This window comes from Pipistrellus kuhlii, unplaced genomic scaffold (assembly GCF_014108245.1).
Source record: "Pipistrellus kuhlii isolate mPipKuh1 unplaced genomic scaffold, mPipKuh1.p scaffold_m20_p_6, whole genome shotgun sequence".
Taxonomy (NCBI): domain Eukaryota; kingdom Metazoa; phylum Chordata; class Mammalia; order Chiroptera; family Vespertilionidae; genus Pipistrellus; species Pipistrellus kuhlii.
The window spans coordinates 16,746,583-17,007,922 of NW_023425562.1; the positions used below are offsets into that span (position 1 = coordinate 16,746,583).

The 261,340-nt window shown below is 47.0% G+C and overlaps 5 protein-coding genes, 1 long non-coding RNA gene and 1 other non-coding gene across 38 annotated transcripts; 3 read left to right on the forward strand and 4 right to left on the reverse strand.

Annotated features, from left to right (window-relative positions):
* Window positions 1-5,110: 5,110 nt before the first annotated feature.
* Window positions 5,111-28,160, reverse strand: CFAP53 (cilia and flagella associated protein 53). The gene is made up of 8 exons (XM_036418948.2): window positions 27,909-28,160; window positions 24,781-25,010; window positions 23,870-24,043; window positions 20,407-20,710; window positions 18,789-19,007; window positions 15,425-15,641; window positions 10,092-10,194; window positions 5,111-5,704 (listed from the first exon to the last, which is right to left on the reverse strand). Exons 1-8 carry the CDS (start codon window positions 27,975-27,977, stop codon window positions 5,476-5,478), a joined length of 1,545 nt encoding a protein of 514 aa, XP_036274841.1. The 5' UTR covers window positions 27,978-28,160; the 3' UTR covers window positions 5,111-5,475.
* On the reverse strand, window positions 24,472-44,099 carry MBD1 (methyl-CpG binding domain protein 1). Of its 27 annotated transcripts, none has more exons than XM_036418928.2 (18): window positions 43,663-44,096; window positions 42,713-42,954; window positions 38,657-38,771; window positions 38,397-38,563; window positions 38,227-38,309; window positions 38,019-38,059; window positions 37,530-37,676; window positions 37,307-37,435; window positions 37,059-37,133; window positions 36,803-36,919; window positions 36,653-36,721; window positions 35,908-36,075; window positions 35,303-35,560; window positions 35,030-35,218; window positions 34,572-34,703; window positions 34,424-34,485; window positions 33,067-33,138; window positions 24,472-25,010 (listed from the first exon to the last, which is right to left on the reverse strand). In XM_036418928.2, exons 1-17 carry the CDS (start codon window positions 43,747-43,749, stop codon window positions 33,099-33,101), a joined length of 2,121 nt encoding a protein of 706 aa, XP_036274821.2. In that variant the 5' UTR covers window positions 43,750-44,096; the 3' UTR covers window positions 24,472-25,010; window positions 33,067-33,098. The 27 variants fall into 27 exon arrangements, with proteins under 27 accessions (XP_036274821.2, XP_036274833.2, XP_036274836.2 ...); XM_036418929.2 differs by lacking the exon at window positions 24,472-25,010 and adding an exon at window positions 31,029-31,164; XM_036418933.2 differs by lacking the exons at window positions 24,472-25,010; window positions 33,067-33,138 and adding an exon at window positions 28,228-28,371.
* A 2,334-nt stretch (window positions 44,100-46,433) lies between these two features.
* CXXC1 (CXXC finger protein 1) lies at window positions 46,434-53,395 on the reverse strand. 4 transcript variants are annotated; one of them, XM_045574423.1, is made up of 15 exons: window positions 53,153-53,395; window positions 52,259-52,377; window positions 52,059-52,159; window positions 51,580-51,815; window positions 51,309-51,488; window positions 50,879-50,905; window positions 50,556-50,801; window positions 50,282-50,389; window positions 49,972-50,153; window positions 49,508-49,715; window positions 49,319-49,429; window positions 49,128-49,177; window positions 48,888-48,984; window positions 46,919-47,071; window positions 46,434-46,837 (listed from the first exon to the last, which is right to left on the reverse strand). In XM_045574423.1, the coding sequence occupies exons 1-15, from the start codon at window positions 53,378-53,380 to the stop codon at window positions 46,691-46,693; spliced, it is 2,193 nt and encodes a 730-aa protein (XP_045430379.1). In that variant the 5' UTR covers window positions 53,381-53,395; the 3' UTR covers window positions 46,434-46,690. The 4 variants fall into 4 exon arrangements, with proteins under 4 accessions (XP_045430379.1, XP_045430378.1, XP_045430380.1 ...); XM_045574422.1 differs by having other exon boundaries at window positions 49,972-50,156; XM_045574424.1 differs by lacking the exon at window positions 50,879-50,905 and having other exon boundaries at window positions 49,972-50,156.
* A 9,186-nt stretch (window positions 53,396-62,581) lies between these two features.
* Window positions 62,582-72,069, forward strand: SKA1 (spindle and kinetochore associated complex subunit 1). 3 transcript variants are annotated; one of them, XM_036418689.2, is made up of 7 exons: window positions 62,582-62,605; window positions 64,142-64,240; window positions 66,044-66,168; window positions 67,360-67,457; window positions 68,772-68,909; window positions 70,820-70,989; window positions 71,788-72,069. In XM_036418689.2, exons 2-7 carry the CDS (start codon window positions 64,153-64,155, stop codon window positions 71,934-71,936), a joined length of 768 nt encoding a protein of 255 aa, XP_036274582.1. In that variant the 5' UTR covers window positions 62,582-62,605; window positions 64,142-64,152; the 3' UTR covers window positions 71,937-72,069. The 3 variants fall into 3 exon arrangements, with proteins under 3 accessions (XP_036274582.1, XP_036274583.1, XP_036274581.1); XM_036418690.2 differs by lacking the exon at window positions 62,582-62,605 and adding an exon at window positions 63,084-63,173; XM_036418688.2 differs by lacking the exon at window positions 62,582-62,605 and adding an exon at window positions 63,344-63,531.
* Window positions 72,070-73,524: 1,455 nt separating this feature from the next.
* Window positions 73,525-73,661, forward strand: LOC118708601. Its single transcript, XR_004984658.1, has one exon. It is a non-coding gene; the product is annotated as a U4 spliceosomal RNA (small nuclear RNA).
* Window positions 73,662-74,201: 540 nt separating this feature from the next.
* LOC118707994 lies at window positions 74,202-103,724 on the reverse strand. Its single transcript, XR_004984432.1, has 4 exons — window positions 103,714-103,724; window positions 101,213-101,222; window positions 100,479-100,488; window positions 74,202-74,289 (listed from the first exon to the last, which is right to left on the reverse strand). It is a non-coding gene; the product is annotated as an uncharacterized LOC118707994 (long non-coding RNA).
* A 24,523-nt stretch (window positions 103,725-128,247) lies between these two features.
* Window positions 128,248-239,829, forward strand: MAPK4 (mitogen-activated protein kinase 4). The gene is made up of 6 exons (XM_036418869.2): window positions 128,248-128,316; window positions 203,905-205,348; window positions 231,257-231,401; window positions 232,878-233,039; window positions 236,670-236,871; window positions 238,865-239,829. Exons 2-6 carry the CDS (start codon window positions 204,803-204,805, stop codon window positions 239,562-239,564), a joined length of 1,755 nt encoding a protein of 584 aa, XP_036274762.1. The 5' UTR covers window positions 128,248-128,316; window positions 203,905-204,802; the 3' UTR covers window positions 239,565-239,829.
* Window positions 239,830-261,340: the final 21,511 nt, after the last annotated feature.

Genomic DNA, 261,340 nt, shown 5'->3' on the forward strand with positions numbered 1-261,340 from the left:
ATCAAGCCCCCCACCCACACGCGGGAGAGCAGGTGCGGAGCGCTGGCCTGGGCGCTCTCACCCTGGAGACACCGTGCTACTGCACCAACGACTGGGTTGTGACCACCGCCACCTTGTCTAGCTTCATGTCTTTCCGTCCTTTCAGATGTGTCAGCAAACATTCTGGCACTTCCGGTGTGATTTGAAATATACTCTCTTTGTAAACAAAACACCTGAAGAAACCACAGGGCTCAGGTTCATTCTCCCATAACTGAGTCCGGATCCATCATCCAACTGCTGCTAGTCAGTAGCGTGGACGGGATCTTGCTGGCTGCTTGGCAGTTATGATCAGACATCGAAATGCACAGTCCCTCTGACCAGAGACGCCACTGTAGGAACTGACTTTCCTGATGGGTTCACAGTGAAATAACGGAAGACAGCAATCTGTCTGAAGCAGTCTCCGGGTGGCATGGGAGTTTGTCCTGAGGGGGTTTGTCCATGGAGCTCTCAGTCCAAACCTGAGTCACTGCAGTCTCTGAGACTCGTTCGCCAGGACATTTTCAGGTGAGGACGGGCATTGCACTCATGGGACTGAGGACAGGTGAACTTGGGGTCAGAAAAGAGAACTGGCGTGGGGGTGTGGGAGAAGGTGGACAGCTGTGTCCTTGAGGGAGAAAAGGGCACAAGTGGTGTGTCTGAGGGTGGGACTATAAAGCGGGGTCCTGCCCACTGGGTGCAGAGCTGGGACAAGAGATGAATGTCACCGAAACCAGTTTGGCTCAGTGGATAGAGCATCAGCCTGCAGACTGAAGGGTCCCAGGTTCGATTCCGGTCAAGGGCATGTACCTTGCTTGCGGGCACACCCCCGGTAGGGAGCATGCAACAGGCAGCTGATTGATGATTCTCATCGATGTTTCTTTCTAATTCTATCTTTCTCCCTTCCTTTCTGTAAAAAATCAATAAAATAAAAAGACGAATGTCATGGGGGAAAGGGGGGACCTAAAGGCAGAGTGGGAACTGCCAGAGAGCTTGATTTCTGAAGTTTTTACTATGTAATGGGACTGGCATGGGTGACTCTTCTGGCAGGAAAAGTAATTTCTGAAAGAGTTCCGGACAGTGGGTGCCTGTGTGCAGCACGTTGTTGGGAAAGCTCATCTAATCCGGGTGATTTCCTCCCTTGCATTTCTGCTGCCCATCCATCTCCCCCGCTCTTGGCCCCGGACTTGGAATTTGATTTATGATGAGATGATTTGTTGTTTGGTGTAATTGCCCTAAATCCTGATCTGGCCCTGTTCTCCCCGCCCCAGTTTTCTACAAATCACTGAGCTGCCTCCAGCTTCTCCCCGCTGTCAGGTGCCAGACCTGGCTGCCTCCTGGCTGCAGCGAGACTCTGCAGTCAGCCCTTCGGAAAAATTCTCCACACTGTGCACTTTCCACATCTTCCTGTATGAATGTTACAGCTCAGTCACAGGAAGGAAAAAAAATCCCTGTGCCCATGGCTATAATGAGGACCAAGTCCAACTAGCAATGCTTGTAAAATACTGCACACATCTGAATGGCTATTGGTAAGTAATAATAATGTGTTTGAAGATGTTAGAGCCTCGAAAAAGCTGTACTAGCCCTAACCGGTTTGGCTCAGTGGATAGAGCATCAGCCTGTGGACCGAAGGGTCTCAGGTTCCATTCCGGTCAAGGGCATGTACCTTGGTTGCATATACTGGGGATGTGCAGGAGGCAGCTGATCTATGTTTCTCTCTCATTGATGTTTCTAACTCTGTATCCCTCTCCCTTCCTCTCTGTAAAAAAATCAATAAAATATATGGGGGGGGGGGGGGGAAATTGATGTGCTATTCTTCTGGACCTGAAGTAACTCAACCAGGAACAGCAACTGAGCATATGTGAGCAGTTACACAGTTTAACTGGAAGGACAGGAGACGTATTAGGACCTGTGTCTGGTGCTGAGTTTTAGCACATAGCATTTGCTGGGTGCTTGCCCTTGCTTGTATCATCTCATCCAGTTTCCTGGCAGGCAAGGCAGTTGTACTGCTGCCCTCAGTTCCCTGATCTCTCAACTGGCCTTAGAAGTCCATCGAGCACCCAGGCACCAACGCTCAAAGCCACTAAGCCCCTGTGCCTGTCACCTAACAGTGCACCTTCTTCCTCCTGGTGTGAATAGTCCAGTTAATAGTAGTGTGAAATCATGCCATCAAGACTGTGCCCTTGGTGAGAAAGGAAGAAAAGGTGGTCTGGCCACACAGCATGTGTGATGGCAGTAACTGAAATTCTGTTGAAATCCGGTGGGGTTTAGGAAATGTTCCCTTTTCTAATTTGGAGTATGGGGCTTTCTGGTCTGTCCCAGAATGGTCTGACCTCCTGCCCCAAGATAGATCCTCTGGTTGAGTTGAGTCCACTTCTCACTATGGAAGAGTCACCCTCTCTCCCCGCCAGCAGATTCACCTCCAAATACTCTCTTCCTTGTCTAGGCCACTTACATGTCACACAACGTGTAAGGCCAGTTCAAGTGCCACCTTTCCCCAGAAGCCTTCCTGGATAGCCCCACCCTTTCCCAAACTAACCGCTCCCTTTCCCAAACCCCAGAGCAGCCGTGGTGTGGCTCCACAGTGGGATTGCATAGTACCGCCCTCTTCCAAGTCTCTGAAAGCTCCCCTGAGAAGCTACTCCAAATATACATAAAACCTACACAAAAGCCATGGGGTGCTGCCCGATTGGGCATGGTTCAGTGGTTGAGCATAGATCTATGAACCAAGAGGCCACAGTTCGATTCCCGGTCAGGTACAAGTCCTGGTTGAGGGCTTGGTCCCGTGTGGGGTGTGCGGGAGGCAATCCATCAATGATTCTCTCTCATTATTGATGTTTCTATTTCTCCCTCCCTCTCCTTTCCTCTCTGAAATCAATAAAAATAAATTTTAAAACAAAAAAGAAGAGTTCTCTTCAAAGGCAGCCTCAGACATGCTCTCTGCCTGTGTTCCAGCCAGGAGTCTCCCTTCGGCTCAGCGACACAGATGTTCCCGAGCCTTTAAGTTAGGCACAACCATGTCTGTTCTACTCTCTTGATTGTATGCTGCCTGGGACTGTTGTCAAGTATTTCTTGCTTGTAGGTCTTGAACTTCAACAAGGCAGTGACCTCCTCAGTTTCATTCCCTGTGCTCCATAGGGTCCAGCAGAGGGCTGTCATAGCCAGGCGGAGAGCACCAGCTACTGAAGACTTGGAGATGCTTTGCTGAAAATACACTGAGCTTGGTAAATTCAGCAAATTCTTTTTATTCCTATCATTTATAGTATTAATGTGGACAGGCTTAATGAATAATGGTTGGCGTTTTAATTGCATTTTTATTGATTTCTCCAGTTGTTAAGTACAATTTTTAAGAAGCCAGTTGGACTTTAACTGCACTGCTGCTGTTTCCCAAGGTAACGCTGTACTTTTTCATCACACCCTTCAAACATGTGCTCAGCACATTTCGTAGGCGGAGATGAACTGCTCAGAAACAGCACTGACCTCTGCGGCTCGCACATGTTTTCATTCCCATCACACGTCTGCCCAGTTTAGGATTAAGTTATTGCTCATTCTGTTCAAATAGCAACTGCGGTTTATGTCCACATGGATACTTCGTGTGTCCCATCGTCTTCCTTCGGTTGACACTGTGGGGTTGGTATTAACCCCTTTGTACCACAGGTCCACAATCCTTTCCTACAACCCTTGGGGCCAGGTATGTTTTGAAGTCTGAACTTCGGGGATTTTAGAAAAGTGAGCAGATAGCAGATGCCCAAGGCTTTGGTTTTGTAACAGTCTCAGCCAGAGCAAGGGTGGAGCCCAGTAATTTAAAACATTAATAATTCTATAGTAAAACATAGATCTTTTCTTTTCTTTTTCTTTTTTTTTTAACATAGATGATGTTAAGTTGCTCCCCCATTTGTTCAGGTCAGGCTTTGCTGATGAATGAGGTTTAGCATCAAATTTTCTGGTTTGATGCTAAACACCACCAGCACCATGCGGCACTCATTCAGTTGGGGATTACAGTTCAATTCACCAAACACTTGTTAAGGTGGTGTCTATGCGCCAGGCATTATGAGAGTCTTTAAGGGGAGTGGGATAGGGCTCTGTGTTAGTGGGCTCAGGCTGCTATAACAAATCTCAGGAAATGAGGGGGATGGGGGGGGCACCGGGGCACCTGGGGCTGGGGAGGGGGGTGGGAATTAAGCAGCAGGCATTTAGTTTCTGACAGTTCTGGAGGCTGGGAGATCAAGCTGCCAACAGGTTGGTTCTGGTGAGGACTCACTCCCTTTCCGTCTCACTGCATCCTCACCTGTCTTCTCTGCACGCAGGGAGAGAGCAATCTCTGATGTCTTTTCCTCTTCTTATAAGGACACAGTGGGGAGAGGTGGTGAAGGAGGAGGGCACAGAGAAAATAAATGTGATGGAAAAAATAAAGTAAAGTAAATAAGAACACCAGCCCTATCTGATTAGGGCCCCACACTTATACCTTTACATGGCCAACAATATACTGATAACAAACCCAGACAAAGACATCGCAATAGGCCTAGATCCAAGATATATAATAGACCAAGATCAACATGGTGCATATATATGGTGTGTATATAAAAAATGTATAACATGACCAAATGGCATTTATCCTACATATACAAAGTTATTTAGGACCTGCAAATAAGTTCATGTAATATACCTTATTAGTAGATAAAAACTCAAAACCAAAACTCTCAATAAATTTTAAATATACAGAGAGAATACCAATTGAACTTGAAAACATTTCTCTAAAAAGCCTACCTCTCTAAAATCTGCCTTTGCAAATGTGGCAGTTGAAAGCAAAACATGAAATTGTTTATCCCCTTTGACCCAAAAATCCCACTCCAGGAAATTAATTGATCCTAAGGAAATAATTCAAATAAATATTGTTATTACAGTGTAATTTGTAGTAGTGACAAATTTTAAACAAAGGCCAGTGTTAAATAAATTATAGTACACTAACTCAGTAGATTACTGTGTAGCCATTATACTTTAGAAATATGATATGTAAAGCAACATGACAGTGTTTATAATGTAAAACACATTTCCATATGAACATCCCTGAGAGAGTTTTCTGGGAGGAAATTCAAAGTGAAGATAATTTTAATGTTGAATGTTAGGAATATGAGCATGTTCATGTCTACCTTTTTAAAAACTTAACCAGTAAAACATATTTTACACAGTGCCCAAGATTCCCAGCCTAAACCTCCCCACAAAACAGGGTTAGCATTTTAGCCGGTAGATGAGATAAAAGTCAGCTAGGTGAGGAAAATAACTGTGATATGAAATATCATTCAGGTTTGTAAATCCGTGAAATCAAAAAAAAGGAACAAAATTATGTATCATTTTGCAAACTCAGAGAAAAAGGAAGTTTATCTATGAGCTCAAAGGAACATATAAGTGTGTTTTAGTTAAAATTTTTAAAAGACTGAATAAACATTGATGTTTATGAAGCTATGGTGGGAGCTTCGCATGGCATGCCCTCCGCATGGGATGGACGTTATTGAGCTGCACCCGAGGGTGGTGCAGGAGCTCCTGGATCCTGTCCTGGCACATCTTGTCACCTGCTCTCCCCACTTCCAGCTCCCGGCGCTCCTCCTCCTTCTGTGCCTCCCGGGCCTGCTGCTGGTAGGACATTTGCATCTTAAGCTGCTTCCGGTACTCCTGGGCTAAACCGGAGCGTCTGCAGTATTAGAAACGTCAAAGTAGAAAATTATAGAAGTAAGCATTTGGATTTATTTAGGGCATTATAATTAAAATGTAATTGGAGTGAAAATACAATCAGGGTGAGTGGGGAAGAAACAAATGGCAAATCCAATAATGTATTCAATCCTACATAATAAAAGCATAATATGCAAATTAACCATCACTTCACTACACCAACAAGCCACACCCACCAGCCAATCAGAGCAAGTATGCAAATAAACCTAACCAAGATGGCTACAGCTACAGAGAGGAGGAGGAAAGCTTGGGTTTCCCAGGCAACAAAAGAAGCCAAGCTTTCCTCATGCTCTTGCCAGCCTATGCCTCCACTCAAGGCTACAAAGTTTCAATTATAGAAGGTAAACAAATCCAAACAAATGGCAGCAGCCACAGAGCTGGAGAGAGCAGGTTAGGGTTGCCTCCAGCAACTTAGGAAGCAAAGCTTTCTGCATACCCTGGGGGGCCCAGGCCTCTGCTTAAGGCTACAAAGTTTCAATTACAGAAGGTACATAAGTCCCAATAGAAATGGCTGCCAGCCACAGAGACAGCAGGAGGCTTGGCTCTGCTCCAGGCTACAAAGTTTCAATTGTAGAAGGTAAATAAATTCCAGATACCAGGGCCTCTGCCTGGGTCACAAGGGGCATGGCCAGCCTGCAAACCACCACAGGCCCCTCACTCAGGCCACCCTACACCCCAAGGGAACCCCCACCCTGATCTGAGACACCCTTCAGGGCAAACTAGCTGGCCCCCACCCATGCACCAGGCCTCTATCCTATCTAATAAAAGAGTAATATGCAGATTGACCATCACTCCAACACACAAGCTCAAGATAGCTGTCCCCATGTGGTCAAAGATCCTGCCCCTATGTGGACACAAGATGGTCAGCAGGAGAGGCAGTTGGGAGGGACCAGGCCTGCAAGGGAGGGCAATTGTGGGCAATAAGGCAAGCAGGGGAGGGCAGTTGGGAGGCACCAAGCCTGCAAGGGAGGGCAGTTGAGAGGGACCAGGCCTGCAAGGGAGGGCAGTTGGGGCAATCAAGCCTTCAGGGGAGGGCAGTTAGGGGTGACCAGGCCAGCAGAGGAGGGAAGTTGGGGGCAAACAGGCTGGCAGGGGAGCAGTTAGACATCAATCAGGCTGGCATGGGAGTGGTTAGGGGTGATCAGGCTGGCAGGCAGGCGAGCAGATGTGAGCCAGCAGTCCTGGATTGTGAGAGGGATGTCATCCCTTGAGGGGTCCCAGATTAGAGAGGGTGCAGGCTGGGCTGAGGGACACCCCCCACCACCCCCGTGCACGAATTTCATGCACCGGGCCTCTAGTATGTAATAATTAAGATAATCTTAAAACAAATACTAATTTTTAGGGAAGGAATTTTTCAAAATATTCACTGTGATATGGAGAGAGTTTTGGTCTTTTTCCATCCCCTCTTCCTCTCCTCTCCAAGACTGCCTATCAAAGGGCCAGGCCACTACAGGGAAAGCCTGCAGTGGTCTCATATTGTGGTGACTAGGTGGGTAAGTTTGCCTCATTCTGTTCAGTATTAACTGGACAATTTCTTCCATAGATAAGCAACATTTTATATATATAAGCCACATTTTAAATGTATACTGTGAGCCCTGGCTGGTGTGTCTCTGTTGATTGGAGTGTCATCCCAAATATTGAAAGGTCGCAGGTTTGATTCCTGGTCAGGGCACATACTCAGATTGCTGGTTCAATCCTCAGTCCTTGATCAGGCACATACTGGGAGGCAACGGATCGATGCTTCTCTCTCACATAAATGTTTCTCTCTCTCCCTCTCCCTCTCCCTTACCTTTTCTCTCTCTCTAAATATCAATAAAAATATATCCTTGGGTGAGGATTAAAAAAAATTTTTTTAATTTATAGTGTGATTTTTTTATTGTGGTAAAAAACACATAATGTAAAATTTACCATCTTAACCATTTTTAAGTGTTAAGTATATTCACATTGTTGTAAAATAAATCTCTATTATTTTTTCATCTTGCAAATCTGAAATTCTATACCCATCAAAAACTGAAAACTCACCTTTTCCCCTTCTCCTCAGCCCCTGGTGACCACCATCCTATTTGCTGTCTCTATGGATTTGACTATTCTAGGTACCTCATATAAGTAGAATCACACAGTGCTTATATTTTGGTGTCTGGCTTATTTCACTTACCATAATGACCTCAAGATTTATCCATGTTGTAACATGTGTCAGAATTTCCTTCTTTTTTAAGGCTGTATACAGATTCCATATTTTGTTTATTCATCTGTTAATGGACATTTGGATTATTTCCACCTCTTGGCTATTGTGACTAGTGCTGCTATGAACATGGCCATGCACATCTCTCTTCAAGGACCTGCTTTTAATTATTTTATATGCAGAAGTGAAATTGCCAGACCATATTGTGGACTAAGCAGGAATTCTATGGAAAAGTGAAATTGCCAGACCATATTGTGGACTAAGCAGGAATTCTATGGAAAGTAACCTCACAGGGTGATCTGATCATAAATCCCTAACTGGGCAGGTCATGGTGGGTAGTCATGCACCAGGCATATACATTAACAAGTCTTGAAATAAGCATAACCACTCAAAAAAGCATATAATCTTGTTAACTATGCTGTAATCCTTGCTTTCTCCCACCCTTAGGTAATCTTTCTTCCCTTCCCTCCTTTATTCCAAATGCTTAAGAGAAACCGTGAAACAGCCGTTCTCAGAGCATTTGAGATCTTGCTTCCTGGCAACTGTCATCAGTGTTGGCTCAAACACATTCTCTACAGGTTTGGACATTTCTTACATCAACAATATGACAGTTCTATTATTAATTTTTTAAATATATTTTATTGATTTTTCACAGAGAGGAAGAGAGAGGGACAGAGAGCCAGAAACATCTATGAGAGAGAAACATATATCGGCTGCCTCCTGCACACCCCCCACAGGGATGTGCCCGCAACCAAGGCACATGCCCTTGACCGGAATCGAACCTGGGACCCTTCAGTCCACAGGCCGAAGCTCCATCCACTGAGCCAAACAGGCTTTGGCTCTATTATTCATTTTTGAGGAAATTTCATACTGTTATCTTTAGCAGTTGCACCATTTTATAATTGATCAATAAGCCACATTTTTAATATCAGGTTTCATTAGAAATAAAGATTATAGTATATATATGCTTCTGTGGCAGATTCTATTTTCACAGTTTGTTTTCTTGGGGGGGGGGCGGTCATCAAGTTATTTCATTAGGATATAGGATTGGTGCCTGTTTAAAAAAGTTTTTTCTAATTTATATTATTTTTTCAAGATGTTCATCTGACCTAGCCAATGTGGCTCAGTAGCTAGAGCATTGGACTGCATACCAAAGAGTCTTGGGCCCAATTCCCAGTCAAGGACACACATCTGGGTTGTGGGTTCACTCCTGGCCCCCTGTTGTGGTGATGCAGGAAGCAACCAATCAATATGTCTCTCTCACATCAGTGTCTTTCTCTCTCTCTCTCCTCCTCCCTCCCTCCCTCCCTTCTACTCTTTCTGAAAGCGATGGAAAAAAAATATCCTAAGGTGAGAATTAACAAAAAATAAATAAAATAAAGATGATCATTCAGATCAATACCCAATTAGTATAATCAGAATGTACACAATAGCAAGAGAATTTAATTTTACCAAGATGGTTGATACTTATTTTAAGAGTCTCATGCTCTACTGACTGAGCTAGCCAGGCACCTTGATACTTATTTTAATATGAAATTCTGTAGAGTGATTTGAGCCTTTAGGACAAATAAAAGGATATTTGTCCTAAAGGAAATAGGGATACATGAGAAATATGTCAGGTGATTTCATTGTGTTGAACATTGCGGAGTGCATTTATACAAACCTAGATGGGATAGCCTATTATACACCTAGGCCTCAAGCCTGCTGTTTGTGTATCCAAACATATCCAAAGGTACAGTAGAAACAGAATAGGCCCTGCCTGTGTGGCTCAGTTGGTTGAGCGTTGTCCCGTGCACTGCAAGGTCACTGGTTCGATTCCCGGTCAGGGCGTCCAAACAAAAACACAGAATACAATACTTTTATCCTACTGGCAGCATGGTAGGTTTGTTTACACCAGCATCGCCATAACCATGGGAGTAATGAGCTGTACTACAGCATTATTAGAGCGGCGACAGCACTAGGTGATAGGAATGGTTCGACTCTGTTATCATCCCAGGGGACCATCATTGTATCTGCAGTCCGTGGGTGGAAACGCTACGTAACACCTGACTGTACTGATGTAAAATAATGTCAGTAATGCAAGAATTATGGCACATGGTCCTCTGTGTTAAAAATCTCCATTTTTTTATTTAGATGGTAAGTGATAATTAAGAAAACAAAAGCATACCTTACAAAATTCTCCTCCTCTTTACGGTCAAGTTCTTTAAGACCTTCCAGTATGTGCTGCTCTTCCAGAGCACGTTCTTCCAGTTCTTTCGCTTTTCGTTGCACTAAGAAAGACAACAGCAATACTTGCCAATTGACTCTTTTCAGACAAGACTTGCTAACATCTTTCTGGGCATCAACGGCATATTATTTTTAGAAAGGCAGAGGTTAGAATCACTGGGCTGGATCTTAGGCCAATAAGATAGAAGTAGTTATCTCCATTGAGGAAAGTGCAGGGTTTAGGTTGGTTCATATGTGCTATGTGATCTACACAGATTTTCTCTTAATCATTTTTTGTTGAGACACTTTGCTCAGCCTTTTTCAAAGCAATTACCATAGAACGTTCTCTTCTTGAGGACAAATAATTAATTCTATTGCATTAATGTTAATGAGAGCTTTTATTTATTACAAAATATAAATTTAAAAAGTCTTGTATAAAAGGTTTTTAAAAATTAAATAATAGGGTTGGACCTGCATTACCACCATTTGCCCACCATCCAGAACTGAAATACCATTGCTGACATGTACACATAAGGAACTGTTTGACATTGAAATTGGGTCTCAAAAGAACTGGTGGCCCAGAAAGAAGCTCACTGCAGACTGATTCATATGCCTTTCAGCATAACCATTATTGCTTGTCTCGTTTTTTATTCTTATATTTCCAGTAGGACATGATCTCACTCATCTAGGGGAAATGGTGAAAATATAGACTGATGAACAAGAACAGACCCAGAGATAAGGAGCCATGGGTCAGACTGTTGGACCTCAAAGGAAGGGTGGGGATAAAAGAGAGAGCTCAACCAAAGGACTTATGTGCACACATATGAGCCTAACCAGTGGTCAAGGACAATAGGGGAGTGGGGGAAAGAGTGGGGGAGTGTGGGGATTGGAATGGGTGTTGAGGACAAATATGTGATACCTTAGTCAATAAAGAAATTAATAAAAAAATAAAAAAGAATAAATAAATAAAAATTAAATAATAAAAACTGAAGCATCCCTATGGGGAAAAAAATGACAAAGAAAACAGAGTTCACAAAAGAATAAACACAACCAGGCAATACACATTTGAAATGTACATATCTTCCGAAAATCCACTTATAGAAATTTATCTTAAACAATCATATATAAGCCAACATAAACTATTTACAGAGCTTTTAGGACAAATGTAACACATTCACCTGCCACTTACTCATGATAACCTGCAATACTAAAGTACTGGTAAGAAGATTCAAAACAATCTAAAAGTCCATTGGTTGTGTTTTGGTAAAATAAATTATGGTCCATTTTTATAATGGATTTCTAGGCAGCATTACAAATCTTATAACTGAAGAAAAATGACCTGGGAAATGTTTATAATAAGTGCAGAATCCAGGCTATAAAACAATATATACAAAATGACCCTAATTTGTAGGGGAAAATTATATACATAATAAAAATACTTGAAGATGGCGGCATAGGTAAACGCCTAACTGCAGCCTCACACAACAATTTCAAAAAAATACAACTAAAATATAAAGTGGACATTATCCAGAACTACAGGAAAGTAGACTGACTAGAGATTCTACAACTAAAAGGAAAGAGAAAACCAGAAGGAAAATCAGAGGAGCTGAAAAAGCCTAAGGTGCCCTCGTGGGGAGAGGACGGAGCCAGAGAGGAGGGGCGGCTAAGTGCCTGGCTGGCATTCCCTAGCGGGAAGGAGATAAAAATCTCCAGACTGTGCTGAACTCCAGTTCCAACTGCACTGAACCCCAGTTCTGGGTGAGACCCTGGGGTCCCAGGCTCATACAGAGGGATTCTAGGCTGTAAGGCAGAAACTCAGGGGAGCAGCAAAAGGCAGATCCCCGGAGTCGCGCACATTGTGTGCAGAGGACGAACTGTTGACTGTGCAGCTAGATTGCCCAGCAGGAAGGAGACAAAAGCTCCGGACTGTGCTGAGCCCCAGTTCCAACTGCACTGAACACCAGTTCTAGACCAGACCCTGGAGACTCATGCTCATACTGAGGGAATCTGGACTGTAAGGCTGAAAATCATGGGAGTGGCAAAAGGCAGAGCCCAGGAGTTGCACACATTGCACACAGAGGACTGACTGTTGACTGTGCCGCTGGATTGCCCTAGTGGGAAGGAGACAAAAGCTCCTAACTGCACTGAACCCCACTTCCAACTGCACCGAACCCCAGTTCCAGGCTCATTGGGGGAAAGACTAGACTGTCTGGTAGTGGGCGAAACTCGAGGGCACCTTGCTCTCAGAGGTGCTTGCAGCGAGTACCAAAGGACACTGAGGAACACAGAGACTCAGGAACCTCATAGGGCAGGGCTGACAGGAAGCCAAGGCTGTAGGCTCTACCCTGAAACTCCCCCCATCCAAGCTGAGTACAGAGGCTTTTGAATAAGACTGTCTCCCGGCATAGACACAGGTGATCCTCACAGCCAATTGGACTTGAGGTCAGTTCCTCCCAGTGATACCAACAACAATTAAGACTTAACTACAGCCGAAACCAGTTTGGCTCAGTGGTAGAGCTTCGGTCTGCGGACTGAAGGGTCCCGAGTTCGATTCCGGTCAAGGGCATGTACATTGGTTGCGGGCACATCCCCAGTAGGGGGTGTGCAGGAGGCAGCTAGTCGATGTTTCTCTCTCATCGACATCTCTAGCTCTCTCTCTCCCTTCTTTTCTGCAAAAAATCAATAAAAAAATATATATATTTTTTAAAAGACTTAACTACAAAAGGCTGTACACACAGTCCACAAAGGGCTGCACCAAGAGTGTCCACCTCAGATAACTGGGAGGCTGACCCACTGAACCATATAGGACACCTTAACACACAAAGCCACCCTACCAACTCAGGGAAGCAGCAAAAATGCCTAGACAAGGAAACATCACAAACGAAAGAAATGCAGGACAAAAAGTGACTGGATATAAAGTTCAAAACCACGGTTATAAGGTTTTTCAAGAATTTCCTAGAAAAGGCTGATAAAATAAATGAGAACTATGAGGATATGAAAAGGGATCAACTAGAAATAAAGAATACATTGTCTGAAATAAAAAAATATTATACAGAGTCCTAAAAACAGAATGGAAGATCGCAAGAATCAAGTCAAAGATTTGGAACATAAAGAGCCAGAGGACACTCCTCAGCAGAAGCAAGAAGACAAGAGAATCAAGAAAGTTGAAGATAGTGTAAGAAACCTCTGGGACAACTTCAAGCAAACCAACATCAGAATTATGGGAGTCCCAGAAGATGAGAGAGAGCAAGATACAGAAAACATATTGAAAGAAATAGTGAAAGAAAACTTCCCCCACCTGGTGAAAGAAATAGACTTACAAGTCCAGGAAGCACACAGAACCCCAAACAAAAGGAACCCAAAGAGGACCACACCAAGACAAATCATAATTAAAATTCCAAGAGCAAAAGACAGAGAGAATATTAAAAGCAGCAAAAGAAAAGCAGGTAGTTACCTACAAAGGAGCACCCATATGATTGTCAGCTGATTTCTCAACAGAAACCATGCAGGCCAGATGAGAATGGCAAAAAATATTCAAGGTGATGATAGCAAGAACCTACAGCCAAAAATACTCTACCCAGCAAAGCTATACTCAGAATCGAAGGCCAGATAGAGAGCTTCACTAATAATAATAATAAAAAAAAAAGCTAAAGGAGTTCATCACCGCCAATCCTTAATTATATGAATTGCTGAAGGGGGTTCTTTCAGAAGAGAAAGAAAATAACGATAGAAATTATGAACAACAAATACGTAACTATCAACAAGTGAATCTAAAAACCAAAGGAATTAAAAAAAAATCTGATGAACAGTATTAACTGTTGAATATAATAGAATCAGAGGTATGGAAGGGGAGTGGACTGATGATTCTCAGGGAAAAGGGGAGTGGGGAGTGCAGGAAGAGACTGAATATAAACTGTGCACCTATGGATGAGGACAATGGGGTGTGGGGAAAGGGCAGAGGGTGTGGTGGGAACCTGGTGGAGGGGGAAAAATGAGAAACTTTTGTAATATTATGAACAATGAAGATTTATTTAAAAAAAAATAAAAATAAAAATACTGGAGGGAATTACAGGAAGTTGTGAATAGTAGCTATTCCTGGGTTGATGGAATTATAGCTGATTTTGTATCCTTCTTTATAAATGGTCCCAAATGCTTACCTTCTTTGTTTTCTCATTCTGTTCTGAATTATTTATCGTGGATGAACACAGAATCTTTTTCATTTATAAGCTTTCTTCTAATACTTAATAATTTTTTAAGTTTTTGTTTTTTGTTTTTTTTTATTGCAGAGAGGAAGGGAGAGGGAGAGAGATAGAAGCATCAATGATGAGAGAATCATTTATCTGCTGCCTCGTGCACGCCCCCTACCAAGATCAAGCAGTAATCCAGGTATGTGCCCTGAATGGCAACTGAACCATAACCTCCTGGTTCATAGGTCGATGCTCAACCACTGAGCAACAAAGGCTGGGCTGACTTAATTTTTAACTGCTGTTATAGTACATGGAGTGGAGAATTAACCAAAGGAGCCAAGATGAGCTTTCTCTTGCAAAGACAACTAATGTGAAGCCTAATGGCACCCTAACTATGAATCATCCAGCTTCTGGGCTGGACTTGGAATGATGGGAATCAGGAGATGGCGGTTTCTTAACAGATACTTCCTTTTATAAGCAAGCATGGTTTGGAGCTCAGGGAGTACAATGGCGTGCTAAGACATGAGCAGGACTCAGTGAGAGCCCCAGGTACTGTTTGAAGCTCAGGGAACACAACGGTGTGCTAAGACATGAGTAGGACATAGTGAGAGCCCCAGAAGGAGTAGGAACAGGGTGACACAGAGGGCCTCTTGAGAAATGAGACATTTGAGCTGCCTGAAAGTTGTCCAGAATTCCTCTAGATCAAAAGCATCATAGAGAAAACTACCCACGCAAAGGTCCGTAGGTAGGGAGGTATGGAGACACCTGCAGAAAGCATAGAGGGACAGATAAAAGGGAGGACGGGGACATGTGTGTCTTGCCCTACCTTCTCACTCTCCTTCATAATCACTAAGGCTCACAGACTAGTCATGGTGTTCCTTTACCCTTCAGAACGTCTCCCCTACGACTGCTCAGAGTCTGCTGGGACATAACCCTCTCCGTATGCTTTAGGTGGTCACATGTAGGTAAGACCTGCAAAGCAGGGATCTTGCCTTAATCCTTTTTTACATCCCTCATAGTAGTTTATACAGAATACCTATTTAATACATATTTTGGATGCTACTTAAATTGAATAAAAGCCCAACTAAAATATAATTCATTTCCTTACACTTTTCTTGAACTTGAAGTTTTCTTGTACACATGACCTCATTCATAAGTTGTTTCCTTGCCTCCTTTTCAAGTTTCAGCTGTTTGTCCTTCTCTGCCCACTTCTTTGCCTTCTCTTCTTCTAATATTCTGTCCAATTCTTTCTCCTGAGCATTTTCTTCCTCACGCTGCTGTGCCAAATATTCACGATATATCTTCTGTTCTCTTATCATATCTTCCTACATAACATAAATTTACCACATGTTGTTAAAACATTCATAGGTCTGATAATGATATTGAGGATATTTAAAAACAATTTTGAATTACAATCTCAATGTTTCAGAACTACCACTGAAATTTTATAGATGAAATATTATGTCGAGGGTTTACTTCCAAATATTTAGGGGTGATGGGGGTATTGGATGGTGCTATAGATGAAACAAGAATGATCACTAGCTGATGGTTGTTGAAGCTAGGTAAGGGACACATTAGGGTTCTTTGAACTATTCTTTGTATCTGTTTGAAATGTCTTAAAATACATTGTTGAGTAAGTTAATTCAAACACTATTCCAAAAAGTGTGTCTCAAAGCAGTTCCCAAGTAATTTGCAATGGTACAGCTTTATTTTCATTTATTTTAATTTGGCTAGATGAAATCTTAACCTGATAAACAAAATAAATCACTACTACTATTATGGCACTGTCTCTGACTAGAAGATGAGTCAGTCACCTGATATTTTATAAAAGAAATTATCAATCTTAGTTACACTTTGGAATAACCTGGAGAGCTTTTCTTTCTTTGTTTTTATTCCTTACTTGAGTTCTGGCTAAGAAAAATTTCAGAGCCAAGACTCTAAATACAAGCAAAAGTTTATTTAGAAAGCCACAGAGGTAGAAGTGAGCCGTAGAAAAATAGGCTCAGGAAACAAGTTACCAAGGCCGAAAAAGGGCCCTTGGAGCTTAGGAGAGAGAGACAAGGAAAATATGCTGGGGAGAAGAGGAGGAGAGGAGGAGGAGGAGGAGGAGGAGGAGGAGGAGGAGGAGGAGGAGGAGGAGGAGGAGGAGGAAAAAGAGAGAGAGAGAGAGAGAGAGAGAGAGAGAGAGAGAGAGAGAGAGAGAGGGAGAGGGAGAGAGAGAAAGACACGAACTATGCCCATTTGGGGAGCTTAAAAAGTATTAAGGGCCTAGTCTCACCTCAAGAGATTCTTATCTAATGGATAGTTTTTAAGTTCCCAAGTGATTTGAATGTGCAGCTAAGGTTGTGAACTGGACTTTACAACAATGACATTTCAGTTTACTTCTCCATCTTTCATGGTTTTATATTTGTGCTGTTCCATCCAATCTCTGATCTGATCTCTTTTGAGAAAATCATAGACCTGAGGTAGGACTGGCAAGGTTTTAGGGCTTGTATACGTAGTCTCATTCTTATTTGGGAATAAATTTAATAAGAGAAGGGCAAAACTTATACTCTTAAAACTAAGAAATATTATTGAAGTAATTAAAGAAGACCTAAATAAACGAAAGGACATCCTGTGTTTATGGATCAGTAAACAATATTGTTAAAATGGCAATTGTGCCCAAATTGGTCTATAGTAGGGGTGTCGAACTCAATCAGAGAAGGGGCCAAAATCTAAAATCCAGCCTAAATCGCGGGCCAAATGGTTTACTGAACAGTCATAAACTGTCATTGTGATGGAAACGCAGCGGAGTGCAGTGATGACAGCGCGGTGCGGGCCACACTGCAAGGCCTGGCGGGACGGATTTGGCCCGCGGGCCTTGTGTTTGACACATGTGGTCTAGAGGTTCAAAATAAACCCTAACAAAATTTCATTGTCTTCTTTGCAGAAATCAATAAAATGATCCTAAATTCACATGGAAATTGAAGGGAGACCGAATAATCAGAACAATTTGAAAAAGAAGAACAAAGTTGGAGGATTTACATGTCCTGATTTCAAACTCACTACAAAGCTAGTGATCAAGATGCATAAACAGCCAGGACCAGTTTGGCTCAATGGATAGAGCGTCGGCTTGGGGACTGAAGGGTCCCGGGTTCGATTCCAGTCAAGGGCATGTACCTTGGTTGCGAGCAGATCCCCAGTAGGGGGTGTGCAAGAGGCAACTGATGGATGACTCTCTCTCATCTATGTTTCTAACTCTATCTCTCTCCCTTCCTCTCTGTACAAAATCAATAAAATATATATTTTTTAAAAAGATGCATAAACATGCGATGCAGCATAAGGATGGACATATAGATTAATGGTATACTAGAACTAAAAGTCCAGAAATAAACCCTCACATTTACTCTCCATTGATTTTTGACAGGTTGAAAAGACATGTAGGAAACTTAAATGCATATTACTTAGTGAAATAAACCAATCTAAAAAGGCTACATACTTTATAATTCCAACTATATGACTTTCTGGGAAAAGGCAAAACCATGGAGACAGTTTTAGGCCAGTGAAACTACTCTGTATGGTACTGTCATGGTAGATTTGTGTCATTATACATTTGTCCAAACACCAAGAGTGAATCTTAATGCAGGCTTGAAGGGAGCACCAACTAATTGATGTGTCTCTCTCACAGCAATGTTTTCTCTCTCTGTTTCCCCCCTCCCAACCACTCTCTCTAAAAAGCAATGGAAAAATACCTTCCGGTGAGGATTAACAAAATAAAACACACACACACACACACACACACACACACACACACACACAACCAAAAGTGAAGTTTAATGTAAATTATGGACCTTGGGTGATAATGATAATAGTGTAGGTTAATCAATTGTAACAAATGTTCCACTCTGTTAGGGAATGTTAATAATGGGAAGAGGCTTTGCATTTGTTGGGGTAGGAGGCTATAGGAAATTTCTGTATCTTCTGTTCAACTTTGCTATGAACCTAAACTGCTCTTAGAAATAGCCTTTAAAAACAGTACTATAGGAAAAGCATGACACCCTTCAGAGTTCAATAAAATGTCAAAGGAACAGACAGCTGAATGAATACTAGAATGCTTTTCTCTACTCTCCTTGCCTGCCAACATTTTACATATCCTTTCACATCACTTTCCCAACATGCAGGCAGGCATAATCCCTTCTCCTCCTGCGATCCCATCACCAAGAGACAGGGTAGGAGTTCTCAGGACTCAGTGAGCATCTGAATAAACCTGGGGGAGCTTGTTAAAACACAGATTTCTTGCCCCTGCCAGGATTTCTAGATTCTGATTCTGGAGCCTACGAATTTCTCTCTCTCACATTCTCCCAGATGATGCTGACAGCATACTTAGAATGGCACTGTTATGGTTCATTCTGCATGTGGCTGGCTCCTGTAAGACGAAGAGCTGAACAAGGAATGTCATCCAGCACATATTAGACACTGAATGCATGTCTTACTCTTTTTTGCTTGTTTTTATCAGCCTCGTCCTGTAAGTCTTTCTGGGCCATTTGCGTGAGTTTCATGCGAAAGTCCGTTTCTTCTTTGTACTCCTGCTGAAGACGCTCTATCTTCTCTTGGAGGGCTTTTTGCAAAGTGTCCCTAAGTTTCTGTTTTGACCTCTGTTTCTTTAGCTTATCCTGCTCATCCTCAAATTTCACCTGAGCTCTGTCATTTTCCTAAAGCAGAACAATAAAGAAGATAATTCAGTACAGTTGGACAAAACAAATAAATGTGTTTCATATACATACCTGGAATTAGAAGGACTATAAGAAATAAAACTTGCCTTCTCATGCTGAGCCAGCAGTAAGGCTTTGTGAAATTGCTGTGTAATTATAAAGTAATAGTTGTCAAGTTCAAAATGCAGAAATGTATAAAGATAAATCACCTTTAAACCTAGTACCCATCACTCAGCACCACTCTCAACATTTCAGTGGATTGGCCTTCTACACTTTACTCTTCTTTGCCATCTGCACATCTAGACGTGGGTGCTTTATTAAACAGCAATAAGAGTCCAAAATGGAAATGTACCTATCAGCTAAATACACAAAACCAAATTTTAAGCATTATGTTCTTCAAAGTATTCCCCCCTTCCTCTCATTTTCTTAGCTTTTGGCTGGCTTGATTGCCTGGACAAACAGGCAGTTTTAACTGGGCACCAATACTATTGGGCATTGTGAGTTTAGTAGAATATGTGTGACATTAGTCCTCCTGCCAGAGGCAGCTGAACTCTCCTGAAGGGATAAGTATTTGTCCAGCTGGGATAGTAGATGACGTAGTAATCAGTAGGGGGGAAGGAGGGATGAAGGGACGGACTGTTAAAGATTGAGAGACCTGAAAGTAGTTTGCCATGTTTTGGCTTCACCAGGATAGTTTTAATCTTACCTGCTGTGCAATGTAATGAATTTATTGCACCCCTTTCGATCTTTCAATCTCAAGTGAATAATAAATATGTAGTCCTTCTTTCTAAAAAAGACTTATAAAAACCGTATTTGGGTTCTGATTTAACTATCAAATAAGTTAGATAATGATGGTGTAATGCTGATTCATTCACAGCAGATGGTTATTGCTGTGTTGGCTGCTGTCATTGTTTTATTAGACAGCCTAAGGGAAAAGAGGGCAGTGCCCCGGCCAAAGAGGTGCTACATGTTTCAACCGCACACTAGTTGAAAATGCTGCAGTAGAGGCAGCAATCTTGTTGGAACTAAATTATTGATACTGGTCATAGCTGTTCCACAGCATTTCTTCATAGGATTTGGAAAGTCAATTTACATATCATATAGCAAAGTACAGGGGATGTTACCAAATTGCCGCAATCCCTCCATTGCACTGCCAATGATTATCCCATTTCACCCTCCCAAAAAAGGCAGGTGCATTTTTCCTCCTTTCAAAAATAAAGAAATTGAGCCACCGTAGTGCAGTAACTTGCTCTCTGCTGGGCCTGGAAATCCAAAGCTCTGATCATGTTGCCCCGTGAACCGGCCAAGGGCATTGGGCAACCTGTGCAGCCACAGGCCTGCAGACCGGTCCTGTAACCACGGAGTGACCAGCCCGTGACGGGCATGCTAGAAGGCTCACCACGAGGCGACCCTCCTCTTCCTTCAGCTGCTGCGCCGCCCGCCTTCGCGCGTTGATTTCCATGACCTGGGCATTCAGCCCCAGCCGAGTGTTCTCCTCTAGCTCTTTCTGTCTCTCCGCCTCTTCAGCTTCCCGCCTTTCCTTGGCTAATCGGTCTTCCTCCCAGAGCTTACAGAACATCTGCTCTTCCACCAGTTTTTGCCTTTTCAGCTCCTCATTGAACGCAACCTGTGCTTTCCGCTCCTCACACACCCTCTTCTCGTGGAGAGACTGCAACTGAGCGCGGAACTCCTCGCAGCGTTCCCTGAAGGGAGAATTTTAAAGACAAAACCTTCCTGAGACATGGCTCTCTTTAGGCACCTATCTGTACAGTCGAAGATCTGGATGTAGGCCCTATGAGCAAACGTGTGTTGAGTGGCAGGGAGATAGGCATCATGATGTCACAGACAAAATATGGGCACTGGGTCAGACAGAGCAGGCTTTGAGTCCAGTCACATTTCCTGTGTGACCTTGGGTTGGAAACTTGACCTATCTGAGTTTTTTTTTTTTTTTTTTTTTTTTTTTTTTTTTTTAACACTTTTAAGGTTCTGGTAAGGAACAGAGGTAACAGATGTAAATGCCTGGTAACTAATAAGAGTGCAATAACTGGTAACTATGATTATTACTACAGAGGAAATACAAGAGAGATGGGCCCCTACAATATTACAAGTGGATGAGGCTTCGGTAGGAAGAGACCCCACATGCACTTTCAAGGAAAGGTCATCTGTGACCGCACAGATGAAGGCTTCCCCATCTCCCTGGGATCTGGGCAGGGCACCCGTCCACTAAAGGGGTTTCGCCCGAGCTGCCTTTGTCACCCAGGCTATGTCACCATTCGAGAAAACACGCTCTCACCACAAGTGCCCTTTCTTTCAGTCTTGGTTATTCAAATTTCTTCAAAAATTCTTAAGTGAGCCCTTTGATATGCATCAATGTCTACACTTCAGAATTACTCCGGATATTTTCAAAATCCTACTCCCCACTTCTTTTGTCCCTCCTCCCAGACCAGACTAGGCAAATCAGAACACCTGGGGTGGACACAGGCCTCTGCAGCTTGTCAGAGCATCCAGGAGGTTCTGGCATCCAGCCAGGCGAGGAGGCCCTCTGACTGAAGGCAATGCTTATAAACATCAAGTCTTCCTGGTTTCAAAATAAAATTCAGCACCAAGAACCTGAAGTTTGAGAATGGGCTCAATATAGAACTTCTGATGACATTTTACTAGCTAAGACTGAAAGGAAGGATGAAGTCTAAACTCTTATTGCAAGAGTGGTCAATACCTCTATTTTAATAAAAATAATCACTGATAAAAAGGGAAACCTTTTTGTTTGTGAGTGCTTTACATGGTACTTTCACACATAAAATCTTGTATCATCCTCGTAAGTATCTTATAACTAAAATGTAGGAGCAAGAATTACCTCCATGTTAGAGTTAACTCAGGGAGCCTAAGAGTCTTTCCAGGAGTAGTAATAATATTGGCAGCACTTACTGATTTTTAATTTGCAGGCATTGTTCTAAGCACATTATAGGTATGGACTTTTATCATCTTCATAACCACCAATGTTACAGTGAGCATTACTGCAAGTTCATTTTCATCATTATGATCAGCCCCCATTTACAGATGAGAAAGAGGAGGCACAGAGCAGTTAAGCATCATAGGTAAAGCATTCATACATTTCATATGTGGTAGAGCGGGGAGTGAAAACCTGGCAGGCTAGCCCTAGAGTTTAGGTTCTTTGGTACCTCATTGTAAGAGTACATACATGTAAAGTGCTTAAAACAATGCCTGACCAGTCACTGACAGAGACAAGTGTTCTAGCCATGCATCCTAGGGTGTTTAACAAAAACACCCAAAGCAAAACAAAGCTCAAAACTTTCTACTTTAATCTGGGGTTCAATCGTTCATTGTGTATAAATACAGAACACCTAAAAGAAAATCACAATGTACCAAGAGCATGCTCCATAAAAGAAGTATTGGATAAACTGGGTTTCATCAAAATTAAAATCTTTTTCTCTGTGAAACAGAATAAAACAAAACAAGCTACAGATTAGGAAAAAAATATTTCCAAACCATATATCCTGCACAAAGGACTCATATCCAGAATAAATAAAGTGCTCTAAAAACTTAATAGCTAATCCAATTAGAAAATGGGCAAAAGAAATGAAGAGACATTTGACAAAGAGGATGATCTACAGATGGCAAATAAGCACACAAACAACTGTTAGGGAAATTACCAGCCTTTAGGGAAATATATGAATGGCCCATTGAAATTCACTTATTAGTGTCCCCTTGTCCCTCACAGCATCTTCTAGCAGCCAGCAGGGAGTGCCCAAATCCAACCAAGGACAGGAGATGAGGCTAAACTTCAGAAGGGCCAGATAATCCAAGTCTAATTCTGTCTTGGTTACTACAAGCTTGAAAATCTAATAAAATGACTATCTGTGTAACTCAAGTTACCCATCTTCAAGATGGGGAGTAACAAGATCCTTCTAGTGATATGCATAACTGCTCTGGTTTTCCTCACTGCCCTTCTTTAGCAGCTCCAAACCCTGAAACTTCCCATTCCCTCTAGTCTTAGCAGTTTAATTTACTTAGTTAGCAGCTCTATCTGCAATCTGTAGGCACTAGTCACTGCGATAGCTCACTTCTCTTTCGGGCCTCTACTGGGAAGATGCAAGACAGTCTATATGGTTAATAGCAACTTGATGGCAAAAAGAGAAGAGATGGCAAAAGCTTTATCTCTGAACCATGTCTTGCCTTAGCTGGTTTGGCTTAGTGGATAGAGTATTGGCCCATGGACTGAAGGGTCTCAGATTTGATTCCTGGTCAAGGGTACGTACTTCAGTTGCAGGATCAATCCCCAGCCCTAGTCAGGGTGTAGGCAGGAGGCCACAAATTGATGTGTGTCTCCCACATCGACGATGTTTCTATCTCTGTCTCTCCCTGTCCCTTCCTTTAGCTCTAAAAATCAATGGAAAAATGTCCTCAGGTGAGGATAAACAACATCAAAAAGAACCATGTCTTGGTCCCTCCACATGCTTGGTTTTGCTTCTTTCTCACATCTGTTGACCTTTGGATATCTCATCTATTCAGATTTCTTGCGCTGTGAAAAAAGAACTCATATATTCCTTCTGTATTCTACCATACTTTAAACTCAGAGTTTAGTTTTACTTTATCTTGGGCTATAAGCAATAATACTGTATATTATACTTGAAATTTGTTGCGAATAACTATTAAGAGTACTTAACGCAAAACAAAAAAATCCCTTAGTGCCTGCATTTTGCAATGATGTGTATATAATTACCAAGACTTAAAGGTACAACTACTGTCTATAACCTCTTAAAGCTATACTCTACTGTACATTAGCAATCTTAAGCCTTTTTTAATACACATATTTTGTGTGTGTGTTTTTCTGAGATCATTACCTGAATTGCTGGTCTAGCTTTTCAGCCACAAAATCTTGCCTCTCTTTTTCTTTCTTCTCCTTTAAATATCTGGTTTTCGCTTTCATTTTTTCTTTTCTCTCTTCAATTGGTTCTTCTTTCAATTGCATTTCAGAAAAATACTCATTTTCTTCTGCTGCTAAAAGTTCACGGAGCCTGAAACAAAATGACAAAAATAAAAAATTTAAATTAAAACTGTGATGCCACATACATCATTTTACAAATTTATTTTTATTTTGTTAAATTTTATTTCAGAAGTTCATGTTTAATCATACATTTCATGAGAAGGGAAAGATCATTGCATTCTTCCATAAAATAAAGCAAGTTGTCATTTAAAGCAACAAAGAAAGCTCAGTGGTTGAGCGTCAACCTATGAGCCAGTGTTGCTCAGTGGTTGAGCGTCAACCTATGAACAAGGATGTCATGGTTCAATTCCTGGTCAGGGCACATGCCTGAGTTCTGGACTCTCTTCCTGATGGGGGCTTGCAGGAGGCAGCTGATTGGTGATACTCTCTCATAGTTGATCTCTCTCTCTCTCACCTTTCTTCCTTGCCCTTCCTCTCTGAAATCAACAAAAACTTACTAAAAAATAAAGCACTTATCTGTGCCATATTTTATTTGATCACATATAGATGTGTTATGTAATGTATATCTTTTAACAAAAGGAAAAATGAGATTTTAATTAAAGTAACAAAATATAAAACAATTATTATTTTGCTATCATGATAATGCCGGTGATTATAAGTAAAAATACTTAGTTATTGATTTGGCAGGAATATGAATATCTCAGCCATGATTCTTACTATAACATTTACTTGATTTTTTTGACTGGTCAATCTCAAGTAGTTTCAGGATTATTTCATCGTCTGGGTCGTCAGGCTTGTGAGCCTTACTTGTTTCGTCTTTCTTCAGTGTTGATGAGAAATCCTTGCATGGCATCCTTTATTCTTGTTTTCACAAGACTGTCCACAAATCTGCGGTCATTGCGCTGGAACCAGTCAACTTTCAAGCGATGCCGCTCTAAGGACTTAACGGAATTCAAAATATCATGCTGCTTCTGATAGCTGCGTAGGATTCTCTCCAGCTGTTGGTCAGCCTTTTGGCCTTCGGGAGGCTTGGCTCTCTAAAACAAAGAACAACTATCACTTTTGATAGATCCAAAATCAACAGCATATTTTCAATTAATCATGATCTCCACAAATACTCAGACTAAATAAAACTTGGTACTATATAAGTTTAAGTGGCTAAGGTGTAACTTGTTTGATTCTGTGAGCCTGTACTTAAGATCAAATCCATCTCAAATATTTCTCAAGTGCCATTTGAATAAAAGTTCATAGAATTATAAAGTAAAAAATGTGAATGGGATGCCTGAGATTATCTAGTCAAATCAGAGACATCAAGTGATGTGCTCAAGGTGCTTCATTTAGAGCAGACCTGGATAGAACAAGAATTAGAGGTCTTCCGACTTTTTACCTTGATCTTGCCACTCAGTATTCTACTGTTTCTCTCGGCAGACAACATAGTTACCACCATCAAAACACTTTCAGTTAAAAGAGGCTACCATGTGGCTATGACCAAGTACCTTATGGTTAGAGCATGGTGCCCATATGCTAAGACTGCAGGTTTGATCTCTAGCCATGGTACATAGAAGAAGAAACTAATGAATGTATAAATAAGTTACCAACAACAAATCTCTCTCTCTCAAAAATCAATTTAAAAAATTTATAAGAGGCTGCTACCTACAGGTGACCCTTGAACAAAAAAGGAGCTAGGAGCATACAAAGTCAAAAAATTCACCTATAACTTTTTTTTAAAATATATTTTATTGATTTTGTACAGAGAGGAAGGGAGAGAGATAGCAAGTTAGAAACATCGATGAGAGAGAGTCATCGATCAACTGCCTCTTGCACACCCCCTACTGGGGATGTGCCCGCAACCAAGGTACATGCCCTTGACCGGAATTGAACCCGGGGCCCTTCAGTCCCCAAGCCAATGCTCTATCCACTGAGCCAAACCGGTTTCAGCATAACTTTTAAAAAATATATTTTTTATTGATTTTTTACAGAGAGGAAGGGAGAGGGATAGAGAGTTAGAAACATTGATGAGAACGAATCATCGATTAGCTGCCTCATGCACACCCCCTATTAGGGATGTGCCCGCAACCAAGGTACATGCCCTTGACTGGAATCGAACCTGGGACCGTTCAGTCCACAGGCCAACGCTCTATCCACCGAGCCAAACCGGTTTCGGCACCTATAACTTTTGACTTCCCCAAAACTTAAGTTGTTCCTTGGTATCCACAGGTGAATAATTCCAGGACCACCACCACCACCACCACCACCACCACCACCACCCCTACCAAAATCTGTGAATGTTAGTCCACTATAAAAATATTTTAAAAAATAGATCAATGCATAGTCAGCTCTCTGCATCTCTGGACTCCAACTGTCAATCAAAAATAGTACAGCCCTGACTGGTTTGTCTCAGTGGGTAGAGCATCAGCCTGTGGACCTAAGGGTCCCTGGTTCAGTTCCAATCAGGGGCATGTATCTTGGTGCAGGCATTTCCCCAGTGAGGACTATGCAGGAGGCAGCTGATCGATGTTCCTCTCTCATCGATGTTTCTAACTCTCTATCTCTCTGTAAAAAAAAAAAAATATTCCCTTTCTCTCTGTAAAAAAAAAAAAAAAAAAAAAAAAAAAAAAAAAAAAAATAGATAGAACAGGGCCCAGCTGGTTTGGCTCATTGGTAGAGCATTTACCCATGCACCAAGAAGTCACCAGTTTGATTCCCAGTTAGGGTACAAGCCCAGGTTGCTGGCTCAATCTCCAGTGGGGGCATGCAGGAGGCAGCAATGGATATTTCTCTCTCTTCCTTCCTTTCTCTCTAAAATCAATGAAAACATTTAAAAAAAATAGCACAGGTATTTATTGAAAAAAATCCATTTTTGAGTGAATATCATGCAATTCAAACCTATGTTGTTCAAGGTCAATTATATATAGAATGTATATGAAATGAATTGTGAGAAGGAAGAAAGGGTGGGAGAGAGGAGAGAGCTAAGGAAAGGTATAAAAGAAAAGCAAAACTGATGGTAGAACTTTATTTCTATTTCTATTGTGCCAGGAATTTAATGCAAGGCTATGCTCCTGACATTTTGGGTAACTTGTATTTCTGTAAATATATTCATTTTATACAAACATCCACTAAAAAGTTGGAAATGCACACACCATTTTGAACACATATTGATACATTTAATAAAATTGTATCCTTCATTATCTGATAGCATATCACGTTCTATTGTTAACCTTTTATGGTTTCCTGCATGAGCAAGTTGTTTCTGCATTAGATAATAAGCAATTTAAAGGCAGGGATCAGACTTCTATGGGAGGGTAAACCTCCTAGGGTCATTGTATCTCCCACTTTGCCGTGCATGCAGGAGGAATTCAAGGAATGCCTCCATAATAGCCTAATTACACATGGAAGTTTTCTAGCCTTTGGAAACACAAGTGCATGGACCTAAGACCAAGCCAGCTTTCCAAGCAAAAACCCTCCTGTCTCCATCCAGGCCTGCAGGGACACTCTGTTACAGGAGAGTTTGCACAGAGGGGCTCTATAACCCCTGGCAACCGCTCACAGCCCAACACCCCTTCCACAGACAGCCGAATCACCTCCAGCCCAGACCCAGTTTCCTGCTGCCTGACCCACTGCCTTTCCCACGACACACACACACACACCGCAAATCGCAAGGAACGAGGACAGCCTTTGGGTGTCTTGGAGACTGAAACCCCTCAAGATCCCAAGTAGTAATTCTCCAAATACAGAATCTAAATATTGTAACTGACGCAGGGGAGGGGGAAGAGGGATGGAACACGAAGCGAAATTATGTTTTTTCGAAACCCAACCCCATTGTGTCAGCACCAGTTTTCCCGAGAGCCCCCGCTGGAGACCAGACTGGGCTCCGCTGGATCCGGAGTGCTGGAGGGTGCAGAATGCAGAAGGGACCCGCACCCATGCCCTCTTACCACCATCACCACTTTGGGAGTGGGGCCCTTAACCTCCCGCTGCACGATGCCAAACCGCTGGCTGTACATTTTCCAGGCCCCTCGGGGTGGGGCGGCTGCGGTCGCAGTCCCCTAACGGTGGCGACCAGCGGAACCAGCTTCCGCGAGGCAGATGTCAGGTTGCCATGGTGAGCCTCGCGGGGCAGGTGGGAAGGGCGGAAGTTGATCTTGTCACCCTGGTGACCATAGACGCGGGACTTGGGACTTCCTCTGGAAGCGGAGAAGCTGCGGGGGGGGGGGGGGGGGGGGGGCGGTCAGGGAAGGGAAAGGGGCCCTCAACACGCCCTTGGTTAGGTCTCCTGCGGACCTCGCCTTTTTCCTAGGGTTCATCAGAGTAGAAAAAAGCCGCCTTTACCCGAAGTGAAGTTGAAGAGCTAGTAATATTCCAATTGTCTTTGCTATTTATATCCTATAACCAGTCGGTCTAAAAGCACGAGAAAGGTTAGTGGACATTTGGTGGGAAGGTTATTAAATTTTGTGGCCATCCTAGGATAATCTGGTAACGTAAATCATCACAAAACCTCCTTGTATATTTTTGCAGTTTTTTACAGTAATTTGTAAGATATTTTTACACATAAGATGTTTGAGCCTCACAAATATCTTACAGGTTAATGCCGTGGTCAGCAAACTGCGACTAGCGAGCCACATGCAGCTCTTTGGCCCCAGCTTTTGGCTCTTCCACAAAATACCATGGCCTGGGAGAGTCTATTTTGAAGAAGTGGCGTTAGAAGTTTAAGTTTAAAAAATTTGGCTCTCAAAAGAAATTTCAATCGTTGTACTGTTGATACTTGGTTCTGTTGACTAAGGGGTTTGCCGACCACTGTGTTAATGGAGCAGCAGGTATTATCCTCATTTTACAGTAATGGCTGAGAGCTAAACTGCCTTGTCACCCTGCCCAACCAGTGATGATAAATCTGTTACTAATAAAATCTTATTGCTCTGAGCACAAATTAAGAGTTAGACTCGGGGTACTCTAGGATGGGGGGCAGACCCGACGGGCTGGGAGTGCAGTGAAAGGAATGGCTGAGTCAAGGGTCACATTGGACCAAAGTCAGGATGTATGATTAAATGTGCAAGGAAATCAGGCTCTGAGTATCCGAATCCCAGGGAACCTGGAAGGGGCCCTCAGCACAGGTAGGGACCACTGTTGTATTTCCAGCCAGGAACAATGTAGTCAATACTTAAAACCAACTAAGAATGACACTTTGCTGCTCTCACTCTAAAGTGGGGTAGACACAGAACACTAGAATATATAGATTACAGAAAAAAAATCAGTACCTAGCAGGTTACTGCCGTGTTTTAACAATAACCAAAGCACAATTATTGTGCATACCATTTTAAGGCTGCAATTTACTGTAAATTTACATTCCTTAATCTCTTGTAATCCACCCACTTCAGATTTTGTATATGGTACTTTTCTAGATTTGGATTCCATTTCCTGAATTGCTGGTTCAGCTTTTCAGCCACAAATTTTTCTTCTCTTTTAATAATCTTTTAAAATATTTTTTTTCCTATAATGCTTCTTCTTTCAATTGCAGCTCAGTAAAATACTCATTTTCATTTACTGCTAAGAGTTTATGTAGCCTGAAACAAACAGAGAAAGAAAGAAGTTAGATGGTCGTCTCGGATCCCTGGACCGAGTCCTGAGGGACAGCTAATTCCTTGACCTTTCAGTCCCACGGGTGTCTGGTCACCCGCTGGTCTCCGGACACCAAATCCTTGGGGAGGAAAAGAGGGAATGAAAACACCAGGCCAGGCGTGGGCGTTTGGGAAAAGCAGCCTGAGGCACCCCCAAGGTCGTAGAGCCTGGAGGATCCAGTCGAAATGAGTTTTGGTGACAGGGGGAAGCTACCCCTGGGTGACACCCGACTGCCCTGGAACGTCCCAAGCGTTGGTCCTGAACTTGTCGTGCCGTACCCTCATCAGAGGCAAGCCCCGTAATTTAACTCCAGTTCGGTTTGCCTGTTTTACCACAATTTGAATCAATTCCCACTATTCGGGAGGAGGCCATGCCCCTAGTCCGCCAGGTCCTGTAGGGGTGAGGGGCTCAGGTAGGATGGTGGTGGTCCCACCACTCAGGCGGGCCTATTCCAAGGGCGCGGTGAGACTGGGCATTCAGCCAAACCCCCAGAGAGGCCCAATAGGAATTACTTGCCCAAGGTCCTTGGTCAGAACCTGACCTTTATCTTGCCACCCACTATCCCACTTTCTCAGAGGCAGTCAATGCTGTTACCATCAACATGACATTCCCAGAAGACACACTAAATATATGAATCAGTAAATGGGACAACAAAAATCGTTTAAAAATAATTTTAAAATAGAACAGCTTAGAGACAAAAACTATATTATTTCCAATTTCTATTGGGCCCCAACAAGGTTCATACAAGGGCTATCCTCTTGATAGTTTTCTGAATTCTACAAATTCCATGATAGTTGGAAATCCATTCACCATTTGCAATACATATTGATGTATATAATAAAATTGCATGTACTCTATCTTTTTCATTCCTGTACCCAATATTAAGTTCAGTGCCTACCACAGGCCAGGTTCTCAATAGTGACGGAGCTGAGACCCACATTTCTACTGGGTGGGTTTGATGGAATTTCTGTATTGCTGGGTCACCATGAAATCCATGGTCTTCCTTCCACCACTTTGCATTTCCAGCAATGTAGCTTTATGGAGTTATCCTCAGGTAAGTAGTGAGACCCTTTGGAGCGGATTCATGACAGGCTGGTTTTGTGATGCATCACCTTGACTAGCCTAGATTTCCCAGAACTCCCTTCCCCAAATGCTTCCGGTTAGAATGGGCTACAAGAAACATTTTATGTGCTAACTGCAGGGAGAAGTGAAACAGCAGCATGTTGTTTTTATGCTTTGAAAGTTGGTGCAGGAGCACCAGGCACTGTTGCAGTTCACACGCTGTCATTTATCTGCTGGCTCGCCTCCTAGGTGTGGAGGGACAGGTCTGCAGCCGCTCCACCTCCCCAGGATCCTCCTTCAGCTTCTCAAATTCCTAGGGAGATGCGTATTTAACTCTGCGGTGAAGGGCACCAGTTTCTTCTGCAGGACACCCACATCATCGAAGTTGGAGGTGGTGAGTGACATGGGTTCCAGGCCATCTGCAGGGGGGGTCCAGCTTGTGCTTGTGGGCGCCAATGTGTCCTCGGTCTCCCACATTTACATCCATCTTCCCTTCCCGATTGCCTGCCCTGCAGACTTCAAGCTCCAGCATTAGATGCAAAGACAACAGCCTTAAAGAGACTGTTTAACCAGCTCCCACAATTACGTATGGTCAAATGCCTATAAACCCCTTAATATACATATATATATACATATATACATATATATATAAATATACATACATACATACATATATATATAAAATCTTTTTATCAGTGGTGCTGCTTTTCTAATTGTACCCTGATACAGACAATAACCAGATTCTTATTTCATCAGTCAGAATACCAATCAAATCAATTTCACATAGGACATCATTGTCAAAATTATCAGAATACTAGGGTGGCTGGATCCTGGGAGGAGCAAAACAATAGCAGAAAATTATCCAGTCGACTCTGGCTGAAGTAGGTGGGACAAGGCTAAGAAAGGGGTGGAAGAGGGCTGTATCATGAGTTACAATAGGGAAATAGCTAATCTACCTCTGAATCATCCAAAGCTGCAAGGCTGAAACTAGAGTAAGGCAAGGGATGCACAAAAGCTACAAAATGTAAGGGGGCACACACTCAGTCCTGACCTTGTAAAGCTGGCTAAGTGATGATCCCATGTCTAATCACTTTTAGCACTATGCAAAATATTAGACAGTGAGGCAAGCTGAGCCAAGACTGGCCTTTCGACAGGACTTGAAGCAGAAACTCATACTCCTTGTAGATGGGCTAAGAGCAGAAACCAAGCACAAATGTCAAGGGGCAGGGGGCACAAGTGGTCAAGAAAGATGAGCCAAGCTGACAGCTCTACTTCGAAGACTGCTTTGGCTGAAGAGAAGGAGGAAAACGCAAAATGGACAGCAGCCAGAGTGGAAAGATACCTTTTAGGATTTGAGGAATCTTATGCAACACCAGAGACCTGGAAAGAACCCAGTCTCTGGATGCACAGGTGCTCTAACAAGGAGACCCAAGCACACAGCCTTGGCACTCCCTAGACCAGTGGTAGGCAAACTTATTAGTCAACACAGCCAAATATCAACAGTACAACGACTGAAATTTGAGAGCCAAAATTTTTAAACTTCAACTTCTTCTAATGCCACTTCTTCAAAATAGACTGGCCCAGGCTGTGTATTTTGTGGAAGAGCCACACTCAATGGGCCAAAGAGCCGTTATGTGGCTCGTGAGCCGCAGTTTGCCGACCATGGCCCTAGACCACGCTAGAGACATCAGTGTAAAGAATTTGCTATAACGCTTAAAATTAATCCACCTTGTTTTTGGAGTTGCTGCAAACTTGTTACTATATTATTACACATTGCTGAACTCAGGATTACAATTTATAGGTTAATGGCTTAAAGTACAAGGCTTTTACATTAATGGTTTAATTCTAGACTCTATCAATACTAGCTGTTTGACATTGAACAAGTTAATTTCTGAGTGTGTCTTTCCATCTGCAAAAATGGGCAAAATCAGTCTTTCTGAAAAGACCATTCTGAGAAATAAACTGGGTCCCTAAGGAAGAATCACCAGATTGCAGTTCCTTTCCTTATTTACTCACATTACATTTTCAATTGCTGTCTCCCTGAGGAAATGTTTCGAGACACTGCCAGGTCTCACCCAGAAGCCACGTCATGTTTATGAAGATGGCTTGTTTAGCTGGTTTATGGTGGCTTTACTTCTACCCCCAGCCCCAATCCCAACTCCTCAAACTTCTTGTCATGTTCAGGCTTCTGGGATTTGCACCATTTGGAGCAGATGCACCAACTTTCTACTTTCTCTTCCTTTCTTCCTTCCTTCCTTCCTTCCTCTATAAGCTCAAAGGACTGAACAGGCCTGCTCCTCTGGTTTGGTGGTGTTTCCAGTTCCCACTGACTCCTACACAAGCCCTGGCAATCGCTTTAAGGTCCAGCCTCTGAGTAGGTCAGTGTTGTCTCTCATAAAGCCGGTCTGTAAATTTCACCTTGAATCCTACAGTCTGCAGAAGCCTCCAGTCTACTGCTTTCTAGTTCCAGGTTTTTTAAGGTCCTTGGACCTAGAGAAGAGGGAGCAGGTCTGCATGTTGAAGGTTGTTTGCTATGTACAAAATGGAGCATCACAAAACCATTTCCTACTCTTCTTCCCTTAATTATTCCTCTCTCTCTTCTAAAATCTTGCATTACAAACAGCACATCACTCCCTTTTGTGTTATATGTAATGGTTTCATGCACAGGGAAACTGTTTCCCCAGTCAGATTATAAGCTCCCTGAAGGCAGGAATACTCCTGAAAGACGAACATTCCATGGTCATTGTATTCACTGCTGTTACCACCCATACTGCAGTGTATCCAGCAGGGACTTAATCAGTAGCTCTGTAATTGCCCAAGTGCAGATGGAGGGACTTCTGGCCTGCAGAAACTAGTTTGTAGGAACCAAAGAATCCAGGTGCTGAGGTCAATAGTTAACATTGTCTATGTCTGGGACTCTATGTGGGGCCTGTCATCTTTCTGCAGAAAGCAGCATTCCCTGTCCTCTCACTATCTCAGTCCTTACAGGCACCTAGCCTTCATCCTGTTGCCAAGCCTGCAGGGAGAGTTCTGAATAGCAGATGAAACTGTTAATAACCTCCACAGACCCAGGCCCAGGCCCTGGAAAGGCTCAAGAAACATGGCCTAACCCCCCTCCAGAAGGTTCAGGTCTAGTCCAAGATCACACTCTTGTGTGTCGACTCAGATCTCCTGCTCATCCACCACTATCCAGCCCACCTGGACATTTCTTGGAGACTCTAAAGCAGGCGTCTTCAAACTACGGCCCGCGGGCCACATGCGGCCTGCAGAGGAGTCTGAACCAGCCCGCCAGGTTTTTTGGGCAGTGAGCGCAGCCGAGGTGTTACAGTAGGAATTAGTAGTTCATATAGTCCGGCCCTCCAGCTCTCTGAGGGACCATGATCTGGCCCCCACTTTAAAAAGTTTGAAGACGCCTGCTCTAAAGGCATTGAAGACCCCAAATGATGACTCTCTGAGTACAAATTTAAAGTCTGACTCTTGCTGTTTTTTTCTTAGGGACCAGGCTTTACTTCCTTTTTCCTTTCTAATCTCATCACAGGACAACAAATCCTCTCCCTTAACCCCCCTCCCCGCCTCCGACCCTCCCCAAGAGGAGCCCTGACCTGGACCTCAGGAAATCTCTAGGCCTACACATATCTCCTCACTGATCATGATCAATACAGTGTGGGGCCTTTACCTCCTACTGCACCATGCCAAAATACTCAAGGCTCCAAACTCAAGGCCCACATCTGACCGGAACCCACCCCATCCCCACCCATCACTATACGGGGCACACCTTGGCAACCAGACTGCTGTGTCCCGAAGACGGGTTCCACCCAGGCTGAAAATCTCCGTGATCTGGGGAAGAATTAACATCATGGGTCAACATGGCTGGCTAGGTTAAAGGTAAGTCAGGGCAGGGTGCGGTGTCCCTGAGCACTGACCACTGGCGTGCCAGCCCCTCGTGCCTGCTCCTTTGGGGCTGAATCAGAGGCGGAGTCATCCTTGCTCTTCTCTTTTTCCTCCTCAGAGTCAGGTGGCTCTTGCTTCACAACTGGCAGGCCTGAGTCTACTGCCTGGGAGAGGTGGGAAATAGGCAACAGTCAGAAAAGCAAGGTTGGCCTAAGGAAAGAGTCTCTTATCAGCCAACCTGTCACCGTGCTCATAAACCCTTCTGTCACACTTCAGCACAGGGAAACCATCTGTCTAAAATGTTTCCCATTCCCCTCAGATTTCCATTTTTCTATTAGCTGGGCAGCAAGGCAGGCAAAGCTAGTTGCCTGGGGAAGGCAGAGTAATTCTGTGGAAAGGCTGCAATCAGCATACCCGTTGCTCTGCTCAAAGAACCACCATCACGGCTCACCATCACTCAGCTCACAGATCACCCATCACTGAGCCCCACCTTGCTGGGGCAGCCACGCAGCGATACGGGAGAAGTCAGGATGGCTCTGCCTGGTGTCCAGTCTTCCTGAGCATCCACTTTCTCTTGCTTCACCTGGGATAAGACCACAACCCAACTCAGGCCAGGGCACTGGGCCCGCTGTGTGAAGGAGGATTGCAGCAGACTTGGTCCCAGCTTCCTGGAACAAGGCTGGACAGGGTTGGGAAGGGTAGGTTGAGGTGGGGCCCTCACCTGCAACAGGGGTTCTGTGGAAGCTGGGGCAGGGCCAGGTACCTGCACAGGACTGCTTGCACCCTCCCGTAAGAACACAAGGTCAGTGCCAGGCGGGGGCAACACAAAGCCATTGCCTGTTTCCTGTTTCACTGGAGTCTGGGCTTGGTTTGTTCGGACTGTGGGCGTAACCGAGGGGGTCTTCAAGGAATGGCCTACACGGGGCCGTCGAGTAGATCCTGGCCTCTTTCGACGAGGGATAGGTGGGGGTGACGCTGCCCCATCCTCAGACCCTGACCAGACATTTGGCAGCAGGCGCTTCTGTGAGAAGAGGTGGGGTGTTATGGTCACCTGACACAGTGACCTGACCACACTACCCTGCCCTGGCCAACAAGCCTGCTGATCCCCCGAACAGTACCAGCAGAAAATCTGCTTATATATGAGCCCCTTATCACTGAGCCTGCTTGTCTCCTGTTACCAGTGCCAATGCTACCCAAATTACTCATTTACATTGGCTCGATGTCTAACTAATCCTGGACCAAACCCATTGCCCCACTCACCCCTCTGAAGCTGCAAGACCCATCTGGCCCATCCCACCCACCACCCCCAGGCACTGGGGGATCCAGCCTAACCTAACGTGCCCACCTGACCCTTCCTGCCTTACCCACCATGGCAAACTGCAGGCACTGGCGCCAACGACACTTCTGGCGCTTCTGGTTACTGCCTCCGAATTTGGGCTTGTCGCAGCAGAAGTCACAGTGGCCACAGTCCATCCGCCGCTGGCAGGCTGCACAGGCCCCACACTTTCGGTTCTGCCGGCGGTTTGTGTAAGGTTGCTGGGGACAGGGGAAAAAGGGTACTGTCGTTAAGACTAGTACAATACTAGTACAGTTCCTGTTGTTCTTCCACTAGCCCCGTGGGAGGGACCTAGACACACAGTAGTTTTAGCCTGACTCCCACTACTCACACATCAGGCACTGTCACTGTACCAAATACCTCTCGATACTATTAGCATTGTGGCTGCTCCAACACAGTGTCCATTACTCCATCTGCTAGTCCCCACTAGCTACCAAGACAGGGTCTTTGACCTCCCCACCTCTAGTAGGATTCTGCTGACCCTCTATTAGTACCTACCACACCTGCTGCGTCTACTCACCCTATGTGAACTCGGTCATCATGGCAGCTTTTTCTCTTTTAGCCCCACCAGAATGTTACTTCACGTGGCATTAGGTACTATCACTGCACCTGTTGATCCCATATTAGTCTCTCCCCATTGTCTGCTTATCCCATACTGGTACCCATTATTGTGCCTTGCTCTTCCCCTGTTCGGCCCATTGCAGCATGTGCTTCTTTGGGCTTAACCAAGTGCCTTAGGAGAGTCTAGACCTGCCCAGGTAAGTTGGGGCCACTCACTAGCTCGTCCTCGTCTACACAGTAATAGATGAACTCAGCAGGTGATGAGGGGCCCAGGGCTCTGGGGTGCTGCAGAGGCAAATGGGTGGGGTCATGTTAAGTACTAGGTAAGATCAGGGTTGTGCCTTCCCCCGCCCTCTAGGGCCTCACCAGCGCTGGGGTCTTTGGAGGCTGAGGTGGGGGAAGTGGAGGTAGTGGCTGGGTTCTGGAACGCCGCCGGGCAGCCATCTTGGAGTCACAGCCTCCCCTGCGGCGGCTATGCTTACCCTAGGAGAAAGCCAAAAAAGTAGGTGAGTTTAGGCATGGTGGCACCAGACAGACAGGACCCTCCCTCCCCACCCCCCGCCCCCAAGGAATGCAAAAAGCATGCGTGGGACAGACAGACATTGTGGGATGGGGCACTCACAGCAGGGGGAGCCACAGCTAGGGGAGGACGTCGTTGACATCGTTGATGGCGGCGACGAAGGCGATGGGCAAGATGCTGGCAGACAGGGCAGGTAGGTAGGGCCAGGAAGGTGAGAGAAGGGGAAAGGAGAAAAGAAGACATGAGGTGGGCAAGGCCAGGTTGGGAGGAAGCAGCAGCAAGTTTAATAGCAGAATGAGCTCTGCCCCAGCCCTGGCCCCACCAGCACCGGCCCCTCCAGCCTGACTCACTCGTAGACAGCGCCGCTGGATACACCTCCACTGGCGCCTGAGACCAGGGCGGGGAGGGCGAAGGCAGACTCGGCAACGGCCACAGTCCTCTCGGGTCTGACAGCCCCGGCACACTCCACACCCTCGGCTCTGTTGGGGGGCCAGAGGCATGATGCACGGGGCTAGAGCTAGGAGGGCCAGGGGCTAGGGCTAGCCTTGGGCCCACCCCACCTGCCCAGCTCACCTTTTCCACAATCCTGAGGCACCGTCTCCGCTCACACTTGCAGAATAGCCCCGAGGCCACATCATGGGGCAGCTGCAGAAGGCAGGTGGAACAGGCCCCGCAGTCCTCGGTTACCCGACAGGCTGCACACTCTCCACAGCCCACACGCTGCACGGAATGGGTGGGGCAAGGTCACAGACTTAGGCAGAGTGACTCCAGGAGCACTGTCCTCAAGAGTCTGCTGATCCTACATTTGCTCCCATCACTGTGTCTGCTAGTCCCCCATTTGCTTCATCACTGTATCTGATAACTACTGATTAGCCAACATCATTGAGGCCTTCACAATGTCTACCATTCCCATTTATCTCATCCACTAACACCCTATTAACGCCCATTATAGTCTGCTGGCTGTACTACATGGATCCATCACCATTCCTTCAGACCTCCACTAGCTCCCATTACATCTTGCTCCCACCACCCACTTGTGAGGAGGAGGTAGGTTATGCTTACCTTAAACATCCTCTGCTCCCGGTTGAAAGCAATTCTCTGTGCTGGGGGGAAGATAAGAAAAGACGAGGAAAGGGAGCATTAGATATTTGATCTCATCCAATGCCTCTGCCCTGCCATTCACCATTCAATGTCCAGCCTGACACTGGTGACTAGACTGACACCAGAACTATTCCAGCTCCTATCTCCTCCGGTAACAGCACCCACTCACCTCTGCAGTCCTTGCACAATGTCTTGAGCCGCTGCCTTCCAGTCCCATCCCCTGAGAAGCTGATTCCACAGTTCTCACAGTGCCTGGGATAGGAATCATGAGTGTGGGGCCCTGAGCACACCCCCAACCACAACCCTCACCCCCTTGGCTCACTTTAGGCCAACACTCACCCAGGTGCAGGGAGTGATGCTGGGGCCGTGTCAGCATCAGCCTTGGTTTTAGCCCCTGGGGCCTCCTTTCTAACCTCAACCCTCTTGGGTCCAACCTGACATTTTCGAGCTTTAACTGGCTTCGAAGGCTTCTTCCGCTTCCTTCCGGGGAGAGCCAAGTTTTGGACCTAGAAAGCAAGGGCAGGAAGAATGTAGGTCAGTGGGTGGGTTTTAGGTGGCTCAGCCCCCCTGGCATCTGGGTACCCCACACTGTGTAGCACCTTGGGGGCTGGATAGCACAGGATGCCTTGTTTGAAGTCGAAGAGGCTGAGGTCGCACGAAGGGCCAAGGTATCGAATCAGCTCAACTTTGCTTCGGATCCTGTCTCCTGTGGGGCTGGGGGTGGGCCAGAAGCGATAAGTACGCAGGTGGAGCCATTGCCCCTCCACCCACTCAATTCCCCTGAGAGGTGGGCAGGCCTGCAGGGTTGGTGGAATACAGAAGTAGTCTGAATCTGCTTGGCCAGGCCCTATCCCAACTAACCCTAGTAGCAAGAATATTGATGTATAAATACCAGCAGATATAAAAACATTAATTAATAACAAATGCAAATGAATGTGCATGTATTTACTACTATAACGTATAATACTAGAGGTATTCTATATAAGTTAAAATAAACACAAATAGGAACACAAATACATTAAGTAAAATGGAAATGTGTTAGCAGTATATATTAACTACAAAGACAAACAAATTTATGTAAGGAACAAATGTTTAAAAATCTACATATACAGCCCTGGCCAGGTAGCTCATTTGGTTAGTATTGTCCTGATATGCCAAGGTTGCAGGTTCAATCTCCAGTCAGGGCACATACAAGAAGCAACCAATGGCTCAGGGGGCATGGCTCAGTGGTTGAGCATTGACCTATGAACCATTATATCATGGTTCAATTCCTGGTCAGAGCATGCCCAGGTTGGTAGCTCAATCCCCAGTGTGGAGTGTATAGGAGGGAGCCAATCAATGATTCTCATCACTGATGTTTCTATCTCTTCCTTTCTGAAAGCAATAAAAATAATCTTATGTAATAAAAGGCTAATATGCGAATTGACTGACAGCAGAACAACCAGTTGCTATGACATGCACTGACCACCAGGGGGGCAGATGCTCAATGCAGGAGTTGCCCCCTGGTGGTCAGGGCGCTCCCACAGGGGGAACTTCCGTCAGCCAGAAGCCCTGAGCTAGGCTCATGGCTGGCGAGTGCAGTGGCAGTGGCGGCAGCACTAAGGGTGTCCGATTGCCAGCTTAAGCCATCAGTCAGACATCCTCTGAGGGCTCATGGACTGCAAGAGGGTGCAGGCCAGGCTGAGGGACCCCTGGGTACATGATTTTCAGGCCTTTAGTGTGTGTATGTATGTATGTATGTATGCATGTATGTATATAGGAAGCAACCAATGAATGCATAAATAAGTAGAACAACAAATTTGTTTCTCTCCCTTTCTCTTCTAAAATCAGTCAATATACATACATATAAAAATATATATACAAATAGATGTGTAAACAAATAAATGCAACTATATATAAAATAAAGTTTAAGTAACTGATATTAGGACACAATACTCCACAGGTCTCTTGCATTTCTGTATGCTTTGCAAGAAAGGCACAAACTGTCCTTTGCTATTAACTGTCTTTTCAAGGTTGTTTGTACAGTAAATACATAACTTTGGAAGGTAAGAGGAAGGGTCTCCTTCTAGCGCAAAGGGAAGATATCCTTACTGTCCTAAACATTATAAAAGACTGAAGTCCTTAAGGCAGGGTTCCTTACCTACAATATAACCCAGTGCCTGTGCAGTGCTAGTTAGCCTTCTTCATTTCAGCTTGTCCGAAGTGGCTTTCAGGGACTCATTCTGGATACTGCTATTGCTAAGAGTAATAAGCTCTTTCACCTCTGACCCAGGAATCTCATATCTTCCAACAGCATCCAAAAACTATGACATTCACTGATGTTGAACTTTAATTCACTGATATTGAACTCAATAGCTGTCTTGATCTAATTAGGGTAAAATCTCTGATCCTTTACAGTTCTTGATAATTGCACTGACATTTATAAATGTTAGAAGTTTTACATGCTAAAAATATGTGAATGTAAAATTAAATATAAGTAAATGTAAATATATTTATAATTTTATTATTCTTATAGAAAACCAGCAACTTAGACAAAGTTCAGAAGAGTAGAAAATTTAATAACGAATATATCACAAATATATCTTAATCCTTATGCATAAATTGTTTATTAATATGTATGTTTATGAATTATAGTCAAATTTAATTATTTCTGGTAGCTATGTTCTATATTATAGAATCTATAAAGTCAGCTTGAATACTGCATTAGTGAATATAGAACCACTGCTCCTGGAACTACAGGTTGGTTCCTATGAGCCTGTAGTCACAATATTTTTGTAAACTAATCCTATGTAACCTTGTTTTATGTGTTTCTGTGTCAAAATACTCTATCCTACCTAATAAAAGAGAAACATGAAAAGTGACTGCACTTTCGCTATACCCACAAGCCATGCCCACCAGCCAATCAGGATGAGTATGCAAATTAATCCAACCAAGATGGCAGTTACTTTGCATATCCAGTCCAGAGCGAAGATTGGAAGATTGAAGACAGCGTAGAAAGAAGCCAAACGCTGCAGAAGGGAGCGAAGCTGCGGAAAAGCAAGCAACCAGGCAGGGGAGAAGGAAGGGAAGCAGGCCGGCTGGGAAAGAAATGAGGGAAGTAGGCAGGGCAGCAACCGCAGCAGGAAGCCCTATTGTAGGAATCTTCCTGCAACAGGCCTCTAGCTTAATATATTCTTCTTATAAATAACTAACTGTGTGGTCTTTGAATGATGTAAAGCCAGGAGCTTTGAAGTCCATCTCCATCAGATAGGTTTCTTTGCCAATGTCCTTGTAAAATAATCCAGTCTCATCAGCATTGAAAATCTACTCTTCTACATAGCTGCTTTCCCACATAACACTGGCAGGTATTTTTAAAAATCTTCCGCAGACTTCTAATCTGCCTTACATGCAAATTTAACATTTTTCACAATATATCACCTTTGAAACATTTGAGATAGCCAGCACTAGTGGCAACAGGTTTAACATTTTTCTAAACCTGAGCAACATGACTGTCACTTCTGGGCTTTCAAGCCTCATAATGCTGCCCACTACACTTTATTGGTCAGCATCGCATAGATCCACACAATTAGCCAGTCTTCCACCTTTTCCTTAGCTTCATCATGTATTATAGATACTACTTTCTGAAGCAGCCTCGTGTACAAATTGGCAAATTTCCTCTTCTTTTTCTAGATGTATCACACTTTTGATTTACTATGATGAACTCAGAGCTGACAATACTGCAACTCACACCTGAATGAAGTTCATTTAACACTAGTGCCCTGTTGCACAGATTCGTGCACATTGAAAGGAAATTATTGTAGAAGGTGGCTGGCGGGGTGTGGCGGACTGGGTGAGAAGGGCAGGACAGGCCCTGGAGCCAACCTCCCTTGGTCCCTCTCCTGCAGGCCGAACCTGGGGCGCTACCTAGGCTTGAAGGGTGTCTGCGGAGTGAGCAGGTCCCTCTAGCAGGTTGGGTCCCTCGCTCTGTCCTGTGGGGATCGGCCCAAAATTGGTTCTCCAAAATCCTGAGGAGTCCCGGATTGCGAGAGGGACACACCCAGAAATCGGGCTCCCTCCTCTCTGGTATCAGGGTGCGTCATCCAAGAACTGCCACTGCCAAGTCACCAGAGCTAGAGGCTACTGCATTGAGCACCTGCCCCCTAGTGGTCAGTGCACATCATAGCAACCAGTCATTCTGCAGTTCCGTCAATTTGCATATTACCCTTTTATTATATAGGATGTATTTTCTCCTGCACATCACAGATTTCTTGCACTTATTAGTAGAACACTAGATAACACTATGCTTTAGGGCCATTGCAAAAAGCACAAAAATTTGAAAAACTCAGCACTAAGTAGACCATGAAAAGGACTTGCTTATAGTACAAGTGCTGGGATAAGAGGGCTTTGTTCAACCTGGGAATAGGTGCACCAGGCTGGTTAAATTGTTTTTGCTGCTCTTTGCATGTCCATGATGACCATGAAAACATAGCTGAGTAATGACTTTGGGGGTACAAAGTGTAGTGAGTAGGTGAATTTACAAATATGGAATCTGCAAATAATGATCAAATGTATATGCATAATTTTAGCCCCACCCATAAATTTAACCACACCCCAATTTTACAATGCCTAACCAGGCTAAGTCCTACCCCTGACTGTACCCACAACCCAACCAGTACCTCTGGTAATAGGTGTCTGAACGTCCACAGGTGGCACCTGACTTTCGAAAAACCTCACGACGCTTCCAGCCGGGGCCCAGGGCTGGGCAGTCCAGCCACTCCTCAGCCATGGGAGCCACAGGAAGGAGCAGGGGCCTGCAATATGGAGGAGGCAACAGGAGAAACAGCCTGTCGGGAGGTGACATGTTGTGCCCCAGGTCACATAAACCATTGGTATCTATTAATACTTGTGCAAAACCTGCTGTAACAGTAATAATTTCCTAGTTTATAAGTTTGTAATTTTAGGGTGAACTCTTAGAGTGACGTATTAAGGGTCAGACTTGACCACTTAGGTAGCTACCTCCGTGTGTGTGTGTGTGTGTGTGTGTGACATAGATAAAACTTACCCCATATCCCTCCTGTACTCCACCCATAGGGATGACACATTACTGATAACACTTGTGTGATGACCTATGTTACTGATAGCCACCTGAACTGCCTTGGGCCAGAACAGGCTTAAAAAAATGGGTCCCCAACTTTACATATCGATCATCCTCTTGCCCCACGCTCCACGCTGCCTTGCCCCACACCAAACCTCCGATCGCGAGACTTTGGTCGCCCTCCTCCTGCTGACTCCACCCAGTCAGACAACCAGCCACCCAAAGACAGATCTGCCGCTGCCCGCAGAGGACGCCACTCTCCCCTGTTGACCCCGTTAAGTCTGAGCCCACGGCACCAGGAACCTTGTGAGTAATAGTGTGCTGTGTGATTTGTAACTGCATATTCTTGTGTGGCGTAATTCCTCCGGCAGTCTTAACTGTATTAATATAGGGTCAGATGATAATGCCCACCCTCGGTCCTGCTTGCTTAGAGTAGTCTCTTTGCTAGCAACTACTTATGGTCTGAACACCTGTGCGGTTAAGTTTATTTCAAGGGACGCCTTGGATAATGCCCCATTTACTCTACTCGGACACCTGCCACAGGCAACTGGCTGATTTAAGGAAGAGAAATCCCCATTCCCACCAATTCTTCCCTGTCCTGGCCCAGGAGCTTGACATTTGTCATCCTCTTGACCTGGAAGCCCCATCCTCAACCCAAGGGTTCTCCTGCCTCACTTCCAGTACCCTGATCCCATTCCTTCCTCCCCATCCATCCTTCACCTGAGAGCCTGTCATTTCTGCCCACTGCCCACCTAAGAACCTTTCACTCTTCCTCCTTACTTCTCCCCGTCTTTGGTGCAAGAGCCATTCTCTCTTTGATCTACTGGCTCCCTATTCCTCCCTTTGTCACCTCTGTACTCGCCATCATCAGCTCAAGAGGCCCCATTCACTGAGCCCCCAGGCTGCTTTCCCAGCACTAGACATCAGCGCTCCGATTCCCATTCGCTCCCGTTCTTGACCCAGGAGTCCCCGTTCTCTCTCTTTCTTTCCCTGTCGGATGTCCGCTTATCCTGCTTCCTCAGTGTTTCCTCGATTTCCTGTGTTCTCTACCAGAGTCCCAAATTCCTCCACATCCCCACCCTGAACAGCCCCTCATTCCTTCTGTTCTCAGCCTGAAGATTCCCTCTCTGTCGGTGTTCTGAGCCACAATCCTCTCTGGGATCTCCCACTCCTCTCCTCTGTAGTTAAAAGTTCCCTCACTCCTTCCCAGTAGCGTCCTCCTCTTCTCTCCCACTCAGCAGCCACAGAGACCCCGGCTCTCCCCGCAGCGTTCGAACGCCCCGCTCCTCTCTCATTGTCCCAGGACCATGCCGTCTCTAACTGTCAGCGTTCTGACACCCTCCCTCTCCCCGTCCTCCGTTGGCTATCCTGGCCCTCCCTTTCCAGATCCAACGCCCCAAGTCATCTTCCTGAGAGGTCCTCGTCAATCCCCTCGGCGCTCACCACCCGTTTTTCTCTCCTCAACCCGAGAGGCCCCCATACCTCCTCTCACTCCTCTATGTCCTCGTCCAGAATCCCGGCACCGCCAGTGTCCACTGTCCAAGTCCTGAGCCCCAGCCCGCTCCGTCTTCCGCCTAAACCTCCCTATTCCAGCCCCTCACTGTTCCGAAGCCGCCATTCCTCCCGCTCCTCGGCCTGCGGGCCTCCTCCATCCACGCAGCGAGCCTCACGGCTCCCCACTCCGCCTGGGCGCTCTCCACTGCCACCCGCGACTCTCACCCGCTCTGCACCGGGCCGGGAGCTTTCACAGGTCTAGGTCCGCGAACCCATAACGAGGGCTCCCGCCAAGGACTCCGGCCTTGCCCAGCTCCTCTTCTTCCTCCTCTGCAGCCGCTCCGGGGGTAGCTGTCGCCGCCGCGGCCGTTCGCTGCACCCGAGACCGGAAATCCGGGGCCCACCCCCAGCGTTCCGCTCCCAGAGAGGCGCCTGCGCACTAATGCCCGGCCAGCGCTTGCCCTTAGTGGGCAGCACTGCGCGCCTGCGTGCTGAGTCCCGCAGCGGCGCGCGCCCCTCGCCCAGATCTGCTGCGCTTGCGCGATGCAATCCAAGTCCACTGGCCTCCCTACCGGAGACCCGCAGTCCGGCGCTTCACGCTTCGCCAACCGGCGCGCTCTCCCCACTCCGCCCACCTCAGCTGCGTCTGCGCTCTCCAGTCCAACCGAAGGGGGCGTGGAGGATTGGGGTCGGGCCTGGGCTCCCGTTGCCTAGGCGATCTCCTCTAGGAGTAACCAGTAGAGAGAGGTGGCGCCGGCTGGGGTGAGAGCCCAAGCACTCCTCTCCCCTCTCTCGCCTACGTCTCCCCTCGCTCTGCAAAATCTCCGCCCCGGACTACAGCGTCCCGCTCTCTCCTCCCCTCTGAACACTTAGTTGCAGGAGCTCGCTGAGACAGTTACTCAGGAATTGGGGAAGGAGGCGGTGCCGCCCCAGAAGTAAACAAGCCGGGTCAGGCAAAGGACTGATGAGATCTGGTCCATCCCAGGAAGGGCGAGCTGTGGGGCCCAACTTACCGGACAACCAGAGAAGGCTGATGGTTCCTGGCACAAAGTTAATGGGGTCCTGCTGTATACATATCCCAAAAAGGGGGTTGTAAGAAAAGAGGGAGGCTTGTGTCCATCATTGAATACACCTCTGGTCTATTTTTAGATAGATTTCTTAAAAATTGATTTAAGAGACACAGAGAAACATCTATTTGTTGTTCTACTTATTTATGCATTCATTGGATCTTTTTTTTGTTAATCCTCACCCGAGGATATTTTCCCATTAATTTTTGGAGTGGAAAGAGGAGGGAGAGAAACATCAGTGTGAGAGACACACATCAATTGGGTGCCTCACACGTTCCGGATGGAACCTGCAACCCAGGTATGTGCCCTTGAGTGGGAATGGAACCCCTGCTTCTTTGGTGTGCAGGCTGATGCTCTTAACCCAGAGCAACCAGCCATGGCTCATTGATTTCTTCCATGTGCTCTGACTGGGGATGGAACCCACAACCTTGGTGTTTTGGGATAACTCAAATCAATTGAGCTATCTGGCCAGAGCTGGTCTGGAGAATATTAATGCTTAAACAGTGGTAAATCAGCCAAACACTGAATGAGTGCTGACTGTATACTCACTGTCTCAAAATGAGAGCTGAAACTGTAAGTAATTGGGCTCTGCCTCAGCAGGTCATATCCCCACAGCCCAAGGGGGTAACTTGCACCTAGTGGATGCCGCCTGTGTATACTCACAACCTACACATGTACTGGCTTATCTACTTCATGAATTTGAGAATTCAGATGCAACTGAGTCAAGTTTGGCGACAAAAATTTGGTTCTTCAAAATTTTATTAACAAAACCAGGAAGAAAGGAAGCAAGGGTGAACAGACTGCACTGTTCCACCCAGGGATAAAGAATGAAGAAACAGAAGGACACAGAAAGGAAGAAAGTGAGTCTGGTAAGGGCAAATGGGTGGTCAAATGATGGATGGAGAAACAGAGAGACCACTGAAGAAAGACAAATGGGAGATTCCAGGCAGCTGCCCTGCCTGGGGTGAAGACTGTGAGGACATCTGAGCCAGAGAGGCTCAACGGTCAGCACTGGAGCGAAGGTCGGTAGTCAGTGGGTCATGCTGGATGGTTTGATGCAGCATCAGGGCCAGTAATCCTGCCCGGTTAGTCATGGCTGTGCGTACATTGCGCTCCTGCTCAAACAGCTCGTCCAGCTTGTACCACTGCCAGAGGAACAGAAGGAACCTGATATGGAGCTCTGGAAGACCCGCCTCACCCTGGCCACATCCAGCACCAAAACCTACCACACGCACACGCTCCAGGTCCACTTCAGCACGCCGCAACTTCTCCCAGCAGTAATGGCGGTTGCACTGTCGCTTGGGCAGGCGGCAGAATTCACCTGTGAGCTCAAAGACATCACGTACAAGGGGGCACCCACATACCTCGTCAGCTGGCACCTGCAGGAAGATAGGACATGAGGATGAATGGGGTGTGGTAAGGCAGAAAGGAGGATGAGAATGGGAAATGGTCAGGAAAGGAGGAGGGAAGGAATGGAGAGTTCAAAGGAAAGTGAGAGGTATGGAAAAGGGAGGAATCCTATATAATAAAAGAGTAATATGCAAATTAACCATCATTCCACTACACCCACAAGCCACGCCCACCAGCCAATCAGAGCAAGTATGCAAATTAACCCCAACTAAGATGACTGAGGTCACAGAGAGCAGGAGGGTGGCTTTGGTTTCCCTGGTAATAGAGGAAGCCAAGCTTTCCACACACCCTGGCGGTCCAGGCCTCCACTCAAGGGTACAAAGTTTCAATTATAAAAAACAACAACAAAAAACAAAGTTTTAATTATAGAAGATAAATCCCAAGAAAAATGGCGGCAGCCACAGAGCTGGAGAGAACAGGCTAGGGTTGCCTCCGGCAATGGAGGAAGCAAAGCTTTCCACCTGCTCTGGCCGGCCTAGGCCTCCACTCAAGGATACAAAGTTCCAATTATAGAAGATACATAAATTCCAACAGAAATGGCTGCTGCCACGCCACGGAGTGAGGAGGCTTGGCTCTGCTCCAGGCTAAAAAGTTTCAATTGTAGAAGATAAATTCCAGATATTGGGGCCCCTGCTTGGGTCACTGGGGGGCATGGCTGGCCTGCAAACAATCACAGGCCCCTTGCCCAGGCTGTCCCACACCCAAAGGGAACCTCCACCCTGATCTGGGATACCCTTCAGGGCAAACCAGCTGGTCCCCACCCATGTACCAGGCCTCTGTCCTATCTAATAAAAGAGTACTATGCAGTTTGACCATCACTCCAACAGACAAGATGGCTGCCCCCATATGGTCAAAGATCCTGCCCCCATGTGGACAGCAGGGGAGGACAGTTGGGAGGCACCAGGCCTGCAAGGGAAGGCAGTTGGGGGGTAATCAAGCCTGCAGGGGAGGGCAGTTGGGAGGGACCATGCCTGCAAAGGAGGGAAGTTGTGGGCAAACAGGCTGGCAGGGGAGCAGTTAGACATCAATCAGGTTGGCATGGGAGTGTTTAGGGGTGATCAGGCTGGCAGGCAAAAGCGGTTAGGGGCAATCAGGAAGGCAGGCAGGCAGGTGAGCAGTTGGAAGCCAGCAGTCCTGGATTGTGAGAGGGATGTCCAACTGCCCATTTAGGCTTGATCCCAACGGGTTCCAGATTGCAGAGAGTGCAAGCTGGGCTGAGGGACACCCTCCCCTTCCCCCTGCACGAATTTCGTACTCTGGGCCTCTAATCCTATATAATAAAAGGCTAATATGCAAATCAACTGAAAGGTGGAATGACCAGTCGCTATGGCATGCACTGACCACTAGGGGACAGATGCTCAATGCAGAAGCTGTCCCCTGGTGGTCAGTGCGCTCCCACAAGGGGGAGTGCCACTTAGCCAGAAACTGGGCTGACAGCTGGCGAGCACAGCAGCAGGGCAGGAGCCTCTCCTGCCTCTATAACAGTGTTAAGGTTGTCCAACTGCCAGCTTAGGCCTGCTCCCTGGACTGCAAGAGGGCATAGGCTGGGCTGAAGGACAGCCCCTCCCCCGAGTGCACAAATGTCATGCACTGAGCTTCTAGTAGAGAATAAAGAGGCAGGGAAAGGAGGAGGGATAGGAGGTTAAGAGCCAGATGAATAAAGGATAGTGGAAATTATTAAAGTGGTCAGGCAGGAAAGGAAGAAGGAGAGGGGGAAATAGATGAATGTCAGACAGTGCAGAAGGGAAGATTGACAGAATGTGAGGAATTGAGGGAAAACCTTACTTTGGGGTCCCTTGAGTGCTCTGGACACAAGACCTGGAGCCGCTTACAGTATGTCTTGCTCTGAGGATTGTAAACATCACAGAAGAGTCGTGTGGCCCTGGGGATTTGGAGAAGAGAGAGAATAGTAAAAGGACAGAAGGGGGAACCACCTATCATGCCCATCTTGATATCCTGCCCCAACATTTTACTTCTGACCCCAGCATTAACCTTGCTCAAACTCTGCATAGCACCCACACTCACCCTTCAATGCGTGTGGGGTACATGGACCCAAAGGACGTCTGGCTCTCATACTGGAAGGATGAGCACAAATGGAAAAAACTGTGGATGTGTGCTGCCTGCCCTCCCAACACAGCACTCAAACAACACATCTGTCCCCCCAAGGACCCACTGATGTTCCCACACTGTCTGCCCTTTCAGGCTGACACCCTGACCTTGGCATAGCAGCGCTCCATGTGGCGCAAGGCAACACGTGGGTTGATGGGGTGCCCGCAGGAGACGCAGAAGATCTGCAGGTCTGTGTCGTCACTGTCACCCTCATTGCTCTGCATGGAATGGAAGGAATGATGAGGCCAGACAGGCCCAGGTTCTGGGCCCTGCACTACCATGCCACGCTTGCTCACCTCCTCATCCTCTCGCACAGCCTGCTGCTTGGCACGCGCAATGATGGCCTCAAGCTCATGGAATCTGCGCTCCATTTCCTGAAGGCGGGTGCGGGCATTCTGCTGCTCACGGCGGATGCGTTCAAGGAGCTTCTTGCCATGCTCTTCAGCAATGCAGGGGCTCTGCTGCCACTGCTGGATGCGTTGGGGGAGGATCTCGTAGATGCGACTGCAGGGAACAGTGGTGCAGGTAGAAATGTGGCAAGCAACAGGTAAGTGGAGTGAGCCAAAGATGGCAAAATGGATGGTGACTAAATGGTGAAGATAAGTAAACAAGTGACCGAATGTGGATGGATGGGTAGACAGATAGGTGGGTGCTTGGTTGATTGAATGGGTAGACAGGTAACTGGCAGACATACAGTGAGATCTTATCAAGCCCTATTCTATACATCTCCACTCCATTGAATCCTCCGAGAATGACTCACTTGGCTGCCAGCTTCATGCCACAGTCATCTGAGCAATACTTGGAGGTGGACTGTGCAGCACGCACACAACCAGGCCCCAGGCACTGCGGTAGCGATGCAGGATCCTTGACATCGGCTCTCTCTGGGTGTTTCCATTTGTCTTTGTGCTTCTGCTTCTGCCGATGCCGCTTATATCTCTCCTCCTTCTATAGGACAACACAGGTCAGGACAGGGTAGAGCTGAAGTCAGCCCCATACCCATCTCCCTTGCGTCCCACCCTTCCTGGCCCCTGCCCTCTGCCTTCACACATGCGTTTCACCCTCTCCATCACCTTCTTCTCAGACTTCTTCTCTCGACGCTTTACATGCTTCACTTTCACTGCCCTCTTCCGCAGCGCAGGGTCCAAGAACGGGGACTCCTCTGTGTCACTCATCCAGGGCTGCAAGGGAGGCATACACTGACCCCTTTGCCCCACTCATGATTACCCCACCACCTACTCAGTTCCCAAATCAGCCTTCCATACCCTCTGCCTCCTCTCTTTTCATTATGGATACTCTGCTTCTGTAACCTCCACCCTTCCACCATGGGATGCTCTGCCTGCTCACCAGGCCGTGGTCATCAAAGGCCTCTGAACATAAATCCTGGTACAGGTCAGGGTCCAGTGGCAGGTCCTCATCTGAGAGTGGCTCAGGTGTGGCTGTAGCCTCAGGTGGCTCCTTGACTACTGATGACACCACTGCCCCCTCGTCCTCACGGATGCGTCCCAGCTTCTGCGATGGCTGTGGCTGCTGCTGGGTGGGCAGGGGCCGGCGAGGCCTTGGCAGGGACTCTGACGATGTCACTGGCGAGAGCTGCAGGGCAGAATCTCAGGACTGGCCCTGAACAATCTGCCCGCATGCCCCGCCCCGCCCTGGGAGGCTGGACTCACCGAGGAAGGGAAGTACTTGTACGATTCCTGTGCCGGCAGGAGGAAGGCCCAGTTCAGCCCCAGGTGGACGGAGGGTGGCTCTTCCCTAGTCCCTCCAAGTGCCCAGCCCACCAACTAGGCTACCTTGCCTCCCCAGGCACAACTGACCCCGACCTGATAGCAAGGACATGCTCATCCCTGCCCTACCTGCCCTGGCATGCCTGACTGCCTAGAGACACTTAGCCCTACCCTGCCCACCTGGGGCTGTGGGGCTCCCCTGCTAGACCAGCACTTCGGTTATGCCCCATTCATCTGGATAGGCCAGGCTCCTTCCCACCTATTTATATGCAACTAGGCCCCACCCACCTAGTGCACAATTCTCCCCTCAATCACCTCTTCCTGAACACACTGGCCCCCTAACCTGACCCTGCCCAGCTCTGCCCATGCTCACCCGGGCCCGCAGCTGGCACTGTCGCAGCCGGCATTTCTGCCGGATCTTGTTGGGGCCCCCAAACTTCTTCATGTCCCGGCAGAAGTCACAGTGGCCACAGTCCTCAGTGCGCCGGCAGGCCTCACACTCGCCACACATTCGGGCTGACCGTTTGATCTGCTGCTGCTGCTGCTGGAAATGCTGAGGGAAGGGGCGCAGAACACAAATCAAGAACCCAAGTAGGGCCTGAGCTGGAATCACCTTACCTATCCCAGCCACCACAGCCACTCACCTGGCTGGGTGTGGCCATCAAGGGCTGTGGAGAGGATTTGTGGGGCGAAGCAGAGCCCCGAGCAAGCATGGCCCCAACCCCTGTGCCTGACCCCGCCCGACGTTGCGGGTCTGGATCCGGGGCAGGCCTCTTGCGCCCTCCACCCTCATCCCGGGGCTCACTGCCGTCTCGCTCATTGCTGTCCCGATCCCGTGACTTCTTGTGCCGATAGCGGATCTCCAGCTTGGGGTCTTTCTCTGTGGGCCAGGGTGAGTTGGCATTGGGGGATTTGACTGGTCTCAGAACTTTCTTCCCATTCTCTCCTTTTCCCACCCACCCAATTGCTCTTTCCCCCTACTCCAGGGCAGAGTGGTCCCCTCCACAGAACAATCACCCTGCCCACAGCAACATATTACTACTCTCCATGACCCAGCACCCCACTAGGGCTCCTCCTCCTCCCTCTAAGCCCTACCTGCCTATGTGTCCATTCCACCCCTCACCTCGGCACTCCAGGCAGTACCACTCCCGGATGGCTTTGGCCATCTTCTCCGTGATCCGGATGCAGTCCCCATGGAACCACTCATTGCAGTTGTCACACCCGCTGCAGAGGATGGGCGAGTGGTGGAGATGTGAGAGGCTGGACCATGATGGCCCCACCCAACCTTGACAGGTGCAGCCCGCCCACCTTTCCCTGGCTCACATCATGAAGCAATTGATGTCTGGTTTTCGGCAGATGCAGTAGATGGGTGCGTTCTCCCCATTCTCCGACTTGCTGTCCTCCCCCGCATCTGGAGGCTCTGGGTCTGAGCCATCCCCGTCCTGCAGGATTCCCCACATATGGCTCCTTAGAGAACCCCCATCGTGGCTCATCACAGACCCCAACACCCCGCCACTAAGACTTCCAATCCCGGCTCCTCATAAATATCTCCATTATTGTCCCCACAGACGCGTCCCCCCACCCCCAATCACTCACCCCTGACATTACCCCATCACTCTCTGCAGACCTCCCATACTCACCCCACTGACACCCCATCACTCTACCCACACTCATAAAGGCTCATGACAAACACCCACCGCTCCCCATACTGCTCCCACTGCCAAGTTCTCACCAACACGGCCTCGGTCACCCACAGACTTGCTCTCACGCCTCCCCGGACCTCCCCGCGCCCCTCCCCGGCTTCCCACAGGTCCCTGGATACAAAGTAGCCACGGCACACTCGCCAGCTTGTCAAACTCGCGGCCGGCGGGCCGCAAGCCTCTGTAAGGCGCCCCTCGTCGCGCTGCCTAGGGAGCCCTCCGGCGGACCCCCGCGGAACTGCCGCCGGGGACCCGCGCGAAACTTCCACGACAGACTCCCACCGAGGTTCACCCGCAGCTCCCCGGCGGCTCGTGCATCAGAGGGCCATCGGACCATCCCAACCCGGCCGCTCTGCCCACGGGGCCCCGGGAGGGCGCCCCCTCTGGCTCCCCCAGTTTTGCCCACAGACTCCGGGTAGTGTTTCCCACAGACCCCCCGCGCGTCTGCACACGGACCCCACCGGGAGCACCCCCACGAGCCGCCGCCGCCCACGCCCTCCCAGGACCCGGCACTCACCATCTCTCCACGCCTGGCGATGGCGCACCCCTTCGAGACCCCGCCGGCCTCTCGCCAACCAGCCCGGACAACTCCTCGGCGCCCGCGGCGGTTGTAAAGGTGCCCACAACTACTTCCGCTTCTGGCGCGCCTCCCTCCCGGGCACCGTACTCCCAGTGCGCAGGCGCGGCGCGTCAGCTCCGCGCCGGCCCCGCCCACGCCGCCGCGCCGGGCTCCCGGCGCCGCCATTTTGGCCGCGGGGCCGTACAGCCTTGGGCTCGCGCTGGCAGGTGGAGGCGGTAGGAAGGCGCGACCCTATTGGCCTCGGACTCCATAATGAGTACCGCGCAGGCTGCGCGGGCAGCGGCCCTCGGGCGCCTCCGGAGGGCCAGGCTGTCTTGAGGGTCGGTCCCCGGGAGGCGCGGGAGCTGGTGCTGCAGAGAAGTTCCCAGGGAAAGCGGCCGCTCCTGAAAATGAAGTTGCACTTACTTCTACAACCACTTTTTTTTTTTTTAAATACATTTTATTGATTGTTTACAGAGAGGAATAGAGAGTTAGAAACATGGATCCGCCGCCTCCTGCACACTCCCTTACTGGAGATGTTACCGAAACCAGGGTACATGCCCTTGGCCGGAATCGAACCTGGGACCCCTCAGCCCTCAGGCCGACGCCCTAGCCACTGAGCCAAACCGGTCAGGGCTTGAATCACTCTTTACACCTCCCTCCCGCGTGGCTCTTTAAATCTTTATTGTTGAAAGTATGACATGGACCCCTTCTAGCCCTCCCAGGCCGCCACTCCCCTGTAGTCCGTAACCGTGGGTTATGCTTATGTGCATACAAGGTCTTTGATCGCTTCCCACCTCCACCGCCTTCGGTCGGTTTAACGCTTCTGTGTCTCCGGGTCTGTTTTGCTCAACAGTTTGTTTTGTTCCTTAATTCCACGTTTGAGCGCGATCACGTGATACTGCCTTTCTCTGACTGGCTCACTGCGCTGCCGCTCCGATGAATGGCGTTGGTGCTCCCAGGGAAGCCGGCGGCGCGCTTCTCCTCTCCCTTTCCCTGCGGTTCCTCGGCCAGGCCGGCCGGGGCGGCCTCTGGGCCTTTGCAAGAGGACTGACTCCGCAGGGCGAGAGTGCCCGTAAGCAATGGAGAGGGGGCCGGACCAAAGTAGGTTTGAAATCTACCCTGACAGCTGGCTTCACCAGGTCCTCCTCCCCTGACCAACACCTCCCTCCGCTGCCCCCCCCCCCCCCCCCCCCCCACACACACGTCACCACCATCATCGCAATGTAGATCTATTTTTCCTGGTTCCTAGTGATGTCTACTTTGGTGAAAGCATTTCATACATATCCAGCCATCTCTCCAATAAAAGTAACTTTTTACATTTAAATTAATGTACAATAAAATCTGTGCAGGTCAGAGCTAGGCATCCCCTTGGCAATGCTCTAGCTTGGCAGCAATGGAGGTTAAATGAGATATGTCAGCATTATTTTAATTTTTCAGCTTTTAAATATGTTTTTATTGATTTGAGAGAGAGGAAGGAAGAGGAAGAGAGAGATGGAAGTATCGCTGAAAGAGAAACATCAATTGGCTGCCTCCTGCATCTGACAGTCGGCCTAGCCGGCCCAAGAGCTAAGGACTCTGGAGACAGACCAGACCAGAGTAGAAAATTTTAAAAGATAAAGTCAGTTGAAACTCTGTGCCTGGAATTCCTCTACAGTGAAACATGCAAACCTCCCTCTAGATCTAGCTAGGAGATTGGCGTCAGCAAAACCGCAACATCCTGCACTCCCGTTTGGAGTCACAACAGACATTCTGTTTGAGGCAGAACAGGCAAGGTTGTGCAAACCGCCTAGGAACAGCTAAGGACAGCCAGTTCTTTGTCCTGAGGAGCCAAACAGGGAGTGACAGACCAACAGTGAGATGGGATGGGAAAAAGAGGTATAAGAGGAGGGACTGCCCCTCCATCGGGGTTCTTACCTGGGTGTTTGCCGGCTGCTGTGTCAGCCAAGGTTTGAGCCCAGATTCGAATCTGTAATAAACTCTTGCTGGCTTAAGCAAATTGGCTTCGGTGGTCCATCTCTTGGGGACTCGCTCCGTAACACTGCACACCCAGAGTAAATGTCCACATTCAGAGTAACTATCGATACTACCCGTGTTTCCCCGAAAATAAAACATCCTCCGAAAATAAGACCTAGCGCATGGAAAGATAAGACATCCCCTGAAAATAAGACCTAGCGCAACTTTGGGAGAAAAAATTAATATAAGACACTGTCTTATTTTCGGGGAAACAGGGTAGTAGAGTTGTTCTTTAAGATAAAAATGGTGTTCCATGAAAAAAAAAAAAGTGGCTAGTTTAGCTCACAACACAAACTATTATTGGAGTACTTTTCCTCAAGACAATTGCACTGTGATATGTAGTAGTGCTCCATGCTTCTCATTGCATACATAATATTAAAATTATAGATGTCTTTTCAAGAGTTGAGATATAATAAAATTCATAAATTTTATTGCTTCATAAAATATTTTCTTAAGTGAGATTTTATTTTACTTGGGGTGTTTGTGGATATGAGTATTGTGAGCAATATGGTCAATACTAGTATTTTAGAGCAGTTGCCTAAATTTGCAATAATGTGCTTGCAGTTGTAACAACCATTATTTTTAAACAATTTTTTGTTTGTTTTGACTTTTTAAAGGATAAATCCACTTTATTTTTAGAAAAATATTTTAATTGATTTTAGAGAGAGGGAGAGGAATAGAAATATCAATGAGAAACATCATCATTTGGCTGCCTCCTGCATGACTCCTACTGGGAATCAAGTCAGAAACCCAGGCTTGTGCCCTGACCAGGAATGAAACCGTGACCTCTTGGTTCATGGGAGAACCCTCAACTAATTGAATCACACTAGTCAGGCTGTGTTATTTTTTTTTAAACTTATTTATTTTGTTGATTTCAGAGAGAAAGGAAAAGGGAGAAAGATAGGAACATCAATGATGAGAGAGAATCATTGATGGGCTGCCTCCTGAGCACCCCTACTCGGGATTGAGCCCACAACCCAAGCATGTGCCCTGAGGGGGAATGGAACTGTGGCCTCCTGGTTCATAGGAGTAGGGACAATGTAGCTGGCTCCTGGTGGGAGGACATCGAAACACAATCTCTTCTGCTCGTCCTGGGAGGAATATAGGGAATACTGCTATGCAGAAGCTGTCAATATTCCATGACATGCAGCATTCCTTTGGTCTCCTTCATAACAACAGTCTTTCCAATCAGCCATCCTTCCTCCAGTTCCCAGGTCTTCAGCGCCAGTTCAGCCCAGCAGCTCTCAGGTTTAAACTGATCACACAGCCTGGGGAAAGGCTGAGAGGCACGGGCATGACACCCACTGCTCCATCACAGTCCACAGACTGCGCTCGGAGAGATGCAGTGCTAGCTCCATATCTCAAGCAGGTTAATGGCGAGCTCAGAGCCCAGATCTCCTAATGCCCAGCCTGTGTCTCTCTGGGACATACACACCCCATGGCAAGGGGATAGCCCTCTTGGGGTGTCTTCAAGACCCCAATTCTGATTTTCCAGAGACACAATTTATACATTAAAGCTGACTCGTGGCTGCTATTTCTCAGAGGTAGGGTAGGTGGTGAAGTCATCTGTCAAATCTCCTTACGATGTACCAGGGCACACTTGGCTCTTAACTGGAGCTTGGCTGTAGTTCAGTAGGGCTGGGCCTGAGGTGGGGAACATCTGGAGAAATCTCTGCATCTTGCACACTTCCGATTCCCGCGTTTTACCAGGATCACCATGTTGGGAATGGGGCCCTTCACCTCCTGCAGCTACACAAGTCTCAAAAGACTGGCCTTTCAAGCCCCTCATTAATTGGAGATACCTTCAAGTAAAAGAACAGGAAGTGGACTTTGTCACTATGGGAATCGAGGGTAGAATTGTTGCATCTTCGCAGTCCTCCCTTAACTTTTGGTCAAGCCCCCAGTCTCCGTTGCTCGCTACTCTCAGGTTTGGATAGAAAGGTGGAGACTCAGAAAATTGATTTTGGTGGATACCACATCCTTTCCCATGGGAAACTCACAATGTAGTTGGCGACATGACATAAAATCAAACAATTTCAGTAATTTAAAAAAGTACCGTTAAATGACAGAGGAATACAAATTTCACACAAATCTGACCCGGTCAAAAGGGATCGAGGAAAGTTGCCTGCAGAGGGGATCGTTGAGCTAAATTTTGAATGAAGATTCGGAATTATTCAGAGAGGACCAAAAGCGTGTGAGCTGAAGGATATTCTGGACAGAACAACTTCAGAGCTGCAGGATGTACTGGCAGCCACCGCTAACAGCTATGTTGCTGAGGGTTAACTGCCAGGTGAGGGGCTGGTTGCTGAGACCGGTGAGGTAGGCAGGAGGCAGGACAACGGTGGCCTGTGATGTCATTCCAAGGAACCTGGGCTTTCCTTGGAAGGTGCCAGGGAACCATGAATACCCTTTTGTCACAGAAGCCTTGAGCCCTGCTCAGCCAGGTGGAAGTGCAGGAGCAGGAAGGAGCTGGGCAAAGCTTAAGGAGCACAACAGATAGTGGACCAGACAATCCAGACCTGTCATTGTGGAGGGTAAATAGCTTGTCCATGAAAGGTGCAGATGTAGTGGCTGCTGGATGGCACCATCCTGGTCCCTCTGAGGGGCATATTCTCCCAGCTGCAGGCAGTGTTGCTAGGAAATTCACCAAGAGGCTTTATTGAGAACCAAAAGCAGACACTAGAAAAAAATGTCCACTGGAAACAGTGCTAGGAGCAAGTGGATTAAAGTCAGAGATGTTTGTTGTATTATATTACTTATCAACTGGCTGGTCAGAGCTGTAAGGTTTATTTTTTTTTTTTTTAAGTCTGGGGGAGAAGAAGTTAATCACACAGTAAACAAAGGGCAGAATTTAATGACCAAAGTCCTGGACTACCGGATCCAGCCGGTACTGCAGGTCCTGAAGATCGGGCTAGGAGGCTTAGAAATAAAAGACAAGAGACAGAAGGGCTTCAGGAGGGCTGGAATGCTCGATGGCACTGCAGCAAATTTATTAAAGGCTCAAACTCTGCCGAAACCGGTTTGGCTCAGTGGTAGAGCGTCAGTCTGAGGACTGAAAGGTCCCAGGTTCGATTCCGGTCAAGGGCATGTACCTTGGTTGCGGGCACATCCCCAGTAGGGGGTGTGCAAGAGGCAGCTGATCGATGATTCTCCCTCACTGATGTTTCTAACTCTCTATTCCTCTTTCTTCCATTCTGTAAAAAATCAAAAAAAAAAAAAAAAAAAAAAAAAAAAAGGCGCAAACTCTTTTATACCCTGAAGCTGGGCATTCCTCCAAATGGCCTTCTCTCAGGGCATGATGGCTACGTGCCAGTTCCTTAAGACCTACGCAGGGAGATATCTGCCTGGGAAAGTTCGTCCAGCTGTACTCTGCTATGTTAATTCAAGGACATGTTTGCAGATTCCAATTTTGCACGCACAGCAGAACGAAGGACACTGTTGCTTGCCACGTCCCCAAGTGACCCGACTTCTGGGGGAGAGCAGGCAGGACTACCTACCCTTGCTCCATCCCCCGATTCTTAGGTTGGCAGGGGACTCGGCTCCCAACACTGGACAAAGTGGGGAGGTTAGTTTTTAAGGGGAGGATGACTGCCTGTTCTCTAAGAGTAGGAGGCAGGATAAAAGGGGGTTCAGCATTTCTAGGTTTGCCCCTGGAAGTCTGAAGATGTCCATTTCTAAATATATCTATATTATCTTTGCAATCAAAGCCCAAGACAATTTCTGGACCTACAGGAGTTAGATTTCAGCTGGAGTTGAGACTGAGAGTATAACGTCCATATGCCACCTGTCCTTTAGCTTTTTATATATTTGGTTGTGTCTGAAACTGTGTATAGTTGAACTGTGGTTTACTTGTTTATTTTAAAATCTAAGAATCTATTGAGTATTATATCCATTAACTTACATTGTGATAGTCTGCACGTCAGCACCAGAAGGTGGTGTGCGATCCGGGCTCAGGAGCACTTACACATGCCTAAATTTGGGTTGAGTAAGGTAGGGCAATGCTAGGATGGGTGGAGGCAGAAGGCATGTACCAAAGGACTGGGTCCCATGGGAGTTAGAATGTGAAGTGACTAAGCCCCATGAGAATTATATAAATTTTACAGGCTACAGCCCCAGGAGAGGAGGGCTTGGATATCCATCTTGTGTTTTCAAGGTGACTGAAAGATTCTATTGCTAGTATCTAAAATTAAAAGTTTCTAAGGTTCCAGTGTACAATCTATGGCTAAAAGAATAGGGCTTGCCAAGCTGGTGTTGCTCAGTGGTTGAGCATTGACCTATGAACCAGGAGGTCATGGTTCAATTCCAGGTCAGGGCACATACCCAGGTTGTGGGCTTGATCCTCAGTAGGTGGCTTGCAGAAGGCAGCTGATCAATGATTCTCTCTCATCATTGATGTTTCTATCTCTCCCTCTCCCTTTCTCTCTCTGAAATCAATTTATTTGAATCAACATATTTGAAGAATAAGATTTATGCTAGAGCGTAAAACTACAGTAAGCAAGACAGTATGGTATTAGTAAAGGGATAGACATATCCATTAATGTAAAAGAATAGGAAGCCCAGAAATAGACTCATTCACATATGTTCAATTGATTTTTTTAAATATATTTCTTTATTGATTAAAAATTGATAAACTAGAATTCATTAAAATTAAAACATGTATCATGGCTATTTTTTGAAATGTTTTGCACCATGGTTGAAATCATAAGTTTACCACCCACAGTGCCCACCATGAATACCAAATCTGTGACAAACAAAGCAGCATTTCATACATGTTGGAAGGGGGAGGGTTGTGGGTTAAGGTTGGATTGGAGTGGGATTAAGGTTAGCATTGGGTGACACTCAGTGAGGGGAGGAAACGCTGAGCAGAGGCTGTTTACAGAGAATGTTGGGAATGTCTGCACTGAGCCATTTTTATTTTCAGAAGCAGGACCTGGATCCTGTGTTTGTATATGGCAGGTGGAATAATAAGTTTCTGCTTTTTTCTTATAACTTTTCTGTATTGTTCAAAGATTCAATTAAAAACATGTTCTCCTTTAATAACAATAAAAAGCAAGTGCTAACAAAGAAGATAATGAAATTTTGCTTCACAACCTTTAGAGCAAGTGGACTTCCTTCCCACCTGTGGCCACAGATCCCTGAATTTGCGATTTGTTTTGTTGGTGCTCTCAAGAATGGTGCTGCCCTGCCATCTAGCGCCTGCTGGCAAGGGAGACGTCCAACCAGCGTTTCCAAGAAGTAAATATTTGTCTTATCAAGTTTGAAGTATAAAGTGTTCGAGGTGCATCTTTGATTTGGTTATAGTCTCAAACTGTTATATTGGATTTGTCATTTTTCTTTCATTTGTATCAGGTTTTGCCTCACATATTTTTAATTGAGTTTATTGGGGTGACATTGTACTTAGTGCCTTGATACTTTCTTCTTCCTGTTTATTTTATTTTATTTTTTTAAATATATTTTATTGATTTTTTACTGAGAGGAGGGGAGAGAGGTAGAAAGCTAGAAACGTCGATGAGAGAGAAACATCGACCAGCTAGCTGCCTCTTGCACACCTCCTACTGGGGATGTGCCCGCAACCAACATACATGCCCCTGACCAGAATCGAACCCGGGACCTTTCAGTCCGCAGGCCGATACTCTACCACTGAGCCACACCGATTTTGGTTTTCTGTTTATTTTCTTATGGGAAATAATCTTATAGTGGTTATTGATCCAACACAGTGAATTTCTACTCCCAAAATGAAAGGCTTTGTCCTGCAAAAGGACAAAAAAAAAAAAAAAAAAAAAAAAAAAAAAATAAAAAAAGAATGTGTGAGGAGAATAAGAGATTTAAAAATGTATTAACCAAATAACAAAGTTTAAATCTTGTTTGGGTTCTAATTAAAAAAAAACCACAAAAAACAAAAACAGCTGAAATCGGTTTGGCTCAGCGGTAGAGCGTCGGTCTGCGGACTGAAAGGTCCCAGGTTCGATTCCGGTCAAGGGCATGTACGTTGGTTGTGGGCACATCCCCAGTGTGGGGTGTGCAAGAGGCAGCTGGTCGATGTTTCTCTCTCATTGACGTTTCTAGCTCTCTATCTCTCTCCCTTCCTCTTTGTAAAAAATCAATAAAATATATTAAAAAACAAACAAACAAACAAACAGTTTTTAAAAGAAACACTCTTAATACAAGTAGGGGAAATTGAACATTGACTGGATATTTGCTATTCAAGAATAATTAATAAAATATTTACCTGTAAAAATACCAATATGGTAATTTTAAAGTGTCTATTTTAGGATATAATTATGGGAACATTTTTAGATTAAAAAGTGTTAAAGATTTGCTTCAAAATATTCCTGTAGGCAAGGAATGGGGAAAAAAAAAAGTGTAGATGAAGCAAGATTTGCAATAATTAAATCACTGAAACTGGTTGACGGGTTGGGCATGGAGGGTTGATTATACCCTTTCTACTGTTTGATTTTCATAATAAAAGATTTAAAAAAGATTTTTTAAAAAAATAGAAAGTAGAGTCTTGGTCGGTGTATCCAGTGGTTGCAGGCGTCTTCAAACTACGGCCCTCGGGCCACATGCGGCCCGCAGAGGAGTCTGATCCGGCCCGCCAGGTTTTTTGGGCAGTGAGCGCAGCTGAGGTGTTACAATAGGAATTAGTAGTTCATATAGTCCGGCCCTCCAGCTCTCTGAGGGACCGTGATCTGGCCCCCACTTTAAAAAGTTTGAGGACCCCTGGCCGTTAGAGCATCAGCCGGAGCACTGCAGGGTCATGGGTGCGATTCCCTATCAAGAGCATGTATCTGGCCGAAACCGATTTGGCTCAGTGGATAGAGTGTTGGTCTGCGGACTGAAGGGTCCAGGGTTCAATTCCGGTCAAGGGCATGTACCTTGGTTGCAGACACATCCCCAGTGGGAGGTGTGCAGGAGGCAGCTGATCGATGTCTCTCTCTCTCATCGATGTTTCTAACTCTCTGTCCCTCTCTCTTCCTCTCTGTAAAAAAATCAATAAAATATATTTAAAAAAAAAAAGAGCATGTATCTGGGTTGCAGGTTCGACAGGGGCACAACCAATTGATACATCTCTCTCAAATCGATGCTTTTCTCTTTCTCCCCCCACCACTCCTTCCCTTTCACTCTCTAGAAATCAATGGAAAAAATATCGTTGGGTAAGGATTAAAAAGATAATAAAAGGAATAAGTAGAAATGGCCGAGGCTGCTATTTCCCACCTGGAATCTACTCTCATTTTCCCTTACAAATGGAACCCCTGTATTGTTGAGGATGCTGTTAACTGGTCCAAATTAATTTTTAAAAATGATTTTTTCGGTCTCTTTTGTAGATGTGAAAAGCAGATAGAAACCACTGGCTGTGGCTTCCAGGAAAAAGCTTTAAAGGTCCTGGCTCAGCTGGTAAGTGAGCTTTTTACCCTGTCTCTTCCTCTTTTCTGCTGCCTGGTACTAACACCCGAGAGAGGAACCGCAGGGTCGCCTGCACCACAGGCAACCTGAAGGCCAGAATCCATTGATGCCTCGAAACAGTGGCGCCAAAAGATGAAAGGAACCTGGATTTTTCCTGACTGTGGAGGTGTCCCACCTGCTCTGGGATGCTTTCCGCTTTTGTCAGCCGGGAGAATTAAAATTCTTCTTATTGCAAATGTGCATTTGCCCTTACAGAGGCTGTACACTCCCCCGACAACAGGTCTTGAGCTCACAAACCTGGCTGCTTCCTGGGATTACCTGGGGTGTTTTAAATGTTTGAAGACTTGAGCCCCATTTCCAGAGTGTCTGATTTCATTGCCATGGGGTACAGCCTAGGCATTGGAGTTTGCAGAAGCTGCTCCTGGTGATTCTAATTGGGAGACCTACTGTTCCAGCTCGCCATGGGACCCTCAGAGAGCTTGGCTCATGGCTGGATGGCGACCAGGCTTCGTTGACTGGCTGTGAGCACCTGTGGTGGCGTGGAGTGGGAGGAGCAAAGGTCCTGGTAGCTTTTAGCAACAAAGCCGACAAAGGCCCGCCTCCTACCCGCCCAACCACGCCCCGCCCCTTGCCCCAGCTCTGGCCCCGCCCCGTACCCCAGCTTTGGCCCCGCCCATATCCCCACTTTGGCCCCGCCCAACGCCCCTGATGTGCAGGGCGGTCCGCGAGCGCCTGTTGTGCGCCTGCGCGGCTCCGGGTCTGGCGGGCAATTTGTTTCTCTCCCAGAGTCCCATCTCGCGATCTCTGGCTTCTGGCGAAGATCAGAGTTTGAGTGGCTTGCCTTTCGGCCCCGAGTGGGCCCTTTGCTCCCGGACCCGCGTGAAACTGGGGATCCTGACATCGGAAGCAGGCAGAAGGCATTGCTTGGTCGGGTGTGGGGGGCGGGATCGCGTGGGAGGGGGTGCGGGGGCGGAGGAGCAGGGCTTGATCTTCCTCCGCTGGCTGGGCTACCTGGAGGGGGTGCTTGGGACGCCCTCACCCACCTCAGAGTGGCAGTAGCTGAGTCCCTTCCTCCTCATCTCCTCCTCCTCTTTACCGACCCCACACAGGAAAGCCCCAGTCCCTCCAACCTCCCGGGCCCCCCAGCTTGGGAGAAATGTTTACATGCACCCGTTTCTTTGCATTTGCTGTTATTTCGTAAAAGTCGTGTTTATTTTGTGTTTTTTAAAGAAAATGGCAATGTTGTCTCTCTATATTTGTCCCCCTAAATCCTTAAAGAGATGATGCAGGCTTATTTCCTTTACCTTGGTTTGGGATGTGTAGACTACAGGAGGCTCTAAGACCAGTCAATACTGGACTTGATTAGAAACTGAATTTTGTAGAATTGAAAGAAATTGTTCTTGACCTCTCTCGAATTTATTTTCAAGTGGATGTGACCTACTGGATATGAACCATTCTTGGATTTTGAAAGTGAGCAGGAATTTGCCTGACTTTTGTTTTTTGAAATTGTGTTTGCATTTCCTTCAGAGGCTTAAAGGATGGCCTCTTCAGATCTGGACCAATTATGCTCTCATATTAATGAAAAGATTGGCAATATTAAAAAATCTCTGTCATTAAGGAACTGTGGTAAGTAGAATAGATTCCACTGACTTTGTACCCAATGCATTTTGATTGCTGTTCCCCTTTGATATCTTATGCCTGGTTAAGTGAATGAATACAAAGGTGATGTCAAGTTTCAAATGGCAATTTGAAAGCACTTCAGCTGCTGTAATTTACTGATCACTGTTATAAAAAATAGTGAATTTACTCAACTATTACCATTACTACAAGTCAGTAAACAAGGCCTTAAAATTTAGGTGACTAAAAGTCATTTTAAATACCTGTGTACCCAACTAGCTATTTAATCCCCTGAAATTAATCTCAGCAAAGACCTCAAGAATCTCCTTTATTCATTTGATTTAGTTGTTACAGACCTAGGGCCAAATGCAATTAGCATTGCCCTATTAGGTAGAATAATATAGTGCATCTTGTGAGGAGGAGGAGGAGTTAGCTCCTACTGAGTGCTTTACTGCGTTCCAGACACAATGCTAAGCCCATGTTGTATGCTTTTTCTCACTTATCGTTACAATAATCTTGAGGTAGGCACTGAGTTCTCTGACTTCAGGCCTGGAGCTCTAGCCATTTCACTCTCCTGCCTCCATAACTTACAGATATCGTCAAATTGTGCTTTTATTTATGTGTGTTTGGTTGTTAGAAGAGAAGGTGTAAAGATCTGATTATAAGGGGGAAAAAACAACACGCTGTTTTTGTTACTTGTTTTATTTCTAGAGAGGGGGAGACTCCGGTTTTCCCATCCTCAAACCTATGATGCTAGGGAGGTGGAGTTGGAAGTAAGGGAGCCGGCTGCTTGACAAACTCAGGCCTCTCTGGCTGGCTGGCCCCCAGGGCCGCCACCAGCATGGGACTTTTTATGTCACTTTCTCCACTTGGGGTCATTAATCACGTGGCTGGTGTAAATATGAATCCCAACCCTCTACTACACATTCTGAAGCGAAACTCTCCCTAACCTCCCCCACATACCTGAACGCTGACCAAGACATAAGCTTATTTCTCCCCAGCCAGTGATTAGAATTTTTTTGGTAACACTTTCACTGAAGATACATCCCATGAAGAGGGGTCCTGGCTTTCTTTGAGATTCTCACTTCCAACACCCTGTGCTTTGAAAATCCAAAATGTTGGCTTAATCCCCATTAAAACTAAATATATTTGCTTGCTGAGACTGACAGACTCTCTCCAGCTTCCCTCTGCACCCCCACTTCCCCCCAGATTAGGGCTGCTGCAGTAGCATCTCACATACATTCCCTGGTTTGTGAGCATTTACCTTATTCTCATGAAGGTCAGTTATGCCTGTAGAGGCCCTTATTTTATCTAGCATTTCTAGTTGTGTGGGTTTGTTTTTTTTCTAACCCCCACCCAAGAATATTGTTTTCATCGATTTTTTGAGAGTGTGGAAGTGTGGGAGGAGTGGGGAGAGAGAGCAAAACATTGACTGGAGAGAAAGACATGCACCTGTCGCCTCCCAGCCTGACTGGGGTGGGGGATCGAACCTGTGACCCTTCGGTTCTTGGGACAATGAGCAAAACCAGCCAGGGCTCTAGTTGTTTTTTTTATAGTGGAGGAACTTGCCAGAAACAAAAGACTTGGGACACTGTACTTACCTCTCTCTCTTTTTCCATACCAGTACTTAGAAATTAGGTCTTAAGATTATCCATGGAGACAGGTGCTAGGGCCTGAAACAGCCCTTCCTGCACCCCCAAGTGTCTCCAAGGTAAAGCTCAGTTCCCAGAGTTGGGTTGGTATGTGTGCACTGTTGTTTTTTCTGCACACTTTATTTTCCATTTTACCTTTGTTACCTTTGTTTATTAATAGGTCAAGTCCCTAACTCGAAGACTATATTAAGTAAAATAGGAGATGAGATCATGGTAATAAATGAACTTCTGAATAAATTGGAAATAGAAATTCAATTTCAAGAACAAACTACCAATTCACTCAAGGTAACGTTTTTCCTAATTTTTAAAAAAATCTTTATTGTTGAAAGTATTACATGTGTCTCCTGCCCCCTCATCCCCATTGACCTCTTCTAGCCCCCCCACACACACACACACTCCCACCCCAGGCCTTCACCACCCTATTGTTTGTGCCCATGGGTTATGCATATATGCATACAAGTTCTAGCGAAGCAACAGAATAAAAAGGCAATAAGTACAAATTTCTTAGTCACCGGGAATTCTTAAGGGTTCTATAAGTTTGTAATGTCCTTGGCTTTGCAAATTATTACTGGTGCAGTTGCTTTTGTGTTTTATTTTCGCAGTATAAAGCACTGCAGAGATTCACAGGTATTCCTTTTTTCACGTTGGTACCAATGGAATTGAACCTTACTAAAAAGGAAGGTTTCCTAAGTAATTCTTGGTAGGTTTAATTTAAACAAATGATGTCCTGGTAGGCTGCCCTGGGAAGAGATGTGGATTCGTAGCCTGCCCTTAGCACCTCCTGCCACCCTGAGGAAGCCATTTCACCTCTTGGGATCTCTGAGTCCTCATTTGGAAAATAATGGGCCATGTTGAACTCTTTCTTTTTTTTTTTTTTTTTTTTTAAATGTGTTTTTTTTTATTTTATTGATTTTAGAGATATTTTAGGAGAGAGAAAGGTAGAGAAATATTGACAGGCTGTCTCCTGCATGCCCCCTACTAAGGGTCAAGCCCGCAACCCGGGCATGTGCCCTTGACCAGGAATGGAACTGGCAACCTCTTGGTGCATTAGATGATACCCAACCAACTGAGACACACCAACCAGGGCAACTCTTTTAAAAAAACAACATGTTTTTATTGATTTTGGAGAGAGGGAGAGAGAGAAAAAAACATCCATGATGAAAGAGAATCATTGATTGGCTCTTTCTTGCACACCCCCCATTGGGGATCGAGCTCACAACCCTGGCATGTGCCCTTGATCAGAATCCAACCTAGAACCCTTCAGTCCACAGGCCAATACTCTGTCCACCGAACCACACCGACTAGGGTGGCTCTTTTTAAAATATTGCTTGCATTCAGTACTTTTTCACCCTTTCTGTGTTCTGAAAACTCACAATTCATGTGATTGTGCACCATGGTCTTTCATGTTCTCTATAACATCTTAATACACACACAGGCAGGACAGACCCTTATTCATGAGCATTTTTTGAATTTTAGGAACTCTGTGCATCTCTTGAAGAAGATTATAAAGATGTGGAGCATCTCAAAGAAAACATTCCTCCCCATTTGCCTCAAGTAACAGTGACCCAGAACTCGTAAGTGTTTTCATAATTATTCTTGCCATCTGTATTTTTAAAACTACTAGAGGCCTGGTGCATGAAAACTGATGCACTGGAGGGGGGTCCCTCAGCCCAGCCTGCCCTGTCTCACAGTCTGGGAGCCCTAAGGGTGGGAGGCGACCTGGCAATCAGGGGAAGGCAATGCCACACCTCACCTCTCTGCTACCACTGCCGGCAGCTCAAGCCTCGGCCGGCCCTGGTTACCTGAGCCTCAGGCAGCTGCCATTGAGGCTTGCCTGCGCCTCAGGCCAGCCCTGGGTGGCTGGGGAGGCTGAGGGGTCTGGGGACTCCGGAGGCAGGTGCGTGGGTGGGCCTGGCCTTGCTACACCCCTGCTGCTCTGGCGGGGCTGAGGGGACTGGGTGCCACCATCTTTGGGCTATGGGTGCTGCCATCTTTGAGGTGGGACAGTCAATTAGCATATTTCCTCCTTATTGGCTATGGGTACTGCCATCTTTGTGATAGCGTGAGGGTCAATTAGCATATTCCCTCTTTATTAGAGAGTATTATAACGAACACCTCAAGTCTTTTTGCCTTTTTGTGTGCTTGCAGTTTTGCTAGTGGCTGTCTGTTTTGTTTTGTTTTTGGTCACTTACACCGAAAGTCATAGTTCCCCTGTTTTCACCAGCTTTCTTTCCTGCTCTTTCTGAAGGAAAGGTTGCCCCTCTTTCCCAAGAGTGAGTCTCCTCTAGGATCTCTTCCTCAACTTTTTCTCATTTCTTTCCCTTAGAGCAGATTTTGTCATTTTAGGCCAGATCATTCTTTGTTGTGAGAATAGGGTGTTTAGTTGCATCCCTTACTCTACCAGTAGCACCTCAGTTCCCCTCCACACCCCCATCCCCACCAGTGGTGACCATGAAAAGTGTCTCCAGAGTTTGTCATATGTCTTCTGAGGGGCAGAATCCCCCCTGACTTTTCAGAGGCCCTGTCTCAGGATAGAAATAATCTTAATGCACTTCCCATCTTAAAAACATCCAAAAGAACAAAATACTTAGCTCTGCTCCCCCTCAAACTACTGTCCCGTTTCTGTTTACTGCCAATGTATGTTTGTACCGCCTCTTCCCAGAGCAGTTAACATCTGGCTTCTACCACGCTTCAGAAACTGGTTGTTGGAGGTTATAAAGAGGTCAGAATCCCTCTTCAGCCCTGATTCTTCCTGTCAGGTTTATTTTGTTGTCCATCTTTTTGTTTTTGGAGTTCTGTGACCTGCACCATGTGTTGGATACTGATCTCTCCCCAGTATGCGTACAGTTCTGACGATTGCCTATATGCTGTGCATCTGTCTTCTGCAGAGGAAATGTATCAGATTTTGACTCTGAAGAACCTGTCAAAGTTGAGGAACCTGCAGTCACAAAGAAGCCCTCTAAAGAGCAAAGGAATATTAAAGAGATGCCATTTATAACCTCTGAGGAGTTTAATAGCATTCCTGCGTAAGTATTTATGTTAATATTCAGCTCTTTAATAATCAACATACATAACTGTTTAAGTCACAAGGCTGGATTATATTCATCATCATATGCTGTGTTCAGATGATCTTTTCTAAAACAGCTTTGTATTGGACTATGAAAATGCAGGGAAGCTCTTGTTGAAATGCTTAAAATCACGTAGAGATTCAGAGAAGGGTCAGTTTGTTGCTGCATCCTCTCCAGGATCATTTTGTGATTTAGACTCATCCCCGTACATTTTAGACATTAGCCTCAGTTTTGCTGTGATTCGTAAAGCAAGCGTGTTGTTTAGATTTGAGGTTAGAATGGAGGGTGTTGTGTTTGTCTTTCCATTTGTCCCGTAACTTACGTCACACGCTTACATTTGAGTCTGGGCTCTATTCTGGGCCTGGGTCTCTGGGAGAAAACGGGTGAATAACACAACATGCCTCGCCTAGAGGCAGGTCTCCTTTGCGCTTTACAGTTGATAGCTGTGGGAAACCAGTTATGGCTGTGGTCGGCAAACTGCGGCTCACGAGCCACATGCAGCTCTTTGGCCTCTTGAGTGCGGCTCTTCCACAAAATACCATGGCCTTAGCGAGTCTATTTTGAAGAAGTGGTGTTATAAGAAGTTTAAGCTTAAAAAATGTGGCTATCCAAAGAAATTTCAATTGTTGTACTGTTGATATTTGGCTCTGTTGACTAATGAGTTTGCTGACCACTGAGTTATGGGAATTGTGTTTTTAAACTCTCATAATTTCAGGGCTTCACTTCGCTTCTTGGCTTTATATCATTACTTTTTTCATTATTATTTTATAACACACTAGAAGCCCAGCACGCGAAATCGTGCAGCCTGGCCCACCTGTGCTTGCCCTGCTGCACTTGCAGACCTGTCCACCTGTGCACCCTTCACCACGTGCACAGTCCCACCCACCTGTGCTGGTCTTTGGTTGTTACGGTGTTAGGGCCACTGAGTTTTTATAATATAGATGTAGTTAGAAAATATTTGTTGTCGAAAATGATTATAATTCTACTCTGATAGAGTATTTCCTTATAGATTTTATTTAATTTCACATATATAATTGGTTGTCTTTTTATTATTACGAAAACAACTACAACTGATATAGACAGCTCTCAGGAAAGTAAAATAATCATGCTGTGTCCCAGATATTTTCCTCCTAGATCTTTAGCTCAAGGAAGCGAGGAATTACAGAATAGACTTGCCTAAGAGAAATTTCACTGAACCGTTATTTCTAAGGGTGAGGTTGCTAGATCCTACGGGAGGAGTGTGTTTCACTTTGGGGGAAACTGCCGAACTGACTTCCAAATGGCAGCTGGGCCATTGTGCATTCCCACCAGCAATGAGTGAGCTTTACCAGCGCGTCACATCCTTACCTGCATCAGCTTGTTCAATTTTTTCTATTTTAGCAATTAGCAATTCTCATAGGTGTGCAGTGGTATCTTGTTTTAATTTTCAGTTTCCTAATGACATACGATGTTGAGCATCTTTCCACATGCTTAATGGCGACTTGAAAAATACTGGCTGTTGGATAATTCTGGGATGAATAAGGAGGCTGACATTTCTCTCTAATCTTCGGGGAGTTGGTCACTCAATCTTTTCCTTTATTGACAACTTTGTTTTCATGAAATTCTGTTTGAGCTGTTCAGTTTTTTGAATTGTTGTTGCTCATTGCCTGAACTATAGGGAAGAACTGTGGAGTAGAAGGGTTTTTAGAAAATGCTTTCATAAAGAAATAAAAGAAGGAAATTAAATGGTAGAGTATTAATTTTTAAACTAAGGGGTTATTTGATGAATAAGAAATAAGAAGATTAAGTACAACATCATAAATATTTTTCAAAGAAAACATTTTGTGCAAAATAATTAAAAAAAACATTAATCATCTACTTATTTACAGGTACATGAAATCCCGCTTAACCTATTGTCAAATTAATGATGTTATTAAAGAAATCAACAAGGCAGTAGTTAGTAAATATAAGATCCTACATCAACCAAAAAAGTCTATGAGTTCTGTGGCCAGAAATCTCTATCACAGATTCATGGATGAAGAAACAAAGGATACCAAAGGTAAGATGACAGCATATACGTATGTGTATACTTGCCATCTGTATGGAGTGTAAATAAATCATGAGAAACAAAACTAATTCTAGAACATTTTAAATTTAGAGAGTTCATTCTCCACTGGGGGTGATTTTCCCACCTCAGGACATTTGGCCATCTCTGGAGACATTTTGGTTGCTACAACTGGGGTTTGAGTTGGCATTTGGTGGATAGAGACCAGGGATGCTGCTAAAGTCCCCGCCAACACACAGGACAGCTCCCACAAAAAAGAATTATGTCACCCAGAATGTCAGTAGTGCTGAGGCTGAGAAAAACTGATTTAGAGTTTTTATGGAACTAAAACCAGTGTGTCCAGAATTAGAATAGTAACCATAACAGTCGGTCATGCTTATATAGCACTTCCTGTGTGCCAGATGGTATACCAAGGGAGCTTCAGTCCTCATCACGTCCACCACTACTCCATTTACAGACCAGGCAAAGGAGAGCCCAAGTTACTTGTCCAAGTTCAGCCACTCAAGTGATAGAGCTGCTGAGGGTCTCCATCTCAAATTAGCTCTTAAAAAGTGAATTGTTCAAAAGATAGCAACAGATAGCTAGTGATACAATAAGCAGGGCTACATTACTGAAATGCTACAGTAAACATTATGCAACTTCAGTTGAAAGAATAATTGTTATTTTAGCAAGAATACTGTTTCTCACTTTAGTTGGATAATGATAGTAAACATGATTAGTGCCATTCATAGTCACAAAGACTCATCTTAAAGTTGTCCTTATAAAAATTAGCACAAATATCTTTATTTGCAGGTCATTATTTTGTAGTGGAAGCTGACATAAAGGAGTTCACAGCTTTGAAAGTTGACAAGAGGTTTCATGTTATGCTGAATATCTTACGACACTGCCGGCGGCTGTCCGAGGTCCGAGGGGGAGGACTCACCCGATACGTTATTACCTGAGGCCTTTTGAGCTTTGGAACCAGCCAACAGTAGTGTCTAGAGGCTATTCCTGTAGTGTCCTTATATGTAATTTTTAAAACTATGTAATTTATCTTGTTTCTTATACAAATAAAACTTCTTTAAAAATAAAGCACCTAGGAAAATGGGAGATATCTGTAATACTATCAACAACAAAAAATATATTAAAAAGTAAATAAATAATCCTGGCTGGTGTGGCTCAGTTGGTTGGAGCATCGTCCTGTGCAGGAGAAAAAGGATCAGATTCCTCTTTCCTCACCTTTTGCTCTAGTCTGGCCCGAGGCGGATTGGCTGAGGCCCACTCCCACTGGAAGGACAGTCACTTTACAAAGCCTGCCGATTCAAATCCTAACCTCACCTGAAAACACCCTCCAAGACACACCCAGAAATAATGTTGCATCTGGGCACCCCGTGGCCCATCAGGTTGGCACTTACAGTTACCCATCATCTATGACTGCGCATCTGCTCGGCCAGCTGATCCTCATAGCAGAGAAAGAGTCTCACCAAGCGTGTGAGCTGTGCTTAGCTGCATACTAAACACTGCAACTCTCGTCCTTAATTGTAACACAGAAATCAAATTGTTTCTTGTAAATATTCTCTTGGAAGTTAACTCAGCAACATGGTGTAAAAAAAAAAAAGGCACCAGAAACCTGGGTCCTGCCCTACCTCTGCCATTTACTCCCTCCGGGTTCTTCCTTTAAAAATGTAACCCTTTCTCACAAGCTCCATATCTACCATCCTGGTCCCACAGTGTCGCCTCTCCTCTGGGTTAATTTATAGCTTCTTAACTGGTCTCTGTTCTTGTCTCCCTGTCTTCTCTCCACGTGAACCAAAGTTAAGGTAGGTCACTCCGCTACTCAAAAACCTTCAAGAGCTTCCCGTTTCTTATATGATGAAAATCAAGTCCTTACAAAGGCCTGCAAGCCCCTTCTCAACTCCAGCAGGATATCATCTCCATTTCCCAGCTCTGCTCCGCTCCAGCCACTCCAGCCTCCATGCTGTCTCTGGAACAGGCCAAGTATGCGTCTCCCTCAGACCTTTGGCTGGCTGTTGCCTCTGCCCAGAAAACTCCTCATCTACTCATGTGACCCTCCCCTTTCCTCCTGGGTCATTGAGACCTTCTCAGACCACCGTATGCTCAAAATTAGTTTCCTTCTGCAACACTTCCCCTTTTCTGCTTCATTGTCCTTCATAGCATATTTGTCCAGCTGTTGGGTTATGTATTTCACATATTTGTCTTTCTCCCCTCACTAGATTATATAGACTCTGAGATTAGGAGTTTTCCCCTCCTTTCATTCACTGCTGTGTCCCTGGCCAATCTAACAGGACTTTCCAGTAGAGGGCGCTAAATAAATACTTACTGAGTGCACATTAACTGGAAGTTTGTGTCCTTGGGTAAGAGTTTCCTCCTATATATATTGAGATGGTTGAACAAAATTTTTTTCAGGACCTTCTAGTTTCAATATTCTATGATTCTAACACTCCCAGATACTTATGGGAAATACATTCATGTTAAATATAAATATTTCCTCTGGCTAGATTATAAAAAATCGTAAAAAATATTCTGATAAGCTTTACACAGTGGTAGTATCGTAACCAATGAGATTAATCTGAGCCATGATTATTGCTAATTGGAAACTTCTTGAAACCTTGCCATGATGACTTGAAACATAGTTGGCACTGGCAATTTTTGACAATCTATGGAGACTGAATAAAAATAAATTTTGACAATCACATATAAGAGTTTATTTGAGCCAAACGGAGGACATCCTGTGGAGCAAGATCTCAAATGCTCTGGAAATATCATCTTTTAAGTAAAGATTCTGTAAAGAACTAAGTTTCAAAAAAAAAAAATTTAAGTTACTAGTTAGGTAATAAAACGAAGCTTTTTGTAAAATGATTAGGGACCATTTATAAAAATTGTTTTCAGCCAGCAAGTTTAGTTTTCTAATTTATTTTGCTTATTAAAGTTTTAAGTTTCACAGTTTGTAAATGTTGTAATTAAATTACTATGGTGCATTATATAGAACTTTGTGGGATAGCTTGAAGTTTTGTTTCATAATATTAAATGATTTCTTTATGAAACTTTCCACCTCCTAATAAGCCACTGCCATTGTTCCATAAATATATCTAATAATACAAGTGACAAAATAAAAGAAAGCTTACTCAATATGTTAAGGAATCTTCCTGGATATACTTTATTATTTTTTTAATTTTATAAAATTTATGTATGTATGTATGTATTTGAGGCTAGTCAAGTGAAGCAGCGGGAGTGGAGAGGGAACAAAGAAATCTGTAACTGGCTGTGATCAATTAGTTGTAAGACACCACTGCACTCGGACCAGCCTGGATATACTTTAAACAATGTTACCCAAATTGGAGGCAAGACTATAAATGATTGGAAAGTAGAAATAATATCAATTGAGCTCTATTAAAGTTAGGCTGACTCAAGGAAGTCTCTTAAGAAGCACACAAAAGAAGAATTTATGAGAAATTACAGTATAATGTGCAAGTTTTACCTCAAATTCTTATGATCATCTTTTGCCCTGGTTTATTGAAAAGCAGTCAGTTAGCGGGAAAGAGGCTACATCATTTTTTTAAAAAATTGAGATGAAATTTACATGCAACAAAACGCACAGGTCTTAAGGCTACAGATAAATGTGTATACCCAATGTGACCCACGGTCCTATCATTTAAGCTAAACTTCCAATTTTGAAATAATTACAGGTTCCCGTGCAGTTGTAAGAAATAACGCGAATAGAGAGAGCCCTTGTACCTTTGTCTCTTTGCCTCTATGTCACAACCTGGATACAATCAAGATACAAAACATTTTCATCACCACAAAGATACCGAATGTGCCTTTTTATAGCCACACCCACTTCCCTCCCACCACCACCCCCTCCTGAGCCCCTGACAAGTCACCTGTCCTCCATTTCTATAATTGCGTCATTTCAAGAATGTTCTATAAGTGGGACGATACTTTATGTGACCTTTTGAGATCGGCATTTCACTCAGCGTAAGTCTCCGGAGATGCATCCAGGGTGTCGCACATATCAAGTGTTTCTTTTTATTGTTGAGTAGTTTTCCGTGGTGTGGCTGAATGGCTGTACCATCGGTAGTTTAATCATTCCACCGCAAGTACAGCTGCGCCATTTCCAGGTTGTGGCTGTCATACGTTAAGCTGCGATAAACATTTGAGGGCAGGATTTTGTGTGGATGTAAATTTTCATCTGTTCGGGATGCAATTCCCAGGAGTGCAGTTGCTGCATCCAATGGGAGTGGCATATTTTCGTGTTTGTTTTAATCGCCAAATTCCTTCCCACAGTAGAGTGGCTGTCCCATTTTACACTTCCCTCTGAGCACTGCTTTCACGTACCCCACAAATTTTGATAAGTTGTATTTCGATGTTTCTTCCTTAAAAACATTTTAAAATTGCTCTCGAGACTCCCATTTTACCGATGTATTATTTATAAGTGTGTCATTTAGCCTCCAACTAATTGGGGATTTTCCAGTTATCTTTCCATAATTAATTTTTAATTTAAGTTCATGTTGTTGGAGAGCATACTTTGTGTGATTTCTATTTTCTATTTGCTAAGGTGTGATTTATGAGCTAGGAGGTGGTCTATCTTGGTGATTATTCCATATGAGAAGAATGTATTCTGCTGGTGTTGGATGAAGGATTCTACAAGGATCAGTTAAATCCAGTTGATTGATGGTGCTGTTCAGCTCACCTTGTCCTTACTGATTTTCTGCCTGCTGCATCTGTCATTTAGAAGTCTCCAACTATAATAGTCTCTTTGCCCTTTCTCCTGGCAGTTCCATCAGTTTTTGCCTCCTGTATTTTGATGCTCTGTTGTTGGGTGCAGACAGGTTAAGGATTGCTATGTCGTCTTGGAGAATTGACCTTTTAATCATTAACACCCTTCCTTATCCCTGATATTTTTCCTTGTTCTGAAGTTGGCTTTGTCTGGAATTAACTAGCTGTTCCAGATTTGTTTTGATTATATTAGAAAGGTACATCTTTCTCCATCCCTTTATTTAAAAAAAAAATATTGTTTCAGAGAGGAAGGGAGAGGGAGAGAAAGATAGAAACATTAATGATGAGAGAAAACCACTGATTGGCTTCCTTCTGCATGCCCCACACTGGGGATTGAGCCTGCAACCCAGGCATGTGCCCTGACCAGGAATTGAACCATGACCTCCTGGTTCATAGGTTGACACTCAACCATAGAGCCATGCTGGCCAGGTCAAAACTGACTATAACTGTGGTCTTATGCAACATATGTATAATTGATTCTTTTTATTTAATAAATCACAAACATTGTCTCATGCCATGAAGTACTATTTCACAATATAATTTAAATAACTGCATATTTTTTCATATGATGATTTATTTAATTTTTTTTATTTTTATTTCTAGGCACTTTGGGTGCTTCCAAAATTTATAAACACCATTATATGTCAATATGTAGTTAAGTCTTTCTAGCTTTGGAAAGCTTCTATACAGTAGTTCTTTTCTTCTCAAGTTGAATTTGAGATTTACTCCTCAGACATTGGTTACTTGATACAAAAAAAGAGTTTTTAATATTTGTTCAAGAAAAACTTGGTTGTGAAAACAGCAGGGGTAGGTAGAAGCATTATGAATTTCTTTTTTGTAATTCTAGGTAAGCTTTTCAATTTATGCTTCCATGATAACTTTATCATTTGTTGGTATTTCCCTAGGTTCTCTAGAATTTTGAGAAATAAAATGAAAAGCCCTGGATATTAGATTTAGCTACACAACTCAAATCAAAATGTTTTCTCATAATGTTTACCATCACAAACATACAAGGAAATTTTAAAAGATTACTTTCATAATTTAATTGAATTTTGGTAGAAAACGGGTACTTTGTGTAAATTCAGGGGAAGGTGGATTCCTTCCCAGTTCAAGTTAGTTATTTAAAATATGTTAAACTATATAAACTTACTACTGCTTTCTTTTTTATAATACGATCAACAATAACACCAGTTTATAGACGTTGGAGAATTCTCAGTTGAGTCATAGGAGTTTATGAATCTTTTAAATTATTAATGAAAAAGAAAGCTGAATTTTTATTATCTTGCAACTGTCATCTGATTCTGCATTTCTCTTAAAATCTCTATTTCTCCAAGAGCTGATATGGTTCATGCTACCTTGAGCTCATTAGTAGTTAGATCAAAGGTAATTTCTTACTGCACAGGTGCTTGATCATCTGGAAGCATCCACCAAGAAGCCATGGACCACAAACACGCTAAATCTTGAGGGATGTGCTGAACCTTTTATAATTCCATCGGTGTCCGCAGTCTTCCTTGCCAGAGTTAGGAGAACTCTTTGGTTCTATGCTGGCCCCTGCTTTCCTCCCTGGACAAATTTTCCAGCACTCCTCACTCTCTCTGGTCTCCAGCCCTGTTGTGCCTCCCTGAGTGCTGTTTAGAACTCTCCCAGAATGCTGGGGTGGTTACCCCCCTTATCTCACTGTTGGCATTGCCCTAGGCCTAGGGGAACGAGCCAGAGAGCAGGCGGCCCAGGACCCAGCCTGGGGCCCAGCGGTAGGCCATGTGTGGGCTGAGGCTTCACGTCCCCTTATATACTTCATTGTCCCATCACATTTCACTTACAAAACACAAACTCAAAGATAAAGTCATTAAGCAGAGGACATTATTTACCTCAACCATCGGAAAACACAGATATTTACATTACGATTCATAACAGTAGCAAAATCACAGTTATGAAGTAGCAAATAATTTTATGGTTGGGGATCACCGCAACATGAGGGCTGTATTAAAGGGTCGCGGCATTAGAAAAGTTGAGAATCACTGCTCTAAGGGGAGGTGGTGACTTACTCTGGCCTCAGGTCTCTGCTGAGGACCGATGGAGTCTCCTCTATTTTTAAAAAAATATATTTTACTGATTTTTTACAGAGAAGAAGGGAGAGGGATAGAGAGTTAGAAACATCAATGAGAGAGAATCATCGATCAGCTGCCTCCTGCACACCCCCTACTGGGTATGTGCCAAAGGTGTGCCCTTGACTGGAATCAAACCTGGGACCCTCGAGTCCATAGGCTGACACTCTATCCAATGAGCCAAACCGGTCAGGGCTCATCTATTCTTAAAAATGTATATCCATATCCATATCCACATCCATATATCTATATCCATATCCATATCTATATAGATATAGATATGGATATGGATATAGATATAGATTTATATATAGATATAGATATATAGATAGATACACACACACACACATATATATGTATTTCAGAGAGGAAGGGAGAGGAAGAGATAGAAACATCAATGATGAGAGATAATCACTGATAAGCTGCCTCCTGCGTACACCCTACTGGGGATTAAGCCTTCAACCCAGGTAATGTACACTTGATCATAATCAAACCTGGCACCCTTCAGTGCCAGACCCACTAGGGCTATTCTTTACACTTGACCACACTAACGAGAGAAGTGGCATGTTATAGATCAGCCTTGTCCTCATTTTGAAAAGGCTTCTCTCTATATATGGTTGCACATAAATATATAATATGTAGTTATGGAAACTATTTACATATTTTTAAGTATGTGTAATGTTTTTAAAATAACTGTGTTTAAAAAAAATTGAATCTGTATTGCCCTCTAGTGGCCACAAAATTTTAATGAGAGCAACCCAAAAAGGAAAAGCAGCTGTTTATTATCTGCCAATCAGAAATATATGAATCAGCCCAGCCGGTGTGGCTCAGTGGTTGAGCTTTGACCTATGAACCAGGAGGTTGGAGCAGATGCCTGGGTTTGATCCCCGCTGGGGTGCATGCAGGAAGTAGTCGATCAATGAGTCTCTCTCATCACTGATATTTCTATCTCTTCTTTCCTCCCTGAAATCAATAAAAATATATTAAAAAAAAAGAAATACATAACTCATGCTACCATTATTGATGGTTGCACATGCACACGTTCACAGAACCAGGTGGGTGACATCACAGGGATATGGGCTGGGGCAACACTAGTCCTTCTAAAGGGGGAGGCACTTGAACCCAGAGATTCCTGCTCGTAAAGCACATCCTAGACTTAGAGTGCATCCACACTAAGACTTCCCAGAGAGGCCAGGCCTGCACAGCTTCACAGGAACAAATGCCCTGGGCAGAGTGTGCGTCCTCAGAGTCCTTTCCCTGGGGCCACTGGGAAAACAAGCTGAACCCAAACCACGTAGGCACATGCCTGGCACAAAGCAGGTCCTCACTAAAAATGTCTGACCTGCTGTTTGGCAAAGGACATCCTGTCAGCTCTATCATTTACTCTTTTCCTGAAGTCGTGTCCTTGATTAATACGTTTACTAGGTTTGGCCTCACAGAATTCCATTCTGATTTCCACTCTTTAGAGACTACCTAATCCAACTCTAATTTTGCGAACGAGAAAGAAAGTAAATCGGCTAAAGTACCCAGCTGGGAAGTGGATGCAGTCATGACTAGAACTCAGTGTACCAGCTCAAAGTCAATACACTCCTCTGTTTCACGAAAATAAATTCTCCCCCCTCCCCCTCCAAAAAAAAAGAAAAAAAAGAAAGAAAAAGAAAAGTGTGTGTGTGTTCCTGGAAGCAGGACTGATTAAACTGCCCTTTTTAGGTCTCAGTTCAGTTAAGGTCCTGGCTTGACCTACAGCAGCAAATAAATATCACAGATGAAGTGGATATAAAAAGACACCCCCCCCGACACACACACACACACACACAAAACTCCAGCACAGCCTCTCGGAGAAGCTGAAACCCAACCATCTATGATGCCATTGTTGGGATGCACCCTCAGTTTTTTTGCCAGGAGCTCCCTAGATCTGAAAGGGTGGCGGTAGGCCCACGTGGGCTCCCTGAGAGAGAGAGAGAGACTGAGTCAGGATTAGCCTAGACCAGTGGTGGGCAAACTCATTAGTCAAGAGAGCCAAATAGCGACAGGACATAGTGATTGAGATTTCTTTGGAGAGCCAAATTTTTTAAACTTAAACTTCTTCTAACGCCACTTCTTCAAAATAGACTTGCCCAGGCCGTGGTATTTTGTGGAAGAGCCATACTCAAGGGGCCAAAGAGCCGCATGTGGCTCGAGAGCCGCAGTTTGCCGACCATGGACCTAGAGAGTGAGAGCTCAGTGCTGCTTGGGTGCTCTTTACCGCACAAAACGACTCCCTTTGCTTACATTTTCCTCCTACACTAGGAGGAAGAATAATTTACAGAATGTCTGGTTTTTGCGACAGGAAATGAGTGACATCGCTAATTTCAGCCGCCGAGGGAGGGAAGACTTCAGTGCTCACTGCCGCCAAGAGGCTGGGTTCCGTGCTGGGCGCCTGTGCAATCTGATTAGGGTGAGTTTCCTAAAACGCAATTTGGACTCAGCTGCCTTCTTGCAAAGGTAACTTGGGCTTTCTGCCTGATCTCAGCCTTCAGAATGAAACGGGATGGAGAGCTGGAAATTAGCAGATTTTTTTTTTTTAAAGCTTTCTGCCATTTTTGAGTCAACAAAGGGGATTCAGTGAATGAATACAATTGAGCCATTAAAATCCTCTGAATGGAAAGTGTCTCCCCTGCAGCCTCTGAGGAGCCCTGGCTCTCATCGGGTGGCACCGTGTTTGGGTAGGGCACACGTGAAGGGCCCCGGGGTTTCAACAGACCTTGAAGGTGCTGGCGAAGAACAATAGGTCCAGGCGGGGAGACCACCTCGTTGTAGAACAGATGCCATGGCAACCTCTCCGGGAAGCAGTGTGTGGGCGGATGGGACTGTGCCAACGTGCAGGTTCACCCTGTGTGTGCTCACGCACTCCGCAGGGACCGCCTCCCCTCGTAAATCCTCCTGTAACTATTTATACCCAGCCACATATGCTCCTAATTGGCACTTCCAGCACAGAGCAAGGAGGGAAACTGAATACATGTCTCGGTGAGAGGAAGGTAAAGGTCCAAGCCTACGTGAAACGCAGGAGACTCAAACACAAAGGCACTTTTAAAATATAAATATATATATTGATTTTTTTACAGAGAGGAAGGGAGAGGGATAGAGAGTTAGAAATATTGATCAGCAGCCAAGTACATGTCCTTGACTGGAATCGAACCTGGGACCCCTCAGTACGCAGGCCGACACTCTATCCACTGAGCCAAACCAGTTGGGGCCCAAAGGCGCTTCTTAGCTGAGGGAGCCCGCGCGGGCATGTGCTTTGTGTGGAGGTATCAGGATGAACTGAGCCGGCAGGAAGAACGAAATTGAGAAGTCTTTTTCAATTTAGTTTTGATTATAGAAGATGCAGAATAACTCATGTTTTCCACAGTTTCATTGCTTTAGGATATGGCACCCACTGTGTCTTGAGGATTTTATAAAAAACCGTAGAGCTGAAGATTGCAGATGAGTTGGGGAAATGGAGAAAGAAAAGCTAGGAGCCATGGAATGATTTCCTACTGTTCTACTTCTTTATTTTTCTTGTTCTCCGAAAGCAAAATATTTCTTGTTGCACACACCAAACAAGTCAGTCCAAGACTAATGGCAGGGCAATTGGCTGTGAAAATATTTGCTTCTGGTATTAGTGGAAAGAGATGGTGCACCTGCACATAAGGTGCATAAGGGAAATGAATGCCACACAATTATAGTGATCAGTCATTAGCGTTATAACGTTATAGTTCGTTATTAATAATGCTGTGTAACAGGATATTGTACAAATTAAGTTACAAAATGTTTATTAAAACGTTGCTTACTTACTGTTATACTGGCTGGGCCGCAAACATACTCGTTGTGGGCTGCATGTGGCCCACGGGCCACGAGTTTGACATGGTTGCTGTAGAGAACAGGCCCTGCCATTCCTTTTGAAGATGATGGCGCCTCCATTACCAATGTCACTCCCAAGAGCGTGGTGGAGAGAGTGCCTCTGGGTTCTCTCTGGGATACACAGGCCATGGCAGAGAGGGATGCCCATGATGAGTCCACTTCATTGTTCCTCTGCCCCCACGGCGTTGGACCCTCTCCATCCTTCCTGTTCAAAGTGTGGGAATCAAGAACACTGGCATCATCGGGGAGCTTGTTAGAAATTCACAATCTTGGACTCTACCCCAGAGCTTATTGAGTCAGCATTTTAACAAGACCTCCACGCTATGCACATGCACATGCACATTAAACTTTGAGCCGCACTAGCTTACTGTTATGCCAGCGAATTTCTGGCACCTCAACATCGTGCAGTTAGGCCACCCCTGAGCCAGGTATCAGTCCACTAATGGAAAACACAGCTAAAATCATGTCCAGCTGCTCAGCCTGGCACGCTGGATTCGGAGTTTCCGGCACACACAGGCAGCAGCCAGGTCAGCCTGGTCTAACATATTTGCTTCTCTCCTTAATCTAGATCCATACTCTGCAAGTTTTTGAAAATAAAAACTAGCAATTTCTTACATGTATTTCGGAGTGTACATCTCCCTTCTGGGTGTATTTTCTGTTATTATTTTTATGTTTAAATTTTTACCAGAGGATACAGTCACAGATTTTTTTAATTATTATTATTTTTTTTAGAGAGAGATAGAGAAACATCTATGTGAGAGTGAAACATTGATCTGTTGCCTCCCACACATGCCCTGACTGGGGATTGAACTGCAACCTAGGTGTGTGCCCTGACCTGTTAGAAACTGTAACCTTTTAGGTGTAGGGCAGTGGTCTGCAAACTCCTTAGTCAACAGAGCCAAATAGCAACAGTACAACGATTGAAATTTATTTGAGCCAAATTTTTAAAACTTAACTTCTTCTAATGCCACTTCAAAATAGACTGGCCCTGGCCATGGTATTTTGTGGAAGAGCCACACTCAAGGGGCCAAAGAGCTGCATGTGGCTCATGAGCCACAGTTTGCCGACCACTGGTGTAGGGGAACACGCCCATCCAACCGAACCCTCAGGCCAGGGCAACAACCAGAGCTTTTGACTTGTTCTACAGCGGCGACCAGCTAACGAAATGCTCTTTGTTGGGGGCTTGTAAGAGGAGCACTTCCTCCCCCTCTTTATTTGGTTTTGATCCCAGCGTTTACAACAGTAATCGAAGTGTGTGTCAGTGAGGGTTTGGTCCAGGGCGGTGCTCTGAGCTGGGAAAAGAAAGACGAGACTGGCAACTTTCTGAAGAAATAAGAACAGAACGTGGTGACATTGCAACAGCTGAAGAGAGTATGTACACATACATCTTAATTTAAAAAAATGATAAAATAATAATAATAATAATAATAAAGAGAGAGAGTGAAAACAAAAACCGCTTCGTTTCCCGCACAGCAGACCCTCTCGGGGTAGGTGCTTTCAGATCGATTCTCCACGGCAGAGTATTGCATGTTCCATGTGAGTGGTAAGACTGTCAAGAGCAGCCAATGGTGCTGCTTTCCCAGGTGCCTTAGCTCAGTCCGTGCCCCTGGGCCTGGCCTGGGCCCCGCAGCCTGGGGAGCGGCTGAGGTCCTGGCTCCCACTCCAGCCAGCTTCCTGTCACTCGCCTCTGGGTGGGCTCATATTGTCCGTCACCTCCATGGAGAAAACCCGTGGGGCTGTAGACTGAGCAAAGGGGACCCAACACACAGCGGAGCCGATTTAAACTCCCCTCTCCTTGCACACTGGGTTTAGCTCCCCATCAGTGCAGGATAATTCCAGCCACTGGGTCCTCAGAGGGAAGGGTCATAAGGTCAAACGTGACAAGCATTTCCTGTGATAGGATGTGTTCTGAAGCTCGAACTAGAAGGGATTTTAAAAGATGGAGCCAGCGCCTGCACATCCCAGGTGTGGATTAAGCACAGCCACGGGCCAGGAGCAGCCACTTTGCTGAGGGCCAGGCCCAGGGCACAGAGCAGCTGCTTTCCAAGGAGATTCTTAGAGAGCCGTAGCTTATTCATGCTTCATCAGCAGACACCGGCATTCAAGTCCCTTAAACACAGCATGCCACTTCCTTTCATTAACAGCAAAGGGGTGCCCTTTGCAGCCCAAATCCCGACAGCTGCTGGTGGCTGGGAGAGCTCCTGCACAGAGGCCGTTAGCTGTCAAGGCCAATGCCATAGCGACCGATGTGGATACAGGAAATGCTGGCCTTCTGGGCCCCAGGGAAGACATGTTGGCCATTTCTAAATTTTCCATAATTTGTAGTCATCTGTGGCAAGACACCCCAAAATCTCAGTCTCTGAACTTGACCTGACAGAGAAGAAGAGATACAGATTAGGAATCGGCAAGCGTGCCGGGCAAGGCGAGGCAGCAGCCAGCTCGTTGTCTCCTGAGTGGGTGTTCAGTCAGGCCGGAAGGAAGGGCTGGCTGTCATCGAGAGCCTTTTACCCGGAGCCTAAACGGCTTCCGTCATGCTCTCCACAGCTACAGGCATTAGGGTGGAACCAAGGACCAACCTTCAAACATGGACCACTCCAGCACACCTGGCCACCAAGGAGGCCTTTCTTTTTATTTATTTATTTAAAAAAATATATATATTTTATTGATTTTTCACAGAGAGGATGAGAGAGGGATAGAGAGTTAGAAACATCGATGAGAGAGAATCATCGATCAGCTGCCTCTTGCACACCTCCTACTGGGGATGTACTTGCAATCAAGGTATATGCCCTTGACCGGAATGGAACCTGGGACCTTTCAGTCCGCAGCCCGACGCTCTATCCACTGAGCCAAACCGGTTTCGGCCCAGTGGATAGAGCGCACTGGATGTGAGAAAGCTCTTGCAAGCTCCCGTTGACGCAGTGCACCTCAAATACTTGGCGTGGGGAAAATCCTGGAGACAAGCCTTCCTCCTAATGTTTATCAACTAGAATCACAGTAACGAAGGGTAGGGGGCTGTATAGTTGGCAGTTAGAGTCCAGGGGTTTCTGGGGCATAAGACATCTGTCATACTGCTTACAGATAGGTAAACTGAGGCTCTAGGATATGAATGAAGTCTTTTGCCCGAGATCATCTAGGTTAGTACCAGAGCTGGGTCTAGGCCCCAAGATTCCTGATTTCTACTTCAGAGTATCCTTCATCAAGTCCCCAGCAACCACATTTCATAAAATTACAACCAGGACTGAGCCTGACAAGCAGGAGGGCACCTGGGACAACGGGACACGTGCCAACCTGCTTTGCCCTGGAAGGTGCCTCGCAGCTGCATGACACTGACGTGGCACCTGCACTCAGGATCACCTGCTACGATTCAGTGAGGAGCTCCGTCTTGGTGAGCGGGGCTAAGTGGGAGCCCCCTCTGTCACTGGGAGGAGGAGGTGCTGTAACTCCAGGTCATCTGGTCAGATGCTATGGTTGGGGGACAGCTGCACCCCAGACACAGAGCCCCCTGCCCCGCTCTGTGGGTAGAACCTGCAGGACTCCACCGAATGGAGAATGCACAAAGCAGCTGGCTCAGCCACAACAGACAATGAGATTTGACTTTCCCCAGGCATTTTTATTCACAAACACACAGACAAAAACAAAGGCATGGCTCCCTGAGGTAGGATGGTGTCCGTTTTTCAGAAGAAAAGTGGTTTTCAGAGCCTACCGTGGTTTGTTGATCACTCGCGTGAAATGATTGGCCAGCCTGAACTCCGGTGCTTTGCATCTTCCATGGCCTGTGTTACGTTCTGCTCCTTCTTTGGAATAGTTAGTGGCCCCTGCTGTTAGATGGCAAGCTGTCTGATTGCAGGGACTCTGCCTTAATCACCACAGGTTCTCACAATGCCGCCCCTGGTGAGGCCCATGTAAATGTTTCATGAATGCTTGATGCACAAACAAAAAAAATACAGACTCATTGACTCAACAACTGTGTCTTCTTTTTTCTCTTTTCTTTCTGCTGTTGCTACAGCAGGCTCTCACAGGTACGGGAGCATTCCATCCTCCTTTCAGTCTGTAAGGTATCAAATAGGTTGGTGTGCAGTCAGATGGCTGGAGTGTGAGTCCTGCCTACACCATGACGGTCTGACCTTGAGGAACTGACGTGACCTTTTAGAGCTTCAGGGTCCACATCTGTACAATGAGCATCATAATAGGACTTAGCTGACTGGTAGGCCATTCTGAGGGTTCCTTGTGGAATAACATACATGTTGTTCTGGGGGTTATTCTACAGCACCTACAGCCAGTTCGCCAGGACACCGAATGGGTGCTTCACAATTCAATTCAGATCTGACCTAATTATCACAGGTCCCACAAGCCTGCCTTCACCTCAGACACCAGCTGTAAGCCACAGGCCACTCTACTTCTCACCATCGGCTATAAATCAGGGGTTCCCACAACCCCCCTTTCAGGTTTAATAATGTCTTAACATGGCTCACAGAATTCATGAAAATACTTTATGTTTACTTATTTATTGTAAAAGGTACAACTAAGTGACAGCCAAATGGAAGCGATGCATAAGACCAGGGATGGGGCAGGGGCATGGAAGGTCCTCTCTGGGTACAGCATCCTTCCAGCTTCAGGATGTGCTCCCTGGCCTGGAAGCACTCTGAATCCTGCTCAGGGGTCGTTATGGAGGTCAAGCTCCAGCCCCCACACCCTTCTCAGAGGCTGGTGAGTGGGCCTGGAAAGTGCCTGTTCACTAATCAGTGGGATTTTGGGTGACAAGCCCAAGCCTGAGGCAATCGGGCACCCCACTTTAAGTCACCTCATGAGCATCAACTCGGGTGTGATGAAAGGGGCTTCTTATGAAGAGCAACAGACACTCAGGAAATGCCAAGGGTTTTAGAAGCTCTGGGCCAGGGACTGGGGACAAAGACCAAACATATCTCTTAGATACCACAATCACACTTAGCACAGGGTGGTGTGTGTGTGATAAATCCTCAGTAAATGTTATGTCACCATTACCAACATCGCTATCTTTCAGGTTTAAGCTGACTCACCTACAAGTGAGAAGGGTTCCTAGGATGAATTATGGCTCGGCTGGGGTGGCACAGAGGTTGAGCATTGACCTATAAACGACAAGGTCACAGTTTGATTCCCAGTCAGGGCACATGCCCAGTTGCAGGCTAAATCCCTGGTGAGGGGCATACAGAAGGCAGCCAATCAATTGATTCTCATTACTGATGTTTCTATTGCTCTCCTCCTTTCCCTTCCTCTCTGAAATCAATATATATATATATATATATATATATATATATATATATATATATATATATATAAAAGATATGAATTATAGTTTCTAATGAAAACAGAAAAGCAGTCAGAAAAAAACAAAACACAAAGGTCAATACACTGAGACTTGATATTCAGAATCGGTCAACGCCAAACAGAATCTCTGCCCGAAAGACCACACTCATGGCAAAAGACCAGGTGGTGGCTTGGTTGGTGGCATCCTACAGCGTGCTGGAAGAATTATCCTTTGGCCCAAATGTTTTTCATTTAATGATCTGGAAAAGAGTGTAAACCACACAGTATGCTCACCCAGAGGCATGTCAAAAGATGAAAGACAACTCGAAAATAAGAAGTTGAAAAATATTTGTTTCCAAGAAGGAAAATGAAATGGGATTTGTCGAAGAATGTGGACAGTGCCGATCCATGTTAATTCCCTGGGCTTCTGGGTCCCCGGCTTTGATAGAAGTAATTTTCAGGCAGGCCAGGATGCTAAGTGAAATGGAAAAAGGCTCCCTGCACTCTCTCAAGTGTTATTATCAGCAAGGTGCTCGTAAGGTTGGAAGACGCTGGTGGTTGAAATAACTTGGCACGGAACATTCTATGGTTATAGAACTCCCCAGAAGTGATTTAGTTTGAAATGGTTGTTTTACAAGAAAAGAAACTGCAGTCTAAAAATGTGTGGGACTGCCCATATCCTGCCCGGGAAGGCAGTGACATCATCTGCTCTCCCTGCCTCAGTCCAGACGCCCCTCACTGCACCATTTTAAGAAACCTTACAAAGCAGTGTCAGTGCCTCCCATCTCAGCTTTTTTCTTCTTCCAAGCTTAAAAGGGGAGATTTTTCAAGTGCAGAAAATTTTTGATATGTTTATTATATTTCCTGAGCTTTTTGGTGCTTTGAACATTTATATATAATAAAATGGTCTTCTATTATGAGGAATAATGTCTTTTTTTTTTCTCCCAGAGTTTTCTCTATACAGCATTCTTGATAAACACACACACACACACACACACACACACACACACACACACACACACATATATATATATATATATATATATATATATATATATATATGCTGAGCAACCAGAACGGCAGAACAACCGGAATGACTGGTCGCTAAGACACTCACTGTGGCAGCCAACCGGCCCAATGAGGGCCCTGATCGGCCCCACCTAACCTCCCCCAGCCCCTTCCCCAGGCCAGCCCCACCTCCAATCAGCTCCTCTCACCCTGATCAGGGATGGGTTCAGCCGGCCAACCTCCTGTGTCCCTTTCCCCCGCCAGCCTGGCCCTGATGGTCCCCATTGGGGGCGGGCCGGCCAGACCTCACTTGTGCCCGAATTCGTGCACCGGGCCTCTAGTTTATAGATAAAGGTGGATGTTGTCATCATTAAAGGACACCTCTGGTTCCTATGACCTGTCAGACCCCACAGAGGCCTCCAAACCAGGACCTTCTTCCCTCTAAAGGGACACTCTGGGTTGGAGGACATGGCACCATCCCAGTGAGGTGGATAATATCTCATTTTACAGGTGAGAAATTTGAAGCTCAGAGAGGCAAAACTATTTGACCAGGGTGATAGAACATGCAATCGGCAAAGCTAGGACAGAAATCAGATTCTCTGACTCTGAAGCTACTTGGCCACTACTTTCTGCTGACCCCATGTTCCAATTTAAAGCTTCAGCCATCCTTGGAAGTCACTGGAAAAGACCCAAAGGCTCAACCTGACCAGCCAGCTGAGACCAAGTGCCTCAGGCAGTCTCACTCCTAACATCTGTAGCCCTAGGACAGGTTAGGAATGGTGGCCCGCATGACCAAATGTCTAAACGCATTAGTTATAAACCCAGCGAACAAATTGTTACATGAGATATGTACTGTTTCTGCCTTGACAAATAATACCTTCATAATCCTGCAATTGAATAATATGTGTGTGATGTACTAAAAATAAATATTTGGCCTTTGTCCCCAGTTCCTGATACAGAACTCCAAAAAGCCTCGGAATTCCCTGTCTTTTGTATACTAATGAGATGGCTCCTGAGTGTGGATGGGGTGCCAGACACTGCAGGATCGGGGCTGGTTGCCAGAATGATCAGGCCATAATTAGAGCACTGAAACTTTTAGCTCCATCCCCCAACTTCCAGGGAGCAGATTGAGATGAGTCATCAGTGGCCAATGACTTAATCAACCACGACTCTGTAGTGAAACCGCCATAAGAACCGCTAAATGGTGGGGTTCGAGAAGCTTCTGGGTTGGTGAACACATTGAGATGTTGGGTGATGTGCCTGGAGAGGGCAGGGAGGTGGAGCTTCCTTGTCCCACGGGTCTCTTCCATTGGGCTGTTCCTGAGTTGTAGCCTCAATCATAATCCCAAATAGTAAGGCAAGGGCTTTTCCTTCTTTTTTTAAAAATATATTTTATTGATTTTTTTATAGAGAGGAAGAGAGAGGGATAGAGAGCTAGAAACATCGATGAGAGAGAATCATCGATTAGCTGCCTTTTGCACGCCCCCCACTGGGGATGTGTCCGCAACCAAGGTACATGCCCTTGACTGGAATCGAACCTGGGACCTTTCAGTCCACAGGCCGACGCTCTATCCACTGAGCCAAACCGGTTTCGGCAAGGCAAGGGGTTTTCTGAACGCGATGAGTCGCTCTAGCAAATTAGGAACCTGAGAAGGGTGTTGTTGGAACCCCTGAATGAGAAGCTCATCAGCCAGAAGGGCAGGTGGCCCCTGGGACTTGGGACTGAAGTGGGGGCAGTTCTGTGGGATGAGCCCTTAACCTGTGAGGCCTGCACCAACTTAGGAAAGATAGTGTCGACTTGAATTGAATTGTTGGGCATCTGTTTGGTCTTGGAGAATTGGCTGTTGGTGTTTGAAAACACCCACATTTGGTGTTCGCACCCCTCACCGCCACTCCTGAATGTGTAAAGCTACATCTTTTAAATGACTGTAAGTTGAGCGACTAAGGCACATAATTTTGATCGTTTGTGTGATCTGTGGGCCCTCAAAAGCTCAGGCCCAGGCGGCTCTGCTCCCCCACACCCTCAGGCCTCAGGCGGTACGGGCCTCCAGACACTGCCGATGATCTAGCACAGATCTTACTCTATGACCAGAAAACACGACTTAAACAGTATCCTCTTTATAAAAGACAACTTATTATGAGTTTGATGTGAAGAATTTAGATGAAGCCACAAGAAAGCTTTGTGGTTTGACCTCATTTTTGCTGTAATAATTCGGATGTTCAATTACCATCTGACATGAAATTATTTATCCCTAAACTCAGGCAGAACAATTGACTTTTCTTGTCAGTATAACCAATGTTTTTTTTTTTGTTTTTTTTTTAATATATGTTTTTATTGATTTCATAGAGGAAAGGGGAGGGAGGGAAAGATAGAAACAGTGATGAGAGAGAAACATCCATCGGCTGCCTCTTGTATACCCCCTATTGGGGATGAGGATGGAAACCCCAGGCATGAGGCCAACTGGAATGGAACCATGACCTCCTGGTTCAGAGGTTAATGCTCAACCACTGAGCCACGTTAGCCGGGCTTGTTAGTATATTTAAACCCTACTGGGCAACAAAACATGGATACAGTTTTACTTTGGGGAAATGTGTTTGTTCCTTTCACCCACGCAGAGACACCCCTTTACCATTTGAAAAGGCAAGCATGACTTCCGATTTTAAATATATTTTTATTGATTTTTTACAGAGAGGAAAAGAGAGGGATAGAGTTAGAAACATCGATGAGAGAGAATCATCGATCAGCTGCCTCTTTCACAGCCCCCACTGGGGATGTGCCCGCAACCAAGGTACATGCCCTTGACCAGAATCGAACCCGGGCCCTTTCAGTCTGCAGGCTGACACTCTATCGACTGAGCCAAACTGGTTTCGGCTGACTTCCGATTTTAAACATTTCATGTCAAAAGGTTAAGATCTCTGATGTATGCAGAGTTTTTGCCAGTGAATGAGATAAAAATGGAAATGCAGTAGAGAAACAGAACAAGAATAAAAAATTCACCAAAGGAATATAAATGATAAAAAAACGATATGAAAAGATACTCAACTTATAATTTAAAAAATGTAAATCAATACAATAGATGTTATTTTGTGGATTATCTTTTCAGGAAAAAAAAAAAAAAAAACAAAAAACCACCGCCCACTAGATTGGAAAAAAAGGATAGGAAACATGAGAAAAATATTTTCTCAACCTGCAGGAGGCAATATCAATTGGATGGACTATTTTGGGGCACAGGGCAGTGTAGTGTTATCATAATTGAAAATGTTAAAAACAACTATTCAGCGACTAACTTCTAGGTATTTATTCTGAAGAAACACATCACTGTCCAAACACATATGAACACGGTTGTTCCTTGCTGCAGTGTTTATTAAAGTGCAAAACTGCAAATTCAAGACTCTCCCGTCCTATCTTCTGTCCAGGGGGCCCCAAACCACCTTCAGTTTTAATAATTTGCTGGGCGGACTTGCAGAACTCAGCAAAGCCGTTACACTTACAGTTATATTTATTTACAGCTTCACATCGGCCCAGGGGAGAGGCACACGGGGCAGAGTTCAGGAGGCACCACGCCCCATTTCCAGATGTTCTCTCCCGATGTCTCCTCCGTGGACAGCAAACAGCACCAATGTCTCCTGGCAACAATGGGACAACATGCATTGAATATTGGCAACCAGTGAAGTGGACTTGAACTTGGTCTCCAGAGAGGTTTTTTTTTTTTTTTTTTTTTTTGTGTGTGTGTGTGTGTGTGTGTGTGTGTGTGCTTAATCACATAGATGTGGCTGACCACCTCCATGGCTGACTTCAGCCTCCAGCCTCTGTAGAGGATGAGCTCACACTGTGTGACCAAAAGCCACCCAACCATAAACCACCCTGTTAGCAAAGACTATCCAGTGTGGCTCCCAGCCCCCAGGAAAACAAGGACACGCTCGCTTCTCAGGCCAGAGAGACAGCCAGAGGGGTATATGTTATGGAGGTTCCATCATGCCACTCCGGGAATCTTAGGTTTGATTCTGTAGTTGGAGAAGATACATTGAAGAATCTTAACAAAGGGCAACCAGAAAATAAGGTGTGCTTCAGAAAGAACATGCTGGCAGCATTAGTGATAAGGATTTGGAGTGGGATGAACCTAGTGGCTGGGAGGCCATTGTACTTATCTCGGTTACAGATGCCAACGGGATGTCAATGCCTATTCATTCCTGCCCTTGTCAGCACTGCTACCCACCGAGGCCCGGACTTCACATGCAAATCCGAACAGGTTGCCCTTATACTCAAATGTTCAGCTCCCCTAATGAGCGGGGTCTGGAACTGGTCTGGTTGCCAAGAGTTGAGCATCTTGGGTATGTGAGGTGAACCCAGAGGCCCAAGGCTTCCCTTGGCCCATCTCCTTTGGACTCGTCTCCATGATGGTGCACACACTGTCTCTGTCCCCTGGTAAGTGCTCCAGGGGTCCCGAAGGAGAGCTGTCCCGAGCTGCCCGCTGTGTGACCAGCTGCCGGGATGAGGCCAGCATGCTCTGGCATGAAATCCAGACCATCCTTCTTCACCTTCCCTTCTGGACAGGCTCTGCTCCTCCCAGAAGGAGCCCCTGGAACCACAAGTTCTGCCACCCACTCAACTCTAAACTCCCAGCACTGTCCGGAGGAGAATGGCCAAGACAGGCTTTCTCCCTCCTCTGCCTTTCTTCCTTCCTCTCTTCCATTCGTCCTTCCTTCCTACCACAAATGTTTGCTGAAATTCTACTATGTCTAAGGGGATGACTCAGTATTGTATTACAATCAAGTTTGGCTGCAAGCAACAGTGCCAATGAGCCCGGCAATCTTTCCTACTGTCCTGGCTGCAGCCCTGGGTCCTTTTCCTTCACGGTTCTCCAGGTGGCCATTGTCAAGGATTAGCATTGGCCATCAAGATCCAAGTCACCTGTTGTTCTTGGTTAGAGACCCGACCTGACTTGGATGACTTCAATACTAGCCAGGATGACTTCCACTTTACCAGGGCCCTCTATTGGAGTCATTGGCATGCCTGGGACCTCATCTGGCCATGGGCCTACTTGTTCCTGGCTTCTCTCTTCTCTCTTCGACTTGGGCATCTTGAGGCCAAGTCTGCCTGAGCCACAACAATTCTAAGATATGAGTTATGGAGACAGTTTGTGATTCTGGCAATTTTTAAATTTTTGGAGACGCAGTCATGCCTCTGGCCAGCCCATGTGTGGTGCAGACCTCTGGGTACAGACCCCTGCAGGAGAAAAATGACCCCCGTGACATAGGCTCATTTCCCCAGGAGTTTACTTTCTAGTTGGAGAGACATGGTGCGGTGTTGTGAAATGAAAATAAAACGTCAAGACTCAAGGCTAAATGAGCAGAGAGGATGACAAATGCCAGAGGAATTCAAAACAGGAGCAGATATTTTTAGAGACAGCTAAGAGGGCTCCACCCCTGACTCACCACCCAGTCACTGGCACTGGTGCCACAAATGCCAGATGATGGGGAGGCAAAGCCAGGTGCTGTGGAGTGAGCAGGCAGGAGGTGGCGGCGGCGCCCTGGCTGCCTGTGGTGATGCCTCCTGGTACTGTCTGCGGCTGCGCGGGCGGGAGGCAGGCAGGGGTGGGTGAGCAGCAGGAGCGTCCATCACCAGGAACATTTGCGCAGTTTCCTGTCACTATCTGAGCTTAAATTTATCTACACCCACGGAGCCCTGAAATCCCTGGGGAGGTGGCAGGCAGGGGAGCCGTTTCTGGGTGGGGAGGCAGGTGCGCTTGGTGAGGTTTCTCAGTGGCTTCAAGGGAGCTGATTGGTTGGCTTAGGAAACTGGAGGAAGACTGGGGCCTGAGGCAGCACAAGCAGGGATCTCCAGCTTCCTATAATGGAAAGAGCTCTGGCCTGGAAAGGGAGAGAATTGGACCTAATCTGGCTCTGTCCTTAACCATCACTTAGCTTCTCTGGTCTCCAGTTCCTCATCTATAACGTGGACATGGCCCAGGGCCTCTCCCAGCTCTTGGTAACACACCAAAATGATACATACAGAGAGTTATGGAAGTAATGAAACAAGTCACCATATCCAAATTCAAGAATTTTCCAGATTACTTTGGCTGGGGTCAATTTTTCTGTGTTTTGGACTCTCATAGGTTTTTGCTTTCATGTTTATCATATACAGCACTTTTATTCTCAACTAATGTCTGCCTTTCTTCCTTCCTCCCTTCCGTTCTTCCTTCCTACCACAAATGTTTGTTGAAATTCTACTATGTCTAAGGGGATGACTCAATATTGTATTACAATCAAGTTTGGCTGCATGCAACAGAAGGAAAATAGTGGATTAAGTAAATGGAAGTTTATTTCTCTCACGCATTAAGCATATAGTCCGCAGGTAAGCACTCCAGAGATCATATGGTAGCTCCACAGTCATCAGCAATCCAGGCTCTTTCTAGCTTGCTGATTTACCGTCCTTGGTATCACAACTCAGGGTCTAACATGGCTACTCCAGCTCCAGCTCCAGCTCCAATGTCCAAATCCTAGCAAGCAGGAAGGAAGAATAGGGAGGGGCTCATGCTCTCCCTTTTAAGGAAACTTTCCAGAACTACCAAACCACACTCTGCTTAACTCTAATTGGCCAGGTCATATCTAGCTGCAAGGGAAGCTGAAGGCATATAATACTTTAGCCTACCTCATCCATTCTCTCTGTGTTCCAGCATCTCTATTAACGTCAGGTTAAATCTGCTCTGGGGGACTGACCATCTTGCATTCAGGAGAGGAAGAAGTTCAATTCTGCAACCTCCTGTTTAGTACTGATGTAGGATGGAGGCTGTGATTTCAGAAATGTTTGTTCAGCATTTGGTATTGTCCCGTGTGAGTAAATGTGCTTGTTTATAACCATGAGGGAGAATGAGAGTGGAGGATAGACTAGAACTTCTAAATCGTACACCAGACCCTCAACAGAGATCATGAGGGAGTAGAGCATTCAATACACAGTTGGTAGTTGACAAATGTTAATTTTTTTCCTGTCATGTTCCTCTATTTTACTCAGTCTTCTAGTCCCACTCAAGCTGAGACATAGAGGAAAGACACAAACTACTTGCATTACATCCTGGAACTATGTTCTTTTTTCAAAAGTTGAATTTATTGGAGTGTCATGGTTAATAAAATTATATAGGTTTCAGGTGTACAATTCTAAAATACATCACCTGCTTATTGGAACTATATTCTGATGAAAGGCAATAAAGCTCAGCTTTGTCTGCTATTGATGTGCTTATCGATAACCCTTATTGAAAGAGGGATTCAACAATATGCAATTCACCAAACATCTAGGTGACCGGTATAATGTTGAGTCTGCACAAGAAGGTGAGTAGAACAAAGATTCTGCCCTTGAGCTGTCCGTTCAGAACTAGTGCCTGAATGAGGCAAGTTTGTCTTTATAGATCATCTTATAACTTGACAGTTAATTGCTAAGAATCCATGCAGTTTTGTCTTCACACTTTCCCTAGCCCACACAACCAAGTAATAAAATCAGAAAGCCTAACATGATTAGATCCTCCATTTCAGCTTCAATCCTTGAGGGGAGGGGGAGGAGTCCTCTTCTGTGGCAATCAATCTGGGCATTTCTTGGGCTACCACACCTGGATTGGAGGCTTGCTCTAGTGGTTCTCAACCTTTCTAATGCCACGACCCTCTAATACAGTTCCTCATGTTGTGGTGACCCCAACCATAAAGTTATTTTTGTTGCTACTTCATAACTGTAATTTTGCTCCTGTTATGAATCATAATGTAAATATCTGTGTTTTCCAATGGTCTTAGGCTCTACAGTAGCGGTTCTCAACCTGTGGGTTGCAGTTGAGAACCACTAGCAGGGTCGCCTGCTAATTCTGGTCTCAGGTATGTACCAGAGTTGGCTAATGCCTCCTCATTGGGATCCCCAGCCCACCAGCCACTGGAGGGCAGTGTCTTACCACAGCTGCTGCTGGGCCCGTTTTCTAAGAGCATTGATCCCCCTCTCCCCATCTTGGGTGGCTGCTTCCTGAGCAAAGGACAGCAGAGCTCTTCAGATGTCAATGCTGCGGTTCCCTCTCAGTCCCTATCCCAGGTGGAAACTTCCAACCCAGATTTACCCTGGCTCAGGCTCCTAGGCCCTTTAGCAACAAAGCTTGTGCCCCAAACTTCATGGAAAACAGCTCCCCGAGGTTGTCTCCCTTTGAACTTTTTTCCCACCTTAAACTTATTCTTCCAACTTCTCCACACACTAACCATTATCTTCATGCAGAACAACTGGTGCAAAAAGATATCTGGGTGTCACTGCTCAAAATTTATTAGATTCACCCAGATTCTAAATACCTGTCATAGGGTGTCAGAGACACCAGAACATCTCATTGGAGTAATTCTGGGAAATGGACCATCACTTCAGGGCAGGTATCTCCAGCTCTTTGTTAGCTAGAATGGTACCCACTCCCCTCCAGCCCTACAATACGTTAACTGGTACAAGAGGTGTATATGAGTGAAGAGGACTAAAAGGCAAACCTCCTTGAACAAAGTGTTTTATGCGAGTCTGACTGTGTGTGTGTTTGTATGTGTGTGTGTGTTGTGTTGACCCACATATACTTTAGTGCAAGATTAGAAGATGCGAACAGAAGACCTGCCAGTTTCACTCCTTTCCCTTCTGAAAATCCCAGTACACCTCACCTTGGGGCCTAGGCTGGGGATGGATCATGGGGGATGGCTAAGGACAATAACCAGTTGCCGGAGCAACTGCGTGGAGCTTTGGAATCTGCCCTGAAGGCGTCTCTGTGCTAGATACATTGGCTATGTTGGGAGAACAGCTTCCAACAGGAAGCAAACTCAGAGTTCAGTTTTCAGGTAGGCAAATAACTATGTTTGGATAAGTCCATGTCAGTAAGATGCTTGACTGAGAATTTCCTGTCTCTCCCCCACACCCCCTTGTCTTCTAAATGCATCCAAATCTTTCCATTGGACTTTTCTAAGTGGCACTATTCTCCTGAGTTAACCCAATTAAAAAAATTAAGGCGGGGGAGGGGGGGATCAAGGGGAAAAAAAAAAACCCTGAACAATAGTTGAGAGATCATGGCTATAGGCTTTGTCATTAATTAGGTGACATGATACAAGATAGGTTCTCTGTGTCCCAATGATCTCACCACTAAAATAAAAGCTTAAAATTAGTTCTTCTTTAAGGCAACTTCCATGCACATATTCTCTGAGGGTACTCTCTCCCCACCCCCTCCTGTTTCCCCCTCTCGCCCTCTCTTTCCCCAGGCTGTTTCCTTTCACTCTTCTTTTTCCTTGTCTCCTTTGTCTGTTGTTTTTATTCCCAGATCTTTACACAGGCTCTTTTATTTTCATCACCAGGCGATTTGTGCCAACAAGTGTGATGCAAATAAAGTTAGACAGGATTTTGGTTCTGACTGAATAAGAATTGCTCCACTTGAATTTAAAAAAAACAACAACCCAGTTCCTCTAAACTGATTCTATTCAAAGTTTCTTGGCTTCTGAATTTAAAGAACAAGTTGTTCTTGTGGAAGGTTCATTAAAAAATGTTTGTCCCACCCCCTTCCCATTAGTGACCAACCTGCTAAGTGAACCCCCACAAGAGAGTACAACCTCAAGACAGTCTTCCTGAGTGAGCACCTTCCCTTCACCTACAAGATCAGTGAACCCAAGTTCAAAACTTGGAAATTCCATGAAGCCAAGTCTATCTAATGGCAGACTCTGAGGATTCTCAGGAACTTTTAGTATTTCCTGGCGCGCGTGCACACACACACAAGGCTTTGACCATTGTTGTCAAAACAGACTGGAATTAGCAACTTGAACTTTCTAAATGGTCCCGCTTACTTATGGAGACGAGTGGCAGTGATGGGGTGATGAAACTGGCAGGAAAAAGAAAAACCACAAAAACATGAAGCATTTTGAACTTCTCAGTCTAAGTTAATGGGAGAAGAGGATCCAGTTGCTCGAGGTAGATGACATCACATGAACAAAGGATGGGAATAACTCATAAACCCTTTCCCCTTTTCACCATTCTCATCAAGGAGAAGGAAAGATCAAATCGGAACAAATGGAATAAACAGTGCCTTGGTGCCGAAAGCCCAAGATAGATGAGGAGAAGTTAGAGCTACCAGTTGTCCAGCGGAATTACCCCCAGGCAGCTAAGATCACCATTCCATTTTAGGATGTTGTTGATGCCTTGACTCTTATCCCAGGGACCCATCTGAGTCTGCAGCTAACTCCCACCTCAAGCACCCACCCCCTCATCTGTTCTGTGTAATGGCTTTCTCTGTCACCGCTGGACATCACTTGACGACTCTCAGGAATAACTCAGAAAGTGGGAGGGGGATTCATGCTCCCAGAGGCAAGTCTCCCCCACTGTAGAACAGGAGTCAGTGATAGATGCGGCAACCTTCCCGCCCTCCAAGGTGATGCTGGGATCATGGTCACGCAGTTGCTCAGGATCAGATAGCAGCTGCGCACTATTGAGCCACTCAGGAACGCTCCCGCATATTGCTGGTTTGCTTTCCTTGACTCACTTTCCCCATTTCCACACTCCTACTGGCTTCACCTCCCAAATAAATGACCTAAACCTAAGTCCTTGTCCCAAAAAATCTGCTTTTCTGAGAACCCAAACAAATGGCTTCACTATGTATTAATATGCGATTTAAAAATTCACAATATAACATTGACTATTCTAACCACTTTAAGTGTATAATTCAGTAGTATTAGGTACATTCAAATTGTGCAAACATCACCACCGCCAATCTCCGGAATGTTTTATCTTTTCAAACTGAAACTCTCTACCCAGAAAGCAATTCCCCATACCCTCCTCCTTCTAGCTTGTGGCAATCACCATTCTGCATAGTGTCTCTATGACTTTGACTATTCCAGTACCTCAGGTAAGTAGGATCATACAATATATATATTTTTGTGTGACTGGCTTATTTCACTCACCATATATCTTTAAGATTCATGGTAGGTATCAGAATTGCATTCCTTTTAAACAAAATTCAGATGAATTGAGGTACATTTGCATTTAGTAACATTCACCCACATGAGGTTTTGACCCATAGACACAGCTGTGAACTGCCTCCATAAATCAAGGTATAGAACATTTTCATCACTTCAAAAAGTCCATCATGTTTAAATGACGAGAGGTATATAAAAAGATGCTCAACATCCCTAATAATCAATGCAAATCAAAACCACAATGAGATACCACCTTACACCTATAAGGATGGCTACGATAAATAAGAAATTGCTTCCATTTTAAGGATGAGTAATATTCCATTGTATGCATATACTATTTGTAATCTTAAAGAATTCATGAAGAACGCTGGAAATGCTGAAAGGCTGTAGATGGACTAGTTTGGTCCAGTTTTCTAAAAAGAGAGTGTATTCATTTTTGCTGCATAGCAAACAACCTCAAAATCCCAGTGGCTTACAACAAACTTGTATTTTTCTCTCTGTCAGATGTGCAGGCCATCTGGGGCAGCTCTGCTTCAGGCTGTGTGGACCCGGCTCAGGCGGCTCCATGTGCCTCTCATTCTATTGGACCAGCAATCCCTGGGATGGATGGTTTTCATGGTGAATGGCAGTACAGTGGAGTGAGTGGACATAAAATGCTCTTTAAGCATTGGGCTTGCACCTACCACATTCTCTTCCACCTGCCTTTTTCCCATTGGCCAGAGCAGTCATGTGGCCTCGTGCAATGTCAGGGCTGCAGGGAAATAGAACCTGGCAGCTCCAGTGGGAATCCTACACCATCACACAGAAAGGAAAAGGATATATTATTCTCATACAGGTAAGTGGAGAACTAGTAACAATAATCGAACCTACCACAGAGAGTTGATCATGGAAAATGCAGGGGAGTTGATCCCCAGTAAATTCCAGAAGAGATTATTTAATGAATGGTTCGTGGGAATGTAGGGAAAAAAAATGATGGCCATAAGGAGCCAGTCCAACTTCATTAAGAATAAATGAATCTAATTTCAGATTTTTTTTCTCCCTTAGATTTACTTTAGAACTAAATCAGGGGAATATGGCAGTTGTACTTTCTTTGGATTTTGGAATGACACTAATTTTTCCCCATGATATTCTTGAAGACAAAAATGGAGAAATACAGATCACATGACAGTGTGGTTAGATAAAGCAACAAATGTTCATACAACTATTCTTTTTAAAAAAATATTTTTTTGTTAATTTCAGAGAGGAAGGGGAGGGAGAGAGATAGAAATATGAAGGATGAGAGAGAATCACTGATTAGCTGCCTCTTGCATGCCCCCTACGGGGGATCGAGCCTGCAATCCAGGCATGGAACCCAGGACCTCCTAGTTCAAAGGTCAGTTCTCAACAACTGAGCCACAACAGCCAGGGCATATACAACTATTCTTAAATATGTCTGATGAACAGGTCATATCACTCAAGAAGGGAATCTCTGGCATTGTGCACAGAGCTGAAGCTCTGTCCCCGCTGCCACTTTCATATAAGTGATTGGTGTGAAGAAAGAGATGGATGTGAAGTAAGCACAGACTGGAATGAAATTAAGAGCCTGAAATTTAACAGCAATAAATGCCAACTATTCCACTGAGACATTTTTTTAAAAACACCAAACAAACAGAAATCAATACAGGATGAGGAATCCCATGAGAATGACATAAGAGAAGGAAGACTTGATAAAAGGGAAATAATACCTAACTCTTACCCAGGAGGCCTCTGCCTTAGAAAGATGTCATATCTCCCTCAAATTATATATATTTTAATAAACGAGTTTAGCTCATTCACATTTTGGGGAGTTGCTGATATGTTTTGAATTCTTTCTATTGGTTCTTTTCATTAGGAAGAAGCATGGGGGGGGGGGGCTTCTGGGAACTGGCAGTGTTCTATTTGTGGGCCTGGATGGTGGAGGATAGAGAGAAAACTCCTCTGTGCTTGTCCTTTACCCTCATTGCTACCATCGCCCTTCACTTCACACATCACACGGATTACTTAGCCAATGATGGTTCAAAACCAGATCCCTACCTCACTCTTTACAGTGAAATAATCTTCAGATGGGTTCCAGATTTAAGTGTGCAAAAGGATGAAATCAGGTTGGCTTCCTCTGAACCCACTCACCAATCTTAGCATTACTAAAAGTGGGGCATTCAGTCATTAGGAGTCTCCTAATTTGGTATAAGAGGAAATACAGAACACTTCCTTCCAAACTGAGCCTGATTCCAGTCTAGTTGTTGATCAGCCAGAGAAATATTGGAGATAGTGGTACCTGTTCAGCAATACTGCAAGGACAATCAATCAAGGTCAAAAGTGGGAAATTCTAAATTCTACTCTAAATTTCCCACTTTGTTAAAAATTAATTGGCACTCACACACAAAAGGGAGGAAACCAGTGTGGATAAAAAGAAATGTAAGATATAATAGCAAAATGTAATGTGGGGACTTAAATTTGAATCCTGCATTGAACACACTAACTTTGTGAAAGACATTTTTGCCACAATCAGAAATATGGACTGAGAATTAGATGGTATTGAGGAATTATTATGAATTTCATTGGTTGTGACATGATTTTGTGGCTTTTTCAGAAGTTATTACCTCATCGATGCACAGTGAAATATTTACATATATAAAAGCTTAAACAACCATCCAACTGGTTGCTATGATGCACACTGACTACCACGGGGCAAACTGTCAATGCAGGAGCTGTCCCTAGCAGCCGCTCAGGTGACCAGGCTAGAACGAGCGAGGCGGCTCCTTCCCGGCTGCCTGCCCCTTCTGTATTACTATATTCCTCAGGGATGTTGGATGCCCATTTTAGCTCAGTTCCCGCAGACCATGCCAAGGGACCCCACCAGTGCATGAATCTGTGCACTGGGCCTCTAGTTTATAGATAAAATGATATACTTTTATCTGGGATACTTTATTTATTTATTTATTTATTTATTTATTTATTTATTTATTTATTTATAAATCCTCACCCCTCACTCATTTAGGGGAAATGATGAACAACATAGACTGATGAACAAGAACAGCATCGATCAGACTGTCGGACCTCAGAGGAAGGATAGGGGAGGGTGGGAATAAGGGAGAGAGATCAACCAAAGGACTTGTGTGCATGCATATGAGCCAAACCAGCGGTCATGGACAACAAGGGGGTGGGACATGCGTGAGGAGGGGTTTGGGATGGGAATGGGGCGGGGGATGATGACAAATATGTGATACCTTAATCAATAAAGTAAATAAAAAAAAATTAAAGGTATCATTGCATACAGAAAAAAAATCCTCACCCAAGGATAAGTTTTTATTGATTTTTAGAGAGAGGGTATGGGGAAAGAAGAGAGAGAAAGAGAGGGAGAGAGGGAGGAAGAAAGAGAGAGAGAGAGAGAGAGAGAGAGAGAGAGAGAGAGAGAGAGAGAGATGTCTCTGACTGGGAATTTAACCCGCAACCTTTTGGTGTACGGGACTTTGCTCCAACCAACTGAGTCATTTGGTCAGGGCTGGGATCTACTTTAAAAAAAAATTAATTACAAATGTTAAGGGGAATGCATGAAAAAATAATAACAGAAATTTGATGTTTTTGTACAAGGGGTGGTCTATATTTGTGTGAATTTGAAAATTTCCACAATGAAAAGTTAAAAAACAAAGCAGCCTATGTAAAGTATCCACCTCTTCTCCTAGGAAGCACTCAAACCAGTCAGCTATAATCACAATAATCAGAAGCACAGAACATTAGAAAAAGATTCTACTAATTTTTACTGACAAAGTCAATAAATACATTGAAGTTGATAATATTGATATGATTTCTGCTAGTGTGTAGCTTAACTAGGAGAAACAGACTGGATTAAATAAAGGCCCTGACTCCCAACTTAATGTGTTTACTTAATGTCTCAAATATTGCATGTAAATAAGTTCCTGGACTGTGACTAAGAAACTTAAAAAATAAAATGTTCAAGTTAGCAGTTTAAATTTCCTTGGTTTAATATTTCTAGATGACAGTTTATTCCAGGCATTTCCTGCTTAAATAAATTCTTCCATTTTCTCATTAATATTCTCACACTTTTAAAACTCAGCAAAAAAAAAAAAAAAAAAAAAAGAAAATGAAATAACAGGGATTTTCTTTTCAAGTACTATCATGAAATAAAAAGCAAAGGAGAGGAGAATCCAAGATGGCGGCATAGGTAAACACCTAACTGCAGCCTCACACAACAATTTCAATAAAATACAACTAAAATACAAAATGGACATTACCCAGAACTACAGGAAAGTCAACTGACTGGAAATTCTACAATGAGAAGGAAAGAGAAAACCAGAAGGAAAATCAGAGGAGCTGTAAAAGCCTAAGGTACAGAGACACATTGTGTGCGTGGAGAGGACGGACCCAGAGAGGAGGGGGAGGCTGAGTGCCTGGCTGGCGTTCCCTAGCAGGAAGGAGATAAAAGCTCCAGACTGTGCTGAACCCCAGATCTGACAGCACTGAACCCCAGTTCTAGGCCAGACCCTGGGGACCCAGGCTCATACAGAGGGCCTGGGCTGTAAGGCAGAAACCCAGGGGAGCGGCGAAAGGAAGTCCCGGAGGCGTGCACATTGCGCGCAGAGAACGGCAGTTGACTCTGTCGCTGGATTGCCCTAGTGGGAAGGAGACAAAAGCTCCAGACTGCTCTGAACCCCACTTCCAACCCCACTTCCAACTGAACTGAACCCCAGTTCTGGGCTCATTGGGGGAGAGCCTAGACTGTTTGGTAGCAGGCGAAACTCGAGGGCACCTTTCTCTCAGAGGTGCTTGCAGCGAGTACCAAAGGACTCTGAGGAACACTGAGACTCAGGAGCCTCATAGGGTGGGGCTGACGGAAGCCAAGGCTGTAGGCTCCACCCTGAAACTCTGCCCCATCCAAGCTGAACACAGAGACTTTTTAAAAAAATATATTTTATTGATTTTGTACAGAGAGGAATGGAGAGAGATAGAGAATTAGAAACATCAATGAGAGAGAGTCATCGATCAGCTGCCTCTTGCGCACCCCCTACTGGGGATATGCCTGGAACCAAGGTACATGCCCTTGACTGGAATCGAACCTGGGACCCTTCAGTTCCCAAGCCGACGCTCTATCCATTGAGCCAAACCGGTCTCGGCTGAACACAGAGACTTTTAAGGCTACCAACTCAGGGAAGCTGCAAAAATGCTGACAAGGAAACAGATCACAAACAAAAGAAATGGAGGACAAAAAGTGACTGGATATAGAGTTCAAAACCATGCTTACAAGATTTTTCAAGAATTTCCTAGAAAAGGCCAATAAAATAAACGAGACCCATGAGGAAATGAAAAGGGATCAAGTAGAAATAATAAGGGATCAACTAAAAATAATAAGGGATCAACAAGAAATAAAGAATACATTGTCTGAAATAAAAAAATATTATACAGAGTCCTAAAAACAGAATGGAAGATCGCAAGAATCAAGTCAAAGATTTGGAACATAAAGAGCCAGAAGACACTCCTTCTCAGAAGCAAGAAGACAAGAGAATCAAGAAAGTTGAAGATAATGTAAGAAACCTCTGGGACAACTTCAAGTGAACCAACATCCGAATTATGGGGGTCACAGAAGAAGAGAGAGAGCAAGATACTGAAAACATACTGAAAGAAGTAGTGACAGAAAACTTCCCCCACCTGGTGAAAGAATTAGACTTACAAGTCCAGGAAGCGCACAGAACCCCAAACAAAAGGAATCCAAAGAGGACCACACCAAGACAAATCGTAATTAAAATTCCAAGAGCAAAAGACAGAGAGAATATTAAAAGCAGCAAGAGAAAAGCAGGTAGTTACCTATAAAGGAGCACTCATATGATTGTCAGCTGATTTCTCAACAGAAACCATGCAGGCCAGACAGGAATGGCAAGAAATATTCAAGGTGATGAATAGCAAGAACCTACAGCCAAAAATACTCTACCCAGCAAAGCTATTCTCAGAATCAAAGGCCAGATAAAGAGCTTCACTAATAAAAAAAAAAGCTAAAGGAGTTATTCACCGCCAAACCTTAATTATATGAATTGCTGAAGGGGGTTCTTTCAGAAGAGAAAGAAAATAAAGATAAAAATTATGAACAATAAATACGTAACTATCAACAAGTGAATCTAAAAACCAAAGGAATTAAAAAAAAAAAATCTGATGAACAGTATTAACTGTTGAATATAATAGAATCAGAGGTATGGAAGGGGAGTAGACTGACGATTCTTGGGGAAAAGGGGAGTGGGGATGAGGATAATGGGGGGTGGGGAAAGGGCAGAGGGTGGGGTGGGAACCTGGTGGAGGGGAGCAATGGAGAGGGGAAAAATGAGGAACATTTGTAATAATATGAATATAAAGATTTATTTTAAAAAAAGCAAAGGGTCTTGTGTGATAAATGGATATGAAGTCTAATCCCCACCCCACCCCCTCCTCCACACACATACATTTTGGGCTCCTTTCACACCTATTCTTTCAATGTACAACTAACTTCTGACTAGTCACCAATAGGTGGGGAGGGTTTGTTATATTTTGAGGACCATTTGCCAAATAAGACAAAAAGAAACCACCCCGTATTCTTCCTCCTCACATGTAGGTCCTATGACAAGGTCAGGATAAAGAAGCCATGTTGAGAGAATCCTATGGTCCACGGATCTCAGATGCAGCCTCTGGATATAGCTTTAGTAGGCCATGTTCTGAGGACCATATGTGGACTTGCAAACATTAGAGGTACTCACGGTAATCTTTAACTCCCAACTTTTTACATCTGAGACCTTTGGTACCCCTTAATATTTTGGAAAAACAATATTGTAAGAAAGGAGGGGAATGCTTTTCAAAAATCACAACTGCTGCCAAGGAATGTAGATGCCTTGAAGTCAGACATAGCAGAGTCTTTGCCGGTCTTCTGGGCTAATATGCTAACGAGCTCTATTTTTCAACTGAGCATCGTGATGGGTTTTGATGTGGGCCTGGTTCTGGCAATAGGTGCTGAAGAGAATTGAAGTGCCAGTCAGTAAATAACAAGAATTTGTACTTCCTGGGAACAGTATTGGGAGGTGGTGTAAGAAAGAGAGACTGAAGGGGAAAGGGAGCCAGCTAGCTGGCACAAAGGCTTGTGTGTAGGGAGCCCAGTCAGTGAAAAATCTGGTGACACAGTGGTCAAAATGTCCATTAGGAAGAGGGAGGTTCTAACATACCATTTAGACTTGTTTGTGTTACTGCAATGAAAATGTCTTTGGTTTCTGCAGACATTTCTCTATAAAGGCCTTTATACTCAGACTATGTTTGTTTCTTGTTGTTTTCTGGGTAGGAGGAGGGTGAAGGAAATCAAAGATGGACCCAGCATGTAATAGTGTGAAGTTCATAAACTCAAGCAATCCATTAGAAGAAGGAAATGAGAGCCAGAGGTAGACATCAAGACACAAGCCTTAGGCAAAAATTTGGGGTAAGAACTTAGACTTTCTATGCAGTGCAGAGTAGAGTGAGCATTTGAAAAACCTTCTGTAGCTCTTAAAAGGCAGGGCTACCTGAGCCAGTTATGAATCACATGACTCTGCTATTTGTGCTTGTCCTAAAACAACATTGCCCAGACTTCAAGGAGGTCATTTCTAGTTTCTAATGTTGAAATGAAAGCCAAGTTCCCTTCATTAGTCCTTTTCAATCTGTCCGCTTTGAGCCTAAGTAGTTCTAATCGTTTCGGTCTATCTTGGTATGAAAGTGGCTCAGTCTCCACAAGCATTTCAGTTGAACTTCTCTAATTCATTTCTGTTATGACACTTATTGTGTAAGGCTGTGTTTAAAACAAATATTATTCAATTTCAGTGCTTTTAACCACTATAAGAGTTGAGTGTGCCCTGGATTAGGTCATCTTAGCAATGCAGAGGACTCCAGACCAGGAGTGTGAGGTTCTACGTTTGGGTCTCAGCCACTAAACTTGCAGTGTAACCTTGAACCCTCAACTTCCTTGTGTGCAAAGAGGATGGCAACCCTTTACTAGTATTTTCACACCTCATAAGACCTTTGAGAAGATTAAAAGAAACAATTTATATCCATGGTCTTATTCAGAGTACTGCATTATGCAAACAAGCGCCAATAACTGGGGTGATGATATTTAGACAATAGAGATAAAGAAATATATTTATTTGGTTAATGAATAAATATTTTCATTTATTTGATTTAGCAATGTACTTGAGAAAAGAATCACTGAACCCTGCATGTCCTTTATCAATGGATGGTCTGGCAATGTCTAAACAAACACAACATTGGGAATCCCTTTAAACATTCCTAGTTGTTAATTTTCCTTCAAGCATCCAAAGGGGCCAAAACCCATGAACTTCCAGTTTCTATCCTATGAACAAACTCTGCATCGAGACTTTCAGCCAAACTTACTTCAATAGTTACTACCCTGAGGCTCTTGATTTAACAGGACTTCCTCCGTGAGCCAAGGACTGCACTCTGGAGAGGGCTAATCTCAGTTAAATAGCCCCAGGGCTGCAGAGCTGCAGTTACCGCAGTATCTTCCAGCCCTCCTGCTGGTTCACACCCTTCAGTTACCTCTTTCTGCTGTCAGCACTCTCTTTGAATTTTCCTCCAGGCCTCAACCATGCACATGTGTTTTAGACTGAGGTGACTAGGGCAGATCTTTTTACAGTGGAGTGGAGGAAGTCACTCTATTATGGGATAGTAAAAATGTAAAGTGATTAGGGCAGGGAAAATACTCTGAATGATGCTATCATGAAGATTCATATCATCAGACCTTTGTCCAAATTCATACAATGGGGAACCTTAAGGTAACATCTGGGTTTTGGGGGATTATGATGTGTCCATGTAGGCTCATCAGCTGTAACAAATGTCCACTCTGGTGAGGGATGGTAATATTGGGGGAGGCTGTGCATGTGTGGAGGGAGGAGGTATATGGGAAATCTCTGTACCTTCCTCTCAATTTTGCTGTGAACCTAAAACTGCTCTTTTAAAGGTCTTTACCAAAAAAACCAACAAAAGTACAATAATCTAAACAAATACACTCTTAAAGATAGTATGTATACATGTTTTCCCAATTTTAGCCTTTAATTATAGTCCTTGGTATGCCATACAAAAAATGCAAAGTAATTTCAGAGCAAGCTTCTTACCCACTTTCTAAGGCACTACCTGGTTCCGAGGAATGGCCGAGTGTGGGAGCCACATGCTGGCTCTTGGCTCCACTTTGGATTCCCGGCCTTTTATTCTGGAACATCCAGCAGTGATTGTGCCACAGCTGTGACCATGCACTCCCTGAGACAGAGCCTACTCTTTGTTCCTCCTCTATTTTGTTCTGCATGTGTCCTTTCCTCAGGCTTGCCTCTTTTCTCCTCTTAGTTCCAGTCCTAAAACCAGCCATGCCCTCTTTATACATTTTTTAATCTGAATACATTCAGTCTAATTATTAATATTACTAGAGGCCTGGTGTATGAATTTGTGCATAGGTGGGGTCCATCTCCAATTGGCCCACCCTGATTGGGCCAATTAGAGGAGGGGCTAGATGGGGGGAGGCGCCGTGGGAGGTTGGCTTGCTGGTCCCTCCCCCTGGTCAAACTCCCAGTTGAGGGGACAATTTGCATATTAGCCTTTTATTATATAGGATACTCAATCTGTTACACAAAGCAAGCCAATCAAATAGTAATGGGTTGCATTCTGGTTACCCCAAAAATGTATAGCTGGGAAAAGGAACAGTAATCACAAGTCTTTTAAAGATATTGACATTTTCTGTTTATAAAATAATAAATGTTCAACATAGAACTTGGTGAAATATATGAATAGCCTTGAAACCATTTTGTTGGAGATGTCTGATTGTGCATTTGGCCAGGACCCAGATGTGGATGAATGTGCCCTAGCCCAGACACCTTCCTTTTCACCTCCCACAGGAGGAAAATGAACAAAGGAATCCCGGCAAGGAAAGGTGACTCCTTACTATTTGAAGGGCTTTGCATCCAAGTCCAACATTGGAACTCCCATATTGTGCTGGATCACATGGAGCACTCCTTCTTTTCTAAAATCAATTGGGCTTGAATGGCCTTGAACCAAAGCAGGCTCTCAGCTGCTGCAGCTGTGGCCTCAACCCTATCCTGAGCCAAGGAAAACTGACTGCTGTCCCTATTTGGAGTCAGAGGAGAAGATGAGGAGAACAGGGCCACCTAACACTCCTACTAGCCCATTTTTGGTGGGCAGTAGCCTTGGGCCCAGTTGCAGGTGGAGAGAGCATTTCAAGAGAGCGAGAACTGGGTGGGCACCTCACCTCCCCACTCTCACCCTCTCCCCACCCCCACCCCAGCTACTTGTGCTGGCTCAGAAAACAAGGCCCCTCAGTGACTTGAAATCTGATGGCTGCAGATCCCCCTTGAACTTTTTGGGTGGGATGAGGGAGTGTGGGATGGGATACGGAGAGTGGAGGGTGGGGTGGGGAGATAAGGGGAGAGGTATCCTTCCCCCAGAGACCTTCACCTTTGACCCTAAGACCCCTCTCCAGACTGTCTATCTAAGGAAATAATCAGGAACCAGGGATGTGTGAATAGCTTTAGCTCTAAAGGCTGGTCATTACAGCATTACTCATGATATTTAAAGTAATCTGGGTACTAAGGGTTAAATAAATTCTGACAACTAAATTATGAGGCTTTTAAAGTAGATTTGGTAAAGGCTTTTAACATATTAAGTTAGAGTCCATCACCCCCGTGAAGCCATTTTCTGACGTCAAAGCCATTTTCAAGGAGCTCATCTCATAAGTATTCACCAGAATACTTATTTTTCTAAATTTCACATGATTAATCCACTTTCCCCACAATTAAAACATCAGCAAAAAGACAGTGAAATGCTTTCACAAATCCAAAGAAAAAGCCAGAAAGAATACTCACAGACATTTGGAGCTGGACAGGACTTTAGCTGTAATTTAGTCCATGTCTCTCATTGTGGAGAATAACACTGTGCCCCAGCAAAGGGAAGTGACTTATTCGAGATGGGCCAGGGCCAAAATTTTGTATCTTTTAATCCCTGCAACCCAGGACTTCTGCTACCCCCTCCCCCGCTACCCCCACCCCTTAACCCAGGCTTCAGGGTCCTTTCCTTCCTGGGAGAGATTTAGATTAGATTCTCTCAGTTGAGGTAACCTCTGATTACTCAATTGGCACTCAAAGAGAGCTGCTCAATTTAGCCAATACAAACACAGGATGCTCAGTAATATTTGAATATCAGATAAACAATAACAATGTTTTAGTATAAGTATGTTCTATGCATATGTGTGTGCATATACATAAGTGCTAAAATGTATTTGTCTATATGTTGATAACATACATATCCTATATAATAAAGAGGGAATATGCTAATTGACCCTCTGTGCCATTGCAAAGATGGTGGTGCCCACAGCCAATAAGAAGGGAATATACTAATTGACTGCCACGCCCTCAAAGATGGCGGCATCCACAGCCACAAGATGGCAGTGCCTAGTCCCCTCAGCCCCCCAGCCACCCAGGGCTGGCCTGAGCAAAGGTAAGCCTCGGATGTCAGCTGCCCAGTTGCCCAGGGCCACCTGAGGCTCAGGTAACCAGGGCTGGCCAAGGCTTGTACTGGCGGCAACAGTAGCAGCAGAGGTGTGATGGGGGCGTGCGTCATCTTCCCCTGACTGCAGGGTCTCCCTCCTGCCCCTGAGGGCTCCTGGACTGTGAGAGGGGCAGGCTGGGATGAGGGGGACCCCCCCCCCCCGACCCCTTCCAGTGCATAAATTTTCATGCACCAGGCTTCTAATTAGCATATAAACATATATTTAGTATATATATGTACACTAAAAATTGTTTTGCTAATGTTCACAGGGCGTATACTTTTAAACACTGGGAATATTTTTATTTGCTAAACCTCGCAACTCTACATTCAAAAGAGATAAGAGTGAAAGGGTGTGAGGGTAAGAAAGGATGGTCCATTTCTATTTCCTGATGTTTACAGAGGAGGAAACTGAGAAGCAGAGGGAAGCTGTGACTTGCTCTATGTTCCAGTGCTGTTGGGTCACCAAGTTGAGACTAGACTTCTAACACCTCGCAGTATGTGACATTAAAACACACATATACACACACACACACACAAAAAAAAACAACAACACAAAAAAAACACCCACACATACACAACATCCAACCTGTGAATCTTCAAAGAAGGAAATTCTCAGGAGAGGATGTCATGTCCAGTCACTGCCCCTCCCCACCGCTCTCGGCTACAGCATCACAGTGAGGGCTTTCCGTGTTGCCAAAACAACTTAGGGCAACAGAGCATACTTGGAAGATACTTGAAAACAGAGTCTAGGACTTCAGCATGCGTCAGAATCACTGGGAGTGTGTCACAGATTGCGGAGTCCCACCCCCAGAGCTCCTAATGCTGGTGACTGGGTGAGCTCCAGACTTTGCATTCCCACCAGGTTCCGTGGTGATACTGACACTGCTGGTCCAAAAACCACACTGGAGAACCACACACTTGGTGGATGCAGTCAGGCCTATTCTGCATGCGTTCCTTGATGAAACAAGAAAGAGAAATCCTTGTGTTGGGTAGTATTGCATGTCAGTTATAGAAAATCTTATCCTCTGTGCTATGAAAGACATTGTTTTATTTTTTGGGCAAAATTAGTCTAAATAAGTTTGTTGAGCAAAATCTGGACTACAGCAATGAATTGCATGATTATGAGACACATTTAGCTAGAAAGAAAAAGAGAGAATAAGGAATAATAATTAGCTTCAGAAATGGGGAGCCATGTGAACAATTTGAAAATACACTGCGGTCAGAATGTCCTGTGACTATTTCATAACTTTTATTCCATTCCACCCTCCCCCACTCCCAACTTAGCCACCCAATTATGTGGCTAATTGCAGCCGAATGAGACATTTTATTGAGGTTATTAAAGGCAAGATGCAAAGATTGAAGGCCTTTGTTTGATCCCTTTTGTGGGAACTGAGTGCCCTATTTTCCACTTGTGAAAGCTGGAGGCTTCAACGTAATCTCTGGCTCCCCATTCTCCCTCCTCGTCCATCACTGCGGCCTCCTATCCTGTCCCTGAACGATGAACATACTCTCACTCCTCTCTGGGCTGCTAAAGAAAACCACCAAACTCAAGTTTTCCCATCTCCCTTCTCATCCTTGTCCTTCTTCAACCTGCCCCACTGTAGCCCTGAGCGCCACGGCTGCAAGGTCTGGTCCATGGTCGCTGTTTCCTTCGTGCTCCGCATGCAGCCATCAATGCATGTATGCAATGGCTATTTGACCTTACACATAATGGCATGGCTTAATTCTAAAACCACTAGAAAATGCTATAAAAAATTACATTACACCTTCCAATGGAGGGGTCTAATAGATACATTCCCAAGAAAGAGCCGTTTTTTTTTTGTTTTGTTTTTTTTGTTTTTTTTTTGTGTGTGTGTGTGTGTGTGTGTGTGTGTGTTTTCTGGGAAACTTGGGAGGCCACAGTGTAATTCCATGGATGAAGCTTAATTGGAAAATATCCATGGCGATAAATAAAGAGCAAAGGAGGAAGAGGGCCAGCAGGGTGGCCCTGCCCGCAGTCACAGAGCCCCAGGAGCCTCTGCCCTCAGGTGGCCCCAGAAGGGAAGGCGCCAAACACAAAAGAAAATGGTTCCCTAATGTCAGTGCCGCCCTGCCTCCCAGGTAACAAGAATAGCACCTCACCTTTGCGGAAAGTGCAGTAAAAGCAGATTTTAATTTTTAGCTGGACGTTAGGGAAATGGAAATTAGAATGAACTCCTCTGGGGGTATCAGCATGGTAGGCAATTTAATACGAAGTTCTGGTTTCCTCCCTGCCTCTCAAATACCATGCCTGTGACTCCCTGCAGGGAGCTGCTGGAGGTCAGGAATAGAGAATTGTAACGCACTCCCAATACAGGAGGCTGGAGAGGAGCGGCATTGGCGTGCAGGGTTACAGCAGTGTAACGCGAGGCAGGCTCTCTTTCTCCAGACGCCTTCTTATTACACTGTGAGTACCTGTGAGGATACCGCCCTCTCTAGAGGAGCTTCTCTATCTAAATTCTCTTAGGGGGAAGGTTAAAGGTTTTTCCTGAGTCTTTTGTTTCTGAAAAATAACCAGCGTAACGTAATCAACACCCCCAAAAGGCAGTTTGGACAGGCAAACTCTGCTCCACTTCAACAGGTTTCTGGGCTCCCACCGCGGACTTTCTGATTTAGCAGATCTAGGCTGGTGCTTGGGAATGTGCCTTCATAGGTCATTCCTCGACGGCCAGAATGCCGCTGGTCTGGTGGCCACATTCTGAGGAGCACTGATCTAAAACAGCGGCGAGGAAGAGTTTGAAGGTTTATTTTGCAAACTTAGCACATCGGTGTTCTTAGAAAGACCACAGTTAGGATTGGCCAGGGAGGGGAATAAGGAAAGGTCGCAAACCAGAACAGTGATAGGGGAGGAAGGGGTCAAGAAACTCAAACCCCAAACTAACGCAGACAGAGAGAGGACCAGAGGGCCCCACTCCCACATGGGAGCAGTGATTGACACGTAATAAGCTCTCTTACACCGTTAACGGTTATTAACTATTCATAGCGAATAGTTGTTGAATTGAACAAATACACGAGGCACTCCTTTTCATAAGACTATCTGGGTTTTAACCATTTATTTTGTGCACACGTGCATGCCCCGTGGTTTCATGTGCGGTGTGAGCTGAACTTGAAGTTGCAACTTGGCTTTGGGGCTCAGCTCTGACACTGAGAAGCCCGGGAGCCTTGGCAGGAAAGTAGGCAAAGGGAAGAATGTCGGGCTATTTGATTCCCCATCAGTCCGCTGGAGACACCTGCCCGGCTTGTCTCGGAGGATTGTGCAGAACAGGATCGAGTGAGAGGGATGAAATGTGCCTTTAAACTCCTAGGAATGCCGGGAGCACAAGGGGCTTCTTTAGATGTGGCTTCTGTCCATTGTTTCCTGTGGTGTGAATTCTTGGCTGTCTCCCTTGGACTCAGTCATTGGATGACAAATGCACAAGACAGAGGTGCTCCTGTCCTGGCCTTGGGAAAGGAAATCAACTCACTTTGAGGCTCCATGGGAACAGTCTGTACCAGAACTGAGATGGGCGTGCAGATCCCTTGATAGCCAATGATTAAATTAATAGACTCGTATCAAAGGGGGAGCAGAGGTGGTGCGACATGGAGATAGCCATCAAACAGGCCCTGGCTATAAAGATCCTTTCTGAATGAGGCAAATCATTATTAACTCTGACGCGATGCAGAGTGCCAAGCTAGCTGAAGCATGCCTTTTTTTGTCATCGATGTGCAGCTTTGGATTTTCAGACCAAAGTACAGGACCTTATACTTATCACTATGTAATTTTACTAATGTTCCCTTTGGAAAATTTTAAAAAATATGGGCTCAGTACACGGACAACCAGATTTAATGATGACAGTGTGGGGACAGGAGCAGGCTGAAGCGAGAGCCTGGAGGGATGTCCCTGGATCTCCATGTCCAGGAGGTGCTGGTGCAGATGTTCTTACTTGGATGCTCTTAGGTGTTCATAGTGTCTGATACTTTGCATAAACCCAGTTGTACTACCTGCTGTATAATTCATTTTCCTATCCAAGCATCCCAGAAGGAAATGGGGTTAGGGTTTCCCTGCAGGTCCCATAATCATCTTTTCCTTTACATTCAATGTCCGCAAACTATGACCTTACTCATCCTAACAGATATCAAAGTCAGCCTGCTTCTGGTCGCCTGGCACCTCTTCCCTTCTCCGAGGTCCTCTGAAGGTATGGATTGATGCATCTCGTTCACGGGTCTTCTCATTCCCCCAGGATGCAGCCTACGTAGGTGGGAGGCTCAGGCACTCAGACCAACTCATTTAAGACATGCTCTTCACTCATTGCTGACCACGTGGCCTGACCCAGGTTTGTTTGGCCCTTGGCAGTCTGATGGAGAAAGCTGAAACATACGAGGAAGGAGTTAGGAGTCTATTTTTCACTGTCATTGCCAGCACATCATTCTTAGTTTCAGAAATAATTTTGGAAATAATTTTGCAGTATCTCTCTCTGATACTTTTTTTTTTTTTTTTTTTTACAGAGGGGAAGAGAGAGGGAAAGAGAGTTAGAAACATCGATGAGAGAGAATCATCGATCAGCTGCCTCTTGCACGCCCCCTACCGGGGATGTGCCCGCAACCAAGGTACATAGCCTTGACTGAAATCGAACCCGGGACCTTTCAGTCCACAGGTCGACGCTCTATCCACTGAGCCAAACTGGTTTCGGCTCTCTGATACTTTTTTTTTTTTTTTCTTCAAGAAATAACAGAAAGATGTCAAATTCTCAGGAAGCCTGTGAGGTTAATAAAAGTTGTCTTGAGCCTCCCCCCATCTCCTATAACAGCTTCCACTTTGCCCCACGACTGCCGCTCCTGCTGGTACCCAGTCTCCATGGGTTTTCTATCTCCCCTTTGGGGATCCTGCCTGGCACACCCTGAAGCTAAAACAATAGAGGAGGTCTTTGGTAGTAGGGCTAGAGGCAGAGCAGAAAACAGATGTTTTCTTTATAATATCCAGAAAACAAGTTGGCAGGGGGTTAACATTGGCAGGATGAAAAATCTGATTGTTTACCCATCTCTTGCCCTGAGATCAGATCACAGTGAGGGTCTGCCCCTCTCGCTTACCACTGCTAGACCTCACTGAACGCTGAACTTGGACAAAGCAGCATGATTGACAACTGGCAACTGGCAACCTACCACAAGAAGATATGGGGCTCTGAGGTGGACGGGGGTGGGTAGGGACTATGGAAGGAACAAAGCAATGAAAAGGACTCGGGGGTTGTGGGAAAGGAGGTAAGAAAAAAACAGGGAGGATTCCAGGACCTGTCCTGCGGGTGGCCACCTAGGGCATCTGACAGTCTAGAAAAAAGACCTTGAATTGATTGAACAGTCTGGAAGGTCAAGCTGAACCAGGATGAGTAATTCACTCTCTGCATTCACTGTCCTGGGACTGCTGTGTATGAAGGCCTGCTCACCCATAGTTCTTTGGGATCCTGAATATACTTGGCTGGCTCAGAACAGGGCTCATTGGCGATGGCTGCACCATCCCACTCCTGTGGCCCCACCCTGCTTGCTGTGATAAGGAGCATGGAGCTCAGAGCACATCGGTGCATTCTTTCTCAGACAGGCTGTCAACGTGTTCTTACCAAGGTGCCAAGTGATTAGCAAGGTGCTGTCTGGGAGACCTGATTGCATTCCATAATATTAAGTCCACAAACATGTAGTAACCGCCTGCCGTGCCCATGGCACTGTGGTTGGTACTGAGGCTAGAGCACCACACCAGACAGACCTGCCTCAGGGGTCTCATTTTATTGGGGGAGTCAAACACTGAGCAATGGATTGCAGAGATTTTAAGAGGAAGAGGCACATAAAAGAGAACCCTGAGGTCTTAGCTGGTTTTGCTCAATGGATAGAGCATTGGCCTGCAAACTAAAAGGTCCCAGGTTTGATTTCAGTCAAGGGTACATGCCTAGGTTATGGGCTTAATCCCCAGTGGGGGACTTGCTGGAGGCAGCCAATCCATGATCTCTCTCATCATGATGTTTCTATCTCTCTCTCCCTCTTCGAATAAATTACTATATATATATTAAAAAAAGAGCCCTGGGCACTGAGGCCAGACAGGGAAATGTATGTGAGCCTGGAAGGACCAGGAAGACTGCCTTCAGTAAGTGACATTCCACCTAAGCTCCAAAAATGAGTGGGACTGGGTAAGTGCAGAGAGGAGAGGACAGAGAATGTTCTAGAAAGAGATGAGCAGGTATAGGACTGCTCTAAGGTAGAGGGAAATAGAAAAGCTTCCATGATAGGAGTGTCCTAAGTCAGCGAAGAGGCTGAGGAGAGGAGCCAGGTCATGGGGCCTAGCAGACCATTTCAACTCTTGAGGATTTTGTTCTGAGATTAATGGGAAGCCAATTAAAGGCTTTACATGGGGGAGTGAAAGAATTAGATTTGCATTTTAAAAATGCAAATGGACTGAGTGTGGAAAATAGACTGAAAAGGGTCAGGAGCAGGAGGTGAGTGAGACCAGCTATGAGTCTGGCAACAGTATCGATCGGCAGTGGTGGCACATTGAACGGAGGTGGGGGCAGTGACGACTAAGAAGTGAATATGGCAGCAGCACTGCTAAAATGTTGTATTTCTACCCAGTTCTGGGTATATGTGTGTCTTGCAAACTCTTGGATCATTAAAGATAAACATATTTAAAAAAAAAAAGTGAATAGAGGCTAAAGCCGTTTCGGAAGTTAAATATCCAGACTCGGGGGTTCATTAGATATAGCGTAAGGGAGCGGTCCAGAATGGATGGGGCATGCCCTTTGCTAATGCAAGTGCGGGGAGGGAGACAGCAAGGGAGAAAGCAGGGTCGTGCTTGGGAAATGTTGTGTCTGGGGGGAACTGGAACAAAAAGTTTGCGTCATGTGACAATCAGCCTGCCAACTGACCCATGCAAAGGCCACCCAGAAACAGGCCTTCAACGGCAAAGCAGCTCATATAATTAATGGGCGCACCTGGATTTACTGAGGTGTGTGTCTGAAGGCAAAAGAGGAAAGTTGCAAAATGACTTTTTAAAACTGTATTGAAGCAAAGTCCCAGCATGTGGCTTAAACATCCATTTTGTAGAGAGTCTGTTACTTTTGTGGGGGTTTTTTTTTTGTATTTTTTTAGGTAAGATTCACATAAGATAAAATTTTATTTTATTTTTATTTTATTTTATTATTATTTTTTATATTATTTTTTTACAGAGAGGAAGGGAGAGAGATAGAAAGCCAGAAACGTCGATGAGAGAGAAACATCAACCAGCTGCCTCCTGCACACCCCCTACTGGGGATGTGTCCGCAACCAATGTACATGCCCCTGACCGGAACCGAACCTGGGACCTTTCAGTCCGCAGACTGAAGCTCTACCACTGAGCCAAACCGGTTTCCCACATAAGATAAAATTTTAACCACGTACCATACAGAGGTTTCCTCTATGTCCACAATGTTGGGCAGCCATCACCACTATCTAATTCCAGAACATTCTATCACCCCTAAAAGGAATCCAGTACCCACCAAGCAATCACTCCCGATTTTCTCTTCCCCGTGTTAAGGTTCACGCTTCCTATTTTTTTGTTGTCGCTGGAAACCAGACGTTTTGAATGTCATAAAGCGCCAACTCTGGAAATCAGGCCCTCCTCCCTCCTCAGGATTTGCTGTTGATGCTTGTGGTTCCCGTTTGTTTGTTTGGAACTATTTTTTAAAAGGTGCATTCTTCGTCACGCGTGCCCACTGAAGTGTCTACTTTATTAACCTAATAGTCAGCTAATGATTTAACAAAAATTTCCTGAAATGCCTGGAACCCAAACCATAAAAATACACACGTCTTTGCAGATGAGCTGTTTATAACTCTGCATTAACCTTCGAGTCCCACTTGTGTGGCCTGAAGGTCAGCAGGAGGTGAAAGCTTAGCGCCTCTCTGGTCTTTTCTGAGCAGATACCCTGCCCCAGGCATGTGGGTGGTCCTCTAGAGTCCCAGAAATATGCGGGATCTTCTCAAAACCCTTATTCCTAAACCACCTTGCTCCCCATCCTTCCTCCCAAGCCTTTCTTAGAGGAAAGGAGAGATAGAAATATCAATGGTGAGAGAGAATCATTGATCGGCTGCCTCCTGCATGCCCCCTACTGGGGATCAAGCCCACAACCCAGGCATGTGCCCTTGACCAGAATTGAACCCGGGACCCTTCAGTCCACAGGCCAACGCTCTATCCACTGAGCCAAACCTGTTAGGGCCCTCCCTAGCCTTTTGTTTGTGCAATTTGTGTCTACCTGTTATCCCTTGTCCTGACACCAGTGGGCTAACCTGTTTGCGTTTAAAGGTTTGTAAAAAATACTCTTCACCACCCCACTCCCTGGCCCAGATAGCTGTCTGTCCACTCTGGGCGACTTCCAAGCTAAGTTAAGTAGAAGCAAGTTCTTTGTGACAGTTCGGAGAGCCACCAGACAGGTCAAACCAAACAACCACAATTCTTTCTTTTTTCTTTTTTTTAAATATATTTTTATTGATTTCAGAGAGGGAGAGAAAGATAGAAACATCAATGATGAGAGAGAATCATTGATTGGCTGCACACTCCCCACTGGAACCCACAAACCAGATACATGCCCTTGACTGGAATCAAACCTGGGACCCTTTAGTCCACAGGCCAATGCTCTATCCATTGAGCCAAGTTGGCTAGGGCACAATCACAATTCTTTGAGAGCAAGGTCTGCTCATTTCCTCTAGCACTGAGAACCCAGCCCAACAACACAGGTTCCATCTTAAAGGCTGCTGTTGAGTACTGTGTGTGTGTGTGTGTGTGTGTGTGTGTGTGTGTGTGTGAGTGTATGTGTTGGGGGGGTGGGGATAGGATAAGCTAAAATGCCACAAAGGTTTCCTACAGAGGTGCAGCATTGTTTCCTTGATTCAGCATTCATCTGGTTGCTATAAACCTTTGACCAGTTTCCAGAGTTTTAGTAACATAGATTTTGCCAGTTTTTGCCAGTTTACTCCCTGTTTTTGTAGAGGGGATGGTCTCCTGGAGTTACCTACTCTGCCATCTCACAGGCCTCTGAACACTGTATCTGTGCCTAAAAGAATTACAGGCGTTGAGTGTTGGCTGAATCTGTGATGTTTGACGAGAAACACAGAGACATAGAAGCTAAGGATTGTCAGTAGCTTCTTCTGGACGAGCAACATCCATGTGGTGTGACGAGGACAGGAGAGTAGATCCACTGAGTACAGACACCATGGGTGGGATAAAGACGGTGAACATAGGAAGATCCCACTTTGATTGAATATTTGACCTTTACTTCTCCCTGACACCATCTACCTTAATAAATTCTTTTTAAAAATATATATTTTATTGATTTTTCACAGAGAAGAAGAGAGAGGGATAGAGAGTTAGAAACATCGATGAGAGAGAATCATCGATCAGATGCCTCTTGCACACCCCCTACTGGGGGGATGTGCCCGCAACCAAGGTACACGCCTTTGCCCGGAATTGAACCTTTCAGTCCGCAGGCCGACACTCTATCCACTGAGCCAAACCGGTCCCGGCCTACCTTAATAAATTCTAATGGTTAAGAATTCCATGCTGGGCACTGGTTAGGAGTCGGAAGAAAGAGCACATTACACCTGTGCTCATAGGAAATGCGTAATTTTGCCGTTGAGATGACCTTGTTAGGAATTCATGCAGGGGAGGTGGACATATGTTGCTGTAATATGACCAGCATTAGGATTTACGGGGACTTCTTTAGGATTTGTAAGGACTAGCCCTATACTGTCCATAGGGACTGAGCATGCAACCTGGGCATGAGCCTTTGACGAGAATCAAACCTGGGACCTTCAGTCCGCAGGCCGACACTCTATCCACTGAGCAAAACCAGCTAGGGTGCTTATAACAAAATTATAAATCATATTTTTTATAGCCTGTTATTTTTTACTTGGTTAATTATGAATATTATTCCATGCCATGAAAAAATTCTTTCAAAATATCATGTTTATTGGCTGGAACAATATCCCATCATGAAGACATACCATCACTTATGTAATAATTTCCCTATTGTTTGGTACTTATATTGTTGACAACATTTCTCTGTTAGAGATAAAGTTGCAGTTATCATTCTGTGCTTAAATCTTTGTCAGTATCTCTAATTACTACAATATTTCCTTTGGGTAGATCTCCAGAAGTGAAAAATTTAGGTCAAAGCTGAGCAATATTTGAAAGCTTTTGATTCACACACAGGCAAAACTTCTCAAAAGAACTGTCTATATTCATGCTTCTATTTCTTCCACTAAAGTGGTTTTAATTGAAAATGATCAATAGGCTACTGTGGTTTATCTTGGTGCAGACTTCCCTCAGTTCTGACCATACTTATGGGTGTGAGCTACTCATATAACCTTAGGTCACTTTTAAAAGTATAAGCCCTGATGAGGAGAAAAACTCAAGGTAAGCTCTGATATTGGGAGAAGAATTCAAATACATTTTCGTTAACAGTGGTTGTTTGTATGTGAGGATAGTCTACCATGTCAGGAGATGATTAAAAATGACTTGGATAAATTAAATGAGGTAAGGCAGAAGAGTCAGATCTTATTAAGTTCAAGTTTCTACACAGCAAGAGATGGGAGGGAGTGGAATAGTGGGAAAAAAAAATCAAACTTTTTTTTTTTTTTTTTTATCATGACCCATTATTAAAAAATCATTCAATGGTGTAATATTCTATGGTGCATGCGTACACACATATCCTAATCCCCACACAATGTGCATATACACTGAGTGGACAGATTATTATGACCTCTGAACACATAATAATCTGGCCAATCAGTGTATGTGTATGAATATATATATTAGAGGAGAGGCCCAGTGAATGAATTTGTGCATGGGTGGGTCCTGGCCAGAGAGAGGGGACATGGGCGGTTGGCCAGCCTGCCTGCTGGTCGAACTCCTGGTCAAGGGAACAATTTGCATATTATCCTTTTATTTTATAGGATATACACTGAGTGGCCAGATTATTATGCATTCAGAGATCATAATAATCTGTCCACTCAGTGTATATATGGAATAAAAAGTCATCAAATAATACTCTTATCACATACAACTAACTTTGATGTTTTTTTATTTATTCTATTAAAGTGTTTCAAAAATGCTTACAAGTTCTGCTAAATTGATTTCACAGCCCATAATGGATTATGAGCTATAGTTTAAAAAGCACACGACTGGGTGAGGTGAGGACAGAGCTGGGAACATGTAGTTAGGATTTCAGTTAGGTCTTATTACAGGTTGAAAGAAGAGAATGCTGGGATGGTCCAAACCAGCCAAGAAACTTCTGGGAACTTAGCAGGCTGAGAGGTTGGCTTTGTTTGTGGGAATCAAGTGAGAGTCAAGATCTGCCCAAACCACTCTGGATACCTAATATGGACCCGGACTGACTTGCCTTGAAAGTGCTGCAGGATTGACCCTGGCTGGGTAGCTCAGCTGGTTAGAGCGTCGTCCCCATATGCCAAGGTTGCGGGTTCAACCTCCAGCCAGGGCACATACAAGAAGCAACCAATGAATGCATAAATAAGTGGAACATCAAATTGATGTTTCTCTTGTTCTCTTTCTCTAAAAAAAAAAAAAAAATCAATTTAAAAAAAAGAGAGAAAGTGCTGCAGAATTTTAATGAAACCTTCAAGATAGAAAGCACTTAAAGGGTCACAGGGAGAGGGAGGTATTAGTGGCCAGTATCACCGAATGATGCTAGGGACAAGGGGTTGTGGGAAATGCTGCCTTGCTGCATGGTTACAACTTTTGCAGACCTTTCAGATAAAGTAACTTACATAGTAGGCGCTCAACTCTTCCCTGTCTAAAATGCTGAAAGGGCTTCCCACGACACTTAGAATTAACGCTGAAATTCTTTCCATGGGCCACAAAGCCCTCTCTCTCTCTCTGGCTGATTGCTCTTCTGCCCATCCTGCCCTCCAGACTGTGACGTTTTCAAAGGCCCCCACCTTTCCCTTGGCATTTTCTCACACTGTTCACGCCACTCTTCAGCTGTTCCACACACAACTTAATTTTTGTTTCCCTAGGAAGCCTTTCTCGACCCTCACCCCCTTAAATAAGATTAGGTCTGCTGGTGAGAACTTTCATACAAGAAAATCAATGATTTCCATAAGCATGTGCAGCCATGCCCTGCTTTAGTGACAGGGATATGTTCTGAGAAGTGAATCGTTAGGTGACTCTGTTGTGTGAACATCACAGAGTACCTAGATGATACACAAACCTAGATGGTATAGCCTGCCACACAACTTGGCTATATGGCATTGCAGCCTATTGCTCCTGTACGGCATGTGACTGTACAAAACAACTAAAGCAGTGGTTGGCAAACTCATTAGTCAACAGAGCCAAATATCAACAGTACAACGATTGAAATTTCTTTTGAGTCAAATTTTTTAAACTTAAACTTCTTCTAATGCTACTTCTTCAAAATAGACTTGCCCAGGCCGTGGTATTTTGTGGAAGAGCCACGCTCAAGGGGCCAAAGAGCCGCATGTGGTTCGAGAACTGCAGTTTGCCGACCATGGTACTAAATTAAGTGCAAGAGAAACTGATGCCATCCAGTGACACAGAAAACATGAGATATTGAGGCTGCTGCTGCTGTAACACACACACTGTTTTACAGCAAACTTGTTTTTTGTAAGAGTACACTCTAAAACCATGATAAGAGGTATAGTACAGTAAGTACATAAATCCATAATATAGTTGTTGATCATGATCAAGTATTATGTACCATGCATAAGTTTATATGCTATACTGTTATATGATTGGCAGCACAATAGGCTTGTACACATCAGCATCACCACAAATATATATTGCTTTATGACCTTATGATGGCTATGACATTAATAGGTGATAGGAATTTAAAAAATATATATTTTTATTGATTTCAGAGAGGAAGGGAGAGGGAGAAAGAGAGAGGGAAACATCAATGATGATAGAGAAGCATTGATTGGCTGCCTTCTACACACCCCTATTGGGGATTGAGCCTGTGAGCTGGGCATTGAAGCCCAGATTGGGAATTGAAGCTTGACCTCCTGGCTCATTAACGCTCAACCACTAATCTATGCCAGCCAGGCTAATTTTTGTATTTTTTTTTTAAATGAAAAAAACCCAAAACCCTAGAGTCCTAACATTTTCAGTTATACAAGGATAGTATCTTTAAGGATGTTTTTGTATCTCCATTTTGAAGATTTGTTTCTCCTATTTCATTTTCGTGTCTTATTGCTTTATTTTAGCCTCTAAAAATGTTAATAAAAGTGATGATAGCAAGCATCTCTGTCTTGTTTCTGAATTTGGTGGAAAATGCTTTACTACGTTTCCATTTTGTATGCTGCTTGCCATGCTGTTTTAAGTAGCTAGCATTAATTGTCCTCTGAGGAGCCAGTAAGGTTGAATAAAAACCAGAAGTGTCCTGGGAGCCAAGTACAAATAATATTTTAAGAAGAGAAGAGTGATTAACTATGTCTCTTAGGTAGGTCAAGTTAAATAAGGCCTGAGAGCTGATCATTAGATTTAAGGACACAGAGGCCACTGATGACCTTAACAAGAGCAGTTTCCATGGAGAGAAGACTAGAATGGAAAATGGGTTAAAGAGAGAATGGAAGGGAGGAATTGGAGGCCGTGAGAAGAGGAGCGTTTTGTTTTGCAGGTTTGTAGTATAGAGGAGAAGAGAGTTGGGAGAGAAGCTGAAGAGGAATGGATTCAAAAGAGTTTCTGGTTTGTGTGTTTTTTTTTTTTTTTTTTAAGATGAAAGACATTAAACCATATTTGAAAGTTGCTGCTTATGACCCAGTAATAAGGGGAAAGTGATGAGCAAAGAGAAAGGAGAGCGTTTAGAGAGTGAGATCCTTGAAGAAGTGTTGGGGCCCAGGGTCTTGCACGCAAGTGCAGGGTGACTTCCAACAGAATAGGGCCAGTGTCTCCCCCGTGAGGGGGGAAAGACAGGATATGCTCTATGGGGCAGATGTTGGGAAGCAGGTCATTGTCAATTATTGCCTCCTTTTCTCAGTGTAGTTAAAGATTTCCTAGGCGAGTCCAGTGAATGTGTAGGTTTGGAGTCACAGGCCCATAGTTAAAACCAAGAAACCCAGAGAGCCCATTGCTGCCTTCCAAATCTATGCTCATGTCTTACATCTCATCTCTCTACTAGTGAGAAAAGGCAATCCCAGAGCCACCTGGGATGAAAGTGAAAGAAAGTTACCTCTAATTTCTAGACCTTAGGTATCAGGCTGGGAACAGCCCTAGACCTGTCTTATCTTCCTAGACAGACAGACTGCACATATGAAAAGAGAGAGAAGAGAAAGAAAAGGGGTGATGGTGAGAGAATTAGATAGATAGACATATGATAGATAGATAGATATATAGATGATAGATAGATAAACAATAAGGGGTTAGGGAGGGAGTGGAGAGAGAGAGAGAGAGAGAGAGAGAGAGAGAGAGAGAGAGAGAGAGAGAGAGAGAGAGAGAGAGAGAGAGAGAGAGAGAGAAAGAGAGAGAGAGAGAGCTCTCCCCAAACAGAACTGCCTGAGAGAGGGAGGAGGACATGTGGTCCAGCACAGGGTTATTTATATGTCCCTGCTGTGGTGACTTCATCTTCTAGAAGCCAGTTGGTTCCTTAAATATGACCAGTCCTTACCACTGGGAGAGAGGCCACATGCAAAGTCATTGGCTCTGATGTCAAGTCTCCTTGGAGAAGAAGAGGTGGGGTGGGAAAACTAATGAATCTAAATTGCCTTCACTCTTCTACCTAGGTCCAAGTCAAAAATGGGTGTCATAGTCTGTTCAGGCTGCTACTGTAGACTGGGTGGCTCAAGCAAACATTTATTTCTCATAGTTCTGGAAGCTAGGAAGTCCAAGATCAAGGTGCTGGTAGGTTTTATGTGCATTGAAAGTGGCTTCCTGGTTCTTAGACCACTGCCTTCAACGGTGCACTGTCATAAGGTACTAATTCTCTTCCTGAGGGTGCCTCCCTAATGATATAATCACATCTCAAAGGCACACCCTCCAAGTACCATTACATTGGGAATTAGGTTTCAATATCATTTTTGGGGAGACACAAATATGTCCATTTTTTTTTTCTTTAGAGAGGAGGTGAGAGGGATAGAGAGACAGAATCATCTATGAGAGAGAAACATCATGGATTAGGTGCCTCCTGCATGGCCCCTACTTGGGATTGTGCCCACACAACCTGGGCCTGGGCCCTGACTGGGAATCAACCAGTGACCTCCTGGTTCATGGGTGGATGCTCAACCATTGAACCACACTGGTCAGGGCTCAACAAGATATTAAAAAATTATATATAAACCCTAAGCAATGTAGGTATGCTATTTTCCTGCTCAGGGCAGCAGTGCCCTACCATGGTCCTCTACAATCACCACAGATGTTGGCACAGCTGGCCTAGCCACCAAGGTGCAGGTTGTGGCAGTGGGGAAATGATGGTACACTTCCCCCTACCCCCACCCCAACCCTCCGAAAAACAGAAGTCCTAAAGTGACTTGGTGACCTTGCCACCTCTGGGCTCTGTGTGGTTATTTTCTGCTGACCAACCCCTACCCAGGCCAGCTGTTTCTGTAGGAATCTTCCCTTGGGATAAAAAAAAGAAATAACCTATTTGTTTCCTGATAAGAACATCCATAGGAGACCATCCCCATGGGATGCACATGTGGTGGAGGGTGCCTGTTCATTGTCCTGGCATTGTGCTGTCATGGACTCCGATATTAAAATGCGTGTTTCACACCCTTGTCCCACAGTTGAGAGGATGGCCATTCACCATGCATGAGCCAGTCACTCATGCTCATCTCATGGTGAAAATGACATCTTCCCAGTTGCCAAGTGGAAGAGATACATTATCGCATGTGGAGAGGGCATTGTTCCCAAGAAGAGCGTCTCACCCCAAGATGCTGATATAAAACACCGGGGAGGGAGTCTGGAGCTTCCCTGATGTCCTCCATCCGGGTCTCCAGGTCCTCACCCCAGTGGCTTAAGGTGGAGGGACATTTGACTTCCTGGCTTTCTGTGTGTGTGGATAAGATGAGTACCCTCAGGACCTCTTAGTCTTTCTTCCTAGAAAAGATGCTACAAAAATAAATAAATCAGCACAGAACATTTCATACTTATGCATACCACTGAACAGAAAGTACTTATGTACAGTGAACATTACAGAAGGGAAACGTTAAAAAGATCTCTCTGGGGAAGACACATGGGAACGCCTTGGCCATGGACATACACACACTTTCTACCCACTCTCTCCTTATCCCTACCTGTTCTCCTTAGGAAGGCTCAGAGAACTGTCTCTGACATAGCATGTAATCTTTAACCTACTGCCTACATAGTGTATTTTATAACCAACTACCTACATAATAATGACAGCTAACGTGTGTTGCCCTGCAGGTGGCCATCATTGTCCTGCCCACTTGATGCATGTGATGCCACAACTTAAAATGTTTGTTTTTGCCCACGTTATAATTAGCACGGTAATGGGGCTCACAGGTTGATTTTTTTCCAACAGTAACTGAGCGCCCCTTATGCACCTATTGAACGACGCTCTGAAGGCGGTAGGGCTGGCGGTGGGGATGAAGCAGAAAAAGCAACCTAGTACTGAGCAGATCCTATGACGGGTCCAAGTGAGGCTCTCTCCCGGAATGTTCTGGGAGTTGGGAGAAAGTAGGGCTCATGGGCAGCTAACCCCACTAATGAGCTCATTATACAATATTTAGGTTATCCCCCCCCCCCTTTTTCCGCCTAGAAAAGTGGCTCCTCCACCATTCCACTGGGGTGCACGCACCTACTCGGTGTGGACCACTTTGGATTTGCGGAAGGCACCACCCAAATGCCAGGTGTTCCCAGCGTCAGGGGCTTCTGCTTTCCTTTCCTCGGGCTTCCAAGGTGTTGGTTCCATTCTGTGGGTTTTATCCCGGCCTTGCAAATAGGCAGTCTCAGAGCCCGGGCTCTTGCACTCTGCATCCCCTCCACGCTCCGCCCGGTTCCCGCCTCAGGCCCCCCCAGGCCTTACCCCCCGCTCTTCCCCCGCGCCGGGCACGGGCTTGGTTCCAACCCGCCACCTTGTCCCCGCAGCTCCTGGTCCTCCCGAGCCCCCGCCCGGGCCACTGCAGCAGCGCCGTGCTGACCGGGCGAGCGCGTGGAGGCCGGGCTTCACCGCGCCGAGGGGACTCCGCTTCCCGCTCCTCCCTCCGGGGCTGCGCGGAGGGGCTTTCCCTCCCGGGCGGGAGGAGGCAGCGCGGGCCTCGGAGGCAGCCAAGGTCCCTGAGCTCGCGCGCCCGGGCGGGAAGGCAGGCTGCCGGGGGCTGGGGCTCCCCAGAGAACTCGGGCGCCCCCCGCTCAGGTGAGGCTGCTGCGAGGGGCTGGGGCGGGGAAGGCCCGTCTGCCCCGCGCTGCTCCGCCAGGGAACGCAGCCGAGCAGCCGCGAGGCTGGGGAAGGGGGAGCGGAGCGCGCGGGAAAGCGGCTGCCCAGGGCCGGCACCCCTCGCCCCGGGCGCCCCTCGCCAGCCTCCGCAGCAGGTGGGGGCCGGCGGGCCGGGGGCGGGGCCGGCCCAGGGCGGAGCTGGGCCCGCGATCGCGGGCGGCGAGGGGAGGGCGGGGACGGCGCGGGCCGGTGCCGGAGCCGGAGCCCACTGGAGCGCGAGCGGGGAGCAGGGCGGTCCGGTGCCCGGTGCCCCGGAGCTCGCCGCGCCGGGGCTGGGACCGCAGACAAAGGCGCCGCCGCGGTAAGTGGCTCCCTCCGCTTCTCCCTCCCGGTGCCTGCTCCTCCGGAGTTCCACCGGCTCCGGAGAAGCCGGGGAGGGGGCAAGCAGTGAGACCTCTCCTTAGAAAACACACCCGCAACCCCCGAGCGAAAAGCCAGGCAGACACCAAGCACAGCGTGTCCCCGGGGCCCCCGCCGCCCGCCCGCGGTGACCCCTCGCTCTGCGGGCCGCGCGCTCGCACCGGTGCGGGTCCCCGGGCCGGTGGTTCAGATGGGAAGGTGGCCTCTGGGCTCGTGGGGAGACAGCTTCGTGGAGGAGAAAGGTAGGAACGCGATGCTTCGAGGGGACCCCACCCTGGGAGCAGCTCCGTGCGTTTTGGGGTGTGCTTTGGGGCCGAGCGAGGGGCAGTCCGCCCTGCGAGTTCGGATTGGGGTCTCGGTTTGTGGGGTCTGCCCCCCGCCCTCTCCACCCTCCTCCCGTCTCGCGAAAGGGTTCATGCAGTGCCTCCCAAACCCCATCGGAGGGACTCCCCAACTCTGCCCATGGGGGGCCCCGGGCGGGGGCCGCGGGGGAGGGGAGGGGGGAGCCGGCCACTGTCCCGGGCTGGGCTGTTCGGAGCCCGAGCCGCGGGGAGAGCAGGGTTTGCCATCGCCGCAGGTCCCGGCTAGCTCCCCTGGCCGGCTCCCCCGGCCTCTTCCCTGCGGCTCTCCAGCCGAAAAGCCTCGGGAAGCCCGGCTGGCTTCGGCTTTTGTTCTGCCCGCAACTCTCCAGAATCCAGGGAGAAGCCGGGGTGGGCGGACGACGTGAGGATGGGAGGCGGTGACCGCCCCCCTCTCGGGTGGGGAGCGGATGCCAATAGGAAATCGATGCGGGGCTGGGACAGGGGGTTCACCGCCGGGGCGGGCGCCCTGTCACGGGCCTCTCGAGGACTCTGGAAAGCGCCAGCTCCATTCACGGATGTGCTTACTGTCACCTCTGCCCGGCTCTCCAAGGAGCGAGAGTGTCTGCTGCAGTTCTGTTTAACAGGCATGTGCTGAGGGCCTACTGTGTGCAAGACAGCGGCCCCACGTGCATCTTCACTTAAAGGAGATTGATGGAGCACCTACTATGTGCCAAGTAGATGTGTTACGAACTTCTCAAGTTAAAAGGTATTCGAGTCCTTGCTATGCTCGGGAGGATAGCTTTAATATCGATAGATGTTTACTGAGCATCTACTCAGGGCAGGCTTTTGTTTGTTTTGTTTTCTGAAGGGTTGCCCAGTGTACTTAGTGGGGGCATATGGAGACAAGGGTGAGAGAATATGTTTCTGGCCCCTAGGGTCTTTACATTTTTTTAGTGATTGCATTTTAACTTCTCGGGCTGCTTATGTGGTGTAGGAAGAGCTTCTACTATAGAGGTGGAGTTTGTGAGGGAGCTGGGCAGAATAGTGAAAGGCCTGCTCTTTCCAATTTAGTTTCCTTCCGTTGTAAAAAAAGAAGGCAGATCCTTTGTGCAAAGCACTGTGGTCATATCATGCAGGAAATCGAGGTTCATAAGGCAAAGCTCTGCCACCCAAAGGGATGGAGCATCTATCTGGTGGGGACAGAAAGGCACAGGACAATCAATTAAATCAGGAGGAGGCGTGGGGAGAACCCCAGCTGCAAACTGGTGGCAGCAGTTGGGGTAAAAGTTATTTTAAAAATCTCATTGTTGAAATGACTGGGGACCTAGAGGCAAAATGAAGTGATCTGAGGGTTCTTCCTGCTAAGACATTTGATGACTCCATTAGTCTAATAATCTTGTGATGCTGAAACATAATGGAATATCCAGATTGGCAAGAGAACGGTGGGTCCTTAGTCTATTGGCAAATACTTGAGCATTTACAATGTTACTAGAGGCCCAATGCATGAAATTCATGCACCCGGAAGTGGGGGGATCCCTCAGTCCAGCCCCCACCCTCTTGCAGTCTGGGATCCCTCAGGGGATGTCCACCTGCTAGCTTAGACCCCATCCCCCTGGGCTTAAGCAGCAGTCCAGACCCCTTGCTCCTTACCACCCACCTGCAGCAGAGGAGAGAGGCCATGAGCCCGACTTCTGGCTGAATGATGCTCCCTTTGTGAGAGTGCACTGACCACCAGGGGGCAGCTCCTGTTTTGAGGGTCTGCCCCCTGGTGGTCAGTGGGATGGGTTGCCAGTCAGTCCTGCTATTCGGTTGATTTGCATATTATGGTTTTATTATATAGGACACTTACGCTGTTATCAGGGGCATAAGTCTAAGAAATGGTTTTTGTCCTAAACTTTAGGAACTAAAGGATCTAACAGACTTATTGAGATAAATACATAAAATGACTGCACAGCTTACATGAAAAATCAGGGCCAGCTGAGCCAGTGTGGCTCAGTAGTTGAGTGTTGACCTATGAACCAGGAGGTCATGGTTCAATTCCCCATCTGAGCACATGCCTGGCTTGCCCAGTAGGGGGCATTCAGAAGGCGGCTAATCAATAATTCTCTCATTAATGTTTTTATCTCTTTCCCTTTTCCTTCCTCTCTGAAATCAATAAAAATTATTATTTTTTTTAAATCAGGGGCAAATTCCTATTAGAATTTAATGTTAGAAAACACATTTTGGCTTTCCTTTTATGAGAGATTGTGAACATTCTATATGTCTAGCGTGTTTATCTTTTTACCTTGGTCTCCAATAATTCCTGGTAAATGCTTTATTCTAGCTTCTTGGTACAATGCTCCTTTTCTTCCAAAATTATTTCCGATCTCCCATTTACATTCCTTTAAAACTATATATTACTTTTTGTTATGAACTTGAAAACCGCCTCCCTCCCCACATCGTTTCTAGCAGTTGGCCCATTATGAAAGAGACATGGGAAATAAGGCAGATGCTAGAGGAATGACTTGGAGGCCCTTCACTTATAAGAAGAGGGAGAAAAAATTAACAGAGGCCAGAACCAGGCATGTGCAGAGAACACATGAACTAGTCTTGCAAGGTGGACCAGGGTTCAGCTTACCTCCCACTGAGGGAATGGTACACAGAGGTGGAGGAGCAGCAGACCATCTTTAGAGCTTTTCATCTGGAACAGTTGCCATTCATTCAACAAAGGGCCCCTGCCTGAGCATTTTACTGTATCCGTGACTGTGGCCATGGCTTTTTTAAGTGTCAGGTGGGGGCTTCATCCAGCAAGTTCGGGGTTCACTGTGATCCCCACAGCTGGCTAGGACCCTCATCTCCTGTCCCTACCATGGCAACTAGAACTGCGTCCCTACCTACCATTCTTTCGAGCATCCTTGGGCTGTTTGTGTTTTCACCTGAGCGGAACTCGATTTGAACTTCCTTGAAGGACAAAAATGTGACTATTCCCACCCCCGCCCCCCAATCCTTCCTTATCTGCAGGCTCAGGTGTAGTCTGTGGCATAGGTGGCGTTTGTTTCAGAGCCCTGTATGGCCCATTTCTTCACCCTTTCCCTACCTCATTGGGGCCTGTCCTCTCATTCTGTCCACCACTGCGGCTGTTCAGAGCCGTTCAGTATATGAAAACTCAGGGGAGAAAAGTCTGTTATCAGTCACTTCCTCTTGAATATGAATGTAGGTCACTGTTGTCTTTTCCGGGGGGGGGGGGGGGGGGGAGGTTGGGGGGAGGACTGGGGAGAGGGGTGTCTTTGCACTTTAGGCCTCGTTATGGAAAGAAAGACTTCGTTGACCAGGAGAGGATTTTAAGCATGGGCAAGTGGGTGTAGGAGGCAATTGGGAGGCAGAGTGCCTTTCCTGGTGCTCCTGGAATTATGCTACTGCCTCCTCATGTAGCCGCTCTTGGTAAGGCCCTTGCAGTGCCATGACCCATAAAAGTGTGGAGCTGGCATTGCTCTTGAACATGATGGGGGCTGATGTGACCTGTTAACTTGGGCTTCTACTCTTCAATCGTTTTCTGGCCAGAATCCTAGCAGCTTTTCCTCCATGTGCCTGTTATTTTAAGGCAGGAATTCTCAACCTGGGCTCTATTGGTGCTGCAGTCTGGATCATGCTTTATCACAGGGATCTGAACTGTGCATTATAGAATGTTCTGTAGCATCCCCAACTTCTACTAAATAGAGGCCAGGCGCGCCCCCATATCCCCTCCCTGAGTTGTGTCAACCCAAACTGTGTCCAGTTATTGCCAAACTGATCCCCCCTAGGGATCAATATCACTGCTGATGGAGAACCACTGTTCTCAGGGATGTTGCTATGCTTTTTTGCTGTATAACTATTCCCAGATTTCTGGGAGAGATCTTATTTACTGTAACTTGGTTCTTTTTATTAAAGCTGATTTAGCAAATGTGTAGTTAATATTGTAGAACTTTCCATATGAATAATTTCCCAAATGAGAATAAACATTTTTTTTTTTTTTTTTAGGCCACATGTTCTAATCTGGTCATCATATTAAGTCAATCTATTGAGGCAAAAACAAACAAACAAAAAACAAACAAACAAACAAAAAACCACACATAAAACCCTAAAACTCAAATTCTTTCCTTAGCATGTGGTGGATTTATACACCAGAGGTGCCCACAGGGTCACCTCAGTCCACTGCACGTAACTTGAGGGATACTCTTTAAGGAAAAGGCAAAATGACCAGGTGAACAGGTTACTGGGGCTCCTCCCAGGCCCGGAAGAGTCCTGTGCAAGAGAGGGGCTCTGAGCTGTTGGTTTTTTCTTAGCATCAAGTAAAGCTGCCCCTCGAAAAGCACTCGAGGAGGGGTAGGGCAGGTGCAGCTGCAGGAATAGTAAAGTAGGAAGAAGAAAGTAGGGTTGTTCTTCTAGCAAGAGCTAAGAGAAGCTTCTCCAAGACTTGACATAATTAGAGAACATGGATCGAAATAGAATTGTTAAATACAGGTAGCCTGTACTTCTGTGAATATCTGCCCTCAAAAGGAGGAATTTCCGAATCTTCAGCAACTCCAGGTCTGTGTCAGCATCAGCAGCATCTTTGTGGGATGGAATGAGGAGCAGGGTTAGTTCAAGTTCTCCAAGGCCGCCCATGAGTTCCACTTGTGGACAGAAGTAACTGAATGCATGCTGTAGGTGAGGTTGACCTTGCGCCCAAGTTACTGCTTCAGAAAGTGAGTGGAACCCTTTATTCAGGTCACTAAAATGGTATTTGAAAAGTTTCCAGTAAGATTTCATTGATTCAAATGTCTATTTTGGAAGCCCCATGCCGAGGTGAGATTTTTCCTTGCATTGAAATAAGCCAGATAGGAAATACCTTTGGGGGTAGGGAGTGGAAATGGACAATTCCAGTTCTTAAATGTTTAAAATAATAAAACTTAAAACACACACACACACACACACACACGTATTTGTCAGATTTTTAATTCATTCACATTTCCCCCCTTAATCTAAACTGGCCTGTCTTCAACGGAGAGGACGTCTATGATTATTGTTTTAGGTTCTAAATGTGCCTGGTTGTACCTGAGATTGATCTGTCACTATGGCAATGTGTAGATTGAACAAAATGAAAAGACTCTCTACAAGAAGATTTGCTGTAGGCAGGGTTTTTTTTTTTCTTTTCCTTTTTTTAAAGCTAGTTTTCTTTTTTGTGTGTATATGTATTTTTATTGATTTCAGAAGGGAAGGGAGGAGAGAAAGATAGAAACATCAATGATGAGGGAGAATCATTGATTGGCTGCCTCCTGCACGCCCCCCACGGGGGATCAAACCTGCAACCCAGACATGTGCCCTGACTGGGAATTGAAATGTGACCTCCTGGTTCATAGGTTGACACTCAACCACTGAGCCATGCTAGCTGGGCTCTATTTAAGTGTTTTTCTTTTCTTTTCCTTTGCTTTTTCCTTTGCTTTTTCCTTTGCTTTTTCCTTTGCTTTTTCCTTTGCTTTTTCCTTTTCTTTTCTTTTCCTTTTCCTTTTCCTTTTCCTTTTCTTTCTTCTTTTTTTTAAGTGATCTGCCTGTAGAAAATCCATTAAAAAACAACAACAATAAACCTCTGCTCTCATGGATATTTTATGAAGAGTTCTAGAATTCCAATGTTTTGAGTACTAATTTTTGGGTGATCTTTTTTTGTTCGTAGTAGTGGAGCTGCCATTCAGTTCTGGGCAAGTTGGATGGAAAGGGAACACTGGCCCTTGGTATCAGCCAACATACAGGGAGCACTTACTCAGTGCTTCACAACTTGGGAAGTAGGTGCTGTTTGACTGTTTCTATTTACACATGAGGACAGTGATGCACAGACAGGTAAAATCACCAGAGTCACATACACTTTTAGAAGGGTTCTGGTCACCAGTTCCAAAGTGATTCTTGGAAGCCAGCTGGATATCCTATGATTCCACTCAGTTCTGGTTCTTTTTATCCAGAGAGAACATCAGTTTCCACAGGTAAAGGGCTCAGTCCCACGAGACGGCAGGCCCTCTCCTTCAGATTCCAACCCCAAGCCCATGTTCTCACCGAATGCAGGAGACCGATTTATTCACCAGATCACTGGTTTATTACAAAGGATACTAAACGGTACACATCAACAGCCGGATGACGAGATAGTCCTTAACAAAGGAGCTGCTGTCCTTGTAGAGTTTGGGGCCTGGCATGTGAAAGGGTCTGGTTCTCCAACCTGGAAGCTCTTTGAAACCCCCTACCCTTTTTTTTTTTTTTTTTTTTTTTTTTTAATGTTTAGGTAGGCTTCATGACATAGGCATGATTAATTAACTCATTGGCCATTGGTGATTGAGTTTAACCTCCAACCCCTCTCCCTTCCTTGGGAGTCAGAAGGTGGGACTGAAAGTTCCATCCCTCTGTTCATATTTGCTTATTGATTTGAGAGAGAGAAGAAGCAGGGAGGGAGCAGGGAGGGAAGAGAGAGAAACAGAAACATCATCTCAAAAGAGAACATCGATTGGTTGTTGTACCTGCCCCAAATGGGGATTGAACCTACAACATAGATATTCCCTGACCAGGATCAAACCTACAACCTTTCAGTATATTGGACAATGCTATAACCAACTGAGCCAGGGCTGTCCAACTTATTTTAATTTTATAATATTGCACACATAGAGAAGACTATACAACTTTGCACACCTATTGTATCCTCCAGTTAGGTTTTAATAACTGTCCTTAGAGGAACAAACCTGTCCCTCCACTTCCAGGTAGTTCTACATTGTGACTTATCCCTTTGGAAGAAATGGAAAATTGATAAACTACTTAATTTTGAGGAAGAAACTTTTTTATTCTCCCAGAATATGTGATTATTTTTGGAGGCAGAATTACTAGAAAGCCCCACTAGCCACAAGAACTTATGGACCATAATGTCTGAAAACTCTTCAGCCTGAAACAAACTAAATTAATTTCTCCAGCATGAGTCACTGTATGTGCCAGGGAAAATCCTTTTTTTTTTTTTAGGAACTTTGGCTCTTATGCTGATTTTTTTCTAAAGAATAATTGCTCTAAGGTCAAGGACATTTTTATATTTCTACTGGCAAATTTTCCATTTATTTGAATTTAAAGTTTTTCCCCCCAGCCTTTTGGGGACCATTTTGTCTGCTAATAAGATATATTATGCTGTGATTTCGGTAAAAGGTGAGAGTGACAGAAGTTCAGACAAAGTTAACTGAGAAAATTCCTTTCTTTGTCATAGAGACCAGTGACATGGTGGCAAGGATTTTTTTTTATTTTTTATTTTTTATCAGCTCTGCAAAACGCTTTAGAGGACAGCTCATTCAACAGAAAAAAAGGGGACAGAAAAGTCCATAAATCTGGTATGATATTTGTAAGAGGAAAGTGAAGGAGATAATTGCCGTAAAGCACTTAGGAAGAGGAGGCGAGAAATATACTACAATGGAGCAACTACAGAGAAGTGCTTTCAGTTTTCCAGATTGGAAGAGGGAAAATTAAAATGTTTTGACCAGTTATTGTAGGGTTCCACTATCCGCTTTATGAGACTCAGAGAGGGCTTTAATAACCCACCCATCTGCTAGGTAGTAAAGCCAGTGAAATCTGTGCCACCCAAGTGACAGAAAGCATGTTAGAGCATTCAGGGTAAGGAGAGAGAGAATCACTTTATACTGTGAGTGAGAATATGTCTGGTTAATGGTTCTAGGCATGTTGGGACCTAAATAACTGTTCATTTTTTCCTATGCTTTACAATTTCCTTGAGCTGAATGGAGACTAAAGACAAGTAAAATACATAGATCCTTATTTTGTGGGGTCTCTGAATAAAGGGGGGCAGGGAGCATGAGTGCAACATGAAAATGCTCTTACTTTATTAAAGTATTTCAGTTAAAAGACTTAAGTCTTGTTTCCAATTTTTGTGTGCATGCTTTCATTCAAAAGTTATTGAATTTGTAAATCCTGAGGAACCCCCTTTTTTATGAGCAGTCTTTGAAAGCGAACCGGGAATGCATTTATGGAACAAGGGGCAGTGAAAATCCTTAGGCTTCTCTCTTCACTTTATTCAGAAGCAGATCCCCAGGACCAAAGGTTTAGCCATCCTTTAACAGTTGACTTTTCTCTTATTTAACCATCACACAATACAGTGTTTTGCTCTACATTCCTGAATTCAGGATTTGGTTTCCATAATATATATTAAATAACCTCTTATTTTCTGTTCCACCTTTCCTTTTGGTAAGAAATCATAAGATCATTATTATTTAATTATCACCATGAGAAGCAATGTCAGATTTCAGTAATCTGAAACTATGCCACCTTAAGCAGAGATTATTTGAAATAAGATCTTTCCTCTTCAGTAATGGATAACTAGAAAAGGTGTATGTATGGCTGTAGACACAGGAGCACATATACGCATACAGCTATCATTATGGGGAAATCATAAGCTGTTTTCCTCCTGGAAGGACAACAATATTGTTACCTTGTTTCCCCGAAAATTAGACAGTGTCTTATATTAATTTTTTTCTCCCAAAGTTGCGCTAGGTCTTATTTTCAGGGGATGTCTTATTTTCGGGGAAACACGGTAGTAGTGGTAAAGAAAGAAGTAGCAGGTTATTGGGGTGAGGGAAAGGATTTTTATATTATACCTTGGTATATTATTTTATTTTAAAAACAAGCACATATTCTTATTTTATAAGTAATGAAGGAGAAAAATTAAGAAGGTAGAAAAAAAAAAAAGGGGAGAAAAGAACACTTAAGATCCTGCAGCTCTGAACTTAACCTCTGGATGCCTTCCTCAATGGAAATTCTGGTTTTTATAAATCATCAGATAAAAATCCACAGGAACATGTGTTAAACATACGTGTATATCCCCATGGTTTTATGTAACTTACATCATGCAGGCCAGTGTCTTCTTTGAGCCGCGCAGTGCCACTGTCTAGTATGTTGGGTCAGTATTAGATGATTCCCATTTTATGGGGGAGGGCAGTGTACTTAAGCTTGAAGAATATGAGTGGTTTGTCCAGGATGACATAGTCACTACCTGGGATGTTCAGAACTAGAATCCAAGTCTGATTCCAAGTTTGCTTCTTTTAATTCTGATGGAGAGAAATGTACTATTTATCCTGGACATTCTTTTTTCAATACCCCAAGCTGCCTCCTCTCTGGTTTCATGCCATAGCATCTACTTCATTGCATCTTAGATCATGGTTAGCTATGTAATTGTTTCCCTCATTAATGTTCTCAGCATTCTCTCTCTCGTATCCTCACTGTGACCAGTACATCATGGTGCATGTATTAGTTACTTAATCTTTGTTTTATGAAATTGGAGACTCAAAATATTTTCTCCCAAATAATTATCCATTTTTAGGAAAACAAACTAATAAACTTAGCCATTTCCACAAGACTAATGTCGGTGCCCACAAGAGAATTAGAACCACATGAAGTTTGAGCTGGAAGAAAACCATCTTTGCAAGTATTTATTCTCTTGGTTTATAAATGAGGAACCCAAAGATCAAATAACTTGCTCAAGATCACACAGGGAATTAGGGTTGGTGCACAGAGCCCAGTTCTCTTAGCATCCAGCCCCACCCTCCTTCTGCTGCAATAATCATTACAGAGAACAATTCTCTTGGTCCTCAAACGTATAGATGAATGGCCAATGCTGGCAGAAAATAGGTCACACTGAATTAAAACTCCAATGGTAAGAGAAGAAGAGGTATTGAACTTATTTCTCCAAGTTTTGATGAATGATTTTTCAAGTAGTACCTTTATTTAAAGCAAACTTGCTATATAAATGTCAGCATTTCTACAAAAATATTTTCTGCCAACAGCCATTTGGATATTTACAACATCATTTGTGGGCCACCCACAATTATCACCTTAAAAATTAGCCTGCTATATGTGGCCAAACATTTCATTAACTCACTCCTGATGCCTTGACAGGGCCTGTAGGCCGGATGTTCCCCATGCCTGCTTTAGATGAGAAATATTTCAACCCTGTACTTTTGTTATGAAGTAAAATTATTTTCCCTTGTTGGGCAAATCAAAGTGCATAGCATCAAAATTGTGAAATGTGAAATAGTGTTTTCTCTCGGCTGGCTTCTTAAAATGTGAGCCACATCTGTCCAGCTATCCTCACCTTCAGCAGGGGCTGGAGAATCCTCCAATTCCTAAATTCATCCCTGGGCACCCGAGGCCCCCAAACCACTTCCAGTTTTCAAACATGATGAGAAGGGAGCTGGAAAGATAGTTTTGTCAGAAGCCACCCAAAAAAGCAAGAAAGCCCAGCTGGTGTGGCTCAGTGGTTGAGCATCAACCCATATACCAGGAGGTCATGGTTGATCCCTGGTCAGGGCACGTGCCTGGATTGCCAGCTCAATCCTCAGTAGGGGGCATGCAGGAGGCAGCTGATCAATGATTTTCTCTCATCATTGATGTTTCTATCCCTCTTTCTCCCTGTCTCTGAAATACATTTTAAAAGACACATTTAAAAAAAGCAACAGAAGAAATTTCAAAGAGGAAGACCATTCCCCAAGTGTGGGGACAGTGGAGTCCTGCGTAGGATTCCTTAAGAGAGGAGGCAGAGTGCAGTTTCCTGAAATAAGTACCTAGAAGGCATTGGCTCCACTGGGCATGGTTGTAAAGGATTGTGATAAAGACGTCTCTAAAATGCATTTTGGTGTAACAGGTGTGTGAGATGGGTGCCACAGGACAGCTACAGTACGATAGCAGAAGACTCTCCTGCAACTTGGCATTGTGCTGCACTTTCCAAACTTTTCTGTGCTTTGGAATCATCTAGGGAGCCTTCACAAAACACTGATGTCTGTGCTCAGCCGACCACCCCAGAGCTGGTTGGTCTGGGTCCTGGGATATGTCCTGGGCTTTGAAACTTTTAGAGATGATTCTAAAGTGCAGGCAGTTTTGGAAACCAATGGTCTATGGAGTGGTTCTTTGGCTATATTAGAATGACCTAGAGATTATATACATATAAAGGTATGTGTGAATAGATATGTGTATGTATATATGTATTCATACGCACATACATATGCATACATTTGCACATACATGTATACCACACACATGCATATGTATACCGCATGCATGCAGTCCTAGAAATGGATCTATGTCATTAGGGATGGTGTCCAGACATCAATATTATTGAAAACCATGGTTCCCCCAAATTGGCTGCACATTGGGATCATCTTGAGAGTTCAAATAATACTGATGCCTGGGTCCCACTCCAGAAACTCTGGTTTAATTAGCTTAGGATCTGGTCTGGGCATCAGAATTTTTCCAAAGCTCTGTATGTGATTCTCATTTGCAGCCAAGGTTGCAATCCACCGGGCAAGCGAGCAAGCAAAACATGACTTACCTTGCACATAACAGGTGCTCAATAACAATTAGGCACGAAAGGAAGATAGCCGGAAGGGTTTATTAGAAATGTCAGTGGTGGAAAGCGGTACATTTCTGGTTCCTTGGGCACCTTCGTGGGCCTGAGTATGTCACGCTGTGATTTGGGGTGGGGTGTGCATTGCCTTAGTGGAGCTACCAGCTGGACTTTCTGTGGCCCTGATGCCAACATCTTCCCAATTGGTCTGTTCCGTTGTGCCTACCTGTGGCAGGAGAGGCAGATCTGCTTGTCACAGTTCTGACGTTTGCAACAGAGTTCTTTGGAGAAAAGAAACCAGACACCTGCTTCTGTAAGACCCAGGTGACAGAGTTCGCCTGAGGTGAACTCTGTCCAGGGCAGCAAGCCTCTGGAGAGCCTGCTCGCTGGCTGCCAGGGTCAGTGAGAACTCCCTGGAGCGCGGAGCTCGTGTTGCCTGGCTTCCTTTGTTCCCTAGGTGATTCATGTTGATTCCAAAAGCTACTGGGAGGGGAGCATTTCCACTTCTGGCTCCTGGAAGGCAGCTGCCTTCAGCCATGAAGTGCCTGCCAGCCCGAAGAAGGGGAAACTGTCAGGCAGCTGCTTACAGAGCAGCATCTGAACTGCCCCCAATGGTCTCAGAAGGCTCCAGAGCACTGGTTCTCAAACCCCAGTGTGCATTGGAACTCCCTGCAGGCATCAAACTCCAGTTCGCTGGGGTGATGCCCTGATCTCTGATTCAGTAATTACTGGGGGGACTGGGGTGGGGGATGGGGGGTGGGACAAGACTTGGCACTTACTTCTAACACCTTCCAGGTGATGCTTGATGCTGATGGTCCAGAGACTGTCCTTTGAGAACCACTGCTCCAGGAGGAAGGATGCAGATACTACCCATGTTGTTTAGGGAAAGGACATTATTTGATTGCTGCAAATCCACCTAACGGTCACAAGGCCGGGAACTGAACTCGCTTCCCACCCAACTGTAACACTGATACATTGACATTAAAATATGATGAATCATCTGTTAGTTGGCAGGTGTTGTGCAAGCTCTGTTGCTGGATGGAGGAAGGCCATTCAGTCATTCACTGAGCAGCTGCTCTTATGGGTGGGTGATGGCCCAGTAAAGGGACAGTCACAGTACCAGTCTCTGTAGAGGGAGTGCCCAGGCCCCATGGGACACACATGGGCAGCAGGGAGGGTGGCTTTCAGGGGCAGGGGCTGCCCAGGCGGAATCTCAGAGTATGACTAGGGTGTGGCAGTTGAAGAAGGTGTTCCAGGAGTGGCATGGGCAAAATTGGGCAAACCTGGTCTGGGGAGCCACATATGACAATGTAAGAATTTGATGGGTGAGGGAGTTTTGTGTGGACAGACAGGCAGAGTGGGGTGCTGGGGGTGGGATGGGGAGGTGGGGGGGCTGTCCTCCAGGGAGAGGAGCCAGGACTGATCTGAAAAGCAAGGGAAGTTGTGGAGGGGTTTTAAGTAGGCAAGTAGCATGATCAGATTTGCCTGCAAATTAAACAACCAACTGGAGGGAGCGTGCTCCTGCGGGAGACAAAGGAGACTGTTGCTGGAGGCCCTGTGGGAAGTGATGAGGCCATGGGGGCTATGACCTTTACTTCACCTTGCCCTTGCATCACCCTCTTGCCTCTGCTGAATGTCTCCAGCTTTTCTGAGCCATTTCCAACAGTGTGTGGACTAGCATTGTGAGCACCTACTGTGTGTGCTTTTAGAGGGGAACCAGGCAATCATTCCTGTGCTTCCCCTACACAAACACTCCTTTCCAAGGAAAATTAAGTGAAGATGCCGGCCTCAGATTGGAAGAGTGGGTAAGGGCAGAAAGTAATGGGCGAGATCTATTGTTGATGTCTGCCCTGGTGGCTGATCAGGGGAGGAGAGGCACTGTCCAAAGAGATGCAACGTGAATGCCCCCCTGAGGACGGTCCAGGCAGTTTGCTAATGACATGGCCCAACTGGGATTCTCTTGTTAGGGAGCTGCTAACATGTGTGGCCAAATGTCCAAGGAGATTTTTATTGACCTTTGAGATTTTTATTGACAAACAGCGGAGCTGCTGTTTGTCTCTGAATGAAGTGCGCCACATGGTGGGTACCATCTTGGAAGTCTGTTCTTGGGTCATTTGTGTGTATGCGGGGGGTGGCTTTGCCTTCTCTGTCTCTCTCTTTCATGGTGTATATGTCAGCTCCGCTCAATGGACCAGCACTAGAATACAATTATTCTCAAATGACATTGACTGTGTGAGTACTGTCTCCTCAGCTACATAGTTAACTTTAGGGGCAGAAACATAAACTGATTACAGAACTTTTGTTCCACCCTCTCGCTTTCCGTTTTGCTTACTGTTGTGCAGTAGCTGTCGTACAACTGGATGCTTGATTGAGGAGCCTGAATTCCCTTCGGTTTTGAGCCAGCTCATTTCCGCAAACATCTGCCTTTCCATCGAGTGCTGCTTGTGGGCCTTCACCTCATCCTCACCCACTAGGACTACAGGATGTACTCATGCATCCTTCACTTCACAAACAATACGGCTCATAGTTTGCATATTCATTCTGGGTCCTCTCAATGTTCCAAAACTGCACTAGTGTTTTTCCTTCAGTGAGAAAATAAGATGTAGTAATTATTGATTGCTGTGTAACAAACTATTCCACCATTTAAAAGCTTAAAACAGCAAGCATTTGTTATCTTACAGTTTCTATGGGTCAGGAATCTGGAAGCAGTTGGGCTGGGTGGTTCTAGCTTAAGGTCTCTCACGAGGTTGCAGACAAAATGTTGGCTAGGACTGCAAACCTCTGAAGGCTTGCCTTGGGCAGGAGGGGCTGCCTTCAAGTTCACTCTTAGGGCTGCTGGTTAGAGGACTCGGTTCCTCTCAAGGTGGCCCCTCTCCAGAGGCCCATACTACACAGCAGCTGGCTTCTCCCGAGCAAGTGATCCAAGAGAGAGATACCAGGAAGTTGCAATGCCTTTGATGACCTAGGCTCTGAAATCACCTGCTACCCACTCTATTCCCCCTCCTATTTATTAAGAATTAAGAGATCCAGCCTATACTCAAAGGAAAGGGGGTGTCAGATAAATTTTGAACGTATTTTAAACCATCACATAAACTATAGCTCCTGAGTTTGACCGAGTGGATAAGCAGAGTTGGCTGAGTCTGTCCTCTGCTAAGGATTCACTTCCCCATATGAACTTGGGGTCTGTCTAGGAAACTCCTTGAGCCTGTGGCTTAAGGGTAGAAAAAGGCTGGGATCTCCAGTTACAAAATTTAGTCTGAGCGTGATTGGCTAGGATATTATAAAGTACAGTTACTTCAGGCAAGAGCTTCTACATTTCATGGAAATAGGAATTGTTCTTCATTTTTTTATTTAATGTTTACTTTTGGGATCTGGGTAGCTCTGTTTATATACCATTGCCATCTGGTGGTGACACTCTCAAATTGAGGGTTCTTTTTAGTAAATAAGGCGGTGTTATCATTATATAGATGGGAAACAGGCAGAAGAAATTGAATGCCTTGCCCAAAGTTTGGAGTAAGTCAAAACAACAAGAGTAAGAGTTGGAACTTAGGCCTCCAAGTCTACACCATCAGAGTTTTCCTTCCATCCCATTAGACATAGCCCCTACGTGAAGGTGTGGTAGATGCTTCCAAAGAGTGTTTATCAAGTGCAGTAGGAAGTAGGAGTATATTAGAGACTATTATACTTCCTAAGGATCCTGCTGAATGCAAGATTTTAGCTACTTGCTGCACAGAAGGTTTTGGAATTCTCTGTCTAAATGGCTGATAATATCGTTTATATTAGTATTTCTGAGGACTCTTTTTGTGGTAGAATGAAGAGACATAGCTATTCCAGTTTCTTACTGATTTATAATATAACATCAGTAAAATTTGATATCTTAATACAACAGTGACTTATTATTTCTCATAATTGTATAATCTGGGCAGTGCTTGGCTGGGTGATTCTTCTGCTCCATATAATATCAAATGGGATTACTCATATGGCTGCTCTCAGCAGCTGATGGGATGGACTAGGCTAGAAGATTCAAGGCTTTGCTCACAAATCTCATGCCTTCATGTTCCTCCATGTGGTCTCTCTCTCTCTCTCTCTCTCTCTCTCTCTCTCTCTCTCTCTCTCTCTCTCTCTCTGTCTGGCTTGTGGTCTCAGGGTAGCTGAACTTTTATGTAGAGACTGGCTTCTGAGGGAGTAAGTAGAAGTTGCCAGTTCTCTTAGACCCAGACTCAAGAATGAACATCATCTCCATCACCTTCTCTTGGTTAGAGCAAGTCACAGGGCCATCCCAGACTGACAGGAAAATCAATAGACACCATCTCTTGATGTGTGGGTGTCATGCCCATACAATGATGGGAGAAGTTGGTGGCCAAATTAAGAGTCGACCTATCACAGTCACATTCATGTGTCTAGTTGCTGAGAAAACCTCAGACATTTTCACTACAATGTACCATCCATAGATACAAAGAGACTTCCATTAAATCCACCAAATGTGCACGCGGCATTTGTGAAAATTCTGGAACAGGAAGCTCAGCCCAGCATGAGAATAAGGTGGAGGAACAGCCCTGTTTGGGCTCTTCTCAGGGATAGTCCATAGCTCCAGGAATCATGGTTTTGGTCCTAAAAATTGCTTTTTATGCATCTAACCCAAACTCAATTCAGACAGACATTTATGGATAGAGAAAAACAAATTCAAGAAATGCCCCAAGAGTTAGCACATTAGGTAATAGAAAAACACGAACTCTAAATATCACGATAATGGTGTACCCAGAGCCTTTTGGAGCCAAATAGTTTCATTCCATTCCATCCATCCATTACTTCCCGAGCAAGCTTTTGTTAGCTCCTGCATGCATTGGGAGACTTGGATACAGGAATTCAAATCGCAATTAACAGAGAACTCGCAGCTGGAGCTTCTAATGTTCTGTGTGGTTGACCCCTCACCTGCAAATTGGCATTGCCAATACAGTTATAGAGCTCTTTGTTTTTTCAAAGAACTTTCAGATGCATTATTACACTTCATTTTCATGGCATCTCCATAGATAGCACTGAGGAAGGTTGCTCTCTTGTAGAAAGAAGGAAACGGAAATTTAGGAATGTTAAGAAGTTGGTCAAAGAGTGGCAAAGCCAGAACTTAAGACCTCATCAGTGTTTTTACCTTTGCACACTTCCAGCTTATAATGTGCCTCTCCTAAATGCCCGGGGAAGAGTGGCCGGTCATGATGAGTACGTAAGGACAATTCTTGGGCTAATGTACCTGTTAGTAACTTAACACATTGCATATCAGTAGTTTTATTGCTAGCTTTACCCAGTGGCCAGATAAGTTTCCATTGAACAAGTACAAAAAATGTTTTACAAAATATCATACTTTAAAAAGATATTAGCTTGTAAGAGCATGTGATAAATAACTTCAAAATGCAATGGGTATTTAATGTTAAGGCGTTCCTTCAAAATTTATGTAAAACACTGTGTCAAGTGAAAACATGAGGATGCTTGTGATCTGCCTGCAATGTGTTGTTAATGGCCTTGGTCATGAAGTTAAGATGCAAAGATAAGCATTTTTAACTTGAATCTCAGTTAGTGATGTAAAAACTTGCTATTTGCAGCCAGTGGAGAGACCACCAGGAAATGTGTTTTGGCCTCGCCCTGGTCACAGCTTCCTGTTTGGAGGGATTTGAGCTCATTCATTCATGCACCTGAGCATTATGTAGGAGGGAAAAGGGCAGCCTTTGCATCAGCAGCTGAAGCACTTCTATGATGACCCCTCGGATTGGAGCTGATCAGGACGGGGATAGTTTAGGGTCCCATTAGCAGTCACGTGGACCCATCAATCCAGCTCAGACTACCTCACACAGTTAATGAGGACATTTTCTCAAACAACTAATGGGCTTTCTTGCTGTGCTAAAATTAGAGCTGGAAGGTAAACAGAGATATATCATTGGAGTGGAATAATAATGTCAAACCACATGGGAAAATTCTAGTGTGGATTGCCATTCTGGTGTCCTTGGAGTTCTTGGACGATGTGTTCTGGTTTGCTGGGGACAGTCTCGGCACAGTTTGTTGTCCCTGGATAATTATTAATGTCTCCTTTTCTTTCATAAATGTTCAGGTTTGTGTGGTAAGTTTTATGGTCCTCCAAAGAATGGAGCTCAGCACTGAGTAGGCACTCAAGAAAGGTTAATTCCCTTCCTGAGCAAACCAGTAACATCTGCAGAGAATAACCACACGAAGTGCATTTTGAGCTTTTAACAAACCTATTCTTGACACACAGGTCAAAATCGGGGCTTTTTTCTTGAGTAAGCCCTTCTTTTATAAAGTAATAATGCTTCTTCAAATTCATATTGGCACCACCATTGACCTGGCTTCTGCTGGCTTTGTATTTGGTTGAGCTCATAGGGAAAGAAGTTTCTGGGTCTTCATGGATGAATTGTATATTTCTTGCCAGAAGCCAGTTCCAGCATGTCATAATTGCAAGAGTTTCATCGAAAGGTTGATGGAACTTGGGGACTCAACAAGGGCTGAGTCACATATGTTATCATCTTATTGCCTATTGGAAATGGCTAAAGGCATTTCCCCAAACCTGAAAAGGATGGTTGCTTGGTGCCAGACAGCTCAGGGCATCTTAATCTACATGTTATTGCCTCCTACTGGCCAAATGCCTGAACAGCCATAGGCTCTTCCCCAATATGACAATGCTTCTGTAGGAAACCCTACCCTTTGAAGTGTATATCTTCACCTTGCCTTAGGACAATTTGTGTTAATAAAAAGCTAAGGGTCCTGAGACAAGGAGAACTTAGTTTCTTTAGCTAGGCTCCTCTGACCTCCAATGCCTTTCAAAATTATCTTTTGTCTCTGGGCTCTTACTTGAGTTACACACAGCCTTTCTCCAGATTACTGAACCCTTCTTAATGCTGGAACAAGAACCCCGACAATTCCTCACGATAATATTGTCCACTGTATGTATAAGTTAGTAAATCATTTCTTATGTATGACTTGACCTCATAGCAACCCTGTTCAGTGGGAGAGTCTGGGGACCTAGAGATACTGAGAGGATCCCACAGCTAGTTTATGATACTCATAAAACGGGAACCTAGGTTTCCCGCCTTTGATTTTACATTCTTTCCATAATCCTGCCTTTTGTAGATGTTCCCAACAGCTGTATCTGGCCATTGCCTGTTGATTTAAGATGTTTCTTTTAATGCTCAGTAAAGTTTTAGGAAATTGGTGAAGTTGCAGCATGCTGACCTAGGTGACAATGTAGAATTTGGTTACTGAGGACATGCATTGTTGCTAGCGTATTCATTTTGTGTGGCCAAGGAGGCCCTTCATTAAAGAAACCTTTCTTTATTTAGTGCTTTTCTGGTTTATCAAGCACTTTATGTGCAGTGTTTCTTTGCAGCCTTGTTTGGTGTGTGGGAAGCCTAGGCACAGGTAACTGTTGGAAGTCTTGGTATTACCGTTTCCCCCCAGAAGCTCAGAAAGATTAATGGGATTGCTCAAGGTGACACATTTAGTAAATGGCAGTGTGTGACTCAGAGCTCAAGTATTTCTGACATTTGGCCCTCCACTGGCCCCTCATTGCTGATTTCAAAGCGTTTCTCCGGCATGACATCAAAATTGGGAGAGATTTATGGTTCTAGGGCAGTGGGTTCATAATGAGCACCTTGCAAAATGCTGAGATTGAGTCTCCTCTATGAAGAGGGATGAGTATACCCTCTGACCACCAAGGGGTGAGACACCATGGCGCTCACAGGGCACAGATGATCTTAATCGACCCAATGGGCCCGATAAGTTAATTAAGCAGCTCATTTTCAAATGGAGCCAAGTGGACAGAAGGCGATCAGAGAAGGACAAAGGACTTAGGAACGAGATTGTTTTCAAGGCCTGCAGGCCCTGCCAGTCATGCTGTTGGGAAAAAGGCCCAGGAGGGTGAGAAAAGATAAAAAAAGGCCCAGTGAAGAGTTCAAACACACATGGCAAATGGCTCCTTTTCCAGAGGAGCTGTGTTTGGCTCTTTATTTGGAGCAGGATTAGAGGGATAAGAAGTTTTAGACAAATATACACACTGCAGTAGAAACAGTGCCCAGTGTGGACCTGAGGACAAAAATACCCATTTTCTCTGAGTTAGAATAATTCTATTCCTCCTTTGATAGATCTCAAGAGATCAGACACTGGCTTACCTACACGGGGAAGCAACTGACTCATGTTGTGAGCAAATTACTTACAACTCCTTTCGGTGTCTGTCTTTCCTTCTTCCAGTTTTATTTTCCATCCCTCTTCTGTGACTGAGGACATGGACTGACTTCAATTTCCTTATACTAGTTAGAGGCGCTTGTTTCCACGCATATGGGGAATTAATTGATTGAAAGAAGTAAGAATGTACGTTGATTGATTGAGGTGAGAAGGCTGTCACACCTGTTGTTTTCTAAATAACTTCTGAAGGAGTTGCCTTAGAATCATTGGCTGTTGGAACTGAAAAAAGGAGCATTAGAGACTGCAGTTCAACTTCTCATCTGACACAGGAGTCTTTTCTGCAGCTACATGAATAGATGACAATTCAGATGTTTTTGGAACACTTTCTGAGAGAAGAATTTGCTGTCTCAGGAGATTGCTCATTCCATTTCTAAATTTGTTAACCTACTAATTCTTACAGAGCACCTGCTATGTTCCAGACATACATCGTGTGATTCCTTTACAAGTACTAAGTCATATATCCAACATGACCTTTATCCCTATTTTACAGATGAAGTTGAGACACAGAGAAGTTAAGTGACTTGCCCAAGGCCACACAGTTAGTAAGAGACAGAGATGGGATTGGAATCCATGCAGTCTGACTCCACAGTCTGTGCACTACTCACCAGCATTGCTACCTCTCTGTTAAGACATTTCTAGTAATTATTGTTTTTCTCTTACTTTGCATCAAAATTGGCCTCTTACAATTTCTACCCCAGTGTCCTTCACATGATGATTCATCACACATTTTCAGACAAACTGTCATGTCTTCCTATAATCTTTTCTTCTCCAGATGGCTGTCTTTAGTTCTCTCTCAAATTTCTCACGTGGCATGATTTTCATGTTTCTGGTGCTTCTTCTGGCTGTATGTCAATTTCAGATAGCCTGGTGAGAAGCACCTGAGATTTAAGGTCAAACCCATCTGAATTGAAATCTCAGCCTATTTACTTATTAGCTGTATATTCCTGAGCAGATATTTTTGAGCAGATGGTCCTGCATTTGTGAAATGGGACTAATTCTAAGCTCCTTGGGTCATAGTAAAGATGACCAAAGAGCAGGAATCATAGTAAGAGCTCCATAAAGGTTAACTACTAGTGATTCTTGTAACTGTAACTAGCCACAATAACAACCCTATTCATTCCCTCCGAACTGACCTGTACATTCACAAAACTCAATCAAAACCTTAGCATGTTAATTTTAAGAAATTGACAAAGTGATCTGAAAATTATATGAAACTTTACAGGTTGTAAAATAGCAAAACAATATTAAAAATGAAAACCAAGTTGGAGGACTCATACTGCTTGATTTCAATATTTACTTTAAGCTACAGGAACAAAGATAGTATGATACCAGCATAAAGATAGACAAATAGATCAATGAAACAGAACTGAATCTAGAAATAGACCCACATATGTACAATTAATTGCTTTTTGACAGAGATGTGAAGTCAGTTCAACAACAAAAAATTTTAAACAGATGGTGTTGGAAAAAATGGCTCTCTGTTTGCATGTAAGATAACCCTTGACCTCAATTCCACTGTAACATCAAAACTAATTTGAATCCCATCATAGATTTAATGTGAAACCCAAACATAAAACTTCAAAAAGAAAATGCAGGATTAGTCAGAGATTAGGACTTAAAAAGCACTACCCAAAAAAGCACAGAAAGAATACATTTGACTTTATCAAAATCAGATCTTTCTATTCATGAGGAGAAGCTGTTGATGAAGAAAATGAATAGGCAATCTTCAGACTGGGAGAAAATATTTGTTAAACAGAATTCAGTAAGACTTGAAAAGTAATAGTTAAAGAACGCCCACAAATCAATATTAAAAGGCAAACAACCCTATAAGAAACATGAACAAAAAGATGTACAAATTTCCAGTAAGGGATTTACATAATTTGTCATAAGGGATGCAAATTAAAACCACAGTGAGATACTATTTTAGAATAGCTAAAATCAGAAAGACTGACAATACCAAATATTAGCAAAAATATGGAATTACTGGGATGTTCATACAATACTGGTGGAGTGTAAGATGATACAACCATCTTGGTGAAGTGTATGGCAATTCTTATAAAGTTAACCATACATCTGACCCAGCTATTTCACTCTTAGATTCTTATACAAGAGAAGGGAAAACATTCTATATAATAAAAGTCTAATATGCTAAGTGTCTGGTTGTCTGGTCGGCCGTTCAACCAATGAAAGCATAATATGCTGATGATATGCTAAGGCCACTCAACCTCTCACTATGACATACACTGACCACCAGGGTATTTTTATGAAGAGCTTATCTATAGATGCTTCCACCTGTAGGTTAGCTTGCTGCTGTTGTCCAGCCAATTGGGACTGAGCGAGATGGGCCAGACATGCCTGGAGCCCTCCTGCAGTCCCTCCCCAGCTGGCCAACCTCCCGCATTCCTTCCCAACCCCAATAGTGCACTGTTGGGGTCCCTCGGACTGGCCTGCACACTCTTGCAATCCAGGACCCCTCAGGGGATGTTGGAGAGCCGGCTTCAGCCTGATGGAAGAACGACCATTCATTATGATGTGCACTGACCACCAGGGGGCAGATGCTTAATGCAGGAAATGCACCCTGATGGTCAGTGTGCTCCCACAGGGGGAGCACTGCTGAGCCAGAAGCCAGGCTCATGGCTGGTAAGCACAGTGGTGGTGGCAGGAACCTCTTCTGCCTCTGTGGTAGTCAGACATCCCCCAAGGCCTCCCAGACTGTGAGAGGGTGCAGGCCAGGCTGAGGGACCCCTCCCCCTCAAGTGCATGAATTTCATGCACAGGGCCTCTAGCATACCCGTAAAAAGACTCATATGAGAATGTTCATAGCAGCTTTATTCATAATAGTCCCAAACTGGAATCAACTCCATCAACCGGGACTGAATAAGTATGAGCATGGAAGATGGAATAATACTCAGCAATAAAAAGGAATTAAATACTGATATATGCAATAGAATCTCAAAAACATAATAACGAGTGGGGGGAAAAAGCCAGGGAATAAAGAATACTTCCTAAGCAATTCTATTTATATGTGGTTCAAGTACAGATAAAACTAACATATGGTGATAGGAATGAGAACAGTGGTTGCCTTTTCCAGGAGTAAATAGGAATTGACTGGTAGGAGGGTTCAAGAAAATGTTTTGGGACAACAGACATATTCTGTATCTTGTTTGGAGTGATGCTTATATAGGTGGACATAGTCCTAAAAACTCATTATGTTAAATACTCGAGATCTGTGTAAGTTCTCCTAACATTAAAGAGCAATGAAGAGGATATCTAAAGCCTAATACATATGCTTGTTTGAGAAGGCATACCTAGGTTTTCCCAGGGACTCCATCTGAGTCCAACTCTGAATAGATTTTGGAGGTATCAATAAAGTCTATTATCTATGGACTAGAGGCCCACTGCATGAAATTCATGCATGGGTAGAGTCCCTAGGCCTTGCCAGCAATCAGAGCCAATTGGGGCCTTCTGGCTGCCAGCTGGGGCCTTCCTTCATTCTGTGCTACCCCCTGGTGGTCAGCACACATCATAGTGAGCGATTGAACTCCCAGTCTCCCGGTCAAACTTCCAAGGGGACACTTTGCATATGAGCCTTTTATATATTTGGGCTGTGAAGTCCTCACCTGAGAATTTAGATTGATGCTGTTTCCCTGCCTCAAGATTATTGATAATGTTAAATGAGATATGTAGTCAGAGCTCTGAAAATGTAAAAAAGTTGTGGACATCAGAGATCATTGCTAATTGAAGCCATGGCTATGACTCCTTGAAGAAGCTGAGCTGGTGGAACAAAAAAACCATAGTAGGGTTTGGGGCCGTAAAACCACTTTTTCAGTGCCTCTGTGTTTGAAATTTACCTGGAATCATTCATCCTCACGGCCTCTTCCCTCCTGGCTAACACTCCCTGAAAAATGTTAGACCTTGAAACTTGATCTCCTAAATTGAGTTGACTGACTTTAATATTAAACATCTACTGCGCACCAAGCACTGAAAGGTTATAAAAACAAGTAAGAAGTAGCTCCTGCTCTCCAGGAATTTACAATGTGGCCACATCACTGACTTCAGGCGAAGAACCCCACACAAAGTGTGCCCTCCTCTTTCACGCACTAACCCAAGTAACATCATCTTAGTAGGGTCTCTTGACTTGTCCGGTCTCTGCATTTTTACACACCAATTCATTCATTCCCAAGTCTCTTCTCTAGAAAGCAATGGCCCAGCCAGGAAAGAATCCTTTCATGAACCTCTACGATGAGAAAAAAAAAAAAAAAATTAACTAATTATTGTGTCTTTTGAAATGCTAACTTGATCTTGTGTTCTCAATTTATGGGTGGCTTTTGTTCTAAAAATAGCCACACACTTTTATCTTCATAATTCAAGCTTTAAACTGACCTTTTGAAAAAGCGCCATGCTTTATTTGGATTTTACTTCAGGCCCTCTTTTCTGTCTGTCCCAGCATTCAGTCCTGGGCATGGCATCATATTTAGTCACGTCTCCCAGCCTCCTATGGTCTGCGCCAGTGTCTTGCTTTCCTTGTTTTGTCATGAGCTTTGCAGTCTACTCTCCTGTAGCATGTCCTCTGAACTGGGCTTGCCCGATGTTTTTCTCATAATCAGACTGGGGTTATGTTGTTTTTTGTTTGTTTGTTTGTTTTTGTTTTTGTTAATCCTCATTCAAGGATATTTTTCCATTGATTTTTAGAGACAGTGGAAGGGAGGGGGGAGGAGAGAGAAACATCCATGTGAGAGAGACACATCGATTGGTTGTCTCCCGCACGCAGTCTGACCAACATTGGGAATTGAGCCTGCAACTAAGGTACGTGCTCTTGACCTGAATCGAATCTGGGACCTTTCAGTCCACAGGCTGATGCTCTATTCACTGAGCCAAACCAGTTTCGGTGGGTTATGCGTTTTTAGAAAGAGCACCACAGAGGTGAGGTGCCCTTCTCATTACATCCTCTCAGTGGGCACCTGACATCCACAGGCATCATTGATGGCATTAGCCTTCATCACTTGGTTAAGAAGGTGTTTTCCAGATTTTCTTGCTATGCCTAGCACACCCTAAGCTTCGCCTCCTGAGCAGAGTATCTGCGTATCTTATTTGGATGAACCTTTCTCAAACAGAATTAATATTCAGCTTCTTTACTACAGGACAATCCAACTTTGTACTGCATATCACCTTCACTCAGGGCTTCGAGAACATGAGCAAATTAGCCCTCATTCAACTTTATAGCAGGATCTCTCTAATTCTCACTTTCACTCACCTGCAAATAGAACAGTTTTTCTAAAAACCCATCAGTCTTCACCTCACGTCTAAGCTGAGATTTATATGAGGTATCAGCGGAGTCTGTTGTCGATGGATGTGTTTCTAAAGCGCTTACCTACAGAGCCTCAGCATGAGTCACTTCCCACAGATACTTGACTTTGTATTACCTGCTTTTCTGCGGAGCACCCTTCTGTGGAGCATTATCCTAAGTCATTTCAAAGAGCACGTTGGTTAAAAATAACCTTGGATTTTAATCTATATATTCTATTGCAACCTCTAATTGGAACACGTTTCTCTAAGGAGCGCAAAGCTGATTATGATATATAATTAGGTAATGCCTACATTCTCAAAAACCTCCAGCGTCCTTGTGCCTTGGTTTCCAATAGAACAGAGTTTGATTTAAGATGCATCTCTCCTGGATTCTGTCCAGTGGGATGCATTGTGTTTGCTGCCTTGCCTGTTGTAATGGCTTTCCATGGATATGCTTTCCCCCAGCCACACTCTGATTTTGGGGGGAGAATAGTCTGGCTTATAGTTTTGTCTCCTGGGTGATTAGCTTGTGGCACTTGGCAGTAGATGTAGTTGGGTGTCTATCTCACATCCATTTGCATCTCTCCTTCTACGGACAGAATCCCAATTTGTTCAGACACCTTCTTCCCCTCCTCCACCAGGTATCTCAGGAGAAATGGATTCACCCTTAGCTCTAGGGCTGGATCTCGTTGGCTGAAGAGCACTCGTTCTTGTTTATGACCAGCTTAGGAATGTGCACAGAACCCCTAATAGCCCACCTGAGAGGGCCTTGCTGGGTGCTACTCAGAAAAGTCCCCTTCATCTTAAGAAAAGCAACAGGGAGAGGCGAGGAAGTCCCCCTGCCTATGGACACTGTCCTTTGTCCTGTGCAGATCCGAGCTGCAGGAGCTCTCATCTCCAACCGGGGCAGGAGGCCAGGGGAACCTCAGGGAAAAGGCTGTGGCATCAGCACCCCCCCCCCCCCCTTCAGCCCTTACTTAGAGTTTATTTGCTCTTGGTTGGCATGGAGCTCTAATAAGTGTGATTTGTTTTCCTGCTTCACAGAAGATTAGAAACGCCAAATTAAAGGAATCTGTGGCGGGCAAACTCAAAGCAGCCGATAGTGAAGGAAGCCACAAAAGTATAAAAATCAGGCAAGAGCACGTTTAAGTTCTGGGGCCATTTGAGTAGGAAAAGAGGACACAATAGTCCGACACCTCATTGGTGTTTGAACGATGACACTGTTCTGAAGCCTGTTTGTAATTAATGACCCCGAGTCACTGGGAGATGATTAAATGGCTCCCAGCATGCTTTGTTCAACGAGTCAGGAAAGTGTGTGAAAAGCTTCAGAACTTCCAACAAAGTGGTGAGCGTTCAGGGCGCGATGCTGAGGCTGTGAGGCTGAAAGTGATAAATCGTCCTGTCGCTGGTTAAGGTAATGGACGGAACATCCCCGGCCCCCAGATCGTCCTGGATAAATGTGGCATCGCTTCACAGGGTGGCAGGAGTAAATGTTTGTAAAATTCCCCATAAGCCATGAGGCACAAGCCCATGTGCCCTCTCAGAAACAGCTCCCAGACCGGACTCCCGTTGGAGCCGAAGGACTCGGACAGACACACTCAGAGCCTGAGGGCAACGGAGTCGGGGAAGAAACGGCTGCCTGTCCACAAAGCGGCCCTCTCCCAGCCTGTTTTTAACATCTGCCTCTTGCTTTGCCCGGGAGGGCCTTAGCCACTGTTCGTTTTGCTAAGTTGGGAGCAGGTATACTTTAGGGAAAGGCCTGTGGACCATTTTGCTGTGGCAAAGACTGTCACCAGGAGTGTGCTCAAGTTTGCCTCAGCTTGTCAGCTGCTGCCAATCTTGAGGGCAGAGTGGCCTGGAGCGGGGGCTTTGCCTGGATGTTGATTTGCATCTTTCGCAGAGATATCTACTTAATAAACGGGCAATGGACTTGAAAGTCTGTGATAAATGGTCTAGCAAGAGACAGAGCCTTCAATTCCTGCAGAAGTTTCCCCATGAAGGAGGAGGATGGGAACTACAGTTTGACATTCCTGCCGTAGCCACTGCCATTTAGTAAGCTCTTCTATGGACCAGATGCTGTCAGCCCTGCCAGGTAGATGCTTTATATAATAAGATCTATGCTCAGATAGGTTAAGTGACTTCTTCAGACACACACAGCTAACTGGAGAAGGAGCTGAAGTTGAAACCCAGATCTGTCTGCCTCCAAGGCCAGGCTTTTAACCACGAGGTGAGCACCAGGTCATCTTCTTCCCCCGGGACCAGCCCAGCCTTGACCTTGGTGTTGAGAAAGTCACCAAGAAAGGGCCCCCAGGAGGCTGCAGGCACTGCCTGGAGGTGAGGAGAATGCCGGGGCAAAGATATGGATCGGTTTGGATGAGGCCCTGATGAAATTGTGCCCTCTGCTCTGGGGGCCGGAACAAAACATGACAGCAGCTGGGGGGTCCCCTCCCACTGTGTCCTGCTCTCCTGGCTGATGTGTCCTGACTCGGGGCTTTTTCGGGGTCACTGCTAGCTGGGCAGTGTGATTGCTGATCTTAGCTATTCAGTACAAGCCTGAGGTTGTTTTGGTTGGGGATGTCTGCCGTCAGCTGAGCTGCCATCCTCCCAGGAGGCCCAGAAGCGCGGAGCCATCCCTAATTCCTCCCTCCCCCTCCCCCCCAGCAGGAAGCGGCTCTCCTGGGAGGACCTGGCCCTCTGGTCCTTTTTCAGCTGACGTGGCTGCTGCTCTGCTTCCCCCGGGAATGTGGCAGGCTGTCATGGCTTCAGCCCACTTTGCCTCACTAACCCTCCCACAACCATGGACCAGAGCTCTGTTGATGGGCCGCTTTTAGAGACAGGAGAGGAAGTGAGGGAGGTGAGAGAGCTTGCCCTCGACCTCTCCGTGGTTCAGGACAGGACCCCAGTTCTTCTCATTCTGAATCTGGAGTTCCTCACCTCTCTGCATCCGCCTTGGGTTCAGGTCTCAGGATTATTTTTTTCTTGTATCTCTTTGCCTCTTTGTTCACTGTTCTTGGCCCTGCAGGCTGTTTAGACGTGACCTGTAGGAGCCCAGCCAGCAGGCGGGGAAGGAAGATCCTGCTCCCAGGAGAATGCTGGTCTGAGCACTGGAGGAGGTGGATGGAAACAGCTGGGGGTGAAGGGGTGGGGATGGGGGGAACGGGTGGGGGGTTCAGGCAGACACAGGGCCATGGCCACTTTGGAAACAGGCAGAGTTCAGGCATCACTCTCTGCCACGTGTCCAAGTTTCCATCAGTCATCCCGTAGGCATGCTGCCATCTTTCCTTCCCTGCCCTGCTCTTTGAAGGGAAGAAATCGCTTATATTCTGGAGCCGTCTGGGGAAATTGTGTTACTCCCCTCCCTGGCCTGGCCACGCCCTGAACAAGCAAGTCGTGGCTGCCATCTTCGATGGTTTTGCAGATAACTGACTGGTCTTGTGTTACAATGGCCTAACTATTGCCAAAATGTCACCTCATGAGCTCCTGTGACTTCTGAAGAGCTATCACTGAGGATACTATACACTGTGTCATTCTGTTGTTCCTATTTAAAGCCCCACTTAATTAGATGTATTTAGTGTCATAGCAATGTTCTCTCTCTTTAAAACAACGCCTTTCCCTAACAAAAAATGAGAACTACATAAGCAATTTTGTTTCTCTTTTGACCCATGCTTCCCAGTGTGATGTCAGGGGAGGGAGAGAAATCGATGGTGCTCAGAGTAGGAGGTTTTCAAGAGGCGTGTTTCTTATCAATCTCCCACGGACTATATAGAGGCAGTTTCTCCAACCACACCTGTGCTTGAGAGAAGCTAGCCATTCTGCCATCTCTGGCACCTCCAAGGTTTAATTGTCTTCCACGTCACCTTCCCCCACCGTGAGCCAATAATGTGCAACTCCCTACATTTTTTAAGTGAACGTGGAGATGTAGAGAGAACGCCCAGCACAGTTACTTGTTCACAGCTGCAGAAAGTTTGCAACCAAGACCCACCCTCGGAGCACCCTCACATACCTGTGCCTGGTGAGTGAGCAGCGGGGACTTGGGCTGGCAGGTGTCACTGAGCTCCTGGTCCAGGCCCGGGCTGGAGGGTGGCCTGCAGATCTGCACACACCTCTAACAGCTAGGAGATGAGGGCTGCAGGGCACCCTTTCCTGGAGCAGCACCTCATCTTCCAGATCTACTGGGAGGACAAGTGGCCCGGAGGAAAGGGGAGCATTCTCCCTGTGGCTCCCGTCCATGCTAGTGAGACGGGGGACACTGGGTTACCCAACTGAGGAGGACTGATGCTGGATCCTTCAAGATGAGCACAGCGCTGGTGTCACTCTCCCCAGATAAGAACAGGGACTCCTCGTGCAGGCCCGGGGCTGTTGTCTTTATCTAGAGCCTTTGGGCACACACCCCTCATCATCCTTTCTTTAATTTAGGCTTGTGAAGGTTGAAGTATGTTCCATAAAGTAAAGCTCATGAATCTTAAACCTACAGCTTGGTGGATTTTCTTCATATGTGGATACTATGTGACCAGATAAGACCATCCTATCTAATGAAGATGAAATATACAAATTGATCATAACTCCATGACAAAGATGGTGGTGACCACAGCCAATAAGGAGGGAATATGCAAATTGATATGACAAGGTGAGAAGCAGAAAGCAGCTCTGGGCGGAGCGAAGGCGGCGCTGGCAGCCAAGCGAAGGAAGGCCTATTCTTGCACGAATCTTCATGCATCGAGCCTCTAGTAGACTATAAAGTTTTAAATTTAAATGATTTAAATAAGGCTTAATAGATACTTAACTTCTTGAACATTTATTTCAAAATCTTAATAAAACATTGTTATGATAAAATAAAACTATTGTAATTGTAGCTCTTAATGTCCATCTAATTGCAAGTCCATCTAGTTGCTAGTATAAAGAATCAGGAATAAATTTCACATATATTATCTCTAAACCTACACAGATGTGTGTAAATTTTTTAAAAAAATGTTTATTGATTTCAGAGAGGAAGGGGGGGAGAGAGAGAGAGAGAGAGAGAGAGAGAGAGAGAGAGAGAGAGAGAGAGAGAGAGAAAGAGAAACATCAATGATAAGAGAGAATCATTGATCGGCTACCTCCTGCACACCCCCTACTGGGGATTGAGCCTGCAAGCTGGGCATGTGGCCTTGGCTGGAATTGGATCTGGGACCCTTCAGTCCACAGGCCAATGCTCTATCCACTGAGCCAAACTGGCTAGGACAGATGTGTGTAAATTTAAGCATTCTGTGAATTGTTTAATATTGCAAACTCTTTCTCCATTTCCCTATGCAAGTCCTGTGAATACCACACTAATCCAGTGGTACTGCTGGAACCAAGGATTGGAAGATGAAGAGAAGAAGAAAAGAAAGGATATTTGCCCTTCTGGGAAGTAATACTTCCTCATGATGCAGAAATCTGCTGCACTGATGCCATCTGAGAAGAAGCATTTGATAAGTTAATACCCAAGTGCTGGCACTGCTCACATTCTCCCTCACTCTGAAGCTGCATCTGCCCCTGATCCTGCCAGTGGCAAAGTCCCCAATCTTTCACAACATTTGGACACAGTGGCCTTTTGCTTTGAGATTAAAAATGTTTCCCTGCCAAAACCGGTTTGGCTCAGTGGATAGAGCATCAACCTGCAGACTGAAAGGTCCCAGGTTCAATTCCGGTCAAGGACACGTACCTTGGTTGCGGGCACATCCCCGGTAGGGGGTGTGCAAGAGGCAGCTGATCGATGATTCTCTCTCATTGATGTTTCTAACTATCCCTCTCTATAAAAATATCAATGAAATATATTTAAAAAAATGTTTCCCTGGTGCTTAAATGATGTTAGGCATAGTTCAAGGTACTGGTCCACTGTGTTGGTGCTCAGCCCTGGGTCCTAAGTAACTGCACATGTTCTTTAATAATTGTGTGTGTGATGCCCACTGGTTTGGCTCAGTGGATAGAGTATCAGCTTGTGGATCAAAGGGTCCTGGGTTTGATTCTGGTCAAGGGTACATACCTTGGTTGTAGGCTCCTCCCTGACCCAGGCCCTGGTTGGGGGTACATACAGTAGTCAACCAATCTATGTTTCTCTCACATCGATGTTTCTGTCTGTCCCTTTCTCTTCCACTCTCCATAAAAATCAATGGAAAAATATCCTCTGGTGAGGATTAACTAACTAAATAAGTAAATATAATTTGTGCGTGTGTTTGTAAGAGAGAGAGAAAAAAGAGAAAACAAACCCAGGGCTTTCTGAAATGGGGCTCCATGTCCAACTTCTTCTTGCCTGAGTCTATGATGGTGGTTGCTGCCCAACTATTAATGGCTTAATCAATATAGAAGTTTATTTCCTTATAAGCAACACCAGCCAGGCAATGCTTTCTTTTGTTTTTTTTTTTTTTTTTTTTTTTTAAAGGGTCTGACCCTGCATTTGCACACATCAATTCCATGCTCATCCCACTGTCCACAGATGGCTGAGAAATATAGTCTTCCTCTGGGTGTCCTCGATTCCAATTAAAAGTGATGTTTCTACGACAGAAGGGGAGAACATAACTGGGGTAACAACCAGTAATCCCAGCCACAAGGGTGTATTTTTTATATAAGTTTGGAAGGAAGGATGATAATTTAGATTCAAGGATACACAAGGTTGGTCACGTTTGGTTGTAACTTGTCAAAAGAATAGACGCGTAGGAATAAGGTTTGGATGGTTTTAAGCACATTGCAGGCCAGAGGCTACCTGAAGTGTTTAGCTGAGGTTCCCAACTTTTTCAAGACACCTAGTGGGTGTGTGTGTGTGTGTGGAAACCTCACCTAGGTTCATATTCACAACCAGCCACGACCTAGTTAAGTGAGCTTGAGCCAGTTATATTACTTTCCTTGATTTCAGTTTACTTTTAGTAAAATGAGGGCTTTGGACTAGACTTCTGGTTTACAAACTGGATTCCAAAGATCCTTAGGTTCCTCAGGGTCATTTCAGGGGCTAAAGGTTGGCAATGAACTCTTCTTACCTATGTATTAGTCACAGCACCACTATTTTTATTGGTTGTGTGGGGAGAAAAAGGAAGAGGGGTGTTACAGCTAAAGAGAAAGTTTGAAAGTGCCTGGACACTGTGGTGTTTAGCAAGGATTCAGACCACCTGGATTTAAATCCCAGCTCAGCTGCTTGACCTCTGTGAGACCTCAGGCTGAGTAATTACCTTCCCTCAGCCTCATCGTAAAACATTGTTTCCTCTTTTATAAAATACTAGAGGCCAGGTGCATGGATTCATGCACTGGCGGGAGGTGTGTGGCCAATGGGGATCCGCCCGTTGTGGGAGCACCACTCATCCTAGTCAGCCTGGTCATCCAAGTGGCACTCCCACTGAGGGAATGCACTGACCACCAGGGGGTAGCTCCTGCATTGAGCATCACCCCCTGGTGGTCAATGCGTGTCACAGCGACTGGTCATTCTGGTCAATCCACTGTTCTGTCGCTGTGACACGCATTGACCACCAGGGTGTGCTGCTCAATACATATTTTGTTTTCTCTTTTGCTGCTATCATTTACCTTAGAATTGTCTTGAGGCTTAAATGAGATATTAATAATATAGTTGAGAGGGCTTATATTTGTGAGTCTGGTGTAAATGGCGCATAAAATAAATGAATGAGGACAATTGTTACCCTTGTCCCCACCATCAACGTCATCTCTAAGGTGTCAGCTCTAAGGCTTTGTGTTCCATGACTTGTGCCACATGGAGGGCCCTTTGATGAAGTGAATAATTCTCAGTGGGTTTTCTCTTTGCTCTTAGATTTCCGCAGGTTCTCTCGAACGAGGCACACTAGAGTTAGCCTGACACTAGAGTTAGCCTGTGCTGGGTAGAACAACTTACACATAACAAATAGGTAGTTTCTGTCATTTCAGAGGCAAAATTGAAGAACTCTCTTTCTCTCCCTCTTTTTTCACAGAAAAAACAACTTCTGCCTTTTAACTCAAGGAGAAAAATGATTCCATTTTTAATGCTGTGCATGGCAGGAAATAAAGTACAGGGGTTAAAGCACTTTAAACCATTAGAGAGAAGGATAAGCCACTGGAAAAACCCCATGATATTACTTTCTGTCAAACTTGACTTTCCAGGGATTAAACTGCCTTTGATTTTAGACTCCTGCTTATTCCAGTTTGTTAAGCTCTTCACACACTCCAGTCGGTTTCACTCAGGAGTTCCACAGATGGGGGTCTCGTTACCAACTCCGTCGCAGAGCCGATGAAGTTGTTTTGCCAAACTGTCTGATCCCAGAGCTGAGAGACATGGGGACCACTGACTGCAGCTATCCTTGTGGCTCCATTGGTTGTTACTGACGATTCTTGGGGAAAAGGGGAGAAGAGGATGTGGGAAGAGACTGAACATAAACTGTGCACCTATGGATGAGGACAATGGGGAGTGGGGAAAGGGCAGAGGGTGGGGTGGGAACTTGGTGGAGGAGAGCAATGGTGGGGCGGGGGGAAGGAACATTTGTAATAATATGAACAATAAAAATTTATTTAAAAAAAAAAAGAGTCAAAGGGAAGAAATGTGAGAGCACATCTGATTCACTCATTCATCTTAGGATTTAAAATCCTCTCTACAACATTCCTGTTACCTTGACTCCACCTTGGAGCCATTGACCTTTAACCTTTCCTCATTCATCTTGTTTTCTAGTTCTGTAACTGTCTTTGTTTATAGAATCCTAAAGTCATCGCACTGAAGTGATGCTCAGAGTTTATCCAATGCCATTCTTCATATCATTCTTGACAAATTGTCATTGTTTCTTCTCAAACATGTCCCATGTCCTCTGTAATATGTATGTATCTGACAGCCCTTTTTTATCTTCCAGATCAATCCCATATCAATTGGATCCCTCTTTTCACAGCCATCTTTCCAATATTTGAAGCCAACTCACTTCTGTCAGTATTATTTTTAAAATATATTTTTATTGATTCCAGAGAAGAAGGGAGAGGGAGAGAGAGATAGAAACATCAATGATGAGAGAGAATCATTGATCAGCTGCCTCCTGTACACTCCACACCGAGGATTGAGCCTACAGCCCAGGAAGGTGCCCTGACCAGGAATTGAACCATGATCTCATGGTTCATAGATCGATGCTCAACCACTGAGCCATGCTGGCCAGGCTCCATCTGTAGTCTGAACATGTTCAGTTCTCCCATCACCCTTCATGTATCATAATATTTCTGATCTACCTGGCCACCCGCCCCCCTGCAAAATAAAGAAATATTTGAAGGATCTATTGCGATAACTCCAATTTCTATAAGCCTAGATTAACAGGATCCAGCCCAGAGATGCCTAGCTGAAGGTGTAGGAGATCCTGTATTATACACTAACTAGTCTGCAATTCAGAAAAATGAAATGACCAGCCACAATTTATTTTTCTGTGAGTCATTATGATATTTACCCAGCACATGAACTGCCTTATCAAAATTCAGGTGTTTACATTAACCTGGGCCTAGAATCCTTGACTTGTCCAATGAGATGAACAAATCTCAATTGTCCTTGATGAGTGCCCTTGTCTTCCTGGGTGTTTTGGGGAACTTTTCGTTCCCCAGGGCCATGACATACTCATACTTAGGGGAACCTTTAGGCGTTATTTTTAACCACTTCATCCTTTTACCAAAGCTGAATACCAGAAGCCGGATTGATGTGCCTGTCCCCCTGCCTCTCTGCTGTCCTTTCTGGCTGCCTTGTCGGTGACAGAGGCACAACCTTGGGCCGGACTACGGGGAGCTTGGCTGAGGAGGGACACTGGACTGTGCTGTAGATGGGCACAACCAGAACTGGGGTGTTGACTCTCCCAAGGAAATGCAGGCTGTGCAGCTTCTATATTTGGGTTGGCAACAGGTAGTCATGCGCTTCCCTTTTGCTGAGGCCTGATCACTTGCTGAATATTTATTTGTCCCAAAGATTCTTTAGTTATCCTCAGGAACCCAGGCTCTCTGGCCAACGTTTTCCCTTCGGCAGGGGTTCCCCGTGGAGAACGTGACCGACCCTTCTCCTTTCTGAAGGGGCCTTCACTATCACCCGGGTGGAAGCGTTAGAGTAGAAAAGCAAAATGGGACCCAGGAGGACACGTGATTTGCTAAAAGACAGTTGCAGAGCTAAGACTAGAACTTGCATCTTCTGATTCCAAATCTAGGGTTTTTTCTAGAATTTCTCAAAGTTTCAGGAGCATATAATTACCCGAGGAGCTGGTTAATGAAATGCAGATGCACAGGTCTCTCTCTAGAAAGTCTGGTGTGAAACCTGCCTGTTGAACTTGCCCCTCCCGGTGGCCCAGGACCCAAGACCCCTGCACTCACTGGATCACTCTGGCTGATGGACATTGCCTGTCCGCTGTATGCACCTAGGGAAGAAGTGAGGCTGCATAGTGCAATATGCACATCGTGTGTGCTCTTGGTTATTACAAATATTGCAGTGCAAAGAACCTCTCTATATAAAAGGCTAATATGCAATGTGTCCCCTTGCGAGTGTGACCGGGAGAATGGGAGTTTTATAGCTCGCTAGGATGTGCACTGATCACCAGGGGGTGGCACAGAACATGGTGGGCAACCAGCAGCAGTGGGTGGCGAGGGAGCAAGGGAAGGAGGAGGTGATCAGCCCTGATCATGGGCCAGGCCAGGGATCCTACCCATGCACCAATTTTGTGCACTGCGCCTCTAGAATTACAATAATATACAGAAAGAAAGAACTCTGTCAATGCCCAGCCCCAATCAAACCATCCATTTCTCTTCTGTCTTTGGAGAGGTTATCCTTGTATTTATGTAACTATCAACCTAATAATTATTTGACCTTATTTATATTTATTTTGAGCCAAGTGGCCTTTTTATCATTAGCTTTGCTAGGAAACAGGGCCCCTGAAAACTGTGAAAGCGGAAAAATAGTATTGAATAGTATTTCACCAAGCATCTGTTCATTATCAGCCACGGTGCTCAGTCTTTTCCACACATTCACTCACTGAATCACATCAACCTTATGAAGAAGGTCCTATTATCCCCATTTTCCAGATGAGGAAACCAAGGCTTGGGAAGGTTAAGTAGCTTGAACCACATGTCCTGGTTCGTAAGCAGTGAAGCCGAGATCCAAACCCTCCAACTGGGACGCTTATTCTCTTTCTCACCATCCTGTCTTCCAGACAAAAGGCAGAAGGTGCTGGTCCTTCAGGCTCCCACCTCCATGAAGAAAGCAGACCTGAGCAGAACCCAATGAGAAATAACACGTGTCCTTACATTCTAAAATGTGCCTTGAAGATAGATGGTGCTGTGGGGAGTGGGAGTAGGGAGGTATTATTGGAGCCGAAAGCCCTTAACGCAGGGGAGAAAAATGGGACTTGATCCTAATGGCGGAGGCAGCCGGTGAGGTGTGGAGGCAAGGGAGTAATTCAGAGAGATGAAGAGGCACCAATCTGCCATGAAGCCGTCGGTTTTGGCTGACTCCCCAAACAGACCAGTCGCCGGAGCCACTAAGATTTGAGATTTGATTCTCTTTTTCTCTCCGGAGTTGTTAATCAGCACTTCCAGGTCCCCAAATGGGAGGCGAGAGGGACGGTGAGCTGGAGAATGAAGCTCTTCATAAGACGGAGAGGAAGTGCTACGAAGAACTGAATTTTCCCTAGAAGTGAAATCTCCCTTGTCCCCAGCGAGTTAGTTATTATACAAGTGGCTCTTATGAGTTCCCTGGAGTTTCTTGCATCTCTTCCTTCTCCTAGTTGTCATGATACTTTGCACCATTTATTTGGCACTCGACGTGGGCACAGGCCCCGCTTCCTACGCACAGATCCCTGTGAGCGGTGTCACTGATGTTTACCATCTGTGCCCTGTGCTGGGCTAGGCATGGGAGACACTTAAGTCTCTGGCGTTGGCCTTTACAACCAGTTTGGGAGAGAGCCCTCGCCGTAATACCAATGCACAGCCCTTAGAGTTCCCTGTGATCTCAATGGACTTTATGGTAAGGCGAGGCCAGAGGTAGGCCACAGATTAAGAAGAGATCGAAAGTGAGCCAAAGAGGAGGAGGAGGGAGCGCCACGAGGCCTGGGCATAGCTGTGGGGTGAGGGCCTGGGCCTCCAGAGAAGGCGGCCTTGGAGGGAGCTTCTCCAGAAGCACTGGGTGCTGCAGGAGGGGGAGCGAGGTGCTCTGAGCAGGCCTCTCCCTGTTACACCGGAGCCCCTGGGAGGGGCCGGGGCTCAGGGTCCAACTGCAGGATCCAGTCCTGTCTCCCCGGAGGCCTGCCCCGTGCATCACACAGTGGAAGCAGGCTCAGTGACAAGGTCATTGCTAAGGGCCCTTGTTAGGGAGGCCTCTTGGGAAAGGAGAAAGAGGGAAGTGGGGCTGAGGAGACGCTGGGCTGTGAGGCAGTCCTAGGGGCGCCGGGGGCTTCTGCACCTGGAATGGCCCTTCAGGGTTACCCTGAGTTTCGGGCCTTTTATACCCTCCTGTCATCTTGTCCTTGGATGTGGGCTGCCTTGGGAGGGTAGCATGAGCTGGGCTCTATTCCTTCAAGGCTGTTCTTGGGGGTTGAGGGGTGCACCCCCTGTGGCCGTGACAGTAAGTTCTTCATTCCTGAAGGCGGACTTGGGCGGCACATAATGGTTGGCATGTTCCTAGAACAGTTCACTCACGGGTGGCACTGGGTCCCTGACTTGCTGCTGCGACGTAGGCAGAGAAGGTTTAAAACGTAGTCATTTCCCAGGCCAGGAAAGACCGTTTTGTAAATGGCTGAACAGCAGCCACCACCAATTGCCCAGTAGATGGGTTTCAGGCTTTGCAACCCGAGTGTCATTCCTCAGGAGTGTGAATGCCAGTGTCCCCACGTCAGTTAACGACCCTGGGAGGAACCAGGGACCCGGACGGTCAGATAAATGCTATCATTTCAGATACCGTCCCCAAAGATTTTTTTCCCCCCCCCAGAGACAAAGCCTTTGGAGTAAGATAAATCTCTTCTGTGTACACAACTATTAGTTCAGGAGGAAAACAGATTATAGCATGCCCCCTTCCCAGGAGCTGAAGGAGCTCCGTGGCATCACAGGTGGTAGGCGTTAAGAAGGCGGCATGGGTCCTATTTATTTGGTCAGAGAGGAGGAAAATCTCCATGGAATGGGGTCAGTTCCCTAGGCCTCAGCTCAGGAAGCGGCTGATCCCCAGGCGGAACCTGGCCAGCAGGTCTCAGGCATTGAAGGTCCTTGGAGGAGGGGAAATGGAGCTCGACACAATTGTAGGCGCTGCGCAGCCGGCTCGAGTTTTAACAACCTCGTTCAGACTCTTCCTAACTCGGCTTGTGCCTCAGACTTTCCCGTGTGCGAGTGGGACCGAAAATGCCGAGTCAGCCACACTGCATAATTAGGAATCTTCCTTTAATTTTTCCTGTCCTTGTTCCTTCCAGCTGACCTGTCAGCAAATCTTATTAGTCCCACTCCCAGAAGGCCTTTCTCACCTCTCTCCACCCTCCCGCCTTGACCGTGACATCCAAGGGCAAGCACTAGCTCGCCCACCTGGCTCACCTCAGTGGCCTCCTTACTGGTCTCCCAGTTTTCACTCTTGCTCCCTTCCTCCCCCCAGCACATTCTTCACATTTCAGGAAATCAGCCAGAGGGAACTTGTAAACATGCAAATTGGTCACATCACTACCTTCCTGGGAACACTTCATGGCTTCCCAGGACACTGGGGTAACCTTAAAACCCCTTACTGTGTGATCTGCCCATCCAACCTCGTTTTTACTGCTCCTCTTGCGTTAGCCCCACTAGTGTTTTTCTCTTTTTTTTTTTTTTTAACATACCACGCTTTTTCCTGCCCCAGGACCTTTGCACTTGCCGTTTTCTCTGCCTGGACTACTCTTCTTCAGCTGTTTACATGGATGACTCTTCCTTTTCTTTCAGGTCCTCAGCCCAAACAACCTCTTTTCAGAGAGGGGTTCCAGCAAAAATAACCCTCTCCCCAGAGAGATGCTGTTACGTCACCTATATCTCTTTAATTTTTTCATGGTTCTTATAAAAAATCTGATTTTAATCTGTTTATCTCTGTTTCCTTTTCTTTATATATATATATATATATATATATATATACACACACACACACACACATATATATATATATATATATAGAGAGAGAGAGAGAGAGAGAGAGAGAGGAAGGGAAAAGGATAGAGAGTTAGAAACATTGATGAGAAACATCCATCAGTTGCCTCCTGCACGCCTCCTACTGGGGATGTGCCTGCAACCAAGGTACATGCCCTTGACCTGAATCGAACCGGGGACCCCTCAATCCACAGGCCGATGTTTATCCAGTGAGCCAAACCAGTTAGGGGCAATCTCTGTTTTCTTATGTATTATCTGTCTTCTCTCCCTGCAGTGTTCCCCCAGAGCAGGGACTTGTCTGTTTACTGGTGTATTGGTGTATCTTAGCCCTAACACAATGATAGAATATAGTGGGTATTAATCAGCATCTGGTGAAGAAGGGATGGCTATGTGAGGAGCCAGGCTTTTTAGGGCCTGCTTTACACATGGAAACAGGATAGGAGAGCACCCGCCAAGTTACGATGTCCTAATTGCATTCCTAGAGATTTGTACGTTGTCTTAATTTACAAATACTTTGTGGAAGGTTCTAGAAGGGTACACCATGTAAAGGAAATTAGCCCTCGGGCAACTTGTGATGTTGTCTGGAGCGATTCAATGATGTGACAGTCTCCTCCTTCACAGAGGTTTTTTTTTTTTTTTTAATAGTATATTGCTGATGAAACGGTGTATGCTGTACCATCCCAGTTTTCCTTTTATAAAACATTATTATACACACACAGCAAAAGGTAGAAGTGTTATCAAAGTGTTAGCCAGGATTAGGTGGGGTGTTAGCGTTATTCTTTCTGTTTTTTTCTTATCTTCATTATCTGATTTTTATACAGTAAATTAGTAATTTTTTCAAAAGCAGCAATTGCTTTTTCTTTTTTAAATATACCAATGGTGACCCCTTTTGTGGGGTAAAGAGTAAGCACCATCTTTGTCTTTGGCCTAAATCCAACGTTTTGTACCTTGGTTTTACTTGCTTTCTGTAAAGAACGCCAAGTTAGGTTTGGGTAGCTGGTGCTGTTGGTGATAATGTTGCTTTAAGAAACACCTCTTCTGAGAGGTGCAGGTGTCCTTTTTGGGCGGCCCCATGGCACACCCCCCCTGTGGTGGCCTCCTGGGGAGTTCTGGCTGCCTTGGGATCTTCAGAGAAATTAATGCATTCAGAACATGACCTTGAGCACCCACTAAAAGAGTGCTGAGTCAGCTCTAAGTTTTTGTTTTATTGGTGTGTTTTTTTTAAAGAGTGACTTTTTAAAAATTTATATTTTTGTTGATTTTAGAGAGGAAGAGAGAGGGAGAGAGAGATGAAAACATCAATGATGAGAGAGAAACATTGATTGACTGCCTCCTGCATATTTCCCACTGGAAATTGAGCCTGCAACTGGAATTGAACCTGGGACCCTCTATCCACTGAGCCAAACCAGTGAGGGCCGGTTAGTAGTCTTTGTTCCATGTGGTCACGAAGGCCATTACTTTTCGCCTATTGTTCCCATACTGTCCCACCACGGGAGTCTGTTTTCCTTTTTATTGTCCTCCTTCCCCTCCTCTTTCTCCTCCTCACACTTTTCCTGTCTTTGCCCTCCTCCCTCAGTTTAAACCTCAGGCCAGACAAGGTTTGTCTGGCTCACTGAGGTCCCAAGAGACTCCAGAAAGTGAGCTGCTGGATGTTTGGCATGATTTAATGCTGGTGGTCTTGATCTGGCATCTAGAAGGGTTCAGCAATCCGGAGAAAGGGCTGTGTGTAGATTAAATAAGAGTCCAGAGATGAAACATAATTTTGAAAGGCATATTGGGGGAGGCAGAGGAGCTTGGCTGAAGAAACTAAGTTCTCCTTGTCTCAGGACCCCTTGCTTTTTATTAATACAAGTCACCGTAAGGCCAGGTGGAGATATACACTTCAAAGGGTAGGATTTCTTACAGAAGCATTGTCAGATTGGGGAATTGCTTTTGGCTGTTCAGGTGTTTGGCCAATAGGAGGCAATAACATGTAGATTAAGATGCCCTGAGCTGTCTGGCAGCAAACAATCAATTTAATGCATCCTTTTCAGATTTGGGGAAATGCCTTCAGCCATTCCCACAGGTGACAACATATGTGACTCAGCCCTTGTTGAGTCCCTAAATTCCATCAACCTTTTGACGAAACTCTTGCAATTATGACATGCTGGGACTGACTTCCGGCTGTGAGCTTCACTCCAAATCCGCAGAACAAACCACAGCCTCAGTCCCTGGTGTTCCTCATGCACCCAGGTCTCAGTGATGCACAGAAGGAGGCTTTGTCCTGTCCTTCCCGCTATTCTCTGACCACTGCCCAAGGGGCTCTTTGCTCATGTTAATCAGTGTGTGATGCGGTTCATCATGTGGGTGTAACATACTTTAAGGAGCTCTCCAGACTCTAAGCACAGGGAAACCCACCTCCCAGCGACTCAGGCCCCCATCAATCTGTGAGACAAATGGCTGTTTTTCTTAGCCCTGTAAGCGAAGAGACAGAGGGAGAACATTACTATTCCAGCTCAACACTTATGCACTTCCTGCCCTGGTCTTGGCCAAGGGGCCTCCATGTCAGCTCCTGTAGCGTCTCCTTGGCTGGATCCCACCCAGATCTCCCTCTGAAGGGAGATTCTGAAAGAAGATGACAAAAATTATCTGAGGTGGGTACAATAGATAGCAATGGCCAAGTCAGCCCATAGACTTCCTCTTCTAGAACATTCCTTCCTGTTCCCTACCGCTAGCTTCCGAGTCAGCTGGAGCCCAAGGAAAGGAGAGGCTTTGGCCATGTTTTCTGCTGTGTGCCAGACCTCAGCCTGAGGTCCTTCTGATTTGAAAATGGAGCCCAAACACAAGGTCATCTGCTTGCCATGGCCCCTTGCCTGCCTTAGCACTCATGGCATTTAACACTGGTTCTCAGTAACATGACGAGGAGGACAAACCCATCATCAGCCCACTGTAGAGAGCCGAGGCAAGGCCCCGAGCCAGAACTCAAACCAGGTCCCTGACTAGGAATGACATGGGAGGTAGGTCTCCCTTGGCCATGAGTTTGGGTGGTGTTTACAGAGCCCTGGCTGCAATGGGTGCTCTCTTGCACTTTTTTGAAGCCTAATGGGAGAATCTTCATGATTTTAGCAAATCAAATCTGGCCACAGCGGCATTCTCCCCGAGATGTTCAATTCTGAGTGTGAGCTATAGGGCTGGGGTAGGCGTGGTGTCAACAATAGGCAGTGGGAGGGGTGACCCGGGGTGTTCTCTCAACACAGAGCAAGCAGACGTCTAATCACTGGGGAGTAAGCTCCCACCAGGCCACCCCCATCCATCTGTCTCCCGTGGCGATTTCTGAGTCTCACTAAGGCATACGGTCCCTGGTGGTGGGGGTGGGGGCTGGGGAGGAGGGAGGGCTGTTTCCCATTGTAGCTCTCCCCAGATGCTCAGCTAATTGGCAAGCAAGGGAGAAGCAAAAATAGTGAGAATCTGTGAATTAATAAAACAGCCTTGAAGCAACTGCCAAAATGTGTACAAATCATGAAATAATTAGAAGTGTGAAGAATACGATCGGGTTGGCTGCTTCCAGACGCAGCATCTGATCACATTAGGAGGCCGAGGGCTGGCAGGCCATGGGGAGTAAATTCTTTCCATTGCACTGTGAGCTTGCCTCCCGGTGCCTGGGTTCCTTGAACTCTGTCCAGGGTCCTGGCAGTTTCCCTGGGAGCTGCTAGAATTAAGTGTGGCCCTTCGGATGGCCCATTCAACACGTGCAACATCTTGTCCCAGGAGCATCTTCTAGTTTAGAAGAAAACTTGAAGGCCTCATAATGTGTTGTTGTTTTTTAATCCATGGTCTTATTTAATCTCACTCGCACCGAATATTTTTGTCAGCATTTTTCAGAGGAGGAAACCAAGGCCCAGAGTGTGAATTGATATGAACCCAATTCCAAGAGCTAAGCAGGAGCAGAACTAGGGGCAGAACCAGGGTCCTCTGCTCCCCCCAGCCTCTCTCAGCCTCTCTCCCACCCACATCCTTCCTTTAGACCCCGCTGTATTTCTCAGCAGTGCCAGACGTTGGTATCTTAGGGCTAACAGCCAACTGCTATTTTATCTTCCATGGTATTAAGTTTAGAAAAATTATTCAGACTCCAGAAAGTGAGCTTCGACCCATTGTTTGATTGATACACTAAGGCTTAGGGATAGATGACTATGTGTATATTTTAATTTCATCTTATATTCAGAGTACACTGTGGAGGGGAAAAGGATCCATTTTATTTACTTTTTTTCTGAAAAACACTTACTGGGAAGGTCTACTACGGAAGGATAGAAACAATATGTGATTTGAGTTTCATGGCATGGCTTTGCTCTCTCCAATCTGTGAGGACTTTTTACAGAATAGGTGCTTCCGTTCAGTAATTCAAGAGAGGGGATGGCTCAGGGCTGAGGTGCGACGTGCTCCGGGGTAGAAATTTCCAGAGCCGAACCCTGAGAGGGCCATGCGAGGAGCTTGACGTGTGTTAATTCCTTGCCCCGCAGCACCAGCTCCGGGGGGGATGGCGTTGACACGGTTTACAGCCAGATTGAGCAAACAACAGCGTGATTGAGTTACAGGCATTAATTGGCTTCATCACCAGAATAGAAATGTACATGTTCGCTCGGGAGGGAAAGCGTTCAGCACAGCAGCAGCCGCTTGCTCAGACTTGTCTCTGGCCCCTGGGTTTGGCCAACAGCAAAGCGCTCAGTGGGAGAGGAGGTCGGGGAGTCAGGAGCAGGACTGGCTCCAGAATTTGAAGGGCCCAATGCGAAATGAAGACGGGGGCTGCTTGTCTGAATTTAAGAATTTCAGGACGGCCACAGCAGAGCGGTAAGCCAGATGCAAGGTCCTTCTGAGCATGTGTGGGAACCGCATAGGGCAGCGGTCAGCAAACTCATTAGTCAGCAGAGACAAATATCAGCAGTACAACGATTGAAATTTCTTTTGAGAGCCAAATTTTTAAAACTTAAACTTCTTTTAACGCCACTTCTTCAAAATAGACTCACCCAGGCTGTGGCATTTTGTGAAAGAGCCACGCTCAAGGGGCCAAAGAGCCGCATGTGGCTCACGAGCCTCAGTCTGCTGACCACGGCCATAGGTCAGATGCCCTGGACTTGGCCCTGGTGGAAGCCACGGGAAAACGGAGGGTGTGCGCCTGGGCCTGTGGGGTTCCGAGTGTGCCACATGCCACTCGCCCGGAAAGTCAGGGAGGAAAGTCATTCAGCCAGTATTCTGGAGTCACTCCGATGCCCCAGCTCTATTCCTGGAGCAGGGACTCCGCAGGGAGCAGGCAGACCTGCCAGTTCCATCCGTGGTGACGGGAGGGCTCAGGCCTGAGGCTGTCAGCTCTAAGAAAGTTTTAAGAGCTCCACCCGTCCTGTCTGCTCCCTGCCTGTAAGAGGCCTGAGTGATACCGGTAATACCGCCCACCCCTGTTGTGAGGACTCGGCCTGTTATCAGGCATGTGCCAGTGTCTGGGCACATCAGGGGCTTAAGGCAGCAAAGAAGACAGGCAGGTAATCGACCCTGTGGGGAAGCGGCGACGGGGTGGGGACTGCCTGTGGAGCATTCATCCTGCCTGGACCCTGGCTCTGTCCTTTTTGGATGGGCACTGAGACTTGGTTGTGTAAGAACACAACCAAGCCACTCCCTCTTCTCGCTTCCTCTGGACCAGCCTCTCCTCGCCATCCTGGGGACACAGGAGTGCCCTGGATGTAGGACCCCTCTACCCACAGTGTCCTCTCCTGACCCATCACAGGGTCCTGGCATTCTGCTTTCCTGCCAGGTTCACAGTAATCCACAGGGCGAAGCTTATCCGCCCTTCTCCTGATGGTCACGACCCTCCCCCATCTGATCGCACCCTCCCCGCTGGCCAGGCCGCCTCCCATCGCTCTTACACAGCGCCAGCTTCTCACCCTCGCCTTGTCAGCCCCACATTCATTTTCTCCCCCATCTTCGAGTTTCAATTCAATTCCACAGACATGGACCGAGTGCCTCCTCACAGTCCTTCTGGAGCAGAGTACAGGCAATCGCATTACTCACGGTTCCGTCCGTATTTGCCAATTTGCCTGCCCGCTGATATTCATTTTCAATTCCCCATATCAATTCCCATCGCGCTCTCACTGCTGTTCACTGGCACGGGCGGACAGAACAGCCAGAAACCCGAGGTCCCCCCCCCCCCCCCCCCCCCCCGCTCCCATGCCGTGCACGTGCCCAGCTAAGGCCCACGGAGGCCGCGCCTGGGTCTGGCACAACCTCACTCTATAAACAAGCATCCTGTGTGCATGTTAGCACACTTTGTGGATGATTTCTCTGTTTAAAATGCCCCTTAGTGTAGAGCTGAAGTGCTGTCCCGTGTCCCTGAGCCCAAGAAGGCGGAGCTGTGCCTTGCGGAGAAACAGGTGTGCCGGGTAAGCTTCACGCGGGCATGTGTTCTAGTGCTGCTGGCCAGGAGCTCAGTGCTAACGGATCAACAATCTGCTGCCTCCAGGAAAAGAAAGGGGAAATCCGTCAAAACGTATGTGAGGCGGCTCCATTGTTTTACCAGGAGCCTGCATCTCCTCTGGGAGCCGTGGTTACGTAGTCACTAACTCAGCGTTCGTGGCGAATTTATAGAACACGTCTACCACAATGAGGATAGAATGTCCAAAAAACACACAAACAAAACAAAGCAAAAACACAACAAAAGAAGAAGAAAGTTGCATTTCTACTAAGTGTCAGCAAACCCGCCTGGGGTGCTGGGCCTTCCCGGTTCTGGGGTCCATTTCACTTTAGTGTCAGCCCATTTTATCTAAGGCACATTCAAATGCTGCCTTCTGATGCCTCTTAATTGTTTTTTTTATTTTTATTTTGTTGATTTTTTACAAAGAGAAAGGGAGAGGGATAGAGAGTTAGAAACATTGATGAGAGAGAAACATCAATCAGCTTCCTCCTGCACTCCCCCTACTGGGGATGAGCCCACAACCAAGGTACATGCCCTTGACCAGAATCGAACCTGGGACCCTTCAGTCTGCAGGGCAACACTCTATCCACTGAGCCAAACCGGTTAGGGCTTAATTGTTATTTTTGAAAACTATATATTTTTATTGATTTCTCAGAGGAAGGGAGAAGGAGAGAGAGATAGAAATATCAATGATGAGAATCATTAATCGGCTGCTGCCTGCACGCTTCCCTCGGGGGATGGACCCTAAAACCCGGGCTTGTGCCCAGACTGGTAATTGAACCGTGACTTCCTGGTTCATAGCTTGACACTCACCCACTGAGCCACCAGGGCTGGGCTTAATTGTTATTCTGATTCTCCAGGTGGGACCCCTGGATGGACAGTTAAGTCCTTTCAGGGCAAAACACCATTGGCCCTCACAGTGTCCTTCCCGGGGAGGTGGGCCGTGATGTGTGCGGAAGCCAAAGGAAGGGACAGCATTGGCACGGAGCGTGCTTGTGGGTAGAGAGTGGACACAGTGGGAAACAGGACAACAGAAACTTGATCCGCAGGAGAAACTCACAGCGCCGGCCTCTCGGGGTGTTGTGACCATCAGAGATGTTTGTAGAAGCACAAAGTGAACTTTGAAGGTGCCTTGGGAGGGAGTGTTGCATGTTCTTTGCTTTGACGTCGGTGGGTGGCCCTGAGGAAGGGGACGCCAGGCGGGTTGCCTGGACCTCCGGGCCGATGGGGCCCTGTGTGGCCTGGAAAGGCTTACTCGGCGCTTTTCCAGCCAGGACCCCGAACCCCACACCCCACACCCCACAGCGTCCATGCTGCTGAGGGAGCACGTGATTCAAATAGCCCTGAGCTAGAGGTCCCCTGGCAGCTCTGCCGGGCCTGCCTCCTCTCAGGCAGAGACAGAATAAGCATTTTTCAGGCAACCTCACGGACCCCGGAGTGCTGGGGGATGGGGGCCCGAGGCCCAGTTCCTACAAGGATCTTGGAGTCCCCGGAGGTGGCCGTGGTGGGTTGCAAGGCACATACACCATTTTCCTTGTTTGACTTCCGAGTATTAGTTTGTGTGCGTGTTGTCAGAATCTACCATCCCCCAGTCTCTGCCTTTGGAACCAGTCACTTCAGCATCCCCTCTGCCTCTGGCTTTCCCCCCCATGGTCTCCCAGGGATTCTTTCACGTTCTGTCACATTCTGCTTCTCCTAACAAACGTTTGTGAATAGCATTAAGCACCTTCTGGACTTCAGCCATCCCTTGCACACAGAGCCCGCGTCTGATTTGTTATTGTATATATACCACTGTGCCTGGTACCGTGCCGGAATGTCCTGGATATATTGCTGCCCCCTGTTGAATGGATGGAGTCATTGAACGGAAGTCCTCAGGGAGCTGAAGGTTACGTTTGGGCCCAGGGGCAATAGGAGATGGGATGTCAGTCCTCCTCTGTCCCAGGTGTCTGTGCGACAGGGGAATCCGCCTGCACTTTTCCGTTCTGTGCTGGGAAGAGGCCGGTGGGGGCAGGAGAGAGGTGGGAAGAACACAGGAAAGTCCTCCTGGACTCTGGGAGTGCCTCAGAGCACGGGGGTCCCCTTCGTGGGGATCTGAGGGACAGAGGGACACCCATGGGTCTGGAGTCGTTGCCTGGAAACAGGGCCCGCCTGTCCTGGTGCAGCCGTAGCCGGCCGGCAGGGGAGCCTGAGCTGGGCTGGCACAAAAGCCAGGAGGTCCTGCTTCCTGAGGCCGAGAGCCACACAGCACCCGCTCCCCGGCTCAGGGAATGTTCTCGTGCGTCTCCAGCCTGTTTGACGACACTCTGGGCCTCTGAGGGTTGGGTTCTTGTCAGCGGCCTGCCTTTGTTCACGGCTCACGCGGCCAAGCCTCCTGTGCACGGTGCAGCCAGCCGAGCCTCACTGAAACTCCTCGAGCCGATGACCCTGAAACCCCACAGGCTCACACGGGCTAAGGGACAGAACCTAAGCTCCTAAATCTTCCTCTGAGGTCCTGAGGCCAGGTCCTGACTGGTCTCCTGGGAAGGCCGTGGGTGGACGGCTAAGTGTTGGCTCGGTTTCCATCTGATGTCACTTGGGGAGAATTGTGAGACTACAGAGCTGTCCGACAGTGTCCACCCTAAGGTGGGAAGCACAGCCCAGCGCATTCGGACTGTGGCTCTGCTGATAATCGTGTGTATATGGGGGGGGGGGGGCGGGGGAGAGAAGGAGAGCCTGTTAGGAGGAATTCAGGGAACACTGGGCAGTAAACATACAGTTGGAGTCCGGGGCAGGGGTAGGAGAGCAGTGCTTTAGTTGGAGGCTGCAGGTCAGGGTTTGTTTTTCCCAGGTCCCTGCTGCTCCCAGAGAGGCCTCTGCACCCCTCCAGGCGCCTCATTTCCCTCCCTCCCCAAAGGCTGATGAGAGCAGCGCCTCCCTCCCCACCAGCCTGCAGCGAAGGGGGTGAAGTTGGGGGGAGTGATGTTCTGAGCACTGCTGGGCGCAGGTCGGCAGACAGCGTCACAGGAGCACCTGGCACAATGAGGCTGAAGTGTCGCTTGCCTGGCATGTGCAACGTTTTCCCCACCCTGCTGTCAGGTTTCTTTCTTCCCAGGAAAAACGAGGAATGTGTGCTCTCAGGGCGAGTTCAAGGGCGAGCTCAGCTCCAAGAGTGAGACCAGAGCAGTCCATTGCAGTCCTTGGGAAGGGAGCAAAACACAAGGGCACCCTCGCCTCTCCGCCACTCCTTGGCGTTGATGGTGTTCCTTGACCCCTGATGGGGGTCACATCCTGGTTGGACTTATCTCCTGTGTTAGAGCGACGGCTCTTTTGGAGCCGGGATCGGCTGTCACCCATTTCCACTCCCACAGGCACAGGGGGAAAGAAACGTTCCTGTGTGTCATGAAAGGAGCCCTGCCATCCGAGTCAGCCAGCTCTGCTCTCAGTAAGGGAGCCGGGGACCGCCGGGAACCAGGAATTACTAAGGATGGAAATATACTGGTTTAATATCCAAATGACAGGATTCCCATTATGCACATGAGCTTCTGCGTTTCTGTTCTAAGTCCTGAAAGCCTACCATCCACGAGTCGTTTTGCTACTTTCTCTGTGTGATTAGACGCAGGCAACGCCAGGCTTTGCAGGCTCTAAAGCTGTGATTCTCCACCCTGACTGCACTTGGACTCGCCTGGGGAGCTCCTAAACACCCCGACGCCCCATTGACTCGACTCCCTGCAGGCGGGAGCCAGGCATCAGCAGCTGTCAGATTCCCAGGTGAGTCGTGTGCAGCCAAGGCTGAGCACGCGCTGTGTGAGGACAGGGACTCTGTTTTGTTCATCATTTTCCCTCCAGGCCTCGCCGAGTACTTGGCTCAGAGCGAGGATTCAGCATACGTCACAGCGCCTCCTCGTGGGTGTCACATAAATTCACACAACTCGATTCTAAGATCAAGCCCGGGCCTGTCTCTCTCCAGGGCGCCCTGTCTCAGTGTTTGCATCCATCTAACACAGGATTCATCTTCGATCGGCTCTCCCCCCACCTTCCGCATTCAAGCCTTTCTTTCCTTGAGCCTCCCCCAAACGGTGGACAGGACTGTGGACTGGGCTTCAGGGACCTGGTTTGCAGAACTTCTAAGACGTTTTCCTTCTCTGGGCCTCAATTTGTTGATTTTGTAAAATGAGAAATTTGGACCAGGTTATTAAGGATCCTCAGCAAGAATCTATAATAATAAAAGCGTAATATGCTAATTAGATTGGACCGCCAAACAATCTTCTGGACATCCTTCCAGATGAAGCCAGGGCTTCAAGGGCCAGCCGAGGCAGGCGGGGCTGTGTGAACGGAGCTCCTTGCATGAATTCTATGCATTGGGCCTCTAGTCTATAATAATAAAAGTGAATATGCTAATTAGACCAGGCATCCTTCCAGATGACCTTCTGGACAAAGCCAGGGCTGCAAGGGAAGCTTGGGTCCGGGGTGCTGGAGGGAAGATGGTGCCAGCAGTTGGGGAACGGAAGGCCTGCTCTTTCACGAATTTTGTGCATCGGGCCTCTAGTCTCTCTATATAAAAAGGCTAAGTGACCGACCATCCATCCAACTGGCCAGTACATATAATGTGCACTGGCAATTTAAAAATAAATGTTGACTCACACATGTGCAATACATATAAAGCTCTCACTGGCACCAATCATGTTTTAATTTTATAATGCTATATTATACTATTGGTATTTTGACATGTAATTTTTTTTTTTTTGCAGTAATGTAATTACCACAGGAATCTTTCTTCTAATTAATTTTCTTTCAATGTGCATGAATCTGTGCACTGGGACACTAGTAATGATAGTAATAATAGTATTACCTAGCATTTATTGGGCACTTACTGGGTGTCAAGCACTAAGTATTTCACATTGTTGAAAAATGCTGTTTTCCTTTACTGTCACCCACAAGGCTCCAGTCACCAGATGTTTGAGGGCTTTTCTCACACACTGACCATTTCTGTGACACAGACCAAGTATTCGGCAGTTCTTACACTGTCTACCTGAAGTTAGCATCAGAGCCCAAAGGTTCGGGGCTCAGTCCCCCAAGATTCTACCCATGTCCACCTCAGATGCTAACCGCAAATCCAGGTTGTTACTTGTGCTACTGACCGACTGGCCACAGGTCGTAGGGTCCTACAAACCCCTACTCAGGTCCACTGAATTAGCTAGAATGGCTCACAGAACCCAGGGAAACAGTCTCTCTAAATGACCAGTCTGTTACGAAGGATATTAAAGAATATAAAGGGACAGCCAGATGAAGGGACACCTTGGGTGAGGTCCAGCAGGTTACAGACATGGTCGCCCTGTTATTCACCAACCTGGGAGCTCTGAGCCCACCCCTACTTCTGAGATCCTTGTGGAGGCTTCATCACGTAGATGTGATCCCTTATTAACTCCACTTTATTCCTCTCCCCTCTCCAGAAAGTTCCAGGTGTCCACTAGGGCTTGGTCTTGACAGTGGCCAGCCCCATCCAGGAACCCACCCAGAGTCACCTCATTAGAACAAAAGATGCTCCTGTCACCCGGGAAATCCTGAAGGATCGCCAGCTCTGTGTCAGACAGGCCATCGCCCTGGAATCACAAGGGCTCCAGGAGTTCAGGGTCAGGAACCAGGATAAAAGAGCAAATGTTGGCAGGAACTGGGTGCAGAGACCAATATACACGTTTCTTATTTCATATACTGTTTTTGATTCCAAGTTGGGAATCCACCTATGTGGAGTGCTGACTTAAGTTAGACCTAGGTTTTCAATTGTGCGTGGGGGTTGGTGACCCTGCATTGTTCATTTTATATATGTCTATGTATTAGCTCATTTTAAAATTCATTAACCCCCTTTACAAGTGTCTGAAGCAGAGATTTCTATGGCTCCATTTTGCAGATGTAGAAACATAGGCACAGTGAGATTGTGCAGCTTGCTCAAAGCTACAGAGCCGAGAAGGGGCAGAGCTGGGATTCAAACCCGGGAACACTGACTCCAAAGCCCCCCTCTCACCAAGGTGTAGAGGACAGAGATTGGGCCTCGGAATCCAACAGACCAGGCTTCAAGCCAGCTCCGTGACCTCAGCTGGCTGCTTCGTTTTACTTTAATCAAACTTTTAAAGACTTATCATGGACTATCTCCAAACATAGCCACATTCCGAGGGATGGAGAGTCAGGACTTCCACAATGGAAATGGAGGGAGACACAATTTAGCCCATAACAAGAGAGTTTTGTGCACCTTCAAGTTCATTGTGTTGTGTGAAGGGCCTGACAGTATAGGCACTCAGTTAATCTGGGTTCTCCCCCTTCCTCTGCCAGTTCTGACTTCATATTCATCCACTTCTCCCCGGGTAACAATGAGAGCTGATGCTCTGTTGGCAGCATGTGTTGGAATCTGTCTGCTTGGCGGCTATTTCAAGAAGCAGAGGGGGCAGGGGGGGGAGCGGGAGGAAAATCGCTCCTTCATTTTATACCCCGTATGGCATGGTTTACAGGCCTAGAGTTAACACAGGAGGACATGAAGTCTTAGAAAAATATAATGATGAATCCCAGCCCCTCCAACTCGCATGGCGTGTTTTATCCAAGGCCGTTCACATGCCTTTCAAATGTGGGTGTAGTACCTTCTGCCCCGGAAGGCAGCTTCTCCCTCTGCAGTGACAGAGCTCAGGCATTAGCCCTTTCCGTACCAACAACAATGGGCACCGAGGAGCTGCCCAGGGCGGGTGTGCCCTGAAGGGTCCTGTGTTTCCTTCTGGCCTCACTCCGTCCTGGGAGCCCTCCTTCCCCAAATCACAGCAGGTGAGAGGTCAACTTTCCGAGAGGAGCCAGGGAGGCGAAACAAGAAACATCGCTGAGCACTTGAGTTAATGAGGATGCTCTAGCACGGTGGAGTGAATAAGAAACAGGGGGAGCCTTTTTAGAGAAAGATCAAGTTCTGGAAGGGAGGACGGAAGATCAGCAGCATCATTATGCTAGCAGCAGCTGCTTGGACTAACGGTGTGCCTGTCACCTGCCAGGCACCAAGCCGAGATCCTTAGGTGCCCCGTCTCCAACCTTCACGCTACCCTGAGATGCTCCATCTTCAGAGAGAAACGGAGGCTCAGAGATGCTAAACAGCTCACTGCTCAGGGGCTCCTGTGGCACCCCCTGGGAGAGTCCTGTAGGTGATCAGGTGGGTGGGGAGAACAGCTTCTCCTGAATCAGAAGAGTGCCTGGTCCCCAGACCTGACATGGCCTTGCCCTTCAGGCCTCCAGGAATGGAGTAGCACCCACCCCAGCCTCTGCCTCTGGGTAGAAGGGAGCAGCCTTGAAGGAACAAAAGCAATCCCCGCAGGACTGGTGCCCAGTGTGGTGACCGGAATTGTGAGTGAACCTGGAGAGCAGGAATCTTCACATTTGAGCCATATTAGCTAAGTGTGAAGGCAGGAATTTGTCATCTGCTGTTTCCGTGTGTGGTTGGCACCCTGAAAGGCTCCCTCAGGTCATTGCTGTTCACCTGAGGGGGCTCAGAGAGCTGGGGTTCTGTTGAGGGAGGTTGAAGGAAATGGGGAAAAGCTCTCATCTTAATGCCAAGCCACTCTTCCTTTATTTGTTTTTGTTTGTTTGTTTGTTTGTTTGTTTTTTGTTATTGTTTTTGTTTTTCTGGTTGTAAAATTATGGTCATTGCAGAAAATTAGGGAGAAAAACAAAAAATTATAAAGGAAAATTTCTCTGTAATCCATCACTTGCAGATAACCATCAACACTTTAATAGATTACCCTCCTAGTCTTTCTTCTATTTATTTTTTATTTTTTCAAACTATGAGAGAAAGTTTAGAAAATCTCAGAGGTAGAGTGGTAGAAGAAATGGGCCCTGGGTGCTTAGGAGAGAGAAGGGTAAAGGTAACAGCGTGGGGTGGGGGTGGGAGAAAGGGGAGGGATGGGTGAGGGGTGGCCAAGCTCCTGAGAGGGAGAGTGTCCTCTATAATTTTAAAACAAAAAATGAACCAAACACTTTGCATAATTTCAGAACCTTTTATCACCTACTAGGGGACCGGTGCATGAAAATTTGTGCACTCAGGGGGTCCCTCAGCCCAGCCTGCACCCTCTCACAGTCAGAGACCTCTCCAGGGATGTCCACCAGTCAGCTTAGGCTCGTCCCCTGGGGAGCTGCAGTCAGACATCCCTCTGGCAGCCCAGGAGCCTTCACAGATGTCCAACTGCCGCTTAGGCCCATTCCCCTGTGGAAGGCACAGCGCTGGGACTGGGACTGTGGCCACGCCACAGCCTCTGCAGAAGGGGGTGTGTGGTGGGGGTGCTGGGACCACCATGGCTGGCCTGGCAGTGCAGGCTTGCTGGCCCCATCCCCCACCCACTGGTCGTTCTGGAAAGTTGTTCCTCCTTCTAGCCTAATTAGCATATTAGTTCTTTATTATATAGGATTGCTATTCATGCACATTTCCTAGTATCTTCAAATGTCCTCTTCTTTTTTTTGAAGATTGAGGTTATTTTTTTTTTTAAAGATAAGTATCTTTATTATTGAAACTATTACAGATATCCCCTTTTTAGCCCCATTAACCCCCTTCCTCAAACTCCTCCTCCCCAATTGTCCTTTTCAAACAGAACTTCCCCTTTGGGGGGATGTATTATAATTGAATTAATCCCTCCCTGTTGGGCATGGGGATGATTGAGAGTTCCCTCCCTTGATTAGTTCACCTGATACCTCATAAAGAACCTCCTAGCAGCAGAATAAGGTGCCTGTTTTGGGGAATCTATGCTCTAGACGAGGGGTGTCGAACTCAATCAGAGAAGGGGCCAAAATCTAAAATCCAGCCTAAATTGCGGGCCGAATGGTTTACTGAACAGTCATAAACTGTCATTGTGATGGAAACGCATCGGAGTGCAGTGATGACAGCGCGGTGCGGGCCACATTGCAAGGTCTGGCGGGACGGATTTGGCCCGCGGGCCTTGTGTTTGACACATGTGCTCTAGACATATAACTTACTCTGTTAATAATTACCTCTAAAATCTACTAAGAGATCTGAGTGAGAGTTCGTATGTGGTATTTATAGCCACTCCACATTCTTCCTCCTCAGAGAAACAGTTAACTGGTTAGAATTTATACTAAAATTGAGTAAATTAAATAGTCTTGTGCAGTGTGTGTCCTGTAGGTTAAGTATCTAGTCACTGTTAGCAGTTCTCCGTCATATGTATTTGGTTTCCTGTAAGATTGTGTGGCATGTGTTTTTTAAAGTGTTCTGCCATGTTACCTCTGAGAACACTTCAGACCTAACATTCTATATTAATTATATTTTTACCCATAAAACAAAATACATTTGTCCCCCCAATATAACACTACATACTATTGACCATTAATGGTTCTAGAAGGCAGGGGATTAGAATAATTAATTAAAATGAGTAAGTGACAACCATTATAAAGAAGTGCAAGCAGTGCCCTAATGAACGAATTTGCTAGTTCTTCTCCCATCCCCACCCCCAACCCCCCTGCTGTTTGGCTGCCAGCTGAAACATATCTGAGAAGGAGAAATTTACCCAAAGACTGCAAAGCCAGCCTAGGACCAGAGCTCAAGAATTCCACCCCCAGAATTTTAGGGAACAGGTTTGGGGTGGTTGCTCTGAATGAAATACTAAGTACTGACTCTCAATGTGGTTTAGATCAAGTTTGCTATATGCACTCTTTGCCTTCCTTCCTCCATCTTATCTTATAAAACAGCCACCCAACATATTTAGCGAAGAAATTTTTCAAGAAATTGGCTACACTTGAGTAGCCAGGACTATCAGGAGGCTTTTTTCAAGAGCAACTTCATCCTATGCTGTAAACACAGGGAAGCATCAAGAATAGCTCCTTTGTAAGGGTCTGGACAAAACAGATGGCCCTCCGTTGAGTCACATGATGCTGGGGCATGTGATCTAAGGTCACACATCTGACCAGAGAGCATTGTAACTGGGTTCAGCATAGAGCGTTCAGAGCCCAGTGGTCCCTCTGAGTACACCCTGCAGGGGAGTGTTGGTAATCCATCAGCCTCCATGTGGAGCCTTCTCAGTGAGACTAGGGGGGCTGTTCCATCCTCTCATGGCTGCCCTTCTGCCTTGGGAGAGGGGGTGTCTGCACCCACTTTTCCTCCAAGTCTCTCCAGGTCAGTGATTCACAAAGTCTGGTCTCAGGACCAGGAGAGTCAGCACCACCTGGGTAATGGTTAGAACTCAGATCTCAAGTCTCACCCCAGATCTTCAGAGGCAGATGCTCTGGGGGTGGGGCCAGTCACTTGTGTCTGAATGAGCCTTCCAGGTAATTCTGATGCTCACTCAAGTCTGAGCTCCACTGCTCTGGGACTCAGATGGAAAGGGTGGCCATTCAGGGCCCGTGTCTGGGGGCTTCTGTTGATGTCATACCAATTGGACCTTTGGGCTTAGACCCTAACTTCACTTGGCTCTGGTCCTGGACAGTCCTCTTCTAGCTTACGAAAAATGGTATCAGTGATCTTGCCAAATCCCCTCTTCCCCCCACCTACACACAGGTACTGGGAATGGAACAGGGCACTCTGAGGTTGTCTATACTAGTGATAGGATAGCTCCTCTCACTGTGCTGTGTGGGAGGGTAACCATTTTGCAAGCTGTCTTCAAACTCAGCTGCACATTGGAATCACCTGGGATCCTCACTCCCTGGAAATTCTAATTTAATGATCAGGGTGCAGCCTGGGCACTGGAATTATTTTTCCATTAAGATTTTATTTTTTTTTAGAGCAGTTTTAGGTTCACATCAAAATTGGGAGGAAGGTACAGAGACTTTCCACATATCCCCAGCCGCCCCTATTACCAACATCTCCTATTCATGTGGTACATTAGGCTTATCTTATTCTCTTCAGGCATCGGGATTTTAAAACTTCCCAAGTGGTTCTAATAGCCACCGAGTTTTCGAATCAAAGGGTTATAACATCAAGGACACCTGAAGGATGAGGATGGGTGAGGCCGTGAGGGAAAAGCCTAGTCATTGACGTGAGGCCCAGGCTCTGCAAAGCTGGGCCACAGGCCTCTGTCACTGAGGGGCTTCTCTCCTCCCCAGCACCAAGATTTGAGCTAGGTCCTTCCCAACATCTTGTCCCCTGGGACAGAGTCAGTTTCCCATCCCTGGAGCAGCCTTCCCACCTTCACTGGTGGCCCTGTGGGTTGACAGTAAGTGAATAACTTGTAGGTCTTTCTAATTGTTTTAAACCCTCACCCGAGGATATGTTTTTACTGATTTTGAGAGAGAAGGAAAGGGGGAGGAGGAGAGAGAAACATTGATCAGTTGGTTCCCATAGGAGCCCCTGAACCCACATTCTGGGCATGTGCCCTGACTGGGAATCGAACCCGTGACTGGCAACCCTTTGGTGCATGATAACAAAGCTCCAACCAACAGAGCCACACTGGCCAAGACCTTCCTAATTTTAATCAATGCAAGCCATGGCTTAGGGAAAAAAAAAAAAAAAAGGATTTAAAAAAGGCTTATAATGAAAAGCTACTATTCTTGTCCCATCCCTGACCCCTAACTTTCAGGTATTTCTTTTAGTTGTTTTGTTGGTTAGTTCTGTATCTCTAATATTCATTAACTGTTTATTAGTGCTTTTTTTTTTTTTTTTTAAACAAAAAAAGCAACAAGAGTCGCTTAATAGAAAGGGCAAACCTGCCCGCCTGCCCATTAAACAATCATTTTGTCCTGTGTTTATTTTCTTGTGCCTTCTTAATGCTTCCCTCACTGGGATGCAAGCATCCTGGTCAGTACTGTATCTGTATTTACTTTAAGAGTATTTATCACTTTAAAGAGCTCATATTTATTATCCTTTAGCCTCAAGTGCTTATATTCATTAACTTTCTCATTCCATCAACTTTCAGCAGTGGCTCTCAACTCGGTATGAGAGAATATTGCTTCTTTTCGTTCCCTCCTCTTTCCCTTCCACCTCTCCAGCCGTTTCTCCTACGGAATCTTTTCTTTTACATGCCAATGTAGATGACATTTACATCTTGCTTAGATTGGTTCTAAAAACTGAACACTACTAAATATCATTTACTTTATGAATTTATCAGAAATGAAATAAGAAACACACACACCACACACACTAAAAAACTTCCCCCTGCTCACTAACTCTTGTCCCATCCCTTATTCTCCACGGCAACCCTCAACAACGTCCCTTCAGAACTTGGGGTTTAAGGAGAGATTTAGAAGTTGAAGAAGAGCTTGAAGGGTTAAGAACCATGTGGGTGCAAGAAGAGGATGGGAAGGGAGGGAGGTAGACTGCCTGCTTTTATACCTGCAGAGGTTGGGAAGGGAGCCCAGTGGTTTCACGTGCAAATCCTCAAGGGATTCCCTCCCACGGGCTTGTTGACCTCTACCTGCCCCCTGCTCCTTCCCCCACCCCCACTCCCACCGTGCATTCTGGGCAGAGACGTCCGCATTCTCAACCTTTCAGAAATGTGTTGAAATCCTTTGTCTTCTCCTGGTTTCCCCATTCTCTTCATTGTGTGGTTCTAGATTGATTGAAAGATCCCCCCACCGCCCCCCGCCCCAGCTCTGCTCTCATGTTAATGCTTGGCCCACACCTTAGTATAGCATCTGAGTTGTCTCCCCTTCTCTGCTACAGCTGACTCCCAGGAGGACTTGAATGCAAGAGGACTTAGGGATTTCTGCTTTGGAGAGGAGACCTTGCTTAGCCAATGGTTCACGAAGGGGAGAATAGAAGAATAGAATATGATAGTGTGAAATAATGTCCACATTCGGTTGTCTTGGTAACAGCCTCCCTCTGTAAATAACACCTGGGGAGGTTGAAGGAGCAGAGAGCTACTGGCAGGGGGTTGATGGGAGAAGGCAAGGTAATCACCGGATTGGAACCACTCAGTCGCTAGACCAGCGAGGTGGTTGGGAACAAAGTCACACCTGTCAGTAGTTTTTGCAGGGTCCTGAGCCTGTTCAGTCATGCAAGCAAGACTCAGAGGTTGAGAGAGAACAGACAGCATTCTTTTTTTTTTGGGGGGGGGGGGAGCATTGCTTTAGTTACATTATCCCCCCTGCTTAGAGGAGCTCCTTGACCCTCTCTTCCCCTTCTCTCAGAATCCCAGGAAATGACCTCCATGATGTCAGTTTCCTCAAATAACCAAGGTGATGCCTAATCTTTTCCTTTTTGTTTTGATTTAATTTTATTTTTTAATTATTTACAGTATTATAAATAGTAGTACATATGTCTTCTTTTCCCCCCATTGACCTCTCTCGGCATCCCCTACCCCCAGGCACATGCTCTCACACCCTCCCCCCCACCCCCAGTGTCTGTGTCCACTGGTTATCCTTATATGAAAGCACAAAAGTCCTTCAGTTGACCTCTTACCCACCTACCCCAACCCTCCCCTGCCTTCCTGCTGCAGTTTGACAGTCTGTTCCATGCTTCTTTGCTTCCATATCTATTTCTGTTCATCAGTTTATGATGCTCATTATGTTCCATAAATGCCTAACCTTTTCTAACAAGTTCACAGGTTTTCATTCCACGGCTGGAAATAGGCTTAAATACAGACTCCCAAGAGAGAGGAAACCTGGCATCTTGGTCACACAGAGAAGGGAAGGCAGTCCCTTGTCAAGGGGCACATGCCAAGCTAATGACAAGTGAGTGGTGGCACTTAGCACACCAGGTTCATGGTCTCATTACAGGGACAGCTCCTAGCAGGAAGTATGCTGGGGCATTTCATTGACTCAGCAGCCTCATGGAAGGGGAAAGGGGTTCGCTGGCATGCGGCTGGGGTTCCAAGCCCAGCCCTGGCACTTCCCAGTTGGGTAGCTTGGGCAGTCTCTTCACCAATCTATGCCTGGGTTTCCCATTTGTAAGTGGACGTCATGCTGACATGTTCCTAGGCATATCACAGTGAAGTTAGATGAGATACAGTACATTGGGACCTGCTGTTACTCTTTAGGGTGGGCAGGTGGACAGCATCTACGTGATGGTTATTTGAGCAGTCCTTTGTGTGATATTCTTATTTTTTACCCTGCCTTCCTGCCTATTGCTTTGAACACGCACAAAACCCTGTGAGGTAAATGTGGAAGGCATTACTATTTTGGTGAACAGATGAGGAAACAGGCTCAAGTTCACGTAACCTATCAGTGGCAGAGATCAGACTTGAACCCAGTGTGTTTTCATAAACCGAAGGTTCTCCACCACACTGCACCTCACAACCTCCTTCTCCCTGAGTTTCCATAGCCCCAGCCAAAGCCCAGGAGTCCCTGAAGTCTCTCTCTGTGGGAGTGGACTGCCTTCTCCTGGTGATTCCCATCAGATTAGATGAAGCTCTTCATAAAAAGTTAGTGGAAGCATGACAGGGCCATTTGCCCTTGGCCGGGTCCCGGTGGTTGGGGTGACTGTTCTGTGCTGCACCTGATTCTCTACACCTAGGAGGAGCACTCCTGGCCGGTCAGAGTGAGAGATCTCCACAGGAGCATGGAATGGAGCAGGTGGGCTCAACTCAGGCCACTCAAGCACAGACTAGGCAGAACTGCGGCCTGTGGGTTTGTGCAAGGACCATTGGAGGACATCAACAGCCACTCCTCCCAGGCAGTCCAGGACCCTCATGGTAGGCAGCACTTGGGAGAAAGCTACCTGGAGCCTCTTTTTTATTTTATTTTATTGTATTGATTTTTTACAGAGAGGAAGGAAAAGGGAGAGAGAGTTAATAATATAAATGAGAGAGAAACATCAATCAGCTGCCTCCTTCACACCCCCTACTGGGGATGTGCTCGCAACCAAGGTACATGCCCTTGACCAGAATCGAACCTAGGACACTTGAGTCCACAGGCCGATGCTCTATCCACTGAACCAAATGAGTTAGGGCTACCCTGGAGCCTCTTGGTCCTCACAAGACAGAGAAGAATGACACCTCCTGCTCCAGCTCTAGGAGAGGGAATGAAAGGTGTTCCCAGTCCAGCCTTACCTACCTCTCCAGCCTCACTCTCCTCCCTGCCACCTACAACCTAGCAGATCCATCCCGACTCTCTCTGTTCCTCCAACATCAGGCTTCTCAAGGCTCTTGTGGTTCTGATGCCAAGAGGGTTCTCCATCTCCCCAGCCCACCTCCTGGGTAGCCTCTACTCATTCTTCATGCCTCAACTTCAATGTCACTTCTCCAGGGAATCTGCCATCTCCCCCCCACCCCCACCCCAAAGTAATTGTCTCTTTGTCATCTCTACTCAGAGCATCCTGTACTTTCCCATCATACACTTCTCACAGTTATCATACATAGGTGCTATTTGTGCCACTGTGTCCCATCCCCCCCCCGCCCCCCGAATGGTTAAGTTGCATGGTGCAGGAACTGTGTCGGCTTTATTTGCCCCTGGGTCCCACTTCCTGGTACATAACTATGCTCAGTAAATATTACATGAAAGTATTAAATATTAAATAACACTGAATGCAAGTGCTTTGGCCAGTGGAAAGTTGCTGTGCAAATGTGTTTTCATTTTAATTTTATTGCTATCCATGGGACTCCCAAATAATGAAAGGACTGCCTACAGCAGCTGAGGCTTCAGACACGGGCAGTGAGAAGCTCAGCTGTGCGGGACTTGCAGTGTGGCTGCTCCCGAAGGAGGGGAGTAGACGAGTGAGCCCGAGGAGGCCGCTTGTAAACAGTCTTGATAAACAGCCTGCATTTAGCATCCTCAGATTGTCAGTGTGATGATCTGAAAACCAGGAGGCAAAAAAAAAAAAAAAAAAGGAAAAAAGGAGTGAGCACCCGAGGGGATGGCAGGAGTCGCTCTCTGGGTTCATTTTTGCTTAAGCTAGTCTGTTGCTACCGTGTTGATGACACCTGCCTTCAGTGTGTGCTCAAGAGAGTGTGCAGTTACCAGGGTTCTTCCAGAAAAATCCCTTCTCTGGCCCCCATTTCTTTCAGTTCTGCTGGACTCTCCAATACTCCTATTAAGGAGTGTTTCCATACCTCCTCCGCTCAACCCCCACCTGACCTCACCATCACCCACACCTTTGCCTCAACTCCTCAGCGTGGTTGCTCTGCTCTCTGGAAGCCCAGCCTGGCCCACAGGGCCCACCCGTTCCACTGCTTCCTTGTCTCACCCCACCTGAACATCTGCTCTTGTCCTAGGGCAGTGATCAGCAAACCACATGTGGCTCTTTGGCCCCTTGAGTTTTTAGCAAAAGCCAGTTTAGGAGTTTCTAATTAAGTTAATAACAATGTACCTACCAGTATAGTTTAAGTTTAAAAAATGTGGCTCTCAAAAGAAATTTCAATCGTACTGTTGATATTTGGCTCTGGTGACTAATGAGTTTGCCAACCACTGTCCTAGGGAGCTGACCGCACTTCCACCAGCAGGTCACCCCTCCAGGAGGCAAGCACCCTCATGGATCACTTTCCCCATGCTCCTCTTCCAAACATTTCCCACCAGCCTTCTTCCCACACTGTCTCTTCATTTGCTCATCAACCTTTTACTGGGCACCTGCTGTGTGTCCAAGAAAGACAGAGCAAATTGAGACAGAGTCTAAAGAATCTCTACCAAAATCAGTGCTTTGGTTTTGTTTGTTTGTTTGTTTTATCTCAAAGAAATGTTTGCCTTATAAAACTAAACTAAGGGATGGGGATAGGCTGTGGATCCCAGACCCTCCACCTCAGTTCTGGTTGATCAGAACTTCGAGGCTCACCTTGTATTTCTCTTCAGGCTTTCCGAGGCCACGCCTTCTGAGTTGTCCAAGACCCTATATCAGCCCATACTTGGGATCCTCCTTTGCAAGTGAGAATGTTGAAACAGATTCAGAGCGGAAAAACAATTTACATTGGAACTTGAAAAAAGAAAATTATTTGGTCATTGGCAATATAAAGCTTTATTCTAAAAGCAACCTTTTTTGCACCAACACAGTTCTCCCTGTAAGCAGGGGTTCTGTCCCCTCCCCCCACCCTCGGTAAGCTGTAATCTCAGCTCACCCCAAGTGGGAGATGACCAGTGCAGGAGGAGGAGCTCCTTCCGACCACCCCCTCTTACAATCCACCTCCACCTCTTCCCGCATATTCTAGAGGCAGCTCTGTCCAGGATACATAGTCACTCTACTGTCTTACCCACTCCTTTGAGCTCCAATTTGCCCTGGCCCTGTGGCATTGATAGATATTGATGGTAATATCTATCTAGTAGCCTTCATCCCAAAGAGTGACTTGTAGACTGCGTCTACAGACAAGCCTAGGGGTGGCGGAGAACTTCCCCAGGTGCCCTCTGCTCAGACCCATTGATGTCCTGCTAGTTCCAGGCACACGAGCACTCCAGGTCACAACCAGGAGACTGCCTGGTTTGGGCTGGCTTTTCAGAACGCATTAAACCCTGAGGGTCTTTTATCTGGAGTGCTCTACTGCACCCTGTCCAGCCTGGGCACGCACACTGGGTTGGCTGGGGCGCCAGCCCTGGCCCGGGTTTCCAGCTCACTATTCTGCAGGTAAAATCCAGTTCCTGGCCCAGGATGCCCCATACCTGGGGGAACTGTGGAGTTCTTGGCTGCCGGCACGATCACATTTGTCAAGCTAATGCACTGTGTAGTGTTGGTCATGTGGCTGCTGTTGTCAAGGTTCCAGCATTTTCTGCAGTGAGCACTTTATCGATGTGTGTGGCGAAGGTTCCTGGGCAGCAAGGATGGTCTGTGTGCGCCAAGTGCTAACAATAGCAGAGCAACTCAAATAGGAGGCAGGCAGTCGCCTCTGGGAGGAAGGTGAGGTCCCTCTTTCTTCCCACGACTCTCCATTCTCTCTCCTCATTTTTCCATTCTGCTTTTCTCTCTCTCCCTCCCTCCTTCCCTACCCCTTTCTCTCCCCTACTATTTCCTCTTGTTCAACTCTGCTCCCCCAGCTGGGGCCCAGACCTTGCCTTGTATCATCGGGATTCTGAATGTTGGGTTCCCCACCGATGCACACGCATAGGACTGTCCATGTTGCTGTGATTCATTTACTGTCTTTGTTACGCCTGAATGCCCAGAGGTGCCTCGCTCCTGGCCTTATAGGGGCCTAGTTATTCTGGGACTAAATGAAATTGGAGCTTTCCTTATGCAGCAAACACTGGCTTGGCCCCCAGCTCCACACCTCCTCATGGGGACGAGGGCCGATAACAATCCCCTTTCCTCCCTTTGTCCCAGCTCTGCTCTCAGCGAAGGGACAGGGTTCCAGCGAGGAAGGCTGGCAGATGCTACCTGGTCCATATAGGACTCTTTATTCCTGACACAGAACAGTTACTTAATAATTTGAGGAGGAAGAGCTGCTCCTTTGCAGCCAGCCATTCGCTGCCTTGCCCAGCTCTTGGCCAGCTGAGTCAGGATCCTCTTGCTCGATTGATGGAGAGAGGCTGGGTGAGCTGCAAGGCCATCTTGGGGCCTGAGAAGCACCTGGAAGGGCCTGTCCATGAAAGAAAAAACGGTCGCCTGGGCACTCTACAAAGCCTGGTCCCTGCCTCTCTGAGTGACCATGGGAGAGTCCTTTCCATTTTCTGGTCCTTTCTTAGTTTCCTCATCTGGCAGGGGAGGGAGGGTCCCTATTTCAGTTAGTATGAACTGACTTGGGACTGATCGGACACCCGAAGGCCAGGATGGTCATCTTTCTCCAAGTGGAATCAAAACCAGCTCAGAATGCGCATGCCAGCTGGTGGGAAACCCAGTGTCAGTCGCCATCCTGGATCTGGTTCTCCTTTAAGAGCCCCAAGGTGGCAGAGGGGTAGGTTCATCGGTTCCTCCCTGGTTCCCCTTCTTCTATTGCTTATTTTCTTTCTCATCCTTCCTGCATGTCCCTCCCGGGCAGTGGATCCGTCTGTCTTCTCCGGGTAGCTCTTCAGTGTCCAGTGGAGTGTGGTGGCCTCCTGTCAAGACAGAAGAGTCTTATTTGTGTGTGGAGCCCCTCACAGGCTTGCCTGGGACCCAGAGACACTCCCTGCACCTCTCCTGTCGGAGCAGGAAGGCCAGCGAAATAGCAAATACCCGACAGCACGCTTGGCCGCTCCGACCGGTCACGTTCCTACGATGTGATCTCCATCGCACGTGGTTCTGACTTTCGGAGTCTAATGGCCTTTCGGTGAAGGAGCCACTCACAGGAGAGCAGGAGAGAAAGGGCCTTGGACATACAGTGGCGGAGGTCAGTCAGTTAGGTGAAGAGCAAATGCCTCGCTGCAAGGGACTTGGTTAGTGTCTTAGTTTGGACTGTTGTCAAAGAGTAGACCGGGTGTCATAAGGGACGGAAATGTATTTGCTATGGTTCTGGAGGCTGGAACGTTCAAGATCAGGGTGCCAGCATGGTCAGGTTCTGGGGAAAGCCATCTTTTGTGCTTCAGATGGCTGACTTCTCATTGTGTCCTCACACGGCAGAGCTATCAAGGCTCCATCCTCATTACCTTTTAGATTGAGATAACTTAGCCTAAAGCCCCCTCCCAACATTTGCCCCCCCCCCAAACAAATGAACAACAACAACAAAAAAAGTCTCAGAACACGTGCGCAATGACCGGTAGGCCATACTCACCTTCCATGTGGAAGAATGTGAAGGGATGAGCCTGAGAGATGAGAAAGTAACAATCCCAACCCCCTCAGGCCCAGCTGAAGTCACTACGTTAATTTTAAAATTGTTAATTTTGGTATAATTGAGTTGTGGTCATGACTTGCCTCCAATCTGAGCTTTATACTTTAGAAAGTGTCCCCGTATCCCTGTAGGTCATTGGGACAGTGTGGTGATGCCCACTTCCCAGATTTGAAACTTCTTGCCCGAGGGCTCACGGGACTAGAACCCAGGCCTCCTGGCTCCCATCCCATGGCTTTCCTCCTTGGCTGTGTCAGCCCTACGGGGCCCGGGGAATGTTGCTATCATCTGTGCTGGGGAAACACCTCTTCTGACATTTATGAGCAGGGAGACGGAATTGCTGAGGGACATGTTTTCTGCCCTACAAATGAGTTCTTTATACCTCGGAGCACAGCCCCTGTAAATGATTAGCTTCTGTGGGAAGAGGAGGAGGTCGCTGTGCACACGCTCCCGGGATAATGGGCCAGGAGACCGGGTGAGCAGCAGGGCTGGTGAAAGGAAGTCAAGGATTCTGAAATTTAAAGAGACAGAACGCAGGACTCAAATCAGATAAGATCTGTGAAAATTCTCACATCTGGTTGGCATCTCTCAAAGGGAGGAAAGAAACAGTAACAGTCTGTTAACAAATCTGAACTTGTGCACAACGTCTGGAATGGGGTACTTCTCAGAATGTGTTTGTTCTGCCCCGATGTTATTTATTAATGAGTGGGTTAGGAATTGGGCCTTGGGTGCAGGGCCCAATAGTGATGCAGGCGATGAGGGTATCCCTGTCCCTTCCAAGTCAAACACTGAACTCAAGCAGTTAAAGCTGGAACACAAAGGGACATGAGATGGGGAGACAGGGAGACACAGATGAGCTGGTCTGGAGAGGGAATGGAGCATCAGGAGGGCTTCCTGGGCAAAGGGGCCTTTAAACTTAGGATAACTAAGAATTAGCCAGGGCAGGATGAGCAGGAACAGCATTCGTGGAGGCCCAGAGGCGGGGGAACAGGACATGTTGAATGAAGGAAAGATGGTTTGCATGGCTGGTGAGTAGAGTTGCAGGAACCAAGAGATCAGAGGCTGGAGAAGTTTAGAAGGGATGTCAATTCCCAAGATGACTTATGGGAGCAAAGTAAATCCCCTTCCAAGGACTGGGAGAACTAAGAAAGCAAAAGCAGACACTCAAGTGTGTGAGTGCCTGGCTGGGAGTGGCGTCTGCAACTGGAAGCCCACAGGAGATGGCGCTGGGAGTAAGCAGTCCCATGTAAGGGTCCCCAAGTTCGGCAGGAGAGGTCAGGTTTGAACACTGAGCTCCTACAGGGTCAGCGGCTGTGCTCTTCCACGATGGCTGATTAAATCTGGGCTCAGAGAGAGGAATCTCCGAGTTCAGGGCAGGCCTGGGGGTGCAGGGGCACCGTTCACTGTGGGGGAGGGGGGGGGGAGAGAATTAAAGATGCAGGCTCTGCTTTTCAGAAGCTTAGCCCTGGCTGGGATCTCTGCCCTTAGATCACAGTCCAAGCCAAGCAAGCCCCAAACCAGGCCTCCCCTTAGTTAGCCACTGAAGCCATACTGTCCTGATTCAGATTTCAAAAGAGGTCAGCGTCCTCTGCGACCCCAGGTTTATTTCCTTAAGAGAGAAAATGAGAAGTTTCCCCTTGAACCTACAGAGGTCAAACGTAGGAGTTGTCTGAACCTAGCTGGACCAAAACGCTGGCACGCACACACACTCCTTTGCACACCTGTGACCTGCATGCGGGTCAACGCCCAGGCTCAAGCCTGGGCAGGTATCGCTCGTCAGCTGTGCCGTTTCCATGGTGACCAGCATCTACACTTCACCTGCGGGACTCGGCCTGCTGTCTCCCCAGCTTTGCTCGAAGATGTGAGCTTGGAGCTCCAATGTGTTCTACATCTCTCTATTAGACCAACCAACTCTGCCGGAATGTCTCTCTATTTCAGTGCTGTTGGGAGGCCTGGGCAGTCTCTGTTCTCCCGGCTGGTTATGTAATTTTCAAGGAAAAAGGCAGAGCCAAGGCTGAACAGAACGCTCCCAGAGTTACACCCCCTCTCCGGGCCTGATACTGCTTTTGCTCACTTTTTCTTCCCACCTTCGGTACACCTCCTCTCACCCCCTCCCAGCGAGATCAAAGCACAGGGCTCCCTCCTGTCTCTTCCTTGGCAGCGCCCCCACCAGCGTGTTCCGGAGGAAAACAAGCCCGTGTGGGCGGCGGGGAGGGTGCTAACGGGGCCTGGGGCGCAGGGCCTGCAGTGAGGCATTTGTTTTAGACTAAGCAGGGCTTTGGGTGCGGGGCACCGGCTGTCCTGAGGCTGGTGTGTGGAGGGTTAGACTTCAGCTGGCAGAGGTCCTGGGCATGGGAGGCCACCTGAGCACCTGAGGGGCAGCCATCTGCCCTGCACCTGCGTTTTCCCAAACAGAAAGGTCTTCCGGACCCGGGCAGGTGACTTCATGTGAACTCCAGCTCGCTCCCCTCCTGGGTGGAGGGGATGGTACTTCTTTTAAAAGCTGCAAGACCAGGAAGAGTTGTTCTCCTAATTCCCGGGAGCACCACCATCGCCTGGTAAACCCAGCTGAGTCACCGTTAAAAATCAGACATAAGCCCGGCTGGCATGGCTCAGGGGTTGAGCATTGACCTATGAACCAGGAGGTCACGGCTTGATTCCCTGTTGAGGCACCTGCCACGTGCCCAGATTGGGGGCTCGATCCCCAGTGGGAGGTGTGCAGGAGGCAGCTGACCAATGATTCTCTCACATAATTGATGTTTCTCTCTCTTCCTCTCTGAAATAAAAAATATATATGTATATTTAAAAAAATATGTCGTAACACAATGATAATGGCCTCAGAGCCAGCAGTTCCTTCCCTGGTGAGAAGATGCCTTCCACTCCCTCTGCTCTTTTGGGGCCTGTGTGACATCCTTGCTGGAGTCCCCACCACCCTGGGAGAGCCCAAAGCCTTCATTTCTGGACCACAGGGACACATTTTAATTTCTCTTTCCATTAGGGTCATATTTGTCACAATCAAACTCTTACTGCAAACATGCAGCCACTCTGTGTCCACTGGGATTTATTTATTGAGGCCCTCCTATTCTAGACGCTGGGCTGGACTTGGGGCTGCAACAGTGGGAAAGAGCAGGACAGCACCTCCCCTCCCCCAGGTTCTGTCTGGCTCTGATGAGATCCAAGCCAGGTAAGACCCAGGACCCTGGTCCAACGACTTCCCTAGGTCAAGCCTGCCCCTTCGTCATCCTGGAACAAGCAAGAACAGCAGGTTTCCAAGCCCCTCCTTCCCAGGAGCTATCTACTGCTGTGTAACAAACACCCCCCTTAGCAGCCTCACCGGCATTTATGGTCACATCAGGAGGGCTTCCTGTCGTACTGAGGTAGTTTCTGTGGGTCAGGCATCCGGGCACAGCTTAGCCAGGTGATGTGATGGAAGGTCTCTGTGAGACTTCAGCAGGGCTGTAGTCTTCTCAAGGCTCCCTCAGGGAAGATGTGCCTCCAAGCTCCCTCGAGTGGGTCCACCCAAAGGGCTGCTTCATGCCGTAGCCACCAGCTTCCCAAGGAGTGAGCACCCCACCATGCTCTGTCCCTTAGAAGTGAGTCAATACGTCCAGCATACTCTTAAGGGGAGGAGCTTACACACGGCCAAAGCCAGGAGGAGCGATCATTGGTGGCACCTTAGACGCTGCCTTCCTCGTGTTCTCTGCCTCACCTGCCCGAACTCCTGCTCCACGCGCAGGGGGATCATATTGTGGCTCCTGAAGATTCTTGCTCCTGTGGTTGTGATTGCTGTGGTCTTCTCTCCCTATGGGGCTATGAGATCCTGGCGGTCAGGAGCCACGTGTTCTACATCTCTCTATTAGACAAACGATTTACCCTTGCTGGTACTATTATATCATTAGATAATTCAGCCTCTGGTTAATCGTGTCTCCCCTCTTCCCTCTGAGATCTGTCAGTTTGTTCCATGCTTCCATGTCTCTGGACCTATTTTGTCAGCCTCAAGTTTAAAAAAAGAAAAAAAGAGACAGTAAAAATGTCTTAACAACTGGGCTTGAGGGTCTCACTTGGCAGGAAAGCTGGAGGTAGGCATTTCCAGGCTTGGCTCAGCTACTCGATGATGTCAACAAAGGCCCGGTTCATCTGCCAGCTCCAGTGTGCTGGCCTTTGTCTCCAGGTGTGTCCCCTCAAGGTGGCGGCTGCAGCACCCACACAACTTCCTCCCAAAACAGCATTCAAAGCCGGGAGTAGAGGAGGAAAACTTTCCCCTGAGCTCCCAGAGCATGTTCCTTTGAGGCTTAGTGTCCAGAACTGGATCATGTGACCACCCCTAACCCAACCACTGACAAAGGTGAATTGAGTTGCCACGATTGGCTTAGATGCATGACCCTCATCAGAGATGGGTGTGGGAGATACCACTGGCCTCTAAGATTTTGGAATTGTGTGAGGCTGGCACAGCACCCAGGAAATGCTGTTGGCATTTAGTGGGTTGGGACCAGGAATGCTTAACTTTCCCCAGGGCACTGCAGATCCCCCAAACCAATGGCTCTTCTGCTCAGCTGCCAATACTGTCTCTGCTGGAAGCCACTGATTTAGATCAGTGTTCTCAACCAAGGATGGTTTTGTCCTCCTCCACTGGTGGTAGTTTCTAAAGATTAGATATTTTTGGTTGTCACCCTAGGGTTGCTACTGGCCTTTGTAGGCAGAGGCCAGGGAGACTGCCAAACATTCTCCAGCTAAGAATGATCTTGCTCAAGAATGTCAGTCGTGCTGAGGTTGAAACCCTGGTTTAGCCCCATCGTGAGTCATCCCTGAGTTGGGTGCAGCTGCTCCAATGGCTGTCCCAGACCTGGTTTTTGTTCGTTCAGAGGAAGTGGTAGTTAGTATCAGCTAGAGGGCCTCTGCCAATCAGCCAGCTGGGCAAATGCTCAGCTCAGCCCCCTCTAGAATGGCCAGTCCCTGTAGCCACAGACTCCTGTGGATTTGAGGTTTACAGTTGAAGAAGAAATCAAGAAATGGTTAGAAGGCAGAGTTATGGTCGTTTAAACTTGGTGTTATCAGTTTTGTGTGTGTGTTTTTTCCCCCCTCAACTCTTATTCTCATTTCAATGTCCATTTCTCACTTTCTTCCCATAAAATGAGCTTATTAACCCTGGCCTCCACACTGGACTGAATACAGGCAAAAAGGGGGGTGCTTCTCTCTTTAATTTGAGAAGTACCACAAGGTGTGCTTACCTCAAACGTGTTCTTTGCAAGGCCTGGGAAGTCACACTGGGCCTAGAGGGTTCATGGTAAGAACCAGATCACGTGTTCTGATGATGAGAAGTGTGGGCTTTGGCGTCAGACAGACCTGCATTTACATCCCAGCTAGATGTGTGACTTTGGGCAAGTCACTTCTCATTGAAGACTTCATGGGAGAATGATAACAACCTCATAGTGTTCTTGGGAGACTCAACTGAAGTAATCAGGCAAAGCCCTTGGCCCACAGTAAGCCCTGAATAGTGTACTTACATCTTCAGCATGTCATCTTAACCACCTCTATCAGAACACTGATCTAAAAGCCTTTGTTAGCTTAGGCGTGAGGTGCATCAATAGGACATAGAATTGCAGAATTAGAAAGCAGCCTGTGGAGAGCAGAGCACTGGGCCCTGAGCCCATGCAACCTATAGGTGAACTTAACTAAACCTGGGGTCCCAAACTCAGGTACCTCTCTGGAGGGGGGCAGTCCTGGAATAGTGCCAGCATGAAGGACAGCAAGAAGGCGGACTGAGTCCAAGAGGGAGGAGGCGGTGCAAGAAGAGCTGGAAAAAAGCCTGGATTGCAACACACTTCGGTGCCCAAGCTAGAGGGAGTTCCTACACTATCTGGAGCAGGGATTGGCAAACTACAGCTCCCAGGTCAAATCCAGCTTTCTACTATCTTTATAAATAAAGTTTTATTAAAATGCAGCCATGCCCTTCATTTGAGTATTATCTGTGGCTGCTTCTGTCTGCAAAGGCAGGGTTGAGTGGTAGAAGAAGAGACTGTATGTCCTGCAGAGGCTAAGATATTTATCCTCTGGTCCTTCATAGAAGAATTTGCTGGTTTCTGGCCTACAGGACTTCATTCACATAGATCCGTGGTCATCAAACTGTGGCTTGTGAGCCACATACGGCTCTTTGGCCCCTGGAGTGTGGCTCTTCCACAAAATACCACGGCCTGCATGAGTCTATTTTGAAGAAGTGGCGTTAGAAGAAGTTTAAGTTTAAAAAATTTGGCTCTCCAAAGAAATTTCAATAGTTGTACTGTGAATATTTGGCTCTGTTGACTAATGAGTTTGCCAACCACTGATATAGACACAGTGACTGGGATCATAAACCTTCGAGTCACACAGACCTGGCTGTGATGGGAACAGTGCCACATACAATTGTGCAGTGGTCCTGCCAGTTCACCTGTAAATGAACATGATCTCTGTCTGAGAAGGATTTCCTGCACGTTTTGGGGGCTCAGGAGAGGGAAGAAAGCAGCGTCTGTGAAATGTCAGCACCTCACTGGGGGCTGTAGTTCCTGCTGAAAGTCAACGGCATGAGGCCTGGGAGGCTCTGAGCAGGCGAGGAGGTGAGTCTAAATTTAGACTTTCCAAAGCTGCTTTGTAAACCAGAGCCTCGGGAATCCCAGAAAGGACAGTTGGCGCACACCACCTCGTCTCTGGTTTGCCTCCACATGTTAGAAGGTCGGATGCCTGAGAGGGTAATTAATTGGCCTCAGATATTTCTGGAGAGCCAGTGAGAAGTCAGTGGAGAGGTGCTGGGGTAGATATTTCTAATCCTGTGTTTGTTTCCTGTGAAATCCAGAGAGCTTGGGCTGCCTTCTCCTTGCTAGGTGTTATTTGAGCACAGCTGAACCGATGACCTTTCCTTCTGTCAAGGTGAATGCCAAGTCCCTGGTTAGAAGTCACACTGTGATTCAGAACAGCTCTGAGCCACCAGCTCCAAGTAGAGACTGAAGCTGCTTCTCCCTGAAGCTCATCACGCCAAGGGCTGCCATACTCAATCCTCTGCCCAGGTGGGCACACCCAGATGCCAGGTCTATCCCTCGCCAGGATGGATAGACTCACACCTCTTGGTATATCACACAAGAATGAACACTAACCCGAGACTTTTTAGGTAACAGGTGTTCTGCAATCAGTCCATATGTGGAAAAATCAAAGAGTTGACAGTAGAAATGATAGAAGAACCAGTGGCCCAGTGCATGAATTCATGCACAATGAAGAAAATTAATTAGAAGAAATATTTTATATATCACTTTGCATATTTTGTTCAGGGCTCCACTTTCTTTCAGCTTCAGAATGTCAACAAAAACAACCAAATTCACGGTTGACAATGACAGATCAAAACACACGTGTGCAATTGGCACCAGAGAGAGCTTTATATGTATCACACATGTGCAAGTCAACATTTATTTTAAAATTGCCAATGTACGTCCTATGTACTGGCCGGTCGGTCACTTAGCCTTTTATATGTATAGATGATAGAAAGAGGCTTAGAAAATGAAGAGGTTTGAAAAGAAATGAACAGTAGCAAACTCAAAAGGTCAGATGAAGGCTGCCTGGTCAGTGTTGACATTCTGAGAGAGGCAGTATCGAAGCCGAAGATGATACTAAAGGAGTTGAAGTTCAGAAATGCTGGTGTGTCCGAGAGGCTGGGGCTTATTGTGAGAAGGGTCCTGTTGAGCACATTGCGTTGGAGCAGCAAGCACAGCAAGGGGAGGCCTAGGGAAGGTGGGCGTCACAATAGTGGAGGCATAACCTATGTCTCTGGATACTTCCAGTCCTCGGTATTTTCTGAGTGCTGCTTGGAGCCCTGGACTTAAACTTACAGTCTGGTTGGGAGGTGGACGTGTTCGAAAAGTTAAATCACAGCCCAAATGAGGGTATGGAAAGTGTCAAATACAGTACACACACAAACACCTCAGGAGTTTGGAGAGGGGAGAAGTGTCGCTGAGGACAGGGTGGATGCATCACAGAGGAAATGAGGCTTCACCTGGATTCTGAATGATGGGCAGGGTTTCAACACGTGGGGAGGAAGCAGGAGAACATTGCAGGAACCAGGAGGATGCAAGCAGAGAGGCAAGGCAGGAGCCGAAAGAGTAGACTTAGAGGCCCACAAGGAAGGGGGAGAGACTGTGCGAGATGACGCGGTACCTGCCAGCTGATGCTAACAGTGTGCTGGGAACCCACTGACACACACACACACACACACACACACACACACACACACACACACACATACGGGAGACAGTCCCTCCCTGCCCCAGAGAGGAAAAGGAAAGAGTTTTGAAACATAAATAGAGCACCTCTTAATTATTCACGGATTAACTGCATTGCAGTTGATCTCACACAGCTGATCCAAATTCTGCTTCCTGCTTGCTGGTGATGTCATCTCTGCTTAGGTGCTCATTCCCGTCTCTGTTTACAACCCTATGAGGGCTGGACTGGGAAAAAGGCTTAAGCCTCCCCTCAGAAAGCAAAATATGTCTAAATAAATGCTTCTGTGTGCTGTGCCCTTGGGGACAGCACACCAGGCACATGGGGAGAAAGTGAAAGAAGCTCCAGGTTAGGTTGTAACCTGTCTTGGGCAACAAGGGCCGAGGAGGCATGGCGTCGGCACTGAGCACCTGTCATGTTCCCCTGAATCAGACATGCAGGTGGACTTCCTTAGCACAGATGTTAGGCCTTAACTCAGTGGGTGGTCTCAGTGCTGACTCTAATTGGCTGGGCGTCCTCGGAGGGAATGGTATTCATTTATCATGTCATCCCATGTTTATGGACCCTCTCTCTGTAGACACACTGAGCTGGTGTTCTCCGAGCCTCGGTGCCCTCATGGGCAGAGGAGAGCTTGCCTCTCGGTGGAGGGGCTGGCCTAGGGGTGGGTTCAGGCTCCTCACTGATGGGGGCGCTCTGCAGGATGGTGAGTGAATCAGGCCCTGCTCGCTAATGGCCAATAGTGGCTCCTCCGCAAATGAGCCCAGGTGGGCAGGACCACTCCCGCTATGGACCCGGGACCTGTTTGCTGTATCACCTCCCAGTCTGAAATTCTGCAAGTCGATGGTTATTTTTGCTGCAGGATCCAATAAAAACATGAAGGGCAGGTTTGCTGAGGATTTGATGAGACACCAGAATAGTCAGTATGTGTGTGTAAGGGGAATTTTCAACAACAGCAGCAATAGGTAGCATCTATGGAGCAAGGACTGTGTCCCAGACCCTTGGCAAATGTATCTCATAGGAGTTTCTAGAGGGGACCTGATGAGTTACTATTTCGTATCATCGGTGTCCCCTAATTTGCCTGCTTAATTCAGAGCAGTGGCCCTTGTTTTGCTTCGTTGGTCATTTGCAGAGTTGTGCAGGGTTCAGACCTGAAAGTATCCCACGGAGGACCCAGCCCTGGGAGGAGAACGCAGAAGCAGCCCTGGCCAGGTTCCCGCCTTTGTTCTGGACTCGGTGTTTGTTCTTTGTGAGCCTGTGGACTTAATAAACCTACAAAACCTGTGACTTCCGCAGACTGAGTTTATATCGCTAGTTCCGCAGCTTTTCCCCTCCCTCCTTGGGTCCTATGCCTGTAATTGGAGTCTGCAGTCACCAGGGAGCCGGCAGGATTGGATTTGACCCATTGTTTTGAAGAGCGAGGTCCCCATCCTCCAAGAGAATACAGTCCACCACGCCATGTCCCGCTGAGCCCCTGAGCTGGGCAGAGAGTCCTTTTACTGGGGCAGTGACACCATTTCCTTGTATGTGTGCTTATGTCATCTGTGTGGAAAGCAAGAGATGCCATTGTCCTTACGTTGCTCATTTGAATATTAAGTTATTAAAATATGCAAAGGCATCTGCAGAAGAGGGAAGAAAAGGGGTCTGAGTGGAAGGACAGGGTGATTGATCCTTTGCTTTCTGCCTTCTACTGGTTCCTGCCCACGCTCACCCTCCCCGGCGGGTGCTGATGTGTGTGTTCAGAGAGCTTAAGGAATGAATTTCTCAAAGGTCAGAGCTGACCGTTCCCTCCTACAACCTGTGAGTGTTAAACCTTCGGGGAGCAGGCATTTACATAAAAGGCACACCGCTTGATGATCTTATCAAATCAATCCATCTTCTCTCTTCCAGGGGAGCTGCACACAGCGGGAGGGGGCTGGGCGCCCAAGCCTGGAATCCCCTGAGCAAGCAGTGTTTCAGTGGCCGGACAGATCAAATAACACCGGGGCCGGCTAACTACACGCGCTGGTGGGAAGGTGTTGGGAGCCGAGGGTGGAAATTTACCAACGTTATTTCTTTGACAGGGAAGGAGACTCCGACTGGGAGATGCCGGGTTCCTGCAGCCTCTCGGAGTCCAGCAGAGCGCTGTCTCGTTCGGAGAGGCATGGATGAGGGGGTGACAGAGGATGCTGCCCCCTGAAGCCTCCAGAGGTGCCTGGCCTGGCAGCTGAGCCCCCCCTCGGACCTGGGACTTTGGGGTGTAACTTGGTGTGCAGCTCATGGAAGGTGCTGGGGTTTCTCCAGCTTCCTTCACCGATGCCCACCGGCCGGTTTGGGCTGCAGGATCTAAGGTGAGCAGATAGAAAGGGGAGTGGGCGGAGGCAGAAAGAAGCCCCGAGGGGCCTCCAGAAGCCATGGTGGGGGTCCCTTTGTTCTCCCCGGGACACAGAGAGCAGCTGTGAAGCTGCCAGAGGCTGTGATACAACTGAGCCTTTGGACCGTCCGTCAGTGAAGGAACGCAGAGCAGCGAGAGCATTTCAGCCCGAAGGAACTTCTTTCAACACAGGACATAAAGGGGGGGGGTCTCTGCATCTTTACTTTGTGGTTCCTCCGGAGAGAAAACTTGACTTCCACGTGGATGATGAGACCGGTTTCTCTGTCCAAGATGCTCCGTGTGGAAGAAGCATGAGCCGTTCTCCGTGTGGAGAAGGGCTGGGGACTCGCAGGCGTGGGTGGGCAGCCCTCCCAGGGCTCGTTAAGAAAACAGCATGAGCCTCCAACTCCTGCAGCTCCGCAAGCACGGACATGTGCCACTCCTGTCTCCGGGGAGCTGGTGGCAGTGACATCACCAGGAGAAAAAGCATCCCTCAGCCTCAGGACTTGACAGAATGAGGTGTGCTGGGGAGGCCACCAGCGAGGACCTGGCCTCTCCCGACCGCCCCTCCGTCCCACGGGCATCCCCTGGCTGCCCCTGAGCCGACGATGGCCGAGAAGGGAGACTGCTTTGCCAGCGTCTACGGCTATGACCTCGGCGGGCGCTTTGTGGACTTCCGACCCCTGGGCTTCGGCGTCAACGGGCTGGTGCTGTCGGCCACGGACAGCAGGACCTGCCGGAAGGTGGCCGTGAAGAAGGTCACCCTGAGCGATGCCCGCAGCATGAAGTACGCCCTGCGGGAGATCAAGATCATCCGGCGCCTGGACCACGACAACATCGTGAAGGTGTACGAGGTGCTGGGGCCCAAGGGCGCCAGCCTGCAGGGCGAGCTGTTCAAGTTCAGCGTGGCCTACATCGTGCAGGAGCACATGGAGACCGACCTGGCCCGCCTGCTGGAGCAGGGCACGCTGGCGGAGGAGCACGCCAAGCTGTTCATGTACCAGCTGCTCCGCGGACTCAAGTACATCCACTCGGCCAACGTGCTGCACAGGGACCTGAAGCCCGCCAACATCTTCATCAGCACCGAGGATCTCGTGCTCAAGATCGGGGACTTCGGCTTGGCGAGGATCGTCGATCAGCATTATTCCCACAAGGTATGCCTGGCCGGAGTGGCTGGTCGGGGTGGTCCATGGATCTTCATGGTTCGGGCAGTGTTCCAGGGGGTATTCCTGGTTCCGTGGGAAATTGAGTGACCTGGGGTCTGTGTCTGGGGGAGGCTGGAGGGTGCTAGGAAGACCACTGGCCTGAGAGGTTGTTGAGGGGGTGGTTTGGGTTCTTGATTTTGGCTCTGCCACGTGGCCATGACCAATAACTCCAGGCTGTGCAAGAGGGCGTTGGACTGGATTATCTCTAAGGTTTCTTCCCCGTTGCAAACACTGTGACTTTAAAATTGTGCAGCTGGTGAATTTTTCTCTAGCATCCCATAATGAGGCTTCCACCACACCAGCCTTTTGCGCTGGTTCATTTTGCCTCCTCCTCCTTTTCTCCCCCTCCTCCCAACAAAGCTGACCACTCTGCATCCCATTCTCTCTGTCAGTGGACAAGTTCATCTGATCAACTTATCCTCAGTGTCCATTATCCAGCAAATGGCTCAGCTCTCCCAGGTCCCACAATGCCCTGGTCCCTGAGTGTGATGAAGCTATGGGTGTCTGGATGGTACTGTTGAGACCCCGGTGGTGGGTGGCTAAATGCAGAGATCAGAGCTGACCCTGCGATCTGGTAGAGGTACTGACGCTCCTCTAGACTTCTTCTTAACTAATGCACTGCTTCCTTTAGGTAAGAAATTCTCTGGAATTCCCTGAAATTCTATTCCCCTCACCCCCTTGTTCCTGCCATTTGGGGAGCCTCTGTGCAGCTCTGCCTGAGCTCACGTCACCAGGTACCCCTCACCAGAGCTGGGGGGTAAGTGTCCAGCCTCCAGCCAAAACCTTTGTGCCACAAATTTTTATTAAAATGAAAATACCCCCTAGGAAGTGGGCGCACCATAAACCAAGAGGCTAGGGTGGATCATGAAAGGAGAGAGTAGCTCTGACCTTGAACATGCTTCGGCACCTGATTTGCCTGCAGCCAGAAGCTCACAGATGCATAGAAAGGCACTGACCTGCCTGGTGAAGCTGCAGCAGGAGGGTGTCCAGGGAGGGGGAGGCAGGTTCCCTGTCCCACCCTCACAGGCTGGACCTTGGGCTCCAGCCCAGATTCCAGAGCCCAAATCAGCTCCGATGGCTCTAGCTCCTCCGTACCGCCTTCACCAGGAGATGGCCCTGTGCTCCCCTCCTACAGCCAGGCCATCTGCCAGAACTGACAGCTGACTCTGAAGGCAGGAATGTCCATGGTAAACAAACAAACAAACAAACAAACAAGTCTTCCTGTCCTCCTGAAGCCAGGCGCTGTTTCTACCTTCTCTGTCCTCTAAGGAGCAATGACTCCAAAGTATTAAACCAAATATGTTTAACCCAAATTAGTTTTTACTTGGTAACAAGAGAGTCCATGACTTTGTGATACAAAATCACCTTCTGAATTGTAATAAATCAGTACACTGGGAATAATAATAGGACCTTCCTTGATTACAGAGTCTGTGTAAGTGAAGTATTGCAGGGAGAGTGCTCAGGACAGTCCCTCAGGACTGTCAGGGGAGGTGATTTGGGGCTAAGATTGGCTGTAGGAACAATTCCTAGGAGGGGTACTGGGTGAGGAAGGAAGGCTATGTGAGGAGGCGGACGCCTGGGCTCATTTCTGATGGTGTTAAGTTGGGATGTGGATGCTCCCCAACTAGGAGCCTCAGTTTCCCCTTCTAGACAGGATTAATAATACACACCCTGTCTGTCCACTGGCTTGTGGTTATGAATAAAAGAGAAATACACACATAAAGCCCCTTGGAGAGTACTGAGAACCCCATCCATTCATTTCTTGAGGGTTTTCTGAGTGCACACGGGGCCAGGGCCCAAGCCCAGCGCTGGGAGCTGGGGGTGGGGGGATCACTGACCACTGACCGTGAGTGGCTGTTGCTGAATTACGCAGGACAGGGATCCACTTCTCTGAATGAGACTTTCATTTCTCTGATGCAGGGGAATGTAGATGCTCTGTCTTACTCTCCATGGGCTCTCTTCAATCAAATCAGCTATTAGAGTTTTAAAAAAATGACTGGAGCCACTTGCAAGCCAGTAGGTGTTTACGTCAGTCCTGTGTTTGGCAGGAGCCACCTACCCTCACCCACCTCCTCCCTCATTACCTTCTGCTTTTAGCTTCCCCCCTTCTCTTCCCTGAGTGATGATGGAGGCTTGATATTTGGTGCTTTTATTTACCCGAAGTGCATTTAAGTCCGTTCTCATCTAATCCTCAGAATGCTGGGAAGCACTTAGGAAAAAGGGCCCATTTTAAAACAGAGACCTGACTTTCTCAAGCTTCCTTGGCCAACAATGGTCAAAGGGGTTCTGGAACTTGGGCCTTCTTGTGTCTTGATGGGTGGTCTTTTCCATGAGCTACCTCCTTCATGAAGGCTTTCTGGATTCCCAGTTGGAATTGATCTTTCCTTCCTTTGAATTTCCATATTGCTTTCTCCCCATCCCAGACTCCAGATCTTCTAGCACCGGCGACCATTCTCTGCTTTGTCTTAGGGGTATTTGTGTCTGTCTTCTATGCTCTTCTAGGCTGAGAGCCCTCGCTTCCTTGTGGGCCATCTCATGTTCATCTTGGTTTTCTCCAGGGAGTCTGATCATTGTGCCTGAGACATGCCAGCTGACTTCGTTGGCTGCCCTAAACAGATGGAAGACTAGTCATTTATCAGCACATTACTGTTAGGAAGCTAGTTGAGTTCATTGATTTCATGTGGTTAGAAGGTTTGACTCTCAGAAAAAAAGCACATATAAGAGAGAGGCATTAAAATATATGCCTTCAAATCTTAAATAGATGAAAAATTAGTGTGCAATTTAAGCACGTATAATGAAAGCTAATACTAGTGTGTGTGTGTATGTGTGTGTGTGTGTATCTATATATATAAAAGCCTAAGCAACTGGTTGACCAGACGCTATGACACTCACTGACCATCAGGGGGAAGATACTCAATGCAGGACCTGCCCCTTGGTGGTCAGTGTGAACACCAGAGTGGGAGCACCACTCAGCTGATTGTCGGGCACCAGACACAGGGCTCACAGCTGGCTGCTACAGCCTGAAGACCAAAGTGGATGGCAGAGAGCCTACTGAGCGGTGGCAGACGCAACAGGGCTGGGATGAGCAGGAAAGGCAGGCAGGAGTGGTAGGTGGCATTGGACTGCTGGTTTCAGCCCGATCCCTGCAGTCTACACTAAGGGACCCCACTGGTACATGAATCCATGCACTGGTCCTCTAATATATAATAACAATCATATATATTATCAGAGATGGGAAATAAAAGAGAGCCTATAATTCTCCCAGCCAATGGATTGGTTGGGGTGAGATGTGTGCATCTACTCTCCCTGGTGTGCATGGAGGATGATGTTTACATGTGAACTGCTCTAAATGTACCCCTCCCTCAATTTTATGGATCCTGTACTCACCTTGAAGAGATCATGCTCACCTGGGCTGCAGCTAGTGCCTTGGTGTGAGTTACAAAAAAGGTGCCTTCTCCCTCTCCCTCCCTCCCTCCCTCTCTCTCTCTCTCTCTCTCTCTCTCTCTCTCTCTCTCTCTCTCTATATATATATATATATATATATATATATATATATATATATAATTGATTTTTTACAGAGAGGAAGAGAGAGGGACAGAGAGTTAGAAACCGATGAGAGAGAATCATCAATCAGCTGCCTCCTGCACACCCCCCATTGGGGATGTGCCCACAACCAAGGTACATTCCCCTGACCAGAATCGAACCCAGGACCCTTCAGTCCGCAGGCCGACGCTCTATCCACTGAGCCAAACCGGTTTCGGCGGGTGCCCCCTCTTTTGCAGGCTGGTTCAGCTCAGTACCTGTGATAGGCTCCATGATCCAACTGGGCACTGAACTTGGTCCCTTGGCCAAGCACGACCCACCTAGCACTAAGCAGCAGCTGGAACCTCACTGTCTTCATCATGACTTTCTCATGGTGGACAGTAAGTCTCATGAACCTCCACATCCCCTCCTCTAGCATGGAGTCTGGCACGGTTCCGTGCCCACTGCGTTTGTCTGGTGAAGGAGGTGCTAGAGGAAATGTCCTCTCTTTCATGAGCAGCTGGGAGCACTGGGGTTCTGGTCACAGTCAGAGCACATTCTGAGCACGTGTCCCCTACCACCCCACCCTTGGCGGTCTTGCTCCTTGTGATGTCCAGAAGGAACTAGAGGCCCCAGGGGCCCACACTGCAGGGATACGGCAGTGGGGTACTCTGATGGCTGTCTCTCAACAGAGGCAGCTTGGGGAGCGTGGTCTCTCTGTATCATTATTACTCACCTCACTAATTGCATGACCTTGGGCAAGGCCTTTTCCTTGTGCAGCGTATTAAGAAATCTGTAAGAAGACCTCACAATCATCTCATTCACTCCCTTCTCTTCACAGACGATAAAACTGAGGCCTGGACAGGAAAGGAGACCTGCTCGAGGTCGCACAATGAGTGGCTGAGCCAACAGCTCAATGCACGTGCTTCAGTTCCATGCCCATGGATTTTCCTGAGCCTCTCTTCTCAATTGTCCTCTCTGCCAAGTGGGTCATCACTCCCATTCTGATTACTTCATAGGATTCTTGTTAGAGTCCAGTTGAAAGTGTGGGAGTCAAAGTGCTTTCAGATGTAGGCTAGATCACTAACAGAACTATCTGCCCAATAAGGACCGTGTTACAGGATGGGGAACAGGCATACACACCCAGATGCCAGTCTCCCCCCACTCACTGAAATATGGAACCAACTCCCCACCTGAGGACCAGAGACCTGAGGCTTCCCGGCCTGTGGTCCTCAAAGGAACCCCTGCCGCCCACCTCCTTGGCAGGTGTCCTTAGGGTGGGTCATGAACGAGTGTTTATGTTGAGAAGAGGCAGGTGAAGGAGAAGAGCATGTTTTCCTTTGAATTTATTCTATTAGGAAGCAGATGGTCTCAAAAGAGAAGGAAAAAAAAAATGTTGTTTAACACTTCACTGAGCCCAGTGTAAATTCTAAGACATGTCAGGAGGCCCCACGAGACTGTGCAGAGGGCTGAGTAGCGGGTGGACAGCCTGACTCGCTGTGTGAATACTGTACTCCTGGAGGGGCTGCCATTGGCCCGGGGAGGGAGCCGCCTGTCATCCTCATTGGGGTGGCCAGGAGACTGCCAGCCTTTCCCGGGGCAGAAGACAGAAAGTACCCAGGGAAGAAAGCAAGATGGGAGGCCCATCAGAAGTTGGGCAACCAAAGGCTCTTGTGTTTTGGTGGGCCTCATTTGAGAAAGTCTGGCCTGCCTGTGGGTCCTGAGCCCTCTCTACTCCAGAGCCTCTGTTTTCTTACATCCTTCACGACCAGAACGCTCTCCCACTTTGCCTCTGTGTCTCATGGAGACTCCTTAGAAACCAACCTGTGCAGGGGTTCTCCAAGTGGGTGCTGGGCCAGCGGCATCGGCTTCACCTGGGAACTCATTTGAGATGCAAGTTCTTAGGTTTCATCTCAGACCGACTGAATCGATAACTCGGGGTGGGGCCCAGCAAGCTGGGTTCTAACACACCTCCAGGTGATTCACATGCTTAACTGTTCAGAACTATTGATCTGAAGACATGGAGCAGCTTATGTGTGGATAGAAAGCTGGTGCTCCTGGGGTGTCTGCTGGCGCTTAAAGCTGTGGTTCTCAAACTCCAGGGCAAAGAAGAAGGCTAAGAATGCCTCCCTGATAACATGGGTGTGCTGGAAGCAGGTGCCTTAACTAAAAGGGGCCATTAATGGCGGGCTATCAAGCACTACAACAAGCAGCTGGGAAGACTGTTTTAGGAAGGATGAGTTTCAGACCCTGCACAGTGCCTGGTCGGTCAACCATCACTCGAGTTTGGCAGAAAGCTGCACACATCAGGGACCTAAACCGCAGGGAATGCTGGTTCTGTGAGGACATTTGATCTTAACAATAGTTAGGTGATACAAACAACGACTTTAGAAAACGTATACTATTAATTCTGGTGTAAACTACTTTGCTGGATATTCTGTAAAAACAGAGGCTCTGGTTTTCACAGTTCAGAGAGATTGAGTATTTGATTGCCAGCTCAACAAGATGATACTGTAGTTGGTTAAGGCCTGTGGTTCAAGGCCCCAAAGGAGGCAGGCAGAGGGATACGTGATGTTGAACACATGCAGCCAGCTTCCACAGGCTTGGCGTGGAGTTTTTGTCAGCAGCATTTATGCTGTTTTCATGACGTTGCTCAACCTCACCTCCTTCCTCCCTCTCCTGGTCGCTCCGCCTTCCTTGGATGCCTTGGGATCTGTCTACACAATGAGACCCTCCCCTGTCACCTGGGAAGACACACAGAAACCTTCCCTAAAGCGCGGATTCCTTTGAAACTGAACCTGGGGGAAGACTGCTTTTTTTCTTTGGCTGAAATAGTGTCTTTGCTAGTGATCAAGGGAGTGTCCATGGGATGTGCTATGTGCTTCTATTTTGGAAGGTCTCGCCGCATTGCAAATGGAAATCCTTAAGGTGTAAGGAGTAAGAGCTTCCCAGGATCCCAGAATAGGACTGGCATCCACTGGGAGAGGCCCAGCCATACTCAGAGCCCGTGAGAAAACAGACTTGGTGAAGGACAACTTGCTGAGGGCTCAGCTAGAAGTTCTTAGGCCACTAAGCACGTTATTCCAAATCAATGGTGCTGAAAAGATTTATTTGAAAGGCTATGAACTATCTTTTTCTAAAAGAGAAAACTTGATCCAGGGGATTGGAACAGAAGCTGGTAAGGGAACTCCTTTGTAGATGATATCTCTGGTCTTGGTGAGAAGAGAGCTCCAGTCTCCAGTCTTTGCTCCACAGTCTTTCCCCTTGGGCATCCCCAGGTTGTAAATGCCCCAGGAGCATGACGCTTTCCAGATATCTAGGCAGATATTCCTATGTTTATCCTGATGAAGGATGATTAAAAAATGGCATCAAATCCTTTACAATTTTCTCCTGAAATAGTTACTTTTTTCAGCCTTTGCTAGGGTTGCCTGCTGGAAAGACAGTAAGTATAGGAATACAAGACTCAGGGGACATGCTGAAACCGGTTTGGCTCAGTGGATAGAGCGTAGGCCTGCAGACTGAAGGGTCCCAGGTTTGATTCCGGTCAAGGGTATGTACCTCGGTTGCGGGCACATCCCCAGTAGGGGGTGTGCAAGAGGCAGCTCATTGATAATTCTCTCTCGTCAATGTTTCTAACTCTCTATCCCTCTCTCTTCCTCTCTGTAAAAAAATCAATAATATTTATTTATTTATTTATTTATTTATTTATTTATTTATTTTAAAGACTCAGGGGACAGTATCAGATTGCTATGCTTGTCCTGACTTGGCTGGCTACCTTCCACATCAGCAGCACACTTCTCTGAGCTGGGAGAGACCAGCTCTTAGCTCCAGCTTCCTTTGCTGCCACTCTTCTCACCTTGTGTCATAAAGTCCCTGACTTGTCACCGTTCCCTAGAAAACATCATACGCGGTGACAGCTCTGGTCCCACACACTGTTCTCGCTGCTCCCACCTAAAATCCTACTCTCCCTGCAGATCCTGCTCCAAAGATCCACCTCTGCACAGCTTCAACCAGCTCTCCAGGGGAGAGTTAATTGCATCTTCCTCTGGTTGCCCAAAGCCGTTATCTTTACTGTATAGTGATTATCTGTTCATATGCCTCTTCCCCAATAGACAGTGGAGCCCTTAGGAAAGAGTATGGGTCTCATTCATCTCTGTTTTCCTGGCACCTAGCACAGCATTGGCCCATAATGCATGCTCATTAAATGCTTATTGACTGAAGCTGAAACCGGCTTGGCTCAATGGATAGAGTGTCGGCTTGGGGACTGAAAGGTCCCAGGTTCGATTCTGGTCAAGGGCATGTACCTTGGTTGTGGGCATATCCCCAGTAGGGGGTGTGCAAGAGGCAGCTGATCGATGACTCTCTCTCATCGACGTTTCTAACTCTCTATCTCCCTTCCTCTCTGTACAAAATCAATAAAATATATATATTTTAAAATGCTTATTGACTGAAAAGCCAAGCCTCTGCCTTTACACTGAGTAGAGTGTGGTCCTTAAGAACTTCTCAGGATAAAGCTCTCAAATATCTGAAGCCATCTATCATGCCCCTTCTAATCTCTGAAGCCCAGAACCCCTTCGTCTTCACCCAATGATGTCCAGGCACTGCTCTAAGTGCTCAACAGTTACTCACCTACCAAATCCTCATAATAATGTAATAATGAGTGCTGTGTTGTCCCATTTTACAGATGAAGACACTGAGGCACAGAGAGTAACTTCTTTTAAGCCCAGCAGTTCCTTTTGGGGCCATGCTTTTAGCCATTATGCTGCCCTGCCCTGTTAGCTCTGCAGATGACAGGGTTTCCAGAGCTCACACTATCCTGACTGCCTTTTTATTCAGCTCCTCCTGCTTGTCAGACCCTTTTATTTTTCCATAATTCCCCAAAATGTGCAACATGACATACACAGTTTTATCACACTGAGCTTTTCAGGTCGGAGGGCAGGAGAGTTGCTGTAAGAGAAAGTTTACCACGAACATGTTTATTACCAAAAGAAAAATTTAAAAAAATGTAGTAAGTCTGAGTTCTTCAGCTCCTGAGAGAGAAGGGTCAAGCACACCAGCACCTGGGCCAGGAGATGTGGGTGCTGACCCTCACTGCACCCCACTCTGCGGTGGCCACTGTGCCACATGTAAGTCTTACCTCCCACCCAGAGTGCAGTCCTGCCTCGGCTGCTGCCTTGGGACAGGTCAAGGTGAGGCCACCTTGTCACAGGTGAGGTGCACAGGTGCTGTCTGGTGTCATGTGACCCAGGAAGTTACTTCACCTGCTGTTGGCTGGCTCCTCCTCTCATAATAACAGCTCTACTTCACAGGGCCGTGTGAGGAGTGGATGTCATGTGTGTGAAACGCTTAGCACTGTGTCAGGCCTCTGGGAAGCACTAGGTCAGTGGTCGGCAAACTCATTAGTCAACAGAGCCAAATATCAACAGTACAATGATTGAAATTTCTTCTGAGAGTCAAATTTTTTAAACTTAAAACTTCTTCTAACACCACTTCTTCAAAATAGATTCGCCCAGGCCGTGGTATTTTGTGGAAGAGCCACACTCAAGGGGCCAAAGAGCCGCATGTGGCTCTTGAGCTGCAGTTTACCGACCACGGCTCTAGGTAAATATTAGTTCTTTTTTTAACTGTGATTCTTAACTTCTATTGGGGGGAGTGCCTCTGTTCTCAGGACCCTGAAATCCCACCTCTAACAAAAAATTTTGTTGATGCAGTTGACCATGCTGTAGTTTCTCTTCTAAGATACAAACTGAGCCCAGCTGGCATGGCTCAGTGGTGAGCATTAACCTATGGACCAGGTGGTCATAGTTCGATTCCCAATCAGGGCACATGCCCAGGTTGCGGGCTTGGTCCCCAGTGTGAGGAGTGCAGGAGGCAGCTGACCAATGATTTTCTCTCATCATCTCTCTTTCTCCTACTCCCTCTTCCTTCCCCTCTCCCTCTTCTTCTCCTTTTCCCTTTCTCTCTTGGAAAAGATAAACATACAGACAAATGAGATACAAACTGAAGGCATGACGAAGAGCAGGAACAAGTGAGAAAACCTTTAGTTGAATCAATTTGTCAAAATGAATTCATCAGGAAGCACTGGGCTTGAGCGAGTGTGTCTAACGGTTAGACTCTAACCCAAAGGAAACCACATTAGGGAGCACTCTAAATGTTGACACTTTTGCCCCTTGGCCCAAGACTAGTTCTGGTACTGAGGTCACACACAGGGGGTAATGTTCAAAGTATCTAACAATTGGTGAGTTTTGGGACCAACCACACAGAATAGACACCAGCGGTGACCAATCAGAATGGATCTCTGCTGTGAGCACCCATCACTCCTCTTGCTCCCCCTTCAGCCTGGAGAGCAGGACCTGGTCTCCTCAGAGGCTCCCCTTTAGACGTCCACCAGAGACTCGCATGCCCAGGCACAGGAGCAGCACCAGGAGGCCTGGCCTGGCCTGGCACAGCCGTTGGGGCAGAGGCAGGCCCTTGTCCCACAGCTGCCGACTCGCTTATCCTGGTTCCCATCTCCTCCTTTGCATGACAACATGTTGCCCTCAGCTGCCCATCACACACCTGACAGGACCCCTTGTTGTCTGAGGCAGCAGGAAGGGAGGAACCATCCTCATTCCCCCCACCCCTGCCTGTCGGCCCCTCCCGAGTCCCCAGGTGAGCTGGATGCCAGGTGTCTGGGGGGCGGGGACTCTCGGGGGTGGCCGTGAAGCTTTCATTGCGGTACCTTCTACACTGAGCTGCTGCCACCTGCAGAAACCACGTGTCCACCGGCGGCCAGCCAGTGAAAGCACTGCGACCTGCAGGATTCATTTTTCCGGGGGGCGAGATTTTTAATCCCTTTTTAATCCCTACACCTTTTGTTTGGGGATTGGAGTCAGGGTTAAGCTGGGCATGGCCTGCCTGGCCTGGCGGCACAGGCCTGAGGCCTCACCGTGGCCGGGGAGGTGTCAGCAGCTCCCAAGCTGAGCTGAGAGGAGCCGGGGGCAGGAGAACTGAGTTCTGCGTCTGGTTCTCTGAAGGCCTTTGTCTTACTTCTGTTCTGTGCTCACCAGCAGCCCTCAGCCCTGACCCCCAGCAATTTGCAAATGCTGTGTGGGTCAGAAGCTGATGGGAGAGTGAGCAGCCTGTGGCTGGGGGATCCACACCATCACATCTCCCCTGACATCTCCCCTTCGACTCTGGATGATGCTCCGGGAGTTCTTCCCACGAGTGCTCATGCTGATCCTCACACCCCCCTCGGAGGGAGGCAGGGCGGGCAGGCTCATTATTGTCCTCACCCCGTAGCTGAGGACGAGGGAGCCCCTGGGGTTCAAGAGCTCGGCTCCGGCCCTGCTGCTAAGGAGAGGGGCAGAGCGGGACCGGAGCTGCCTCCTGGGACCCGGAGCAGCTGATGCAACCGGGCTGGGCTCCAGGCCTGGAGGACTCCCTGGGACCTTCGGTGAGGAGGAGCAGAAAGTATCGTGAGGAATGCTGGGGAACGGAGCGTTCTGTGACCTTCCCTGGCAGCCCTGGGTCCTTCAGTCTCTGTGGACCCCATTTCCCATCTTCTGCACTGCTCCCACCTTCCCAGGTCCCTCCTGCTATCCTCTCTGTCGCTCCCACACTGCTCTCCCCCTCCATTCTCCTCCCCCCCTGGAGACTCCCTGAGCCCAGGGCCTGCTCCTTAGGGACACAGGTTCCTGCTGAGGGACTGAGAGCTCCCTGCGCCATGCACAGCCCACTGGGAAAAGGCTACCAGTGAGGGCATTCCTTTCCGTAGCATAATGGCTTATATTTGCCTCAGAACTCTTTAAAACGAAAACAAGTTGATTGAAATGCAATCAACATACCATACATACACTTTGCCTATTTAAAGTGCACAGCCCGGAGCTTCGAGTGCATTCGTGGAGCTGTGCATCTCGCCGGAAACCACTTCAGAAGTCTTCTTCACCTCAAGCAAAGCCTGCCCCCTGAGTCAGCAGGTCCCCAAGCCTCCGTCCCCTCCAATCCTAGGCAACCACTGATCGACGTAATGTGTCTGTCTGATTGCCTGTTCTGGAAATTTCATATACTGGCAGACGGGTTCCAACAACGTGTGGTCTTTTGTGACTGACTTCTTTTACTTAGTGTGTTTTCAAGGCTCATCCACCTGGTTGCCGGAACCAGTACTTTCATTTCTTCTCATTGCCAGCCAATGCTTCCCCCCCCCCCCCCCCCCCCCGCCCCTCCACCCCAAGCCCCTGGAAGGGATTCTAACAATATGTATCACATATTGTAATATTTGCACAGTAAGATATGTGGGCATCAATTTGTCAGGAAGTGGTCTGTTTCCATCCTGACATGCTCTCCATCATGTCTCCCTCATGTTGGGGGGCGGGGGAGTGGTACAGCCTGGCTCTGGGAGGGTCTGACTAGGCAGAAGCAGAGCTAAGGATATGTTTAGTTCGGGTTTGATGGGGTATGTTTGTATGGTTTGCAGTTACTTCTAGATTCAGTTACCAGTTGTCTTGGTGTAGAAGTGTCTTCTAGAAATCCTTCTGTGGCCCACCCTACAACCACAGGCCTACATCATGAACATCCTGGTTAATGAAAATTAACTGTGGCCCCAAACCTCACAGCTCATATACAAAAGAATACTTACTAGGGTTTCTCCACACCTGACAATAATCCTACACATTTAAATGACATTACCAATAACTAGTTTTGAAGGGGAGAGAGATGTCTGGAATATCAGCTGTACTAAAGTATCAACCATATTACAGGAAAGACTAAGTTATCTTTTCAATTATCTTTCAAATCCTGAATGAGCTCTAAATGCTGTCTCGGAAAATTATTTTACAAAATTGTCACGGAAGAGATGATCAGAGATTATGCAAGACGTTCACATGTTTGCTACCTGCAGTTTTGCCAGGAAGCGAATTAGTAAAAATGTTCTTTTTACAAATCTGGGGATGTTTGTGGTGTTTTCCAGCTTTTAAAATATGCTGCAATTTTCTGACTCAAAAATAAATATGATTTTAATACTTCATTCTTTTTTTAATATATTTTATTGATTTTGTACAGAGAGGAAGGGAGATAGAGTCAGAAACACCGATGAGAGAGAGTCATCGATCAGCTGCCTCTTGCACACCCCCTACTGGGGATATGCCAGCAACCAAGGCACATGCCCCTGACCGGAATCGAACCCAGGACCCTTCAGTCCCCAAGCCGACGCTCTATCCACTGAGCCAAACCGGTCTTGGCCCTCATTCTTTTTTAAGAGTCCCCCACACACACACCCCCAAACCTGGATCTACCCTGGCCCTCTTTCTGCTTCATCTTCGTGTGGTGACTGCTCCATCTTCCCTCCCTCCCCCAGTGCTCACTGTCCCCTGATTTAGGGGTTGACTTTGAGGTTAAACCAGCAAGCTCTCTGCCCAGACCAGGTGGTAAGCTCCCCGAGGGCAGTCCCTCAACTCCACACACCGTACACGGGGCCAGACCCACGAGACCCTTACTGCACCCCTGCCAGCAAAGCCTCTGACGTTCCGTGGAGCAGAGGACCTGGCATCCTTTTCGCACGTGGGCATCTTCAGAAGCAGGACCTGCTCCCGGGACCTGCAGTTTTTCTAGGAAGAAAACTGTTTCCGCTGAGAGAAGATGTGGTTGATGATGATCTGACCTGGGTAGGCTGACTGGTCACCACGGAGAGAGGCCCCTTGAGAAGGTCAGGGTCAGGCAGGTGAGTTGGGACCCTGACAGAAGCCACGTTGGAGAGGGGGCTAGAGTGGAAATGAGAGTCTCTCCCACCCTCCTCTTCACAGCCCTCTGTGCCCTGCAGTCTCTCCTCCTCCCTGCAGGGGGAGGGGGCTCAGTGCTTCTCACCGGTGCATCAGGCTCCCTCCCTCCAACACCCACTCACACACACTGCAGCCTCTGCTTCCTCCCTGCAGGGGGAGGGGTGTGGGGCAAGGCTACAGATTTTGGACAGGTTCAAGCCTTGGACTGATGAGAGGGCACCGTCCTCTCATGGCCACGTGCAAGTCTCAGCCTGGAGGGCAGAGCCTCCCAGCACAATGATAGCCAACAGCTGTAGTCGTGAGCTTCAACCTATGGTCCGAACACGTGGCCCCAGTGGCCTAAGTGATATAGGCTGCAAGTAAACAAAGCTCGCTCGGGTGCATGTACTTGAGTGGATCTGAAATGAGAATGCTGTAAACATCTTGACCACGCCCTTACTTTGCCTTGTGGCATCTGCTATTCATAAAGACACGTGGCGCTGCTGGCTACCCATCAGGGAAGCAGCGTCCCCCCTTTCATTCTCTTGTCTGTCTTTTCTCAATCCTTCGTTGCCCCCACTCGGGTTCACCCTTGGCTGTGCTGGCGTGGCACAGAGGGGGCTCAGTCCTTCCCACCCAGTAGGCCTGTACCCCCCCACACACACACGCACACACACACACACATTGCAGCCTCTGCTTCCTCCCTGCAGGGGAAGGGGGCTCAGTGCTTCTCACCCAGCTGGCCTCCACCTGCCACACACACTTCCAATGGCTTTTGTAGCATGCAGCCACCCTGCCTTCCGTCCCAGAAGGCACAGCAAGTCCCTGCCCATGGGGTTCAGAGATAAGGGGGAGAGGAGATGCAGGTCTCCACTCGCAGCCCACTCAGTAGGAGCCATGGGGACATTTGTCTTGGCCAGGGTAGTAGAGGCAGTGAGCTGGAGGTAACATGTCTTCTCTTCCAAGGAAACGTGTTCACTAGGACCTGACTAGGTATTTCCTGAGTGTCCTGAGAAAGGCTGGTCCCCTAGAGGCACCTGGGAAAATGGGTTGTGTGGAGGGTGTTGCATCCAGAGTCCGGGAGGAGACCCAGAGACTGTTAGTAAACGTATGGGATGCTGCCATCTGTCCTGGGGGCATTTGGCCGCACACGTTTAGCAACACCCCCCCCCCCCCGCCCCCCATTCGCATCCTTTGGATGTGAACTCCTTGGGGAAACTCTGATCTAACTAAAGCAGTGATGGTTAGCACACAGCTGGCCTTCCAGCACCAGGACGAGCAGGTCGTCAAATCCAGGGGCAGCAGCTTTTCTGCTCCTTCCACCACATTCCACGGGTGGCTGCCCCCTTCCTACCGAGGCCAGGGCCTGGCCAGGGGTCTTCCTGCACCAGGACCCCCTGCACCGACCCGGCCTCTTCCCTTCACAGGCCCCTGGGGAGAGGAACGTCTAACACCCTTGGATAAGCTCCTTTGGGGCCAAGGCCAATCCCTCCCCCCAGCCATCTGTACACACAAGCCACCTGAAGGTCTAAAATCTGTACCCCAGCCCTGCTCCGTGGGGAGAAGCAACACCAAGACAACGTCTCTCATTACTTTTCTTGGTTGATTAATTCCATCTCAGTTACCTTCCGCAAAGGTGGTGCTGGAGGCCCCCGAGGCTTCAGAGGGGAAGGAAGGCTCGGAACACGGAGCGAACACTGAGCAAGGTCCTTGTGGACACGTTTGCTTGGAAGAGAAACGTATTGACTGTTGGCCCACCACTGCTACTGCGCTGGCTTCCAAGGAAGTACCTCTCTGGCTTCCGAGAGTGCTCTGTGAGCTGAGTGGGAAGCATGCTTACCCTCTGGAAGGGAGGGCAGAGATGGGGCGGCTGGAGAGGAACTTTGGGGACTGAACTGTCTGCTGGGGAGACTTGGTGACCTTGGTACTGTCATTGACCTTCTGTCTCAGCCCCCCATTCCCCACTCCGAGAGCAGGGGCAGTAGCAGTGCCCACCTTGTGAACGTGTCATAAGAATCAAAGAAAGGCCGAAACCGGTTTGTCTCAGTGGTAGAGCATCAGTCTGCGGACTGAAAGGTCCCAGGTTCAATTCCAGTCGGGGCATGTACATTGGTTGCAGGCACATCCCCTGTGGGGGGTGTGCAGGAGGCAGCTGGTCGATGTTTCTCTCTCATCGACATTTCTAGCTCTCTATCCCTCTCCCTTCCTCTCTGTAAAAAAATCAATAAAATATATTTTTAAAAAAATCAAAGAAAGAACAGAGTGAACATGCACATGGTCAGCACCTGGCAAACATACGTTCTTCTTACACACACCACTCAGAAGGGCTTGGGAGTTCATAGTCTCTCTGTTTTTGAGAGAGGAGGTGGAATGGATGCAATAAAATTCGGAATCTGACCTCCAAGCTGACCCTCCTGGCAAGATTAGCTGCCCCAGGGGTCTACCTACCTTGTGTGGCATCAAGATGTCAAATAAAAACTACAGCCTCACCGCCTGAGGGAGCCCTGGATTTCTGAGGATAAGCTGGACTTGAACACAGAGACTCCCTTCGTGCTGGGATTTTGTTGTTAATCCTCACCCATGATATTTTTTCCATTGTTTTTCTCCTTTATTTATTTATTTATTTATTTTTTTAGAGAAAGTGGAATGGAGGGAGGGAGGCGGAGGAGGAGAGGGAGAAGCAACACGTAAATTGGTTGCCCCTTGCACCTGCCCCAACCAGAGACGGGGATCCAACCTGCAACCCAGGTATGTGCCCTTGACTGGGAATCGAACCCATGACCCTTCAGTGCTTGGGCAGACATTCCCGTCACTGAGCCAAACCAGCCAGGGTTGTCCTGTGATTTTCAACAAACTTCAAAATAATCTCCCCTTGACTAGCGGTCAATTCCTGAAATTCCACCACGGACATATCAATCATTCCTTAGCTTGAGGTTATTCCATTTGGGCACTACGTTTAAAGTGAGCCCCTACCTGGGCACCTCAGGCAGAGATAGAGTAGCGGGTCCCTGCCTCGGGCCTCCCCTACTACAGAGCTGTGGAGGTGGAGGTGAAGGGGTCCAAGGACACAAAGGCGCTTGCCAGCTAGGCCAGGCGGGGGGGGGGGGGGGGGGGGGGGGGGGGGGGGGAGGGTTGCAGTAATCTCCCCAGATTTAAAATGAAAAAGTAAATACTTCTCTTACAGGTTGCCCTGAGGTCACTGAGAGAATGCTGGCGAAGTCTCTTGTGTAGAATGCTCAACAAATTATTAGATTCCTTCCCCACTCTAAGCCGTTCCCGGTTATTTATACCTGGATGCTATTGGGGGGATGGAGGGGAAGGTTTGCCAGGTGGGAGGAGGAAGATGAGAGTGCTGCCCTCATACGGGGTCAGGGTTGGGGGCAGTAAAGGAAGGCTTGGCGCTCAGAGATCCACTTCTCTGATGTTCTCCCCCCGAATGGGTCGCTCCTTGATTCCCCTGCTCATATGCCCCCTTATTTAAAGACCTTCCAGACCACCCACCCCATAAGTCTCCTTACCCCACTTCATTTTTATCCCCGGCACTTCCTCCACCAGACATATGATACATTCACATGGTCAGCTGTCTGTCCTATGAAATGGATGCTCCATGGCTACGGGGACTTGGTTTTGTTCACTGCCAGGATCAAACCTCCGCCTGCCAATTATTACCCAATTTGGCCTTGGTCAAGCTGTTCGCCTCTCTTTTTTCACAGGATCATTTCGATAATTAAATACACTAATAATAAAGCAGCGCTTGGCACAATTCCTGGCGTGTTGTAAGTGCTCGTTAAATGGCAGCTATAGCTATTAGTGGTTCTATTCCAGTAAATGTTTACTTCCTGTGGGTCTGCCATCTGGGGAAGACCTCAGGCTACTCAGGGATTCATCTCATCTTAAGCAGAGCTAGAAATAGAGGCCTCCACTAACCGAGGAACCGTGCAAGCACAGCTTACCTTCCAGAGCAGGGGACGTAAACATCTCTGGGACACTGGTTCTTAAACATGGCCACCCTGGGATCACCTGGGGCATTTTAAACATTACTGATGCCTGGATGTGCCTCCCGAGATTCTAATGTGAGCAGGGCAGCAGGTGGCCTGAGCATCAGAACTGCCTTAAGTTCGCCAGGTGCTTCCAAGGTGTAGCAGGTCTGAGAGCCGGGTCTCGGGGCACCACCAGATTTCCCCTTAAAAGTCAGTGAGACAGATGTCTGCTGGCGGCACTTAATTCGTCCTCGTAAAAGGAGCCATTTGCTCGCAGGCCGACCGGCCCATTAAACATTAAACACTGCAGCCCAGCAGGGCCCACCACTAAAGATGGCTGTTGCCTGGGATCGGCCCCTAGGGCTCGAGTGCCCCACAGAGGAAAGCTGGGAGACCAGCAGCACAAGCAGATGGGGAAACTGAGGCTGGAGCAGCTGAACTCAGCCTTCCCTCCACCCACCTCTCTAATCAGCCCAGCAGCTGGGCCTGGCGAGGACGGTGATCCTGGCACAGTTCCGAACACAAAACATGTTGTCATGTGTTTGAACTGTAATGGAATTGAGAGTTCATGATTGGACTCCGGGAGGATAAGGTCCAAAGGTTGTCTCTGCGACTGTGAGTTCTAGTTGAATGAGAGGACCCACCGCATTTCAAGAAAGTGCCTTTTGAAATGGGGCCAAATTGGCCCGGCCGGCCTGGCTCAGTAGTTGAGTATCAACTTATGAACCAGAAGGTCATGGTTCCATTTTCAAAGCACGAGCCTGGGTTGCAGGCTTGATCCCCAGTAGGGAGCATGCGGGAGGCAACCCATCAATGATTCTCTCTCATCATTGATGTTATCTCTCTCTCCTTCTCCCTTCCCCTCTGAAGTCAATAAAAAATGTTTTTAAAAATATAAAAAGAACCCCAACTCCATTGCTCTCACTTCTCTGCTGTTTAAAAGTAAGGGAAAGTACCTTGCGCTGAGGGATGTAAGCCTGTTGCCAAAGGCCAAGTACTATCTGATTCCACTTACAGAGGCACCTGGAGGAATCAAGTTCCTGGAGACAGAGAGTAGTAGGGTGCTCGCTGGGGGCCCGGAGAAAAGGAGTTGTTTCTGTTTTCCGAGGTGGAAGGAGTCTGGATGTGGAGGTGGTGATGGTTGCACAACAATGTGAATGTACTCAATGCCACTGAATTGCACACTTAAAAATGGTTAAGCTGGCCCTAGCTGGTTTGGCTCAGTGGATAGAGCATTGGCCTGTGGACCAAAGACCCTGGATTGGATTCTGGTCAAGGGCACATACCTTGGTTGCAGGCTCCTCCCTGGCCCAGGAGGGGCTCATGCAGGAGGCAACCAATAGATGTGTTTCTCTCACATCGATGTTTCTGTCTTTCCCTCTTTCTTCCACTCTCCCTAAAAAAATCAATGGAAAATATATACTCAGGTGAGGATTAACAACACTAACACAAACAAAACAAAACAAAAAACGGTTAAGATGGTAAACATTATGTTAGGTGCATTTTAACACATTTAAAAATAAATTACTTCTTAAAAAACAATTCTTTCATAAATTTTTTAAAGCAACGTGAAAACCTGGGGGCTGCAGGAACTTAGCTGAGCCTTTGGTTGATTTCCATGGAAACCTGGGAAGATCGGGTGAGTGTCAGAGCCCGGAATGAGAAGAAGGGAGGCAGCGGATCAGCATCAGCGTCTAGGGCACCTTGGAAGTTAATGAAAACTCGAGGCAGCTGATTTAAGGTGCTGTTTCCTCACCCCTGTGAATTTTAGCTGCATAAACAGAATGTACCAGATGACTTACAAGTGACTGTGCAGGGCTGTTGAGGTGGTGTGTTCCTTCCCTCAGCCTCAGAGAGCGACTCCCTGATGCCTATTTTCATGGAAACGAGTTTCAAAGAGTGAGTCTGGAGTCAGCAAGAAGAAAGGCTATTTGGCTGCGGCTGCTGCGTTCTTCCTTTTTCAAAGGCTTCTGACGTGTGCCTGCTATGGATATTAGCACAAGTAAACATTATACCTTCAGAGGGAGAAGACGGTGGAGAGGGAGGCCAGCTATTTCTGCCTAAACTGGGCCTCTGGGATGCTGGTGTTCTCCTATATGGTATTTTGATGAGTGTAACACAAAACATCAACCTCTGCTATAGGTCAGGTTGCCTCGGGGTTGCAGAGAGCTGCCTGGTCATGAGCAAAGCAATCGTGAATCTGGGGGGCAGGGCATTGAAGATCATCGCCTTGTTCACCAGATGCAATGGAATCTGCATTTAACCTAAGCCCTTGAGTATTCGCATGCACCCCCAAGTCCGAGCAGCTGTGCTCTGGCATCCACCAGGCTAGTGGGTGTTGGCATGTCTCCCCCTGAGGCTGTCCATTCCGTGATTAGACCTCTCTGCATGTCTAGAACCCAGTCCCCTGCCTTTGGCAGCTCTGGTGGCTGTCGGGGGCTCTTCTGTGAAGGCGAGTAGAGCCCCATATTCAGACAAAGTGCTACATCCACACGGCCTGGGGCTGAACCCCGGCTCTGCCCTTTACAGCCTGTGTGACTGGGGGTAGGTTTCTTTTCCTCTCTGTGCCTCTGTGTTCTCACCAAAAAATGACTATAATGAGAGAGTCTCTACCTCGGGGGGTTGTTGCAAGGATGCAATGAGTTAATCTATATGAAGCAGTTACAGCAATTTGAGGAGTTCAATAAATGCTAGCTATTATAGCTATGTCTCATACCTCTCACCTGTCCCCAGATCCTTCAAGAACAAGCTTAACTCCTTGTCTGCACGACAGCCTTGCAAATGTCTAAAGCAGCTCTCCTGGCCCCACCCATGCCCTCCGGGGTGAAAGTGTCCAGTCCTCACCTCTTGGTGTGACATGTCTTTGGCTGCCACGGCACATGCACCAGGCATGCTCTACAAGAATCACAGCACCCATGCAGCAGCCCCACTCACCCCTAAGGCTGCAGAGTGCCTTCTCCACTGCCGGATTCCTTTTTCACTTGACCCAGTTTTTCTAGATCAGACAGGGGTGCATATATGCATTCCTATTCCCATCCAAGGAAGCGTGGTGCCAGGAGCATCCCTAAGCCCCTTAATCCCCTGCTTTCCAGAGAGAATCATCTTTGCTAGCAGCCCCGCTGGCAAGCCTCTCTAGGCTGGGAGTGCAGAGCCTGCAACAACTTGGCTGCATGAAAGCCCCTCCCACTGTAAGACTGGGCAAGGGCCCTACTACAGCCTGCATGGAAATGCCCATCCTGCCCAATGTCCCTCCTTCCTCCCTCTACAAACTTCATTAACTCCAGTGGTCTTGATCCGGCATCTAGAAGGGTTCTGGAATCTAGAGAAGGGTTGGGCATAAATTAAATAAGAGTCCAGAGATGAAACATACTTTTGAAAGGCATATTAGGGAGAGTCAGAGAAGACTTAGCTAAAGGAACTAAGTTCTCTCTGTCTCAGGACCCCTTGCTTTTTATTAACACAATTTGTCCTAAGGCAAGGTGGAGATATACACATCAAAGGCCAGGGATTCATACACAAATCCATTGTCAGATTGGTAGAGTTACCTCTGGCTGTTCAGGTGTTTGGCTAGGAGGAGGCAATAACCTCTAGATTAAGATGCCCTGAGCTGTCTGTCAGCAAGCAATCATTTAAGGCTTCCTTTTCAGGTTTGGGGAAATGCCTTTAGCCATTCTATTAATAGATGATTCAGCCCTGCTGACATGCTGGAATTGGCTTCCGGCACTTCATGCTCCCTTTGTTCTTCCTAGGGTTCTCAAACTGGGAGGGGGCTTATTGAAGATGTACATCAGTGCCAGAGACAGTGTGCTCAGTGAATGGTCAGCCCACAGACTGAGGGGTCCTTGGTTCGATTCCGGTCAAGGGCACTGGTTGCAGGCTTGAGTCCCAGCCTTGGTCAGGGTTCATGTGAGAGGCAATCAATTGATAAGTGTCTTTCACATTGATGTTTCTCTCTCTCTCCCTTCTACGCTTTATAAAAAACAAAGGAAAAATATCCTTGAGTGAGGATTAACAAAAAGAAAAAGATGTACATCGGTAGCTTTGGGAAGTTTGCACATCTCACAAGCAGTTTCCCTGACTCTGATGCAGGGGGTTTTGGGGGACCACTGACACTTAGCCCCTGTCCCCATTTAAATTCTCCCTGTGGCTGTGAGTAGCCAGGAAATGCATTATCATTAGTGGGTGACATCGGAGGCTTGCAATCCCAGACCCATGAGGTCAGGCTCCAGGCGGTGGAGGCACTGAGAGGGCAAGCCCCACAGAAGTGGACCCACCAGGGCTGGCTGGTTGTGGCAGCAGAGGGGTGCCACCTTCCGGGGTGAGTTTGAGTGAGGCTGGCCTGAATTTCCTGCAGGCACCTGGGACGGAGTACCCCTGCTTCTTCTGTAAAAGGAATGCTCAGCGCTTCACTGACACCTTCCCTCCGAATCTGCTGTGGGTTCCCAATTACCCTCACTCAGGGCAGCTGCTTCTAGATTATTATTTCAAACACCTTCGAACCTTTCAAAGTCAAAGCCTCCTGTTGGCTGTACAGGACCCTAAGAGAAGAGCTAACTAGAGAAATAGCTGAAGAAATCCCAAAGGCTCCTGACAGGGTCTAGACAGGAAGCTATGTCTGACTGCTTCCCAGCGGCGCCTCCTCAAGAACCAGCTTCTCCCCAGGAGCACCAGCTAGTCCCAGGAGCACCAAGGGACCAGGGGGCAGAAGGAAGGGGCAGGGCAATTCCTGTCTCCCTCTAGTCTAGTGTTTCCCAAACTTTTGACATATGTGTACCCCTTCTATAATTTTTGTAACACTGAGTACCCCTCGTACTCATGAGAATGTAGAATTAGGCGCAGCTAAGCATGGTGCAGTGCATATCCCCACCAAACTCCGGTGCAACGCGTACCCCCACCAAACTCTTCCATTACCCCTGGGGGTACGTGTACCACACTTTGGGAAACACTGCAGTAGTCTGCTGAGAGGGGCCGTGGAGAATTGCAGTGTTGACTTCGTGTCTTCTCAGAGCACATGGTCTTAGAGCTCACAGGACAGTGTGTCCTGCATGGACCTGCTGCCTCCCAGCCTGCCCTGGGAGAGCCCCCCGCAGACCAGGTCTGATCACTGAAGACAGGGCCTTCCATGTCCAAATGGAGCTGAAACTATCCTCCCACAGGCTCAGCAGGAAAGCCATCGAGGGATTTCTGGGAGCCAATATCCTTACTGATTTATGAGCCCTTCTGATAAAACTGAGTCTCACCCAGCCAGCATGGTGTCAGTGGTTGAGCGCAGGGCACATGCCTGACTGGGGTAGATTGCTTATCCTCTGTGCCTCCGTGGTTTGCACGCCTGATCCCAATGGGGGTGTGCAGGAAGCAGCCGATCAATGATTCTCTCTCATCATTGATGTTTCTATTTCTCTCTCCCTATCCCTTCCTCTTTGAACTCAACAAAAATATGTATTTTTTTTTTAATGGAGCCTTTATTCCCGGGTATTCTTTAAAGATTTTTTTCTTTTAACTCTAGAAAATTCTGACTTTCACCCTATCTACTCAACTGAAACTCCTCTCTTGAATTTAGGTCGCCAGAAGCATGTTGTGGACCCCAGCGCCTTCCTGCTCAGACTCCCCACCCAGGAAGAAAGCCACTCTTTGGTTCCCCTGCCCCCACCCCCCTCCCCAGGGTCCTCTTGCTTCAGAGCCAGGCAGAAGGCACTGCACCTGCCCAGGTTCCCCTCTGCCCCCTGGCTTCTGAAACATATCAGTAACTCCCTTTGTTCTCACAAGGGGCTTGAGGGACAAGCAACCATAGGGAAGTAGCTGTAGTAGTTAACAGATATTCAGCAGGTCCTTGGTTTTCATTCAAATGCAAGAAAGAGCCAGGAGTTCACTTTCTCAACCACTGTCAAGGTCTGGCCATAATTCTGACCTAGGGGCAGCCTTGCCCCAAAGTACATCTTCCTTTAACTTTCAGAGCAGGTGTTTTCAAAGGATTTTCCACCCTCAACACTCCCAACCCCCATGTCCCCACTTCTCCTCAGCCCCAAAGCTGCAGATCCGCAGGTATTAATTATGTTAATTATAGGAAATTCCATTCCTTAAAAGACTGTTTATTTACATATCAAGGGAAACTTTCCTTAAGTCCCCTCCCCTCTGGGTGATCTGGATTTTAGTCTTCCTCTGACAGTCTCAGCCTCCAACTCCGACTGGAAAATAAAATCAGAGACAGCCTTTATTTACAGCCCGCCCACACAGAAGTGACCTTCCTTCCGCAGGCCACCTGGCTTGCCTCTGTAATTTTTAGGATCAAACTTCAGCCCCTGACACACTACTGTACACACAACATGGTGAGTCTAAATGCATTACGCTAAGGGAAGCAATTAGATTCAAAAAGCTTCCTGGGGTGATTGCATTTACATGACATTATAAACAGGGCAAAACTGGAGTGACGAGAAGGGGATGTGGAATTGTTGGAGATGACAAAACTGTACCCTAAAAAGGGCAAATTTTATTGTATGTAAATTATACCGCAACACACCTGACCTTTTAAAAGTGACTTCCATTTGCCAATCCTTTTTGGAACAAGGCAAGGTATCAATGGGTGTCAACTGCTGTGAATTTCCCACCCACCTTTGAACGTGGCACCTGGAACTCTCTGGAAAGTCAAGCATGTCCAAGAAGAGGGTCAGTGGTCCCTGCAAAATGCCTGGGGTTTAGAACACAGGAGACATTCCTTGTTTATTCGTTAATTTATTCATTCACTCGCTCATTCAACAGTGTTTATTGAACACTTCCTAAGAGGCAGACTTGGGACTAGGCAATTTGGACATGACTGTGAACCTATACCAGCTGCTTCCTGTGAGAGGCATAGAGTCTAGGGGACTGGAAAGTGGGCAACGTCATAGAAGTAAAGAAACAGTAGCAAACAGGACCCATGGAGCTCCCAGAGGGGCATCCAATCTCATCCCAGAGAACTAGGAAGCTCCTGAGAGGAAGCCGGCCTTAGTGTGCATCAGCCAGGTTGACAGCAGGTGTGAGGACCTCCATCTGTAGGATGCACACGTGTAAATGCCAAAAGGAGAGAGAAAGAGGGGTACATCCAAAAACTGTAAGGAGTTCATGTCGGTGAGAGCTTTGAGGCCAGAGAATGGCTTTGTTGTAGTCATTTCCCGTTGGGGGGCGGGGCTGGGGGGGATGTCTCTTTTCCTTTTTGTTCCACTAGTTTGAGGCCCTACCCTGAAAAAAGTTGTGCCACAGAGGAGAGGAAACTGCTGTCCTAATGCAGGGCTCTCAGAGGCTTTAAACAATAAATCTTTGCTCAACAAATGAAAAGATTTCAGATTAACTGATCAAAAGCTCCTGGGTACTTGGGCTTCTGAACTTTGCATACGTTTTAACATGGATCTCTGATATACTTTCTGCATCAGTAAAAAGGCAAATTCAAATGCCAAACGGAGGATTACAGCAACAACCAAGATCATCCCTAGAACCTCACGTTAGAGCCCCTCGATTGGAATTGTCTCACCTTGAATCCCAAACTGTCTATTTTCTCACTGTAGAGAGATTGCTCAGTTGATCCAAATGGACATTTCCCGGGTTTCATTGTTGGGCCAGCTTTCTGAATTATATAGAGAATAACTTCCAAATTGCTTGGCTATGTTTTCTTTTCTGTGCTAAAACACCTAGGCCAGTGGTTGGCAAACTCATTAGTCAACAGAGCCAAATATCAACAGTACAACAATTGAAATTTCTTTAGAGAGCCAAATTATTTAAACTTAAACTTCTTCTAATGCCACTTCTTCAAAATAGACTCACCCAGGCCCTGGTATTTTGTGGAAGATCCACACTCAAGGGGCCAAAGAGCCGCATGTGGCTTGCGTGCCGCAGTTTGCCGATCACTGACGTAGGCCATCACTGTATCTTGTGGGGAGGGATTCCAGCCCAGATCTGAAGTCACTGAGCAATGGCTGAAGTCAGCTAGCACATCTATCCCTCCAGAAGGCACTGTGTAGAACTCCCAGAATCCTCGGAGCAAACGGTGTGTCCACTTTGCCATTAGGTCTGCTGTCATATGTCCTTGGCCTGCATCCATGATGAAGATAGCCTTATTCGTTTTCATCAGGGTCTTGGCTCTGGAGTCATAGCTGCATTAATTCTAACCATTAACGCCAAAGCAACTGGCTTGATTCCAGATGTATGTCTGTGTCTGAGATTCAGCCGCTGGGTAAATGAAATTCCAGTGTCTCATCACTATTTTGTTGATGGCGATAATGAACTGGAGTATGGCTCTTACTTATCCATCTTCTTACTAGACGAGGTCAGATTTGTTTTGCATACTTGCATCAAGCTGGGGCAGGATATCATTTCTCCTAAAATACTGATATCCTGAATCCCTTTCTACAGAGGAGAATGCCAGGGCCTCCTGAGACCCTCCCCCACCAAAACCTTTGAAACCCACAAAGAAGCCTGAATCCCTACAGTCAGACTTCTGTTCAGTAATACTTCTTCCAGATCCACAGGAAAGGATCAAGGGTGAAGGAATCCTGAAAGGAGTCCTGTCTCCAGGTGAAGATAAATGAGAAGAGGTGTGGGAGAGAGGGAATCTGCATGACAGATGGATGAAACAGGATTCTGTCTTCCAGGGTTATCTGTCAGAAGGCTTGGTAACGAAGTGGTACCGCTCACCACGCCTGCTCCTCTCCCCTAACAACTACACCAAAGCCATCGACATGTGGGCGGCCGGCTGCATCCTGGCCGAGATGCTCACGGGGAGAATGCTCTTTGCAGGTAAGCAGCTAACCACTCACCTTCTTTCTCCTCTGGTGTCGTTCTAGACAAAGGGAACTGGGTGCACAAGACATGATAGCCTTTCTCTTTGAAGTAACCTCTGTGACTTTTATGGCATTGCTTGGAGGCACCTTTCTGTCAGTCCAGGCACAATGCTAGAGACACTAAAAGTAATCTTTTAGGACAGAACTTTCACGATCAAGTAACCACTTGTATTCCAATACCTTGAGGTTGACCGTTGAAAACACCCACCCTACATTTCCAGCCCCTTCCTTCTCTCTCCCTGCCATTCGAAACAGTCGGTCTGAAGTGCCCATTTGGAGAGGGGTCCCCACCAGGAGTTCCCAGAGTCCCTGAACTGACCCTGAACTGAGCCCATTGAGGGAGAGGCCAAGGGAATGCCTTGAGGGCAGACCCTGATGCTGGAGGCCCTTTCTGGGCTGGCCTTCACAGCATTCGCATGTAGTAGTACCACAAGGGGCGTATGGGGACACACGAAGAGCCCATCCTGAGCCACCAGCTGCTGGCAGACTGGGATCCATGGGAACAGGGGGGAGGAGGAGGGAGTACGGAGAGGCCCTCTGAGCAGCTGGATGAGTCAGGGGGCTCCTTGAGGAAAGCGAGGCTTGGTAGAGGCAGTGGAAAGGCTACTCACACAAAGGCAGAAGACGGACGGAATGAAGGTAAGAGTGAAACAGAAACTCAACGCACCTTCTACCAGACAACTCTGAGCCTGAAGGTCAGAGCGGGGTAGTAAGGAGGCAGACTTGTCCATCCCAGCAGTGCCAGAGCTCGAACACAGGCTCGGTGTTGTCTGGGGGTAGAATAGAAGGTGCGCTGAGTTTCTGAGGTGATAAAGATTGATGCTTTTACAGATGAGAGAGGTATTCGTTCCCAACATCCAGCATGATGCCTGGCAGGGAGACGGTGCTCAATAAACAATTACTTGTCAAATGAATGAGTCCCTGCCTCCATCCTGGTCCATGCACTGGGCGTAGCCTGCCTTCCTCCCTCTGCCCAAAGGAGCACAGAAGCAGTGTGCTCAGGACACATTCCTCTCCTCATTGGAATCCTCCTCATTGGAAACCAAGGGGTCAGGCTCATTCCCGGCCTTGAAATCACTTGCTTGCCTAGCCCGGTAAAGAACATGCAGAGAGGCCAATGGGAAGGGGCCCTTGGAAAGCCTCGAGCCAGGCTGTTCTCGTCACTTTGGTGCTGGCTGCCAGTCTTAACCAGACTGCTCATCCCAGAGGCAGAGGCACTTGACAAAGCCAGACTCAGAGACAGTAAGCCATTGCTCCTAGTCACACAGCAAGTTAGCGGCAGGAGGAAGACCAGAGCCAGGGCCCTGGGTCCCAGCCAAGGCTGACCCCTGCCCTGTGTGGCCCCTCCCAGGCCTCCTGTTACTGCTGTGGGGCGTCCACACACCCAGTCCCTTAGGCAGCACACTGATCCACTTGGCATTTGTCTCCCCAGGGGCTCACGAGCTGGAGCAAATGCAGCTCATCCTGGAGACCATCCCTGTGATCCGGGAGGAGGACAAGGACGAGCTGCTCAAGGTGATGCCCTCCTTCGTCAGCAGCACCTGGGAGGTGAAGAGGCCCCTGCGCAAGCTGCTCCCCGAAGTGAACAGTGAAGGTACCTGCGCCCACAGCCAGGCCCGCATCTGCGGGCTGTGCTCTGCGTCCCTTGGGGGCGGGCCAGGTAGTGTCCTTCCAGAAGGACCAAGCAGAGTCCTTAGCATAGAAATGAGGGCCCCTGGCAGCCAGCATTTGCTGTGGCTACTTCCAGATGATTAGCCCCTGGAATGTGGCCAGCGGGCAACCTCAATATTAGGGGTCCTCCATATTCCACCCCTGATTTGCCTCCTTTTCTTTCTTGTCTTTCTCACTTGCTTCCTCCTTCTCCCCCTTTACCTTTTCCTCCTTGGAAGGTATGGTGTGGTGCTGAGAACATGGGCTTTATCAGCTTGAGACCAAAGCCAGGCTCAATTCCTAGTTCCCCAGTGAATGTTGAGCTGTTGGGCCTTGGACAAGTTTCTTAACTTCTCTGCATCTCTGTTTCCTTAACTATAAAATGGGCACGTAGGGTCGTTATGACGGGTAAGTAAATAGGACCTGTAAGGCCCTGGGCATAAGGGGTTCCTCTGTCATCTTAGATGTTACATTATCATTGGGCCTCAGACCTGTCAGAGGCTTCCTGAGGAAGCTTCTACAGCCGATTGTGAGAGAGACCAAAATTCTCAAGGCTCAAATAAGATTTAATCATTACTTAAGAAAAAAGAAATTAAGAAGTTTATTTCTCACCCTAGCCAGTGTTGCTTAGTGGTCAGAACATCTGTCCTGGGCTGAAGGTGCTGGGCTTCTTGTCCCAGCATTACGAAGCATTCAGTATTCTGGAGAAAGGGGCTGATGCTAGATTCAAGAAGGAGTCTGGAGACAAAAGATAATTTTGAAAGGCATTGGGGGGGAGAGGGGGTGGTCAAAGGATCTTCAGCTAAAGGAACTGAAGACTACTCCTTGTCTAAGGACCTGTGCTTTTATTAACACAATTTGTCCTAAGGCAAGGTGGAGATATACACTTCAAAGGGTAAGGGTTCAAAGGGTAAGGTACAGAAGCATTGTCAGTTTAGGGAATAGCCTACAGCTGTTCAGGTGTTTGGCCAACAGGAGGCAATAAAATGCCCTGAGCTGTCTGGCAGCAGACGATTATCCTATTCAGGTTTTGGGGGACGTGCCCTTTAGCTGTTCCAACAGGTAAACTACATGTGTGGCTCAGCCCTTGTTGAGCCCCCAAGCTTCACCAAGCTTTTGGAGAAACCCTTATAATTATTACATGCTGGAATTGGTTCCCGGCATGAAGGGTCATGGGATTGATTCCCAGTCAAGGGCAGGTACCTAGGTTGCAGATTCATCTCTCAGCCCTAGTCAGGGCATGTGCAGGAGGCAACCACTCAATGTGACTCTCTCAAGTTGATGTTTCTCATGCTCTCGGCCCTTCCTTCCACTCTTCTCTAAAAAAATCAATAGAAAAAATACCCATGGGTGAGGAGTAACACAAAAAAGTTAATTTCTCTCTTATATAATAATCCAAAACAAAACCAGGCAGTCCAAGGCCAGCATGGTGGACCTGCTCTACAGCTGTCCAGGGGCCCAGGGACCTTCTGTCTTGTTCTGCAAAGACTTTTGCAGGACAACTGGGAGGTGGGCCAGTGTGAGGCAGGTGGAGAGGGGCTTACATGGGGCATGACTGCCACCTTGAAGCGTGAGAGGGGCAGGTGTGGGGAAGAGAGAACAGCTGAGATGGGGGACCACAGAGGGCGGAGCTAGGCTCAGGAGTGGAAGGTAAAGGGACAGATGCAGGTTAGACAGAGAAAGGGTTTTTTAATATCAGGAGTGTCTGGGCACCTGTGAGAAGACCTAGAGAGGAAAGAGGAGATGCTTGCTAATCAGTGGAGTGGCCTTCAGGCAGGCACTGTCCGACTTCAGGGTTTGCTGGGTCTTTCTTAATAATGACAACAATGGTGATGGTGCCTGAAAGCGTTCACTCTCCATTTCCGTGTCAAAAGGTCCAGTGTCATAGGGTGGGGCTGAGGGAGGGTCAGAGGCCCAAAGAGGGGAAGGCTTGCCCAGCCTGGAGCCCAGTGGCAGTGCCCCACCTTTCCCAGTCCTGGGCACCCGGGAGGCCAATCCTCTTTCAGGTCCGAAGCCCTGGCCCAGAAGCAACCTCTGAGCCCCAGAGCACTGGGGGTAATCAGAGTTGCTGCTGCTTCGATGGCCAGCAGTGCACACCCAGAACACCCTGAAACCCTAATTTAGTGTCATGCCGGATGGCAAATGACTACTGACTGCTCAAAGCTTCCCTCCCCATCCCAGGTTCCAGATGCCAGGACCTCCCCTTGGTCCAGCCACTAGAGGGGTCCTTAGCCGGGTGGTGAAATATCCTGATGATCACAGCCCTCCCCCATCCGACCACACCTTCCCCGCTGGCCAGGCCGCCTCCCATCGCTTACACAGCGCCAGCTTCTCACCCTCGCCTTGTCAGCCCACATCCATTTTCTCCCCCGTCTTCGAGTTTCAATTCAATTCCACAGACATGAACCGAGTGCCTCCTCACAGTCCTTCTGGAGCAGAGTACAGGCAATCACATTACTCACGGTTCCGTCCGTATTTGCCAATTTGCCCGCCCGCTGATATTCATTTTCAATCCCCCAAATCAAATCCCATCTCGCTATCACTGCTGTTCACTGGCATGGGCGGACAGAACAGCCAGAAATCCGAGGGGCTCCACGTGCACATGCCCACGGAGGCCGCGCCTGGGTCTGGTGCAGCCTCACTCTACAAACAAGTATCCTTTCCGGGGCCTCTGTAATGCCACCTGTGTATGTTAACACTTCTAAAAACACAGGTTTGTTTTTATTGATTTCAGAGAGGAAGATACAGGCTGCCTTTATTTGTGAGACCTCCCAGGGCAACATATGGTGGGAGGCCCGCTGGATATCAACTAGAAGCTCTAGCCTGTCAGGCCCTGTCCCACCTGCCTCACCTTTGTCACCTTCGTCACCTTCCTCTTGGGGGCTGTTTACTGCTGGAAGCAGGCTCCCAGCCACCCCAGCAGCACTCACCCCAACACTGGGAGCAGGTGGAGAGATCCCCCAGAAGTATCTCTCCATGCTGGGGTATCCATGCCCCGTTGCTAGTTTGGACGGGCTACTGAGTTGTCCACATGGATGGTTGGCATCAAGCGTTGCCAGCTAATGGAGATTAAGGCAAACTCTCTTCTGCTGACCCCTGTCCCTGAGTGAAGCACCTTGCAAGTCCCACGCTGTCTCCTGGGGGACCCAGTGGAAATGAGCACCAGGTGCCCACAGGGGAACCTGCTCATAGATACACCCTCTGCTGGCTTCTTCCCCCTGCCCTGCCCAGTACACTTCGGGGCTCCCCGCCAGGTACCGACTTATACCTCAATTCTTGTCTCTGGAGAAATCAACCTTACGCAGAGTTTAGCCCTGGGCCTCCTGTCACCAGCCATGGCCTTAAGCATGCCCCTTTCCCCCTCTGGGCCTCTCTTACTTAGATTTGTGGGTCCAAAAGCAGCATCAGCCCCAAATTTGTCGCTGGATTGTGGTGAGGATCATGAGAAAGAAAATGACTAAAAACCTTTTCACAAACGGAAAAGTACACAGGACCATCGCCACGCTGCGGGGTCTCCTTCTCAGGGCGGCAGCAGCAACCAATGATGACCTTCCTGTCCGGCTTTGCTCCACAGCCATCGACTTTCTGGAGAAGATCCTGACCTTTAACCCCATGGATCGTCTCACCGCCGAGATGGGGCTGCAGCACCCCTACATGAGCCCGTACTCGTGCCCCGAGGACGAGCCCATCTCCCAGCACCCCTTCCGCATCGAGGATGAAATCGACGACATCCTGCTGATGGCCGCCAGCCAGAGCCAGCTCTCCACCTGGGACAGGTGTGGTGCCAGGCGCGTCCAGCCCTGGAGTCTGGAGCCCCCGTCCCAGTCCTCCCATTGCTATTTGCCTCTGATTCCGTGTGACCTCCCCCTGTGTCTCCCACATTGTATAGTCCTGGGGTGCTTTCCCCAACTTCCCTGTCCGCCTTGCCCTCTCCCATGCCCTGGCACTCAGTACAGGAGCAGCTTGTCTGACATGTGGCCCAGGGCTCTTCCCTTGGCACCACCTGCTTTCCTCCCCCCTCACCTCCCAGGCTCAGTACAGTGTTCTGCTAGCGTTGAATGAGGGCCGCCTGCAGGAGCTGCCTTCTGGTGGGCTGGGAATTTGCCCTGGAAACGTAAACGGCAGCCACGCAAGGCAGGAGAACAGTGTGGATTTACCGCCACACAGCACACCCCTGTGTTCACCTCCTCTGTGCCCCTGCAGAGTGCCATTAGGCAGGGTACCATTCCTGGCATTGCCCATTGGCACAGGAGGAAGCTACAGAGCAGAGAGGATAGAGATTGGCTGGCATCATGTCACACAGCTGATATTTGGCCCACCTGGGTTTCTCCCCAATCTGCATCCCTGTCAGACACTGCTAAGCCAGTGGTCGGCAAACTCATTAGTCAACAGAGCCAAATATCAACAGTACAACGATTGAAATTTCTTTTGAGAGCCAAATTTTAAAAACTTAAACTATATAGGTAGGTACATTGTTATTAACTTAATTAGGGTACTCCTTCAATGGCACTGAATGTGTGTGCCCATGCGTGGTATTTTGTGGAAGAGCCACACTCAAGGGGCCAAAGAGCCGCATGTGGCTCGTGAGCCACTGTTTGCCGACCACTGTGCTAAGCAATCACAGGACTCTTTCCTGCTAAACTGGGCTGGGGATCAGAATCCTCTCCACACAGTGTGTGCCCTGACGTCACTACCAACGAGTCAGAGTTGGATAGAAGTTTCTTTGTAAGGGAGATACTTTCAAAAACAGGTACTTTGAGCAGTCTCCATGGAGGTAAGGCATCTATGATCTCCTGGGTCCTGTCCTGGTCTGGTGGTCTTAGACCACGCAGCTAACCACGTGGGCATCACCATCTGCATCCCTGGGAGCCACAGCTGATCGCTGCTCAATCCCGGACTAAAGTTGAGGGCTTCGCAGCGAGGACTCCGAGGGCCCCGAGTGGGAGCCCCACTGTGGTGGGAGTGTGACAGCAGTTACATGCGTGACAGAGGAGCAATTCCTCCTCTTCAGGTATATGACAGTGGATGGGTTTCAGATGAAGGAGGCAGCAAGGGAAGGCCATGCCCCATTGCTAGTTTGGACAGGTTACTGGGTTGCCCAGGTGGATGGTTGGCATCGAGCGCTGCCAGCAAATGGAGATGAAGGCAAACTCTCTTCTGCTGACCCCTGTGCATGGCCTGCCCTTGACTATGGTCCCTGCAGCCCCCCAGCCCCCTCAGGGCCACAGTATTTAGGAACTTACTGGAAAGTTAGCTCATGAGGACGGGGATTGTGCTGTTTTGTTCACTGCTGTGTCTGGCAATGCCTAGAACAGGGCCTAGAACAGAGGAGGTGCTCAGGAACTGTGTGTAGGGTATTGAATGGGTACCAAGAACACCAGGGGACCCGAAACCGGTTTGGCTCAGTGGATAGAGCATCGGCCTGCAGACTGAAAGGTCCCAGGTTGGATTCCGGACAAGGGCATGTACCTTGGTTGCGGGCACATCCCCAGTAGAGGGTGTGCAAGAGGCAGCTGATCGATGATTCTCTCTCTCATCGATGTTTCTAACTCTCTATCCCTCTCTCTTCCTCTCTGTAAAAAATCAATAAAATATATATTTTTTTAAAAAAGAAAGAATACCAGGGGTAAGATAACAGTCCCTCACCCACAGCCCTGGCCCCTCGCCATTGCCTTGTCCCACCCCCCTCCCAGCTTGCAGCGAGGTGGGAACGGGAGCTGGAGGGATGGGCCAGGGACCCAATGCCCGGTCCGTCTGCACCCTTTGCAGGTACCCCGTGAGCCTGTCATCCGACCTGGAGTGGCGGCCCGACCGGGGCCAGGACGCGAGCGAGGTGCAGCGGGACCCGCGCGCGGGCTCGGCGCCGGCGGAGGACGTGCAGGTGGACCCGCGCAAGGACTCGCAGGGCAGCTCGGAGCGCTTCCTGGAGCAGTCGCACTCGTCCCTGGAGCGCTCCTGCGACTACAAGGTGGGCTCGCCGTCCTACCTGGACAAGCTGCTGTGGCGCGACAGCAAGCCGCACCACTACTCGGAGCCCAAGCTCATCCTGGACCTGTCGCACTGGAAGCAGACAGCCGGCGCGCCCCCCGCCCCTGGGGCCGCTCCCGGGGCCGCGGGGGCCGGGGCCGCTGGGGCGCGCCGCGAGGAGGACGAGCCGGCCAGCCTCTTCCTGGAGATCGCGCAGTGGGTGCAGAGCACGCAGGCCGGCCAGGAGCCCGCCAGCCCGCCCCGCGAGGGGCCCGAGCGCCGCCCGCCCGCCTCTCCGCCCGGCCGCCCGGCCACCGTGGACGGCGGCGGCGCCAGCCCCCAGTTCGACCTGGACGTGTTCATCTCCCGCGCCCTGAAGCTCTGCACCAAGCCTGAGGACCTGCCGGACAGCAAGCTGGGTGACCTCAATGGCACCACGTGCATCCCCGAGTGCCCTGCAGACCTCGTGCAGGCAGACCCCTTCTCCAAAGAACGGTGGTGAGGCCGCAGGGGGGCGCTCCATGCCCCTGCACCCCCCGCGGGAGGCCACCCAGGGCAGGCGGGCCTGGCGGGAGGAGGCGGCCCCTCCACCCCCTGGGGGTTAGCAGGACACAGGAAGGATCCGAGGAGAGCGCGAGGAATGTCCGGTCCGTTTCTTAAACTGCCTTAATAACTAGCCTTTAACCTCTGGGAGCGGGTTGAAACAGGAGCCTAGTTTGGGGGTTGATCACTTTCCCAGCGAAGAGGAGGTCCTGTGAGTCTTAGGAAGCAGCTTGCAGGCCCCACCCGGGTGGAGAGAGGCCTCAGAACCTGGCAGGCTGGTGCAGACACCCACCGGCCCAACCAACTGACAGACACGGAAGGACAGTGAGAACGAGAGAATCAGTGTCCAGCCAGGGTCCAAGGGTCCCAGTGTCCTGGCCCCAGGCCAGTGTCTGTCAGTCCACTACACAATGTCTTCCTCCGCTGGGGTCCCGCTAGCTTTTCAGCCAGAAACATTAGTGCAAGATGCGCCTTCCCTGCCCATCACCATGTTCTTTTCTTCCGAGCGATGTGTCTTGTATTCCAACATTGGGAACTGGGCCAGTTTCTTTCCCCGAATCAAGCATATTATTCCGGTGCCTCAAATACATGCTTTTCATTGGCCAGGACCCTGTATTTGCCTCACTCCTGAAGGACCTGAAGTCCTTATTTAGATCAGATCAGTGTGGGTCTGTGGGTAACAGCACCCATTCTCCCAGGCCTGGGCATGCACTTCTCCCAGAACTCCCCGTGCGCTTCCCTGACAGGTGTGCAAACACAGACACAGCCCTTGTTCCCAAGGGCTGTCACATGAGTGAGTGTGAAGATAGCATTTCCATGGATCCCTCCAAGGCCCTCCACCCCCACCCCCAATGAGGGGCTCACCATAGAGCAAATGTTAGGAGAGAAGATTTCTGATTAATGCATCCCTATCAGGCTCCGTTCATACTGCCCTTGGTTCTATATTTAACCCCTGCAAAGAGCAGGCCCTGAAGAAGTGCATTGGAGAGCGAGTGGCCTGGGGTCAAGGAATCCAGGAGGTAGCAATGTGTGAAAGGTGGGGGTGCCACCGTGAGGACCCTCGGGGGTCAGGCAGAGGTATCGCCACCTAGTTCAGGCCAGGATGAGTTTGGAACTTGCAAACCCAGAGGTGCCCTCGCACCCGGAGCCTGGGGTGATGGTGTGTGGGCACAGCAGACTCTCTGCAGACGTATCGTGCCGTTTCCATCACTGGTGTCCAGCTCCACCCCTCCCCCACCCCAACACGCAGGAAGACGCCCACAGGAAGTCCGGACACTCTAAATGGAAGGTCTCCCCGTCTTGGTCTTGGCTGTGTTCACCCTCACCTTAACAGCACCTTAAATCTAATCTGCTAAGTAGGATTTGTACATTGAAACATTCAACATACTAGAAACTTATATTTAAAGACAGAATTAATCACATTGACCGATTTTTAAATGGAAAATATGTACATATGAAGTATTCGGTTTTTTGTGTTTTTATTTTAAAGATAAGGAAATGTACACTGCTCCTCATGTGCCATTTGTCCTCAGAGGGCGGCTTTACATTTTTGGTAAAGGAACAAGCTGCTGACCCTGACCAGAAGTTCATATATAATTGTTATTACAGAGGAATTGTTATTACTATTCAAGTTTTAAAAAAATCTATTAAACATTATTAAACTTGATCAGGATGGGCCAAATAAAGTTATATTGGAACATGAATTCATTTGTTCGTCTGCATATTATCTTATTCATTCATGTATGTTATCTAATCTTGTCTTTAGCTGTGGGTGATCCATCGAGCCTGGCTGGTTCTCCCTGCACCTGTGAAGGCTGGTGTCTAGGGGGATTGCAGTTGGAGGAGAGATGAGAACCTACACAGATTGATAATCAGGAAAGCGATTCCAGAATCACCTGGGTTTGGCCTGGTATTTATAGGGGAGATTTTAAATGAAATCTAGGAGCCAATTCCAAACCTTTTGACCAAGACTCATCTTTTCCTCCAGTGACGAAAAGGTGCCAACATCTTAAGATCTGGGGGAGTCAGCCACCCAGAAATACCAGCCTGAGCCACACCTCAGAGGCCCGAGTTTCCACCCATCTGAAGTTCACCCTTTTGTAATACCTGTGTCAAAGCACTAGCCCAAACTTCGTTTCTTATTCCACAAGTATAAGTGAAGACAGTAGAGATGGTTTTAATAATTGGTTTCTGTTTATTTTGATTTCCCTGAAAGACCTTTTGATTAAAGGAATTTTCTACTGTTGACATGCATCTGAGCCAAGAGGAGCATCCTGTTAAGCCAATTGGGACTCTTTCCAAAGTGTCAGTGGAGAGTAACTACCTCCCAGCTGGGCAGATGCAAATGAAGAGAGTGGCCCTGAGCCAGGGCAGAGTTCTGGTTGACATTTTGTATTTGAGAAGTCTGGAGGCCTGGAGCCGCTAGAATGTAGAAAATGGGATTTGAGGCAGAAGGAATTGAGAATCTCTAATACCAAACAGCACTAAAAAGTGTCCCCTCCTGCCCAGCTAGCATGGGTCAGTGGTTGAGCTTCAACCTATGAACCAGGAAGTCATGGTTAGATTCCTGGCCATGGCAGGGCACATACCCAGGTTGCAGGCTCAATCCCCATTGTGGGGATGTAGGAGGTAGCTGATCAATGATTCTCTCTCATCATTGATGTTTCTATCTTTCTCTTTTTCTCCCTTCATCTCTTAAATCAATTTTAAAAATTTTAATGTATCCCTTCGCACAGGAATTGCACAAGAACATACTCAATTCTCCCAGCAGCAATATGTGACATGTGGTAAGTACTATCAACCAGGGAACCTCACCTGAGCACTGAGGTTCAGGTGTCCCAAGTTTTTATTGGAGATTGTTCGTGTAGGGCTCTGTGACTGATGTGAGTTACTCAGTCTCCAGTCCCTCAGAGATCAAACTGATGCAGCAGGGCCCAGGGCCTCCAACTTGCAAACACACTCTTACAAGCAGGATATTACAAGGGCTCAGAGGTTATCGTCCGGGAGCGAGTAAAGGCAGAACTAAATATTTGCCTTCCTTTAGAGCAGGAGTGGGAAACCTTTTTTCTGCCAAGGGCCATTTGGATATTTATAACACCATTTGTGGGCCATACAGCATTATCAATTTAAAAATTAGCCTGCTACATTTGGTCAAACATTCAATTAACTCACCCCTAATGCCTTGGCAAGAGCAGACCAAATGGTTTCTTGGACCCCTGCTTTAGAATATACAAGGTTTGAGAAACTAGGGTCTGCTCAGTTAACCTCTACTGACTTTGGATACAGCTGTCTCCTGTACTTCTAAAGCTGTGTGAGAGTGTGTCTCATGTGAACATTACAGCAAAGCTGAGGCAACACAGCTCCCTTGTTTGGTAGAATATACCTACATATCTTTAAGAGTATGCAGCATTATTAAAATATAATAAGCCCTAACCGGTTTTGCTCAGTGATTAGAGTATAGGCCTGCAGACTGAAGGATCCTCGTTTTGATTCCCGTCAAGGGAGGGCACATACCTCAGTTACAGGCTTGAGCCCTGATTGAGGCACATGCAGGAGGCAACAAATTGCTGTGTCTCTCTCACATCAATGTGTGAGTGTGTTTTCTCTCTCCCCCTCCCTTCTACTTTCTCTGAAAACCAATGGAAAAAATATCCTCGGGTGAGGGTTAACAAATAATATCATAATAGTAATAACATGCATGCAGATGCAGGTGCTAGGCAATCTAACACCTGAGATGCCTTTCCTTATTGAATCATGGCTGCTCGTGGAAGCCAAGCTTGTCAGCAGATTTGCAAGCTAGCTCCCCGCTCATTCTGTCATGGTTATTACCATGGGGGGCAATAATGGCACATGCATGATGGATTGCTTTAGGAAGCTTCATTCCCACCTGCCTCCGAGCTGTCCTGAACGCCAAGCTGAGGGCTTCAGAGTTCTGTGGCCGAGGGAGCTCTCTGGCGGTGCAGCTCCCTGAGGGATGGCCACTCGAACCAGGAGGTAAGACTGAGACCTGAGGGGGTCAACCTCAGGCTGAGCCATACCTTGCCCCAACCCTCGGAAGATGGTTCTCTGGGGGCTCTGGAGGTGAGAAGGAAGGAAGAGATCAGATCCTCACTTAGGGGCTCCAACCAGTTTTGATTAGAAGGTGAAAAGGTTAATTTTATGTGCCAACTCAATTGGGCCATGGTGCCTGAATATTTAGTCAAATATTATTCTGCATGTTTCTGTGAGACTGCCTTTGTATGAGATGAACATTGAAAGCAGATTGCCTTCCATAATATGGGGGGGGGGGGGCTCATCCCATCAGTTGAAGTCCTGAATAGAACAAAAAAGACTGACCTCCCCTGAGCAAGAAGGAATTCTGCCAGCTGACGACCTTCGGACTTCAACTGCAATATCAGCTCTTCCCTCCCATTCTACAGGTTTCAAGTTTGCCAGCCTCCATAATTGTGTGAGTCAATTCTTTAACTAAATCTCTCTCACCCTGGCCGGTGCTGCTCAATGGTTGAAACATCGGCCCGCATACGGCAGGGTCATGGGTTTGATTCCCGGTCTAGGGCATGTATCTGGGTTGTGGGTTTGATCCCCAACCCCAGTTGGGGTGCATGTGGGAGGTAATCAATTGATGTGTCTCTCACATTGATGCTTCTCTCCACTCCCTCACCCCCTTCCACTCTCTAAAAAAAAAAAAAAAATCAATGGAAAAAATATACTTGGGTAAGGATTAACAAAAAATAAAAAAATAAAAATAAATCTTTCAATCAATAGATAGATAGATAGATAGATATCCCATGACCTTGATATAACTCCCCTTTGTGTGCATCTTCCTTGAGTGGACTCTGAGAAGAGCCTTACTCAGCTGCCTTCCTCTGGCTGCCTGGCCAGCAGGAGCCCGGGCTGAGCATCCACACCTGACCTGGATGTGGGGGCAGCTTTATTCCCCAGCATTCATGAACACTTTGGCAAAGGGAGCTCATCACTACAGCCCCCCGTGAGCAGCGCTTTGAGAAAAGGGAGGAAGTTGAGTTGTACCTTGAGGTGAAGGGCTCTCATAAGGCCACATGGACCAAAGTTGGATGCACCCAACCATGGAGAGTAATGAATGCCAGGAGGGAGGGGACGATGTGAAGGGACCTCCCTCATCTCCTCCAAGTTCTTTCTGCCTGGGGTTGATTGGACCTGAGCAGTGCAGAGGTCAGTCAATGCCAAGAGGAGTCGCTTTTGCTAAGCACATACACGGTGTCTGACATTCTCACTGGAGACAGACATCCCAAGACCAAGGACATCAGGTTATTGGTGTAATTAAACTTCCATCAAAATCTGTGAGCATGAGAGTTTATCCGGCCAACAAATGTCCCCTGGCTGTAGGAAGGAGAGGAGCCACAGCTGTTTGTACCCAATGGATCACACTAAATTAATCACATTACTCTGGACAGCTAAGCCAACACCCTCAGGGAGTTTAAATAAGATCAGAGGTGCTAGAGCAGAAAGAGATGCATCCAACCCCTCATCCTAGAAAGAAGGTTGTAAGTTCAGAGAGGTCGGCGACAGGGACAAGGTCAAGGTCATATACCATGATGGTGGCTCCTGGTTCATAATCTACTGCCCTTCCTTGGGATGCCTTACCTTGGGACATGAGGCATCCACTGTGGTTGGCTATTCAAAAGCCATTTCCAATGCCCTTTTCACCTGGTCCATTCCCTCCCTGAGAACTGGAAATGCAGCCGGTCAGGATTGAGATGTCCTGTAAGTTTCAAATACACACCAGATTGTAAAGACTTAGTATCCCCCAAAGGATATGAAATATCTTACTCATATTATTTATATTGATTACATATTAAAACAATAACATCTTGATATCGTGTATTAAATAAAATACGTTAAAACTAACGTCACTGGTTTCTTTTGATGTTTTTAGTGTGGCTGGCTAACACAAAAGTTTTAAATTACATAGGTGACCCACACGTACTTTTATTTGACATCATACCTGTGTTTCCCTGAAAATAAGACATCCTCCAAAAATAAGACCTAGTGCATGGAAAGCTAAGACATCCCCTAAAAATAAGACCTAGCGCAATTTTGGGAGAAAAAATTAATATAAGACACTGTCTTATTTTCGGGGAAACAGGGTAGAATGCCATGAGCCGATTAATCCTTTTACAGCAATATTTCATTTCAACAAGGTCTTTATCTTCTCACACTAAAGAAGGAACCCTCATGGGAGAACTCCAAGCCCTACCCAGTCTTTGGTCTCTTCCAAATCAAATTGAATCATAAAAGTATTGGCCTCTTGTCTTAAAGACTGTTTGCAAACCCACTTCAACTGCCCTAATCAAGCAAAAAGAAATATTTCTTAAACAGATACAATAGTGTCTCTCCACCTGAAGGCAAGAAGCAGGATGGAGTCTCATGGGGGACTACCCATAAGCCCTTGAGAAGCCAGGAACCAAGGTTCCTCCCTTTGCAAATGGTTTTGTTATCTCACGTTGGCCCATCGACTTTCATTTCACTTGGAGGGATGAACCTGAACATCCTTCTACTTCATCTGAGTTTAGCAAAATCAATCACTGAAGTCACCAGCCCAGAGAAAAGGATCAAGATGACCTGCTCACCAGATTACAGGTAATTTATTTTATCTCCCTTGCTGCCAGGCGGTGCATTTTCATTTGGGTCCCATGGCTCCGAGCTGTGATTTATTTATTAGGCTTGACAATGAGATGAGTCTGCCTCGTGCATGCAGAGGAAATTTCCGCCTGAACCTGAATGTGGAAGGAGCTGCTTCCAAGGATGGCCACTGATTTAGTGGGAGGCGAGCCTCCTCACACTCAGGGAGCTCAGCTTTCGGCTTGCAAAATGGGGTAAAAAAAAAAAAAAAAAAAAAAAAAAGATAACTCATAATTGCGAAGATCTACAATTATGGAGGATTGTGGAAATAAAACTTCACCCCTTAAAAAACCAGCAAAACCTGGTCAGATAAAAATGCAGCCACGAACAGACCTCTCATGACAGTGGCAGGTGTTCCCAAATGGAGTGAACAGAGCTCCACAGAGAAGATCCCCTCTCCCACTCTCCGGTCTGTCCTACTCCAGTCTGTCCCAGAGTGCCAATGTCTCTCACACCACAGCCATTCATTCCATTACTGCATGGGACCTGGAAGGAACAATACCTTGCACACAAGCACGAGAGCCCTCATCAGCTTAGCTAGATTGAGAGCAAGGCCCAAGAGAAAGGGACAGAAGTCTTAGTAGTTTATATGAGACTAGAGGCCTGGTGCACAAAATTTGTGCATGGGTAGGGTCCCTAGGCCTGGCTGGTGATGAGGGCTGATCTGTGGGGCAACTGGCAGGGCAATGGGGGGGAGAGGGAAGCTGTGTCAGCCCGCTCACCAACCAGCTCCACTTGCCAGCTGGCCCTGCCCCACCACCACCACCACCACTGGTTGCCTCCCTCTGCAAGGTGGCTGGTGGGGCAATTGGGAGGGCCCCTGCTAGCACCCACATTGGCTGGCCTGGGGTTACTAATCTGAAGTTACTAACCTAGGGAGGCTGGCCTGGTTACTAATCGGAAGCCCTGTCCTGGATCTTTGCTTGGTAGTGAAGCCTGAGTTGATCGTTTCTCCTTCTAAGCACTATAGCTCCACATTTCCCAGGCCTGAGAGCTAAGCCAGCCTTGTGGTAGCAAGAACAACAGGGACGGCATTCCTTGTCTCTTCTCTGGCCTGATGGTGCGGCACTTCCAGCCTTAACCAATTTCTTCTCCACGCACCCACTCACCACATCACCTTGGCCACTGTGACACCTCCCATGTCCCCTCCTCAGCTCAGGCTCTGAAAGAGCAAGTTCACTGTCAAGACCAAAGGGACCTAATGGCCACGGGCAGCTTCCAGGGCAGCAGAAGTTCCAGGGAAGTTATGGTGAAGCCCCCTACTCAAAGCTCCTTCCTGTGGCATCAAGGGGGGAGGGGGCGGGGCTTAGAAATCCCATAAATACAGCCATTTTACTCTTTCCTGCCTCTTCCTATGACTCCAAGACTCCCTTCCTTTAGCAGGCGTCTTCAAACTACGGCCCGCGGGCCACATGCGGCCCACAGAGGAGTCTGATCCGGCCTGCCAGGTTTTTTGGGCAGTGAGCGCAGCCGAGGTGTTACAGTAGGAATTAGTAGTTCATATAGTCCGGCGCTCCAGCTCTCTGAGGAACCGTGATCTGGCCCCCACTTTAAAAAGTTTGAGGACGCCTGAAGAGTGGGGGAGGGGGGGTTCATCCAGCCCAGCCCACAGGCATATAAGGCCCTCAAAACCAAGACATTAGGGGTGAATTAATTAAATGCTTTACCAAATATAGCAGGCTAATGTTTAAGTTGATCATTTTATATGACCCTCAAATGATGTCATAAATATCCAAATGGCCCTTGGCAACAACAACAACAAAAAAAAAGTTCCCCACCCATGCCTTAAAGGGAGGAAGGAGAACTGGAGAGAGCTCAGTCCCCTGAAGCAACGGCTCCTAGCAAGGCCTGCCCACCCTCCTCTGAGCAGGCGCAGACCTCTCTCGGGCTCTCGCCAGAGTCTGCTGTGCAGGCCCAACAGGTCACTCCAGGCTCCTCTCCTCTGCAAAGAAAGTCTATTGACTTGTAGGGAAGGGGGACGCCTACTAAGTCGTAGGGGTAGGCTCTGTGCAGCCACCGTTAAAGTTTTATGAGCATGGCCTGGCTGTGAGTCCCATTACCCGCAGCCCACCTGCTCCAGCCTCCCCCAGGCCACTTAGCCTCGGAAAGACCAGCTGGAGTCCAGCCTCCATGCCCAGAGCCGTGGTCCCAGCTAGAACTCTCCCAGGTAACACCTCCCGATTGCTCTGTGTGGGTTTTTGCTTTCCCTTCCCTTTTCATGTGGCAATCTCTGGCTTCCCAGTCTCTCCTCTGCCGCCATCATTTCTGCCTTTGGTTTAAGAAAGACCAAAGGGGCCACTGGCCCAGACAGCCACCTACGTTCCTTCCCATCACTTATTCTCTCACCTGCTGCAGCCCAGCCTGGGGGAGACGTTTTGTTTGTACAAACCAGCAGGGATGACAACTCTGCCATCGATATTCTTGGTCTGAAAGCTCAGGAACTGACTCTTTTAGTTCTAGGGGACGATTCCTGGGTGGGCTGGGCTCACAGGTGAGAATCATGCCCAGAAGTGCTGAGTCAGACCTATCTTCTCTCAAACGGGTCTCACCTGCCGCTGCCCAGTCCTGGCTGTTGCCCAAATGTGACCGACTTGCCCAAGATTGCCCAGGCTGCCAGTGCTGGCTTCGTACCAGGTACCAACCAGATAAAGGACCGAGGAAGACTCTCGTAGGAATGTGTGCAAGCGGTGAGATCAGGATCCAGGCCCCTGAAGGGATTTCCATCTGGGAGGATTCATGACCAGGTCCTGGAGTAATCCCACCACACAGTTCCTCTTCCTGCACCATGACCGGTCTTTCTTAAACCAAAGGCAGAAATGATGGTGACAGAGGAGAGACTGGGAAGCCAGAGACTGCCCACTGCCCCAGCCTCTCACCCTCCCCGGGCCACACCCACTCCACTGGGCAGAGGCCAGCCCTTGACCTTCCGCACAAAGTGTGATGCTTCTTTTCATCTGTCTGTTCACACGAGTCGCAGCACTACAGACATTTCATGAGAACCGATCAAGTGATGGGTTAAAAACAATCAGGGTGGGATTTGATGACAAACCCACACCTGTCAGAGGCCTCCAGTTTAATAGCTATACTTCCAGGGCAGGGATGCGGGGGGGTGGGGGGTGGGGAAATAATGATTGTGAGCATGGATTGGTGTGTGAGGAGATTATAAAGCAGAAAGACTTTCTGTATTCTATATGAGTTCACCTCTGTAAACCACTGAAGATGGAAGAGAAGTACATTCACTTTGAGAGCTGAGATAATGCGCAGAGGAAGAGTGTGCTCTTCTGTTAAAACCATCACAGTAGTCCAGAAAATGTGAGGGGCGGGTGGGGGCTGGGGAAAGTCTCTAAAGGAAGGTGGAGGGTTGGAAAAGGACTCCCAGAACCAAAGATATAACAGCTGGTACCAGAGCCCAGGCCATGGCTGTCACTCTCCACAGGATGGCATGCAACTGCTGGGGAGGAAAAGCTTTTCTCTCCTCTCTTAGGTTCTGTACCTGGGCCTGTGAATTAAACTGACAGATGACAGATTAATGGGAGAAAAGGTTTATTTGTAGACACACAGGAGCCAACAAAAGAAGTCACTGGCTTATTCAATAATTGCAGTTAGAAGATTATATTCCTAACTTAGTAGGGTGAAGGGAGGGAAAATAAAATGCTTTTATGAGCTTTAGCAAAAATAAGTGGGGTTTGTTTTTTTTTTTCGAGCAATCAATAAATAAATCTTGTGACAATGTTTGTCAATGCAAGTATGAGCCAACTTTCCATCTCCTTCGGGCCCTGGAGAAGGGAATGAGGTTAGCTTTTATTCACATTCACCCTTCTGGGCTGAGTCTTCCCTGAAGAAGGAATTATGGCAGCCTCATTTCCCAGAATTTTCTGCTTTTAGTCAGATAAGGAAAACCCCAAGCAGGTTTCTTTCTGCATCATTTGATTCTCAATTGCCTTCAGCTCCAATTAATCTGTATGCCAAAGTGGAGTGTTTCAGGATGTCATATTCATGTCTGCTTGGCAAATGAGAGAGGCCAGTTTTCAGCAAACAGTCCCAGGAGAAGGCACCCCAGAGCGGTCACTCCAGGTTTCTACCAGGAGCACCTCGCCCCACTGTGCACCCACTTGTCCCATTGTGCACCCACTGTGCACCCTGGACCTACCTGTAACCTCCTCCCTCCCCCCACAAGACTCCCAGTTCCCTTCTGCTATGGTTGGAGGGGAGGAATGTGGAGGAAACAATGACCACAGTTAAAGGAACCACAAACCTCCATCTTAGCTGCTCCTAACCAGGGAGGGCGTGGCGGGGGGGTGGGGAGGGAGGTGGGGTTAGACCTCCGGGCCAGGGTCTGACCACCTGCATCTTGGGCAGTGTGGACCCTGCCCCGTCTACATCACACAATGCAGACGATCGAGGAGATGGATGATGGCTGAAGTCCTGCACACACAGGCTGTAGGCTGAAGGATGACTTACAAGGAGGAGTTCAGGCGCACACACACCTGGACGGATGGCTCCAGCTTCCACAAGAGCAGTCCTTTGGGCAAGACTCCATGGCTACAGCCCAGCGTGTTGTGACCCAACATGGTCAGCACAACACCATGTGCTGAGGGCTGGGGAGGCAGCATGAGCAAAACCGACCCACTCCTGCCGGGAAGGGCCTCACAGCCAGGCGAGGGCAGGCAGAGAGTTATGGCTGCTTCCATGCTTCTAGCATCTCCCATCTGACTCAGGCGAAGTCCCAGGCTGACTTTTCACTTGGGGACTCATGCGGTCCATCTGCCACTGCCAGGAAGCTGTGGACCCAAATTGGATCAAATGCCGGTGATGGAATTACCAGGAAGTGCCAGGAGCATCGAGTCGTGGGGGCGCTGGGAGGAGGCGAGACGCAGGCAGCAGAAGGGAAAGGGAGAGTTGAGGAGCATGCAGCCCGCAGCCCGCCTGCTGGAGGCAGCTGCAGGGGCTGGAGGAGAGGAGAATGAGACCTGACGCTCCTGCGTGCAGACAAAGGAACTGGCAGGGGAACAGCCTGTCTGGGTTGTGCTGGCCACCTGCTCCCGACCGGAAGGGGACAGTGAGCAGGCCCACAGCACCAGCCAGACTGGCTCCGGACCTAGCTAACCTTGTCCCTTCCCTTTCCCCCTCCCGGGGCTTCTACTGAGCCCAACTCAGAATCTGCTAGCCTTGGAGGTCTGTGATGTGATTTCAAGGACTCCCAAGTTGGCCCAACCACAAAAGGCACCCACGGGGTGGGGGAGGAAGTTCCTCTATTAGAGACCCCTTCCTCCTTGGGGACAGCTTTTGGAGATGCTTATCACCTGTCAAAAGGTCAACCTAGAATCCTTGCTAACCAGCAGCTTTCATGTCTATCCATCGCTGGCACCTCACTGTTAACCAGTTTGTCGTAGGGAGGGGGATAGCCTGCTGGGTCTTATCTCATAAAAGGATAGGATATAAGATGGGAAAGGATATAAGATGGATAGGATATAAGGTGTCCCCAAGTGATGGAGAGAGGGAGCGAGGGGGAAGCTTGCTTTGAGATTAAGGGAGTGGGGGGAGAGAGAGAGGCGAGAGCAGGTGACAGAGAGAAGAGACACGGAGAAGAGAGGGGCAAGGAAGGGACGAGGGAGAGGCTCCTGCCTGAACCGTGACATCATGTTTTCCACTCTCCTCCTCTGGCACCAGCTCCTGGGGCTTGTTTTCCTATGGGCTACAATGGTGCTCAGTCGTGTTTTTGTCTATTTACCCTCATGAACTATTTGTTCTAATGCGTGTCCCTAACAGCTCACACCCGCCAGCTCCCCTCGCCCACAGCCCGCCCTGCTGGAGGTCAAGAGCAGGCACTTATCTGGACACGAGCAGACACCCCAGCAAGGGGAAACCCGGGAGGGGGGTGCATGAGAGAGATGGGGAGTGATCCTTTCCTGCCTGGGCAGGAGGCCCCTGCAGGGAAAGCCTGCCCATCATCACCCAGCAGACGGGTGTCGGCTCTTTCCTGCGCAGCTCGGCCAGAAACACCCACTCCTCCCCCAACACCCCGATGTGCAGACCCAGCTGCAGAGCCAAACCACCATGAGAATCAGGGAGGGAATTAAATGAGCAGGAGATGACTGGGTTTAAGGGGGGAGGGGAGACAAAGAGGAAGAGGGAGGAGGAGGAGAAGGAAGATGGGAAAGGGAAGGGGAAAGGGAAAAGGAGAAGGAGAAGAGGAAGAAGAGGAAGAAGAGGAAGGAGAAGAAGGAGAAGAGGAAGAAGGAGGAGAAGAAGGAGAAGGGGCTGGTGTAAATATAAGGTTGTGTTCTGTGGCTGCTGTGGTTTGGGTTTGATCCAGGGCCTCATTGTCCAGCCTACATGGACAGTAAGACATGAGGACATCCGGAGGCCAAAAGACCAGGGCGATTCAGCAGGCATCGGTCTGAAACGTTTCCGTTACCCATCCTCTCATCCTCCTGAGCTTCGGTGACCTGACCTGCAAAACCGGGACAATAAGCATTGCTTCAGTCCGTCCCTCAGTGTGCGAACACGGAGCGAGGATGACTCTATGCCCAGATCTGGGCCAGGGCTGGGGAAACTGATTAACACGACAGCCCAAGAGCAAGTCAAGGCCTAACTTGTTGGTTCCTCCACCTCCAAGGCCAGGGTTGCTGAGAGATGAGCTCCCTCCCAAGGCCTGGCCTTGGCCTCGGAGCTCTGACCACCCTGCTGCCCCACAGTCTCACAGCACCCCACTTTGTAAGTCAAATCTGTAAGCGGGGTGACCAGGCTGGGAAATGACTCTCCCTTCGAGCCTGCAGCTCACACATGTTCACAAACAAAGGGACTTCCTCCTTCGTCTGGTGGAGGGCCAGTCACAGACAGCACTTACACGAGAGCTATGTAATTAGAGACCCTGAGTCCCTGTTTTTGAAAGAGAAATATAAAATCAGATGCGTGGGCCTTTTTAAAATGGGATAAGCTTTTCATTGAGAGACTAGGAAGCAAATCATTCGGACCTGAAAGCACCCTGTTAGTTGATGTCATAAATCCCTTCTGGAAAAAGGACTCAGAAGCATGAGAATATTTACAACCCAGGGAGCCCGAGACAAAGTACTTTGCTTGCTAATCAGATTGACACGCGGGCTCCAGAAAGACAATTTAATTACATTCTGTTTCCAGCCACACGCACTTGTGTTGTGTTTTCCCGCAACTCAAAACAAAAAGATAAGGACTCTGGCTAGCAGCTTGTTTCATTCCAGAATCGGTGTTTATCCATCTGAAATATACGTCCACATTTGCAGCAATGTCAAGATTTAGAAAACACACTTTAGATAATAGTGGAGAATCAAACCCTGGCTCATGCCGGGGCCTAGGGTATTAGTTTTCCATTTAACAAATTACTGCAAACTTAATCGCTTCAAAAGCATCCCTCTATCCTCTCAGTCTCTCTGGGTGAGGAGTCAGGCCCAGCTAAGTGAGTCCTCTGCCTGAGGTCTTAAGGTCACAAGGCTGTCATCAGCTTGGTAACTGGGCTGCATTCTCAGAGAGGGATCTTCTGTTTCCAAGTTCATTGGGCTGTTGGCAGAGTTCGTTTTCTTGATCTCTATGCCTGAAGCCCCTCGGTTTTTGCCTGCTCTCTGCTGGAGGCCACTCTGGGGTCTCAGAGACCCCCCCCCTCCCCCCGCCGTTCCCTGCTTCTCCCACGGGGCCACGCATGTCCTCAAGCCAGCAAGGAGGGTCTCACTGCCATATTCTGCTGGTTGCAAACAACGCACACCTATACCCACACTCCAGGGACATTCAGTGGAAAGACTCTGGAGCCCTAAGAGTTAGGAAAGCCAGCTGAGTCCCAGCCGTGCCACCTTCTGGCTGGGTGACCTCGGGCAAATAGCTGGATCTCTCCTCATCGAGTTCACGTACGTGTGAAATGGACCGGTTATCCTCAGACATGATTCAGGACGCCTCTCACTGTGCTCGCAAACAAAGGCCAACGAAAAGTAACAATGAGAGATGTATTTTCTTTCAGCAAGAAATCTGGGGATGGGGCGGTTTCAGGGTTCGTTCATCACACCCTTCCGTGTCTTCAGAGATAGGATCGTGTTTTATTTCTCTACTCTGTTCCCCGCAGGGTGCTGGTGTTGTTCTGACTCCCTGCCTCACGGTTCCAAGTCGGATGCAGTGGTTCTCAGCCTTCTACCCAGGTAAACCGTGTCAAATAACACACAGAGAACGGAGGCACATCACTCCAGGGCACGTTGGGGGCGGACGTGGCTGGGGTTAAATATTTAAATTCCTAGACTATTTCTTAGAGCAATTCTAAACTGACAGAGGATCTGGAGTTCCCAGTTATTCCCTCTCCTCCCCACTCAGGCTCCCTATTATTAACCCCTTGCATTGGTGTGGCACATTGGTTAAAATTAACGACGAACCAATATGAATAGCTGATCATGAACGGAAGTCCATAGTCCATGAGGTTCCTCTTCGGTTGGTACAGCTCTCTGATTCTGACAGATGTATGATGTTCCATACCCACCAGTGCAGCTTCATACAGAGTAGCTCCCCTGCCTAAACACCCCCAGTCGCCCCTGATGTTACGGCTGCCTCCTCAGCTGTGCCTTCTCCAGAGTGTGCTGCAGTTGGAAGCATAGGGCACAAGGCTTTGTGGATTGGCTTCTCTCACTTAGTGATAGGCGTGTGGGTTTCCTCCGTGTTTTCTTGTGGCTTCATCACTCATTTCTTTTTATGGTTGAATAATTAATATCCCATTGTCTGGATGTACCACAGCTCATTGATGTGTTCATTTTCTGGTGGGGTGATGAAGAAGTTCTGGATCTAGAGAGTGGCGATGATTGCATAATATTGTGGGTGTACTAAATGCCACTGGTTTGTATTTCAAATTACTAAAATGGTGAGTTTTGTGAATTTTGCCCACCCCCCTCCCCCAAAGAGAGGGTTCTGGAAGCATGAGGGGGAATTGGCCAGCCCCTGGGGCAGCCCAGGACAAGGTGGGTGGGCAGGGCGGGGGCACCTAACAGCCCAGAGGCCCCCTGTGGCTGTCACCAAACAAAACAGAGTGGCCCTTAGGCGATTACCTGCTAAGCACATAAAAGCCTTCGTCAGATTTCTATTGAAAGGCTGCAGCAGAGGGATAAAGCCTTCCTCACCGCCAGAATTCCAAGTGTGGCCAGGAAGCCCTCAACCACTCTTCCTTCCCCGTCCTGGAGAAGGGCTCTTAGAGGGAAAGACGGGATGTTGTCGCCCTCCTCTGGTCACAGAGCAGCTTTGGTTTTCTCCCTCTGACTAAGGCGAATGCCACCCGCTGCTGGACCAGGGCTGGCTGGGCCGGCTCCTCTCCCCACTGGCAGGGTCATGCAGGTAGCACACCCTTTGTTGTCCTCTGCCCCTTCACACACACACACACACACACACACACACCACACCACACACCACACACACACCACACCACACACACACACACACACACACACACCACACCACACACCACACACACACCACACCACACACACACACACACACACACACCACACCACACACACACACACACCACACACACACACACACACACACACCACACCACACACACACACACACACACACACCCCCCACACCACACACCACACACACACACACACCACACCACACACACACACACACACCACACCACACACACACACACACACACACACACACACCACACACACACCACACACACACCACACCACACACACACACACACACACACACCACACCCACACACACACCACACCACACACACACACACACACACACACCACACCACACACCACACACACACCACACCACACACACACACACACACACACACACCACACCACACACCACACACACACCACACCACACACACACACACACACACACACACCACACCACACACCACACACACACCACACCACACACACACACACACACACACCACACCCACACACACACACACACACACACACCCCACACCACACACCACACACACCCCACACACACACACACACACACACACACCCCACACCACACACCACACACACACCACACCACACACACACACACACACACACACCACACCACACACACACCACACCACACACACACACACACACATACACCACACCACACCACACACCACACACCACACACACACACACACACACACCACACACACACACATACACACACACACCACACACACACAGAGCCCTTTGTCACTTTGTCATTGGTAGTGGTAGGATGAGTATGGGAGGTTACCTATCAATGTCTCTCTCTTAGCAATAAAGATATCCTCAGGTGAGGATTAAAAATAAAAGGTAGCATGTAGAACAGTATAATGTTTCCATTAAATAGAAAAAAAATACACATATTCATAAATGTTTGTAAATGCTTAAAATATGTCCCCCCATGACCACCCCCCCACCCCACACCATCTCCCCCAGACCCTAACAGCCCCTATGAGTTTGACTATACTAGGTACCTCATAGATGGATCATATAGTATTTATCCTTTTGTCTCTGGCATATATCGCTTTGCACAAATGTCTTCGTTATTCCTTTTTATATCTTTCAAATGCATCTGGGCAGGCTGATGCCAGGTTGTTAAAACCTCCAGGTGATTCTAATGCTGAGCTCACCCTCAAACCGGACTGTGTCAGGCTCACGTGAGACGCTTCCAGTCTCCCACATCCCACCTTGGACCTGCCCATTCAGAATTTGCAGGAATATGTCACTTTAAGCCACACTCTGAGGGACTCCTGGGCGGCTGGTCTGGACCCAGCAGCCTCTGGGAGGCGTCTACCGGGTCAGGCTCCGGCCTGTGGCACAGGAACTCAGCGAGCAGCCTGTCCCCAGCTGCACTGACTGGCATGTGAGGGGGCTGTCCCCACTGGGAGCTGTGGAAACAGCAAAGGAAACATTGCTACTTAAGGAGAGAGGGCAGAGGGGAGAATTTCCTATGTTTTTATTTTATTTATTTTTTTTACAGTAATAATGACCATTGACACACTTCCCTAAAGCAGTTTAGATTCTAGAAGTTACAGGAGCACACATCAGGGTCTTGTGATCTCACACGGGTGAGTGGGAGGCTGTGGGAACCTCGACAGATCTCAGCATCCTGGTGAGAGCCTTCCCACCCCCTCTCCTCACCTGTCCACCTCCTCCCCCTCGTGGGCCCCTCAATCCCTCCAGGGGCAGCTGCTGATGAAGGAAAACAAAGGGGGTGCTCTCGCCTCGGGCCCTTCGGAAGCTTCCTGGTTTCTGGTCTAATCTTGGTTCCTGGAGGCCAGGTGACCAGCCACTTGGTTTACCCAGGCTGTCCCGGGTTAACCCTGAAAGTCCTATGACCTAGGAAACTCCTTAGTCCCAAGCACACTGGGGTAGTTGGTCACTCTGCCTGGAGGGGATCCCCATCCAGGGCATTAAACTTGTGAAGGGTGCAGAAGCAGAGGGGTTCGGTATGAGTGCCTGCCTGGATCTATGATCAACAAAGCGAGGCCCAACGACTCCTTCAAGGTCACAGAGCTGTTGCCAGGGGCTAATGCCCCAGCCTGGTCCAGCGTCCCAGTTACCAGACCGACGTAGTTGCCATTTCTCCAGGGGCAGAGGGACAAAGTAATCGACCTTGCAAGCCTCCCCTTGCTCTCCCAGCCGGAGAGGGCCACCTCACGCCAGGACTACGGCTGCCCTGGCCAGGCTCACTTCATTTATTGACATGTACGTTTAAATTGTCTTTATTTAAAAGCCAACATGCTGGGCCAGCCATTCCTTTCCTTGGAAAAGGTGAGAGCAAGGAGGATAATCAATATGTAGTTAGGTCCAGGTACAAACACAGAGTCGGGCAGGCCGATGGTCTTTGCAGATTAAACAGATTTGATTGTGCATGTTCCATTATCTTCATAATAAAATCCTTTCTTTGGTTACTGATAATGAGAAGCAACACACATAGTGTCGGTTAGCCATTTAAACAAGTAAACCGTGTTTCATACAAGAAATTGTGTTTGTTCCCTTAAGTCACAAACTTTTTGAGTAGGAAATGGCATCTGTTTGCGGACGTGGTGGAATGAGCTCACTAGCTTTGAAATTCGTTGAGCCGCAGATTCGGCACATGCGCAGGTTCCCCGGTTCACTCTTGTTGGGCTTCTAAGGGTCTGGCAAACACGCTGTCATTCTAGCAGGTGTAAAGCCATACACGAGGAAACACTAACTTTTCCCTACAAAGACGCAAATAGTTCAGTTAAATTTGATTCCGATATTAGAACAACCTGAAGGAAGGGTGCCAGACCTTCCACAAATCCTGCAGGTTACTCTCCCTAGCACATTGGAAAAGTTTGGGTTGTAACTAAATTGAACGGAATAGATGCATGTTCGACTTGTAAACTGGATCCTCGCTCACTTTGTCACAGGGTCATGTGTTATTTAGAGAAGCATCCCGGCGAAAACCAATGCATTATCCCTAATTCTGCTATCTTTATCTTTCTAAGGTTCTTGCAGAGGGATTGTCGCTTTTAAATTGGGGTCTGTGTCAATACTGCATTTCATTCTTTTCACCCTTTCCCTGCACAAACAGGCTCCAGTAATGAGTAGCTATCATGCAAGTAAGAATGCCCCATTTCCTGGGGTAACCTTTTACAGTTTCCACAGTCTGTCTCACTTGATAATCAGCATATATTGTGTAGTGGGTTTCCCTCCCATTCTGCAGATGGAAAAACTGAGGCTGTGAGAGGTAAGGGAATTGCTGAAGATAACCAGAAAGTTAAGAGATAAGGCCAGGACGCAGAGCCCGGTTTTCTACACCAAATCGTGTGTCCTTCCAGCATACGTGATGTCACAGTTGGGAACTGGGCCTCTCCCCTCTGTGGCTGCATCTGCTGATGCGGTCAATGCATGATGTGGAAAAGCTCTGAATTTGGGACTGCATTTTTGTTAGGGCAGAGGCATGTGCCTCTAGCAGTGTGACTTTGGAAGTCTCATGTTAACTGTCTGATCTACATTTCTCAGAAGCATGTCTTCTTGCAGAGGGACACTGGGCCCATTACCGGGTTAAAGTTTGCACATTGCTGCAGGAATTCATTAGCTTGAAAGGAACATGATTATAGCAGTCACACTTGAAAACAGAAGGTGGGACGTTAATTATTAACAAAAGATCACCCAAAAGATAGAGCACAGAATTGTAAGTGGAGCTGTTGGGACTGTGAGGACAGAACAGAGTTCCTGAGCCATCTTGGGAGCATAAAAGGCACTGCTCCTGCCCTAGCTGGTTTGGCTCAGTGGATAGTGTCAGCCTGTGGCCTGAAGAGTCCCAGGTTCAATTCCGGTCAAGGACATGCACCTCAGTTGCAAACTCCAGCCCTTGCCCTGGTCAGGGCTCATGCGAGAGACAACCAATCAATGTGTCTCTCTCACATCAGTGTTTCTCTGTCTATCTCTTCCCCTCCTTTCCACAATCTCCAAAAACCAATGGAAAACAGGGAGAGGATTAACAACACCCCTACAAAAGCCCAGGGAAAAGAACAACCTGCAATGCTCCTTCAGTTATGGGTCTCATACTTTCTTAAATGTATTGAGCCATTCCAAAATCCAGGAGGTGGCAGATTCACCCTTGGTCAAGGCACCAATGAAGTCAACCAATCTTTGTTAAACACCCATGGTGGGTAAAGGTCAGAGCTGCACTCTTGGGGTTCTGCTGAGGAGCAGGATGCAGGGCTGCCCTTCGTGCTACAATCATTCATTGGGGAGAACCAAGATAATACTCAAATCCCCAGACTGCAAGAATGGACATCTCTGAAGACTTGGGCAGCTACAAGAAGACAAGAGACAACATCTGAAGAGCCTATTGGAGGTCAGAAGCAACACTAAGACTTCCTGAGCACCTTCCACGTGCCAAGGGCTGTGCCAAGAGTTCAGTGTTATCTAATTGAATTCTTGTAGCACAGCAAATCTATGAGATGGGTTATTATGCCCATTTCACAGATCAGCAAACTGAGGCTTGGTGGGCTAACTTACCCAAAGTCACACTGGTAAGTGGCAGAGCCAGATTTATACCTGGGAGCCCCCAGCTGCAAAAATAAGAAGAAAGAAAACCCATCCATGCTTGCCTCCTGCTACCTCTTCTGTCATCCTTCTCTCTCCTGAGACACGCCTCACCCCTCATCTGTGTTACACGGTCCTGTCTCCGGAGAGCTGGGGCAGAAAATTGAGTTCCTGGTTCTCAGGATGACGTCAAGGTCCCTCTGTAGCATTTATGACCCTCTTGTGTTTCCAATTTTAAAATGGACACAGTCCAGAGTGTGCCCTCAATGCCAAGTTCAGTGTTAATAACAGAATTTCTGTAGGGGAAGCTCTGGGAGCAATCTGGTTGGAAGGGAGGTGGGAGGGACTAAGAATTTTCTTGAAACCTTTTGTAAGAAGTGCTGTGAATTCTCATGGAACTAGGATCAATCAGGCAAAAACTGACATAATATTTAATAGATAATAAATAAAATATATATATATGCTTAGCTCACAAATTAAATGAATAAAAATGTATTCTTAGTACATAAAAAAAGCAAAAATTAAGTGAGTTAAAGAGAAGAGCAGGAGATGAGGAGTTTTTCTTTTTAATTTTATTTTCTTTTTTATATTTCTAACGATCCATCAATTATTCCCTAGTAAGGCGGTACCGCATGGTGGTGGAATGTTGGCTCCAAAAGTCAGGCGGTATGCGTTTGAGTTCTGGCTCCATCGTTTCCTGGGTCATCTTGGGGAAGTTACTTGATTTCCCTACGCCTTGTTTTTCTATCTATAAAATGAGGATAATCACAGTACCTTTCTCATAGTGCTATTGTATTAAATACTACTCGCACAGCGTTTAGCATAAATATACTCAATAAATGTCACTTAGTATTCCATATTTTTCCATCAGCCTGAGGTTTTACAACGCATGCTTTATAGATTGTTTTCCCTTTATTAATTCTTGTTTGGAATGACATTGGAGGCAATGACTGTTGGAGACTATAAGAAGCTAAAGATACTCCTCCAAACCACCCTCTCGGTGCCTTGACCGGCTGTACGCAGGTCTTACCAAGAAAAGATGTCA

Coding starts and splice junctions, on each gene's coding strand:
- SKA1 (XM_036418689.2), top strand. CDS start 64,153: ATGGCCTCTTCAGATCTGGACCAATTATGCTCTCATATTAATGAAAAG. Junction 67,458..68,771: donor GTAACAGTGACCCAGAACTC/GTAAGTGTTTTC, acceptor TGTCTTCTGCAG/AGGAAATGTATCAGATTTTG. Junction 68,910..70,819: donor GAGTTTAATAGCATTCCTGC/GTAAGTATTTAT, acceptor ACTTATTTACAG/GTACATGAAATCCCGCTTAA.
- CXXC1 (XM_045574422.1), bottom strand. CDS start 53,380: ATGGCGGCGCCGGGAGCCCGGCGCGGCGGCGTGGGCGGGGCCGGCGCG. Junction 51,489..51,579: donor TGATGGCCACACCCAGCCAG/GTGAGTGGCTGT, acceptor CCCTTCCCTCAG/CATTTCCAGCAGCAGCAGCA. Junction 49,716..49,971: donor GGCATGAAGCTGGCAGCCAA/GTGAGTCATTCT, acceptor TGTTCCCTGCAG/TCGCATCTACGAGATCCTCC.
- MBD1 (XM_036418916.2), bottom strand. CDS start 43,749: ATGTCAAGCTCCTGGGCCAGGACAGGGAAGAATTGGTGGGAATGGGGA. Junction 37,677..38,018: donor GGGAGCAGAGGATGTTTAAG/GTAAGCATAACC, acceptor CATTCCGTGCAG/CGTGTGGGCTGTGGAGAGTG. Junction 36,920..37,058: donor TAGCTGTGGCTCCCCCTGCT/GTGAGTGCCCCA, acceptor GCTTTCTCCTAG/GGTAAGCATAGCCGCCGCAG.
- CFAP53 (XM_036418948.2), bottom strand. CDS start 27,977: ATGTACAGCCAGCGGTTTGGCATCGTGCAGCGGGAGGTTAAGGGCCCC. Junction 20,711..23,869: donor AAGCTAGACCAGCAATTCAG/GTAATGATCTCA, acceptor TTCTCCCTTCAG/GGAACGCTGCGAGGAGTTCC. Junction 5,705..10,091: donor GAGGAGGAGAATTTTGTAAG/GTATGCTTTTGT, acceptor CTAATACTGCAG/ACGCTCCGGTTTAGCCCAGG.
- MAPK4 (XM_036418869.2), top strand. CDS start 204,803: ATGGCCGAGAAGGGAGACTGCTTTGCCAGCGTCTACGGCTATGACCTC. Junction 205,349..231,256: donor ATCAGCATTATTCCCACAAG/GTATGCCTGGCC, acceptor TCTGTCTTCCAG/GGTTATCTGTCAGAAGGCTT. Junction 231,402..232,877: donor GGGGAGAATGCTCTTTGCAG/GTAAGCAGCTAA, acceptor TTGTCTCCCCAG/GGGCTCACGAGCTGGAGCAA.